The sequence below is a fragment of the Rhincodon typus genome, chromosome 9 (genome assembly GCF_021869965.1).
Source record: "Rhincodon typus isolate 14 chromosome 9, sRhiTyp1.1, whole genome shotgun sequence".
Taxonomy (NCBI): Eukaryota; Metazoa; Chordata; class Chondrichthyes; order Orectolobiformes; family Rhincodontidae; genus Rhincodon; species Rhincodon typus.
The window spans coordinates 56250246-56470814 of NC_063340.1; the positions used below are offsets into that span (position 1 = coordinate 56250246).

Consider the following 220569-nt stretch of genomic DNA (forward strand, 5'->3'; position numbering starts at 1 on the left):
CTGGACTGACCTATCCCCTTCCTAACTCCCTACCTACACTCACCTTTCCTGGCCCCATCCCCGCCTCTTCGACCTGTTTGTTTCTTCTCCACCTATCCTCTCCTCCATCCCTCTTCTATCCGCCTCCCACTCTCTCCCTATTTATTTCAAAACCCCCTTCCCCTCCCCCTTTTCTGATGAAGAGTCTAGGCCCGAAACGTCAGCCTCTCTGCTCCTATGATGCTGCTTGGCCTGCTGTGTTCATCCAGCCTTGCACCTTGTTGTCTCATGTTCTGAGAGGTTTGGTTTTGGATTGAAGTACTGAATTGAAGTTTTATCTATCTCTTCCTGTCGTAGTTATAACAGACTACATGGTAATACTTGATGTAAAGGTAATGTTCTTGAATTTAATGTTCCTCCCTCAGACAAAAAACAGCAGCTTAACCTAACAGCATTTTCTGTGTCTGGGATCTTTCTGTGTGCAAATAAGCTATCAAATGAAAGGTGCCCAGACTTTCAAAATCAGTTCACTCAGAGTTCTTTGAAATAAATGTGAAAATGTGTTGCATAAATGCAAATTCTTTCTTCTTCTGTGTGATTGCCTCCAGCATTCAGTAAAAATCCGACATAAATAAAACTGTGGCTTAGTGCATATTTCTTAGCTGTCCTTACTGTACCATTGGCAGCTCACTGCAAATAACAATGGGCTAACCTCTAAAGGTTCCTCTTTAAACAATTTCACTTCACCATTTCAGTCAGTTCCTTCAAAGAAGGCTTCTTAGAAACCTAATTCTTTAACTGTGTTATTGATTATTCACCACCCCAATAACCCTCTCCATTACTCCACATCCTCTATTTCCATTTCTCACCACACTGTTACATCTTTCTTCTCATTGTTAAATCCATGAAATGTTCTTTTTTTTGTAAATATCTCCCTCATATCAACAATACATTTGCCTTTTACTAGTTCAAAATTGTGTCCTCTTATTTTACTTCTACAATTGACTTTCAATAATATTCTGCATTTAACTTTCTCATGCCCTTATCTACATTGTATAGCTCTACAGGATCTCCTCATAGTCATCACTTTTCCGGAGTGAAGATTTCATATTGTTCATGTCTTTGTTTATAGTTTAGACATCTAACATGTGGACCAGTCTCCCACCTCTCTTTCTCTGCAATTGTTCTGATATTTGAGTATCTCCTACATTTCTTGATGATGAGAATTGATCACAGTCTAACAATTACATTCTGATTTATGATTCAACATTTCATTTGGCTTTATTAACTTGCTGTTCTGCTTTGGTCCCACATTTGGCCTTTTAATACTTATAGTTCTCTTTCAATTGATCCTTTGATATTTCAACACTGTTCATAGAGCACATCTGTGGATTACTTTTCCTTCCTGTCTTTCCCTATCCAATAAATTAAATCAAACACCGATTTACCTATACACATATCTTGTCTCTAACTGTATAAATTTTGGAACTTGGGATGTTAGTTTCTGAAGGATGTTAAAGAGGTTCATCAGACTATTACTAAGTTGTTTATATGATTACTTATGTTTACACCTAATAATCAAGTTCATTATTGTACAAGTAATGAATGGAAGATTAATAGATTCTTTGGTCATCTACGTCTTTTATCTCCCATTTTGAATATGGGCACCACATTAGTTATTTCCAATTTACCTCCACCAATGTATATAACCCCCGCATATGGTTATCAGTGTCACCCATATTTCCTTTCTGGTCAATTTTCTGGGTCGGTACCATTCTAAGCAATTTGTTTATTTTAAGCCAATTTAGCCTGTCCAAAACTTCCATCTGATATACATCAAACTTCTGAAGAAATATCAGTGGACCCGAAATGTTAACTCTGATTTCTATGCACAGGTGCTGCCAGACCTGCTGAGCTTTTCCAGCAATTTCTGTTTTTGATGCAGCAAAGTTGTTTTGACTTTGGCTATCATAGTTTAGGAAGACCAACCCACACATGTTCCCTTGGAGGAAGTAATTCTTCGGTATGATTTGCTAACTAAATAAATTATATTGAAACACATCCTTCTGTCACTTACTTATCACAGTGATTGAAGAAAATAACACATTCTATTCCTACTTCAATTCAAAAGGGACTTTCATGACCTTTTTCTCCACTGATACTGTTGATGAAAAGTAGCATCTAGAAAGCTTCATGAGCAGTCAGGTCAAACTTTTCCATTGACACTATATAATTCAGAACGACGACAACTTGTATTTATACAGGGCATTCGAAAATGAAATCTAACGCCCAACTACATAAGAAAATATGAAATCTCTTGATCTAAACCTTGGTCAAAGCAGTTTATTTTAGCAAGTGTCTTAAAGGGAAAAGGAGAAGTAGAGAGCAGGAGGAGTGTATGGAGGGAAATCTACAGCTTGATGTCCAGGCATCTGAAGGCACCAGTGGCACTGTAATCATAATTGGAAAAGCAAAAGTGACTGAAGTTAGACTAATGCCAGTATCTCAGAGGGTTATGAATTTGCTGCCGTATACAGGTAAGGAGAGTAGAAGCCATGAAAGAATTTGAAAACAAGGATGTGAATTTTAAAATTAAGATGTTACATGCCTGCAAGCCCATGCAGGTCACAAGGATGATAGGGGAACAGTATTGGGTGTGCTATGATACCAGCGGTATAGATTTGGAAGAATGTAAGATAACAGAAAGTAAAACGTGAGAGACAAGCCAAGATGTGATGGAGTCTAACAAAGACATGGATGAGGGTTTCAGCAGCAGAGCTCAGAAAAAATGTTCACTAACTATTTATATTCCTTTAAACCAACATCATCATATCGATAATCAACAAGATAATAAAATTTAGATATTACCCGCTGCAGAGTAACGAGTATTTTACAAACGGAAAAAGAAATTTAGAATTCACTGACTTAATCTGAGCAATTTTGTTTCTTCAGTATTGTTATTTTTATTCTGTTTCATCTTACAAGCAGTGCAAATGAAGTCAGACGGGACACTTACTTATTTGAAGATATTTAACCAATGGATCCCAATGAGATTGCACATCTCATTTACATTGAGCCTTGGGGTAGCAGTCATTTGAACTGAACTTGGAAGGGTTTTCTTGAGAGAATATTGACCAGAACAAAGTTACAGCCTGTGCTTTGTAATTAGAGCCATGGGATCTTTATCATTCAACCAGGACAGACAGAACCTTGGTTTAAAATCTTATCTGATGCAAAGCGCCTACAGCAGTGCAGTGTCCCCTTTGCACTGCACTGATGAATCAGCCTTAGGTGTGAGCTTGAATCCCTTATATGAGCTTGAATCCATAACCCTATAATTCAGCGGCAAGAGAATTATCTCCAATACTTCTGACTCCTCTGATACCTTGATGTATGGTACATTAGTTGTTTAAATGATGCCCATTTGTATTAGGACCAACAACAGTATACTTTGACTAAGAAAATAGAAAGTACAGGTGGGATCGGTCTCAGCTTGGAGAAATATACAACCTGATGATTACATGGTGATGTTAAAAAAGAGGTGAAGAGGTTAAGGTCTAAATTATCCATCCTTTCAGCAGAAGGTTGGAATGTGGCAATGGAGGATCAATCTGCTCATAAAAGTGGGAAAATACAATTATGGCAGCTAATTAGTCAAAGGATACATGTGCCATGTTGCTTTCTGCCCTATTTTCCTTCATAAGAATTTGTGCTGGTAGATGTCAAGAACATATTATTTTAGCCATTTCTGATTAGGAAATAGTTATGTCTGATTATTCCTTAAGCAATTGACATTATTATATTTGTATGAAGATATCTTCAAGTATAATACAGTTAATTTTCAAATAAACAAATGTCTTATCCAAAGTAATTCCAGTTGAGCATGGACCTTCAAACCAAACACTTTAATTTTTCCTACATGGATCATAGAATCCCTACAGTGTGGAAAGAGACCATTTGGACCATCGAGTGACCACTGACCATCCAAAGAGCATCCCACCCAGACCCACACCCCTATTCTATCATCACAACCCTGCATTTCCGACAGCTAAACCACCTAATCTGAACATTCCTGGGCACTATGAGGTAATTTAGCATGGCCCTATCCATCTAACCTGCACATCTTTGGACTGTGGGAGGAAACTGGAATAGCTAGTGGAAACCCTTGCCTGTGTAGCCCACTGTGAATTTTCCATTTCCTATGCCAAACATCACTATTGTCTCTCTAAAAGAAAGTTGGAATTCCTTTCAATTGGTGCAGAATTCAGCAGTGTTGAAATGTCAACTTACATTCCCGAGGATACTGGATTGACAGTCTGATATAAATTTAGAAATATTTGGCTGAATTTTACCAGAAATTTGCTGAGTTAATTTTGGTGGGTTTCTTTGAGGGTTTCTCTCATTAAGCTCCACTGAAATTTCTCATGCTATCTCCTGAAATGTGTCTCATTAGCCATGAACCACACCTCTATGGTGCCCTGCATGTCACATCTTCCCTCTTGCCAGAGATGGAAATTCTTGCCATTGCCAGAACATCCCAGGATTGCCAGTGCTAGGGACATTTTTAAAGCCTGGCTGTGTACTCAGTCGAGAGCTGCCAGCTAAAAATTGCCCTTCACAGAGCACGAGAGGAACCAAAAAGAAATGCTTCTCAAAGCACATAGATGGCAGGGTTGACACCTCAGAGCAAATACAAATGCAGGTTCATAAATCCGTTGCTATTTACACACCAAGTACACATTTTATCTAACCTTAGTGGCATCCCATCTCAGAACTTATTCTAAGGGAGCACTTTGCCCAATGCTCAGTGTAGTCTAACATCCTTTTTATTGCAGCAAATGTTTTATTAACCAGCACCGATGGGTCCAGGAGTGTACTGATTGATCAAATATTCCAGTTGATCAAGAGGTGCACATAATCAGTGTAAAACTATAACCTAAGTAATAGAAACACAATACAGGGGGTATACATATCACTGTTATACTTTATTTACAGCATAAATCACTTAAATCAAAATGCAACTGTGCCTTAAATAAAACTTACCAATAGAAAATCTTCTCTTCATATTCTCAACTGCCTGCTTAGACATCACAGGGATTGTGGCAACAAAACAGAAATTGCTGGAAAAGCTCAGCAAGTCTGGCAGCATCCGTGAAGAAAAATCAGAGTTAATGTTTCGGGTCTGGTGACCCTTCCTCAGAACTGATGGTAGGAAAATGTCGATTTGTATGCAGAAGATTACTGGGGGGAGGGAGTAAAGAGTAAACTATAGATGGGGATAGAGCCCAAAGAGAGAGTAGAGCAGTTGGACAGACAAAGGAGTTGATAATGATCTGGAGGGTGAATAGTTGTTAATGGAGACTCTTAGTGCCTAACAATAAGTGTTGTGTAATGGCAGACTATGTGATAGTAAGGCCTGGTGTGTGGGGTAGAAGACTAGGGCACAGGAGAATTCGGGCCCTAAAATTATTAAACTCAATATTGAGTCCGGAGGGCTGCAGGGTCCCCTAATGGAAAATGAGGAATTGTTTTTGCAGCTTGCACTGAGCTTTGCTGGAACACTGCAGCAAGCCTGAGACAGAGATGTTAGCCAGGGAACAGGGTGGTGTGTTAAAGTGGCAGGCAACTGGAAGCTCAGGGTCTTATTTGCGAGCAGAGCATAGATGTTCTGTGCAGCAGTCAACCGGTTTACGCTTTGTTTCCCCCATGTAGAGGAGACCAAATTGTGAGCAGCGAATGCAGTAGACCAGATTGTGGGAAGTGTAGGTAAAGTGCTGCTTCACCTGGAAGGTATGTCTCCATTAACAGCTATTTACTCTCCTTGCCAGATCATTATCAACTCTCATGTCTGTCCAACTGCTCTTCTCTCTCTTTGGGTTCTATCCCTACCTATCATTTTCTCCTCACCCCTCCCCCCACCTATCTTCTGCATATAAACCAACATTTTCCTAGCTAGCATCAGTCCTGAGGAAGATTAGTGGACCTGAAACGTTAACTCTGATTTCTCTTCACAGATACTGCCAGACCTGCTGAGCTTCTCTGTTTTTGTGTCAATCAAGTCCTGCCTGGCTTGTTGTATCTGATGCTGCAGCACTCTATCATGTTGAAGGTGATATTCTTCCTGCTTAGTGACCTCATCTTCATCTTTGGAGGACACCTGCCACTTTCCCAGCTCTTCAGAGTCCATTAAATCTCTTCTCTGCCCTGCTCCAGTTGTAGAGAGCTCTACAGTCCACTCCATGACACCCTGGTTCAAGAATGATTTACATTGTATCTATATTCAGTCTCAGGCAGTGGGACATAGCATAGTCATCAGCTGTGGTTGGAGATGATAGGCCTTGTTTCCCAATTAGCATCCCTGTAAAGTATCCAGCCCTTGATGGTTTAATATACTCCGGCTTACTGTGGGTAGACATGTTGCGCTATGGCACCATCCAATGCCCGTGTTATACCAGCCGCAAGTGCCACGTGGTTACATGCAAACATACTGCATGTGTTTCAACCAAATGACCAGGCCTCAGCGTCTAAGGTGAGTAGTCCTCAGTCAAGTCAAGCGAGATAGCTTTCAGTCAGTTAGTCCTGGCACAGTAAGTCAAGGTCAGCATTTGATATCAGTTCAGGATCCTGGACACAGTCACTGAGCTACTTAGGGCAGTCAGGGCTCCATATACTACAGTCCATGGAGTAAGCAGGTACAGTGTGACCAGTCTGGGGATTGGTGATGAGTCAGTTAGGAATCTGCACAGAGATCGGTCATGGGTCTGGTCACCCATCACTTAGCTGGGTTTGCAACAGTCATTTGCAGGGGTCAACTCAATAGAGGTCAAAGGGATTTATCAGAGGGCATCACTGTGATTGGGACGTTGGGGAAGTCAATTCTGGGGATTGATGGCAGCATGCATTAGGGAGAGGTGAAGGTCTTGTGATATTATCGCTAGATTATTCATCCAGAGACCTAGGTAAAGTTGAGGGCACCTGAGCTTGAATCCTGCCATGGCAGACAGTGGAAGTTGAATTCAATAAAAATCTGGAGTTAAGAATCTAACGATGACCATGAAATCATTACTGATTATTGTAAAAAACATTCCATTCACTAACATCCTTTAGGAAGGGAATCTGCTGTCCTTACCTGGCCTGACCTACTTGTCACTTCAGACCCACAGCCATGTGGTTGACTCTATATGTGCAATAAATGCTGGCCTAGCTAGTGATACCCACATCCTGTGAATAAACAAATAAAATTCTAGGAAGCAGAGCGGACAATAATTGTGAAGGGAAATCTCAACATATTAAACAGGAAGGCTAGTGTGCATTGGTGGACATGGGTTACCACAGGAGGAGGTGTCAATGAGGACTACAACCACTCTGGCCTCAGAAGCTGCCATTATGCTTATTGCATTGAAAATCTCTCTGATTCTTGCTTCATTTCAGGGATGATTAGTGGGGCGACAAGGGCTACCCTTCTGTAACCATGGCTGATGACTGTTATGTATGCCCTTGACTAAGGCTGAGTATATTTCAATGCAGCCAATTTTTCAATGAGGGCAATGGTGGAATATACTATAGGTGCCCTGAAGATGATGTCCTGATGCTTGGGTCTGTTTGGGTGTGCCTTGCAGTACAGTCCAGGCAATTGTGCTGCATTATCCTAACCTGCTATGCCCTGCACAACTGGAACAGGCAAGGAAGAGAAGTGATGGACACAGAGGAGCTGGGAAAGTGTCAGCAGTCTTTTGAGCAAAGGGATGAAACATAGAAATGTAGAACCTAATTGCCAGGTGGCCTTTTGAACCTGCTCCGTCATACAATATACTCATGGTTAATTGGCTACCTCAATGTAATATTTCTGCTTTCTCACAACACCTCTTGTTGCATTTAAATTCTATAAGACAAAAACTATCTCTTTCTTGAATATTTTCAGTGACTTGACCTCCGTAGCCTTCCATGGTAGATCATTCCTCAGGTTCACTACCTTTTGAATGAAGAAATGTTTCCTCCTCTTAGTTCCAAATGATTTGTCCCCTGTTTCTAGACTTTCCAACCAGGCAAAACATCTGCCCTGCATCTAGTCTGTCCAGCTCTGTTAGAATTTTATATGTTTCAATGAGATCCCCTCAGATTCTTCCAAATTCTAGTCAATACAGACTCATTCAAACTAATCTCTCCTCATAAGTCAGTCCTGCCAACCCTGGTATCAGCCTCATGAACCTCTGTTGAACTTTGTCTCTGTCTCTGGCAAATATATCCTTTCTTAGGTAGGGAGATCAAAACTGCACACACTAATTTCAGGTGTGGCCTTACCAAGCCACTGTATAACTACAATAAAACATCCCTACTTCTCAACTCAAATCCTCTTGCAATGAAGGCCAATATGCCATTTGCCTTGTAATTTGCTTGCTGCATTTTCAAGTCTACTTTCATTGACTGGTGTATAAAGGCACCCAGATCGCTTTGTACATTCACACTTACCAGTATATCACCATTTAAATAATATTCTTCCTTTCTGTTTTTCACATCGATGTAATAACTTCACATTTAGCCATTTTGAAATGAGTTTTCTACCAACCATATTTCTCTAAATCACCTTGAAACCATTTGTATCCTTCTCACAACTCACAATCCTGCCTAGTTTTATGTCATCAGCAAACTTGAAAAGGTTGCATTTGGTTCTGTCATCCAGGCTATTTACAAAAATCATGAATAGCTAGGGCCCAATCACTGATCATTGCAGTACCATACTAGCCTCTGCCTGCCACTCAGAAAAAGACCCACTTATTTCCACTCTCTGTTTCCTATCTGTCAACCAATTCTTAATCCATACCAATATATTATCCTCTAACCCATGTGCTTTAACTTTACCCATTAATTTAAATAGGGGCAATAACACAGTCTGTTAAATAAGGCTGGGAAAATAAACTAAGGGGAAGGTCAGTAAATGAGCAGTGGCAAACATTTAAACAGATATTTCATAATACGCAGCAAAATTTATTCTAAACCAGAAGAAGGACTCCAAGATGGATAAACTGCATCTAGTTAACAAAGATGGTCAAGAGAATCTTCAATCAAAAAATAAATGGCCTAAAAAGTGGAAAAAAAACAAGTGATAATGTAGAGGACTTTTTTATAGACCTACAGCATATGACTAAAAAAAATTAACAAAGGGAGAAAATTGATTATGAAATAAAATTAGCAAGAAATATAAAGATAAGCAAGAGCTTGTGTGGATTATACAAAAAGAAAGAGAGGAGCTAAAATAAATGTGGCACATTGGAAGGATGCAACTGTGAAACTGATAACAGGAAACAGAGAAATGGCAGAGAATTTAAACAAAAATTTTGAACCGGTCTTCACCATGGAGAACATGGTAAAACTCCCAAAAAATCAGATAAGCCAAGTGGAGGAATGGTCTTGTAACAGTCTCAATCATGGGGGAACAAAGTATTTCCCAAAATAATGGGACTGAAGGCAGACTAGTCATCAGAGCCTGATTACATGCACCTAAGGGTTTTAAAGAAGCGGTTGCAGAGATAATTGAAGCTTTAGTAAAAATATTTCAGAACCCCATAGATTCTGAGAGTGTTGCAGTGAATTCAAAAACTGCTCATGTAATACTCCTGTTCCAGAGAGAGAGGGAAGAGAGGGAAGATCAGAAAACTGTAGGCCAGTTAATCTAACATCTGTCATTGTTGATATGCTACAGTGAATCCTTTAGGAAAACTAGCCAGACATTTAGAAAAGTGTAATGCAATAAAACAGAATCAACATGGTTTTGTGAAAGGGAAGTCATGTTTAACAAATTTGCTACAGTTCTTTGACGAGGGATCGCTTGTAGATGTGGTTTATTTGGATTTCCAGTGGCATTTGGTAAGGTACCATATAAAAGGTTATTGCACAAGATAGCAGGTCACGGTACTGGGTGAATATACTAGCATGGATTGAGGACTGATTAACACACTGAAGACAGAATTGGTGTTAATAGGACTTTTTCAGATTGGAAAGATATAACTGGTGGAGTGTCACAAGGATCAGTCCAAGGGCTCAATTATTTACAATCAATATTGAAGGCTAAAGTGTAGTGTGAGTGGGGAAAAAACTTGGCTGATGGAGTTAATATAGTAAAGTGTGAGGTCATGCACTTTGTAAGAACCAAAAGCCCTACTATTATTTAAATATAGAGAATTTCCAAAAAAAAAATGCAACTTAGAGGGATCTGGGTGTTCTTTTGCATGAAATACAAAACATTAGCAAGCAAGTAATTAAAAATGGGAAATAGAATTATACCACTTATTGCTAAGGGGTTGAAGTTTAAAAATAGGGAAGTCTTGTTACAACTGTACAGGGAGTTGGTGAGGTGCCATGTATAGTACTAGTACAATTTTTGTCCCTGCATTTAAGAGAGGATGTAGTGGGATTGGAGGCAGTTCAAAACAGATTCACGAGGCTGATTCCTATGATCAACTCATTGATTTATCAAGGCTAAACAGATTAGGGGTCATTATTCATTTGCGATTAGAAGAATGACAGGTGACCTTTTTTAAACATACAGTATTTTTTGAGAGGACTTTATAGTTTAGTTGTTGAGAAAATGTTTAGACTACTGGGGGAGTCTCAGACTAAGGGACAGAGTTACAGAATAAGGGGACACTCATTTAAACTGAGATAGAAAAGAATTTCTTCTCCTAAGGGGTAGTGAATATCTGGAAATCTCTACCCCAAAGATTTGTGGAACCTTGGTCACTGAAAGTATTTAAAGAGGAGGTTGATGGATTTTTGACATTTTGAGGAATTGAGGGGTATGAGTAGCTCTGAAAGAGGAGTTAAGGCCTGGTGCAGATCATCCATGATCTTATAGAATGGAGTGTAGTGTTGAGCAGCAGACTGGTTTATTCCTGCTCCTATTATTTATGTTCACCAATCTTTCTATGTAACTTAAATCCTTCATCCCTGTAATCATGCTTGTGAATCTTTTCTGTACCCTTTCTAACTCCTATTCATTTCCCTGTCCAAATGTCTTTTAAATGTGTCTGTAGCTGTTTCTACCACTTCCATTAATTCCATGAACCATTCTCTATTTGAACAAGGTGCCCCTCATATCCCTTTTAAATCTTTCTCTTCTCACCTTAAAATTATGCCATCTAGTATTGAAGTCCCCAACCCTAGGGAAAAGACCTTGGCTATTTACTTTATCTATGCCCCTCATGATTTTATGAATTTCTACAAGTTCACCCCTCAACATCCTATGCTCCAGTGAAAAAAAGTCCCAGCTTATCCAGCCTCTTCTTGGGCATATACCCAAGTCCCTTTGATCCAGTGCTGCTTTTTTCATTGTGTGCTGACTTTTATATTGTCTTTCTGTGTTGTTCCTACCAACAAATGACTTCGCATTTCTCTAGTTTAAATTTCATGTTATTATCAGTTCATTCTGCCACCCTGTTCTCATGGGTCACCAGATCCAAATTTTGAATTATGTACAAATTTTGAAATTCTGCCTACACACCAAGGTCTAGTCATTAATAAATATCAGGAAAAACTGTAACCCTAACAGTAATCCTTGGGGAAATCCATTACAAATATCCCTCTAGTCAGGAGATAACTGTTCACAACTACTTTCTGCTTTCTATCACTCAAGCAAACTTTGTATCCACATTGCTACTATCCTGTTTATCCCATGAACTCTCTCTTTACTCACAGTTGTGTCATACGGGATGGACTTTATGAGATACAAATGGACCTGCTTGTCTGAGTGTATGAATTACAAAATTAATTTGCAGGTATAGCAAGGGATTAGGAATACAAATAGACCATTATCACTTCGTGTAAGGTCATGAGGGTCATGGATACAGTGAACAGCCAAGGTCTTTTTTCCAGGGTAGGGGAGTCCAAAACTAGAGGGCATAGATTTAAAGTGAGAGGGGAAAACTTTAAAAAGGACCTAAGGGGCAGCTTTGTCATGCAGAGGGTGGTGTGTGTGTTTGCAACGAGTTGCCAGAGGAAATGGTAGAGCCGGGTACAATTGCAACATTTAAAAGGCAACTGGATGGGTACATAAATAGGAAGGGTTTAGAGGGATATGGGCTAAATGGGACTAGATCAGTTTAGGATATCTGGTTGATGCAGACAGGTTGCACTGAAGGGTCTGTTTCCATGCTGTATAACTCTATGACTCTATGAGAATCGAATACCAAGGTAGGGAGGTTATGCTTCAGTTATAAGGACTACACCTGGAGTACTATTTACATTCTTGGTCATGTTATAAAGCATACATCCTTCATAATGTTTTCAAAACCCATCAGAGGAGGTTTAGCAGTCTAATATTTGGAATGAGCTTGTTGACTTATGAGGAAAGGTTGGGCAGGCTAGCCTTGTATCTAATGGACTTTAGAAGAGAAGGAGGTGACTTCAATGAAACATACAAGATTCTGCAGGGTCTTGACAGGGTTAGGTTTCAAGAGGCTGATTCCTCAAACAGGAGAATCAAGAACTGGGGTAATGATGAAAAAGCTAAGAGTCACCCATTTAAAGCAGAGATGAGGTGGATTTTTTTTGAGTGTTGAGAATCTTTGGAACCTTCTTCCTGAAAACTAGTGTCCTTCAATATTTTTAAGGCACAGGTACATAGATTATTTTTAAGCAATGGGGTGAAAGCTTATCAGAAGCTGACAGGAATGTGGATTTGTGGTAACAATTAGATCAAATGATCCTATTGAAGGGAGCAGCAGGTTAAATGGCCTACTCCAGTTCCTTGTTCATATGTTTATCAGATGTTATTTGAAGTACATTTATACCATATTAACAGAATTGCCCTCATTAATCCTCACTACTCCTCAAAAAATACACAGATAGGTTAGCTTTTTGTCTTTAACAGATATATAGTGTCTTTTCTTAATTTCAGAGCCTTTACCTAATCACTGTTAATTTTGTCCTGAATTATCATCTCTAAATGCTCCACAACACCAAGGCAAAAGTGACTGGCTGTATTTGCTGAGTTTATCTTTACATTATTTTTGGAATAATGGTATGATATTTTGAATTCTCTATTCCTCTGGCATCAACTGGAGTCTAAGGACATTTGGAAAATTGTGGTCAATGCCTCCACAACTTTTGCTCTCAATTTTTTCAGGATCCTTGAATGCATCTCATCCAATCCAGGTATTTATCCACTTCAGTACAGAGAATCTATCCAACACTTCCTGTTACCAATTTCAAATGCTTCAGGTTCCAGACCACCTTCTTTTTCTTAAAAATCTGGAGAATATCTACTTTCATGGCAAAATGTTAATTTAGAACCTCAGTCATTCCCCCTCTCCATGTGGTAAATCCCCCATTGTGGCCTAATCAGCCTCACTCCTCCTCTTACCACCATTTTACTATTTATATGCGTCTAGAACATTTTTGAATTTCCTTTTCTTTTAGCTACCAACCTCTTCTCATACTCTTGTTCCTTCTATTGTTGTTTTAATTCCTTCCTGAACTGTCTATGTTTGCCATGATTCTCAATTGTATTATCCATATCTAATCTGTTCTAAATACATTTTGCTTCTACTTTATCTTAATCCATATAACTTTCTTCATCTAGGGAGCTCTGGATTTGTTTGGTTTCCTTTCCCCTTTCATATACATTCCCGATGTTCAAATACTGTACTTCAACTATTTCTTCTTTAAAGTTTTAGGTTCAATACAATGCTGTTAACACAATTCAATTGTTCAGATTAAGTTTTGCTCCTAAAATTTTGTTCCAAATTATAAGGGCCAGATCCATTCTTGTTTCATTGAAGTTAGCTTTTCCACAATTAATTATCCATTCTCTGGATTGTTCCTTGATCTTTTCTATTACCAACAGACGCTTATGATAAAATGTTCCCAGTTTCCTCAGTGTTCCTCTGCTGGTACTTGATCTACTTGGTCCATTTAATTCCCAAGGACCAGGCCCAGCATGTGTTCTGTCTACCCAAGTAATGTAATTGCAACTTTTTCTGTTGTTTAATCAAATAGATTATGTTTTTGATCCTTCTGCCCACTGCAACATTCTCCTAAATCAGTACTGCCATTAGGTTGATGGATTATGCACAGATTACAGGACAGTAAATGCAGTGATAAAAACAGATTCATAACCAATTCCTCAGTTAGAAGATTGTACTCATATGTTGGGAAGTGCTTCATTTATTGAAGTGGCAAACAGCATTGACATCTAGAGCTAAGACAATTTCAGCTTTTGTCACATCAAATGAATTTTATAAATGTTGAGTCATGTCATTCAGGTTCCTGTTCCAGGTAGTTTTCAAAGATTTATGAACCAAGTCATAACCAGTGCACCTAATTGTGCAATTGACTTGAATGATGTATTGATATACAGTAACATCTGGGAAGGACATATAACACAATTGAATGCCTTATTTATACCGGTATAATTAGCTGGTCTTGTGAAATATCTTGCCAAGAGTGAGTTTGCAAAAGTTGGATAAATTACCTAGAACACATCATAGGGCAAGGGCAAGTTTTTCCAAGGACATTGATAGAAAAGGTTTTGACAAAATCCCTATTCCTAAAAGTAAATAGGAAATTATGAGATTTTTGGAAATGTGTGGTTTCTTTTGAAAGTTTGTCCTAAATATTAACATGATAGCTGTTTCCCTAATAGATTCATTGCAAAAGCAATATAGTCAAAGAAGCACTAAACAACTTTTGGGAAGTCGAGGCAATTCTAATGAATGAACACTGTAAGACATTTGGTCCTAGCTCTGTTTAGATGCTACCTGTCTAGCCTGTAAAGGTCTCCTCTTCCCCAGAACTGATCCCAATATCCCAAGAACGTAAAGGCCTCCATCTTGCACCAATTCTACACTTCTATTTCTGGACTCACTAGCGTGTGGTACGAGGATTAATTCATAGAGTACTTTGGAGTTTTAGGACCCTATAGTTCCCCACTGTTTTCTCCATGGTAACACCTTATTTGCCAACCAATCAACACCCCTTTTCTCGTGGAGTAAATTATGTTGTGATCATTTGAAATTTGTCATCTTTGCCATCAGCTTGTTCTGTTGAGTGAAGGTACAAAGTTTTAGCGACTGTCTCTCTGTTCTGCAATCTACAAGTTCCATACAACCAAACAATTGAAAGAAGAAATTACTACTTTTGATGTCCTGCATGCTAACTTCCTACCTGGATCCCTAAGTTTTGTCTGCAATGCCACATCCCTCTTGCTACCAATCATTGATGTTGGTATGGGTCATGCTCTGCTGCTGTCCAGTGACATCCTTGACTCTAGCACCAGGGAGACAACACAGCAGCCTTGATCCACAGCTGTAGTTGCAGAAATGCTAGTCTGTTCACACAACTGTTAAATCTACAATGCACATTGCTTTTTCAGTCTTCTTTGTGTCCACTTATTCAGCTGAGCTGGTTGTGGTGCTGTGGACTTGGCTCTGGCTGCATCACTTCCCAGTGGACCATCACTTTCATCAGTATTTAGAACAGAATGCAGGTTACAGAGTGACATGCACTTGGGGGTCTCCTGCTCTTCTTGCCTATGTCTTATTGACTGTCTGATGGTCATTCATTCTCTCTCTCTCTGCATACTCTTAAGTTATGGGCTGACCAAATGAATAAATGAGCTAACCACATGTGTTTAGGTTCTATCTTCAGGGAATTTTCTGAATAAATGTTGCTTCAGTGTTGGTGAAACCTTTATCAAATATCCCAGAATGTTCTCGTCATCTGTTTCAGAGGCCCTTTTCACAGTAGCTAGCAGACGAGAAAGATGAAATACTTAGATCACTGTAAGTAGCACTTTAAATCAACGTCAGCGCTATCGTTATTACCAAATAATTAGTTGATATAATTGAAGGGCTAGCCACCAAAATGCCTTATTGACTTGTAAATGTATACTATCAAAAGTTTTAAGTGACAATTGGTTGTTCAGCAAGTCTTTGGACAGCCATTCCTGGCGTTACCTTTTACCAAGATGATATTTTGTGGTAACTGGAGGATAAACCAGCAAGGTAGCTCAAGACCCCATTGTGACCACCTCAAAGGCTCTTTAGCACCTAAAGTATGAGCAAAAATTACTCTAGTGACTTCAGGAAAACAAATTTGAAAAAAGCTTCATTGTTGTATTTGTGTGTTAAACATGTATTAGCATGGAGCCATTGAATGGTGGAGCTTAAAAGTACCTTCAAAACAGTGAAGGATGAAATAGAAGCTTTTGAGCTTTGTTCTCTTTCTTATCACATGGTTACAGAGCAGCATTGGTGTCTCTACTACATGGTTGATGGTGATGTGTCAAGAACAGAGAAGCGAACTGGGAAATTATTAATTGCATTTAAATTATCTGAGAAATCAAGCCTTTTTGGTAAATAAAAGGAAGTCATGTTGCAATATGTCAAGAACTTTCAGTCAGAACTTTATATTTGTAAACAAACTTAAAAAGCTTCAAAAGATGGTTGCCTAAAGGTCAATTGTCTGTTTTTGTAGATGGGAAACCATTCCCCTTATTAAGAGGAAATATAAGAAATATTTCAGTCTGATGTTGAATCAATATCCTTTTTTGAAACTATTCAAAAACGTATTATCAAATTAAATGGGCCAAACAAATACTGGTTGTCTCAAACACTCAAAGTATTAAATCCACAAAATAGGATATGGAATCAACATCACCATTCCTTTGGTTGGAAGAAAAGACTTTGAAGTTGTGGAAGTCATATAATGAGGAAGCCATTTTGTTGACTCCTTTTAAAATCAGCAGAAGCTGTTTGAGAGAGTTCCGTCAGAAGTCATCAAACTAGCTACAAAATACCTGACCAGTCATGATTATGAACAGAAATACTTTGAAAGAACAGGAAAAAAAGACTTTCCCAACAAGTGATTTTGTTCTCACCTGACAACCAGCCTTCTGGAAATACAACAATGAGAAACTTCACAGCTTCCTGAGAATTCTTTGCTTTGTTGGGCCTTCACTTCAACAATAAATAACCAAATTAACCTGAAGCTCGGCTATGAAAGGGACAGAAATAATTATACCACATAATGTACATAACATTCATGGATATGGCTTGTTATTTTTGGGAGAATTGAGTTAGAATAAATAAGTTTCTTTATGTTTAAATTCTCAGAAGGTTTTCTGCTGAATTCATTCATTAGGAACATTTGCTGTATGGGTAAGAAATGACACAGCTCTTATATACAAAAATTCTAATCATGAGCACTTAAGGGAACACATATATTCTGCCAATGACAGTAGTAACTCACCAACATAAAATTCATCCAGAGATGGCATGGTGGGTCAGTGGTTAGCACTGCTGCCTGCTAGTACTAGGGACCTGGGTTCAATTCCACCCTTTGCACATTCTCCCTGTGTCTGTGTGGGTTTCCTCTGGGTGCTCTGGTTTCCTCCCACAGTCCAAAGATATGCAGGCCAGGTGGATTGGCCATGTTAAATTTTGCCCATAGTGTTCAGGGATGTGCAGATTAGATGGGTCTGGGTGGGATGCTCTGAGGGTCAGTGTGGACTTGTTGGGCCATGCTGTAGGGATTCTACGATATGATGATTCTATAAGTTGCTTTCTTCTGCATTGACTACAGATCAATATTTTACACATAGAGAACCACTTCAATGGCAATCTTCGTGTGGACTACCAGCTGAAATAACCAAAGCATCAGTATTTCATTTTAGGCAGCCAAGTCTGTTTTTATTGTCACACTAAATATTTTACATATGTCGTTATGCTCTGAAGACTTGGGTTGTGTAACAGATTTCACAAAATTTATTGTAATTCTGGTCAACTACATTCAAAAAAAGTGCTTACTGAGTTTAATCTATTAACCGTTTTTGTCACACACGCATACTGTAACAGTAAGCTGATTGCATACTGGAGTTCCAGAATTAAATTATCACAGGATTTAAACCCTCTGTTTCCTCAAAGTTTTAGCAGACAATGAATTTATATCACCCTTCCCCTTTTGGCTGTAACAGACTACTTTTACTGAAGAAAAAACACATTTCAAAGCAAAGGTTAAAAATATCCATGATTATTTGGGGGCTCTGATCCATTATTATGACACTTCCCCTGAAAGATGAATGAAATTAGATTCATTCTCATATGATTAAAAAGGCAAATATTTTTAAAAATTAAACATGAAGTAATAATTCATTTCCTGAGCCTTGATTAGTATTATCTTTTCAGTTCTAACCAGGTCTCTTTAATTTCTGGCCAAGAAGTCTGCAATTACATTCAATTTCCCAACAATATGGGTGGCTTTTAGGTTGTATGATCGAAGGAACAAGCTCTAATAGAATAATCTGGTGTGTTTGGGCTTATTCCTTACCACTAAGATTAATGGGCTGCGGTCAAGAAAATGTGGTCTCTCTGTATCCAGTATGGACATGTATCTCAAAGCTTTTGAAGGCAGTAATAAACTGAGGGTTTCCTTCCTTATGGTGGATTATAATTTCTGATGTTTGTTTAGTTTGTTGGATTGGTTTCACTAATCCAGGTTTGGCTTCCTGAAGGAAGAAAGCCCCTATCCTGCTGTCAGTTTCATCAATGACTACTTTAAATGCTTTATTAAAACAGGCTCGCTTGTTCAAAAGGCCTTCAGATTTTCAAATGGGGTTTAACATTTCTCAGTCAATACTATTGTTATTTTTCACTGACGTATGTCTAGCAGCAGTGCAGTAATTGTTCTGGAGTTTGTGATGAACGTTCGGTAGAATCCAAGAACCTCATGATTTGCCATTTTATTACACAGCTTTTGTTTTTTTCATGATCTGAGTTCTTAAATCTCTTTTTGGCAGCTCTGTAAGAGCCACTGAACCAAGCCTTTAATGATTGGTAGGAGTACTAACATGCTGTCTCCTGTTTTGGCCCTGATATGTTTAACTTCTTTTGGCTTCATCAACGTTTGGGAAGTTTTCAGGTATTCACACGCTACTTTATGGGTTCATGAATCTTGGAACTCTGCTGCGCAGTTTAACATGGAGACCTTCTCTGTTCTAAAAGCCTCTTGTTGACTAATTTCAGAAGCAGTCCTATTTTGTGTCCATAAACTAATTCAAACAAGGTAAAAATGTGGAGTAACTCGATTCATAGAGCCTGATGGCAAACAGAAAATCTAGTTCTTTATCCCAGTCGCTGGGGTACTCATGCCAATATACCCTGATCATTGTTTTTAGTGTCTGATGGTACCATTCAAGCACAGATTTAGAATTCCCTACAACCTCGTTATAACAGGTTTAGGAGCCAAAAACCTTACATCATCCTTATGGAGGGGTGACAGTAAAACTGCTGACTCATGTGCTGACATTTCCAGTCATCAGAATTTCAAAAGCGAGCATAACATTTCCCATTTGTAGTGAGAAAACAGTTAACGTTTTGAATCCAGTCTCTGAACTCAAAACATTAAATCTGTTTTTCTCTCTACAGATGCGTGCCAGACCTGTTACATTTCTCCGGCACTTTCAAGTTTTGTTTCAGATTTCCAGCATCTGCAGTTCTTCGTTTTTATTTCCATCCTGGACCTCGGAGGCACCACTGGATCACTGTCACTCATCACTTGCAGGTCCATGAGGGGATTACCATTTCCTCAGCAGCACCTCATTTTTCAATATATAACAATCAAGGACTACTTCTGCATTAACTTCAGTGTAAGCAGTTTGAGCTAACAATGGTGCAGCATTTGACAGTGATGCAGAATGGTCATCTGCTTTTGAATAAGTTCTATGTATTACCTCATTAGGGTCTTCTAGATAGGTTTCAGCTAACTAGACTGGTGAGGTTTCTGTTTGCATTTCCACCTCTGACTCCTCTGGCTAAATTTGTCTCGTTCAGCCTCCCTGACCTCAATAGGATTCTGGGGACCACTGGGAAGCTTTGATCCCCATGACATGCTGAGGAGCAGGTTAATCTCATCCATAGGCAAGCTGGAGACAACACACATGGTCACAGGTCCTGACAAGAGATCACATTCTAGGTGCAGCAGTAATAGGAAATGGGTATGTATCCTCTTTTAATTCCTTTAGTAGTACCTGGCACTTGCTGTACTCTCTGGTGTTAAGATCACACCTTTTCTCAACGGTAGAATTTGGCTGGCTCCAGTACCCCCTGTATCACTACAGGTTTTCTGGCAGCTGAGTTTCTGGGTTTGTGAATAAGTGCTATGAGCACCAGCCTTCCACTTAAGCAGCTCAGCAGCTATTCAGTTTCAAATGTTGAAAGTTTTTTAAGTCTACCTGATAGAAATTGGGAGTCCCATAAAAATTAACTTTTCTAGTTTTTCCTGCATAGCAGGTTACCTATATGGTGACCACTGCCACAGTAACCAGCTTTTACTGCATATTAACTGATTGCTAGTAAATAAAGGATGACTAAGATCACGATGTTTCATTGAAATACACCAAAGAACTATACTGCACAATGTGTATACCATTATCAACGCAGTGTTTGGGAACATAGATGTCTTGTTCCCAATTATGTTCCAAAAAAAGAGTAAAAATTAACCTTCAGATGGAGGACAGAACTGGGGACTGTTGCCCTGTTTTCATGAATAGCTGTTCTTTTTGAAAATTCCTTATGAATAATCAACAGGATATAAGAAGCAACTGTAGTCATAAGCACCCAAAATCTAACATATAGGGTTAATTGAACAATTGTTCTCCACTCCGTCTTGGTGACTTCAGCAACTTCTTAGCAGTTTGGGAACTATGTTCACTGGACATTAATGTTAGACGTCCGGATCAAGTTTAATATGCATTAGTAATTTAAAGATTGAAATTAACTTTCTGATAGCCCCACGTGGATTTTTTATTTGCCTCCAAATGTCCAGGCTAAAACTGAAGTGAATCATGTTGAGTTTCAGGTTTTTAACCTCATGTCTACCTCTAAACCTGCCTCTACCCACCAGTTAAAACTCTGCTTCAAATGCTTTGAACAAACCTTACAGTACAGCCACATGACAGTGTCCAAAAATTATTTGCCATTGCAACAATCATGGAGCAAATAGAGAGGAAAAGATTTAGAAGTTGCTATATGCAAAGCAAAGGCAAGGATGGGGAGCTAGAAGCAATTCTTATCAAATTACCTTTATAAACATTTGAAATCATTTGTCAGATTCTCAATGACAATATCTTAATCTAAGTTCCTCCTCAGGGCCAATCTACAGTCCTTTGAAAACTCAGACGTTCTGTCGCTTTGTGCAGGCATCATTGCTTTTCTGCACAGCAACGATGAAGTACGCCTTTTAATAGCAGCCTTTACTTGCAATTTTCTACCATTCACTGAGAGCTAATTGCTGCAGGCATACCCAATCTAGGCCAGGAACCTGCTATGAATAGTCAATGATGCTGACCTAGGAAAATCCAATGACATTGGCCCAGTTTGACAATTGCTAAGCTTGTTGCTCCATGGTTTCACCAATTTAGTGCCCATTCTGAGAATTTCACCCTCACATGCACCCTCAGTTTTTTTTTTAATTTTACATGCTGGAAATGTAAGAATTTAAAGAAAAGGACAGAAAGAACAGATTGAAAGAAAACCAAGGAAGAGGCAATGAAATATCAACAGGGAGAAAATAACAGAAAAAGCAAAACAAAAATGAGAATAGAAAGAACTTTTTTTTGTAACTACTAAAATGGGGAGTGAGTAAAATGTATTGGTGGTGACATTTCATGTGCTGTCAATTACAATCTGTAGCACCCAGATAGATATGTAGAAAACACTGAAGCAAACACAAGTTTTGACGCAAACAGTTAAATACAGTAACTTAGACCATTTTGTTCAAAGCATTTTTTTTTGGAATCACTCACTCCATTTAATTTAGAAATCGTGATTTCAAAGTAAGAGTTTGATTTTTGATGTGACAAAAAGATTAACATATTAAGGTTTTAACACATCAATAGACCAGATGATACAAACTCATTGTGGAGTAACATAATAGAGCTCCCAGGGGAGAAATGGGAAATTTAAACTTCGGTGGACTGATTAAAGATAGCAATGATTCTTCTGTTGTAATAATATTGGATGTAATGAAATGAATCTCACCAAGATTATTGCCACAAGTCTATCATCAAGCTCAAGCAAGATCTTCTTCATTGTGGAAGACACTCCTAGTAAGTTGCAGAACTGTGTCTTACCATCTGACCTGGCTCATCTACATTCAGCATTTCATTGCCTATCATGTGATTGCATCCTCCAGACATCCCCTCGCTCATCTACTATTTAGGTGATCTGAGTGATATCTTAACAGGATTAAATCACACATGTTGACAGTTCACCTAGCTAATGAGAGATACATTTCAGTAAACTGTTGACAGAGCTGCCTGAAAGCTTCTTTAATTTACCAACATGTAACAACACATGAAAATCATTAGTCAAGAGGATGAAGACAAATAAGCATCAAGGTCTAGGGGCACTTCACATTAACACTTGACAACCTGCAAGCGCTCCTGTCACAGAAGCTGATTTGCCCAAGGCAGTCTCTAAAATGTGGTGGCTGTCAAAGAAAAACACCATCAATAAAGGAAGCAAGTTAGGATTTTCACTGAGTGGCTTTTGAGTAAGTTAAGCAGAGATTTATGGACAAATCAAATAACGTGTGATCCTTTTTCAACATGGTGCATCCTACATACATTGTTATTTCACTAATTGCTTAATGTTAACAGAATTGAATGAAAATGTGCTTTTACTTTTGCTTATGCAGCCTGAGATATATGCGTTTGATCAAAGACTAAGATGCAGTTTTGTAGTTTTATTTATCTTCTGACATGTGATGCCAGATGGTTTACGGTGAGTAATATTACAGTCGACAGTGGTTCTCTGTCCATAACATGGATTTTTGACATAAAGATTGATCACTAGCTTCACAAAAAATTCTCATTACTGTGTTTGAGGGTACAGGCATATCTGAAAAGTAATAGTGACTCCGGAAAAGATTTTTCTTTGAGATACATCCAAAAACCAACTCAACCACAATTACTACAGGAAACATATGTCTCATAAATCAAGACTTGTAATACACAGAAGTGGAAATCTTAAACCAGATTAATAAACAAACTATTGTTGACACTAAATCTGAAGACCACAGCCAATTTTCAGCCTCGAGAGTAGTTGTGCTCTGGTTCATACCATATCCTTATAAGACCAAAGCAAAGAGAGAAAGAAACTGTGAGATCCCACAAGTTGAAGATTAACAAAAGCCAAGTAATGGTTATCAGAAGACTGTGAACTTTTGAACCCAAATCCTTTCTTCCTTAGAATGTTAGGCTATAAGAAAAGAAACATCTAATTCTAGCCATTTTATGTAGAAAGTCTAAGACTAATTTTCTTTTTCTTGAGGGAAAGTGAACTACTTTATGAATACCATTACTGAAATTTATCAAAGCGATGTATGCATTGCAGACTTTGAAGGATGGAGTCCATTCGCAAACCAACTGCCATGAGTCATAAATCCAAGCGGTTAGAAGGAACAGATGGACACAGAACCATACTTATCTCTCAAAGTAAAGGCTCAAACATTCCTTCCTGTCATACAGCAATATAATTCTGACCATTCTCATAACGAATTTACGGAAATGATAAAAATGGCCAATGAAGACTGAATGGTTCAGTGCAGTAATTTACTTGGGATCATTTATGCTGCAAGTAAGAAGCCATGTTCAGCAATAATACCTACTAGAAATTCAAGCATCCATTTCCACTGTTATAGTCAAATGCAACTCTAATTTGAATTCTGTCTCTCATCTTCTGCTCATGCTAGCTGTAAGGATTTCACTAAAAATAACTCTAAGTCCAGCTCTTAGAGGGGTATACGTTTATAGCGCTAAATCGTTCACAGAAAAACAAAACTAAGATTTAAGTTAGCAATCATAGGCAGAGAGGCCAGCACCATGGTTGCTGTAGAAACTGATATTAGCTCTGTGAGACGGGGAAGGGGGTGGTTGAGATCATTGGGGGTTCTAGTGGCATGGGGTCATTCTCAGATTGTAATTAAATAACGTTGCTGATATACATAGAATGATGGAATGATTTATATATATATATATAGATAGATTATATAATCAGTGATGATGCAACATATGGAACTGGGTCCTTTGTGTGGAGGATTTCCAGAGATGTCCCGCCACCCTGCTTTTTCTTGTAAATGGTGCTGTATTCAATAAAGTTTATTAATGTTCATTAACCTAGGTGTAGACATGATCTTGTCATAGTGACAGTAGCACATGAATACTCTGTGCACAGTGGACCATTGTGGAGTCAACATCTTTGTAGTGAATTGAGATACTGATATATGTATATGATCCTGTAACAGCACGACCAGCAGTCTTGTGCTTGACCCTGGGAAGACAGAAGCAACAGTCAGTTCTTGAGCGTGATGTACTCCCTCAGAGTAGAGTAGGCATGACCGTGTAAATAAAATTTACAGAGTTTTATAGAAACCTATCTGAGTCAAACTACAGACACTCTTAGGTAGAAACAGGCCTCAGGTACTAGAAAATGCATCTATGCAAGATCCAAATGTTGGACTCCAAACAAGAAATTATTTTCATTGTTCAGAACAAGTTGTTTACCGAGTTCTGAGAAAGAGTGTCAAGAAGTCAGAAGAATCACAAAAGGATGACGCGAGAGTATATAGAGATTAGGAAATGCTGCCAAGAAAGTTGGTGAAGATTTAGTCCAACTTGTCAGGAAGTACCACAAACAGAGAAAATATCTGACAATAAGGGACGATCATTGAGCCTTTAACCATAGATTGGTAATAGTCAGGATTACAAGGGAGGAAATAATTCATAGAATTCATGGTAATCACTTCGAAATAGCGAAGTGTAGTACTTCTGCACAACAATCTGACTAGTGGCCCAGAATTTCCAAAGCTAATTAAAGACTTTATATTGTCCTGCCATACTTGTGCAAATAATAGCCAAATACTGTCAAAACCATCTAGTTATCCAAACAGTCCCTGGCAAAGATTAGGACCCCTTTGACTTTAGAGCAATAATGCACTTGCTTGGAGTGGATTAAAATTTAAGGTGGTTGGAAACTATCAGTCTATACAGTACAACAAATGAAACATTAGCAAAAAGACTAAAGAATATCTTTTCAATCGATGGTGCTCCCGATGAAATTGTCTCAGGCAATAGTCTAAAGTTCACAAATGAATGTTTTTTGAAAGTTGTGGAAAATGACAGAATCAGTCACGAAAGCAGTTTTCTTCTTCACCCACAGGTCAACAGAGAGACCGTAAGAGCCATTTCCGTGTCTGTAATATGGTAGAAAAAGACCCCGCTGGCAGTAAGTTTTCTAGCTAGCATTCCTGAATGCTGTGCATATCATAATGGAGTCTACCTCCACCAGGTCAGAGGAAGAGTTCCAGTAGCAGAACAAAATGTCAAACATAAACCACAATAAATTGTCAAGAGGATGTAGAGAGCTTGTGAAGGGAATTAGGTTGAATGAATGGATAATAAATTGATAAATTAAATATAATGTAAGAAAATGTGGAATTGTCCACTTTGGCAAGGAAAGTAGAAAAGAAGTACATTATTTAACTGGAGAGAGATTGTAGAACTCAGTGATGCAGAGAAACCTGGGTTTCCTGATTTGTAAGTCACAAAATTTTAGTATGGGGGACAACAGTGGTTAGGTAGGCAAATGAAATGTTGGCAAGAATAATGGAACTTAAGATCAGGAAAATATTACTGCAGCTACACAGAGCTTGGTGACACTACATGTGGAGTACTGCATACAATTTTGGTCTTTTTTATTTGTAAAAGGGTATAATTCCATTAAAAGCAGTTCAAGGAAGATTCACTTGACTCCTTGTTTGGCTGAAGGGCTTATCTTTTGATAAAAGGGTGAACACATTGTGCATTTACACATTGGAGTTATGAAGAATGTGAGCTAATGTTATTGAAGTATGAGATCTGAAACGGAATTGCAGGGTGGATTCTGAGAAGATGTTTCCATTTGTGAGAGACTAAGTGGGGACACAGTTTAAGAATAAGAGGACTTGTTTTTAAGATGAGGACTTTTATTTTAAATTTCAGATGGTTGTCAGTTTGTGGCAATCTTTTCCCCAGAAAACAATGGGGGTTGTGTCATTGAACTTATTCAAGACTTAGTTAGACAAGGGAATCAAAAGCCATAGGTGGGGGGCAGATAGGAATGTTAAGTTGAGGACACATACTTAGTGAATGGTGGAGCAGGCTCAAAGGGCCGAATGGCCTACTGCTGCTCCTGAGTACTATGTTTATTCCTTAATTTATTCCTATTCAGGAACTGGGAGACACTGAAGACTAAGATGTATATGTCTTCAGAAAGTAATAGAGCCTTAAGATGACATGCTGGACTGGCAAATGTTCTTTGAGTAAACAATACATGGGAACGCAAATGCTACCAATGTTAATGATATGGGACAGAACGTTGTTCAGAATCTTTCAACGCTTTTTGAAGGAAGCATTGGTGCAGGGGTGCATTAGTCCCATTGTTCCTCTTAAGACATCATTCCTGTTCAACAGTAGCAAAAGCCTCATGCAATAACTCCTTTATTATATGAAGAAGTACCAATAATGCAGTTTTCCTACTGCCAAGGAGGCTGTAATAGAAGAAATAATTTCCCAATCAAAGAAAATAGAACTCCAGTTCAAGTAAATAACACTTTTTTAAAAGAAACACAGGATTTTGGAGCACAATGCAAGAACATGGATATGATCTTTCTCTCCCTGAGATGGCGGCATTAGGTGTGAGTATCATGACTTAATCAAGCATCCAAAAGTCATATTCTCACTGTTGAGAAAAGCTCTTGCAATTCAGTTTTGTCTTCTGAGATGGCTATATCAAATTCTCACCACCAGGTGATGAGAAGATTATTTGCATGCATTTGCATTTCGTTAATAATATTAACTTTCCCTTCCCAAATAACTTGTTACCAGTCGAGGAAGTCAACCAATGGCAAGGTCCTAAATTTGACCATACGCAAAACTGAATTTAACTGCACAACTTGCTGAGTTTATAAGTTCACTGAATATTGACTCAGGTTTTAGTGGTAGGCCTGGATTGCCATGATATGGTGCTGCAGTGCAGGTAGCTTCCTTGAGTAGTACTTTGGTGAATAGGTTAGCAATGTCAAATGAGCACATGGACACAGCATTGCTTTCGATCTGGTTTCCTGATGTGGTTTGCCGCAAAGAGGACTGACTTCCTCTCAGAAGGTACATCTAGTAGCACCGGCAGGGTGGTGTCTGTAATCTGCAGGACTAGCTTGGCCTACGTCAGAGTTATTGATAGGGATGACCATCGCATTTTAAGGGCAGTTCCTGGCTTGTTATTGGGGCGACCATCACTGTGTGTAGGGCAGCTCTAGCTTGATGCTAGGGCTGGGCACGCTGTCTGAGGGGGCAGCTCCTGACTTGCAGCACCTAAATAGTGTCAACCTCCAGCTTTAGGTGTGGAACCAAAGCTGTCAAGCCCACAAGGATTGAAGTGTCAAGAATGTCTGGTCTACTTACCACATGATTCATTGAGTAACTCATGCAGCCTTGCAAAATGGCACAGGATAACTTGCCCTAAGTCATGTGACATTATACCTACTGACATGCTTGTTGTCATCGACCCTCAAATGGGAAAATCTCGCCTGAAGTCTGGAAAAGGAAGCCTTCAGAACTTTGAGCCACTGGTAAAAACCGAAAGAACTGCGGATGCTGTAAATCAGGAACAAAAACAGAGGTTGCTGGAAAAGCTGCCACAGGTCTGGCAGCATCTGTGAAGAAAAAAGTCAGAGTTAACATTTTGGGTCTGGTGACCCTTCCTCAGAACTGAGGGTAGCTGGGAAAACGTCGGTTTATATGCAGAAAATAGGGAGGGGGAATGGGGCAGGGAGTAAATGAAAGTGTGGGGGGTACTGGGGGTGAAGGAAGTGTGGACCAGACTGTCCCGAAGGGAACGGACCCTGCAGAAGGCGGACAAGGGATTGGTGGGGAAGATGTGTCTGGTCGTGACATCTCACTGGAGGTGGTGAAAATGGCATCTGATGATCTCCTGGATGTGGATGCTGGTGGGATCGTAGGTAAGGACAAGGGAAACCCTATCGCTGTTGCGAGAAGGAAGAGAAGGGGTGAGGGCGGTAGTGCGGGAGATGTGTTGGTCCCAGTTGAGGGCACTGTTTACAGTGGTGTTGGGGAATCGTCGGACAAGGAAGAGGGTGGACATTTTGGAGGCTCCCATGTTTAAGTTAGCCTCATCTGAGCATATGCGATGGAGACGGAGGAACTGAAAGAATGGAATGGAGTCTTTACAGGAAGCAGGGTGTGAGGATGTATAGGCCAGGTACCTGTGGGAGTCAGTAGGATATTAGTGGCCAGTCTATCCTCAGAAATGGAAACAGAGATGTCGAGGAAGGGAAGGGAGGAGTCAGAAACAGACCAAGTGAAAGTGAGGGCAGGGGGTAATTGGAACCGAAATCAATGAACATTTCCAATTCCAGACAAGGAGGGAACCAGCACCGATTATATCATCGTTGTATCGGAAAAAGAGTTGTGAGTGGGGGCAACTGTTCTTCTCTCCCTTCAGACCCTACCCTATCGTTTACTCCCTACTCCATTCCCCTCCCTATTTTCTCCATATAAACTGACACTTTTCCCAGCTACCATCAGTTGTGAGGAAGGGTCACCGGACCTGAAACATTAACTCTGATTTTTTTCTTCACAAATGCTGCCAGACCTGCTGAGCTTTGCCAGCAACTTCTGTTTTTGTTGTTGAGCAACTGGTAGTTCAGATGAACATTAAGGTAATAGAATAACAATGAACAGAACTTCCTTAAGCAGGTATTGGTCCACAGGAAAGTAATTAAAGAAGAACTGAAACTTGCAATTGAAAAAAACAAAGTTTGTAGTAGATTTCCACAAATGCCTTTGTGAAAACTGCCATTGGTCTTGCAAAACTGAAGGAATAAAGAGATTCTCTTTGATGGTGGAAAAGACCCTGCTTTACTGAAATTTTCAAAGCATGAAGCACAGTGTAAATTTTTTAGCTGGGAAGAACATGCTGCTGAAAACAGCAAGTGACATGCTTACATCTGCAAAGCAAACCCTTGAGAAAAAGAAGAGATCTTAGCTTAGGTTCACAGAAGAACATCCTCAAACAACAAGCCTTTGTTAATCAATGGCAGAATAATTATGATCTTCTGAAGAAGGTTTTAGAAAAAGTATTATTAAGGAAAATGCAGAATTTAGTTCTCAACACTGGCCCAGTCTAAACTCTCAGATGAGAAAAAAAATTGTTTTTGCCGTGATCCAATCTTCCATCAAGCCTACAGATCACAGTTTTGCAAGAGGGCTTCCTAGGGATCACACAGCTGGTGATGGAATCCATCAGATACTGATGAAGGAATCTCCCCATGTGCAATTTCCTCAGCTCTTTTACTGTCTTTGATTGTTTATGACGATATGATGCATTTGTAAGGATCCCAGGAAACTTGTCCAACATTGAGGGATATTTTCCAGTTGAAGTGGATGAGGCTTCGAGTCTTTCTTTGCGGGAACAATGCAGCACTAAACTGTACAGCAGTAAAGTTTTCTGGCAGAGTTGAAGGATTACCATTATATTCAGATCATTGTCAGTACCACAGCTTACATGCCAGCTGTTGTCAGAGACTGGAACCTCAGTCTTCCATCGTTTTTCCAAGGACAACATATGAGAATATACTCGGCAAAACATTTCTCAGAAAGGGCTGAGAATATTGTTGGAAATTGACGCCTTGGGTGGAAGGGAATATTATGGGGGTTGGAAGAATAGAAATAAAATGAAAATGTCAATCGTTGAATGTCAAAGGTTAGAAGAGGTAGAGTAAAAGACACGGTGGGAGTTGTGTTATGGGGGCTATGTTAATTAAGAGATCATATTATCAGTGATGGTAGAACATATGGAACTGGGTCCCAAGCATGTAGAGTGCTCAAAGTTGCCCTCTCTTGCTTTCTCATGCAAACAATGTTGTATTCAATAAATTTTATCAAAAGTCAATGATCTGGAAGTGGGCATGACATTACTACAACACTAATTAAATTGAATTATATCTTGCATCAGGCACTTATACACTTATATATTTCTCATATTAATAAGCAGAAAAAATCATTAACAATTCTTGCAATTGCGAAAAAAAGACATGGGAAGCACTTTTTGAAGTTGAAGAATTTGAGCTGAATATTTCCATGAACATATGCAGGTCCTGAGCCTGCATAAAGCTTCAGCACACCCACTAGTGCAACTTTAGGTAAGGCTGCCTCCTAACTGTCTGCCTCTGCCTCTTTTGCACCTCTGCCTTTGCTGTCCAATTAAGGGTGGCAGGTCAGACACTAATAAGGCACAGGAAGTCCAATGAGAGTGTTTATATTGATGGACAGCCAGCAGGCTGCTCCCACAGGGAGCAGTGGCTGCTACTGAGAGAGGTTGGAGACCATGCTACTCCTTCACAATGGACACATTCTCAGATGTCTGCAAAACATATTTTTTAAAAGGCCGATGAGAGTTGGGACCATAAATGTTGAGGAACAATCTCCCCACCCGCTGGAAGGTTATGCAGCTGTACTAGCCTTGCCGTTCAGTTATTGGTTGTTATTAGCCACAGGTTCTGCCAGGCATGTTAAGTATTTTCAGCATTTTCTGTTTTTATTTCATCTATCAACAATTTCTACCAACAATCTGGTTAACACAGCTTTATTTCACCCTCACATGCTGTCATAATGGCATCTACTTAACTACCTCACAGCTCACACACAGACAGATCTTCAATCATGATAACTCTATCACCCAAACATATTGTGACAATCACTGGCACATATAGAACAAGATAGTGTACAAACAGAGGCCATAGAAGCTATCCAGCAGGGACAGCACATTTCAATCCCCTGGAGGAGAAGATGCTTGCTGTCATTTCAGCGTTCATGACCAAGGTACTGGTCGGTGTTTTTTTTTTGTTCATTCGGTAGATTTGGGCTCTGCTGGCTGGGTCAGTATTTGTAGCACATCTCCACTTGTCTTGGAGAAGCTAGTAGTGAGCTGCCTTCTTGAACTGCTGCAGTCCTTGAGATGGTGTCAGAATGGGAGTTCAAGCAACAATGAAGGAATAGCAATATATTTCCAAGTCAAGATGGTGAGTGACTTTGAGGAGAACTTATAGGTGGTGGTGTTCCCACAAATCTTCTACATTTGTGCTTCTAGATAGTGGTGGTTATGGGTTTAGAGAGTACTATCTAAGGAGCCTTGATGAATTTCTGCAGTGCATATTGGAGATAATACACACTGCTGTCACTGAGCATTGGTGGGAGGGGGAATGAATGTTTGTGGATGTGGTGCCAATCAAGCAGCTGCTTTATCCTGGATAATATGAAGCTTCTTGAGTGTTACTGGAGCTGCACTCATCCAGGCATGTGAAGAATTTTCCATCACATTCCTGACTTGTGCCTTGTAGATGATTGATAGGCTTTGGAAAGTCAGCAGGCGAGTTACTTGCTAAATGATTCCTAATCTCTGACCTGCTTTTGTAGCCACTACATTTATATTGCTAGTCCACTTCAGTTTATGGTCAACGATTATCCTCAGGATGTTGATAGTTGACATTCCCTTCTGTAGTGTGAAGGGTAGACAGTGGTTGGTGCCGGCAGAAAGCATGGTTTATCCTACCCTGTTAAAAAAAATCAAAAGAATATTTAAAAATGTAAAAGATGCTTTAAAAGCTATAGTAAAACATTGGATAGTTGTATGAAAGTGATGTGTACATTCATAGCTCTGTACAAGTCCTCACACCAAGCTTTAAGAGTCTGTTACATTGTGGATGAACCAGTTACAATAAAAACCGAAAGAACTGCGGATGCTGTAAATCAGGAACAAAAACAAAGTTGCTGGAAAAGCTCAGCAGGTCTGGCAGCATCTGTGAAGGAAAAAACAGAGTTAACCATCAGTTCGGAGAAAGGGTCACAGGACCCGAAACAGTAACTCTGTTTTTTCCTTCACAGATGCTGCCAGACGTGCTGAGCTTTTCCAGTAACTTTGTTTTTGAACCAATTACAATGCTGTTTTACACAAGGTGCTTAAAGTACATGAGTACCTGGATAGAATTTATGGACAGATCCAGGTTGCCAAGGGAAATAGGTTGTTTCAGGGGATCATATTTCCTCATAATAAAAGATCAAAAAGTAATTAATTTCCAGTACATATGATTCAATATTCCATATTTCTACCATTTCCAATTGAGAATGGTCGTGGTCATTTAGGTTGTTAATGAGATGAGGAACTTCCATAAAGACCCTATTCAAAATCACAACACTTGACAAAGTATAGCAAAAGACAAGGTTGAAGCATTTGCAGCAAAACTTATTGTATGGATGATCCTACTTCACTGCTAACTGATGCCAATGTTCAGCTTTCTCTTTCATTCCATGAGATACTAAAAAAACTGGCCACCATACACATCCACTTGGCAAGGGATCTTGACATTATTTTGTCTATAATGTTGAATACTTGTACACTAGGTGTACTACACTCAATCCTTATTCCATTTGAGCTGGGTTTTTTTGCATCTAAAGCACTATCGTTAGCAGACCAATGTGAAAAGCTGCCCTGTTATGATATTTTCAAGCAAACAAGAAAGATCTAATGTTGCCATATTAACTCACTCAGTGATCAGCAAAGTAATAGGGGGATACATGAATTGTGCCATCAAGAGGCACCAATAAACCATCTCTAACACACTGCCATGACTACTTAGTTTCAGGCCTCATCACAGCCTCGATTCAGCAAAGAAATCAATGCTAAAGGAGTATTGAAGTAGCTATCCTTGACACTGAGGCTGCCTTCATTTAGTTCTGGCATCAAGAGGATCAAGAGGTCAATGGGAAGCAATGGGAAAACTCTCCAGCGGTTGAGGTCAAAGATGGCATGCAGGAAATTAGTTCATGGTTGTCTGAGGCAAAATACTTCAGTTCTAGGGCATCAGTATAGGATTGAAACTGATATGAATAGTCATACACTGCAGCAAACTAAAGGCAAGCCTCCCACTACTACTGTAGAATGCTGACTTTGCAAATTAAATCAATCCTGCTGTAAAAACTTCATGAAATTATCAGATATCATTGCATCCTCTCTTGTAAATGAGCTTAAAAAAAAGAGTTTTTAAAAACAATGATCACAAGGAAAGGTCTGTGATAAATAACACTTTTTTGGCCATCTATGCAATATGATTAATACTTCCACTTATGAGACTGACCTGTGAAAATAAATTTTAAAGAGGTATAGTATTTTACAGCAGGCCATGACTTACCCTCGATACATTTCACTCCACACAAACGTTTTACAAAAAGTCTCTCATCCAATGTTTCAACTTAGAGATTCAGACATATTTTCCACCGTTCAACATCTTGTTTTACTGCCCTGCAATTTTGACAACCTGAATAAAAGAAATACATTATTCTATAAATCATAGCTCTTCTGCATACACAGAACACGCAAGTCCATAAAACAGTATTTTATAGGTCAGATCTGCATGGAAGTGGCACACAGTTGCTTCATCTTGGTAAATTAGTAATGTGTTTTTAAATTATTCATATCTTTCAGTCCTGAGGAATTTAATGATATAGTACATACACTGATAGTAATTTACTTCTTACAAGTACATTTATTTAATTATGCCACTAAACTTAGTGCAGCAATTGGTCATCATGAGGGCTTTAGGCAGGTAGCTAGGCTAATCAGAAATAATGGTATGTGTTATTTTGTCCCTAGCGGCTAGGTTCTGAAATGCTATTTAGATCACAGAAGGTTAATGTCCTCCTTATGTAAATTGTCCAATTTAACATTCACTGGCAGTATCATAAATCCTAGCTCCAGGATTTCATTAAACCTATGTTCAAACTAGTTGACCTCGGAGGTTAACAATCACAAGTCACACAGGGCAATTATTTAACTCTCTTCTTATCACAAGTCTGAATCGTGCTAAACATTCTGCAATTATTCATACCTCACAGATAGAGTTTACAAAAGTAATTGCTCAATCTATGGGTCATGATTTTCCTAAAGACCACATTTGCTAGGGTCTGCAAATGGGCAAATAGTGCATGTTCTGCAGAGTTAAGGAGTGCCTTTGATGTTGTAATCCAATTACAAACCCTTGTAAGGGTCAATTTATATCATAGTATAAACGCGAAAATGAAAAGAGCCTTTTCATTTGCATACAAGCTCAATTAAGGCCTGATCCGGATTAAGCAACATTGTGGGAATGATTTTGGAAAACCTTAATTCAGAATAGCCCCAAATAACATTTCTCGAGTTGATCCTGCCAAATGAGGAATGATTTTGCGTTCTGAATGTCTATCAGGGTTAACAGTTTGAGGTCATGAACGAAAAGGTAATTCCCAGTTTATATGCAAGTTTAAATTAATAGTCAAACAATGTCACCACATATTATTTTTTATTTTATTGCCATTTTTATATACTCAACATGAAAGTTGTTTTTTAAAAAAATAAATTTATAATTATACATTGAAAATTTCAATCCAAACAAGTAAACTTGACTAACAACAAGTTGATATAAATTAATCTTAGGCGCAGAACAAATTAATGAAAAATCAAAAATGTTTTTGGCACTCTTCGGGAACACCACAAGCTAAATAGGAAGTGAACCAATTCCAGCTATTTTCATCCTTTCACAAAAATAGAAATTGGATGTAGTATGAGGGGAAGGGTCGGGTCATTCAGAATCCCTTTTTGTTGCTGGATAGTATTATTAAACAGGATAGAATAAGGAAAATTTATGTAGCACATCAGGCATGTTTCCTTTGCTAACTACAAACAAATTTCCAAAAATTGAATTGGACTAGAGCCCAATTTCCTGACAGAGACAACTAGTCACTGAAATCACCAAAAAATGCTCTCTATATGCTCTGAAAAGGAAATTGAGGAAAATTTTGATGTGAAAAATGAAAGAACCGTGGATGCTGTAAATCAGGAAACAAAACAGAAATTGCTGGAAAAGCTCAGCAGGTCTGGCAGCATCTGTGAAGGAAAAAACAGGGATAACATTATGGGTCCAGTGACCCTTCCTCTGATGTATTAGATTTAGATTTATTTATTTGTCACGTAAACTAAGTATAATCTACTTCAGTTTAGCCACACTATCCTCTCGTAGCAGCTGCATACTGAAGATTGGTCTCAGAACTGCTGGTGCCATTCTGACTTCTTTTTTAGATGACATTAATTCATCTGAGCAAATGATGAATTATAGGTTTCATTATTTTGCAATTGTGTCCTCCAGTTCTACAGTCACATGCTACTTCCATTTACTTTGAGCACAATCTTCTGCTCACTTGAGTGGTGTGGGCAATGGCAAGAAATGTGGTGAAATATGGAAAAATGAAAAACTCAGACCCTGATCTTTGAGAAAAAATTCCCGATTAAAGTTTTAATGATGAGTTCAGAATCTCACTAATAAGCAACTACCTTACTTCCTTGTAATTGCATCCAGTTGTCCTTTCCTTCCCTGAGTTGATCTAGCAAGTAGTAACTAACATACATGCAGCACAAGTGTCAAGAAATAACCATCCTCTAGTAAAGAGAATCTCATCCTCACACCCTGACTTTGAATGGCATAAATATCACTCAATCCCCCACTATCAATATCCTGGGCTTACCATTGACCAGAAACTGAACTGGACTAACAACATAAATACTGTGGGTATACAGTAAGTCAAAGACTTGGAATCCTGCAGTCAGCAACTCACCTCCTGACTCCTCAAATGCTATCCACCATCTAGAATACATAAGTCAGGTGTGAGATTGAATACTCTCCATTTGCCTCGATGGGAACACTCAAGTAGTTCAAAACTATTCAGAACAAAGCAGTCCACTTTACTGGCACTTCACCTACTAACATGCACATCCTCCACCACCAATGCTTAGTGACAGTGGTGTATGCAATCTATGAATGCATCACACATATTCACCACAGTTTCTTAGACAACACCTTCGAAACCTATGATACTTTCATCTAGAAGAACAAGGGCAACAAATATATGGAAACAGCACCACCTGCGACCGTCCTCTAAGCCATGCGCCATTATAACTTGGAAATATATTGCCATTCCTTAACTATCGCTGGGTCAAAACCCTGGTACTCCCTCTGTAATGGCATTGCAGGTCTACCTACTGCACATGGAGTGCAGCAGTTCAAGAAGGAAGCTGATCATCACCTTTTCAAAGGCAGCTAGGAATGAGCTATAAATGCTGGCCCAGCCAACAACGTCCACATTCTGTGAGTGAATAAAAAAAGACTAGTTAGCACCAATTCTCAACATGAAAGTCAGAATTGTCACCCGATATCACAGCTCACCTTCTGCTTCTCCAGGTCTTCATCACATCATCCCTAAGTTTTCCATTAACACTGTCCTTTTCCATCTTTCATCCACATGAGTCAGCATGAACAAAGCAGCTGCCTCACTACATCATCATGCCTGCTCTTGGACTAACTTGCACTACTTCAGCACTTCAAGACCTCACTCTGAAGGTGCTCAACGATACCTCCAACTTGCATGCTTCTGCTGGGTTCCTTTGTTAACCGGGATACACACAAATCTCATGCATCTGCAAAGGATATACCTCAAGGCTCTTGGCTTAATTCCTTAGTGCTGACATATTCTATGCTTACTGCAGAGGCTGCCAGCCCCTGTGGCTTGCATTACTTTCAGTGCTGATGGAGAGGCAGGCGGCTTGTCACAGCTCATTGCACTGAACAATGAAAGGGTAGGTATGTTGCTGTATGGCAGCACGCCTACACCATGTGCCAGCTGCTTACGTAGCAAACACACTGCATGTGCAAGAGGCAACTGGGTGTCTCCAAAAGTCAAAGATGAAGGGGGTCTACAATCAGTCAGGGGCTACCACCTTAGTTAGTCAAGGGGCATATCTGACTCCAGTCCAGGAAGAGGGCCATTTTCAATCACGCACTTGATCCTACTAGATTCAGGGATCTGTGTCTTTGCAGTCAGGAATTAGACCACAGTTGATCCTGCAGCCAGTCCAGGGATTACAAGTATGTTATTCAGTGCGAAGAGGAGTCCAGGGTGTTGGATAATTTTGAGACACAGGGAGGGATTGAATATAGATGGCAAAGCAGTTAGTAGTGATTCCTGAGTAGGAGAGATAGTGAGGTGCCCCCAGTGAGTGAATAGGAATCAGAGAAGGCAGGAAGGGTTATTCAATTAGAAGAATGAAGTGGGTGAGAGTCATTGAGTGGACATGATGCATATCACAATGAGAGTTGAACAAAAACAAAGTTGCTGGAAAAGTTCAGCAGGTCTGGCAGCATCTGTGAAGGATAAAACAGAATTAACGCTTCGGGTCCAGTGACAATGAGAGTTGTAGCCCATGAGCCTGGGAGAGGTAGCAGAACCATGGCAAATTGTGCTTCTGACTCTACTCTTGTTAAAATATCTATTAAATGTCAATATCTGAGCTGGTGGAGAGTGTAGGAGGAAAGCTTGCTGGTGCTCCCTCTGAGAGACCTTTACCTCTATTCTCAAAGGGGCAGGAGGAACTAACATCCAGAGGGACTGGTGTATCCAGGACAGAGGCTGCATGAGAGCTGTTCTTGCCTGCAGAAGACAAGAGCAGGAATGAGTAGCATAATAGGGGTGAAAGCTTATCTATATTAAGAGTACATTCACAATGATGTAATGAGAAGACAGACCAATACTTGATGATTGAATGTGACTTTGTTGTCAAGACATGGAGTTCTCAGCATTGCCACACAATCAGTCATGGTCCTCACCCACTAATACGATGATTTAATCCTCATAGAGGGTAGACAATAAAATGTCACTGCTCATCAGTGTGTGTACACCATGATGGAATGCAGGACAAATGGGGAATTCCTAACAAAGGTACACAGGAAAGCCACACACACTGACCAAGTACTGAATTTCAACAGCAGCCATCCTAACACACACAACTGAAGTTGTGTGAGTACATTATTTAAACAGGCAACAACACACTGCAGCAGCACAGAGCTACGCCAAAAAGAAGAGTACCTCTTCCAGGTATTCAAAGACAATGGATACCCAAAAAATTGGGTCAGAAGATGCCTATCACACGCACGACAACAGGAAGATACTACACGCCCCGACACACTCACCATGGTACTTTACATCAGGAACACATCTGAACTGACCACAAGACTCCTATGACCACTGGGCATCAGAGTAGCACACAAACCCACGTCAACCTTACGACAACTGCTCACCCGCACCAAAGACCCACTACCCACTATGGACAGGACCAATGTCATATACAAGATTCCCTGCAGAGACTGCGACAAACACTACATTGAGCAAACAGGAAGGAAATTCACCACAAGGGTACACAAACATCAATTGGTGACAAAAAGACACGACCAATACTCACTCATCTCCATCCACTTGGATAAGGAGAACGACCAATTCGATTGGGACAACACCAGTATCCTGGGACAAGCAAAGCAGAGACAAGTACGGGAATTCCTAGAAGCCTGGTGCTCCACTAAGAAAGCCATCGATAAACACATAGAGCTAGACCCCATATACACCATTGCGAAGGAAAACCGGAAGTGAGGTAATCCAGCTCAATGGACACCAGAGTTTAAATAACAGGCGGGAAAACACAATAGCACTTCATCACAGGCTGCACTGATGATGTTACCCAGCAGGGTAATGAAACATCTGCAGTACAACGAACCAGCTCGGCGAACCAACCAACCACAACATCCACAACCCGAGCTACAAATCTACTCTAAAATCTTAAAGAATTTCTTCTGTCAGAGGGTAATGAATCTGTGGAATTCTTTACTGTAGAGGGCTGTATTAGGTGGGTCATTAAGTATATTCAAGCCTGAGACAGACAGATTTTAATCAGTAAGGGAATCAAGGTTTATGGGGTAAAGGCAGGAAAATGGAATTAAGGATTATTAGATTATCCATGATCTCATTGAACGGCAGAGTAGACTCAATGGACTGAATGGCTGACTGCTGCTCTTACATCTCATGATCTTATGTTCTTATTTATGGACAAATATTTCCACCAAAAACATAATCTTTCACCTTTCACTGTTGCACAGAGTGATGGAAAGAGGCTTGAAGAGCCACTCAACATGGACTAAGTATCTTGAAGTGTCATTGAGAAATCACATTAGAACATTATTAATTTTTATGTTCACAAAATGATGAAACTTATTTCCAATTTGTAAGTCAATTCTTTAATATATGAATCTCCTGAAAATGATTTCTTTTACAGATTTTAAAGCTCAGTGATGCCAATTATCCAGAATTTGAAAATGAATTTTCTATAACTTCATTGAAAGTTAATGGTAAAACCTTCAGTAGTTCTCTTTGCTTGGTGAGTGTTGTCCTCAGCGAAATAAGCTAGGGCTGAAAATAGAACATGTCTAATCTCTTCTAGAGTGCGAGGACGTAAGTGTGTGTTGGCCACAGAAATTTGGTGGCTTTTTCCATGCAGCCAAACCGGGAGAAAAAGCTTTCAAAAATCATCTTTGTGAGGGAAGAAGGGAGAAGCTCGACTCACTAAGCAGCTATCAGCGGGAAAACTTTTGTGAGGTCACAGGTTATGTTGGGGAACTTAGAAGTGGCCTCCAGTGATTTGATTACGGTATGCATTGGTGCGTGAAATTGCTTTGGGGGTGTCCTAAGAGCAGTGCAACATCCTGATTTAAATATTTTATTAAGGCACACATTTGCTGGGATAGCAGTGCTGGCTATCCACTTCAGGACTCACTTGGAAATTCAATCAGGCAGGCTACAGGGAACCATTAGACAATAAGTGATTTTACTAAAGCATTATCCACCTACCTTTTTGGCTTATAGCACTCTTAGAATGGGAGAAAGATTGAAATCACTGGTATTGGCGAATCTTAATATTGCTTAATGCCTCTGTGCAAAACAGTGCTCTGAAGTCTAAGGCTGGAATCTTGAAGGGTGCTGTATACTTTGACTTTTGCATCAATGCAAAACAATTTGGATTCTGTCACTGGAATGTATTAAAGTTAAGTGGTGTGAAGCTCCATTAGGCAAGTCATTTCACAACACTTGGCCTTGATATTGCAGAGTATAACAGCAGTTCAGTGTGAAACTGGTTTTAAAAGTACTTCACTCGTGCATTTGGAAACTTTGTAAATAAAATGAAAAATGTATTTTTACCATTATTCTACCAATATTATGAATTTTAAAAATCAGTGTAAGCCAAGTTTTTTCAGAGGCAGACTAGATTCATAGGCCTGAATTTTCATAGAAAAATAGGATTGGAACCCCATATCTGGAAGTTCAGTTCCTGTAGCTGGTAACCACCATGTTTGCTGAGGGGTGGAGGAGGAATGGGGCATGGCATATACTTCACACATAAACTGTTCACCGAGGCAGTGTCAAGTTCATAAGTGCTTTCACTCAGAAGCTATATTTTGTCACCAAAGTCCCTGAAATATGCCTCATAATAAATTTGAGAATAAGGTTTAAGCTTGTCAGAGTTCTTTGGAGAGGTCAGGTACCCTTTTGGGATTGAAAAGTGTATCCATAAACGTGCATTAGAGTTGGATAAGGTCCTTGGAATTAAGTTATCAATTAAATCTCCACCCTTAAGATTTTGGAAAAGACCAGACTGCTTTGATTCTCGGTTGAAAATAAATTGATACTTGCAATTTCAATAACTGTTTGTTAACATAAGTCTAATTATGGCATTAGTTCTACTGGACTGCTCCCACACCACTTCTTTGTTACAGTGGGAGGCCTATAATCTTATAGGTTGATTGATAACTTCAAGTGATTATAATGTAATTAGATGCAATGCAATAAATGTGTTTTTTGTAATGTAATAAATACTTAGAGTGTTTTAAATATATTGGATTGGCTTTTATTGATAAGAGTATTTTTAATGTAATAATGTTTGTAATAGAGTTTTAGAACTTCATTTCATCTCAGCAGACTCCTGAGATATGCCCATGTTAGATACTGGGTGAGTTTTGCCATGGTGGGTGGGTGCATTTGTTGGCACTAAGGTGGAATAGGGACTATAAGGAACCACCAGGATGGTTGGAAAATCATGAGTTGGCATAAAGTTGGAATAGCAGCCATAAGGAGCCATGGTAGAGGACCACAAATTGGTATGGACGGTTATAAGGGCGTGCATATGGGATAGGAGTTAGCATGAATGGGGCATGGGGAGTGTGTGGGGGGAGCGGGGGCTGGTTGCTGGCAGAGGTGAGGAACATGAGGGCTAAGGCCTAGAGAGATTTATTATTTTACTTATAAAACAGCCTTTTAAATAGACTGCCTCACTGTTTGGCAATCCCTCTGATGCTGCTGTGTTGTTTCCAGGGGCAATAAGTGCAACTCAGAACAAAAATCCAATGAGTTAGGGCAGTTTCTTCTAAGTCAAGTTCACGAAGCAGGAAATTTCCAGACTCTGTGTCCCTGGCTCAGAAATTCAAATTTAAGCTACAATCTATGACATAAGAAGGGTCCTGGTTATTGTACTTTGCACATTGCATTTATCAGTCTCATAGTGATTTAGTCATTACCTAACATTACTTTATAGGAATTACCGGTTTTGAAAATGCACAGGTATCCATGGATTCACTTCATCTCTGGGCCCACTGTTCATGATATTCAATGCATTGCAATATATTAAAAGAAACTGAAGGCTTTTTCTGATAAAGTATAAGCATAATTTCTAACAATGTTCACCATTTCCTCACAATGCCTATAATAATTACCTCTCCTTTTTCTCAGGGGTTCAGTTGTATCTTGTCAGGGGTTCACACATAAGTGTCATTGATGTTTTCTGAGCAAATGTTGCAGACTTGCACAGTTGACACCATGTGATATATTTTCCATCACTTTCCATGGCTAGATTACTGGGCCTTTTTAAGGTAATGCTCCAAAAATCTCTGAAGGGCATTTCAGGCATCTCTCCCTGCTACAGTTTTCAAAAGATTCCCCAGCAAATACTTCAGGTGTTATGATTTAAGTTCATTCGAACGTTAAAATCCAACAGTAAAGCCTAGCTTCAATTCTGTATGACCTGAAACATGACCTTATGCATGAATTAATAAGAGATAACAGGTCAAAGGGCAAATTAACATTTAGGCATTACTACATACAACAGAGTTGATACAGAATTGTACCATGCTCTCCACAATTCTGTGGGTCATGATGTGGAGGTGCTGGTGTTGGACTGGGGTGGAAAAGGTCAGTAGTCAGAAAGCTTGTGTGATTCCAAATAAACCTGTTGGACTATTACTTGGTGTTGTGTGACTTCTAATTCTATGGGCAACAGACTGAATATTGCAGTGGCACCTGACCACTTGACTTGCAGCAGCCTAAGAAGACAGTTTACCACCACCTTCACAAAAGCAACTAGGCTTCAGTAATAAATCCTGCCTATGCCCGCAAAAGCCAACTGTTCCAAGAATGAAACAAAATACTCTGACCCTGCACCACGTGCAGTCTTCATACACACCCAACACATAACAGAAAATTATGCTCTGTGTGCAGGACCCCAGTGATAATCAACAATTTTAAAGAAAAGTATTCCCATATCTCAGTTCATATTACAAATCAAGTTGTATTGACAGAGAGAGTCATAACTATATAATAGATTGGCTATTTTACAAATTCTAAGTTCATGTTTTCAAAACAATAACATTTTTAAAAAGTGATACATATCTCAAATTTTGACTAATCCACAGTAGTAACAATTGTTATAATTTTCTACATTTATACAAGAGGTATCTTTTGATTTTGTGTGATGGTGTAAAATGAGTGAAAACCAATCAGCAACCGATTTTACATCCGTCAACTCCTAAAAATTGGAAGAGGCAAAAAGTGGGCAATCAATTCACTATCATCCATTTTACACTATCACACAAAGTTGTGACATAGCCCAATAAGTTTGGATCAAGCATCTGTATTAAGACATTTTACATTCGGTGAGCTCATGAGGACAATGCGCACAGGGAAGTAGACAAAACCAGGGGGGATGGAAGAAAACTGATGTTCAATTTTAGACAATTTTTGCACCAGAATTGTTAATAAAAATAAGTTAATCATATTTAGGGCATCCTCCCCTTCTTTGTTCATCGGTAGACCCAGCTTCAGCCAGGCACCTACTTCCAAGATGAAGCAAGGTTAACAAACCATCTTTCATTTAATTCTCAGGAATTGGATTATGTCAGCATGGCCAAATTTATTGCATGTCCTTGGTTACCCTACGAATTTGGCAGTGCACGCCCTCCTAGAACTATTATTCCTTGGAACTATTTCATGAGTCACTTGCTGGAACACTTCAGAGAGAAGTTAAGAGTTAACCAGCATTGCTTTGGGACTGGAATCAAATACAGGCCAGATCAGGTAAGAATAGCAGGCTTACACAAGGCCCTCTATTAGGCCAACATCATATTTCCAGAAAAACGGAAATTGCAGATGAAACTCAGCAGGTCTAGCAGCATCTGTGGGGAGAAAGCAGAGTTAACCTTTCGAGTCTGGTGATGCTTCATTTAAATGGATATCAGATCTGCTCAGTTTTGCCAGCAATTTCTGTTCTTGTTTCAGATGTCCAGCATCTGCAGTTCTTTGTTTTATTATACTATACTTCCAGTCTCTTCAAAAGCCTGATATGATAACCATGCAGTTATTATAGTCTAATAAATATGCATTAGACTATAAGTGCCAAAAATCAATACTTATTGTGGATTTTCTTTCACTTTGTCAAACAACTAAGTAAGAGAATTCCCATTCCTGTCACATATAATTAAAGATATCAGACAATAACAAAAGAAAATGTGAAATATGTAGCTAGTTTTAATGTAAATTGTGGAATGTAATGGCCTGATGAATGCAAGAGGAGAGAAGTCCAGTTGTTATGTATATTCCATCTACACAGGCTGCTTTTACTCACCAGTAACTAACAGCACAGCCTCAAATTCTTTCTCCCCAACTAAAAATATAGATGACAAAGATTCTTATGATATTAAACAGGACACATCTCCATCAATCTCTTGCACACACTTGATTTATTTGTTGCATTACTTTCAATGACTAGATATTTTTCAGGATCTTAATGTAATGCTCCAAGAGTCTGTAAAGGACATTCTAAGCTTTCATGCTACAGTGTTTAAAGATTCCTTAATCAGTACAATTCATCAGGGTTCCCCAACAAGTACTCCAAGCTTTCTCACTCATAATACCCAGGACTCTAATGCAATTTGCAGATATCCACAAATAAGTCAGGATCAAATTCCATTCACTGCTCGTAAATGTGTTTATGTGAATGTATTTAAATTGTCCAACTGCAATATTCCATATTGGGATTGATAAGCTGTTTATCCAATAAGTGATCTATACTCTCGTCTATGCATTATAAAAGAAAAGGCAATAACAAAGTATGTCCTGGGGAAGGATATTTTTGTTCATTATTAGGTTATGCCTCAAGGTAACATACTTGTAAACATGTACGTTTAGAGACAATTGAAGTTGATGACATAACGGTGTTTGAACAGTTCTCCATCAAATACATTCACTGAAAATCTGTTCATTGATGTTCAGTTTAAGTTTCACAAGGATCAGACCCCTCCTGCCCTCGTTATAGACTTGGGCTAATCACAGATGATACAGTCTAATTCCAGAGACACAGTGAGAGTAACTGTGGCTCAACATAGAGTCATAGAGGTTTACGGCATTGAAACAGGCCTTTCGGCCCAACTTGCCCATGCCACCCAGTTTTCACAATTGAAACAAGTCACATTTGCCTGCATTTGGTCCACAACCCTCCATACCTATCCCATCCATGTACCAGTCTAAATGACTTTTAAATGACAAAATTATATTCACTTCCACCAACACCTCTGGCAGCCTGTTCCAGACCCTCACCACCCTTTACTTCGAAATATTGCCCCTCTGGACCTTTTTGTATCTCTCTCCTCTCACTTTAAACTTATGTCCTCTAATTTTAGAATCCCCTACCATGGGGAAAAGCTGTCCACTATCTACCTTATGGTTGAATGTCATGGTTTTATATATCTCTATAAGGTCACCCCTCAGTCACCTACTCTCCAGGGAAAAGAGTCCCAGCTTATCCGACCTCTCCTTATAACACAAAACATGATGGCAACAGTTGCCCACTGTGACATTGTGTAGCTCTAGTAAAATTGGAGTCATAGAGTCATACAGCATGGAAACAGACCCTTCAGTCCAACTCGACCATGCTGACCATGTTCCCAAACTAAAACTAGTCCCACCTGTTGCATTCGGCTCATATCCCTCCAAACCTTTTTTATTCATGTACTTATTTAAATGTTGTAATTTTACCTGCATCCATCACTTGCTCTGACAATTCATTCCACACATGAACGACTTTGTATAAAAAAGTTGGTCCTCATGTCCTTTTTAAAGCTTTCTCCTTTTACGTTAAAAATATGCCCCCTTGTTTTGAACTCTCCCACCCTAGGGAAAAGATCCTTGCTATTCACCCTATCTGTGTGCCTCATGATTTTATAAACCTCTATAAGTCACCCCTCAATCTCCTATGCTCCAGTGAAAAATGTCCCAGCCAACCAGCCTATTTTTATGATTCAAACCCTCCATTCCCAGCAACATTCTGGGAAATCTTTACTCTCCTATTTAACAACATCCTTCCTATAGCAGGGCAACCAGAACTGCAGACAGTAGGGATCAGTAGAAAAACTTTCCATTTGCTGGATCATTTTGAACAAAATGGAAAATAGTTGTGGTTGTTATCGGTTAGACCCAGGATATTATTGTTAGAGTTCTTCAGGATAGTATCCATGGCCCAACTATCTTCAACGATCAATGATCTTCTTCACTAACATAAGGTCAGAAGTGGAGAATGTTCACTTCTTTTTCTCCTCTTTGCAGTTTTTTTTCCGCACTCCTCGCCACCCCTTCCCCAAATTTTTAATGACCCCTATCTGGAGAAAGGAGTCAAGGGAGAAGAGTCGCAATCAGAGACCGGGCGGGAGCTGAGCGCAGTGGCAGCAGAGTGAGCACCGGCTGAGTTGTCGCTTGAATTCCCGGAGTAACGGCAGCAGAATGAGCATGGGCCAGGCTGTGTCCCTGAGCAACAGAGGGGCTGAGTCCCGATCGAAGACAGCAGGGGATCCCCGAGTCCCGGAGCAGCAGCATCAAATCACGGAGACTTGGGGAATCCTGTGTCCCGGAGCGGCACGAGGTGAAGCAAATCCTGGTGGAGCGTGACTTACCTTGTTGCTGCAAAGTGTCGGTGAGGAGCGGACTGGAGGTTGGAACGATGCTGGACAGTTGTTGTACTTTGGCTTTGAGCCATGTGCTGAGCTGCTGTTGTTTGGTACTCTTTACCGGGTTGTAATTTAAATCCTTTTCACAATGTTATAACTACCTCATTCCTAACTCATTCTCAGACACTGTAAGTGATGTTTATGCTTTCCTTTTAATTCTCTTTTGATTAACAACGCTTCTGTTTTACTTTGTAAGATTTGTACTTAGGTACTTGTACCTAAGATGGTGCCACTAAAAGGCAACCATTGGAAAAACTTTTCACTGTATTCTTGTACTGGACAATACAAGTGACAATAAAGGATATTCTATTCTATTCTATACATGGCAGGAGTAAATGCTTGATGCTTGTAAGGTTACATTAGTGACACTTACATTGAATCATCAGTGGATTATTAGAGCAATGTTCTATTTCTCTGATGGTGAAGGAAACATTAGATGAAGACTGCAAGAAGTCCCTCTACAGACTTTCCATCTACAAAGAAGCAAATATAGTTAATTACTTTTCTTTAGTAACTGTATAGGACTTTGTTTTACAGGCCCAAACCTATTTCACACTAAAGGTCAGCTGGTACAATTCACAAGGATAGAATTGTCATAAATTCTAGGGAAAGCAATGGAACCTCCCAAGCTTGCTTTAACAGAGGGATTGAGTTTGGGATTTCAGGCAGAAATTCATTATCAGGATCTTAAAAGCTGTTTAAATATGGTAGAACTGTTGCATAAGTTCATTCATCTCACAATTCCTGAATTACCTGGCACACATAAGATTTTCAACCATTCTGATCTGAGGAATAATGTGGTTATTATAATTGGTTCAGAGTTTCTGTACAGGGTGAATGTGAAAAATGACAAATTGCCAAATCTTGATTCTATACTCCTTTAATTCAATAACTGAATACTAATTCAATCTAATTTAGTAATAATACAATCTAAGTGTAAAACATTTGGAGAAGGAATGTAGACTTCAACAATTCCCTCAATTAGGCTGTGTGCTACAAAGATCCCTTAATGAATCCCACCAATCTTTTGATCTCTGGCTGTCTAAAAATTGCTTTTTCTTTTTTTTAATCCCTTCCCCTTGTTCAATGCAGAAGTCCCAGGTATCACTGATAAATATCTATTAGCCAGGATAATTAATGGTTTCTATTTGGGACTTGTATATGGGATATACTAAAGCCCAATACTACTATATTTTATTTAGTAACACCGAGCAGGTTGCAATACTCACCTTTATTTATTAAAACTCAGTGTAATGAAACAAAGAATCTGAAAATCAAGCATCTCAATCATTCTGTTCATGAGCACTTGAGAGGAGAGAGATTTAAAAAAGACATGAGTGTAAATTTTTTACACAGAGGGTGGTTCACATGTGGAATGAACTTCCTGAGGAAGTGGTGGATGTGGGCAAAATTATAATGTTTAAAAGACATTTGGATAAGTACATGAATAGGAAAGGTTTGGGGTGTTATGGGCCAAGAACAGGCAGGTAGTTCTGGCTTAGTTTGGGATTATGTTTAGCATGGTTGGACCGAAGGGTCTGTTTCTGTGCTATATGACTCTATGACTCTGTAAGCAAATTTATTGAATCTTTTTAACTGGATCTGAATACAATCTAAAGATGCTGTTTGCAAAACTAGACTCTTAATTGTCTAGATAATGAAATTTGAGTCACTGGATGTATATTAAAATGATACTAAGGAGTGGTTTTCAAACTCCAATTCAAATTAGCTGAATGAATGAATTTAAAATAAGCGTGTGCATTAATAACACATTTAATCTATATCAAAAAGTACTAACACATTTGAAATGGAAGGTTTAAGTGCAAACATGTTTGAATCATTAGAATAGATGAAAAGTGAAAATTTCTTGAGGAAGCAACCCCTTTCCTGACAGAAATGTTCAGAGAAAAAAAAATTCTCCCCTGCTATGCAGTAGTTTTTCAAGGAATGCTATTTTGTACATTTAATGAACTGGACATTGTTGGTTTGCCTTCTGTTATCTAGATCATGGGATAAGCATTGCAGGTTCTTACACTCATTCTGTAAGAATTCTCAACATTTCATTCATAGCTGCAACTCACTTTCTCTTCTGACTCCAAAGAAACATTTCTATGCGCAAGAACCCAAGATAGATCATGGCAACCTCTCATTCTGCCTGTTTTTCTGTATATTTCTCATGGTGTTGCTCTGTGCATCATTTCTTATGCTAACCCTTAGCAAAGCACACAAAACCATGAACGGCGAACCATTTTACTTTTATATCTGATTAATGGTTTATATCAGAATACCAGTTTATGAAAAATGAAGCTAGACAGTGCTTATTAAGTAATACATTCTTAGCTCTCAGGTAAGTGCCTATAAAATAGAAATTCAAAGTACTGTAATTTATATTTTAATGTTCCCAGGAGAAACCAAACGCTAATATTCTTGTCTTTTTCTAACAGCTGAAATGGATTCTATAAAGTACTGATTATGGAGAATGGATAGATAAAGTTTGATCAAACCTTTATTTTGCATATCATCAAATAAAGAGTTGTACACTTATAAATATATTGCTTTAATTTATAGCTTAATGGGTTAAAACTGTAGTATATTATGGGTACACTTCATAATGTTTTTCATTTTCATTTGTAATAGTACATTATAATATTTACTGTCTGAATCTAAAGCTAAATTCCAGGTACCGCTTGGTGGAGAAATATTTACGATAAACCAAACTGTCTACCTGGTGATTGAGCAATTTCGATCACATCGGTTCCATTTTACAGATTTCCTTTCAGCACACACATAGTTACAGCCTATAGTATGAGTAATGCTGGGATGCAATGAACCTTGAATAATGTTTGTAGCAGTTATAACTAAACATGAGCAACTGCAACTAAAATGGCAATGCGTTGAGTTTAATCAGTTTAAAATAAAATAGAACTCATATTTTACAGTAAAAATACACAACTATGACATCTAAAAAATACCAGTCCATACTGAACAGAATGCCTGATATGCACCAGCAGCTCTTTCCTTTGTTTCTACTGAATCTCTTTTCGTGCTCCAAGACTTCTCAACTTCTTGAGCCATTCAGGAATGTTGGATCAGGGTCTTCTTTGAGGGATCTTCTAATTGCCCAAAGTTTCCTATAGTCTCTTACTTCATACCCTTAATCATGCCTGGTGGATTACTAACAATACCTTTTCCCCCAAAAAGATTTACTCTATAATGAATTAGTCTATAAATTGTTGAGTTCTTTGTCTAAAACTTGGTTGGAAACTCCACTTTCTGTGCCATTTAACCACCATCATCTTTTTGAGCCTTCAAATGCATCTTATGTCTTTGATCAATCACTTTAACTCAATCACTTTTCAAATGGTTCTTCCTGATTAGTTTCGTCCTTCTAAGAAACCCCCAGCCTGAAACTAAATCTTAGAAAATCCATACCTATATCTGTCATATCTCTATATACTATTGCCCGAATCTATTCATTAGACTTGTTAATGAATTCTATATAATGGCTATTGAGTCATGTCCTTGTCTATCATCAAACAATTACTAGTTCACAGAAATAATTTATTTTTTACTTCAATGTATTAATTAACTTATATTCCAGTAGTCTTAATTGAGCAAAGTGAAATTAAGAACCCAACACTGATTTGTAGTATGGTTGTTGTGAATATGTGCAAGTTGGTCTCTCACTACTGCAGAGGCCATGGTTATCTCTAGGCCCCTTTTTAGGCTTGATACAGCAGTCATTATCTTAGAATAATGATCCACTGATTAGTTTCTTGAGAACTAAAATCATGGGCAATTTCCAGGAAAATTCAACCTACAGATTTATCCTATTCGTTTATTTATTTCAAATTATTGAAGTGAGTTTTGGGGACTTTGTATAATGTAGAGAACACTTTGGCCATCTTGTTGTTGCCAAAAGTCCTTATATTTGAAGATCACATTTCAGACAAAAAGAAATTTCACTTCCTGATGATAAAAGCAGATAAATCAGTTTGCCCCCACCTCTGCACCCCTCCCGCACCCCCTCCCACCTCACCCCAGGAGATCGGTTCTGAACATTCAATGAACTCAATGCTGTTGATTTCCCTTATGTTATCTACAACAACAGTTTATACAATGCTACTCATAGACTCTGTTACCCATAGTCTCTGACTACTTGCAGGCCCACAGACGTTGGCTCGTCATGCTGCAGACGTATCCTCAGGAAGTAATTGCTATTTATTTTCCAAATTTGTTACTGATTTACATGTATCATTTCAGTACCTGAAGTTAAGTTGAATTCTCTGATAAAGTATGAGGGACAGTTTCTCAAAGTAGAAACAAAATATGCTGATTTTAGGTCAACGTATGGTGAGGATTGTTACAAAATACTGCCTCTGGTTATTATAATGTACTATTGGTATTTGTATAGTGCCATCATGTTAGAACAGCATATCATGAATTACTTTTGAAGGACAGTATGCAAATATTAATGAAGTCAAATAGGTCCCTTTTATCAATTTAACTCTGAGCAACAATGCGTCTAAATAAATAGCTTCTTCCCTGAGTTCAATTATGTTGTTTGCATTCAGCTACGCACTGCAATATTAAAATAAATATTCATCTCGCTGCAGTGGAATTGCTAAAATATGAGAACTATATTTATGGCTATTACTTAGTTGAACCTGATAGATTATTTGTATTATTCTAAGCTATGTACAGAAGTTTACACTGGTAGGTAAGGTATTGTGTTTGTTATTAGTCTCAACTACAGGCATATACATGTATAAATATTATAGGCCAGATTTTCTAATTCGGTCATAGCAACACAGAAAGAAAACATCCTTGGATTAGAAAAGTGATGAATATTGGCAACCTCATATTGCAATCACACATGAGCAAGGGACTTTGAAATTGGGAGGAGTTACCAACTTGTGTGTCATTTCCTTTGAGTTTCTCCCAAATGACAAGCGATCATTCTCAGCTACGTTGTTAAATGCAACAGTTATAGAAGACAGCTGACAGGAGGGAAATGATAAATAGGTATTTAATTATGTGCTTTATATTGAAATGTCTCCGTGAAGATATAAACATTTAAATACTGTTTTGATCATTCCAAATTTGGCACTAGTTTATGTCCCTCCATCAGGAGCTGAATCATGCAAAAGCAAAATTGCAACCCTGTTTGAGTCATGTTGTCGTTTGTTTCTCCTTTTTTACAGATGCAGTATTATATCTAGGAATAAGCATCTTTATATTGGCACTGTTACACTACAGCATTGATATTGATGTGAAACAGTCTGAAATGCATATTGAGTCAAAATGTGGAGAAAGAGAGGAATTTGAATTTACATAACACTTCTCATGACTTCTAGGCATTTGCAGGTGAATGAATTACTTTAGAAGAGAAGTCACTGTTACAATGTAGGAAACATAATAGACAATTGTACACAATAAAGTCTCCCAAGCAACAACGAGATGATGACTGAAATAGATAATCTGTTTTTAGTGATATTGGATGAGGGATAAATATCGGTCAGGATAGTGGGAGAAATTCTCTCCTTTGAATAGTGCCATGAGATCTTTAGCATCTGCCTAAGAGGTTTAATATCCCATCTGTAAGATGAGACCTCTAATAGTGCACCATTTCCTCAACACAGTATTAAAGTGTCAACCTTGACTATAGACTTAATTGTCCGCTGCAAGACTTAAACCCACAAATTTCTAATTGAGAGATAAGTGTGTTACCTGAGACAGGATTGACATATATCTTAGGAGTCAAGAAATCATCAGATTCCCAAATGCACCAAAGCCGACATTCAGTCACAACGTTTAAGTTTAGACTTTCAGACAGAATTTTATAAAGTATCATGTAATGTATGTGTTAATAAAATTGAAGCCTAAGGAATGAGAGGAATAGTGGCACCATAGATGTGAAATTGACAAAAAGGCAGAAGACAGAGAGCAGTAGTTAAAAAGGGAGGTTTTCAATGCTGTACCTCAGGAATTGGTGTTAGACCACTGAGACTTTTGATATATATTAATGAACGAAAGTTAGGTTCAAAAGGCACAATTTCAAAGTTTGGAGATGACACAACCTGAAAATGTAATAAACTTGAGGATACTCACAGACTTCAAGATGATTCATACAAAATGGTGAAATGATCAGAACACAGCACTTGCAATTCAATACAGAAAAATATTAAATGATACATTTCTGGATTTGAAGAATGAAGATACACAATATAAAGTGAATAGTACAGTTCTTAAAGTGGTATAGGAAAATAGAGACCTGGCGGTGTATGTATGTAAATCTTTGAAGGTGATCAATTAAGTTACGAAGACTGTTGAAAATATACAAATTTACAGATTAGGAGCTGAAGTGGGCAATTCAGCCCATCGAGCTAGCTCCATCATTCAATAAGATCACAGCTGATCTGTTTGTATTTCGAATTCCACATTCTGGGAATATCCAGTCAACTGGATAGAGTAGATAGGGAGAATCTGTTCCTGATTGTAAAAGAAACAAGAACCAGTGAGCATAGATTTAAGATGAAGTTCAAAAGAGGCAAGTGTGATGTGAGTAAAAAAGTTTTCTCACAGCATGTAGTTAGAGACTTGAATGCACAGCCAGGAAATGTGGCAGGGGCAGGTTCAGGAGATTCACAGGGCATTGGGTGAATATTTGATATAAATAGTATGAAAGGACATGGAGACAAAGCAGAAGATTGGCACAAGGGAATGATTCACATTTGAAGGGCCAGTACAGACATGATGGGCCAAGTGGCCTTTTTCAGCTCCATAACAAATCTGTGATTCTGTGATTCCCATATATCTCTGATAACCTTTATTTCCTTGCCTAACAAGAATATATCTACCTGAAACATTTTGCTCTTTCTTCACTGCCACTGGGCAAAAATTGTGGATCTCTCTACAAAATTATGGAAGGACTACAGCAGTTCAAGAAGGCAGTTCACGAACAACTTATCAAGGACAATTAGGGATGGGCAATAAATCCTGGCAGAGCCACCAATGCCCACATTCTATGAAAGAGTGAGAAAAAATTGACTGTGAATCAGGCTGATGTCAAGGTGGGTAAGCCCTCAACAGCAAAAGTCACATGTTGTGCAGTTAAACATTTTGCATTCTGTTCTGGATACAAGTGTTAGCAATATGCTTTTTCTGTGCGAGCAGGTTTTTTTTGCTTTGTCAAGCAAAATCCTCTTTTGTATTAAGAACTTTGTTAAGGTTACATTGACGATCAGAAAAAAATATCAGAATACAGTTTCTTTGTTCACAAATTCTTTTAAATTCTTGTTGCTTTTTATCTTTCAACATATAACAAATTTTATCAAATTATTTTATTGCAAGAGCAACTATTTAATCATTTTGAAGCTTTAATTGATGTTCAAGAATATGTATCCTTCCTCACAGCTCTATGCTATTGCTAACTGTTTAAGCTGAGACTTTCCGTTTCAATGCAATTTTTTCCTTTGTTCTGTCATCAGCTTTGGACACTGTCGCTATCTGCTTTGATATCTCTTTCTCAGATTCTGTCTGCATGTTTAATTTAGACAATTTTAATTCACCACAAATTGTCAGAAACTATTTGTTATTAGTCAATGTCCCAATATCCTTTTAACGTCAGCATTCTGAGGTTTTGACACACAACAAACAAGCTGGACATTGTAAAATCTCGACATGGAAATCAGAGTGATTACCTGGTGAGTTCATCTCACCTTTGGCTATGAGGAGCCTCCATGTTGATCAGCACCAAACAGCATCTCAGGCCACATTGCATAGGCACCAGCCACATACATCCTTCGTTCATTGACATTGGCACCTCACATTTGCCAGCCCCTCATGACCTTTACGGCACCTCTCCAATCCACTGGCAGGCCTGTTAGGAAGCACAGATTTGAGGGCAAATTAATAACTAGGGTTGAAAAGTAGTTGCAAAGGCCCATTTTGCACAGGGCCAGGCACCCAGCTCATGAAATGGACCAGGCTGCATCTCAGGACTGCTGGCTTGGTCTGTTATAGTTGCCTCAACTGGAACCCAGAGATAGTAAGAACTGCTGATGCTGGAGTCAGAGATAACACAGTGTGGAGTTGGAGGAACACAACAGGCCAGGCAGCATCAGAGGAGCAGGAAAGCTGATGTTTCGGGTCGGGACCCTTCTTCGTTTCTGATGCTGCTCGGCCTGCCGTGTTCCTCCAGCTCCACACTGTGTTGTCAATTAGCACCCATCTGTGTACTTGCAGCATCCATGCCTTCCCTTACCATCCAGTGCCATGTGAACTACTGCATTGCCACTTCAACCAGAGTCAAAGTTTATCAACAATGCCATATTAACAAGTTCCTTGCACAGTCACAGACAGGCTGCTTGTCAATGGGAATTTGTCCAGGAGTGCATTTATCTATCACAGGCACAATGTTCTCTGGGCAGCAAACACACTGCACGTGTACGCAACCAAATGGCCACATCAAAAACTGGTTAGGGGCTGGCCCTCAGGCCAAGCCAGCTGGAGTAGTGCGGTGCTGTACGTCAGGGGCCCTGGTACCGTAAATCAGAAGCACAGTCTGCACTCAGTCTAGAGGTTTGGTGACACTCAAGTCATCAGCTTCAGACACTCACCAACAGGGATTCTATTTGACTGCCATCCAGGGAGTGTGTAACAGGCCCTGTAGGCCTGGCAGCCACAGTCAGGGAGGGACTGGGGTAAGAGGACCAGGGTGGGCATCGTATAATATCAGAACCCAGGGGTCAGAGGGGCAGTTGGAGGTGCAGTTCAATGTGGTGGGTCTCCACTGGGGATATTGATAGAAATGGCTGTAAGGAGTAATGCGGGTTAAAAGGGGACAGGGAAGTTTTATTGAGCACCTGGCAACTGGGCAGTTTCTGTTGCTGACAGTGTCCACAGTGAACTGTGTTTGCTGCCATCACTTGCTGTTCTCTAGATGTGCAATGCAACTGGGAAATGGCTCAGACTAATCTCAGCTCAGAGTGGGAGGAGTCAGTGAAAGCCCAGCCTCCATGTGTGCTGAACATTAGGACACTGAAGGGGCAAATACAAGAAGCATGCATTTGGAAACTCCACCTACATCTAATTTACAACCATTTCTTTACACTTATGCAATGTATGCAGAGTGAATGTGCTTAGGTATCAGATAATGGTCAAACACAGATTGCATCATGCCATTGTTGCTAGCCAAACTGACATTGTCATGCCCGTGGTGCTGAAGGTCATGGCAATAAATTTTAAAAAGGTGAATGCTGGAGAAAATCACCTCATCATTTGTGGAACATCCAAGGGTACTGTGGGATGATGGGAACATCACTGCACTGTATGTCGTGTAAATATAATAATGGACTCTAATGAAGGCAATGGAAAGTGGAATGTTAGCTGTGGTTAATTCATTTTCTTATTGGGTTTCTGTGCCTTAGAGAAATGGATTTTTTTGCATACCATGTATTAATTCTTTAAATATAACAATTGCCTGCCTACCATTATACTTTTCAATGTATTTCCCAAACTGGTCACAGCCAATTTGTCCCTCATACATTCATTGTTTCCTTTCTTTGGATTTAAGACTCTTCTTTAAGATTGAACTATATAATTTTCAAACTTAATCAAAAGTTTTGTCACAAGCTTCACCTACTGGCACAGCATTCTCAGAAGATACACTGCACTCCAGTGATTTTTTTATGACAAAGATAACATATTGGCCCCTTGAATCACACCCGATTTCCCGTACTGTCTTTCTTTTGATTACTCTGAAAAGTGTCTGCCTTTTCAGTTCTGCTTCTTTTCTCACTGTAACTAGTGGTCTGTTCATTATCAGACTTCTTTTCTGTCCTGTTTCTTTGAGGGCTCATAAACAATTATCTGCTAGTAACATGCTTGTGAGACATTGTGTAATTATTAACCATTATGGCAGATCCTCTTAGAAACTTTATGGTCTTCCAAGTGAGACATTATTCCCAAGGGGACAATATTTTAAAATTCCTCCATTAGCATTATCTCCCTAAGGTTTTCAAAATTATGTTCAACCTTCAAAGACCTACACTATCTATTAAATATCATGTCCTTTTCTCTACAAAATTCCACAAATGTCTGATTGGTCTCCTACTTACATTTCTTAACTTCTGCCTATAAGCTTCCAGCACCAACTCATCTGCATTGAGAACAGCAGTTTTCACTTTAATGTAATCACTAAACTTATATCTCGAAAAGCAATGAGTACGCATCTAATGCTTCCCCATGAATATATTTTACTGTAAAATCATCCAACTTTCTTTTGGCCATTGTACATTTGAAGCAATTTTGTCAATTAACACAAAATACATTTCAATTCCTCCCTCATTGACACAAAATTCAATATTTCTTGCTAAATCTAAGTCACAAGTTAAAACTGAATCATTATCAAATATTCCAGCCACTCCCCAGTTGGCATATTGCTAAGCTGTTCTTTGTCAGGATCAAATTTCCTCATTTTTTTTCTGGAATGTAAGGTTTTCATTTTCACTTCCTCTTTGGAATTCCAGTTCAAGTTTACATTTATCTATTTTCTCTTTGATGTTCAAATTCAAGTTTACGCTTTTCCTTTCTTTACATTTTCCTATTTTTGTAATTCAATTTCTTTTGTTATTTCTCTCTCTCTTTGAACTCAAATGTTTCTTTTTTTTCTATCTTTTTCCAACTCCAGTTGTTACATTTGTAACTGAATCTAGCCAACTCAACACAAATGCTACTTGAATCACTTCTTTCTTCCTCAAGGTTCAATGCTGAACCAATATTTCAACAATCTTTCCTTCTGTAAATGCTACTTTTAAATCTACTCCACCTTTCTTCATCACTGCATTCAATTAACCATTCTTAACTGTTGTAAAACATTCATAGATAGCTGATCCTTTTCCTGTATTCATATTACCTTTTGTCATTGGTAGAGAGTTGTAGTGGAAGGGAGTTTCTCAAAATGGAGAACTGTGACCAGTGGTGTTTCACAGGGATCCGTGTTGGGACCACTGTTGTTTGTGATATCCATAAATGATCTGGAGGAAGGTATAGATGGTCTGATTAGCAAGTTTGCAGATGATACTAAGATTGGTGGAGTAGCAGATAGTGAGGGGGACTGTTGGAGAGTGCAGAATGTAGATAGATTGCAGAATTGGGCGGAGAAATGGCAGATGGAGTTCAATCCAGGCAAATGCGAGGTGATGCATTTTGGAAGATCCAATTCAAGAGCGAACTATGTGGTAAATGGAAAAGCCCTGGGGAAAATTGATGCACAGAGAGATCTCGGTGTTCAGGTCCATTGTACCCTGAAGGTGGCAACACAGGTCGATAGAGTGGTCAAGAAGGCATACGGCATGCTTTCATTCATCGGACGGGGTATTGAGTACAAGAGTTGGCAGGTCATGTTGCAGTTCAATAGGACTTTGGTTCGACCACATTTGGAATACTGCGTACAGTTCTGGTTGCCACATTACCAAAAGGATGTGGATGCTTTGGAGAGGGTGCAGAGGAGGTTCACCAGGATGTTGCCTGGTATGGAGGGCACTTGCTATTATTAGGATTATTTACATTAGAAAGACGGAGGTTGAGGAGGGACCTGATTGAGGTCTACAAAATCATGAGAGATATAGACAGAGTGGATAGCAAGAAGCTTTTTCCCAGAGTGGGGGACTCAATTACTAGGGGTCATGATTTCAAGGTGAGAGGGGAAAAGTTTAAGGGAGATATGCATGGAAAGTTCTTTACGCAGAGGGTGGTGGGTGCCTGGAACGTGTTGCAAGTGGAGGTGGTAGAGGCGGGCACAATAGCTTCATTTAAGATGTACCTAGACAGATACATGAATGGGCAGAGAGCAGAGGGATACAGATCCTTGGAAAATAGGTGACAAGTTTAGATAGAGGATCTGGATTGGCGCAGGCTTGGAGGGCCGAAGGGCCTGTTCCTGTGCTGTAATTTTCTTTGTTCTTTGTTCTTTGTATTTAACACAGCAAAACGATGTTTTTAAAATTCTTGCAAATTCTAAGGTAACTAGTATACAACATCCGCATTCAGTTCTGAGGATGGGTCACTGGACCCAAAACGTTAACTCTGATTTCTCTCCACAGATGCTGCCAGACCTGCTTAGCTTTTCCAGCAATTTCTGTTTTTGTTTCTGATTTCACGCATTCCCGTTCTTTCAGTTTTCTTCAGCTTTATGTCATGGACAAGGCCCCATTTTATATGATTCCCATGAAGACTAATAACACGTAAAATCAGAGCCAAATTCTGCGTGGCCAATTCAAAGAATACATGAGAGGATTTCATGTTTTAAGACTTTCCCTATAACACTAAAATCAACATCGACCAATTGTTATTTAGTAGAACTGAAGAGCTGAACCATGCATAAGGTATCCACCATTAATTTCCTAATATGACTGAAAGCCCACAGTGTGTTTATACGTGACCCTGCACTCTGTGTAGGTTGTCTTTTTTACAGGACTTTCTCTCCTCCATTTCACTGAGGCATAATGTTCAGTGTCAAAATTTCCTTCCCTCTATTTTTTGCAAATCCCCAAATAAATTTCAATCAATATGGTCCACTCCATTGGCTCCTTCTCCTAACCACAGTAAGATATATCTTCCAGTGTCCTTAAATCTCTAAATGTTCCATCTCTTCCAACAGAGAACAAGTTCCCCCATGCAATCTGCCTGGTGGCTAACAGAGAACAGTTTTTTTCCCTGTGTAGAATATCTGCTGTCTCTCTCTCTCCCTGTCTTCTAACTCTCTCTCTCTCTCTCTCTGCCTGAGTTTTTAACACTCTGTCTCTGTCCAGGATATCTGAATCTAGCAGCCTGAGAGTCTGTAACCTGCCCATGGCAAAGACAACAGCTCCTTTCCTGTATCTGGATGTGAAAGCTGACCATTGTGTCTCAATGGGATTTGATCCAGGATTCCAGTTCTCATGGAAACCAGAACATATTGATTTATTCAAGTACAATGTGTAGCAAATCACATGCCCCTTTCCATTTTACCTCAAAATGAGGAGATAGTTTTATGCATAACCATCTTTAAAAAAACCTCACAAATATGACACGATAAATTATTTTGAAGCACACTTACTAATTATGTAGACCAATGCAGTACAACCTTGGTCACTGAAAGATTACACAACAGCAATGAGACTAATTGTTCTGATCGCATTTGTGAGGGTGGACTGTTAAACAAGACATAAGAAGAACTATCCTTCAGATAGTGCTGTAAATTCCTTAATATGCAATTGAATAGGCAGAGAGGGTTTTAAGTTAATGTCATCTAAAGGATGACAATGCTACCTGAATAATAAACTGGAGTGGCAAACTTCATTATTTTCTTAAAACTTCAGGTAAAACATAAATCTTTTATAAAGACAGCATGCTGCTGAATGAAACAATCAATGTACATCTGGATAGTCTCAATTGTGGATGAACTATTCAAAAATTTTGAATTTAAACTGAATACCAGGATTGGCCAACTTAATTGCACAGTTTAATGTGAAGGGACTAATCTTACATGCAGCATTTGTTCATGACGTGTGCTGTGGGCGATTGCTACATTGTCAACTTGGTTAGAAGATCCTGCAGCCCACATGAAAGTAGAATTAAGGCCATTGCTGATCCCATTGGAAGGTACCTTTGTGAAATTGGATCATAACTGTCCGATAAACACATCCTGCTTGCTCTATTCAGTTTTCTCAAAGCTGATTAACTAGGCCAGCAGTCCTTAAAGGATTGTTGGAGGTTGACACCAAAAATATGGTTACACAGTGAAATTGTAGTCTGCTGCTGGCCAACATCGAGCTCCCCTACTAAATTTCGTTCTCATCCTTGCCTTACCAGTACTTAAATCACTGATCCTCAGTACTGAGCACCAACGCACCTTGCTCCTTTCGATACCTGATTACTATAATGGCAGAGCAGAGGAACAAAACCTATTGTATATAATGTGAATTTTATACATAAAAGCCCATTGCTGCCATCTCTGCTAGTCAACTTGCCCCATTTGCAAATGGTGCATGGCTCCTTGATGTAACCATCACATCCTGATAGTGTGGAGTTTTCTTTTGCACACTGTTCTGAGCAGTAAGCATGACCACTGCTGAGTTTGTGCTTTCAAATGGAGACGACTGTCTGCACAATGACATCTAATTTAAACTATTTAATTTATATTGTGAGCTCATTTTTTCATTTACATCTATGGAAAGCACTTTTTGGTTTAAAGTATGTTATATACATGTATACAAAGATATATAAGGACATATGTGCATTTGTGTGAATATATGTTTATGTATAAAATTCACATTATATACAATAGGTTTTGTTCCTCTGCTCTGTATTCAATGTAGAAGTGTGTACCTTCGCCATACGTACGTGGCACCATTCACATTAACCGAATAAGAGAAAAAAAAAGATAACAAGAGAGTCCAAATTTCCTTTCCACTGCTGCAGTCCCACTCAGGGATTTCCAGCCCTCACCATCCCACCGCCAGTGTCCCACTCTGGGCTGCCTCACCAGCCCACACTCAATCCGCTGTCGCTGCAGGACACACAACCCATGCGTTCAGCTCCCACCACATGGTTCCTGGTCATGACCCAGCATCTTCCTGACTCCTTAGGTAGGTAGCCAGGAGGGTCTTAGGGCTTTCTGCTTCTTCTTGGGGCAAAGACCTGAACCATCCCCACCCACCACCACCCTCCTCTGCTTGGCCAAGCTTGTCCTCACCCTCAACAATTTCTCTTTCAACTCCTCTCATTTTCTTCAGGTAAGAGGGGTTGCCATGGGTACCCGCATGGGCCCTAGATATGCCTGTCTCTTCGTGGGGTACGTGGAACATTCCTTGTTCCAATCCTATTCCAGCCTCCACCCACAACTCTTTCTCCGATACATTGATGATATCATCGGTGCTGCTTCCCTCTCTTGTTTGGAATTGGAAAACTTCATCGCCTTCAATTTCCACTCTGCCCTCACTTTCACCTGGTCTATCTCTGACTCCTCCCTTCCCTTCCTCGACATTTTTGTTTCCATTTCTGGGGATAGACTGGCCACTAACATCCATTAAAAACCCACTGACTCCCACAGCTACCTGGACTACACATCTTCACACCCACTTCCTGTAAAGACTCCATAACCATTCTCTCAGTTCCTCCGTCTTCGTCGCATATGTTCGGATGAGGACAACTTCGACAAGGGAGCCTCCGAAATGTCCATATTCTTCCTCAACCGAGGATTCCCCAGCTCCATTGTCGACAGGGCCCTCAACCAGGTCCGACCCATCTCCCGCACTTCTGCCCTCACCCCTTCTCTTCCCTACCGCAACAGCGATAGGGTTCCCCTTATCCTCACCTACCATCTCACCAGCATCCACATTCAGAAGATCATCAGATGACATTTCCACTACCTCCAGCAAGATGCCACCACCAGACACATATTCCCGTCCCCTCCCTTGTCCGCCTTCCACAGGGACCATTCCCTCCGGGACACGCTGGTCCACACTTCCTTCACCCCCAACACCTCCCCACAGCCCTATGTCACCTTCCCCTGTAACCGTCAAAGGTGCAACACCTGCCCATTTACCTCCTCCCTCCCCAGTATCCAAGAACCCATACATACCTCCCAGGTGAAGCAACACTTCACCTGCACTTCCCAGAATCTAGTCTACTGCATTCGCTGCTCACAATGTGGTCTCCTCTACATTGGGGAAACGAAGCGTAGACTTGGCGAACATAGAACATCTATGTTCTGCTCGCAAAAAAGACCCTGAACTACCTGTTGCCTGCCAATTCAATGCACCACCCTGCTCCCTGGCCAACGTCTCCGTCTCTGGCTTGCTACAGTGTTCCAGTGAAGCCCAACACAAGCTGGAGGAACAACATCTCATTTTCCGCTTGGGGATCCTACAGCCCTCTGGACTCAATATTGAGTTCAATAATTTTAGGGCCTAAACTCTCCCATGTGCCAGTCCCTCAGCCCACACACCAGGCCTTGATACCACATAGCCTGCCATTACATACCGTCTGTTATTAGTCACTAACAGGCCCCATTAACAACTATTCACCCTCCCAGCCTGATCATTAGCAACTCCTTTGTCTGTGCAACTGTCTTTCTCTCTCTTTGGGCACTACCCTATCGTTTACTCCCTACCCCACCCACCTCCCTATTTTCTGCATATAAACTGACATTTTCCCAGCCACCATCAGTTCTGAGGAAGGGTCACCGGACCCCAAACGTTAACTCTGTTTTCTCCTTCACAGATGCTGCCAGACCTGCTGAGCTTTTCCAGCAACTTTGTTTTTGCTCCTGATTTACAGCATCCGCAGTTCTTTGGGTTTTTAGTTTAAAAGGGTAGTGGGGGTGGAGGATAGAATTACTACAGAGGGAGAAAAAAGGAAGGACAAATAAAGAAAGAAAAGGAGAACTGACGAGCAGAGTGGAGCTCCGAATGGAGCTACTTACTTTGCCGCCATCTTGCCAGAAGCCCTTTGGTTCTGGCTCTCTCGCTACTTGTCCAACAGGTTCCTGCTGCCGGCCCCTCCCTTATCCCCTGCTGGAGGAGTGGGGTAATGGCAGGGAACCACCACAGTTAAACTTTCAGCATTCTGTTCTGGATACAAGTTTAACAATATGTTTTTCTGTGTAAGCAATGTCCTCTTTTGTATTGAGAACCTTGTTAAGTTTACATTAGTGATTAGAAAAAAAAATCATAACATAGTTTCTTAGTTCACAAACACATAACAAATTTTATCAAATCATTTTCTTGCAAGAGCAACCATTTCATCATTTTGAAGTTTTAATTGTTAGTCCAACATCTCAATTTTTTTTTATATTCATTTGTGGAATGTGGACATCACTAGCTGACCTTCAGAAGATGGTGGTGAGCTGCCTCCTTGAACCGCTGCAGTCCATGTGCTGTAGTTAGATCAAAAATGCCTTTAGGGAGGGAATTCCAGGATTTTGATCCAGCCATAATGAAGGAACGGTGATACGTTTCCTAGTCAGGATGGTGAGTGGCTTGGAGGGGATGTTGCAGGTGATGGTGTTCCCATTTGCTGCCTTTGTCCTTCTAGATGGAAGAGGCTGTGAGTTTGGAAGGTGCTATCTAAGGAACGTTGGTGAATTTCTGCAGTGCATTTTGTAGGTGGTACACACTGCTGTTTCTGAGTGTTGTTGGTGAAGACAGTGGATACTTGTGGATGTAGTGCCAATCAAGCATGCTGCTTTGTTCTGGATTGTGTCAAGCGTCTTGAGTGTTGTTGGGGCTGGACTCATCCAGGCAAGTGGGGAGTATTCCATTGCACTCTTGACTTGTGCCTTGTAGATGGTGGACAGGTCCTGGGGAGTTATGAGGTGGGTTACTTTCTAGTTCTGAGGAAGGGTCACCGGACCCAAGACATTAACTCTGTTTTTTTCTTCACAGATGCTGCCAGACCTGCTGAGCTTTTCCAGCAACTTTGTTTTTATAACCTGGAATTTGGCATGAATATTGCTTGCCACTTTTCAGTGCAAGATTGGATATTGCCCAGGTCTTGTTGCATTTGGACGTGGTCTTCTTCAGTACCTGAGGAGTCGCAAATAGTATTGAAAATTGTGCAATCATTAGAGAACATCACCATTTCTAATCTTATGGAGGGATCATTGATGATGCAGACAAGATGGTCAGGCTTAGGGCATTACCCTGAGGAACTCCTGCAGAGACGTCCTGGAAAATTAAATGACTAACTTCTAACAATCACTTCCTATCTGCCAAGTATGACTCCAACCACTGGAGAATTTCCCCCCTGATTCCCATTAACTTCAATTTTGTTAGGGCTCCCTTGATGCCACACTTGGTCAAACATAGTCTTGATATCAAAGGCTGTCACACTCACCTCACCTCTGGAATTCAGCTGTTTTGTCCATGTTTGAACCAAGGCTGTAATGAGGTCAGGAGCTGAGTGGCCCTGGTGGAACCCAAACTGGGAGTCACTGAGCAGGTTATTTCTGAGCAGGAGCTGCTTGATAGCACTATTGATGACACCTTCCATCACGTTACTGATGACCGAGAGTAGACTGATGGGTGATAATTGGCTGGGTTGAATTTGTCCTGCTTTCTGTGCACAGTACCTGCCTGGGTAAACTTCCACTTTGTTGGTTAGATATCAGTGTTATAACTCCACTGGGATAGCTTGGCTCGAGGAGCAGCAAGTTCTAGAGGGCAAGACTTCAGTACTATTGCTGGAACATTGTTAGAGTCCATAGTCTTTGCAGTATCCAGTGCCTCTAACCATTTCTTGATGTCACGTGGAGTGAATCAAACTGGCTGAAGATTGTTATTTGTGATACTGGGGACCACTGGAAGAGACCAAGATAGATGAACAACATTAGACAATTCCTTGGTATACAGCTTAAAATCAAAATTCTTCTCGTGGGGAGAATGTCAATGAAGGAATATACACTGTGATGTCAATTTATGTCAAAGACGTAAATGTAGTGAAACATAGCCAGTTGCATCCATTATGCTGATAAAGGGATGCCCAGCAGATATTTTATGTTATTTTCTTCTTACATTTCTTATCCTCTGTCTTTTCCTCTGCATTTCTCATCATGGCCCATTTTTATTGTAGGATCTATCATAAAGTAAAACAAACCTCACCATAAACAGCACACTGCCCTAGCATTTGTTATGATGTTAAAACACAGATCCTGCACTTAAGAAAAGATTTTTCACTACCGATATAGATACTGGATTGACTCATCTTCCATAGTTTGATGGAATTCTCTGCTCCTCCAATCAATTTGGCAACATTGAGTCTCGCAAAGAACATTGTGGTCTTCAATTAACTCATCTGTCAAATGGAGGAGACACAATAATCGAGGTTTTCTAATGTCACTGTACAATAAAACCTCAAATGGTCGGGCTTAGTGACTCAAAATCAGAGGCTGTTTCTATCATATTAAATGAATAAGTTAAACAAAACTTGTGCAAATACCTCCTGGGGGCAATGTAAAGAAAATCAGAATTTCAAAGTACACTTATGAAATTTAAATTAAAATATTATTGTTGGAGATTCAAAGTGCACAGGAGCAGTTGTAATAGGGGACTCCATAGTCAGTGGCACAAATAGGCCACAGAAGGGACTCCACGATGGTGTGTTGCCTCCCTGGTGCCAGGGTCAAGGATGTCTCTAAGCAGGTACTGGATATTCTCAAAAGGGAGGGTGAGCAACTACAGGTTGTGGTACACATTGGTGCTAACAACACAGGCAATAACAGCGATGAGGTCCTGCAATGAGAGTTCAGAGAATTAGGTAGTAAGTTGAAAAGCAGGACCTCTAAAGTTTGTAATTTTGGGATTACTCCCTGTGCCACGTTCCAATGAGACTAGGAATAGGAAGATATTACAATTAAGTATATGGCTAAAGAGCTGGTGTAGGAGGGAGGGCTGACTGGGGTCATTGGGATATCTTCCACAGCGGGTGAGACCTATATATGAAGGGCAGGTTGCACCTAAACCTTACAGGGAGGATTGCTAGTGCCATTCAGGAGGGTTTTAGTAGTGTGGTAGGGGGATGGGAACTACAGCAGTAGTTCAGCAAGTGAAATAACTGAGGAGGAGTTTGATACTAAGGCCATTAAGGCTAAGAAGAAGAGACTATTGAACACATTGGGACTGGTGGTCTGAAGTGTATTTGTTTTAACTCGAGGTATATGACAGGCTTGAGCTTGGATTAATGCATATAACTATGATGTTGTAGCAATTCAGACATTTGGTTAAGAGAGGGACAAGACCAGTAGTTTAATGTTCTGGGATTTGTTTCAGGCTTGATGGAGAGGGGAGTAAAAGAGATGGGGGTGTTGTGTTAGAGAGAATATCACAGCTCCATTGAGGGAGGACACATTGAAGGCTTATCCAACAAAGCCATATGGGTAGAGCTCAGGAGTAGGAAGAGTGCAATCACTTGGATGGGATTGCATGACAGGCTTCCCAACAGCCAGCACGAAATAGAGGAACGGATAAGTGGGCAGATCATGGAAAAATGTGAAAACACAGAGTTATTGTGGTGGATGATTTTAACTTCCCCTATATTGACTGGGACTCCTTTAGTGCCAGGGGCTTGGGTAGGCAGGATTTACTGGGTGCATCCAGGAGGGTTTCCAGAAGCAATATGTAAAGTCCAACTCGGAAAGGAACCATACTAGATGTGGTATTGGGGAATGAGCTCAGCCAGGCAATCAAGTTGCTGTGGGAGAGCATTTCAGGAACAGTGACCATATTTCTGTAAGTCTTAAGTTACTTATGTATAAGGGTAAGAGTAGTCCTCAATTGAAAGTATTAAATTGTGGAAAGGCTAACAACAGCAATATTGGGTAGGAACTGGGGAATGTAAATTGTGGGCAGCTGTTTGAGGGTACATTCACATCTGTCAAGTGGAATCTTTATAGGCCAGTTGATTGAGTTCAGGACCAGTATGTTCCTGTGAAAATGAAGAATAAGAATGGCAAGAGACAGGAACCTTGAATGACAAGCAAAATTGAGAGCTTAGTCAGTAGGAAAAAGGAAGCATGTGTAAGGTTTAGGAAATGGAGGAAGATAAAGAAAGCAGAAATGAACTTAAACAAGGAATTAGGAGTGCTAAAAGAGGCAATGATATTATCTTGGTAAATAGGATTAACGAAAATCCCAAGGTACTTTATAAATATATAAGGAACAAGACGGTAGCTAGAAAGAGGGTGGGTGGATGTGGGTGAGGTCCTTAACGAATGCTGTGCATTGGAATTCACATAGGAGAAGGTAATTTCAAAGTGGGGTATATCGATATTGTAGGGCATGTCATGAGAAAAAAGGTGATGGGTGTTTTAAAAAGCATTAAGGTAGATAAGACCCTAACAATCCCAGAATGCTGAGGGAGATGAGGGAGGAAATTGCTGGGGCCTTGTATGAAATCTTTTTATCCCCTTCAGTCATAGACAAACTCCCAGAGGACTGTAGAATAGCCAGCGTTATTCCTTTGTCTAAGAATAATTTCGGAAATTCCAAGCTGATGAGCCTTAGGTCAGTGGTAGACAAATTATTAAAAAAGATTTTTAGGGACAGGATTTATTCACATTTGGAAAAATAGAATAGAATATAATATAATAGAATAGAATAGCCTTTATTGTCATGTGTGCATAAGTGCAGTGAAAAGTTTGTAATGTCATCTCTCGGCACCATGTTAGGTACAGGGTACCTAGGTACAGACACTTTAAGTGTTGTTACAGAATTGAAAAAAAAAGACTAGCATGGGAATACAGAGTTTAAAAGTCCAGAATGAGAATAAAAAGTGTCTTCAAAGTACTCAAGTTATGATCCTTTCTCACTGAGTACCTGCCTGCCAGGTTTCAGAACATGAGACCTCTCTGCCTCCACACACTGGCCTCCGTCCAGGGCTTATTCCCTCCCCCAGCCAGCTTGGGCTCGCTCTGCTCCCGCTCCAGACTCAAGCCGCAACTTGGCTCCCAAATCCACCTGAGCTCACTCTGCTCCGACTCCGGCCGCGACTCGCTTCCGAGACTCGGTCCCTCCGGCAGCCACTCATCTCCTGTGCTGAGTTGGTCTCCAATTCCATTCTCCGTTCCAGGTAGGGTACTTTAAGAAGTTAAAATCTTGGGGGGGGGGAGGAAAAACTGCAACAAGAGGTTAAAAAAAAAGAAAAAAAAGGGAGGAAAAGGAGCTGACGAGCAGAGGAGCTCTGGCTGGAGCAGCTTACTCTGCCGCCATCTTAACCAGATGGACTTATTAGCAACAGGCAGCATGGCTTTGTGCAGGGGAGGTCGTGTCTCACAAACTTGATTTAGGTTTTTGTGGAAGTCACAAAGCTGATTGATGAGGACAGACTAGGGGATGTTGTCTCTATGGACTTTAGCAAGGCCTTTGACAAGGTCCCTCATGGCAGGCTGATGCAGAAGGTGAAATGACATGGGATCTGTACTGAGATGGTAAGACGGATACAGAACTGGCTTAGTCATGGAAGACAGAGAGTGGATGCAGAAGGATGTTTTTCTGACTGGAGATCTGTGACCAGTTGTGTTCTGCAGGGATCAATGCTGGGATCGCTGTTGTTTGTAATGTGTACAAATGATTTGGAGGAGCAGGTAGGTGGCCTGATTAGTAACTTTGTAGATGACACAAAGATTAGGGAACTGCGGATCGTGAGGACGATTGCCAGGGGACACAGCAGGCTATAGATAGGCTACAGACTTGGGTGGACAAATTGCAGATGAAATTTAATCTGGACAAATGTGAGGTTTTGGAAGGTCTAGTGCAGGAGGGAAGTATACAGTAAATTGCAGAACCATTAGAAACATTAACATACAGAAGGATTGAGGTGTACAGATCCACAGTTCCCTGAAAGTGGCAACACAAGTGGATTTGGTGGTCAACAAGTCTTATGGCATGCTTGCCTTCATCAGTTGGGCGTAGAATATAAAAACTGGCAAGTCGTGCTGCAGCTCTATAAAATTTTAGTTAGGCCACATTTGGAATATTGTGTACAGTTCTGGCTGCCACACTACCAGAAGGAGGTGGAGGCTTTGGAGAGGGTACGGAAAATGTTTACCAGGATGTTGGCTAGTTTAGAAGATATTAGCTTGAACACCAGAGGCTGAGGGCGACCTGATAGACATTCACAAAATTATGTGAGGCATGGATAGAATAAATAGTCGGAGTCTTTTTATTAGGGTAGAAAAGTAAATTACGAGAGAACATAGGTTTAAAGTAAAAGGGAGAAAGTTTAAAGATGTGAGAGGCACAGAGGGTGGTAAGTGCATGGAATGCGCTGCCAGAGGAAGTGGTAGAAGCAGATACAATAGCAACATTTAAGAGGCATCTTGACTGATATATGAATTGGGAATTGGGAAATACATATTGCATGGAGGCAAAAGGTTTTTAATTTAGAAAACATGTAATGGGTCAGCACAAGCTTGGTGGACCAAAAGGCCTGTTCTTTGTTTGTTGTGGGGAGATAAAGTATGTCCACATTTTGCAGAAGGCCTGAAGTATATTGATGGACAACATGAGCTCGCACTTCAAGGACCACAGACACAAATGTTACCAGAGAAGAAAAGCAGGCAGTCAGATTCAACAAACCCGCTTCATGACAGTCAGCTTGATGCTGTTAATGGCCACCTTGGCCACACCAATGAGGTGTTTCTCCAATCTATCTACTCTGCTCTGCACATGGTGGCTCAGTGGTTAGCACTGCTGTCTTACAATGCTGGGGACATGGATTCAATTCCAGCCTCAGGCAACTGTCTGTGTGGAGTTTGTACATTCTCCCTGTGTCTGTGTGGGTTTCCTCCCACATTCCAAAGGTGTACAGGTTAGGTGGATTGGCTATGCTAAATTGGCCATAGTGTCCAGGGATGTGTAGGTTAGGTAGATTAGCCATGGGAAACACAGAGATAGGGTCGGGTGTTGAATCTGGATGGGATGCTCTTTGGAGAGTTAATGTGACCTTGTCGGGCCAAATGGCCGATCCCCACACTGTAGGGATTCCATGATTATAAAAACCTATCACCACTGAACCAAGTTAGAATTTACAGTTCCAAAGGGGCACTGTATCAAAACTCAAAATATCACTGGGGTGGGGATTGATAATGCACCCAAGCCTCTGTGGTTCCCACCAGTTGCAGGAGGCCTGAAATGTACTGGCGGCTACTACATGTTCCTTCTGAAAGGTCAACCATATATCACATGGAAGTAATGCAGGAGCAACCCATCACTTGGTCCTGTTATTGGCCTCTTTGGCCAGGCCCTGAGCAGAAATCCGCTGGGACCATTTCTCAAGTTAATAGCCATCTTAAGATTTTAAGGAGTACTGAAGAAGAAACTTATTTGTTCTTTAAATGACATAACTGGATATGAATTGGACATTAACCCAGGTCTGTATGTTCACTACCACCAAGAGGATTCTGTCAAGGTAGAGCGAATTTATTGCTTCATTATTGCCTGATGTGAACTGAGCCAGTTCCCTGATGGGATTGTATACACAAATAGAACTCAGGGAAAGAAATGCACAAGCATCTAATAGTTTATATAAGAAAAAACTTTTATCAGTTCGCAAACGCGAAGACAGTCACCTTAATGTGCTTGACCTAACTAATTTGAAAGTGATTGGGACCAAAGTGAAGAGGAAAGTCACTTGTGAAGGTTCTCTCTGAATCTTACAGCAGGAGCAGGATTGAGGCGGACCGTTTGTTCCAGCCTCTTCGCGTGGGGGAGGGGGAAGGTTGTGTTGGTTGCACACGGTGTTGCTGTTTCCGGTTAACATGGCGGCCGTTTCACGTGGAGGCGGCGGTGAATTGGGAACGGAATTGAGCGGTAAATAGACATGAGCCAGGCCCCAGCAAAATGCTGGAGTCTCCGGATCTTCTTCATGTTTAGGGAGAAAGAGCCAGTAGGAGCGGCTGCGGGAAGAGAAATGTGTTTTAAGGGAACAGTTCAGCCTGAAGCTCATTGGGTCCGGTTTACAGTATTTACTTGAAACTTCAGACCGCTTTTATTTACCGTTCAAACTAATATTTACTGCTTGAGATTATTCGAATGACTTGTCCAGAAACTTCCCTTTTTCCCCTTCCCACGTCGTTACTCTGTCTCTTTCGACTTTCTGTTTGTCTGAAAGATTCCCTCCCTGCCCCCCATCTTCTCCATCCACCTTTAACTTTTATAATCACTGATAACTCTTCTCCTCCGTCATCTACTTGATACTTTTAGGCATCCTTCTCAGTTTATCAGAAATAAGGCACGTACCATATTGTCACTGGCACCTCTGGTTTTGTAGCCACTTGTGATTTTTTTTTTTGTTTACTGGTTGTGTGCTGCTGGCCATCACTATCCAGCGCACATGATATGATCAGTTTCACCTTCATTGACAAAGTGTTAACGACCTCTAAGTTAAACTGTTTAATATCAAAATTAGGATAGTGCAGAACTCGTTTACCTGAATATTGGCCTGATGGAGAGTGATCTCGTTTGCTTTCATCAGCACTTCTTTTTGCAATTTAATTGGCGGCTTTGGCTAGCTCGAGCTTACTTGATTCTAAAATCCATTTTTGCAGTATTGCATTTTTAAGATGGTAGTTTAGTGTGTACTACTTACCTTGTGTAAATATTTTGTAATCCTTATTAAGCTGCACACAAAACTGTTCTAAAACCTGTACTTGAAAAGTTGTGAGGGCTTCTATTCCATTACACCATTACATCTTGCTGGTTTATGTTGAATTGTGAATTCATCAGAAACAAATTCAGCATATTACTGACTAACACTACTGCTATGAAGATTAAAATGCTCTAGATTGTCTATCCTTGATGATATGAATTATTTGTTCAGAGAAAGATGTTCAAGAGCCAGTTTCTTTTAGTGTGCAGTTACTGCTTTAAGCAGTTCACTTTTGCAAGTACATTTGTAATTGCAGCAAAATGGGGATAAATGGAAGAAATTTATATGATGGAAACCTTTGGCTTGTGTTAACTGTACTTCAGCTGTTGATGCCATGTTGATGTTCATTTTGTTCGAGTTGCTTGTCATCCAGCTCCATGCTTATACCATTTGTAATAGCTGAATGTAGTCAGTAATCATAAGTGGCACATATGCTTCTGTACTTTTTCATCACTTCTCAATTCTGTCATTCCCACCTTATGTCTCTCATTGAATCCCAGACTAGTCTGAACTTCCTGAAGGTCTGCCTTGAGAATGTTGAAGTTATTTTCTCAGATCCTGACTGCAGACTTCCCTCCTTTATCACCTTTTCCTTGGGCAGTCATCAAGTGTCATCATTTTGGTGTTGTTTTGTTCTGAGCTAATATCAAGTTCAATAATCTATCCAGTGGCTTAGTTTTGCCTCTGTAGCATTGCACTCACCATGTCTGAGATAATCATAAATACTTTTGACCCCTGCTCTTTTCTCCAAAGCTATGCTTGTATTCGACTCACCCGTAACTATTGTTCCCTGATCTTACGCTTTCTCCTTTTCCTTTGTAATGAATTCAGCACTTTTTATTGGTTCTTTAGTGGGACATGGGTGTCACTGGCTGGCCAGCATTTATTGCCCTTCCCTAGTTGCTCTTGAGAAGGTGGTGATGAACTGTTGTCTTGAACTGCTTCAGTCCATGTGCTTTAGGTGGACCCACAATGCAGTTAGGGAGCAAAATCCAGGATTTTGACCCAAAAACACTGAGGAAGCTGTGATATATTCCCAAGTCAGGATGGTAAGTGGCTTGGAGGGGATCCTGCAGGTTATGGTGTTCCCATGTGTCTGCTGCCCTTGACCTTCTAGGTGGAAGTGGTCATGTGTTTGGAAGGTATTGTCTCAGGTATTTTGGTGAATTTCTGCAGCATGTCTTAGAGATGGTACACACTGCTGCTACAAAACATTGGTGGAGGGAGTGGATACTTGTTAACATGGTGCCAATCAAGCGGCTGCTTTGTTATGGATGGTATCAAACTTTTTGGGTATTGTTGGAGCTGCATTTTCCAGGCAAGTCGTCAATTCTTGACCTTGTCCACAATTCCTACCATGATTTACCCTACTGTATATACACTATTATTTTATATTTCCGTCAGAATAATCTGTTATCATGTAATCTTCTGACCTTCCCCTCTCTTTCACCTCATCCCCAGTGGTGATCACCTATCTCATCAGTTCTGTTTGGAGTTTCCTTTCTAAACAAGTCATTCTTCCATTGAAATCCTCCAAATCTTCCAACTTTCTCTGTGGCTTGGCATCACTTTTCATCGAGCTTGTTTGTGAGGAGCTCGGGACGTTTTTGGTGCTGCAAATACAGCTTATTACGATCACTGCTGCAACAAAAACATCAGTTTTACTATTCTGTTTCCCCTGTGGTGGTGTTGAAAAATAGCCTTCAGTAAGGCATGTAAGCCATGATGCTGATGAATACAGAGAAAACTGTCAAGGGCCTGCACCTAAACAGGGGTTGGAATTTTTGGAAATGCAACTAAGAGATGAATGACTTGGTTAGGGACTTGGGAATTTCATGAATATTTCTGCTGTGTCTGTTGCAGTGCTGAAAACAGTTGTTGGACTGCGATTGTTTTCTCCTCATCTCCTGGGAGCCACCTGAGGACTGCTGCCTGTGGTCCAAAAATTAAAATCCTCTTTGCTGGCAAGTCACCTAGGAATTCCCAACAACAATCTGCAGTTCACCAGTCTTCCATTTTTCAAAGAAGGCCCAATATCAAGTGTACCCCATGATAACTTGTTCTATCCTGTAGATCATTCACTGTGCCCAGGTCATTCCAGTTTGTCAGCACAAACTAATTTTAAGGCTGTTGTGTCTCGTAAGTAAGGTTAATTGATGTTAAGTGACAGAATTCTGGCAGCTACTGTCTAATTGTTCCATATGTTTCATTTAAATGTTGAAATTTGTTGCTATCTTTTCAAGAGCATATTGCTTGATTTATCTCGGAATATGTCAGAGAGCCCAACTGTGGTTTACTCCCATGCCTGTAGCTGTTTGCTATGAGTTAGGCACAACTTAAAATATTGAGCCAAATTGTCTTTGTTCCTCACTTGTCTTAACTCCAAACTATGTTATAATTTGCTGTGCGTGCACTAAGAGCACATCTGCATTTTACCAATTGTCATTGTGCTCCTTGGCCTGGCAAAGGTGCCCATCCAGAGGTTGATGTTGGATTTGGTCCCTGGGAGTGATTGTCCTTGGATATCTGTCATTTTCCCCACAGCCTTGTTTAACCCAAATAGCGCAAAGAAAAGCATGCAGTACATACTGCAGCCAATAGTTATTGCAGCTATTGGAGGGCATATTGGACTCCGATGTAAGTTTTATTGTTTAACTTGATTGTTTAGCTTTCTTAAATTGTGTTTTGGCATCTCCATGACAACTCCAAGGCAACTTTCCTTATTTTAAATGTAATCAGTTAAATGAGACACTTGACAGTTTCTGTTGCATCTCCAAGCCAACCATAGTCCAGCCAATCTGTACCCTTTTCTCAAGTTACAGAAATTGTTCATTCTTTACTAAGTTGTGTTTCTAGATTTCAGTCCTGATGAGTGCAAGGTGAGAAGCTTTGTCTTTGTCTCTTTCATGATATTTTGTGTTCTGTTGGTCGTGTCTGTTTTCAAGGTGGCACATTTTTGTAGGCTTTTGAGTTTGTGGCACTGGAACAGCTTAGAACATGAATTTTATAAGAAAAGGTATCTTGGTGCTCTGGCAAAGAATGTCCATCTGCTAATATTCAGTGCTGCATTCTAATGGCATATTTGTTTTGTTGGTTTACTTGGCCAATCTATTAAGTTTGTCCACAAATAAATTCAGTTGTTCTGAAGTCCATTCACGTATCAAAGTGCCTCTGAATTATACATGTAAAGATCCAAATAAGTCGTAATAGTATGTCGTTGCAGTGACTGCTGAATATTCTTAATGCTTTAAAGCTTGTTTGCAAAACTGAATTTTGAATTACTGTTACAGGCAATGAATCAGTATTGGCCACTGAAACAGAAATTCAGATTTTAAATCAAGTTTGAGTAAAAAGAATCTAATGGCACAATAGGATGCAGATTTCTTTAATATTGCTAAACCTGAATGTTAAATTTGGTAAGCTGTGGCTTGGAGATTGCAGAACCTTTTATCGACACTAGATGTCAGTATTGTATCAATGAAATTCATGCTTGACGTGCATTCATAACAATATATCCATCTGTTCTTTTCTAGGTTCTGATGGAGATCTTGAAAGTGACCATTTCTCCTCACAAGATGAGAAAAGCCATGATTCACAAACTGAACTTGGAGAGGAAACTGCAGACTTGAGTTCAGCAAATCCCAATGCTGGCTGGGCAGATGCCATGGCCAGAATTCTTAATAAGAAGGTTCCTGAGAACAAACCAATCATTCTTGCAAAAAATAAAGAGAAACTGAAAGAAAAAGAGAAACGTAAGGAGGCAATGTTAGAAAGGATGAAACAGGTAGTAATTGCAATTCTCTCTGAAGACTTTTATTTATGCACAGGGCAGAAATTATGAAATGTCTGCATAAGCTGGATTCCATGTGGGAATAATGTGACTGGACAGCAGCAAACTCCATTTTGTCCGGGGTCATAGCAAGGAATTTGCAAACTGTATTTTAATGCGGAGTCATCCTCAGGTTGTTAGTGCCGTGTTTCTACTTGTATCCTTGACTGTGAAGGAAATCTACCCATTGACTGTTTGAATTGAATTGAATTAGCTTTATTGACACATATACTCAAATGAGTACAGTGAAAAGTTTACAAGTTGCCACTTTGGGCACCACCGTAGGTACAGTTTATGAATAAGTAAGAATTGAAATGTTTTTCAGATTCTAATCTTAATGACGGTGGCAAATGGAGTATGTTAACTGGCAACTGATAACTACCAAAAGGGAAAACAAATTGTTCTTCTTTCAAATCCTGAAGGCAACAGAGTTGTGTAGCAAGTTTTTAGGGAAGCTGATTGAAACTGACACTAGAAATAGGGTTTTCTTTGTATGACTCACTGTTGTTTCTGAAGAGAGGGACTCAAGTGTTGAAGAGAAGATATATGGAATTGACCAAATTTAAAAAAAAGAGTTTTTCTGAAGAATTTTTGCACTTGAATGAGTGGTGAAAATATTGTGGAAAGAAGTCATAGTTGACTTTCATAACCAGGTGGTTTAATTTGCTTTTCTGCACAACCAGCCTTGGCAATATTTGTTACAACACTTTCAGGTTGTTCTAACACCTAAGCATGTTTCACAGGGCTTCCCAAACAAATATTACTGCATTCCAGGTTTTCCACACTCCAAATAGTAGACTCCAAAGCTATTACTGCTCTCAGACGCATCCCATTTTCCCTGGTTTTAACCCTTAGCCTGTGACTGAATAGAAACAATGAGAGTGCGAAGTGATAAGTTGTATATTAAGTTGTGAATCAGTTTGAACCACTAACTCCAAGTCACGTGCAAGTTAACCATTGCTCTTTTTTTCAAATGAAGTGCCTTTTTGTTGTGATATGAATAAAAACGGATTGTCGGGGTAATGTGGTGTGTATAGGGTAATGTGTGTTAAAATTACACTTGGCGAGCACTCTGTTTACTGTTGACCAATGTGGAATTACAAATGTTTGCCTTGGCCATTTATTTCAACAAAGAGGATTACTTAAGGGTTGTTGGCAATGGATCCAAAGGCAGCAATGCCATTTGAACCCCTCAATCACATTGTAAGCCACAAAACTGAAGCTTGAAGAGTTTGTCAACAAACCCCCAAGCTTGGAATACTGCCAGTAACCCTGTGCCAGACCTCCAGCATTTATCATGTTTTGTAGTTAATTCTGTTAAAGTTACATACGTTTCTAATATTTTTCAAATTCCGATTAGCATGGTATGTTTTGGATTCTGAGGGGCACTGAATGCAGTGGGTTAGCATATTATTCTTAAACTCTGTGTTGGAAATTGATGGGAGGCAAGTTTTCTGTTCCCTGAATGCAGAAGTTCCACGTGAAATGAATTTGCCTGGCTCCATGACCATTCCTCGTGGATGTAGACCCACCACATACAACTGCTTTCAATTCAATTTAATTGATAATCTGGCAGAAACTGGTGTAAGAAAAGAGGATCTTAAACTGGTACATAAAAGCACATTGTTGGAATTTACTTTGCATCCAGCCTGTGCTACATGTGATGCAGAATTGCTTGAGACTGGTATGTTGAATGGGGAAAGTATTTCATTTCAGGCATATGTCTATCACTGAGCACACAATTTAATTTTAAGAAAAGATTGCTTTGCTGGCATCTGTTGTAAAGGGTGTTTACAGAAGTATTGCTAATGCTAGTAACTGTTTTGTTGAGGTTTTAGATTTTGCTGAAGCTGTGGTTTCACCAGTTCCCAACAAATGTTTGGATATTTAATACAGTAATTTATTCATTAGAAACCTTTGATTTCTATGAAGTTATGACATTATTCAGCATGTTCTTAACTATGCTTTCTTTGGCAGCAAGATAAAAAAAAAGAATGGGAACAGATGTGCAGAGTGAAACCTAATGTAGCTGAAGACCGAGAGACTGAAAGGGCTTTCCAAAAAATAGCCACCAGGTAAGTTTTGTACAGCTCTCTGCAGAAGAATTTCTGATAGCTGAAACTGCGAGGCCACCCTTTGAAAAGTAAATTTACTTGCAAATGCATAATGTAAACAATATACTAAATACATCCTTGTTTCAAGTCACTGAAATTATTTTTATTACATCTTTGAAATGAAATAGAGACTTTCTCTGTTTGCTTTTAATATAACATGGCTTTTGTTTTAATGAGGAAAAGCCAGCTTGATTTCAGCAATTTTAATTCCATCCACCAAAAATTTGACCCCTTTTTGCATCTCCTTCACCCCGAAGTTGAGGAAAGACTCATTGACCCCCACTTTCTAAATCCTTCCATTTTTCAGCCTATCTTGAAGAAATTGGGTTGGAAAAGTGCAAGGTGATTGATTTATGCCTATTCTTCACCCTCAGAGGATGGACCTTGTCAGAAACTGCACCAACCACCCATACTTGGATAAATCCATAATAAACAAATTGGGATATGATCTGTATTGCGTGTACTGCTGCTGCTTCCATTTAGAAAGGGTCCACTGAAAGACTTGGCATCTAACTTAAGGGTTGGTAGAAGAGGCTTCCCAAGATCTGTACAGCATGCCTGTTAGCAGTTCTTGAAAGTAGCAGTGAATAGCTTTGTTTCGATTTTCATCCAGCTCGAAGTCCTGTCACAAGTCCACCAAAACATGATAAAAACCCCGTTGACAGGGAAGAAATTGCATTTGTGGCTGTTAAACACCCCATCCTCCTGAAAATGTGCTACAATGTGAAAATCAAGGCTGTGATTTTTTTTTAAATCTCAGCTTTTGCATTTCTTGATCTTCCCACTAGGTGGTGTATAAGGGTAAACTGAAGTGACTTCTTTCTCTATTTAATTGCCAAATCAAAATGAGCAATAATTATCGGGATTCCATGTATATCATTGTCTGTATGTATAAACCATTCCTCATTTCTAATTTGCAGTAACTTAACCTGCAAAAAAGTTTCCTTTGGATTATGTAAATTCTGAAGTTGCAAAATCAGTAAGATGTGGGTTATCTTGCTGTGTTACCTCCCTTTAAAATGGCCATATCTTGATTGATTTAATTTAGATTATGGGGTTTGGTACTAGGTATGGATTTGTCCGATTTTATCTACCAACTAACTGAAGGAAACACCAGCAGATTTAATGTTTTAAGAGTCATATAACATCTCTTATACTTCACCTCCCCAGCTCTTCAGATAGCTTTCCTTACGTGTCAGATACCTATTGCACAAGTTAAAATAAAACCGATGTCCGGTGTTGATCACTTGAATATTGAGTACCAGCTTGGTTTGTTTGGAAATTTGACAGGAAACAAAATGGCCTTCCCAGTTGGTCATGGTTTGAATTATGATTGGCAGATTGAAGGGCATTGTGCTAATCTCATGAATAACCTATTCCTCTGTTTAGGAATCTCAATTCCAACATATTTATAACTGCTGTCCTCTGGGCTTAAAGTAGAAGCATTATTGACTTGATAATGAATCATTTAGTAATAATAAAACAAACCAAAGATCTACAGAAGCTGGAAATCAGAAATAAAATTTAGCTTGTCTGGCTGCATCTGTAGAGAGAAAGTGGAGTTAATGTTTTGAGAACTGATTTTAGCTAGGAAAATGTTGGTATATATGCTAGCGAATGTGTGGGAGTTGGGGAAGGAGTAAATGATAGGTGGAGATTGAGCCCAGAGACTGTAAAAAAGCTGGCAGGCAAACTAATGGGTAAAACTCAGCCTGGGAGAATGAATAGCTGCTAACGGGGACCTTTAGTGGCTGACGGTGGGTTGTGTGTGGTAGCAGTCCATGTGATGACAAGGTCTATATGTGGGTTTGGGGGAAGGACGTGGGAGAAGGTTCTCAGGCCAGAAAATTATTGAACTCAGTATTGAGTCCTGAAGGTTACAGGCTATCTGAGCAAAAAATGAGGTGTTATTGTTCCAGCTTGTGCTCAGCTTCAATGGAGTACTGCAGCAAGCCTGAGATAGAAATGTTGGCCAGGGAACATATGGTCTGTTGAAGTGGCAAGCAACAGGAAATTCAGGGTCACTTTTGCAGACAGAATGTAGGAGTTCTACAAAGTGTTTGCCTAGTCTATGTTTTGTCTCCCCAGTGCAGAGCAGACCTTGTGAGCAGAGAATACAACAGACTAGGTTGCGTGAAGTGCAGGGAAGTCACTGCTTGACCTGGGAAGTGTGTCTGGGCCTCTAATAGTGAACAGGGAAGAAGTAAACAGGCAGGTATTACACCTTCTGCAGTTGCGTCATAATGTACCATTGGGAGTGAACCAGGGTGTCCCGAACAGAGTGATTGCTGCAGAATGTTGACAGGGGAGGAGAATATGTGTCTGGCATCCCACTAGAGGTGGCAGAAATCGTGGCTTTGGGTGTAGATGTTGGTGGGGTGGTAAGTAAGGACAAAGGGGACCTTGGACCCAAAACTTTAATTCTGCTTTCTCTCTACAGATGTTGCCAGATCTGAGTTTTTCCAGCAATTTCTGTTTTTGGCATTTGGTAATTAGTTGCATTTATCAACAAATCCATTGGTAAAATAATTTACACATTTCCCTTAATAGTTTTTGCAAAGACAGTTTTTGATGTTTCTGTTGTCTACATTCCATCGTGTTTTGAGCACGTAGACCTAATAAGTCAAACAAACAACCTTTTGAAATTTTATTGGCCTTTGATATTGCGTGGCACTCAATATGCTGCAATGTTCAAAGAGATGTGGTCCAAAGAACCATTCATTCTGGCCTATGTGCTATTGTATTCAAAAGCAAAATCACTTCATAAAAATGATTTTTGTTTGTTTTTGCAATTTTTGTTCATGTGCATTGAAAGTAACTGAAGAAAGTGAAAGGTACTTGAGCAAACCTATAGATGTCTATTGAAAGTAGGTCACGTAAATAAAAACTGACAATTTGTGGCAGACGTTTTGGCTAGGTTGGAGCCGATGGAGAACTAATATTTTGATCTCCACTGTAATTGTGAGGGAAACAAAAAGACTTGCATTTATATAACACAGTGTGGAGCTGGAGGAACACAGCAGACCGGGCAACATCAGAGGAGCAGGAAAGTTGACGTTTCGGGTCAGGACCCTTCCTCAGAAATGGGGGAGGGGGAAGGGAGCTCTAAAATTAGAGAGAGGAGGGGTAGGGCTGGGGAAGGTAGGTGGGATGGTGACAAGCGAGTGCAGGTAGGCAGTGGTGGGGATTGGTCAGTGAGGTGGATAGGTGGGAGAGAAGACAGGTTGTGTCAGGTCAAGGAGGCTGGGATGAGAGGGAGGGTTGGTCGTGGGATGAGGCCGGGGGTTGGGGAGATTTTGAAACTGGTAAAGTCCACATTTTTCATGGACACCAGGCATTGCAAAATACCTTACAGCAATGAATCACAATTATAATGGAGGAAACATAGCAGGCAATTTTCACACAGCAAACTCTCAAACAGTAGTTGATCGATGACCAAATAATTTGATTTTATGATGTTTGAGATAAACATTGCTCAGTGCACTGGGAGAAACTTCCCTGCTAATGTTTGATTCCATGCCTTGGGGTCCTTTGCATCCACCCAAGCAAGCTTAATGTCTCACTTGAAATTTGTCATCTTCAGCAGTATAGCACTGTCATGCCAACCTTGATTGACTTATTGGTTTGTGCTCAAGCCCTGGAAGGGTACTTAAACTCAGAAGCAAGAGTGCTGATAACTGAACTATATTACAATTTGATCGGCCATGTTCTTGTTGAAGGGGCAGTGCAGGTTCCCCTGAATAGAGGTCTCCTGCTCCTAATTTGTACATGTGTATGTAATCTGAGTAGACTGGAATGACTAACCTAACTAACATATGTTTGATACACAGAGGTGTTGTGCAATTATTCAATGCTGTTCAAAAGCATCAAGTTAGTGTGGATAAAAAAATTAAAGAAGTAGGTGGGTCTGAACAAAAGCGTGCCAAGTTACTATCCTCCGTCTCGAAGAAAGATTTCATCAGTGTACTCCGAGGTTCAAGACCGAATGTTCACCAGGACTCCACAGCAAGGCCAGTTAATAGTGTAAAACAGGTGTGTTGAATTTTGTATTACTGAATACTCATATTTCTGTTGATCGTGTAGATATTGTGACATAGCCACATTTTAAATGGTTCTGTATATTTACTTATATTTGTCTAATCAGGATCATTATGATCACTAGGCCGATTAGGACAGTCTTGTTGAACTTCTTTCTTTGATGGTGCATGCTCCCCAATTATCGTCCATGAGTAGGTGCTGCCAACTCCTTAAACTGCTGCAATCCACTCAGTGTAGGTTGGGCAGTTCAGGACTTTGACCCAACAACCATGAGGAATGGTGAGGCATTTCAAAGTGTACAGTCTTTGGGGAGTTAGGAGTGAGTTACTCACAGCAGAGTTCCCCACCTTTGATGATGTCTTACAGCAATAGTAATTCCGTTGAATATCAAGGAGATATAATCAAAATTGCATTCTGCTTCATAGTGATTTGGATTAGCTCAGGTGGAGATTAGGTAAAATAAATGTCATGTGGGTGGCTGTTTTGTGTACTGGTGACAAACCCAGCTATTTTCCCATGTATATGTGTTGAGGCCACAACAAAAGAACTCTGAGCATATAGACTCTATTCCCTGATCAGTTAGTTCCATCCTAAAATTGATACACAACATTGTTTCTCCCTTAATGTTAAAATAATTAGCCTTTATGTTTTCTAATGTGCCTGGATAGCTGACAGTCTGGGCATTTTCCGTATGGTTTTGTAGTTGTCTGGGATGTTACGATAGCTGGGCAAAGCTCAAGTAGCATGAATAGACTGGTGTCTGGCATCTACAAAATGGTGCTATTGATTTTGTGTAAATGCTTGGGAAGCTACTGTGCATTATAGAATCAGAGAAAATACAAGTAGGAGTAGGCCATTTAGCCCTTCGAGCCTGTTCCATCATTCACTATTATCATGGCTGGTCATCCAATTCATTACCCTGTTCCCAATTTCTCTCCATACCCTTTGATCCCTTTTAGCCCTAAGCACCATATCTAACTCCTTGAAAATCTTGTGTTTTGACCTCAACCACTTTCTACAGCAGAGAATTTCATAGGCTCTCCACTCTCTAGTTGAAGAAATTTCTCCTCATCTTAGTCCTAAATGGCCTACCCTACATTGTTGGATAGTGATCCCTGATTCTGGGCTCCCCGGTCATCAGCAATGTCTTTCCCGCAGTTACCCTGTCCAGTCCTAGTAGTATTTTGTATGTTTCTACAAGGTACCCCTCTTCGTTTTTCTAATCTTCAGTGAACCGAGTCCTAACTGATCCAGTCTGTGTTCAAACATCAGTCCTGCCATCCCAGACATCAGTCTGGCAAACCTTTGTTAAATTCCCTCCAGAGCCATCATTCCTCAGTTAAGGAGACCAGAACTACACACCATTCTTGAGGTGTGGTCTGACCAACGCCCTGTACAGTTGCAGGAAGATATCCCTGCTTCTGTATGCAAATCCTTTTGCTATGCAGGCCAACATATATAGCCTTCAGTGCTTGCTGCATCTGCATGCTGACTTTCAGGAACTGATGGACAAGGGCACTCCTTTCCCAATCTATTGCCAATCGGATAACCTGCTTTCCTGTTTCTGTTACCAAAGTGGATAACTTTGCATTTATCTATATTATACTTCATGTGCCATGCATTTACCCAGTTGCTCACCATGTCCAAATCTCACTGAAGCATCTCTGCATTCTCCTCACAGCTCATCCTCCCACCCAACTTTGTGTCTTCTGCAAACTTGGAGATATTTCATTTGGTTCCCTTACCTGAATAATTAATATATTTGTAAATAGCTACAGTCATTTTTGTACAGGTATTCACCTTTGACTGATACTGAGTTGTTTGAGTGCTTCGTTGTAATGCCCAGCAAAGTTTCTTCTGACATTGAATCTGGCATGTGCCACCTGTGAGCCTGGAGCACTTCAGTATGAGGGGGATAGGTGGGCGAAGTGTTCACTTTTCCAAACAGTCTTTCTTTCAAGTCTGAGCTTTCTTACAGTGAGGAAAGATCTGTCCCTCTGCACTTGATAGGAGAGGTACCTAAATATTGTAATGTCTCATTAATTAACCATCACTTTGTTATGTTCCTGCTGTAAGTCTATCAGCCCAAATCTTCCTTGTCTGTACTCTAGTTCTGCTATCGGAACTAGAGAGGGTACAGAAGTGGTAGCTTTCCTATCTTGAGCCTGGCAGACATCACCAACCTAGAGCACCAAGGGAAATGTGGCAGAGGTTGGCTGGTGTGTCAACTTGCTGACGAACAGATAGAGGGACCACTGGGCAACGAAAGGTTGGAATTCTGCTTGCAACTCGATTATTCAAGTTTTTGTTGGAGTCTCTCTCCATGGTGTGGGTATACTTAAATGAGGTGATCTTAACCTTGATCCCTACTTTAAAGTAGTCAGTACCCAAGTCCCAGCAGCTGCCTACATAGATGTAACTTGCATTATGTCACAACCTCTGTAATTTGAACTTTTTTTTATCTTCTGCATGGAAGAATTTGATGCATGTTGTTGTAATTAATGCAGAATTAGTGAAAGATTCAGGAGTAATTAAACTTTACATCGCTTTATTCTTTTCATTCGAAAGATGGGTCCCCATGACAGCTGCTTTGTTTTGGAATGCGGTGCACACTTTGATTTTTCTTCCTTCCGACTAAAATGGTCAAAATCTAAACCAAAGCATCTCATTTCATGAAAAAGTTTGATATTTCTTGAGCTTAGTCTTGCTTAAATTTCAAAATCCATTGGAACATTTTCTCTTCCCCAACACTTTCTCCCAGCTGTTCAACAGATTTAAAGTTGCATTTTTTTTTTCTGATGTTTTTGGCCATAACCTTCCAAGCATCTGTCTTTGTTCAAGCGTCATCTGGTCGAAGTTTGAACAACACCTGGATATAGTCTGGTAAACCAAGTAGGTCTTGTGGGTCACTTTTCTATGTGTGCACTACTTGCGTCGTGACAGTATCTCCTGGCCTGAGGTTTTTTAGTTATTTTTCAAACGGTATAAACAGCGTAAAAAATATTGCAGTAAGTGCCAAAATTCAGTTTTCATTTCAAACAGATATATTTTGGTTCTCAGCTGTACCCATGAAAACATGTTACACTTGACCTTACAGTTGAACAGGATAGGGCGTGTGCCAGTCAAAAACAGGAAAAGCTGTGCAAGTACTATCAATGAAGAACAACCAGGATATATGAAACTAGGCAGCCTCCTACTGAGCAATTAGTAAATCGTTATTCATGAGGACAAGGAAGAAACCTATATCATCACAATCTCATGCCTTTTGCTAGCAGATTGCATGGAATAATTGGGCTGGATCTTGCTCAAATAGGGCATCTCCTGGCATGCATCAAAGCTGACAATTTATGTCCATTCAAGTTGTTCAATTCAAATTTGTTTCCAAGTAGAAGGGCACTTTGAATTTGGAAAATAGGAGATACAGGTAATTCTGTTCTTAATATGTTATTGCTCGTTTGCACATAAATTCACAATGGAATCAGCTATGATTGCTACTAATTTATCTATTTTTATCAACATGCATTTTGTTCAATAGCAGATGACATGCTTTAAAACCCCATAAAACCTGCTGCCCATGTTATAACATTTATTGATGCGATCTTTATTTAGATTCTTGCTGCAACTTTCATGAGAAGAGAGAACAATTTCCCATTCATGAAGGGGAAATTATTAATTAATATTTTTCCCAATCACCTAATTTTGAACTTTGATGATAATGCTGGAATAGTTCTACAGATCAAGTGACGTTTACTGAGAAAAGAAAGGTTAGCTCAGCATTTTGGGTTTCTGATTTCTTGTCAGAGTCCCAGCTTTCTGTGGAGAATCAGTATCACACCAGGCAATAACAGATTTCCTTTTGCCACATGAGTATTTGCTGCTTTAAAACGCACAATCAAATTACTTATAAGTTTGTTTCAGCCACTTCTGTTTGATGTGGTATCTACTCATCACCCTGACTTGGAATTATATTGTCACTCCTTCACTATAGAACACTCATACTCTGTCCCCAACAGTATCATTGTATACTTAGACCAAATGGACTGCAACGGTTTAAGAAGGTGGCTCACCATCACTTTCTCCAGGGCATTGAGGGGTGGGCAATAAATGCTGACGTGCCAGCAACACCCACATACTCTGAATAAATCTAAACAAAGTCCACTTTTCTCCCAAGAATACAAGGTGTATTGTAGTGCAGAGACCTTGTGCAAGTCGATGAGAGCTAAGGTTAAGGATCTTTCAAGTGTGTAGAGATACTGTTTTGAATTTAGTCAATTGACCCTTAGCTTCCAACCATCCCCTAATCACAACATAGATGCACACTACGTGCTATCTCATGATTGTTACACTACTTGAGACTGTGGAGCTTTGGCAACTGCTTGTGTCTTTGCATTGCAATCAAGAAAAGCTCTGTATTTATGATTTGAACATGTATTGCTAATATTCAAACATGAACTTCTCTAGCCACAAGCTTGACTTCTATTATAACTTTCTAAACATGAGAAAAATCTGAGCGCTTTGTCCATTCTTGGTAAGAACTAAAGATGCTACAGTAATAACTGTTACCATTGGGAACATTTGAATTGTTCATTTGATTCCTTTTGAGACAGCACAGGTAGTACCCAGAATAATAACAAATTACAAAATAATAACAACAATGATTAACCAGTTCTTGAGGATAGTAATTGGAATGCATTAGATTCTCGGGCAATTTGGCAAAAGAATGCTAAAATTGTTTCAAGGCATCTGCAAGGCAATTCAGTGCTTTGTGACACTGATTATTTGGACGGATGCTGTTTCTGATCACTGCTGGCCATGCTTAGAGCAATGGTTTAGTTTTGTACTGTGCACTATTCACACCTCCTATCCTATCAAAGCCTATTATCTGAGTGGCCACGTTATTATTTTCAGCCACTTGGGCCTGTCCTTCAGCTGATTGAGGAATATGCTAGATGAATATGTTGTAATCTCCAACAAACCAGTGTGTATTTTTATCGTTTGAAGAGTAGCAGATCTGAAGCCAGTTGATGAAAAATGGTAGAGGCCATTTATAGTGACATCAACTGCAATTTCTAAGGTATAAATCATCACATGCCATCATGTTGGCTTTATTGGTCTCAGGTCTAATAATCAGCAATATGACTAGGTATTTTATCTATTCTTCTGTACCATAGAGCTCATCAGCTACTAGGAACTGGAATGAATCTTTTATTGCTTTCATGAGGCAAAACAAGCATTTAACGACTGTCCTTAGTTTCCCTTCAGAAGATGTTGACACGCTACATTTTGAATGCTGCAGTTCTTGTGGTGAAGATGCTTTCCGTGTTCTTACAGTATGTTCCAAAATTTTGAATGATGAAAGAATGTGATTTCTTAAAAATCTGGTAGTGTGAATTCGAGGGAGACTTGGGAGTGGTCATGTTTTGTCCTTGAGCCTAATCCATCATTCTTTGAGATTGATCTGTATTTCAACTCTCATCTAGTAAATTTTAATACCTTTACCTAACAAAGATCTATTAGTGATAACAAGGTGTAGAGCTGGATGAACACAGCAGGCCGAGCAGGAAGGCTGACGTTTCGGGCTAGGCCTGAAACGTCAGCCTTCCTGCTCCTCTGATGCTGCTTGGCCTGCTGTGTTCATCCAGCTCTACACCTTGTTATCTCAGATTCTCCAGCATCTGCAGTTCCTACTATCTCTGAACAAAGATCTATTAGTGTTAGATTTGAAATTTCCAATTTGTTTCATCTCAAAGATTTTATTCTGTCTTGGCAAGGCCAGCATTTTAGTCAAGGCAGCTAATATTTTTTGTCTTGATAAAGGAGATAACCCGTCTGTGGTTTTAAGTTTGCTAGCAACAGGAGACAACAGCATTCTTATTTATCATTGTCAGCAACTTCAGTGTCCTGCATAATTTGCAACTGTATCGAGCAAAACCCTGCAGTCTAATGTATTCAGATCAATGGACTCCATAAAAGTGGTCTAATTCCCTTCGGTTTTAATGATTTTCAACAAAATTATAGCAATTTCACTGATAACCAGCAATGAAATTAGTTATGTGGAAAATTTGAATGGTTGTAACAGCACTTCATCTTTCTCAAGTTCTAAACACTACTTCTCTGTCTCTATCCTACCACATTTTGCAATCACCTGAATCTCTTACTGTTGGATGCTGAAGTTCAATTACTGTGGATGGCAGATGCAGAAAAGGCATTGTGGATCTGATGTCATGACTACATGCCAAATAATGTAGTTGTACAGGAGTATGTCTTTATCCAACAAGGATAATGGTCATAAGAGACATCAACACCTGAAACAATAACAAAATGTCGAAAGTACTTTATTGGTAATGATATAGAGGGGAGGTTGTATCTTAGTGGTATTATCACTGGATTATTAATTCAGTGACCCAGATAATGTTCTGGGGACCCAGGTTTGAATCCTGCTATGGCAGATGGTAGAATTTGATTTCAGTAAAAATGTGGAATTGAGTCAAACGATGACCACTAAATTGTTGGAAAATCCTATTTGATTCACGAATGTCCTTTTGAGAAGGAAACTGCCACCCTTACCAGGTCTGGCTTACATGTGACTCCAGTCCCACACCTGAGAGGTTGGTTCTTAAATGCTAACTGGCAATTGGATGGGTATTAAATGCTGGCATTTACAAATAGCAGTTCCCATATCCTGTGATTTTTCTTTTTAAAATGTGATGCAAGTGCTATATAATTGAAAGCTATTTTTCCCCAGTTTGTTCTGGTTTACTAGTTTCTGCTTGATTGCATCATTTAATGACTTTATATCATATTTATGTTAGACTATTTCTAAAATATAACTCTTAGTTGTTTGAATCGCTGCTGACCTGGATGCAATTGATTCATCGCTTCCTTAATATCAATATTAGGCAGAACCATTGAATAATGATCTAGTTAGACATGATGCATCCTGTGTTTGGGATGTATTCTTCTTATTTGTAATTGTAGAATTTTTTGGAAGCTTGGGTAGACAGGTACATATGTTTTTCTTAATTCCTTTTTGGGATGGTTAATGGTACTTGATTGAAATGTTCATTTTTGTTTTTTCTATAAAATAGTATAAGTAAGTAATTTCCAGTAAAGTATGGTAACTAAAATATTGAGCATGTGATGGGGATGTCATGCTTGTGTATCTGTTTTTTCCTCACTTTCATGCAGAGAAATACTCTGTATGGTTTGAGGGTTGACTGTTTATTTTGTGAACTGTTGTGATTGAAAGAACTGCGGGCTGGAGTCAAATATTTGCTTTCATTGCTTGAAAATATAGTCTTTTTGCAGGTTCTGTCTGCCCAGATGGAAGTGATTACTTTTGAGTGTAGGCCAGAATAGTTTTTAAAAACTTAACTTAAGGTGTCTTTTTCTCTAAGTGACTTTGGACTTGATATTTTTTGAGGCACTTTGATACTGTACAGAAGTAGGAGAAAAACAAAGTTATACGTAAGTTGGGTACTTGTTCCCTTGTAACTGCTTATTTACCCTGAGTTTTAGTAAGTTTTTTTTTAAGGCATTGTGTGTCAAAACTAAGACTTCATTAAATTGTGGAAGGTTTTTCCAAAAGAAGATTGGGTGTTGTAATTAAATACTTCGAACTCATACAGCTTAGCTTATGTTGCTAATACTGAAATATTTGGAAAGATTTGATGTGTTACCTAGCAACACAAAAGGAATGGGTTTTGCTGAGCTCATTTCTATATAATGTAGTTAGGTGTAGGCCAATGTAGAATATTTTGCGCTGTAAAATCAGTAAATAAAGCAGCTGAGTCACAGTCGTGTATAAATGCATCAGAAATCACTTTATGGATGTAAAGTTGAATAAGTTGCACAATCCCTTGAATCAGCTTATGCAATTTCAATATTTGTTAGAGGGAGTTCATTTTGATGACTTAAGTTGGCAGCATTTCAGCATCATTAGAAACAAAGTTTACACAAGTCTGTTAACTATGTTACCGCTGTTTTCTTGCCATTTCTGACATGGATGGTAAAAGTCCACTAAAGCGATGTTTAAGTTGGCGTTCTGCACAGTTTCACTACTTGCAATGTACTGCAGGACTGCAATGTAAATTGTGGAGGAGATGCTTGCTTTGGGCATCAAGTGATGTAATATCGGCAATGTGCTCAACCAAAGTAACAGTCTGGAGTCCAAACCTGTTCCAGTTTCATTTTGTGTTTGTGAACTGTGGGCCTCCAGCAAGCTGGATTATTTGTTTTCAACATGGAAAAATGGCACACATTGGCCTGTGGAGAGGGTGGGGATTTACTGAGAAGTGGCTAGACAGAGCTGGAAGAAAGCTGGAGGATTTGAGACAGTATTTCTACTGAATCCACTTCAAAAAAAAAAATGTGAAACTACTTTTTGGAGTGGCTTCCAGTGATCACTTTAAGGATAAGTGATTGGGTATCTTGCTGCTAAGAAGGATGGAACTTGTGTAGGAATGCCTGCTGCACTCCTTTTTAAACATTGTATCAATGTTGTATACCAGGCCCAGACCCCAGCTGAACAACTTCCTACCTGTTTTGGGCAGAAATGTTGAGTGTCCATTAAAGGCTTGCCTGAAATTTGATTAAGACAGGCAAATGGATTTTGGTGTCCCTGCTAAACTTTAGATTGCTAATTGCTTATTTTTAAACACAAAACGGATGGCCACCATTTGAAGTTCTGCCCGTACATCTTGGCTTCTGAAAAGAGCAGCTTTGAACAAGAACCTAAAATTACCACTGGATACTGTTTCTTGCAACTGATACAAACTTATAATTAATTTAATAGAAAATTGTGTTACTAACTTCAAATATTCCAAATGATTGAAGTGGTTATACAAATATATGAAACAATATAATTCTTTTAGGTTCAGCAAATGATGCTTTGCATAATCTTGTACAAGATGAAATCCAGCTGGCCTTGAATAAATTTTCAACTAATTCATGGTTAGCCAGCTACTAAGCCAAGGACTCAAACTGCATAATTGTGCCTGTTGTTTGTTTTCTGTTCAGCAGAATCTAAACAAATGAGTAAATATATATACTGTACTTTCATTGGCCAGTCTATTGGTGCCTAAGGGATTGCATCAACATAGTTGAAGAGAACTGGCCATTATGTGAAAGTAGTGAGTCATTTTGTTAAATTAGCCTTTTGATTTTTTTTAAAAAATGTATTGACAAATTGACTCTCTTTTATTTTCTGTTCATCTTTTTTTCATATTGCTCTGACCAGGATCTGACTGGCTATTAGCATATGTAACAATAGGTACGGATAAATGCTTTGTAATTATTATGTGGATGAAACACTTAAGTAGAACTTGCCAAAATCCATTTTTAGTAACTGTGGTTGTTCAGTTGGTTGTTCTAATTAGTATACGTCAGTTGTATTAATGAATCTCCTTTGCTTTCACTTCAACACCATCTGTTATTTCTTAGTGGAAATGAACAGCTAGTGCTATTCACCAGTTCCTTAAAAATCTAATGAACTTTTGCCTCATTGCAATTTATTCTGCAGAATTTAACACAATCTCAAGAGAAAACTGAAAGGTATAAATAAAGGGGTAAATAATTACAATTAATATTTGAACATACTCTTCCAATTCCAGAATGTTCTATGATATTTACATATTTGTTAGGAGGTAATTTGATTCATTTCTTAAAATGTCAGACTTCTGACTGAATAATTTTGGATTTTACTAGCAGTTTCTTTTGGTGAACTTGAGACTGGCTATTCATACTACCTGTCCACTCAATTTGTCTCATCTTTTTATAACCACAAATACTTTGGAAAGATCCATATATCCAACATAACAGGCTGTTACAAATCCTAGCACATCTGATATCAAAAAGGATGTGAAACGGTAATAAAACCAATATTTCAAGATTTTAGTTTTACTGCTGGCTTTTAGAAGGACAGGTGGGGGCTTTCTGTCAAGATTTGGTGGGTTTGCAAGACAATACAGCTGAAGTTCATTAAATCGAAGCAATATTTAAAGGATTCTGTGAAGTTTTAATTTGAGAGCTATCAAGTAAGGAATATCTAGATTAAGAGTAGAAGTATGCCAGAGAAATTCTTAAATCAAATATGAATGATGAGGCTTCTTATCAGAATTGTGATTTCTTGATCTTTTACCGAGGTAGGAGAAAACCTAGAATGAACTGTAAGCAACAAAATCTAATTCATGCTAAGTTTAATAAGTTCCTTTACATTTTGAGCCAGATTCATTGAGAATCACTTATGATGGTATAAGATAGCCTTGTATTTAGTAAACACTACTAAATAGGTTTATTGTTAGTTATGTTATGCAGATAATTGAAATGTCTTGAGTTCCAGGCAATGATGGGACCACTCAAAGGGTTTCAGTGCTAGTACTGCCTAGTAGTAGTTTCAAACATGAGAACCAACAAAGACACAGTGAAGTACTTCAAGAAAAGGTGATGCTCATCAAGTTTATGTGATGTCCTCAACAGAAGTTAATGTTGAGACGTTTTGGTTTTCGTCAGACCCATGTTTAGATGACACAAGACAAGTAGACGTCTGTCACAGGTCAAATTTGAATTTAATGTTCTGATCTGAGATCAAGCCATGAATGGTTTAGTAATAATCGGATTACTAATTTTCAGCCTTTCCAACAGTATAGATTATATATTTTATGCTTTAGAGCTGTATAATTCCTCTTATTTATAACATCCTAATGTGCACAGAAAGAAACTAGTACATTTTTATGACATTGCTACACTGGATAAACCAGGAAATCATTGTTAATAAATTGAAGAAAAATGTAGTTGTATAGCCTGGGTAGAAGAATAGCCTCACCACATGTAAATCATTCTTTCAGACATTAAGCTAAACCCAATCCCCTTGTTTGGTAGCTTAGTTGAAAGCTATGGATCCCACGGCAATGATTGATAAGCAGAAATTTTGTTTTGTCCTAGCCAACATTCCTTCCTCAACTTGTAACACCATTGAAAATAAATGAACTGATCATTCATCTCATAAATATTTGCGAGAAACTTTAAAACAGCTGCTATATTTATAATGTTTCAAAAATAATTCCTTGTATGATTTGAGATTTTAGATTGAAGATACTTCATAAAATCAAAGTTGCTTTTTAAGCTTCACAGGAGAAGAATAACTCCAAAAATGTGACAAATAGAAGCTGTGTTTTAAATTAATTGTGCTTGTGAAATTTGAACTTGATCTTGGGATTTCCTAGACATCTGTGTGATTAAAATGAGCTTTTAATCTCAAGCATCAGCATTTGCTTTGTAATGCTACAGGTACGTTTCCTGTATCAACTTAGTATCAATATGATTCAATTAGTAGCAACTCTGCTGTATCAGAGGCTTTGTGTTCAAGTCTCACTCCAGGGCTTGATCAAATAATCTAGGTTATCGCTCAGTACAGAAGTGGTATGTTTTTGGATATGTCGTTCAACTGACAGCTTACCCTGAGCCGTTTTTGCAGGGTATCTTAGCTGCTAATCTTTCCTGAACCAAAAGAACCTAAAAATCTGGTTAATCATCTCATTATTTTAAAGCTCTTGTTGCACTAAGATATTTTTCAGCCTCATGTTGAAATGCAATTGAAACAAAGTACTGGAGAAACTCAGCACATCTGGCAGCATCTGTGAAGAGATAAATAGTGAATGTTTTGGGTCAAATATGAAATATGACTTTGCAACTGAATTTCAATGCTGCGAGAGCTTTGCAGTGGACTTGAAACATGAACTGTTTCCCTCTCCACAGACGATACCAGACCTACTGAGTTTCTTGAGTTGGATATGAATATAGGAGGCATGCTTAGTGAGTTTACAGACGACACCAAAACTGGTGGTATAGTGGACAGTGAAGAAGGTTATCTCCGAGTACAATGGGACCTTGATCAGGTGGGCCAAGGAGTGGTAGATGGAACTTAATTTCAATAAATGTGAGGTGTTGCATTTTGTTAAGGTAAATCAGGGCAGGACTTGTACAGTTGATGGTAGGGCACTGGGGAGTATTGCCGAACAAAAGGATCTAGGGATGCAGATGCATTTTCCTTGGAAAGTGGAGTGGCAGGTAGACAGAGTGGTGAAAAGGGCATTTTGCATGCTTGCCATTATAGGTCAGTGCATTGAGTAGAGGAGTTGGTTGTCATGGTGTAGCTGTTCAAGACGTTAGTTCGATCACTTTTAGAATACTGCATTCAATTCTGGTCTCCTTGCTGTAGAAAAGATGTTTTTAAGCTTGAAAGGGTTCAAAAAAAAATTGCAAGGATGTTGCTGGAGTTGGAATGTTTGTGCTGAAAGGAGAGGCAAAATAGGCTGGGGCTTTTTTCCCTGGAGTGTCGGAGGCTGAGCAGTGACTTTATAGAGGTTTATAAAATCATGACAGGCATGGATAGGATCAATAACCAGCATCTTTTTCCACAGGTAGGGGAGTCCAAAACTAGAGCGTGTAAGTTTAAGGCGAGAGGGGTAAAATTTAAAAGGGATCTGATGGGCAACTTTTTCACGTGTGGGGTGGTACATGTATAGAACAAGATGCCAGATGAAGTGGTGGAGGCAGGTTTAATTACAACATTTAAAAGGCATCTGCACTTGAATAGGAAGGGTTTAGAGGGATACGGGCCAAATGCTGCCAAATGGGATTAGATTGGTTTAGGATATCTGGTCGGTGTGGATGAGTTGGACCAAAGGGTCCGTTTCTATGACGCTTCCTGTTGTTATTTCAGATTTCAAGTGTCAGCAGTAGTTTGCTTTTATTATTTTGAAATGCCTTCCTTCAAAGACTGGGTTTTATTCCAAATTGTTGTTCAAAATTAATGTTTAAGATTACAAGTTGCTGCGAAAGATTTTTAATATTTTGAATAATTTCTTATAGGAAGTTGTCTAACCTAGGCTTGAAGGAACGACTTCAAAATTGAATGCAATTGCAGGTTATTTGGTAGTTATCAATTTGAAGAAGAGTCCAATACTACATTGGGTACGAAGTAGGAAAACAACTTGAGACAGGTAGGAGGGTATTGAATACCAATCAAGCTGGTGAAAGCTCATTGATCTGCAAAACTAACTTTATTTTGTTTCACAGATGCTACCTGACCTGCTGAGTATTTCTGGCATTTACTGTTTTTATTTCAAATTTCTAGTAAGTGTAGAGCCTACATCTATCTTTGTCTATAACTTTGAATGTGGAGCTTGATGCTTCGCTGATCAGTAGAAGCCTTGAGTAATCCATTCATGATTTTTCTTTCATTTTGTTAAAAGAATTGGACTTATTTTAGTGCAGAACAAAATTTGAGGACTGTTGAGTTTAAACAAGTTGTTTATGCCTTTTTTTAGCTAGTGAGAAATAAACTTACCAGGTAGGAGATATTCTTCGATCTTGTTGGCTTCACACATGGTTTTAATGTGAGTTGTGGTGGTCAGCCTCTCCGATTAGCAGCAAGAGAAAAAAAAGTCTTGTAACTGGCTGCTGATCAGAGCAACTCCAACTGTTGCGCTTTGCATTTGATCTGTTCATGAAGTTTTGGCATGGATCCTGATAGAAAGGAAAGAATGTCAAGTATAGAGCCATGAACCAAACTAAACTATTGGAAAAAACATGCTGCAGGAGATCAGTAAAATTACTATTCTTGTCATTGAAAAATCTAATTAAAATATGTTGTGCGGTATGAAAATCCTTGGCTCTAAAAAAAAAATGTTAACCATGCTGGTTGTTTTGCATTTGTCAATGGGATTTTTCAGGTAATTGTAAACCTAGTCCATTTGCTTGACAGATAGGAATTTTCCAATTACCAATGGGCATGCACTGCAGAACCACCCAATTATGTTGTTCATTTTTTTTCCTTCAAACTAAGCAATCTGGAACTGGCAGCTACTACAGATCAAACCACTCATAGTTTCTTCATTATATTCAGTCCTTATTTTCCTTCCATCAGATCAGCGTGTACATTATAAGTAACATTGCAACTTAATACATGCTTCTGTGAAAAGAAAACATGAAATAAACTCTTAAAATTATTTAATGGTGGAAATTCTTGCAAGAGGTTTTCCTATATAGGTCTGAGTTTGAAGTTTCACAGGGGAGGCAGCAATCCAGAGAGAGATTTTCCCCTGTTCAGTGTTTTACATAGATTCAGCCATTAAATAAAACAGCTGAAGTTATAGTATTCCAGGTAAAGTTTTCTTGGTGCTGTGAAGTGATGTTTGATTCAGAACAAAAAGAGATCATTGGCTTTGAACTCATTGGCAAAAGAATGATACTGGCATTTGTTACGCTGACAGCGGCCCACACCTTTAACATGGGCTTTTTTGTATGACAGCTTATTGCAATTAGAGATCCATTTCAGTCTGCTGTTCTCAACAGTGGATCTGAGACATGCAACATGCCTTTAACCAATCAGATTGAAGAACACTTATTTGAGACTGGCTAAGCCTGGCATTGTAAATTAGAATATACAGTATAAAACCATGTACAGAGAGAAGATGGGAGATGGGATTGAGCAACACAAAGGTTTGAACATTTTTACATTTTCAGCACTTAAGCTGAGTAAGTTTCTCAGTTGTAAATTTTCAGAGCCAAAGAGGTGGTTTGGTATTAGTTTAAATTTATCACGTCACTAAAATGCTTGACTCTGACATATTTGGTGGGCACCCTTCATGTATATTTGAGTGCTGAATGTCTGGATGTATTGGTGCAATGAGACTTATGGAGCAGTAGAGCAACTTTGACAGCAGTTTGCCGATTTCCCATTTCAGCTGTACTTGTGCAGCATGTCTTACTGCGCATAACACTTTGAATGCCAATAATCGTTGAGATGCTTAAATGATTGAACTGCAATTCCATTGTGCGAAGATCTAATTTAAGGTTTTGGAGTAGATCTGTAGCTCGGGTTGTGGGTGTTGAGGTTGATTGGCTCGCCGAGCTGGTTTGTTGTTCCACAGACGTTTCGTTACCGTGCTTGGTAACATCCCCAGTGCAGCTTCTGATGAAGCGTCGGTGTGTTTTCCCGCTGGTTTTTAAACTCTGGGGTCGTTTGCGATGGATTGCCTCACTTCCGGGTTTCCTCCGTAGTGAAATGTATATGGAGTCGAGTTCAATGTGTTTATTAATAGCATGCTTCGTGGAGTGCCATGCTTCCAGGAATTCTCGTGCTTGTCTCTGCCTAGCCTGTCCCAGTCGAAGTGGTGGTTCTCCTTGTCCATGTGGATTGAGATGAGTGAGTATTTGTCGTGTCTTTTTGTAGCCAGTTGGTGTTCGTGTACTCTTGTTGTTAGTTTCCTTCCTGTTTATCCAATGGAGTGTTTCTCACTGTCTCTGCAGGGGATCTTGTAGATGACATTGATCCTGTCCATGGCGGGGAGTGGGTCTTTAGTTCGGGTGAGCACTTGTCGTAGGGTTGATGTGGGCTTGTGTGCCACTCTGATGCCCAGCGGTCGTAGAAGTCCTGTGGTGAGTTCTGACATGTTCCTGATGTAGGGTAGTGTGATGAGTGTGTCGGGGCGTGTAGAATCTTTCTGATGCCGTTCCTGTAGGCATCTCCTGACCCAGTTCTTTGGATATCCATTATCCTTGAAGACTTGGAAGAGGTATTCCTCCTCCTCTTGGCGTAGTTCTATGTTGCTGCAGTTTGTTGTTGCTCCTTTAAACAGTGTTCGCACGCAGCTTCGTTTGTGTGTGCTGGGATGGTTACTATTGAAGTTCAGTACCTGGTCTGTGTGTGTGGCTTTTCGGTGTACTTTCGTTTGCAGTTCCCCTTTTGTCTTGCGCGCTACCATGACGTCCAGGAATGGGAGTTGTTTGTTCTTCTCCTCCTCTCTGGTGAATTTTATTCCGGTGAGGGTGTTGTTTATGAGTTTGTGTGTCTCTTCTAATTTGGTCCGTTTAATCACGACAAAGGTGTCATCTATGTAGCGTATCCATGGTTTAGGTTGGATTTGCGGAAGGGCAGTCCTTTCCAGTCTTTGCATCACTGCTTCTGCTATGAGTCTGGAGATAGGCGATCCCATGGGTATCCCGTTGATTTGCTCGTATGTTTGGCCATTGAAGGTGAAGTGGGTGGTCAGGCATAGGTCCAGTAGTTTAAGCATGTTGTCCTTGGAGATGGTTTCACTGGGGTTGTGTTCTTGTTCAAGTAATGTTGTCATTGTTTCCCTTGCTAGTGGTATGTCTATTGATGTGAATAGGGCGGTGACATCAAACGATATCATGGTCTCTTCGACCTCTATCTTTATGTCTTTGAAGGCGTTGAGGAATTCTCGGGCTGAGTGGATGGAGTGGGGTGATTTGTTGACTAGGTGCTTGAGTCTTCCTTGTAGTTCTCTGGCTAATCTGTGCGATGGAGTGGACAAGGAGAACCGCGACTTCGACTGGGACAACACCAAGATCCTGGGACAGGCTAGGCACAGACAAGCACGAGAATTCCTGGAAGCATGGCAGTCCACGAAGCATGCTATTAATAAACACATTGAACTCGACCCCATATACAATCCACTACAAAGAAGACTCAAGCACCTAGTCAACAAATCACCCCACTCCATCCACTCAGCCTGAGAATTCCTCAACTCCATCAAAGACATAAAGATAGAGATCGAAGAGACCATGATATCGTTTGATGTCACCGCCCTATTCACATCAATAGACATACCACTAGCAAGGGAAACAATGACAACACTACTTGAACAAGAACATGACCCCAGTGAAACCACTTCCAAGGACAACATGCTTAAACTACTGGACTTATGCCTGACCACCCACTTCACCTTCAATGGCCAAACATACGAGCAAATCAACGGGACTCCCATGGGATTGCCTATCTCCGGACTCATAGCAGAAGCAGTGATGCAAAGACTGGAAAGGACTGCCCTTCCGCAAATCCAACCTAAACTTATGGATATGCTAAGTAGACGACACCTTTGTCGTGATTAAACAGACCAAATTAGAGACACACAAACTCATAAACAACACCCTCACCGGAATAAAATTCACCAGAGAGGAGGAGAAGAACAAACAACTCCCATTCATGGACGTCATGGTAGAGCGCAAGACAAAAGGGGAACTGCAAACAAAAGTACACCGAAAAGCCACACACACAGACCAGGACTGAACTTCAATAGTAACCATCCCAGCACACACAAACGAAGCTGCGTGCAAACACTATTTAAAAGGGCAACAACACACTGCAGCAACATAGAACTACGCCAAGAGGAGGAGGAATATCTCTTCCAAGTCTTCAAGGATAATGGATATCCAGAGAACTGGGTCAGGAGATGTCTACAGGAACAGCATCAGAAAGATTCTACATGCCCCGACACACTCATCACACTACCCTACATCAGGAACACGTCAGAACTCACCACAAGACTTCTTCGACCGCTGGGCATCAGAGTGGCAAACAAGCCCACATCAACCCTACAACAAGTGTTCACCCAAACTAAAGACCCACTCCCCGCCATGGACAAGACCAGTGTCATCTACAAGATCCCCTGCAGAGACTGCGAGAAACACTCCATTGGACAAACAGGAAGGAAACTAACAACAGGAGTACATGAACACCAACTGGCTACAAAAAGACACGATCAATACTCACTCATCTCAGTCCACATGGACAAGGAGAATCACCACTTCAACTGGGACAACACCGAGACCCTGGGACAGGCTAGGCAGAGACAAGCGCGAGAATTCCTGGAAGCATGGCACTCCACGAAGCATGCTATTAATAAACACATTGAACTCGACCCCATATACATTCCACTACGGAGGAAACCCGGAAGTGAGGCAATCCATCGCAACCGACCCCAGAGTTTAAAAACCAGGCGGGAAAACACACCGACGCTTCATCAGAGGCTGCACTGAGAATGTTACCAAGCATGGTAGCGAAACGTCTGCGGAACAACAAACCAGCTCGGCGAGCCAACCAACCTCAAAGATCTAATTTCTAAAAGAGAAAATAGTGAATATATATTTTATGCTCATGCAGATATTCAAGCAAAACCAGGAAGATTTAGAGGAAGTGGAGAAGGCTGGGGCTCTGCATCTGTAAAGATGATGAGACCAAGCAGCCCTGTTCAAGAGCATGAAGATATTATCTTGTAATTCTGAATGATTACAAAGTCCTCGGTTCAACTTTTGATCTGCACTGCATTGACTGGTGTCGTGAAGCTAGCACTTGGATGTTAGTTTTAGGATAGAATAGAAAATTCAGGACTGTTGCTGTTGATCACTGTTCCTGGCTAGATAATGCACAATCCTGGATGAATAGTGCTTGTGTGAAGATAGAATCTGAGTAGTTTGCAATGTCCTTGGGAGAAGAAGAACCCATTGTCATTCATTATCTAGGCACATACGAAGAATAGCAGCTTTGCCATGATATTGGAGAGCTGTTAGTGCAAGTGAAAGCATATCTGGAATTTTGATATTTTTCTAAATTTATGACTCTTGCTGTTCTTGACTCCTTATTGACAATTACGATTGAAATGTGTCTTCCACATGCTAGGTGTAGTCACTATATGACTTTGTGTGGTTATAAATTTCACACTTTCATAGACCTTTGTTGACTGCACAGTAGCTATAATTTTTACACAACCCCTCCATATTTCAACCTGACACTACCTGGTTATTTAGCATTCCTCAGCAGAATCCTAATGAACCTAATCCAAATCATGCCTCTTTCACATGGAATTCATTGTCATAAGATGAAGATATTAATGCTGATTCCACTATTCTCTATCCTGAGCAGTGGATATACCAGTGGGATATTGTCGATTTGTAAAGTTCAAAGGAGCATCTCAAATGTCCAGTTTGGAAAACTCAAGGGACATTATTTGATTCTTAATTTACATCAATGCTAATAACTGTTGAAGGATGCCGAGTTCAAGATTTCCTCTGAACCTTGCTTAGAAAATATGTCTTTCTTTTAATTGATTAAGTTAAGGACCAAGGCTTCATTACTGATAGAGTTGCAGGTTGGTAAGAATGTTCGGAGCTAGTATGTTGCAATGACAGTCACACTTTAGCTGCCGTTTTTAGTTTCCACGCTCCCCTTCAAACACACTTGTGCATTTTATATGACTTTAGTGTAAAAAGAAACTAAGATGTTTTAATGTTTGTGCTATGAATTCTAACAGACTGTAAAACCCTTGCACTGAGTGCCTTGGCTTTGTGCAGTGGGCGGGTGAAATCGTTGATTAATAGTGTAATGCTAAGAGATACCTCAGAGTGGCGCTCCAGCTCTACCTTAATCCTTTCAATATTTCGGAATTCTGTTCTCGTAGCCAGTTGTAAAATTCTACACAGCTATTGTATAAATAGTAACTCCTAAGGAAAGGGAGTTGAGGGGGAACTCTCAACTGATTGCAACTACTGAGCCGGATGCCTCTAGTTTTAAAGACAAATATAGGAAATGTTGTACGAGATTGTTTCCGCTTGAACCAGTGGAGCGCAAAAGAATGAATTAGTAGCACGATAACGACCTCTGACGCGTCCAAATAAAGATCAATATTACAGTAATCAAACTTCCTTAAAGCCAGCTTTGTGCCATATGAGGCATTGTAGCACATAAAGGGAATTTGGTTCAGAGATCAAAAGAAATATAGTATCTGGTTTCAAAGGGCTTATTAAATCCATGCTCTGTATCTGACTGGTGTGCCAGGAAATATTCTAATGAGCCAGCACCTGGGGGTTAAAAAATTACATCAGATGAGTATTCGGAGTTGGTGAAAAAGTGAATCATTTATGCTTTTGATTACATTTATCATGTGGTCTATTTCAGGTTAAAGTTAAATCAGAAGACAGTGCAGCATGGAACATATTACGCGATGACTTCATGATGGGAGCTACAATGAAAGATTGGGATAAAGAGAGTGATGAGGAGGCAAATGGTGACGTTGCTGAGAAAAGTGATTCAGCCCGATGAACCCTGTGCTCATTAGTACTACTTGGCGTAAACCAAACTGGAGTAATACTCATTCTGTGAATGCAATAGATTTTGTATATGGGAACGAGTTGCCTCTTTATTAAAGTGTTTTCTTTTCCAAAGTTTTGTTTTCAAGTGATCTGAATTTGGGGTACAGATCCCTTCAAAATGGAAGGGCGAAAATCTGGAATTCAGCAAAAGAATTTGTTCATTTGATGTTATTTTAAATAGAATTAAAATGTGTTGATCCAGAGTCCCGTTTGTATGTTTGTTATTTCATTCTGCCCTCGAAACAAACAGCACTTCACAGTGCCTAGCAAAACATTAAGCGGTCACAGGCAACGAGTAGTAATGAAGTAATGGAAGGGAATGGGGCAAGAAACCGAGAGATCGCTGGAATCCACAGAATAATGAGGGAAAAGGCCAGTGAGGAAACAGGACACCTGCAGTAGTTCATTCCTCACTAAGTCTTCATCTGTTAGGTAGTGAGCATTCACTTGTGTAGCTAGACCTGGTTTCCACTTTTAGGCATTAGCACGACCTCAGTGCTGTATTCAAATAGTGATAGTTGGAGATTATGTGCTGATCTACCTCAAAATATCAATGACTTTATCAGCTCTACAGTGAATGTTATTTTTGCTGCCAGAGAGATGTGTGAAAATGGCTCATTTGACCTTTCCTTGCTCTACATTGGTAGCAAATGGTGATTTAGAGGCTCCACTGTATTCAGTAAATGCTGGGAACCCCAAGACGATGCTGCCGAGCCTCAGCTGCTGGCGGGAGGTTGCTGGAGAAACTAGCATTTACTTTGTGTGGACCTGTGTGCTTTACTTCACTGCACGTTTCGGAGGGAGAATTCCAGTGGTGCTGCCGAGTCTGAATCACTTTATTTTCCCCTACGACGTGGAAATATTTGTCCAACTGTCTGTTGGTTTAGAAACCGGACTACTCGTCCAACTGTCTACTCTAATTTTCTGAGTCACGTAGGTAGACCATTTCTCAAGTGATCACAATTGCCTGTCACGAAACTACCCTGAGCCAGAGCAGCACCATTCTGCGGAAAGACAGCGAAAGTGGTGTCCCCTGGGCCCTAGCGCCACTGCACTTTTCTATTATTTTGCTCGTTATTTCAAGTCGTGTTTTCCGAGGCGAGTTTGTGTTTTGCTTTTTGTTTAAAATAGCTACTATTAGGTAGAAGAAATCGAATAGCTGGGAATGAGACAACAGAGCAATTTGGGTTGCTTGTTCCTTTTATTGTTAAAATGCCCACGAAGTTATGTACAAGAATTTTTGCAGAACTCCACACAGTATACTTGGAGTGTGTAATATGTCCCTGAATGGAAAAGTTACAGATGAGAGATGCGCCAGGTCTTCCTGACAGAGTCTTCATTTCTCAGCATGACTCACTCGGCTTGAAGCAAAAGTTCATCTTCAGTGGCGTTCTGTGGAAATCTCTCTGATGCCGGGCCCGTGCTTTGGAAACTAATAATAAAACAAAGGGCGCGTATTTTCCTGAATCCTGGTGCGAGAGGCAACAGAAATCACATTGGGTTCGGAGTCAGCACGGACTGGGTCGGTGCTCTCTAACACACCACACCTGTTTGAGCACAGTGTCATGTTTAAGGTGATAAACGCGAACGGCTTTTTCTTACCCCCACCCCCTCCAGTGTCATTTCTGATTGAAGATGATTACACAATCTATTGTTCCTGCAAAAGGAAGATCGCTGGTCGAGTTTTCCAAAGTGACAACTCGGTGGGGGATCGGGAAGGGCGAGAACATTTCTCGATACTACAGAGGGACATGCTTTTAGACAAACTTGTCAGTAACATAACATAACACACCCTTCCCCCAATATGTGGCTGTCGCATTGATTGTGTGGGGGTTAAATGACTGTGCAATCTTACCTCACAGGAAAAAAAATTCCGATATATCGGTTGTTTCTATCTATGATTGACCAGAAAGGGGGAGGGGATGGAATTGTATCAAATCCCCCGGAAGCACAGTCGATAATAACGCTACAGATAATCTACTGTGCAATGTTACAGTGTGCTTCAGACGAGCCCTTCAACCGTCTTCTGCTGGCGAGTGTCTCTCTCTCTTTCTCTCACACACACACACACCCTCACCCCAGGAAAGCCGGCTTTGGACAATCCAAGTGTGAGTGCGATGGCCAGGAGCGGAGTGAGGGAGTGTGTGTGTGGGGGGGGGGAGACAGAGCGCTAAGACAGCGCGGAGAGCCGGCGCCGCCTGTCAGTGGGCAGCCCCGCGAACGAAAATCAGGAAAATCTTCCATCGGCCGGAGCCCCACGTCACTCCATGGAGGCAACACGTGGTAAAGTGAGACATTATAAAGGTCTCCCTGTGCAGCCTGATGTTATCTGCTGGCAAGTCGCTCACTGACACGCACACTGTACAGACTGTACCTCTCTCTCTCACTCACTCACTCACACATTTACTCACTCACTCACTCACTCACTCCCAGCCTGGGCTCTCTGACTAGAGGATGGAGCAGCAAAAATAACGGTTTGCCAAGGACGTGAGGCTCCTACTTAAGATTTTTTTCGCATATATATCAAACTTTTTTTTCCATCTCTTGCCAGTCCGTTTTTTTTCAAAGAAATTGAACTCAGCTTTTTTTTGACAAATTAATTATTCTCACCCCCTCCCCCTAGTGTGTAAGATTCTCTGACCTTTTAACTTCATCCTGGACCGCAGGAGAACTCAACCGAGAGAAATAAAGCTGCTGTTTTATTGACTTTTTCAAAACTGGAGAACCAGAGACTTTGTGAGGGAGAGAGAGAGAAGTTGAAAGAATTCCTCGGGACTGCGATGAAGTGAAGGTGTGTTGATCCTCGGCAGAAGCAGCTTTAGCGCCTGGACTACAGCTGCAACCAGAAGGGAGTCATTGAACTGCACAGGACTTGAGAATCAAGGTTAAACAATAGCAACAAAAAGTGCCTTTCCTCTTTATATTTTTTCTTTTATTGTAAATATTTAACTTGTTGATTCTTTTCGCGTGACGGTCACAAGCTGCAGCTGATTCTTTCTCTTGTTTCCCTGGCCCTCACAACCCACCCACTCTCTCTCGCTCTCTCTCTTCAACTTTGCAACTGCCCAGCTTTGAAAATGCACTACTCCATTTTCACTGTTTTTCTCACGCTGGATTTCGCAATGATCGCCGCTTGCTTGTCGACCTGCAACACCCTCGACATGGAGCAGTTCATGAAGAAGCGGATCGAGGCGATCCGTGGGCAAATCCTCAGCAAACTGAAACTCACCAACCCCCCGGAAACTTACCCGGAGCCGGAGGAGGTCTCGAGCGAGGTGATCGCGATTTACAACAGCACGAGGGATTTGCTTCTTGAGAAAGCGAACGAGAGGGCAGCCACTTGTGAACGGGAGAGGAGCGAAGAGGAGTACTACGCCAAAGAAGTTTACAAGATTGACATGAACCCATTTAGCTATCCTGAAAGTAAGCAATAACAGCAACTTAAAAGAGTTTGTATCCCTTTTTGTCAGCCTACGGGGACTAATGCACTTATATTAATCTGCTTATTTCAAAGTTTGGCTAAAGATGTGTGATTGGCAATGCTTCACATAAGAGACTGATAGTTTGAATGCCCAACCTGTGTCAACAAAAAGGGATGTCATTCCTCTTTAAGACTTAAACGTTTTTGCATGTACAACCGAATTTACAAAAGCGTTCAGTTGGCAGTTTGTTTTCGTGCTATCATTATGTAATATGTTAGATATACACACATGAGGAATCTGAAGTATTCGCCTATTTGAACACCACAGTTTAAGCAGGGCACACGGCGTTGACTGGACAGTTTTTGTTTCTTGGTTTTGTTTATTTTCTTGTCGCGGTAAATTGGGCTGTGGGCAGTGTGCACGATCGCCTGACCACGAACCGGGTTGGGCTGATGGCCCGCAGAAATCCTATCTAAAAATATTAATCAGACAATCTCCAAGCTGCTGTCTTCAGTGGAAATGGTGAAATTCCAAGACAGGTGCTGTGTAAACAAACACGGCAGGCAGGCTCAGGGATACATATTCTGATCGCCAACTACTATTTAACCCATTCAGCGCTGAACGACCCTCTGCGGCTTTTCAAATGCTCACTTTGGATAATTTTGCAGAGTCAAGTTGTCCAGCACTTGTCCATTTCTGATGTAGAAATCGATGCTTCTTTTAAAAAAAAACGAACGATAACCTTTTATTTTCAGATTAACCAAAATTACTTTTTTTTGGCTCCGAAATATTGCGGTTCTCCTGTGGTTAATTTAACCGAAGGTTTATTGAAGATCGTACATAGGAAATCTACAAAATGTGATCTTTATAATCTGTTCCACATCCCTAAATTGTTGTTGGGATTTTTCAGGGAGGTCAGCACCAGAAACCAACCCGTTGAGTTGTCCTTGTATCGCAGACCGTGCATGGGTATGATTGTTTTTGTTCGTGAAAAAGTTGTCATTTAGTGTTAAATAGCCCATGACCTATCCCATTAACGATGCGATATCAGATTTTAGACAATTGTCGAAATTTTGAGGTATTCCCACAGTTCAGAATGTGTAATCATGTTCAATGTCAACAATAATCAGGCCAGCTTTATCAGTTCAGACAACAGAGTTCACCCCCACCCCAATGAAGTGAAATCGCTATTTCTGTCTGGAACACGTGCACGTCCAGTCATTTGTGCAGCGGGTTAAAGGACGGAAATCGCCTGCCTCACAATCCTCAGGGTACTGTTTCACATACAGTGCTATCCTTGGCCGTTACAGAAATACTGTCAGACTCTCTCTCAACTTGGGCTGAACGCCAATACCATTCCGCCCCAGAACTGGGTCAAAGGGATAGTGGCGAGATAATAACGATGATATCAGATCAGCTTGTGCATTCTTGAAAACAAAAAAAAAGTTGCCTTTAATGTGGGTTTTTGACCTGAATCACGTTACCGCTACTTTAGGGAGAGTTGGCAGGTGACCTTGTATCTTTTTGCTGTTTATTGGAGGTCAAATGTCGAAAACACACCTTTATCAACGGCTCTGCTAAACGAGGGATGAGTGTAGTTTGACTCGGTGGTATTTGTATTTATACTTTGGTTGCCTTGGTAAAGAATAGTTGCTAGGTCCGAATATTGAGTGCAGTTTCAGAAGACGCTTGGGATAATAAATGAGAAATCCAGGCCAGAAACCGACACACATCGACGCAGTGCTTTATTTCCAGTCGCCCCGAAAGCAAATCTCAATCTTTTGCGAGCCCGTGAACTGTTTTACTCCAATTTACGTTTATGGACATGTTTCTCTCCTCACCAATATTTTCAAACTCATTGAGAAGGGCGGGGAGAAGAGGAAGATCTGATTGAAATTGAAATAAGTACTTGTTTTCTGACGTGCCTAGGGATTATTATAAAGCAAACTGATGTGAAGCCACTGAAATCGCTTTCTTAGCTGTAAAGCGTAATGGGATGGCTACAAAGCGCTATGTAAATTCAAGTCTTCCCTATAATTCCTCATAATTTGGCACACATGATGCTAAACTTCTTACTTGTTGCGCCGAATTGGCATGCTGTGTGTTCCTGGTTCAAAACTCCAGAGTGCAAATTGGTTGCTTCTGCCTCTTAAGATCGGAGTTAAACATGTGATCCAAACGGGACGTAAATAATAGGTTCCAATCTCCAATCTGCCGCTTGGGTGGTGGTGCAGAACTTGCACTGCTTCAGTTTTGAGGCTGTTTTTGCATGGAATTGCAATCTCCCAATCCGAGCCTCAGAGCTCTGTGTGTGCCTGGCTCCGGTGAACAGATGGAAAGTGATCCAGTGCTTTGAGTTCGTGGAATAACGATGCAGGGTTTTTAAAAGGACCGGGGTGGAGGGGGGTGTTAGTGCTTGACGCCCATGCAATACACACAAGAGCGGTCAAACGTGGGATGGGACCAACTCCCCTCCACCATGAGAAGCTCAGAACATAGATTCCAGCTTCTCTCCCCTGAGGGCGGCGAGCTGTGTGGTACTTGCTTATAACTCAACGCTAGCCTGGGCCGGCAGAGTTCCAAGCTTCATGAGCCACAGATTCTGTAATTTTGTTTTTCGAAGTGTTTACTTCTCGCCACCATTGGCCACAGTCATAAAATGTGTTTGGGCATCAGCTATTTGACACTGCCTCCTTTTTCTTGCATTAGTTCACCGAGTAGTGAAGGGGACGAGAAGACGTGATTTCTGAATAAGCATTTCAACACATCTTCCTTGTAAAAGACAACAAAAAACGTCTGAAAGTTCACCTTTCAGCCATTTCCACCCAGTGAGGCGTTACTTTTCCGGAGCCCCTTCACCTGCTGCGTTTTATTTGTAACCACTTTAAGGCAGCTGGCACTGGTGAAAGTCAAGTTAGGATTCCTCAGGAAATGACTTTTTTTCAATACTGTATTTGTTCAAAAACCGTAATTTCACCACATCCTAAGGAAGTACACAATCAACTGGTTCACTTTCCAGAAATAACTCTTTTATACTGGCATTTCCTAGATTAAATTTAACTCGCATCAAAACCTCTGCTGGTTTCTGCACCAATCATGCTGTAGAATGTAGATCCAAAATGTGGAGCCCTCGTGCCTATGGCATAGTGTGAGAATCAGCGTAAAACAAGTGCAAATGCAGCACCATCAGCAGGTGAAATAACAAACTGATATCTTCTGCCATTGCACCTCTTTCTTGGAGCCTTTTGCCTCCACCTGCTCCCTTGTGGCTCTTGTATTACGTAGGACATGGTTATTCAGAGTGGGAAGATGTTTCCAACAGTTTAACCTTTCTAAATGCAGGGAATGTCAAAGTATTTCAGATGTACTGTGAACAACACTGGATAGGTATAATGCACCTCTCAGCAAGTTTATTGTTTTAGATTATGAAGAAAATCCTGATCAAACTCCAGAACCCCCATTTATGTCAATATCAGATACCTAAATACTTCCCAATCAATCTATTCCAGGGCATTGTTTGTTGTTGCATAAGTCCAGGAAATGTGAGGGATAGAGAATCCAAAATAGATTTAATAGAGTGATAGCAAGAATTGCAGATGCTTGAGTCAGAGATAACAGTGTGGAGCTGGAGGAACACAGCAGGCCAGGCAGCATCAGAGGAGCAAGAAAGTTGACGTTGTGGGTTAGGACCCTTCTTCAGAAAATGGAGTGATACCGGACATGAGGAATTTTAGGTATGAGTGCAAGTAGTACATGATAAAGAATTTTTTTAATGCAGCGAATGATAATGACCATGAATTTGTTGCTTATAATGGTGTTGGAAGCAGAGATGATGAGTGCTTTCAGAAGGATGTTGGATAGGCATTTGAATGCAGTAATATTACAGGGCTGCATCTATAGAACAGGGTAATGGGACTGACTGGTTTGTTGCACAGAGGGCATGGATTCTGGGCCAAATGGTCTCCTTCTGTGCTGATATAATTCTGTGTGAGGCTTGGTGTTTTGCATGGGATGGAGAGATGTAAATAAGCAACAGTGTGTTTTGGCAGTGCTATCTCAGAAGTGTTGCAAGTAATTGAGGCAATTTGCACTTTGAGATGTATCAGTGGTAAACTAGCGCTAATCAGCTACGTACAAATTTTCTTGGAAAAATCTGGCACAATTCCAATTTTACAATATAATTTCACTGAAACTTTCCAGGAAATTCCAGGCCATCATTCCATCCTGCGAACCTTCTTACAACTCATTTTCCTCAATTTTTTTTCCTTATTATTATTTGGCTCTGGAGAAATTTTTAACATTTTAGTCAACAGTTGTGTCTGGCAGCTTCCAGCTGATGTACTGTACACAAGATAGAGAATATTCCCTGATTTATAGATGCTGCTTCAAAACCCAATAATTTATCATATGTTTGTACTATACTAGACAAATGATGCTAAATAATTTCTCAGATTTGAAAAAAAAACAAATATTTTATTTCTTCTTATTTAGAATATCATTTCTGTAACTCGAGTGTAAATTCCTATAATACCACTGGATTATGATTTTTACAGAAGGATTTATGAAATATCCTAAAACTCTGGTAAGATTCCCAGAATGTCATGTAATATAAACAAAGAATGACTTCAATCTTTGCAAACTAGTCATCCAAATTATAGATGAAGAAAATACTGGATTGAAATTTCAAAACATATAGATAAGAAGTTCTGGAATCCCACAGAATGAAAACATAATTTCATTAAATTAGTCACTATAAATAATCATAATTAAAATAAAATTAGGAAAAACATCAATTAAACAAGGGCTGCATTTACAAGCGTAAGCAGTCTTCAAGTTTTCTGTGCAAGGTTGCAATGCTGTATGGCATTCTTGTCCAAATTTTTTTTTGTTAAAAAGCACAGTATCACACAGTTGACAGCAGCAATGAAAACATTTGCTGGCTTGTGGAAGCAGGCTTAGATCCAATCTATGAATGCCATTTTATTGAATGATTTGATTATGTTGCAGTGGTTGCTTTAGGCAGAAAACTTGATTACAGATGATATTTCTGATTGTTGCTGCCTGTTGTCAAAAATATGCAACTATCTTCGAGGGTTTTTATTTTTTAAAACGCCCCAAAACAGATGATATCCTAAACCTTATTTTAGTGTCAAAAATGCACTTAGACAAGGAAACGTTTTTAAAAAATGTTTCCCTCGCCCCCCGCCCCCCCCCCCCAACCGCCACCCTCATGAAATCCTTATAAGCAACAACTGGTGGTATTTCAACATAATTAAACAACTATCTGAAATATCTCAGTGCATGGTCTTTAGATCAAATCTTTTATGTGACTCAAAAGTTGGAACTGTCCTAACAGTCTTTTTCTCCTAAAAAAATTAAGTTGAAAATGCACAGTTTTGTTTGTATTTAATATATGTTCAAGTAGTCTGTTGCAACATCTGAGCACTTTATCATCTGAGCATTGAATCTTTCTGAAGTTACGAGCAAGTGGACACTTAAGCTCAGTCTCCTAACAAAAATCGTACCAGGGAGTGGAGCTCTATGCATGTGTGGAAATGTACATGTTCAGTGCTCTTTCCTGTTGGGCCAGTATGATTTTCAGCCACGCACAGTGCAAAACATAAATTGGTATTGCTGACTGCATTTTATAATCTACAGTAATAGGTTGTAGACAGTAATACTGCTTAACTGACGGCTTACTTGTTTGCACTTTTTTAAATATAGTTCTGCAGGAGTCATTTCAAAGTGTACTTATGTAGCCGAACTAATTCAGGAAGGCCAGTGACCGCAACTAAAAAGCCTTCTATTCAGGGAAATTTTTAATCATTTGCTAATTTATCACATGCTGTTACTGACATGCAAATGTAGTTTATGGAACATTGTTCTGATATTTTCAAGTTTTGTCAGTGAGGAGATGATTTTGAATAAGTTAGCTACAGCCAGATAATGATATCTATGAAGAATGTCCTTAATCTATGTTATATCACTGACCGCATGTATCAGCTTTAGGAGAATTGATAGACATATCTCTGGGAATCTTCCAATTGCATTCAATCTGAAACTTATTAATCTGGAAAATATTTGTACATGTATTAAGAATACAGAATTCCATGTACTGAAAAATTGGAGGAGCTTGATGAGTTAACTGATGTTAGATGCTGCCTTGACACTATAAAACCATAAAACTGTAAAACATGGAAGCAGTGGTAGGCCATTCAGCCTGTCGAGTCTGTTCTTCCATTCAATGGGATCATGGCTGATCTGATAACAGTCAACTCCATTTTACTCCCTTTTCCCAAAAACCCTTGATTCCCTTACTAATTAAAAATTTGTCTGTTTCAACCTTGAATATACTTAATGACCCAGTATCAACAGTTCTTTGCAGTAAAGAACTTTGCAGATTTACAACCTTCTTAGAGAAGAAGTTCGTCCTCATCTCTCTGTGAAATGCATGACCCCTTATTCTGAGATTATTCCGTCTGCTCCTAGAATCTCGCATAAGAGGAAACAACCTTTCCATATCTAACCTGTCGAGTCCCCTAAGCATCTTGTATGTTTCAACCAGGTCACCTCTCATTCTTCTATGTTCTAACAAGTACAGGCCCAATCCACTCAATCTCTCATTGAGGCATATAGGTATACTGCTAAGAAAATGCCTTTCAGCCATCAAGTATAAGACAATCCCTCTGTATCCAGTATCAAGCAAGTGAACCTTCTCTGGACTGCCTCCAATGTCTTTCCTTAGATAAGGGGACAAAAATTATCCACTAATGCTGTTGGTACCATTGTTGTCAATGACATCTAGACATCTGGCTTTCCCCCACTTGAATGATTTCCTGTATCATGATGCTGTGGTCAGTTTGCTCATCCTCCTTGCAGTTCTCACTCTCAACTTGCTCAACTTGCAAGAATCTTGTAACTGTTACTGCAGATGTGTCCACTTTAGATCACATTGGTGTCCAGCAGCTTCTACATGCTGCAGCAGCAACATTCACCCGCCCTGCTATATCACCATTGTATTTGATTTAACTTAGCAATTAACTACTTGAGATTCCCCATTCTTTATAATTCTCTGCAATAATATTTTGTTTTTATAAGTTTAAAGGAGATAGAAAATGACACTCACTACCATGCCTTTGATTGCGGAATGTTTCTACTTCACTGCAATGTACAGGTTTTGATATTTATATTGATTTCTTCAGAATGGTCTTGCTCGCACCTTCATTGCTTCATTCCCACCATGTCTTTTCCAGCCTCTCAAACCCACTATTCAGAGTGCCATCTATTCTAAACAGCAGCCTTTAGCCCCCTTTCATACTTGTCTATCTTTGATAAGAGTGCTTTAGCCAAGCTTTGACAGAGTGTGAAGAAAAACTGATGTGCTGAGTGTAGTACTTAATGATTAATGAGTTCAGCATGGTACAGCGGATATGCAGTTCTCTGCAGAATAAGTAACACTTTTAACAATGCCAAGAAGGAAAGGTGCAGTGCAGTCATCCGACATCTTTGCCACCATAATGAAGGAAAAATTGAGAGCAGGTCACTTCAGCCAGGTGTTGCACCCCTACAAGTGACAGGTCAAATGACATGACCAAAGGTACTAATAGTAGTTCAGGGCCTGGGGGCAGACTGCAGACAGTGACAATTGCTGAGCCTGTGTGTCTAAAAGGCTTGGGCTCATTGACCATCTAGCTTGTTAAATTGGATGGTCTGTGTCCAAAGCAGCTAATCTGGAATGTAAACCATGCCAGTTGACAGGTTAATCGGCTGATGTTTGCTGGGGTCTGAAGAACAACTATCATTGTGCCAATGGGATACATCAGATTCCCCAGTCAGTGATCTCCCTCCTTTCTTTCCCTTCTGTGTGTGACAGATGGTGGATTATTTGTTGGACCTGCTTGGAAGTGGAGGCACAAGTTGAATGAATAGAAGTAAATCTGCTGGTGCTGCACACCTCTAGCCTGAAGGCCTTTCTCGGCCATCTGCCTTAATGGTGTGTATGGTCCTGTCCTACCTAAACCAAATCATTTGGATGATCTAATATCCTGACCACTTACCTGCTCGTGCATGATGCTATTGGCTGATGATGACAACTTCACCTCCACCAAAATCCAAAATACAGGGCATCTTTTCAGCATCAGACCTCCCTCCCTCTTACTCGGCGCATGGGGAATCATGGCTGATGGATCCTTCATCACCCCTCAAGCTCCCTGACCTGCCACCAACCCACCCCTGGGGTCCGCTTCTCAACCAAACCTCCTGCCTCACCCATGCAGTTATATATGACCTGGCTCCTACACCACACCCCAACACAGCACCCCTGCCCCCACCACTCCTCCAGCTTCCTGACTGATTTTTCCGATCTGAGGTCCTCCCTCTGATATCTTACGGGAACCTATATTTCTGGTTTTGTCTATGATCAGGACTGTAAGCTGGGGCTTTATCAACATAATGCGAAATTCCAGTGGTGGGGACAGATTCTTGTTCCGTGTTCTCGAATCTCCAGTCAGAATGTGTAGGTGCAGCGTTTAGAGATTTTACCACAAGGTCCTTGTCTACTTCCTCCTCCAATACTTCCTCCTCTGTGTCTGGTTCTGAATATTCTTCTGAAGGTTTGATGTTTATATGTTTCCTTCTGATTTCAGTTTTCCCTGGATGGCGAGGGTAAGTGAGACAGTGATTGTGAGAGAGTGAATAAGTCGGCAAGTGTGAAAGAGAGAGAGCATGGAAATAACTGGGTATGAGTGACGGAGTGAATGTGAGAGTTAGTGAGTGAGTGTGGGAAAGTGTAGGTGAGTGTGACTAAGAGAGTAAGTAAGTAAGTAAGTCGGTGTGAGAGACACTGACTGAATGAGAGTAGGAGAAGAGTGAGCAGGGTGAGAGAGTAGATGAGACAGAATCCTGAGAGTGGTTGTGATTTGGGCGCACACGTACAGACACCCACCGGCTGCTTGGTTCGGGGGCATGCACCCTCCTCCCTTCCCAAAAACCTATCCACATACGCATCAAGCAGGGAGAGGAGGGAAACCCAGGCTGAAAGGCCACTTACAGCTGAACCCCACCTTCATATGTATTCCATCAAGACTAGTTTAAAGCCTGAGGCACCAGAGGTGAGTGCAGGTTCATTGTTAGTTAAACTCAACTCCATATCTTCTCCAGCCCCCTCCTCCTCTCAGTTAACCACGTCTTAGCGGCTGATCTGTCTCCCTCTACCTTGCTTCTCAAGTGCTAAAGCCCAGAAGTTTTATTGGTTAGCTATCCTGCTTTGCATTTTAATGATCATTTTTATTAATCACTCATTTGACAATGAATGATTTTGCCTCAGCAGGTTGTGTGTGGTTTTTTTTTGCCTACCTGAATCTTTGTTTTTGAAATTCATGTTTAATGTTGTGCCAAACCAGATTGCAGGCAGCTGCTGCTGGGTTTCATGCTGAAGGGGAATGAGAGAGACACAATAAGTCTTATTGATTTTTTTTTTGAAGGGCTGGCAAAAGCCAGTAGAAGTGGGAAGTGTTGGAAGTGTTGGAAATGCTGAGCACATCTGGCAACATCTGTGCAGAGAGACAAACAGAGGTCAATGACCTTTCATCTGAGCGAGTGCAGATCATGAACCTCAAGCATTAACTCTGTTTTTCTCTCTCTGCTACTCCTGCCTGGTCTGCTGAACATTTCCAACATTTTCTCTTCAGATTTCCAGCATCTACAGTGTTTTGTTTTTCTGTTATCTTCTCCCTGCTGGGCATATATAAGTACAGCTTGCTTCTACTTAAAATGAGAAAATATTCATCACTCAGTGCAATATGCAATATTTCTGTTAACAAAGCCCGCTTGTGTGGATAAAAATAACAAATTTGATGGTGCTAATATACTGGAAGGTTTTGCCATTTTTTAAACTTGGAAGTAAAACCAGGTGTTACATGCCAAGATAATATGTCACTGCTGGTTCAACATTTTTACATTTGTAGAGAGGATTGTTGCTTGTTGTGTTTGTGAGGCTCAAACCTGTTTGATATTGGTGCTGTCTGGATATTGTGTAGGATCTAATTCCAAAATGTGGAGCTGGTTGCATAATACAAACAACCAAGTTGTGTCCAATTGTCTGACAAAGCCATGGTTGTAAATTGTGTCATGTTGAAACGGGACAGAAACAGGAGAAGCACCAGGGTCCATGATTTCTCTCGGGTCCTGGAACATGTCAACTCTTGCCAGCATGTAACATGTAGAAACTGAAAAAGTATGAGGTGAGCTGAGACAATGTCTTACTACATAAAAGCAGTATAGGACTTTGGATCAGGTTCCTCATCACCACCAAACTGGGCAGAGATGTTGGCATAGTGGTAATGTCACTGGGCTAAGCTAATGCTCTGGGACATAGGATTTAATCTCACCACAACAGCTAGTGGAGCCTAAATTCGATTGATAAATCAGGAATTATAAAGACAGTCTCATACTAATGACCATATCATCAGTTGTCCTTTAGAGAAGGAAATCTGCCATCCTCATCCATTCTGATCTATATGTGGCTCTAGATTCATTGCGATATTATTGACTTTTGACTGCCCTCAAATGTCTAACAAGTCACTTAGTTCAATGATAATTTGGAATGAGCAATGCATGCTGGTCTCGTCAATGATGCCTGTCATGCCACAAAAGGAGTTTATTGCAGGTAAAGTGATTGAAATATGCATCCCAATTAGGTTATCTGGTTTTTATCATGCATTATTTTAAATGATTTTTCATTCTTACATAAAATGTTTTCTCTTGTGTTTTCAATTTTTCTTTCATTAAGAACAGTTACATTTGGAGAAAAACAAATAGCGTAGAGCATTCCAGATGACCAGTGTCAATGTGCTGTGACAAATGGAATAAACATTTTGTCTGTTTTACTGCTGAGATAAGTGAAATGGCGCAGTTTTCTTTCCAAGAAAACATTATCTAATTAACATTCAAAACTTGCTGACATATAGCAGAGTTTTTTTTTCCTAAACTGTACCCTTTAATTTTTGTGCTTATTTAATGTACTCAAAATAAGTTTGAACTTCAACATTTTTCTTTCAGGTGAAGGGATGTTGTCAGGTTTTAATTATTAAAGACTACAAGCAGCAATACTCCTTACAGTGCATCTTAAGCCAGGGCTTTCCAGAATGGGGGATAGAGTGTTTCTAATTAGGTCATAAGCTAAAATTTTGGGGTTGTGTGACCTGAAGCACTAATAGCTGCCTTGGAGCTTTGACTAAGTTCCAACAGCCATACACTTTCTCCAGCCAGCCCCTCTTTCTCTCCACTTTCACTGAGGGGTTGTGGCAATTTTCATGCCTCTGTCTGGGATTACAGTGAAACAAAGTTTGGGAAGTGTGGTCTGAAGCAGATTGAACTTTAAATGAGTAAAAGTAAAAAGTGTTATAATATAAGAAATATTGAATGGGTTTAAAAAAGCACATGGTGTTCCTTTTCATAAGATTGTTCCTTGTCTTACTAGTAAAGGGTGTGTGCTTACTATGAAGATGAATGTAAATATTAAGGATTGGATCATGCGTGTCACTAAAGGGGAATCTCCCAATGGATTCTGAACCCTGCGTTCAGGCTGAGATATTTGTGAGAAACTGGCACTGTATGAAAACATTCACTTACTGCAAACCTTAGACTACAGGTATACTCACAGTGCTGTTAGAGAAGGAGTTCCAGCATTTTCAGCCAGCAGCAATGATGGAACAGTGATATTGTTCCAAGTTTCAAGTCAGGATGGTGGCATGTGTCTTGGAGGCAAATGTTTTTCAAAATTCATTCACAGGATGTGGGTCTTGCTAGCTAGGCCAGCATTTATTGCCTCTCCTTAATTGCACAGGTGGAAATTAAATGTCAGCAGTGTTGTTGTGGGTCTGGAGTCGCATGTAGGCCAGACCAGGTAAGGATTGCAGTTACCTTCCCTAAAGGGCATTAGTGAACCAAATAGTGTCATGGTTAACATTAAATGCTTAACTCCAGCATCTTATTGAATTCAAGTTCCACCATCTGCAATGGTGGGATTCAAATGTGGCTCCCCAGAACATTACCTGAGTCACTGGACTAATAGTCTAGTGATACCACTAGGCCATCACCTCCCCCATCCAATTGTGGAGTCTTCCCTCTCTTAAAACAATGAAGTGAGGTATGCTGAACAAAGGTGCATCAAAACCATACTGTTGGATAATAGCTACCCTGATTAGATTACACACAATTGAATAATATGGTATATAAATTTTATTGCCAGTGTGATGCCATGTCTGTGGACCATCTATTCCAAAGACTGACAGAGTATTATCAAACAGCATATTCCTTCTTCCATTTGTAACAAACAAGGCATTGACTGTACTCAACCAGCCTGTGCTTGCAAAACTTGCAACTTGTGTCATTCTGCAATTGGACAACATTTGCTAGATAATTCTGAGTGTGCAAGGAATTATATTAACAGCCATAATACCATAGTATATAGGAGCAGAACGTGGCCATTCGGCCCATCGAGTTTTCTCCACCATTCAATCATGGCTGATATGTTTCTCCATACCATTCTCATGCCTTCTTCCATAACCTTTAATCCCTTACTAATCAAGAGTCTATCTATCTCTGTCTTATATACACACAATGGCTTGACCTCCATAGCCTTCCACAACAATAAATTCACCCCTCCCTGACTGAAAAAGTCCTTCCTCATCTCTGTTCTAAAGAGTGACCCCTTCACTTTGAAGCTGTGCCCTCAGGTCCTGGTCTGTCCTCATAGTTTTGGATATCAGTCAGGATCACAGTGTGGTGAAAGTGCATTTACCAGAGGTACATATATTAATAGAGTGGGTTTTGCTCCTTATAGACAGAAAGAGCTGGTACACACACTGTGTCTGTTTCAATTTAACAAAATCAGTGACAGCCAATCACTGGTTCATTTTTCAGGGCAACGATCTGACTAGCCAAAGCTCATCTGCCTGGTTTAAAATTAAAACAAAGCCTCACAGTTTTCTCTAAATCAGAATTCACAGGTGTATTCTCCATGGCAATGTCTCTACCAATCCGAGTCCCCCTGCCAAACAATCAGGACTCTCCTGTCATATAATATAATTTTTTTTTCTGTTGGATTGGTATTCTTGTGAATTGTCCTGATGTGTATAAGAAGAAAAGTTTCAACAAAATAGGTCTTTTTTCAGCAACGCATGTATACAGAAGTTCATGTTATTAAGTGATTGCATCAAGTTAGTGAGAATAAAAAGAAGCTCCTGAAATCAAAAGCAGCCCTCGAGAAAAATCTCAAGAAGAGTGCTCAAGGGGGAAAAAATTACCTTCACAGTATTCGCAATTCTGGAAGATGTAAGGGGAAGGATTAAAGTGGGGGTAAGGGAGGAGTAAGGAGCCTGGAAACAGTAGAAGGACCAGAGCACATGATTTTTTTCCCCCCAGAGTTATTGAAGGAATGGCTGCCCAGGAGGTCAGGGACCAGTGGCCAGTTCACCTTACAGATGGTCTTTGGGTATGCAGCTGTCATTTATTCAGTGACCTTGGCTGAGTTTGTGCAGACATTGGTAGCTTACCACTCAGTGTATGCTAATTGAATTTGCCTACTTCAGGAGCTATGAGTTGGTGACCTTGTCCTTCCATAAGATGCAGAGGACACATAGGAGGTGATAAAGATCGAAACTGTTCAACCTTTACTCCTGCCTAGTTTACATTGTCCAGATCTTACTGCAGTAAAGGAGTGTGCTGAGGATGCTGGATACTAACCCCTAGTTTTGGTGTTCTCAATTAGGCTGCAATTGTACCATTCTCTCTCTCTTACTCAGTTGAAGCTTTTGTGATGCATGTGTTGATTTCAGCACCAAATGGCAGAGAGCTGGTGATTGTGGAGGCTGGAGATGTGAAGCTATCGACATCCTCCATAGTCACATTAGCAATGCTGATCAATGGCAGTATGGCAACAAGCTGGGCCATGATGTTCGTCCTTATGCAGATGGTCAAATCAAGCTCTTTACACGTGTAAGAGAATCTGTCCTTTTGCCACTGAAGGTGTGTCTTACTAAGGAATGCTAATGCAGCATTAGCAGTGTGGTGCAGGCCTCTGTGGAAGACTTAGTGCACCTTTGTCTAGGATCTCAAATGAGCAAGGATGACTAGCTTTCTGTCCGTTATGACATTCTCTGTAGATGATCTGAAAGTATACGATAGCAGCAAAGAGAAGAATATGCCAAAGAACATCAGCACCTGTTTAATCCCACTGTGGATGTCACAGGCTTGTAATGTTGCTCTGTCTGAACTGACCTTAGCCATTATGAAAAGAGGATAATGCATTGAGCAGATTTGACAGGCAGTCAATTTTTCCCAGCAGTTTAAGTAAACCATCTCCTCTCACAGTTAAATGACTTGCTAAGACGAATAAAGTCACTGTAGCACTGCCTTCTTTGTTCACAGATTTTTCTCTTACCATTGCTGACTCAGAATATCATGTTAGTTATAGATCTGCCAGCCCTGAAACCACACTGGGAGGCAGTCAGAAGCATGGTTAGGCTAATATCTTTCCCACAATGCCCAGCAGGAAAATGTTTCAATATTTGGTGCACTTGCTGCAGTTGACCCTGGGCACGTTCAAGGTCACAATCTGCATATTCTGAGTCACTGCCCCTCCCTCCGGTAGAGCAGTTCATTTAGATGCTGCCAGATTACCAGTTTACCATACTCAATAAATTCTGGTAGTATATCTTCAGCACCCAGAGCTTTGCCCTTGCCAAGCAAGTCAATTGCTTTGCTAATCTCTCCCGTTGTGGGTTTGATATTATCTTATTCTATGATAGGCAGACATGCTGTAGAGTCAAATTCTTCCTTGATGATTGAGTTCTCCCTAGGGTACAACTCAAGGCAGGGTTCCACCATCTTGCCAAATGTTTACTGCAGTCAGTGATGATCTTCTCAGCCTTTGTTTCCAATGTTTTCATTTTTTTTGCTGATAGCCCTATTGCCTTTTTGATCCTTTCGTATGTCTGTAGTATTCCATGTGTCAAAGGACATATGGAAATTCTGGCAAAGTTGCAAACTACAGTTATTGACATGCTGTCTAGCAGTCTATTTGAGCTGCTATTAATATATTCACTGTCTTCTTACTTGGATCTCTCTTACAGTAAAAGAAAACAAACCACTTGAATTCAATGATTTTAACCTCAAAACAGCCAGCAGTTTCCCATTCTTGTTTCCCACATGTTTTGTGTCTGGTAATGTAGATGGTGTCTCCCAGTATCTTTCTTTTCCCTTATTCACTCTGTTTGTGAAGGCTTGAAGATACCACATTCAAACAAGTTGAGGAATTGTTGCTTTTTTTATCCAGGTAGCAGTATCAGGGACAGCATTTCAGCTTTCAATGAGAATCATCAAGACTTGCACCCTAACCCTGGTGAACAGCAGGGAGTGATCTGTGTAACCATATCTAGCAATCCGATCCAGTTGGTGCCAATGCCCTGAACTTCAAAATCTCCAGACACCTAGCGGAAAAGAATCTTTGAGTTACACAAAGCTATTGGTAGCAGCTTAGCATAAGTATTCTCTATCCATTCTCATTTATCTTTCTCGGATCTCAATAGCTCTTACATTGAAATCCCTGAGTAGGTAATGATATTCTTACTTAGTGATTCTGGTGAAAGCAGTGCCAAGCTCCTCACGGTACTGCTGTAGCAGAGCATACATTGGAGCGTGAGTACTCATAAGGCTAATGGCCTTGTTTGAGTTGAGAGGCCGATGGAAAGAACACATTCTGAACCATTTGTGGAGGTTTCTGTCATTGGGAGTAGCAAGTTCCTTACAGCAAAGCCTACACTTTCCCATGTGTTTCTTCTGAACTTTTTCCTTGCTAGTTGAACTTGGGATCCTTTCCTTTCAGCATTCTGGTGCTAGTCGTCTCTGGAAGAGAAGCTACATCAATATTCACTCTATCAAGTTCCTGACCACTTAATGCTGTCTTGTCCATATTATCAGCCAGCTATATTCTTCTGTCAAAGCCGTGCATGGTGGTGAAAGAATTAATTATTTTTTTTTGCATAGTGTGCTGGACTATGTCCATTTGTTGAGCAAAACTCTAATCTCTATTGAAGGAGAAAGATAGAGGCAGGTCAGTTCTTTATCTTGAGGGACAGTCCAATTTGAACTGGTCAGTGGCCGATCAGTAGGTAACAATTGTCCCTCCTATCATTGGAGGCTACTTGAAATGCCCTTTCTCTAGACCAATAGGCTGTGACTTATCAGTTGTAACTTTTGTATTGTAATGATATTCTGCAGTGAAACTGAAGTGTTCTCTCCAGGATTCTCTCCAAGTCTGGGCAAAACATACGGAGAATTTGGGCAGCCCAAAGATTAGGGTTCTGCTCTTGACCTCTCCAAATGAATATAATGGAACACAAAGCACTGTGTTTGGGATTAAGTTTCCAAATGAATATTTTAACCAGAAAGTGACTTTGGCAGCCAAGTCAGCATGACGAGAGGCAGCAGAGCATCCTTTGGCAGAGTGGCCTATAGTTACTGCTTCACCCAGGCAGGCAGAATGGGTCCCTGCTAAGTGATGCTTCCCCCCACTCCTCTTGAGCTGACACCAAGAGGCCACTTCTAAACAGTTACACTGTGAACCTGGAGGCTGACTGGATAATCTGAATGTAGAAAGGTCGCCCTGGTGTTACCCCCATTTTACCGTTGCAAAAATAGTCCAGCAATGGGATAGAGCAGGGAAACTGGGTGTCCATGCCACTGGAGCTACAACAAGTGTCCCCCTGCCAAAATGTGCTCATTGATATGGAGCAGTTTTGTGCTGATGATCCTTATGCTATCAGCACCACAATATTGACTGTCCATCAGTGTAGATGGATTAATGGTGTAAATCGGTGTTTCTATAGAACAGCAGGTTCCGTGGAGCTGGTCTTGATCTGCCATAAATATTTTTCCAGAAGCATACCATGAATCCTGTAATGCCACATTCCAGGCAAAGTAATGCTGGTAGAATAGAAGCAGTTTCAAGGAATTTCCTGGCCATAGTTTCCTCCACATAACTGGAAATGTACGATTGGTCTCAGGAAATTGAATTCCTGTGGAGTGAGTTTTCCTGAAAAGCAGCAGTACTGTTTTCAGTCAGAAGGTGACTTACCTGAGTGCAGTTTTGGGAAATGAGTTCACGATTTGTAAGGCAACATTAGAACATTAGCTTTTTAACAACTCAAACTTCTTTAAAAGCATGCTGGGGTGGAAGCTGGTGATAGTGGATCAGCCATTTGTTTTCAACCTCACATAGAACAGACATTTGAGTGGCATGAGAAACAAGCAACCATCCACTACTTGATGTTTACACCACACTGAAACAAAATCAAGACAGGCATAAAACGATCAGTTTCTAGACTTGAAACGAATCTTCCTTGTCACCAAGACCGGTTCGACAGTTTTTATGTAGCACTGCAAAGAATTTACTTTTGAAATTATATTAAAGTGTTAACTTTCCTGAACAGCATCAATTGCAAATTAATTCCACTCCATACAAAGGACTGTACAGGGATATTTAAAAATGCCATTATTTTATTAGAAACGTTTACGAAAACTAACGTTGTCAAGTGAAAAATAAGTGCTGTACAACAATCCCCCTCAAGTCTTATTTACGACTTTTAAAATAATTTCCAGCCGATCATAATGACAGCAGGAAGCAGTTGTCTTCATTTGTGTGCCTATAAAGTTACCTTCCATTGTTCACACTAAATATTGATTGTAACAACCCAGAAATTCTTGAAACGAGAAGTAGTATCAGTAAAGACCTGTAGCTCTAACATTTAATAGCTTTCCTTTACAGACACTGGTAACTGTGGCTGAATATTTTTGGAGGATAGTGCCACAAGAATGATACAGGCGTGTTAGAGATTTTTAAGTGTGTATGCACAGGTATCCTGCTTTATTCCCTTCACTTGCCTGTACCCCATCAGAACCCCTTCTGTTGCTCAATGCTGTGTTGGGTACATAAGCGATATGGCATGAAAATCCCTTTAATTTATTGTTTGGCTCTGAACAGTGTCAAATGCTTGGATTTGATACTGAGTCAGAATCTTAGGGGTAGGATAATATTTGGAACTCACACGTGGGCCATGGAATCCAGCATGGTACAGTTCCATGTGTTGGACCATGTATTACAACACATTGGAGTATTTTATTTCAAAGTATTGCTGAAAGAAATCGACATAGGGCTGAATTTCACCAAAAAATCATACGTGTCAATTTTGGGGAGTTTTACAGAGGGTTTCCCTCCATGAGCTCTGGCAAGTTATCTCACAATTTTCCACTGCTCACCTCCTTACGGACGCACCATACCCAAAGCCGCTCACTTGCGCTCTTGTCTGCTCACCAGTAGCAGAAAAATTTGCCTATGACAGGAACAAGTGGGATTTGTCCCACTAGCAAACACTAGCTGTGCACCAGGTCAAATGCTGCCAGCCACAAATAACCCTTCGCAATTTGGAAGGGAAGTGTAAAAGCAAGGCTTCCAAGGCTACATTGGTACCGGTAACACTTCATTCGAAATAAATGCTCACATTCATAGATGTATTGCCACTTTACATTATCACCAATTTGCTTGACTGTCCTTGTAACTGAAGTTACAAGAATGTAGCTACAACAGTTACCTGTCCCTAGTACGATACCATTTTAGCACTCTGTCTAAAGGGTTGCTATTGTTTTGCAGTCTAACATAATGTCTTGAACAAAAACAGAAGTTGCTGGAAGCTCAGCAGGTCTGACAGCATCTGTGAAGAAAAAAACTCAGAGTTAACATTTCAGGTTTGGTGACCCTTCCTCATAAAACTCATTCTGAGGAAGGGTCACTGGACCCGAAACGTTAACTGTGATTTTTTTCTTCACAGATGCTGCCAAACCTGCTGAGCTTTTCCAGCAACTTTGTTTTTGCCCCTGATTTACAGCACCCACAGTTCTTTTGGTTTTTGTTTAGCGTAATATCTTGTCTTGGTGGATATTGGAGCATCGCATATTGTAAAGGTTTCAAATATTTGTTAACATTAACTTTAACTTTTATTAAACAACAGGAAAAGTGAAGGAAAAGCTAACAAAAAAAGCAGCATTTGTTTCTAGCAATAAATAGGACCTGCACGCCTTTTAACCAACAGTAAATTTGCAGTCAACAATTGGTAACCTCAATCAATTCATATCAATTGGAAACAGGTATCTGTTAAGCCCTGTTTGACTTGTTGTGCCTGTACTGCACTGCTCTGTCATGGTAAAGGTGCTGTTCCTCCTGCTCAATATCCTCCTCTTCCTCTTTGGAAGACTGTTGCCGCTCTCCCAGCTCACCAGCACCCATCACATCCCTTCCACTTCTGCAGAGCACAGCTTGCAAGGATTATGTGGCATACTCTGTCTGGAGTGTACTTCAAACGCCCTGCTCCCACATACCATTCCAGTTATCAGAACCTAATCTTCAGGAGATCTGTTCCACAGCACCCCTTGGCCTTGTCAAAGAATGAGTAACATTATATTTGCACTTGGCCCTAACAAGGGGACTTCCTGTAATTCTTCCTCATCCTGAGGGGAACTTCAGCTACAAATTCTTCGTGTAGAGACTGTTTGGTAGCTGCTGGAGGTTGCTGCTGGCTTTGGGCTTACTGGTTCATTTGTCTTTCCTCAGTTTCTCTTTGCTTTCATTGTACAATGGACACAGTGATGATAAAACTTCTTGTGACTGGAACTATTGGCCATGATTGCAATGAGCCTGGGTGAGTGATATCAGAAACAACGCAGATCCCTAGTAATGTGAGCAGTCAGCATTTGCATCACACACAAATGACAGTTCAGAATAGCCCTCGATACATTGGGCATGGCAAACCCTGACAAGGAGGGTTGTCTGTACATGGACCTTTGGTGTAGTGAACGTTCTTCCAATGTTTGCAGCACAGGCGATATCACACAAATACAGGAGGAGATTGGAAATGTGGTAGGATGACTGAAACCTTCCCCCCCCTCTCCAACACCCAGCCCCATATTACTCAAGAAAGGCAGAATTGCATGTAAGAGCATGTTATTAAATATTGTTAAAGGTGAGGAGATATCAGTTTGTGCCTGTGTGCAGCCTCTGAGATTGTGGATTGTCTTTGTGAATTGTGACCTTCAAGTGACACTCCTGAGGTTACCTGCAATTACTTCAGCCTCAAGAAGATGACTGTGATCAATTTGCAATGACAATGGTATGGTCAAGATTGCTTGTGGCCAGGATTTGGCATCAACATAGTTGGTTACTGATTATGGTCCATATACAAAATTCAGTGATTATAATGTCTTTAACCTGTACTGCATAAGTGCCTGGTAAATGCTATTGCCCCTGAAGGACCTCAAATCACTTGCGCATAGAGCCGACTCCTTCAGTCAGGAGGAAACCTTAATCTGCCTACTCCAGGTGTAGTGCAGCCATTTTTAATTCCCATTGTGCATCTATGATTCAGATGAGGAGGGAAGGTAATCCCTATTGCACTTTGCAGAGTGACTTGCAGGCTCAGCCTATTAATCTAGGTGATCTTCCCAAACCTTCAAGTTACTTTCTTCTTTGCATTCCCTGTCAACCCCATCATTCCAAATGTTCTCACCCAACATTTTAATTTAAATCTTCATCTACAAACCTTGAGTCCCAGGCCTACAGTTTAGTTATACCAACTACCATGAAGTACCCTTCTCTTACTGAAGTCAAGGTGGCGATGAGCATTGATGAATCCCCTTCCCACAATAAACTGTGCCCACCAATGTATTATAGTTTTCCACCCTAATACATATTGAGTTACAAGCCTTTACAGTTCATGTCCACTCTACATCCCATTTTGCTTTCTCAAACTCCCACAATTGACTTTCCCACCACAGTAGTTGCCCTGATAATCCCTTTTGACTTCAAGTCAATTAGAACCCCCAGACTGTCCCACCCTGATCAACTTGAAAAGAGAGGTTGGACTGTTGAGTGATAGAACCTTTAACTGAACTCTGTGCAACTCAATGACAGACTTACTGCTAATCCCCAGACTGTTTGCACCAGTCCTGCAGGTCTGACCATGACCCACTGTCTGGACGAAATGACACAGAATTCCTGACCTTGAACGCCTCAAGCAACTGACTGATCATTTTCAAGCACATGGACTGAGAAGGTACAACGCTCTAAACTGAATGTGGCAGAAGCCCCTGTCTAATGACACCAGATCCTTTAGGCTTTTACGCATGGGAATTTTTTTGAAGCAAATTCAATGCTGGCATGTGCCTGTAGGTGTGATAGTGTTATGGCATGGTGCTGTTGACACATAGCCGCCCCCTTGCCTGGCAACCATGACGAGCTGCCTTCCTTTATGCCTATGCTAAAGGGCAAGACAAGAAAAGGCAAAGATGCTTTGAGCATCCAAGTAGACTCAAAGTGATTGAGTGCTAAGAGAGCAAGCTAAGACCTCTGAGATGCGCTGTGTTTCAATGCACGAGCTGGGTGCCTGTGCCTGTGTTCAAAGTGGCCTAGCAGTTGCATTGCCACAAAAGGTGTCAGGGAGCTCCAAAGTGCAGTATCGAAAGGGTGAACTGTATCATAACTGTGTTGGAGAAGTGCCATGATGATGTGGTGAGGCTGGTGTGTGTCCAATGCCAATTGAATGAATGAAGGATGGAGGTGGCTGACTGTTCATAGGGCATGCTCCAATATGTTGGGAAATGCCAACCAAGATGGAGGTCTGGAAGAGCAAGCAGTGAACTGGAGGTGCTTGGTACCTGCCCAGACCTTCATTTCCGGAACTGTCAGCATTTAATTTTTCTACACTGTGTGGGAAAATAGCAAACTGCATAGAAATGAGGTGAGATTAGATCATTGTCATAACTTATTTGGGTAGTGTGCCAATAATCGAACTCCACTGTTCCATAAGCTGTCACAAATATGTAATGATCCAATTAAACAAAGATGATTAAAATGCCTGACTGACAACTATGAAGAACAAAAGGGATTCACACTATATTAAATCGTTAACAGGAAAATAACTATTTATCGTAAATAAACATAGTCTTTAACAAATGGCAAACAAAACGGATTAGCCATTACTAATAACGCAACTTAAAATATGCTGTATTAAAACCCCAAACACATAACAGTTTCATCTATAAATGAGATAAAGGCAGATAGCTTGAAACTCATTTTATGGGTAGGAAAATATAAACAGGAAAGCAAAAAATCTTTAGTTCAAACATCCATACCACAACAGGGGAATGAGTGCTTCAAATCGTTCTTTTGAGGTTTCTTTGTGTTGATGACATGATGTTGTCTGCAAAGCAATAGTTGATCTTTGATTCAGTAGGGTGAACCTAGGTCTGTCTTGTATTAGAACATTTTCCCATCAGAGTCTTTTAGTTTTGTCGTTTTTACTCAGCGAGATGGTGAGAGATGCCTCCTGTTTGCAGACTTCTGGATGTCTCTGAGTGCACTGTACTTGCAGATCAGTAACAAACTGCAGCTGGACCATTCCAAAGGCTGTTGTTAGGCAGTTTTTCCTGAACTCAAAGGCTCCTTGTTCCGCTCTGCCCAAAAATGTGTACACCTGACTGTTCTGAAAAGTAACATAATTCTGTACAACTGAAGTGTCCACTATACAATTCCAGTTGATTTTCAAATTGCAACAACTCTCCTGGTAAATTTTATTTTGTAATAATTCAAAAAAAGGGTGGGGTGGGGTGGTGGTTCTAGATCACTAGGTGCATACATCCCACTGGATGTGAAGCTAAATTTCAGAGCCAAAATTTCAGTTCCTCTCCTGGGGAACGCTAGGGAGAGAAGATCGGACACAGAGTCAGAAATGGTATCCTGAAACCACATGCTCTCATGCAACTAGTTGGAAACAAAGTATTGTATTTATATTTCTAATCTGTCCATCGCTTTAATTATTTACTTCTTTTCCAAAGAAGTAAAATATCATTTTAGACAGAAAAGAACTAATTTCTGAGGAAATGTTGAAGTCTGTCCAGAAAGGGTTAAGTGTGTCCCTCTGTAGTGGGAACATAAATTAGTTTAAACTGTAATTTTGTAAAAACAAGCAAAAACATCTGTCAGCCAAAGGTGTTGTCATGGTGACCTCTATATCCAAAAACATATTTCATGTAGGTTGGAGCAACTTGCTATCCTGGCCACTTACATCTGTTTTTATTGGCCAGTTTTTTTTTTGAGGTCACCTGGACTCTGTGGATTATGGAAAATAATCCAAAATGTAGGCAATGTCAAGATTTGTCTGGCAGCATCTCAAAAGCCTATGTTTGAAGGATTGCTGCTGATTATTGCCTGATTGTCTAGCTACCAGATATTAGGAAGAACATAGCATACGCAGCCAGGAAAACAAAATGTTGTTCCATCAATATAAAGGATGGCTTAAATCGAAGTCTTTTATTCCTTATAGCGGCTAAAACTAGAAAATTGGAAGAGGAGTATGGTATTCAATTCCTCTAGTTGACAGAGATCATGGCTAATCTGTATCTTAACCTCATTTCACCTCTGCTTCTTTTTGTTCCCTGTCCCTTAATGTATTTCTATCATAAATATCCCTGACAAAAATCTACAAGTCTCCACTTCAAAAATTTCAATTGATCTAGTATTAGCAGCTTTTGGGAGGAGAGAGACCCAGACTTTTGTTACTCATTGTGTGAAGAAATGCTTCCTGACTTCACCTTGCCCTGGCAATGTTCTGGACTCCCCACCAGGGTTTGCAGACTCATACAATAACACTGGTAATTTGTTATGTTATCTTACGTTTTATTATCCTTTTTTGTTTTGCTTGTACAACGTTCAGACTGTGTCAGCTTGTTACAAGACTTCATTCATAGGCTGCAGTGGACATAGTAGTATATTCTGTTAAATGTACGTATATTCCCTCAACCCTAACTTAAAATATTGGACGTTGAAAAGTCAGAGAAGAATGGGTTCGTACATATGATTCCACTTCTGGAAAGTTGGATTTGTGACTGTCGCAGCTTGAGGAAAGAGCATTTTCTGTGTTACTTACTCAGTGTCTTGTGTACTTCCAGGTCAGGTACATTGCTGATTGTATTGTTTTTCAATCTGGCTCTAAGTGATGGGTATTAAAATTGCTGCCTTGTCTAAGTGATACAGCTTCCTACAAAAGGTGAAACCCTACTGTACATGCACATTGTCAGGATCCAAATGGTTTTACAGTACATATATGGAATAATATACTGATTCACAGAGTTAGATTTGTTAGAGTGAGTATATAGGATGATGTCATTGACATGCATTGGTTTCTGGGGCACTTTATCAATGTCAGCTGTTATACTGAAGCTGGCACAGCTCCTCGAACACTCGGCCACCTATTCAGGAAATGTTTCTGGAGGTGCAGCAGCCAAAGCTGTGTATAATTGGCAACTCTCTACAATGATTTTCAAGTCAGATTTATGCGTTAAACTTGCGGTGAAAATTCTAGATACAATGAGTCAAGTATTCACAAGGGAAGATTTGATTAAGATTGCCTTTGCAGAAAAAGACTATTCAGGGCTTCACTATAAATAAGATAGAAGTTTTGTTCAAGCTGAACACCTTAAACAAATAGATCCTAAGGGACTGTGGGTACTTATTCCAGAGTGTCAAGAGAGTTTAGGGAGAACATTTGAGGGGCACTGAGGATCATTATGAGAGAGTCATTGGATACTGTGAAGATATCAATAGATTAGAAACATGCCCATTTCCAAATTTAGTGTGAACAAGATACAGGGTTCATAGTCCATTAATTTTATTTCAACTTTATGCAAATTAATGTAACCATTACCAGGGACAAAGTGAGGATTGTCTCGACAACATTACCCTAGCTAACAGCAGGCAACATAGCTTTATTTGGGCAATATCCTGCTAGATTAACTGCTTTGATATCTTTTAGACATAGCAACCCAAATGAACAGTGCTAAATCCTATCATGTGCAATAGTAATTGAAGAATCTCTTCATAATTAGAATGTATGCTGTGGGGATTAGGATAAAACTAGTGTATGGATAAGAAATTAGATGAAGGATCGAGTTGCTTAGGTATTGGTTAATGGGGTGTTATTGGGTAGTAGACTTAAGAATTCATTGAGGATTTGCAGGGCTTAATATTGAAGCCAGTGCCACTTCTAATGTATACCAAAATGGCTTGGATTCAGAAACTCTAATACATACTTGTCAAATTTCATGATAATACCAGAAATAAGAAGAGCAGTTATTTTTCAGAATGAATGGATTAAACTAAGTCAAATGGTCTTTTGTATCGGTGTGAATTGCAACTCTGTAGTGGTTCCTCTAACATTATCCTCAGAACAGCACTTTATTCAGCACCAGTGTGGTGCAGGTTCCATTTTAATTGATTCTGAGTTAAGTTGTAAAATGAATATTGTACTGTTATATGGTTAGTTAACTTATATCTTTTGGAAAGAGCGTTGAGTTTGCACAAACTATTTCATGTAATAATTCAACAATCAGCATGGAGGCTACACAAGCTCTATTTATTCTTAGTTTCCTCTTATCTCCTTTTCTCTCAAAAAAGTCATTGGCTCTTTATTGTGTACAGTTCTATGACTTCCAATTATTTTTCAATATTGTGCCTAAATGATGATTATTTGTGTATTACATTGAGCATTGAGTGTTAGGAGCGTCCTTGTTGAATATTCACACACACATTTCCAGCAGGGGCAACTGGCCAATTTGGGTGCAGCACCCTTAATCTATCTAAAGTGTTAATTCTATTTATTATCATACCCACCACTCTCCCAACAGAAAATACGAAATTCAGAACACATCAAGTCGGGGAATTTCATACCCTGTGTCAGTGATTTGCTGAACTGCTGGGAAACTGGTGGAAAGACCCTGACTTTGATCTCCAGAGATAGAGGCACAATATGTTTGCACCATTCAAACCAAAGAGTAGCTGATTTTTCAATTATGTTTGCAGACACCTGCTACTACTTATGTTACTTATGTTGTTGTAATACATGAAGGTTTTGAAAATTACCAGAAGTTTTTAATGTTTAAATGGGCTCAAGTATTGCAGTGATTATTACAAATAGGTATTAATCAGATTGTGGTACACCTTTGGTTAACAGCTAAACCAGAGGGCGGCTTTTCCATATCCACATGTTGAAGCTCTTAAGATACACTCCCATTTTTCCAAAAGGAAAGGGAATTAAATTACAAGACTGGCAGGAAGAAACCTTGAAATCGGTGCCATGAATTTTAATTCAAACCGTTTCCCAACAGGAAGAGAGAACATATGTATGCAGGATAATACACAGTTGAGAAAAAGTAACAAGCTAGTTATTAAATTGAAGAATCCAGGTAATGTCAGAAGTGGCAAAAAGCAAAGCTCAAACTGTTCAGGCATCTGAACTGAACCTATAAGATTAAATTACAGCCTTTTACTTAATTTCTGCCATTATTATTTGTTACATAATACTTTCTTCAGTAACGCTTATGTTAATGCCTGATATCTTACAGAATGCAGTCTGTACTGTTAAAATGAATTATTAGTTTGGCAGTTCCGCTAGAGCAGATGTTTTCTTAATATCCTGACTAACTGTGATGATACATTACTTGCAAAATACTTGCTGTGTGTTACACAAAAGGGCATAATAAGGGACCATTTAGAAGTTTTGAAGCAAAATTATGAGAAATAGAGAGTCTTGTGTATTAGTACTCTAGAGCGAAAATATTGTAATAGTAACATTTTATCTTACACCTCAGCAATACAGACAAATAGGATGCCTACTTTACATGGAAACCTAAGGCTTTTTACCCTCTGAAACAAGTTGTTATTACATAACGCCAAGTTCAGAATATGAAAAATGTCATAATTTAATGGTTTATATTTAAACTGATTGTTTATGAAATCTGGGAGCAGAGGTCCTAGATGCTGCTATATGTAGGGACATCTTGGATACCTGACTGAAATTAATGCTTTGCATCCTGGCATCAGTTGCTTTTACATATATACAAGCTGGTCTTTGCTGATATATTGACTTGCTATTACTCTGTGCTTTTTCATGTAGATGTCATCCCGTCCCAACAATATAACCCATACTTCAGACGTGTGTATTTAGACGTCACCTCAATGGAGAAAAATGTTTCAAACCTGGTGAAGGCAGAGTTCAGAGTGTTTCGTTTACAGAATCCAAAGGCGAAAGTAGAGGAACAACGAATAGAACTTTATCAGGTCATTTTTCATTTACATTAAATTAATGCATTTAATGTTCATTTTAATTGTTGTTGACGTAAACATTTAGTAATTGTTGGACATCCAATAATAGTGAATTAATTCATTGTGTAACTTTTTGAGACATTTTTTAAATTGGAGAGAAATGGTGTCAAAATATTGAAATTATGTTTTCAGCCTTTGGGGCTTTTCTTATAAAATTACTCCAAAATATCCTAAACACCTTATAATTATTTTGTGTAGAGATTAGGTTTATGTGTGGATAATGCCAAGATGATTCAGCATAATACTTGGTAGCTGACTGGGACAGTGATTAGCATTACTTGACATTTCTTAGTAAGCCATGTACTGCCAGACAAGAGTTTTTTTTCACTTCAAGCATTACAACCCCTGTTGTATTTTCATGAACTGCTGTAACTTTGAGATACGTCACTTTGGTATTAATGTGAGTCAGCAATCTGCTGTATTATACTCAAAAATGAAGAGGCAATTGTAACATACAACAATTGGTCTATTCTAATACTTATAACGTTTAGAACAAGTTTTTTTTTACTTTAAAGGCTAAACTTCACTGAGTGCACTTCAAAATGCTGCCAGGTCACCAACAAAAAGTTGCTAAGTATCTGCAACATTTGCGAGAGGGGGTGTGTGTAATGCTACCAAATGTTATCTGCTTAGTACCCACATATCCCATCACAGTTTTCTGACTTCAACACTATAAAACGTGATGTTTGAGTGCTTTGTTTCTCCTTTACAAGTAGTGAATGTATAGGGCAAACCAGCAGTGTAATTTATGTGCCACCGCACACTTCAGTATGACCAATTGTTTTTATAGAAATCACATGGACTAAAACATGACTTGTCTGATTTAATTATTTTAAAACAATGGACCTGGTATTCAAGTCTGTATTTAAGGTTATGTTTTGAATTGTTGATTTATATTTAAATTGTCAGCTTTTTGGAGTTGATGGATTTTATTAATATGATTTACTATACATTCAGCATTTTTCAGTTTTCTGGATCAGTATCTATGTATTGACATTTCACCAGTCTGATATGGTTTCACCAAAATATTAAAACAATTTATGAGGCAGAATGAGATAATAATATATGATATGTTAAATATGACTTTTTCATTAAGTTGCAAGCCATGCTGAATATGATATTGGGACTGTAATTTCTCTATTCAAAGTGCTGGTTGTGGGGAAGGATATTTGTGTGTGTTCTTATGATATTCCTATTGCACATGAGATTTAGCTACATTCTTCTTGTTATGACTGTAAATGTTGTAGCCATATGTGAAAGCAGGATGTCAGTATTGCTCCCAATTTTGGTGTTTCTCATGAAAATTGTAGTATTACGGTGGATTAGTATTGTGTCCATTTGTGTCAAACATAAAGCTGGTACACATCAGAAGCTGTGGCATGTTAGGATGTCATTAGCTGCAGCAATGCAGCTGTTACAGATGCATATCAATCTTTGTCTGAATAAACTTCCTTGGAGAGCCTTGCAAAATTTTCCTATGTTAAAGGTACAATGCAAATGTGAGTTTTTGCTGTTACTTATTAGCCCAAGTCCATTTTCTTGGGTTAACTCCAATAACCAAGAAATGAAGAAACTACTGTGTAAAGTTAAGAGAGGCTCAAACAAATACATAGCAAAATGGAAATCTGGCAGACTGGGAGAGCTTTAAAGGAACAAAAAGATACACACATTGATATTATTAACAACTTGCCTTTATATAGGAACAAAATCAAAATTGCTGGAAAAGCCTAGCAAGTCTGGCAGCATCTGTGAAGGAAAAAACAGTTAATATTTTGGGTCCGATAACCCTTCCTCAGAACTCTTTATATGGCATTTTTAATGTTGGAAACCTTCCAGAGACACATCCCAGAAACTTCATGAAACAAAATTTCACACTGAACAATGTAAAGAGATATTAGGACAGGCGATTAATGGTAGGTTTTTAAAAGCATCCTTGAGGAGGAAAGAGATGTGGAGAAGTTCAGAGAAGAAATTTCAGAGTCCAGAGCCAAGGCAATGGAAGTCATGACTGCCTATAAATAAGGAAATGATGAAAATCAGGGATGTGCAAGAGACCAAAATCAAAGAAACACAAAGAGCAGTGCAGCTACAGGAAGCTACAGAGAGAAAGAATTGCAAGGTCATGGAGGGTTTTGAAAACAAGGATGAACATTTTTAAATCTAGGCTTTGCTTTACCAGGAGCCAAAATTGGTCAGTGAGCACAGAGGTAACAGGTACTTGGAATGAGTTAAGATACAGGCAGAGGGTTTTGGATTAACTCGTTCTTTCAGGGTTGGTCAGGGTGGCATTGGAATAATTGAGTGTATAGAAAACCTAAGCCATGAGCTATAAGAAGTCTAGGAAGAGCTTGCAATGAATTTCAAGGCTGATATTCAAAGTATTTCAGAATATACTAAGTAGAACATGTGGAGTAGAGTACAAAGTCACCAGAATGATATTGGAGGTTAAAGGTTTATATCATGCAGATGTGTTGCACAAACTAGGGGGCGCTGATTTTCTCCAAGACTGAAGGTGATAAGGCCCCTCTGCATCAGTTCTTTCTTGCACACCCTGACCGTCATTCCCTCCACATATTCTCAAAAGAGCTGTGGCAGGAAAGGGACAGTTAATCTCCCTCTTCTGGAACGAACCTTTGGAAAGAAGATCTCGAAGCAGATGGAGTGAGTTTTGTCAAGGTCTATCCCAAAAAACACTTGTAACATGCAACACTGTGCTCTATGGGCTGTTCCTACAGACGCGGACCAGGATAAACATCAACTGCATCTGGAATACTATCACCTCAGTGAAAGATACTCTTTGGCCTGAAAAAAGCCTGCTGGTCTATCAATGCAAAGGCTGGGTGTTGCAGACTGTCTCTTTCCATGGTCCATGATTACAGGCTGAGGGATGCAATAAAGCTTAGGACAGCCACCACATTGGCACAATTGGGGAAGGCCTAAGGCTTTTCAGCCATAGTATAACATGAGGCTGGAAACTGTGTAAAAGCTCTTGAACTGGATGCTTTACATGCAGTAGACATTATGAATACTAACTGTAATTGTAAGTGTATTGGGAAAAATACATTTATTGGAAGGAATTGATTTGGCTTACACCAAATGTACTGTAATTGGAATGATCGTGCAGTATATTTTTATAAAACTTATGGATAATATATATTTTCCAGGGAAAAGAATAATTCTCAATTGAGGTGGAATAATTAAGAGTGTTTTTGTGCCCTGAATTCATTTCAGTAGGAAACTTAATAAAACCATGATTTTTATGTGGATGGGTCCTTATCTGGCATGGAGACAGGTTCCCTACCCAATTAAGGTGAATTTTCAAAGCTAGCCATCATGTTTGAGGGAAAGAGCCAGCGGAATGCAGGTAACTGGGGGAGGAGGGTGGTTGCTTCAGCCAGAAAATTCACTCTCAGACACTCCTTCAAAACTTTATCTGAAAAAAAATGCAAAAATAAGTCAAGATACCACAGTGGAGGGTGGAAAGGCGTGGCTTGTGGGGTCATTGGGCCTACAAACAGCAGCCGTCAGCTATGTCCTCAAGGCAGGCCAGGCCAGGAGGGTTGAGACATTGGCCTGCTGCTATGTTTCAGCTTCCAGGCAGCCAATCCACTACCTGTCATGTTGACAAATAGGAAGCTGGGAAATTCCACTTGTTCTCCTCAAACCCTGCTCAGCAGATCTGATAGTTAGTCTAGTTGTCTGACCTTCTTAAGCTCTGAATCCACATTGGCCAGAATGATGTTGAGAAAAGGGTCAGGACGCCAGCTTAGTGGATGACTTTGTAATTTTTGGGCCTCGTTGCTCAGTTCCTGACATCAGTACAGCTTGAAAATTTAGCCCTGGGTTGGATTCCATTGAGAACAGGAAATTGAGGGTTGATTCAATCAAGGTATTGGGAATGAAGACAATAATTTGCTAGGGTAGTCAAGGGGATAGTTCAAAATGAAAGAACTTGATTGGTTAGATAATCTATTTCATCTGGTGGGAGAAAGTCATAACAAGGAGAAACAATCTTCAGGTTAGAGCTGAAACATTTAGGTGTGAAATCAAGAGGAGTTCTTCACACAGCGGATAATAAGAACCTGGAATGTCACCACAGTCCTTTTGAAGTCTATGGATGCTAGATCAACTGAAAATTTGAGGACTGGGTTGAGAGATTTTTCTTACAGGATATAGATGAAAGGCAAATAGAAAGAGTTGGCAAACTGAATATGTACTTCTGTTCCAATATTCCTGAACTGATAATCATGACTTAGGTGAGTCCAACAATGTTCGTTGCAAACCTCCTTTTCTTCCAATTTCACAATTCTATAGGTACTCGCAACAAATGCAGAGAATTGGAATGAGGGATTTCTCCTTTGTGATTCTGCTCAAAATAGCAGAGAAAATCAAAAAAAAATCTAAGCCCCTTGCCCTAACCAATTATCCTCAAAGGGCTTTCTCCTATTGGCCACACTTTTCCCCCTGTCCCAGGGTGCCCGTGGGGAAGGTGACAGTGTGGCCAAATGTACGCTGTCCAGTTAGGTGTGCGGAGTTGGGAAAATTCTCAACTACCATAACCAACTCTAGAAAATCTCACCCAAAAAGTTGAATTTTCATTCCAGGGGGGCAGGGGAAAACTGGAGTCTGGTCAGCCACCTCTGGAAACAATGCCGTAGAAACTGCAGGGGCTGCCAAGTGTTGAGATGGGCTGTTTAAAAGGCCTTAAGCTTTTGGGGCTACGTACTGCTGGCAACCTTAACAAGTTGAGGAGGGTGGGGGTGCAGGCATTGGATGCCAGGCATGGAGGAACGATAGAGCATGATCTTATTTGAGGAGGTGTGGTGTTGCTGATCCACACAGGTCATTCCTTGAAGAAGATATCCACTTTTCTTCACACCATTTCAGCGAATTTGGCGATGAAATAGCTTTTTTACTCTCTCCTGCCTTCCACTGCTCAGCACGTTGTGGAAGTATATTGAACCCCTTGATTGGCACTTAATTACAAACGTAATGTTCCTAATAGGCCTCATAGACACCATAATTCCCCTTTCCCTCCCCCATATTATGGGGATCAGGCCAAGTGTGGGTGAGAGCCTAGTGAGTCCCCCCGCACCCCCCCTCCCCCTCCCCCCCAATAGAGAGACACCGTAGGATTTTTCTTTAATTTAAAAAGCAGGGGATTTAAATGATTTGATAGCTTGATAGTTCCACGCACCTTGTGCATCATTTATGCACATTCATGTCTACTTTTAACAAGTCAGAAATGGTAGTTAAACCTTTCCAAAAGGCTGTCTAACATCTGCAAAAACACTTCTTAGGTTTAAAGCTCATGACTCATTCTTCAGGAATGTTTCAGGAATGGTTAAAAGTGGGAGATGAAAAATGCTTCTAACTGAAGGCTGCTTAGTTTTAAATATGCCATTACCTACAAAAGCAGCAGACATGTGAACCACTCTTGTTTCCTTGTTTTCCTCCTGTCTCCATGAAAATTTGGACTTAAGTACCAGGAAACAGGTGCAAAGGACATAATTGTATTTCTATCAGTAGAGCGAGATGATCTTGTAGCTGTCCGTTCTCCCTCAAAACATTCAGCTGTTGAACATCTCAGTCTCGACAAAAGCCTTATGAGGAAGCTTTCATGCTACCATTGTTACATTTCCAATTCTTTTAGAGTCCTTTTGACCTCTTGTTTCCACAGCAATTCTCTTAATTGCTTTGGTGAGTTCCATCTTTAGGGAAGAAATCCTGCCAAGAACCTGTTATGTACGAACGCTGAGCCCCAGTGAAGGGTTTAGCAAACCGAAGCATGTACCTGCACGCATTAAAGGAAAAAAAATGTGGGTGGCCAAATAACTGTTTAGCACAAGTGAATACACCAGGATATAGCAACATGTTCTAAGGGGATTTCCGCTAGCACCTCAGAATAATGACAGGTGTGCCCTACATTGTGAATACTTAGTATAACTGTTAAGCACAGCATTATATATCAGCCTGGAAATTCCTAAGAATGAATTCACACAAAATTTAGGCTAACCTTCTGATTGGTGCATTGCGCCAGAGTTCCCTGAAAATCTCATTAGATTTTCAGCTGGCATATGCCAGGTTCCTTCTTTAAGTTCCTTTCTACGTATGAACATAGTTTTAAGAGATCAAACCATCATATACAAATAATTGACAGGCCAGGTCTGCTTCAGTGTTTAGTGCAAATCATTTTGATCCATAGAAATGCATTCAAAGGCACAAAAGAAACATTTTTCTCTAGATGAAGGGAAATGGTTAAAAGTACAACATTCAATAACTATGAAAAGCCAGAAATAACACCTTGGGTCCCACTGTGTGTGAAATGTTACGGTAGACTTACTGCTCACATAGAAGTGGTGCAAATTCAAGAAATTTGCATAAATTGCACTCTGGTGCAGAGCTGGGTCTAGGTTAGTGAAAAGCAGAGATTTTCAGCAAAGGTTCTTTTGAATCAACATAAAAGATTGAGCTATATTGGCATGAAGTAAAAAAGCAGTTCTACTGACCTACTTCTGAAATTTCTTACTCTTTTACACTTGAAATTGGTGTTACACTGTGATTATGCTGTTTCTCTGGTAAAAATTCACAGGGCACCCTTGACTGTTTACAAGGAGCCATACAGTATAGGAGGGCATGTTTAATATGTTTTCCCTCCTATTTATTGAATCTTAAATTGTGCTGTAGGAGAGTTTATTTGGATTTCTTAAGTTTTGTACTTTTTATTGCAAGCTCTATCTTTAAAAGAATAGCTCATAAAGAAACTTAAAAAGGTTTATTTTGAAACTCTAAGATTTTAAACTTAACGGCCATGTATTTTATTGTGGATTGTTTGTACCTATTTTCATAGAAAGAAAATCACCCTGGAAAGAGAGGGTGAGATTTGTTGATTTTCTTTAGGCTGCTGTTAAATAATCTCAGTTAAATCCTGTTATGTCAGTGCAGGAGTACCACAGTTTCATGTTTAGGTTGGAAATTGGAACACGTCCTGATGTGATGCTGAAAATATAATTAAATCTTTGACTGCTGGATGGCTCTGTGCCCTCAATATCATCTAATAATTAAAAAAAAACTAAAACCAGCTCAATAGCATAGTGATGACATGGCATTGTGACATTGCAGATAATGCACAGAATGATAGGATGTGGACTAATTGAAGCAGGTAGGTCTTTCAATCTCTCCAGGCCTTTTCTACCACTCACCTCAATCAATGGTTTCAGTTTCTCCCTTAGTAGATTCTTGAACTCTGTCTGAACATCAAGGAGAAATAGAGAACATAGTCCACACTCTACACAACAGACGTGATGGAAATTTCACAAGAGAGTCACGTTGAGGGGTTATAAGTTTGTTTGTTGCCGAATTATTTGCAGATGCCTCAGAGCAAATTCTTTGGCCTTTTTCTTTCCAGGAGAATAGTTTGCACAAGTTTTAAAAAAAAACTGAAGAAGCTAAATACTCCAGATGTTGCACGTCTGAAATAAAAACAGAAAATGTTAGGAGAAACTAAGCAGGTCTGCAGACCAGGAGAAACATTGGCTTAACAGGCTGAATTTTACTTCTTCAGAAGAAGGGTCCCTGGACCTGAAGCATTGGCTCTTTTTTCTCTCCACAGGTCCTGGCAGACCTGAAGAGTTTTTCTAGCAATGTTTGAAATTGTTTCTGATTTCCAGCATCCACAGTTCTTTGGTGTTTTTTTGAATTTTACTGATGCTTGAGTGGCAGGAACAAATGCAGAATTCTGGTAAAGCGATGGGGAGCTGTGTTACAACAGTACTGGAGTCAGGGAGGTTTTGCCAGCAGTGGATAGGTGGCAAGTGGGGGTGTGGTTTGATTAGCCCCTCCCCCTATGGATTTGGACAGCCATTTTGGAGGCCATCAGCAGTTAGATCACTGGACTGCTCCTTGTGCCTGCAAAAGCAACTTGAGAGCCTGATTTTCACCCTAGCTTTGTAGTTCCAAACCCCATGCATTGTAAAGCACAGCACAGTGTTTCAGTTTCATGACCTGTAGTTAGCATCTCCAGAATCCTCTGTCTTTATTCTGGAAAAGTTAGCGTTCTCCCGTATTTCTCTTCCCTGCTCCAAATGTTCCACTCAACAAAAAGAAAACACAGCATTCTGATCCAAACTACATTGCCTCTGAATGCCTATAAGGCTATATTTCCAGTCACTGGCTGGTTTATGTACAAATGGGAGCCAGGAGAGAAATTGTCAATTCCACATGCAGCATGTTTAATCTCTAACACTGCAATCAATGCAAAGCAATGTGAAAATCCAGCAAAGTGTTGTGAAAGTGGTATAATATTATTTATGTGCTGTCGTTGAGTGCATTGCAATAAGTAGATCTTTCAAATAAACATAGCTTTTCTGACTAAAGTACAGTCATGCTAAACTTGAAACATTAAATGTGCTTGTCACTTCGGAAATGCTGCCAGACCTGTTGACTTTCTCCAGCATTCTTTGTATTTGCTTTAGCTTTTCTGACTTTTTAATGCAAATCTAGTTGCATGAATAAAATTTAAACAATATGACTTAAGGCTTCTCTTCAGAAATGTGTCTCACATGTTTAGTCAGCCACAGATCAGTGAAGGCTAACTTGCTTCTTCCCAGAATGTGTCCCAGTGCAACCTATTAATACAAAGTTCTTCTATTATCTCACTTCAAGATCTTATACATTCAAAACTATTTTAGCTTTGTAATTATATGTTTCCAGGAAGCCTTTATTTTCACAAAATAAAAGTTAAACTGTATCCCTATCCTTTGCATTGGAAGGCGAGATGGATTTGTTGCAAATAGCAGCTCTGCCAAAATTGAATTATGTCAATAATACCACTGACAGCCTGACCAGAAAATTCTAAGATTACTTCTTTTAATAAAGTTCATTTTCATTGCAAGAGAAAAACACCTTTGAATAGTGATTTCTATCTGAAAAAAATATGAGAGATATGAGGGTAGGCCAAGGCCTCCCAGAAGTGGCAGCATTCTTCACACTTTGCAGTTTGTTTTCTCAAAGCAATCTCCTCATAAAATCAAATCAAAACATTAATGTATTTTCAGGGGAAAGTAGTGGTCATTTAGGGTCGGAAAATTTGATCAAGAATCAAATATAGTTTCCCAAGAGTCCCAGCCGTGAATGGTCGTGGTAGATCTGAACTTTTAGCTCACTCATAGTGGGGAAAGAGATTTCAGTGACTACAGCATTATTCTGTGGGAATTGAAGAAGTTTTTACCTACTACGCTGTATTGTGACTGTTGGATCATATACAGTCAAAACATGAATATAATCCAGAAGGGTGTCTGTTGGACAGTTTGAATTGATATTAGCTTACAGCCTACATTCTACAGTTATCTGTTGGCAATAGCATTTTACTTAGCCTGGCATTGCTATCCTTATCTACCCTGAAAGTAATGATTTCCCAAAGCACAGGCAGTAAAGCTGATAGTCTCGCTATTTCTTGAAATATGGAATGTATGAAGCCAGCCAGTATCTCAAAAAGTCAAGTTCTTGACTCCTAACCAAAAGGCTGAATATTTTCATGAGCCCCTTTCACTGATTATTTTCTTTGGGAAAGCATTGTCCATTGTTAGTGGGTTTGTTAGCTAAAGGGACCATACAAAACTGAATCTGTTCAGTTCAGTTGGGGGCTCATTAGAAAATACTTTGACATGTTGAAAGCCATTATGGAAATGACGGCAGCTTAAACCATTCCAGTCCATCTTGTGTCAGTGGAATGGGAAGGATCAAGTGGGGGCCAGTTAGGAAAACCTATTCATTAAAAAATACATTAAAAAGTCACATTTAAAAGATAAATATACATGCATTTTGAAAGAAAAGGCATGGAATGGGAAGATTAGTATAGACTTTTGATCTGTGCTGGGAAAGTGATGCTCCTCAGATCACGTGCAGAATGATATTGGCTGTGTTTCTGCTGTAGTAACACGGTGTGGGCTAGAATCCCCTCTCTAATCCTCCTGGAAATGAGTATGATCATGGTACAGAGTGACAAGAACTGGGTCAGTTGATGCCAACTGACACTTTACTGTCCGAGTTTGAAGTTTCACACCATGAGCTCTGATAGAACCAGCTTTGGAAATGCCTTTTCTACCTCCTGCATCTGAACAGCACCAGTTAGGATGAGAGAAAAAGGGATCCTGAATGGACACTGCTGGCTTAGTAGGAAAGGTGGAAATAGACTTGAGTCAGCTGTGGGAAGTTTCCAAAATCCTTTTAAATACTATGTGAGTGGAGGTGGAGAGCATGGGGGGAGGAGGTTTAATAGAGATATCTTAACTACCAAATTGCAAACCTGTTCAAAGCTTCCATTCTCAAAGCCTCAAACTGCAAATCCATTCAGTTCCTCAAATGAGTTAATCTAATGTTCAGGGTTCTGTGGTACTTCCCATGCTGTAATTGTTGTCCTGATACAACACAATCTTAATTTTCCTGTGGTTCACTGGTGGACCCTCAATTGCTGTTGGTGATCGTGAGGGAATATTGTGGTGAAAATCCAATGACCTTCAACCCAGGGGAACTGGCAAAGTTTGTGATGGTGGATGGAAGGTCTGTTGCAGTCCTGTCAGGTGAATTGAGGAATTCCGGCCTTCAATCTGCACATAAAAGACTTGCATTTTTAATTCCCTCCCCCCTTAATAATAATGTCGTCACTAAGGTTTTGGAGTAGATCTGGAGCTCGGGTTGTGGGCGTTGAGGTTGGTTGGCTTGCTGAGCTGGTTTGTTGTTCCGCAGACGTTTCGCTACCGTGCTTGGTAACATCCTCAGTGCAGCCTCTGATGAAGCGTCGGTGTGTTTTCCCGCCTGGTTTTTAACTCTGGGGTCCGTTGCGATGGATTGCCTCATTTCCGGGTTTCCTCCATAGTGGAATGTATATGGGGTCGAGTTCAATGTGTTTATTAATAGCATGCTTCGTGGAGTGCCATGCTTCCAGGAATTCTCGCGCTTGTCTCTGCCTAGCCTGTCCCAGGATCTCGGTGTTGTCCCAGTCGAAGTGGTGATTCTCCTTGTCCATGTGGATTGAGATGGGTGAGTATCTGTCGTGTCTTTTTGTAGCCAGTTGGTGTTCATGTACTCCTGTTGTTAGTTTCCTTCCTGTTTGTCCAATGGAGTGTTTCTCGCAGTCTCTGCAGGGGATCTTGTAGATGACATTGATCCTGTCCATGGCGGGGAGTGGGTCTTTAGTTCGGGTGAACACTTGTCATAGGGTTGATGTGGGCTTGTGTGCCACTCTGATGCCCAGCGGTCGTAGAAGTCTTGTGGTGAGTTCTGACGTGTTCCTGATGTAGGGTAGTGTGATGAGTGTGTCGGGGCGTGTAGAATCTTTCTGATGCTGTTCCTGTAGACATCTCCTGACCCAGTTCTTTGGATATTCATTATTCTTGAACACTTGGAAGAGGTATTTCTCCTCCTCTTGGCGTAGTTCCATGTTGCTGCAATGTGTTGTTACCCTTTTAAATCGTGTTCGCACGCAGCTTCGTTTGTGTGTGCTGGGATGGTAACTATTGAAATTCAGTTCTTGGTCTGTGTGTGTGGCTTTTCGGTTGTACTTTTGTTTGCAGTTCCCCATTTGTCTTGCGCGCTACCATGACGTCCAGGAATGGGAGTTGTTTGTTCTTCTCCTCCTCTCTGGTGAATTTTATTCCGGTGAGGGTGTTGTTTATGAGTTTGTGTGTCTCTTCTAATTTGGTCCATTTAATGATGACAAAGGTGTCGTCTACATAGCGTATCCATAGTTTAGGTTGGATTTGCGGAAGGGCAGTCCTTTCCAGTCTTTGCATCACTGCTTCTGCTATGAGTCCAGAGATAGGCGATCCCATGGGTGTCCCGTTGATTTGCTCGTATGTTTGGCCGTTGAAGGTGAAGTGGGTGGTCAGGCATAGGTCCAGTATTTTAAGCATGTTGTCCTTGGAGATAGTTTCACTGGAGTCGTGTTCTTGTTCAAGTAGTGTTGTCATTGTTTCCCTTGCTAGTGGTCCTACGACCGCTAGGCATCAGAGTGGCACACAAGCCCACATCAACCCTACGACAAATGCTCACCCGAATTAAAGACCCACTCCCCGCCATGGACAGGACCAGTGTCATCTACAAGATCCCCTGCAGAGACTGTGAGAAACCCTACATTGGACAAACAGGAAGGAAACTAACAACAGGAGTACATGAACACCAACTGGCCACAAAAAGACATGACCAATACTCACTCATCTCAATCCACATGGACAAGGAGAACCACCACTTCAACTGGGAGAACTCCAAGATCCTGGGACAGGCTCGGCAGAGACAAGCGCGAGAATTCCTGGAAGCATGGCACTCCACAAAGCATACTATTAATAAACACATTGAACTCGAACCCATATACATTCCACTACGGAGGAAACCCGGAAGTGAGGCAATCCATCGCAACGGACCCCAGAGTTTAAAAACCAGGCGGGAAAACACACCGACGCTTCATCAGAGGCTGCACTGAGGATGTTACCAAGCACGGTAGCGAAACGTCTGCAGAACAACAAACCAGCTCGGCGAGCCAGCCAACCTCAATAATGTCATCATTTTCTGATATTGTCAGTGGAAGATGATGATAATGTGGTGGTCCACATTGCATTAAGGTTGCTTCTTTAACTTTGTAGTGGCAAAGCTGTGGTGACATTGTTTTTCTTATCATTGTCATTGCAAGGCAAATTGTTTTCTTCCTCATTAAAGAAGGGCAGCTAACTTGTGATTAGTAAAAGCTACTGTTATTAATTATTTTGTTCCAATGCACACACTAAGTAAATGAGAGCAAGAAACAGTAAACATAGCGTTCTAATAAAAACAAAGTTGCTGGAAAAGCTCAGCATGTCTGGCAGCATCTGTGAAGAAAAAAGTCAGAATTAATGTTTCGGGTCCACCTTCCTCAGAACACAACATACTGCTCTAACCCATTATAAATTTGCGAACAAAGCCACCGTACAAATACAATGCCACTGTAGTTACAAGCTTTACATGGCTTCTGAATATTTCTGACTTTCCATGTGGTTGACTAGCTGGCATGTTTACTGTTCCTTAATTGCAGCATACATGCTGTCAATTTCCATTGGAATTGAATCAGATCATCTCCGTGCCAATATTGAGCTCTCCTTTTGATTCATTCAAAGTATTCATTTAAATATTATTGTGTTGATCTGTTGATGTGCACGTTGCATTCACATAGAAACCTGGCTCTCAATTGCAAGAAGACCCATCAATTGTGCTGTAAATAACCCTTTTGATAGGCAGAAACTTTCCATAGCAGATTTCACATAGCAGGTGTCAAGCTACAACATGAGAGAGGGAGGAAGCGAACACTATGATGGCCATGTTTATTCCTTTTGTATCTAATATAAGTTCTCACTATGAGGGACTGGATTAATTTTATTGAGGAATAGGGACTGATTATCATCAAAGTCAATTCTGAATGATTTAGAATTGGTAAATCTCTCATAAACTTTCCTGCCTTGCTTAATTGAATTAGTAAGGGTAAAAGTGTTGGGTGAAGATATTGCTGGAAGTCATGCCAGCATTGTTGGATCTGGTGCCCAGTATATCCATGAGTGGGGGAATGAAGTTGTGAACCTACCAGTCCCTCTTTATAAACATAATGGAATTCCCACCTGTTGCCGAAGGGATCTTTCAACAGCCACACCAGACATAGTCCCATAATAGACCAGGGCTAAAGTTAAATGCCAAACCTGCAGAACTGATTTCTACAGGCCAGGATGGTCTGTCTATGACCATAAGCAGGGCGTGTCAAATCCTCAAATTATGGCTCCATTTATTCATGAAGGTTTCTATTCAGTTTCTATCCTCGACCACCCTGAAAATACAGAAGTTGCCTTCCAGTCAGAGATTGATTGAAGTCAGGTTGGCTATTTGTAGTAAACTGACTAGGTGTGTGTTCTGCACCAGGGAAACAGGGAGGAGAATTTGTGTTTAATAATTCCAGAAGATAGACCCAAGCCACAGGAATTCTGTGAGAACTTAATACCTTTCACTTTGCCTGCTCTCTTTCTTCTGTATTTGTTCCCTCTGTCTTTGAGCTTTGATACATTGACCAAATGTCCTTCCCTTTAGCTTCAGGTTCACCAGAGCAGCTGTGTCTTTTATATAAATTACACTTGAATCCCAAATTTCTGGGAATATTTTTCTATGGATTGTATTTCAAAACAATTCCAATTCTTTGTGCAGTATTACAGCCAACATGTACAATAGGTGCCAATTGCAAGCATTTTAGTTTACTTTAAAAATCCACGACAAAATGGTAACAATTTTACAGTGTTAATGACTGGGCAGTTAGCCCATTTCAGACTTTGATTTTGACTCGAGGTTTCAAAATTCTGGTATTGCCAAATGTGTGTGTTAATGAATCATACTGTAATCAACCAACAGGCATCCAAAATACATTCATTTCTCTCCTCCATACTTGTACCAGACTGCCTAGCTTTAGACACACATGCAGATGTTGACATGCACACACGCTCAGACATGTAAACTCAGGCACACACTCTTCCTCTCTTGCAGAGCGTCAGCTTTACTACATTTATAGCATTGGTTGGGAAAGTCTTTGGGATGTACTGAGGCTGTGTAAGGTGCTAGGCAAATGTAAGTTTTTTTTTCTTTTCTTTTCATTTTGCTCCATTTGTTGCATTGGCTCCAGGCAAATAAATACAATATTTTTATTAGTTTCATGTTGGATCATTCTTTTACAAGTTTTTAAATTTTGTCTCTAAACATTTAGGGAAGTAATTAGAATAGCATTTGAAATAGGTGCTGTAGTTACTTTCATTGAGGTTTACATATCTGCTTACATCCAGTTTCTCGGCCCTTCAATCATTTGCCAATGATTTATCAAGATTAAAAAAAGGGCCAGACAGTCAGTCCTGGCACATGTATCCAACACACAGTGGAAAAGGTATTGCATGTGTGCACCACATTGGCATGAACTGATTCCAACTTTGAAGAAATATAATGGAGGCATGTGTGTCCTGTCTCGCCGTACAAACACTTGGCTGAATAATTGCGGGACCAGACTCTTAACTCTTCAGTCTTCCAGTTGTCCCTGAACTGAACAAAAGCCAATAGTACACATCACACTGCAACTCCATTCCCATTTACTTAGCAGACCATTTAATTGCTTTTATTCTGTATATTCTGTTTTTTTTTATTGTTTTTTTTCACAGCTCCAGCTGTCTTCCCTGTGGAATGTACTACAGTATTACAACATTCTTTTCTCAAATGGTCTCAGCTGTCCTTTTTGTGGAGCTTCCTAGTTTCTGCTGCTGGTGTTGCCCCCGGTCCAGTTTTGGATTAGACAGCTCTGTTTTTGAGTGGGCTGCCCGGAAATATCTAAGATGTAAACCAGACATCAAAAGTCTGATTTTTAAAATATAAGTCCATGTTTTCATACATTTCCATGTCTCATAATGTGGAGCCATTAATTATTTAGGTTATTAAGGATATTTTCATCACCAACATATCGAGACTCTGAATTTAAACGACGGTCCCACGCTCTCTCCTGCCCCAATTCCACCCCCTGTCTGGTTTTGAATTTTGCGAAAGATGACCTAATCCCATTAATTTGTCTAAAAGGCATCATGAGAGACTGTGTTTTCTTATATCATTAACTTCTTGTTAGGCAGGAAGCAAACTTCGCTAATGCACTAAACAAATAGAGTACTGTAGTTGAGAACATTCAAGGTGTAGGTCTTCTCTTTTTAACCATTACTATTCTGTTTGTAACTAATTTTAAAGTTAGCATTGGGACTGCAGATCTTACACTCTATGAAGCACACATTATAAGTGTATTTCTACCGTCTATACATATACCTCAATTTCCTAGCAACAGGTATTATAGTTTTAAGCTATGGATACAGACATTCTGTTCATATATATCAATTTATTGTCTGTTAAGACAGATTTCCTAACTCTTGACAGGTGAACAGATGAATTAAACTATGGTAATTATTTTTTTCTAGATAAAACAATCAAAAGAAAAATCAAAGGATCAAAACTAAGTATTTAAACTAAAATCCAGGTGTTTAGTGAAATAACCAGCAAAGAGGCATCAAAAGAGAACTATTAATCAACAAGCAAAAGCACATTCGACTTTCTAAATATTTGAATCTAAACCAGTGACTGTGGTTATGGAGTCTCTCACTGAGAGATTCTATCTGTGTTAATTTAATATTTAACATTATCTAAACAGGTCTTTCTCCTTCTGTTCAATACACCATACTGTAGTGCAGGGAATACTGGGAAGTGCCCTCAGTTAAGTCCATGAACTGTAGTGAATTAATGAAAAATGGAAACATTTTGAAACATGCTAATTTCCTTCACTAATGCCCTTTAGGGAAGGAAATCTGACATCCTACCTGGTCTGGCTTATGTATGATTCCAGATCTATAGTAATGTGGTTGAATTTTAACTATCCTCTGGACAATTAGTGATAAACAATAAATGAGGTGTCAGCCAGCAATGCACATATTCCATTAACTAATAATGAAAATTCCTCCTAGTGGACTAAATTTTCACTATTAAGGAGGGTTGCTTAAGTTGGGGGATTCCCTAAATGGGTAAACAAAAAGAAGTCTTCCATTTAGATCCTGCATCATAGATCGCTAATTCTTTAATAGCCTCTTTAAACTAACAAGCTCTGAACTCAGAACATTGTGCTGAGATATTTGTGCCTTTGAAACTCAGCCAAGTCTTTATTCTAATGTAATATTAGCCTTTGGTTAAATATCAACAAAATACTCTATTGAAAAAGCATGAACAAATGGTAATTACTTTTTCTAACTTCACCAGATGGCCTCTCAATCAAAGCAGCGCAAGTGACATCTGTTTAAGCTTTGTACGACGTTGGCAGAGCCCTAACACAAACAGGACAAAATTAGCAGGTCTGGTAATATCTGTGGAGAGAAAGCAGAGTCAATGTTTCAGATCCAGTGACCCTTCATCAGAATTATATGGACTTACTTGGTTTTGGACTCTGCCTTTGTGCATCAAGTGTGGCCCATTCCTCCATAGATAAAAACTGGATCATTGGAAATTGGAGAGGATTTCTGCATCCAGGACTTACCTGCCATTTTTAGGTCCACAGAGCCTTCCTGGCTCCACATAAATTTAGTCCCTCAGGTTCAGGAGGAAAAGAAATCAGCAGGGATTCCCACACCCAGTTGACAAGAAGGTTTGTATGCAGGCATTGGAGCCAAGCTCTACATAAACGGTTGAAACACAGGATAATGCGCATTTCTTCTGCTGTCTCTTGCAAGGGAAATTGCATCTCACTAACTTGATTGAATTTTTTTTTGAAGAGGTAACGAAGAGGATTAATGAGGGGAGAGCAGTGGATGTGATGTATATGGATGTCAGTAAGGCGTTTGACAAGGTTCCTCATGGTAGACTGGTTAACAAGGTTAGGACACACGGAATAAGGGAGAACTAGCTATCTGGATACAGAACTGGCTCAAAGGTAGAAGACAGAGTGTGGTGGTGGAAGGATGCTTTTCAGACTGGAGACCTGTAACCAGCGGTGTGCCACAAGGATCAGTGATGGGTCCACTGCTTTTCCTCATCTATATAAATGATTTGGATATGAACATAGGAGTTATGGTAAGTAAGTTTGCAGATGACACTAAAATTGGAGGTGTAGCGGACAGCAAAGAAGGTTATCTCAGAGTACAATGGGATCTTGATCAGATGGGCCAATGGGTCGAAGAGTCGCAGATGATGTTTAATTTAGATAAATGCAAGGTGCTGCATTTTGGACCGGCAAATCCGGGCAGGATTTACGCATTTAATGGTGAGGTTCTGGGGAGTGTTGCTGAACAGAGACCTTGCTGGCAGGTTCATAGTTCCTTGAAAGTGGAGTCGCAGGTAGATAAGATAGTGAAGAAGGCGTTTGGTATGCTTGCTTTTATTGGTCAGTGCATTGAGTATAAGAGCTGGGAAATCATGTTGCAGCTGCACAGTACATTGGTTAAGCCACTTCTGGAGTATTGTGTGCAATTCTGGTCTCCCTGCTGTAGGAAGGATGTTGTGAAACTAGAAAGGGCTCAAAAGATTTACGAGGATGTTGCTGGCTTGGAGGGTTTGAGCTATAGGGTGAGGCTGAATAGGCTGGGGCTATTTTCCCTGGAGCGTTGGAGGCTGAGGGGTGACCTTATAGAGGTTTATAAAATCATGAGGGGCATGGATAAGGTAAAAAGGCAAGGTTTTTACCCCAGGGTGGGGGAGTCCAAAACCAGAGGGCATAGGCTTGAGGTGAGAGGGGAAAGATATAAAAGGGACCTGGGGGAACTTTTTCATGCAGAGGGTGGTGCATGGATAGAATGAGCTGCCAGAGGAAGTGGTGGAGGCTGGTACTATTACAACATTTAAAAGGCATCTGGATGGGTACATGAATAGGAAGGATTTAGAGGGATACGGGGCTAAATGCTGGCAAATGGGACTAGATCAGTTTAGGATATCTGGTCAGCATGGACGAGTTGGACCAAATGATCTGTTTCCGTGCTGTATATCTCTATGACTCTATAATTCTTAAATGTGTCTTTGATGAGGTGCTGGAGGACAGCAGCTATCTATGAAATCCCAATACTTTCGGGAGAGAAGGAAAGAATTAAGAAAATTTTAGAATATAAGTCATGCTTACTAATAGCCATCATTAAGAGCAACCTGTTAAAAGTTGAATTTTGGCTGAGCAGATTTGGACTAAACTGTATTTTTTTTTCATTGCATTTTGGGGTTATGATTTAGTTAGAATAACTGCTGCAGAAAGAAAGTCGGAGATTGACCGTACAAAGAAAGGCCCTTCAGACTATCAAATCCACACTGGTCAAAAAAACAACCACCCAATTTATATTTTGATATAAAAGACAAGGGCAGGATTTGTACAACTAATGGTAAGGCCCTGAGTAATGTTGTAGAACAGAGACCTAGGGGTTCAGGTACATAATTCTTTGAAATTTGCATAACAGTAGACAGCATGGTTAAGACCTTTGAGTATAGAAGTTGGGACATCATGTTGAGGTTAGACAGGACGTTGGTGAGGCCTCTTCTAGAGCACTGTGTGCAGTTCTGGTTGCCCTGCCATGGAAAGGATATTATTAAACTGCAGAGGGTTCGAAAAAATAACCATGATGTTGCTGGGAATAAACGGTTTGAGTTATAAAAATAGGTTGGGACTTTTTTCACTGAGCGCAGGAGTTTGAGGGTGATCTTAAAGAAGTTTATTAATTCATGAGGAGCACAGATAAGGTGAATAGCAAAGATCTTTTCCTAAGGTGGGGGTGTTCAAAACTAGGTGGCATATTTTTAAGGTGACAGGAGGAAGTATTAAAAAGGACATGAGGGGTAACTTTTTTTAAAGAGAATAGTTTGTGTGTGGAATGAACTGCCAGAGGAAGTGGTGGATGTAGGTAACTGTCACAACATTTAAAATACATTTGTATAAGTACATGAATAGGAAAGGTTTGGAGGAATATGGGCCAAACCAAGGCAGTTGGGACTATTTTAGTTTGGGAACATGGTCGGCATGGACTAGTTCGACCGAAAGGTCTGTTTCCATTCTATATGACTCTATAACTATTTTAATCCCATTTTCCAGAACTTGGCCTGTAGCCTGTATGGTATGGCATCTCAAGTACACACCTAAAAACTTCTTAAGTATACTGATGGTTTTAGCCTCTGCCACCCTTACAGGCAGTGAGTTCCAGATTCCCACCACCTTCTAAGTGAAAAAGCTTTTCCCCACATCTCCTCTAAACCAGCCCCTTACCTTAAAATTATTTCTCCTGGCCATTGACCCCTCTATCGAGGAGAAAAGTCTCTTCCTGTCTACCCTATCTATGCCCCTCATTATGTAATACATTTCAATCATGTCCCCTCTCAGTCTCCTCTACTTTAAGGAAAACAACCTCAGTCTGTCCAATCTCTCTTCGTAACTGAAACTCTCCAACCCAGGCCACATCCTGGCAAATCTCCCCTGTACCTTCTCCAGGGCTATCACAGCCCTCCTATAATGTGGATTCCAGAAATGTGCATTATACTCTTGCTGTGGCCTAACCACTGTTTTGTACAGTTCCAACATACCCTTCCTGCTTTTAAACTGTATGCCTCAGCTAATAAAGGCAAATATCCCAAATACTTTGTCAACCACATTATCCATCTGTCCCAATACCTTTAAGGATCGGTGGACACGTACACCAAGGTCCCTCTGATCCTTGTTGCTCCCCAGTGTCCTACCATTTATCATGTATTCCCTTGCCTTGTTTCTCATGCACAAGCGCCTTGACTCATATTGATCTGGGTTGAGTTCTGTTTGCTGTTGATCAGTCTGTCTGATGAACACTTTTTTTTTCTTACTTTGCTATTGATGTCAGGCTTGAACAAACTAAATTTTGCCCTAGGAGTGTGATAAGACACTAACTTGTAAGGTGAGGAACCAGTTCTGGGCTGTGGAGTTATTCTGTAAATGAACAGGGAAAACTATTTTCTGTTCACTTACAGAATAACTCCACATGAAATTATTGGTCAATGTGTCACTGATAAATATTTCTGTAAAGACCATTTCACAATCTGCACAGTTCCTCTTGCAGCATCATTAGTTGGTGGGTGATATGCTGGTATGAGCGTATGTTTAACTGTATTGGTACTCAGAAATATTTTAGACTCTTCTGATGTAAACTGGACACCGTTATTTGACATCAACATGTTTAACAACATGCTAATTGTAAACAAACTTTTTAAAAACCACAACAGTTTTGGCAGTTCTAGTATTAGACATAGACACACATTTTATCCAATAACTGTAATCATCGATAAAAACAAGTATTTGTTATCTTTCATTTCAAAGAAATTAACATGTCCTCATTCGCAATGCTTACTTGTCTTTGACTGTAGAATTAAAGGAACATTAATTAAATCATACCTAATTCTGAGACACACTTCACAACTTTTTGCCACATCTTCAATGCTCTATCTCCTTTTGGATAACTTTTCTTCTACATTTTTCATACAGACTATACCTAAGTGCACTTGATGAAGTTCCTCTAATAATCTGTCTGAACATTGGCAGATTAATAACTCTTAAACATACTAGGAAACAGTCTTGATCTACACTCCATTCATTTCTGTGTATGTAACAGTCCTGTATTTTTCCATCTTCCCACCATAAGCCAGCCATTCATGAAGTAATTGGGTACTTCACTAAGCAGCAGATCCTTGCGAATTTCTTCAGTAACTTCTCCGGTGGTATGTAATTTATGTTCAAAAAGTAATTAGCAGCTAATTCAGTAATTAAAAGTGAATAAGTCTTCACAGGAAATCCTGAAAGACCATCCCCATTTACAAGATTTGCTTGACTTAGGATCTTGAACTGATGGCTAATTTTTTTCATTTGATCCATTTTGTTCAAAGACTACTTTGTCTTCTTTTACCTCTCCCTCAATGACAAATGTATTCTTACTGATTCCAACTACAAATATCTCAGCCTAGCTGAACACTATGGGCTGAATCTTGCATTTTTTGGAGGGATTTTGGCCGCAAGGCCTAGTGAGTTTCTTACCCCATCATTCCAAACTTACTGCATTAACAAATTAGCCCTTTGCTATGGTGTTCCTCACATCTGATTCTTGCTCCATCCTACCATGGGCTGTTCACCTGAAAGCTGAATTACGAGAATCCCTTACATGTATGCCTTCTTTGAAAGGCTGCTATGCACCAGGACAAGTGTTGGCAATCTGATGTTGTCCCTCATCAGCGATTTAATGGCATAGCAGCCACAAAGCTATGCTGTCCATTGAATGAAGCTGGCATGGCTGACACTCCTTCTCACATACAAGCCCATGCTCTCCCCCTCATTGCCATTAACCAGCACACACAAACACTCTACCTACCTGTGTCTGCATCCTATCTGAACACCCTTTCCGAAAGCACCACCCAGTCCCCAGTAGATACCACAGCTTATCATTGTCCAGCAGAGGAACATCATATACAAGCAAAAAATCGCACAAATCCAAACGTGTGCTTTTATTAATAGACACCAAAAGTGAAAACAAACAAAATCAATAGAGGCTAAAGTTCACTGACAATGCAACTCAGATTTCAGAATCAATATTATCAATGACTATTTTGCAGTCCACATTGGTCTACTGTACCCAGCCTGCATTTACCAGAACTGGATGTCAAACAAGTTCTGTCTGGCTTATAGTACCAAATGTAACTGAGCTCTGTAATGGACAATGACAGTTTCCTCCTTCCAGAGTCCTTGTTGTCCTCCTCAGAAGACTTACCCCAGGAAGATGTGGCGAATTCTGTCCAGTCTATACTGGAGGACCCCCCCCCAGATCACTCCAAACTGTAGAACCACAGATTCAGCAGCTCTACTGTGTACTCCACCATGGTCCTGCTCAAAGGATGGGTAGCATTGTATCTGCACTCTGCATCAATCAGGGGTTTGCACGATAGTATCATCAGTCATGCTTACAGTGGGAAGACCTTGACTTTCAGTCACCAGCCTTGTAAAGCCCCTAGACCCTCAAATGTACATGAGAGAGCTCCAGGATACGGCTATCATGGCAGCTGCCTGGGTAGTGGGTACACAGCTCCAGGAAGCACTAATGGTGATCACAGATCACATACATGAATGGGACCCCTTCCAGTTGATGAATTCCACAGTGTTGTGATATGCCCTATCTGTGCCACATGTGTACACTGTACCCAGGGAAATCCAGTTATGTTCCCGAAGCTCACTGTCCAGGCTGCAGCACTGACCTCGTCTTTGCGGGTATGAAATGAACCGGTGTGACCTCGCACAGATGGAATTGATCACTGTCCTGATACATTTGTGGATGCATGACTGGTAGATCCTACATGGATCATCTGTCTCTCCCTGGAAGGGGCCAGTCGCATAAACATTCAGAGGCACAGTGACCTTCACAGCCACCGGGAGAGGGTGGCCTCCCTCTCCTGCATCCCTCGGGTCCCACTCTAGCATCTAGCAAAGTCTGGCACTGTGTCCCAGGACATATGGAGCCTACATCGTCACTGTGCTTCACTCAGCCCCAGGAAATGGAGTGGGGCTGAAGAAGGTCTGGGCTTCCTGAATGTTCCACGCATCCTGAGGGGCTACGCAGTAGTGAACTCTCCCTGATCTGGGTGGTATTTGTCCTCCATGGGAACCTGCTGCTGTCCCTGGGATTACCGTTCACCCTGGTCCTCCTGCATCTGTCTCTTCCTTCTTAGGAAGCCAGCCACAGGGACCCACCAGTGGCTTGGTGCAGGACTTTCAGTGGAACTGACCTAATATAGAAACAGAAGGAATGAAAGAGGATGCTAGATCCTAGATGAATCATCAGTGGCAGACTTTGCGGATGAGGGATGCACACTTCTCCTCACAGTGAGACACTCTGCAACCCAATAGCAAACATGTCTCCATCATGCACCCACATTCAGCTTCTGCCTCTGCAGTAACCTGTCGAAGGTGTTGTTCTGGTTGAGTGACCACCACATATCTTTGTAAAGGAGTGTCTTAGCATTCTGAAAGCCTTTCAATCCCAGACACACATCAAACACTGAGCTTCACACTGCATTCGCTAGACACTATTGCAACACTTTCATGACAGAAAATGAATCAATGCTGGGTGGCTCACAGGACCGTTGGAAGCTGTACACATTATCATTCCCCTTCAGGCAGCAATGGCCTTTTGTAACAATTTTTCTGCTGATTTAAATATTATTGAGATACCCAGGTTCAATCTGTAAGCACCAATGGCATTTGCAACTCACCTTAGAACAGCATCTGACCCTTAGAATTCTCACACTGAATGTATTACAAATGTGCAAATTAAATATAGCTGAGGTTTGCAAATGGCTGCTTTATGTATTTTCTCTTTTAATGTTATTGCAACCAATGTTTGTGGATCCTGTGCTTTTGCATTCAAAGCGACCCTTACTCCACCCACCCTGGATGTTGTCGCAGTCATTTTCCAGCAGCCCTTTGCATCAAGACAATGGCTAAGTGATGGCAGGAAACACAGCTCATGGTGGACACCATTCGCCTCCTTGCCAGGTATACCACTAAAAGGATCCATATCCCCTTTTGCCATGCATTATCCACCCCATCGTGTGAAAGCCCAGCACATTGAATTCCTTCCACAGCTATCTTCCCTGTCCCCTGAACCTTGTCTGATGCCACTATGTTGCTCTGTGCTCCTCCTGTGGAGGCCACGGTGATGGTCACTGCGATCAACCCCCCTTCTGGGGTCTACTGTGCCCCGTGATGCTATTCCACCTTCCTCCGATTCGCCTTGAATTTCCCCTGTCGCTGTCATTGTCCCCACCTCTGCAAATGCCTCTGCTTCCACCCACCTCGCCATCTTTACTCCCCCACCCCTTTGGGCTGTGATCTCCCCCCCCCCCCCCCAGCTGACTCTACAGAACCTCACCACCCTCCTGAGCTTTCCTATATCATTGGTAGATGGGCATCCTGTAAAACCCGCAACCCAGGACTGTAAACACCCCAGACATCTGACCGACTTCGATAAGTACATGACTGATCAGACCCTGATTGCTTGATATTTTTGGAGCTCCCCGAACGACACTATGTGATTCCCCTGACAGTACTGGCTTACAGGACTGACTGCTGCTCAATCCCTGGACTGCATTAGGACAGATCCCCAAAACATGAGAATCCCAAGCACACGACTGACTATGACCAAGCCCTGGACTGTGTGCGGACTGTCCCCATATCTGATGGTTCTGGGGCCCTCTAACTGACAATAGACTCCCTTGACTGGACTGAGGACTAAACCCCTCCAGTTTTCAAAATGGCTATTTGGTTGGATGAATGTGCAGTATGTTTGTCACACACATGCTGTAGGTGTTACATTGATGTCTTGCTGTACTATTCATAAAGATATTCCCAGACAAATCCCCACTGACAAATATAACAAGCAACCTGTCTGTGAGTCTTCCTGAAAGACTATTGGTTATGGCTGAAGCACCAACATGCTAATGGGCATGGCATGGCATGGCATGGCAAGGCAAAATATAGATGCTAAGTGAGTGAGTGCTAAGAGAGCACATGAACAGCCTGGTCCAACCCATGAGTTGGTGTTTAGCTATGAGTACAAAGAGTCCCTGTTTCAGCCTTTCAGTCCTACTTCGAGGTGCACCCTGCAGTGCAAGTCTGCACTTCCTAAGTGGCGTGCCGGTGTATTGGAGAACTGTCATGATGGTTGTGAGGGGTTGGCGTATTCTGATGCCAATGTCCATGGACAGTGGGAGTGCATGAATCCTGCTCAAAGAAGCACTTTGACTGCATGCAACATGGAGGTTGTTTGGAGCAAGCAGTTTCAAATTAAATTTTCTCGAATTCCAGTTTGTTTCTCGAGTTTGGTAAGGTAGAATACTAAATATGAATGGCATGAGTAGGGTCTTCAATGAGGTGTTTAACAAGAAAAAAAATCCCCATTTCTTGGCAAGTTGCTGTTGTGAGGTGAAAAATTCACTATGCTGCTTGTGAAAAGCATAAAAAATGGGATAAGATATTTCCAAGATTGGCGTCACTAAACTTTTCATCTGATTCTGTTGCAAACATCGTATGTTGCTCTGACCTCTAAGATTCTATCCTACTTTCTTAAGCTATTTCCTTCTCTCTTGTTACCACCAATGTCAAGTAAAGGATGCATCACTATATTCTGCCCTTCCTCAAACACTGGCGTGCTCTCATTGAAATAACAGGATATTTCATTGCAAATTTGCATAAGAGAATATGATTTGGGGACATTTTGTACTCTCCTTCTAAAGTAAAAGATACTGCTGCAGCTGTATCAACAATGAAAGTAAGTTGTGAATCTATGCTTCCATTTTTCCTGCGGCCAGTGATTTATATCTTCAGCCCTTTTACTCTCATCTTCCATATGCTGTTTTTCTTGCTGTTTGACTGAGTACAAGTCTTGATCTTTCTGCTTGATAATGTCAACTTCTGTTTTCATGTCTATCATATGTACTTTCAAGATTTTCCAGTCTCCTGAACTAGCTTTAGATCTACCTTGACCTTAACTTGGTGCATGGCTGTGACCTGGAACTTTACTGCGACTTGGAGCATTACTGTTTCCTCTCTTCCTGCAAGCTGTCCGAATGTAACTCACTTTCACACAGGCATAGCACTATGACTAGAAGGGACATTTAAATAGTTGGTTGTTGTCATGGCAACCGTAGCATCTAAATTCCTTACTATGAACTTGGCTGGTGTCACATGGATCTCGCTAGGACCTCCTCTACCAGCTCTGGAAATGGAACTCATTTGCAATTTGCAGCTATCTCTTTCTGCCATATCCATGGCTATGGGTTTATCACAGGTCACCTTCCTTGTGTGCTTATTGGCTTTGCTTAAAAGCATGGCCTGGATTTTATTGTTCTTTTGGCTTCCTAAGATGTGTCTCTAAGGTTGATTTATGTCATACCACATTGGTGAGAGAGGTGTTTAAACACAAGAATGTGATCTGCAATACTCTCACTTGACAAGTGTTTCCCTTGATGGAATATCATTCTCAGTTTAATTTCATTCTCTGTCATGATCTCTTGTGAGTTCAGAATTTAATTAATTGCAGCATAATTGTTAGGGGGAGGTGTTGGCCTAGTGGTATTATCATTGGACTGTTAATTCAGAGAGCCAGATAATGTTCTGGAGACCTGAGTTCAAATCCCACCAAAGCAGCTGGTGAAATTTGAATTCAATAAATTTCTAGAGTTAAGAGTTTAATGATGACCATAAATCCATTGCTGATTGTTGGGAAAAACCCATCTGGTTCACTAATGCCCTTTAGGGAAGGAAACTGCCATTCTTACCTGGTCTGGCCTACAAGTGACTCCAGATCCACAGCAATGTGGTTGACTCTTAACTGCCCTCTGGGCAATAAATGCTGCCTGGCCAGTGACACCCTCATCCTGTGAATGAATAAAGAAATAAGAAACTGGGGTCGATCAGACAACAGGAATTAAAAACCATACCAAAAGCATCTGGTCCCATCACAGTTAGGGAAACATTTAGTTTAGACGCATCTCCTAATTTATCCATTTGCAGCCAAATGTGAAACTTTTGTTCACAATTATACTACTTCTCTTTGTAACAACTGAATTCCCCCATCATCCCCAAATACGTCTTCAGAGCCATTTTGCCCATTATGAACAATATTGACTTATTGTGTATCTGAAGACAATGTGCAACGACAGTAGTTCAAACTCTCTTAAAAAGCAACTGCAGGAGTTCTAACAATGTCACAATGTTCTTCAGCACCTAATTTCTGAAATGAAGGGTAGAAACAAATTCCATCCCAGTTTCATCACCATCTTTCTGTTGTATTGCACAGACAACAACTCAGCAGCAGGCAGGCTTAAATAAATTAACTTTATTTGTACCTTTCCATCAGAGAGGGCAACAGAGAGTACAATACAATAGATACAATACACCTCACAATACACTACTGTGTCAAACAACATAATGAGAGAATTCACAACTTCTTTCAACTATTTTGCACACTTCACTTCCATTGCAACAATCAGCACCTATGTGAAAACTGTTGTGACTACAGATGAGACAGCGAAGTTTAACTTACAACCTCAGACCAATCTACTAAATTTATTGTTGCAATCTATTCAGGGACCAATAACTTTTATTTTTTAAAGTAGACAGAAGGTGAGATCCCAGGAATGTGTTCAGAGAATAAACCCACAAGGTTCCATGGTTAAAACATCAATACGTTACTACAGGAGTTAGAAAAGTATTAGAAACTCCAATAAAAGTACGATTCCTAACACACAGAACCAACATATGGCAAACATGGACAACACACTGTGATCAAATACCCAAAGTGCGTACCAAACATTAAATATGACCAAAGTAGTCCCATGTATTTCTCATCAAAAGTTAATACCACAGTGGGTCACCAACTCCCGCCAAACCTCACAAGGGATTACAACTCCCCTGTCTTTGTTGATCCGGCCTTGAGACTGCTGCAGTGAATGCTTCTGCCTTCAGTGATCACCTTCCTTTCCTCGGTCTACACTTCCTCTGATTACCACGCTGCATTCCAGCCACTGCTCCCTGACACAACTCCAGTTCTTCACCAACAACCAGCTCCGCCAAGCCGGATACATCTCTGTTTTTTTTTGCCTTGAGCTCCAAATTTGCACAGTTGTGCCAAGCAAACACTACTTATGAGCTCTTCAACCCCCCATTCTCTTAGCTGCATGAGTTGCTAATACTGTCATCCAGTTCTGAGAGAGGTGAGAATGAATTTGGGAGGCAGAAACATGATCAAGAAGCTTGGTAGATTGCAAGAACGGAGAGGTCAAGTGGTTACTTTTTGACAGTAGGGAGGATAGCAGCAGGTTTAAAGGAGAGGGAACCATTTTATGATGCTGGCTAACCTGGGGACCAGGCTTGGAGGTTGGGTAGTCAGTAGTTTAGTGGGAATAGGATTAAGGGAGCAGGAAGTGGAGGAAATGGATTCCGAGTGGCCATGAAATGAGATAGGAGAGGAACTACCAAAAAATATGAGCTTGATGGAGAGCACTGGGGAGCATTACAGGTGGAAGGGAGGAACTTGGCAGGGACAGTTGATCAAAATATAGGCGACTGATATAAGAGAACTGTTCATTTATACCAACCTATATTTTATCCCTCCTGCTCCCACCCAAATCCGATAAAGTGCAAAACTGACAAAACAATGCTCTGAACTAATGATATTCAACAGCTAAAAGTTCTACAAGCTGGTTTGTGTATATTTTCAAGTCCTAACCTTGTGCATCTGTAAAATTATAGTTGCTTCTAATTTCTAGCATCAGGTCCTGTACTTCCCCATGTACTTCTGTACCCTCAGCAGGAACAAAATGAGTTTAATTGCCTGCACAATTTCTGGAAACAATCTCTCACTTGTGTTTTACCTTGGAACCTGATGGGTCACTTGCCATCCAATTAAGCACCGTGAGCAGGCTGTTGAAACCTGAGAGCTAATCAGAAGCTTTGTGGCCTCTTGTGGCACAATGGTAGTGTCCCTAACTCTGAGCCAGGAGAACTATGGTCAAGTCCAACCACTGCAGATGTGTGAAATAGCAAAAGTATCTATTATTCTCATCTGAGGCTATTTCACCACCCCTTGCCTCAACACCAAAGGGTTAAAAAACTGCTACCCCAAAGCCTGTCTGCATAAGAAGAGCAGTAGGAATACCACTAAGTATATGAGGGAGAGGGTGCTTCAAACTTGCAGTACCCTCTCACAAACTTTTAAAACTTGTTGAAAGATTGTATTTGCAACCAGGCCATATTGTGTGGCATGGGGGAGGCAGGCTGGTTGTACGTAAGCTATTCTATGGGATAACCAGCAGCTGCTGCTGCACCCAGGCAGGTAGGGAGGACCTCATGGCTTACCTGGAGCACTGCTTGCTGGAAACGGGATGTTGAATGGAAAATATTAGTCAACTTCTTTAAGTTGGCCTTCAGTGACCATTATAAACTGAATCGGCTACCTCCTGCATATGAGTGGGGTGGTCCTGGGTGGGGGGGGGAGGGGTCCCCCAACTGACTTCACCTCTGGGAGAATGCCATGGGGGCTGAATGGAGATAGGGAGTCAGTATGCAAGCTAGTGGGACTATTTTTAGCACCCCCTTTGCATCTGAACCCATCTTGGTAGTGACTAAAATACCAGTCCTCAGAATCTATGCCTGAAAGGCAAGTTTCATTGGACTTATAAGCTACTTTCAATTCCAATGAGCAAAATGATTTGAAACTGTTCCTGAGTAAATGTTGCCACGAAAGATTCTCAAGCACAACGTTAAATGGTTTTGACAGTTCACGTATTTCCAGTTTGGAGAGGCTTTCTGTGGAGTAGACAAGAAGAGAGTTTAGGCGGAAGAGTTCATTAGGAGTGTACTCTCTTCATACATTCCTTTCTATGTTAATGTGAGAAGAAGACTTTCCGTGAAGAAAAATCTGGTTGACTCTTGTTGACTTTCAGTTCAGCGACTTTACATTTGTTTTCTGAGTAGCATTCCAGTTCTTTCAAGACCATGTCCTTATGAGTTGTAAGAATGAAATGCCAGGAACGCCATTCACATCAGGAAAAAAAAACTGGCTCTGTTGTGATCTCAGAAGGCAAACTCTTTGTATGTACAACCAGCCACAAATATTCATACATGGCGATGGTGTTTGAGTGAATATGCCAAAACAATTTTTAACTCCTGAGGAACTGAAATGTTCGAAATTCACTCATGAATGAGATTGGTGGGAAAGTAAGGCTTTCATTTCTAAAGCTGAATATCATGGAATTCAAGAAGGATTCAGAATTCTGGGAAAATTCTTAACTCAAAACTTTGTTTATGCGAGTAGAAACATTCTTTATTTTTTGGCACAGAAGTGATACTCAAGGCCTCAGAACGTGCTGGGTGTTCTACAGTCAGGAAGGTTGCAGAGATAAGTCTGACTAAATGAAATAATTGTTACTGTAACAACTCTGACACTCTCAGTCCCCTGTATGTGATTCAATTAAGAAAGGCTGCCCGGCCACTAAAATGGGAGGATCCAGTGAGAAAAAATGTTAGTCAAAGTGTGCAGCTCATGACTGGCACCATTCCCAGTTGAGAAGGCAGACAAAGTAATCTGCACCCAAAGCTTCACCGGAATCTTTCAGTCATAGAAATAATAGAATTGTCATTCTTTTCTGGATGTTACAAATTGAGAAGTCTATATGAGTTCATGTTGAGGTTGTACAGGATGTTGGTGAGGCCACTTTTGGAGTACTGTATACAGTTCTGTTCGCCCTCCTATTGGAAGGATATTATTAAATTGGAGAGGGTGCAGAAGATTTACCAGGATGTTACCAGGGTTTGAGTTATAAGGAGTGGCTGAATAGGCTGGGACGTTTTTCACTGGAGTGTGAGAGGTTGAGGGGTGACCTCATAGAGGTTTATAAGATCATGAGGGACATAGATAAGGTGAATAGCAAAGGTCTTTTCCCTAAGGTAAAGAGGTTCAAAACTAAAGGGCATATTTTTAAGGTGAGAGGAGAAAGATTTTAAAAAAGAAATGAGGGGCATCCTTTTTACACAAAGTGTGGCTCGCATATGGAATAAAACTCCAGACGAAGTGGTAAATACAAGCACAGTTCCAAAAATTAAAAGCCATTTGGACAAATGTATGAACAGGAAAGGTTTAGAGGGTTATGGACCAAATGCAGGCATGCGGGACTATCTTAGTCTTGGAAACTTGATCGGCATGGACGAGTTGGACTGAGGGGTCTATTTCCGTGCTGTATAATTCTATGACTCTGTATATGCTAGGATCCTGCAGTGTGTCACATTTACAGGTACCAACCCTGCCGGTAATGTTGTTTCTTCTGGTTACAAGTACTAGTGGCTTGTGAAAGACTTTCCTAATTTTCAATGGCAGAGGATAGACCACTATAGAATCTTTAACAAGAAGAACACTTTGACTGAAATAGCAAGATATACATTATTGCATGATAACAATAGGCACAATTAACATTAACTAGTTAGACATAAATACACCTATCAGGAGCCAGATATGTCATGCCTGTATCCATTAGAAAATTGCACAAGACTAACTGATTCTCCTCCAAAACCTGGGTGACATCACCAGACTCGGTGAAGCTACTGCAATCTCAACACAAATTCTTTTAGAACCATTATCAGTGGATGTGTTGTTTACAAATATTTTTAGTACAGCCAGGCATAGTTGCTTTTGAATATGTATAAGTTCTCCAACTTATATTAATTGGCTTTCTATACTGAAACAACAATTGATTTAACTAAAGTCCTTGAGGTACTTGACAAAGGGTGGCAAAGGATTAGAAGATTTAGCTGAGGTCATCAAAGGCAAGACATGGTTAGTTTATGAGGAGGAATGTGAGTAAGTAGAAGTTTTTAACATTTCATTTTATCTATATCCTGTCCTTGCAATCTCAATTCATTGTAGTGTTAAAAGGTAATTTCATATTTTTCTACTCAACCTGCTTTTCTAAGCTTAAAAATCCGTTAAAAATCTGTTTAACAAAGCAAGGGATGCAAATTCCTCCAGTGGCCTCTGACAAGAGGCTTAATTGGCCCTTACTTTCCTTCCAGTGGCTACCGAGGCAAACCCTTCTAGGGAGATGGATTTCCTGAATGCCATCCCAGTTCTGGGAAAATGGCTGAAGAATGAATGATGGCAGGAAGCTGCATGCTAGTTAGCAGTTTGAATTTTCGCTCTTGTCTACCTCCATACCCACCTCCATCTTGGGATGAACATCCTGCTCCCAGTATCAGCATCAAGCATGCTCAGGTCAAGTAAAGCACAACAAGGTATGGGGAAAACTCGCTCTACTTTATCCCAGTCACAAATGAGTACTCTCTCTTCCACCAGTGTGATGTGTTTGATTTTTAGTAGATTCTTTGCAGCTAATGCTCCATTTGGATTGTCGTCCAATGGTCATTATGAAATGCTTTAAACTGCTCAACATGTTTATATGTGAGACATTTAGCACACAACCAGGGTGTCACTAGAGTCATTGCAGAACGGAAAGAGGTGAATCGACCCATTGAGTCTACTCTGGCATAAGACCTATTATCCCAAAAGGTCATAGAGTTAATGGACTACTGTCTGACCTGTTGCACCAACCAATTCCCTACCAGTGTTTTATTATTTTAAAGCCACTACTAAACCTTTCTCCTAACTTTCTGTCAGCTGTACAGAGTCCATTTGGAAATAAAAGCCAGTTTATACAATCCAGGTCCTGAAAGTAAGTCCCATGTGTTTGTTCATATATTGTACTGTTGAAGTTTTGAATAATGTTACCATCTGAATTTCCATTCCGACATTCTTCCCAATATCTTTAAATGCACATCAGAAGTTTCCTAAGTAGTGATTAACACCATTTGCCCCAGAATAAAAATTGGTGCAGTGTTGGATAGGAGATTATACAATTGAAGATTGAATAAAATTGTATTGTCACAGGAAATACACCTTGAATAGAAACTGTTTCAATCCAGTCTGTTTATTGACTTAATCAATATGATTTTTACTATCATACCTTTATATTCTCTCTGCTGAACTCAGGTACACACTTTATAGACAGCATAGCTTTGACTTAAATATCTACAGGATATTGTATGCAAATCTGCTTCCATTGGAATCTAAGCCATGCAAGGACAGCCAATAATATTTGCTTTATCAAGCTATGATTTTAAAAATAATGTATTTTTGAAAAATAACAATTATATATCATAATAAATCATATATTACTTACCTGAATTCCAATAATAAATGTTAGCATGTAACTTCCTAACAACTCAGATGTTCATTACTTTGTCAGATAAGGCACTGAATTATAAGTACCGAGATGGTCCTCCAGTAAGATCCGGGATTAAGTTGAGGAAGCTGATATTAGCCAGTTAAGGACAGGTATTGCATAATTAGCATCAGGATTTTCAAATAAGGAGGGAAAATCAAGCCTGCGTCTGCTCACTGACTACTCCTGGGATTGTTTGTATGTGAATATGAGGATATGGCCAGGCTTGGCTGTGATAGAGTCTATCATTAAAAAATCCACCACCAATCAATTACTGATTCCACACAGGAGGAACGTTCACTAGACTCACTGCTTCAGAAGAGAAGGGAAAGAAAATCAGAACAACCTTTAAAATAAATGATTATTATCTGGCTGTATAATAACTAACCAAGATCAGGTAGCTGGTTTAAGATAGATGTAAAATCTTTGTGCTCATAGGTCTTATGCTGGAATGGGATCAGTTTGACTCCTTCTGTTCTATAATGACTCTAGTGGCTCCACAAGGTCCTTACGATGCCAACAAAATTCCTGGATTAGATTTTTTGATTCTTAGCAAGCCCAAGGCCATAAGGTGTGATGTGTAATACAGCACCCAAGCTGCAAAAGGAGGAGAGAATTCAAAATAAGTTAACTGGTTAAGTAATATCATCACTGGATTTGAAAAGGTGCTGGATCAAATGCGGAAAGGAAGTTTGAAGGTTGCATGGAGTTCAGCAGGTTTGATACCCTGGAAAGAATGGTTAGGGCTAGCAGAAAATGTGGTGGGTCTTACTTTAAACACAGTAAGGTAGAAAGAATAGAAAATCTGTGTAGGATGATGAACTTTGAGCTTGGGAGGAGCAGAAGTACCTAATAATTCACTTACAGCCATCTATTATCTTGTAACGAATGACTTGTACTCAAGCACTGATAGTGCTTTGTTTATAACGTGTGTGTGTGGTCTGGGTTGCACTGTATGGCTACAGGATGACTTCATAACCATACTTGTAAGCATCAAGAGTTTGACTTCTCCTTTTCTTCTCTTCCGACAACACAACTGTCTTCGTAGCTTGATACCTCTCAAGCTCTGCTTTCTGCTCCTGTACGGATGGCTAAATGGGGTACCACTGCGTAGGAAAATACTTTGAGTGAAATTTGATAAGTTGCGTGTGGTTGGAAGTCAAGTGCAAGCAGTTTTGGACTTTGGTTGATATCTTTCTCCTCCCTAGGGCTTATGTAGCCTGGCTACATGATTTAGATTTAGACATGAAAAGAAGATCAGCATTGGAATGTCACTGGTGCCCAGGAACTGGGCTCAATCTTAAATCAGCTTCTTTAAAACAGAAAAAATGTTAGGGTGAAAGTCCCTCTGATTTTATTGCCTTTTAGGGTGTTTTGGGATATTTTCAATATGTAATATGGACCGTGTAACACTCCACAAAAAGATGATATCTGCTTTCTTGCCTCATAATTACTTTCTTTTAACAATCGTGCAACAGTCTGTGTGTGAGCTGATCTTTTTATTCAAATAATTCCAGAGATTACTTCAGTACCTATTGACTTTAATGAAAAGCACGATGCAGGCTGTGTCTTAATACTAACCCACAAGCCTTTATAATACTGTAATATTGCTTTCCTGTTCCCTAGGTCTACATTTTTGCCAAAAGTAATAGAGATAGAAGCCAATAACAACATTTTTGCAGTTAGTAAATGTAAAAACATGTGACCTTTAAATACAAAAATGAATACTGTAAAGAAAAATATTAAACACTGTGCTAATGAATTAAGATAATAGTTTGTGGTGTGTCTCTTCATCTCCAAATCTCTGAATTTGTACTTCTGTGCATAATGCTTCATCACTTGTTTTTTTTTCTCTTTAAGGTTACAATTTCAAATTTCTGCACTTTATAGTTGCAAGTATGAAATTCCCGAAATTTGTATGATTTCTCTAATCTCAGCATGCCCAAAAGTTTTAAAAGTCTTTCTTTAGACCGTTACATTTTTAAAGGTACTTTGTTTGGCCTTCTGTTGCTAGATACCACAGGTACAGCATCTCAAAACTAGCAATCTTGGGATTGAGTCCATGTTGGATGTCAGACCTTGCTGGGTCAGGCAGCTCAGGCTGAGTTAGCTCAAGAGTGTGCAGTGGTGAGGGTATGTTTCTCAAGTAAGGATTTCAAAGGGCAATTTGGAAAGAAATACTGTAGAGACATTGTAAGAGGCAAGATAAGGCAATGCATTTATGGGAACTGCTTCAGATTCATCAGTGTTACTTTCCCAGAAGCATGGCAGCTCTGTTTATGCATTCAAATGGAGTTCCAGTTGAACTTCACTGAGGGGTTGGTGGTGGAGTGGGAGCAGCTCCAGGGAATTTCCCAGCCACACAATTTTTAGACCAAAGATGTCGTTAAGGAAAGAAAATCAGGTGATGGCAGTTTAAACAAATGTCCAGTTTTGGATGTTGCCAATTCTTGGACAGCCACATTTATAATGTTGTACCATCATTTTATGAATAAGGTAGTGGTGCACTGTACCTCAGCTTCATTACTGGAGTTTGTGCCTTTGAAAGTTGAATGCTTTGGGTGGTGGTCATTTTCTCTGTAAATAAGGAGGTTACAAATTACAGGAGGTTACAGACAGTCAACTATTGTAAGAAATATATTCTCTTGTTTTTGGGCAGTCAAGTTTATTTCAATGCTTATATTTTCCAATACTGAGTAGGTAATGGAGGATTTTTTTTTTTTGCAAAGTGATCCTGTTGATAAAACCTACTCCCTAAAACACCAATGCTAAGATTTCAGACTGGACGGCAAGGGGAATATGGTAAGACCACAGTGAGTCATATCAGATTGGCTGCCTGAAACGGTCCTGCCTTCAGGACATTTTACTGATGATGGGAAAGCGAGTGGGGAATACTGCCTACTTCAAAAAGGTGGACAATTTCTATTAAGACCCAAATAGTGGTCAGTTTACAATGCCATGTGTGGGGTGCTTGCTGGCTAAATGAGATGATCTCCCAGTTGTACCTCAAGATAAGGAGAGGGGGTGTGTTGGATCAAGGGTGGGGCTGTGGGCAGGGAAGGCAGCCCCCACTGCCTAAATATGGTTTTGCTTCTGGGGCTGCCAGCAGACACAGGAACCCCTTTTTTCTTGTATTCTTTTTGTTTACCGTCTGTCAGCTTGATGTCTCCTGCATTCCTTAGCTGAGGAACCTCTCATGGTGATAGTGCTGAGGCTTCAAAGCTATCAGACCTCTGAGTGATTGCCAGAATGAGGAACACAATTCTTCATTAATTTGGTCACCATGTGATAAAATGGCTAGAACACACTCCATTCCCCGCAAGTGTGGAATTATGACCAACCTTTCATCGAGCCAAATCTTAGCATCTACTCCTTTTGGTGAAACCAAGCCTTTAATATTTGATACTATCTTGTACCCTACTGCCAAAAGAGGCTCCCGTGCCCTTTCTCTAAGGTTGATCTGCTGAGCTGTCAGTTAAGGCTGGCATATTATGTCAAATGTGACCAAACATCTGTGCTCTGAGATGGATTAATTTTTTTTTAAACGCATATTATCCCTACAGTTCAATGGCAATCCATTGTTCTGGTGTCTTTCCAGGGAATATTTTCTAGATTAGAGAACAAATTCAACGTGGAATTTATAAAAAGTGGACTAATGTGCATTTGAAGAAAAAGCTTGGAATTTCCTCTCTATCACGTTGCTGGTAGCATTACCTTCCAATTTTAAAAATATATCCTTAGAAGAAATAGTGCATTTATTTTTTCTTTTCATTTTCCTTGCTTCATAGCTTTACTGCACAAAGTTATTTAAAAAATAGAGAGGAACATTTGAGAAAAAATGTGATACTTAACCATGTGCATGTGTGTGGACATATCCATTTTACTTTGCTGGAACAGACTGTGAGAGAGGAAATGGAAAATAGATACGTGAATGGAAGAAAAACTGGGACAGAAAAGAATTCCACACTTCCCTTAAAATGGTTACTTTAGTCATCAGATGTATGTACAGATGTTTTATTTACCATTCTTGAGTAAGAAAATGAACCATGGTTTGTTGGATTGGTACAACGGCAGACATTGTCTGCTTAACAGATGTTTTTCTCAATTTCCAAAAAGTGCCAATCAGTTGGATATTTCATTATTTGACTTGCACTTTACCTGTGCTTCAGTGCATTTCTTCATCCCTTCACATGAACAAAGGGGGAAGTACAGAGTCAAAGTGTGACAGAAAGAGAGAGAGAGAGAGTTAAAAATGACTGAAGGCTTAAAATAGACAGGTTTTTTTTACCTCCCAGTCCCTGAAGATAGCACTGGGTGGTGAAACATTTTGAATAGGATAAGCGAGGCAGGCGTGGGGAGGTACTGGCAACATAAATCTTGCTACACCAGCACTTGCAGTGTTTAGCGATATATACCAAATGCCATGCTTACTGAAATAGAAACCAGGCTTACTGTGAAGTTGCATTTTTCTTCTGTTAAGAGATCTTGAAAATCATTGTATTAACTCTTTATGTGTTGTTTCAAGTCCATCCACTTTAAAGTTCAAAACAGCCTTTTTGGGGTCAAGGAGACATTTACACCAGCTTGGAGAAGCCAGGGGCTTTTCGTTCCAGTAGTTACATGGGATTATCCAGGTGGATTGTTGAACACGCTCAGGAGTCAGTGGAATAACATTGACACTCAGTGGCCAATGACCTCATTTCAAAGGGTTTAACCATTCAATTTTCTCAAGTGGAAGGGAGAAAAATTGGAAGTACTTTCATACATCAAGAAGTTCATGACTGTCACCTGTGCTTGCTCTTCAATTCATTTCTGACTAAGCCCAATATTGAACATCGATAAGACACAACATAAAGAGACACAGACTGAAGAACTGATATTTTGGCGTAAATTGGAGTAACACATAACTTTAAATTGTAATCAGATCTGATGCAGCAAGTGTTTTGAGAATATACTTATCCATAATGGCATGACAAAGGTAGGATATTTTAACACTATGTTAATGTAATACTTATTGATTGCACTCTTGAGGTCATGTTGACTACTAGAGGTAACAGTTGAATTGGTTTAATACTCATCCTTCATTGCATTTGATTGTCATTCAATCAAATCAACATCCAATCAATGGTTCTTCATCTCCTCCTCATAGCTTCTAAATATTTTGAGGAGTAAGTCCCAATTAAGTCTTTGTTCTATTACCAATAATTTAATTTGAAGAGTCATTTTTCCTATTTCTGCTCACATCTAGCAGTCTGCCATTATCTATCCTCTCCACTGCCCACCTGACATTGTCCTCCTCCTATTCCATCATCTTCTTCACTCAACTTTTCCATTGTCTTCCTCCTTCACCATTTTTCCACTTCCTCCCTCCCCTCCCTGGGTCTGATTATTTCTCAACCATGAACCTTGCCAAGCCTGAATATTGGACTTGATCTTGACTGCATGGCAGGGCAATGGTGACCCACAAGGCAGGCTGGGAAAAAGCTGGGGCAACCCTACCTCAGCATTCTCGTGGGGGGGCCTGAAAAAACTCCGGGGCAATGCTGGAAGTTAGTAGCTGATGGTTGCTTCGATGGTTGATCCTGTCCTTTTCTGGGAGGGCTGGGCCACTCTTAAATACGCCCAACCTGGAGAAGCAGCATGTTCACCAACATTGAAAGAACATAGATTGGGTGAGGGTCACTGAGGCCAGTTAGACAGGTCCTGGCAATGTCATGGGGGCACCCTTTACTGCTGGGCGAGGACCTGATGGCAACGGTGTGCTCGATCAGTAAGTCCTTTCCTCAACTTTTGTGCTCCCAGACAACCTCCAGCGTTCACCAGGCACCCTGTTCCCACAGCAGGGGGATTAACAGCCACTGGTAAAATGCTAAGAAGAGTGGAAGAGGCTTTTAAGTGGCCACTCAAGACTTCCATTTGGCGTTTGGTCAGGAAGGTGATCCTTCTTTCCTTGTGACTGATAAAATTCTACTGTATCAGGAAGGCACTGGACATCAGCTTTCTGCTTCCTTTGTGATTGTACAGACCTTTCACCCTCATCTCCAATATCCCTGCCCACTCCCAGCCTGCCTATCCCTAGAGGTTCCACAAAATTCAGCTCCACACATGTGATACCCTAGAAAATGGGCTCGTTAAAGACACCTACACTAGGACATTTAGGCCTCAATGTCTGTCCATATTTCAACAGCACAGAGTCAGGCAAATTCCTGTTTCTGTGAACCAGGCTTTTGAATAATGACTGCCCAGATGTTGGATTCTCTGTCTGTGGTTAGGAAGCAGGGTGAACGGTAAGGGGCTGATGGTGGCAGCCTACATGGAACCCACTGCAGAAGATGCCAGGAGTGGGGTGATGCTGGGAGATAGGTCTGCCTGCAGTCACCCACACTGTATTGAAGTTTAAATTGAAAAACTTATACATAATTGGCTTACAGCTGACACACAATCCCTATGTCACATCAACACCAGCTCAGATATGCAGCCTTCATGGTTCCTCATGCCCTCGTAACAACCAATGAGCCTGTACTCAAACCCCATGATCACTCTAGCTCCACACTAATCCATGCATGTCTACCCCATAGACATTTATAACTCCGTGCCAACTCATGTCCATCCATGTCTCTCTCACACCTCTAATTCCTCTTCAAACTACTATATCAATTTGTCTAGTATATATCATCGGCAGACCTTAGGACCTATGTGGAGATAAGCAAAATAATTTCTATTCAATAATGTTCCAAGTGTGTATTGCAGACTTCACCATATTTTTAAAAAAATCTCATTCATAAAATTACATTTACTCTATATTTACATTTTTTTAAAGAACATACTATCTTAGAACAAACACTTCATTAAAGTGCACAACTTCTTATAACAATAAGCATTGGAATTCTTTTATATAGTCTCACTTCAAAGAGTCTATAACCACTTGTAGCTGTCAATCAAACTGAAATGGCAGACACCGTACTGTGATAATGGATGATTGTGAAACCAGTCAGTCAACAATAAATCATTAATGGAAGACCTGAGGTTTCTATCAACAGACAGAATGAAATAGCACGTATTTTATTTTAGCAACTCTGATTTTTGTTTAAAAGATTTGAAGAACAGTGTGTTCTCTTTACAGGTTACATTGATAAGTAAGTTTGACACATTATGCATTTGATTTTGACAGGTCTATTGAGAAATTTTAGGAGCTTGACAGTTAATGAGTTTATGCATTTTTAATGTACATTCATGCCTACTTTTAACCATTCAAAAAAGACCCTGACTTCTCCCACTTTGGGGCACTTTGCCTCCCACCAGAGCCATATTGAAAGGGGTACCTTAACTGCCCAAAGGTATGTACGAAGTTTAGACCTGCACATACCAGATTTACTCTGTACACTTTGTGTTTCACAATAATGGGGCACAAATATTTGACTTGAAAGAAAACAACCAATGATTAAAGTGTCAGCTGCTTCTGTGAACCACAGATTGCCTGGCAACCCCAGTCCTGTCTCCATGAAAATAGGAAGTGCTCTGTTTCGAGAGGGGCGCGAGTGGGTTGAGAGGGGGAAGTTGTGATTTTCAGACTCCTCCCGCATTTTCACCATGATGAAGAGGCTGTCTTTTGTGGTAAAAGACCAGGCCTTGCTGTGAATCTCATGTCCATCATACCTCGATTTCCCCTGGCCCCTGGATTTCAGGATAATATTAACAGATCACTGGAAAGTAGAATCTGGAGGGAAAACTGCAAGAGGCAAACAATATTGATGGATAAGAATTCTGACCCTTTTGAGAGTAGTGTGCAGGGTTTAAAGATAATCTAATCAAAACTGGTAGAAAAAAGGATTTGTGCATAGAGGACAAATTGTCATTGGACCTTATGCACTATGAACTGTGCTGGTCTCCCAGTGATTATGTTGGCTGCGCATTTGTGTGTGTCTTCCATTTTTGGGCGATTATTTATAAATGTGCCCATCTGAAAGACAGTGAGCTTCAGTTCATTTGAAACAGCTGCCTCCAAAACGGGCTAGGATAACGAATGAGACGGCAACATGCGAAATCCTGCTCTCGGGTTCCAACGTCTCTTGTTGCAGCCCCTTCCCTTTCCCAATAACCTTTGCTTTGTGAGGAAAGGTGGAGGTTTCATTCCCTTCACTGAGATTTCCCAAACCCACACAGGCCTGGTGCAACTGGTTCCCTATTGAACTCTGCCAGTCTCCTTTTGGAGCAACAGCAGGAGATTGCAACCCCTGCAGGATTTCTGTCAAAATATTTGTGCACTCGCCACATTGGAGACCTCTTGGAGAGAAACTTGCCTGCCTTTGATACATGCAAAATGAATTAGGACTACAACACAAATTGACATTTGGTTTTGAAATAATTAACTGTAAATTCTCACAAGCTGTATGAATGCCCTTGAAAATTCCTACTTGATGCCAGAAGGAAAATGTCCAGTAACAACTTTACAAAAATAATTTCACGTAATGTTGATAATATTCTCGGTAAGTAATTACTGCTGTCTCAAATCCAAAGCAAAACCTCTGTCAACTAACATGATGTTTTTTTGCGAGCCAATAATATTCAGTAATAATTGGGTCACATAATACTGTAGGGGCAATGTCACTGGACCAACAATCTGGAAGCCCAACTTGTTTTCTGAGGAAATTGCTTCAAATCTCACCCACCACATATATCCACCTCGTGGAGCTTAAATTCAATTAGTAAACGTGCAACAAAAGCTAATCTAATGATAGATGGACCATTGAAACTATGGTCAAAAATCCATCTGGTTCATTAAAGTCCTTTGGAAAGGAAACCTGTTTTTAACCTGGTGTGGCCTACATGTGAATCCAGATCCACAGCAATGTGATTGACTGACTCTTAAATACCCTCTGAAACAGCCTAACAAACCATTCAATCGTATGAGACTGCCACGAAAAATTGGAACTAGGGCAGATGAACCATCTGGCATTGAGCTATATACTGGAACCAACAACCGTAAATCCAGCTCTGTCTGTGTTGCAAGGTCCTATACTAACATCTGAGAGCTTATGCCAAATATTAGGAGAACTGTCCTGCAGTCTAGTCAAGCAATAGCTCAACTTGCCATACTCATGGGATCATACCTTAGCCAGTGCTTCTGAGACCACTTCCAAACCTGAGGTTGTGGTACAGTAATATATAGTTGCGATGGAATTCCACTTGGAGCCCTCAGCATTGATTTTAGACTCATGACATTCAATAAAGTGTGGACAAGGAGACCTCTTGCTGATGCCACTCTACCAGCCCCACCTCAGCTAATGAATCAGTACTGCTCCATATTGAACACCAAATGGGAGACGCACAGAGGGTGGTAAAAGCACAGAATGTACTCTGGGTGTGGGTCTCCAAATGTTCATCACTAAGAGTGACACAATGGCACCACGACTGACCCACTGGCCAAGCCCTAAAGAATATAGTGACTAGACTGGATCCACAGCAGGCGGTGAAAGAACTAACAAAAGGGAGAAAGTTACTTGACCTCATCCTCACTCTATATGTTGCAGGTGCATCTGTCCATAACAGTATTGATTGGGGTTACCACTGCTCACACCTTGTAGAGATGAAGTCTCATCTTTACCTTGAGAATACCCAACACTGCATTTTGTGGCATTAGCACAAGGCTAAATAAGATAGAGTAGCTGTAGAAAACCAAACTGGGTATCGGTGGGGTGCTGTGGATCATTAGCAGCAGCAATAATACATTCAAACACAATCTGTAACCTCATGGTCCCAATCTATCATCAGGCTGGGGAGCAACCCTGGTTCAGTGAAGATTGCAGAAGTACATGCCAGGAACAGCACCAGGCATACCTGAAGATGAGGTGTCAACCTCATGGAGTAACAACAAGGAATGACTTGCTTTTCTGAAGACTTATGCACGGAAATTAATCACACCCCTTAGGGAAGTTATTCCAGTACAGCTACAACACTGGCATTGACCTGACAATGTGAAAAATTGCTTAAATTTACCCTGTTCACAAAAGCAGGACAGATCTGACCTAATTACTGCCCTAGTCTACTCTCAATGACTAGCAAAGTGATCAAAGGGGTCATTGATAGTGCTGTTAAGCTTCACTTGCAGAGTGGTAACCAACTCATTGATGCTTAGTTTGGATTTCACTAGAGTCGTTTAGCTCCTGGCCTTATTACAGGCTTGGTCCAGCTTTGGATAAAGGAGCTGACTCCAGAGACAATGTTGGAATATCAAGGCAGCAACGACCAAGCATGGCATCAAGAAGCCCCCTAGCTAAACTGACATTAATGGGAATCTGAAAATAAACTCCCATCAGCTCAAGTCATGCCTCGTACAAAGGGATATAGCTATTGTTGTTGGATGTCAATCATTTCATCTCCAGGACACCTCTGCAGGAGGTTTTCAGGGTAGTGCTTGTGGCCCAACCATCTTCAGCTGCTTCATCAATAACTGTCCCTTCATCATAAGGTCAGAAGTGGGGATGTTTAGTGATGATTGCACAATGTTCAGCATCATTCACAACTGCTCAGATCCTAAAGCAGTCCATGTTCAAATGTAGCAAGACCTGGACAACTTTCAGCCATAGGCTGATAAGTGGCAAGTGACATTTATACCTCACAAGTACCAAGCAATGACTATCTCCAACAAGAGAGGATCGAACCATCAACCTTGATATTCAATGACATTGCCATTACTGAATGCCTCACTATTAACAGCCTGGGGGTTACCATTAGTCAGAAACTGAACTAGACTAGCCATATAATTATTTTCACTACAAGAGCAGGTCAGATGCTGGGAATTGTGAGCTGTGTAACTCACTTTCTGACTCCTCAAAAACTGTCCATCATCTCCAAAGCACAAGTCATGAATGCGATGACATGTACTCCACTTGACTAGATGAATGCAGCTCTAACAGCATTCAAGAAGTTAGTACCATCCAAGTAAAAGCCTGCTTTATTGGTACCCTGTTCACTTCATCTACCACCAATGCAGTGGCAGTGCTGTGCACATTCTACAAGATACACTGCAGTGACATACCAATACTCCTTCAATTGCACCATCCAAACCTGTGACCTCTACCACCATGAAGGAGAAGGAAAACAGATGCATGGGAAACAACCACCTGCACGTTCCAGTCTGTGCCACACACCATTGCTAGCTTGGAGATATATCGCTGTTCCGTCACTGTTGCTAGGTCAAAATCCTAGAATCCCCCTGCATAATAGTACCTAACCCACGTGAACTGCAGTGGTTCAAGACTGCAGCTGATCACTATAATCTCAAGGGCAAATAGGGATGCACACTGAATGGTGGCCTAGCCAGCGATGCCCACATCCCATGAATGAATAAAACTAAATTTTTTTGCTGACAGAGTAAGATCCTTGAAATGGTGCCTTTCCCCCTGTCCAAACGTTATACCATTTTCCTCAAATAAATTGTTGTTTAATAGCTTGTGATTATCTTGAAAATAATGTTGGCACCATGATAATACAGAGAAAGAATGCCTATGTTTTTAAAAATTCCTGCAAAACCAAAACAAAAGTTACCTCAAAAATTGGACCGTTGATCTAATTGGGCAGTATTCCTGGGGGCTGGGAGCCTGCCTATTTGGGAAGGCCTGCAGGTAATTTAAGTGGCATTTAAGTGGCCAGTGGTAGGCCTTTTCCAGCATCAAGGACTCCACAGCTAGATATTGGCTCTAAAAAAGACAGAATCAGAAGTCAGTACATGTCAAATGCAGGCAATATCATGGGGAATGGTGATGGCTTCTGGCAGTGTACTCGGGAAGAGGACCCAGACTGCCTATGGACCCATGCCACTAGTGAATGAGGGTAGTGGGGCAGTCTCAGATATATAGGATTGGCAGCGGGCTCACCTTTCCATTCGCTGGGACCCTCAGTCAAGCACAGGGGTGCCTTTGAAAATCTGTCATAGTGGGAAGAGACACTTAATCAGACACTAAGTGTTGATTTATGGACCCCACATGCCAGCAAGTTGGAAAAGCTGTCCACGAGCTTTCCTGTCCCAGACTTAGTTGGGGTTGAGGCGGAAAGTCGTCAGGGTTCACACAGAGAAAATTAAATTCCATCCATTACGTCTCCCTCTTCTGTCTTCCCAGTAAAGCAGCAGAATCAGCTGCACACTAATAGCTGGTCAGTCCGAAATCAAATATATCCAATCATATTGTTGGACCTTCATGTTCGTGCCTGGCCGGCTGAACGCTGGTAGCTGTGTTCTGCTTTATCACTCGTACACTCTCCAGGAAATGAATGGCTGCAGTAGAGAAGCCTAGAAGAAGAAACAGAAAGCGAGTGAGCTATCTGTCTTGCAGTTGTCAGAAACAGTAGCTTTTCCTCAAATGCAATGAGTATTTCAACTCTGCACATCAACTCTGCACAACGTGCAGAGGATGATAGGGAAAAATGTTACTGTTAATACTCATTTGTAAATGTATTCTTCATATACGTGTTTACAATTTTGTTGCAAACAGTAAACAATGAAAACCTTTTATTGAATTTGTTGGAAGTAGGTACAGCTGGACTACAGATAGTCAATTGGATGAGATGGGTTGTAGAGGTTGGTTGGCTCACTGAGCTGGTTTGTACCGCAGACGTTTCATTACCGTGCTTGGTAACATCCTCAGTGCAGCCTCCGATGAAGCGTCGGTGCGTTTTCCCATCTGATTTTTAAACACTGGGGTCCATTGAGATGGATTGCCCCATTTCCGGTTTTCCTTCGTAGTGGAATGTATATAGGGTCAAGTTCAATGAGTTTATTAATAGCATGCTTCGTGGAGTGCCATGCTTCTAGGAATTCTTGTGCCTGTCTCTGCCTAGCCTGTCCCAGGATCTTGGTGTTGTCCCAGTCGAAGTGGTGGTTCTCCTTATCCATGCGAAACAAGAAACCAGCTCGGCGAGCCAACCAACCTCAACACCCACAACCCGAGCTACAAATCTACTCCAAAACCTTAGAGATGGGTTGTACTCATCTTCAATGTGTCATTCCTTCAGTGTAACACTCCCTGATATATCATGAGTGGTGATGGATCACACATTGCTCATAACTCTTTCTAACAGCAGGTTGTACAAAACAGCCTATTCAACTGATATCTCAGTAAAGTTTATTTTATGTGTGATTTCAACAGCCAGGGAAAGCTTTGGTTACAACATTTTGATTGGTCTCCTGTGAATGTATTTAATTTGTGTTGTATACTCAAGACTGTAGAAATGCAAATATTACTTGTAAATCACAATGAAGGACATAAGGTCTTTTCTGATTGAAGAATAAATTGCAACATGTGCAAGATGTGGAGTAGGAGGGTTGTCAATGCGCAGTTGTATCTATATGTGTGATCTTTGCTGGCATATCTTGAGTATTTACTGAACAACTTGAATAAAATATTTCAGAAATATGTATGATCTCCATGGCTATACTGTGTTTGTAGTCCGTGGCAAAGGACAGGCGTCCCATCATCAGGTTTAATGTTGGAAGTGCTTGTCGCAATTCAATTTATTTCAAACTTTTAAGATTTTAAGAGCATGACGGTTATGCGGAAACTGTATAAAACATTGGCTAGGCCACAGCTAGTGTATTGTGTGTGGTTCTAGAACCCACATCATAGGAGAGATGAGAATGCACTGGTGGAGGTTGCAGAGGAGATTTACCAGGATGTTGCCTGGACTGGAGAGTTTTTATTTTGAACAGAGATTGGATGGTGTACGGTTGTTTTTCTTGAAGCAAAGAAGACCGAGGACAGCATGATTGAGATGTATACAATTGTGAAAGGTATAGATAAGGTAGACAGGAAGAAATGTTTTCCAGGGTGGATCGATCAATGATTAGTGATTTACAGTAAGGGGTAGGAAGTTTAGAGGGAATCTGAGGAAAATTTCTTTCACCCAATGGGTGGTGGGAATTTGATACTCACTAACTGTAAGGATAGTAGAGGCAGAATCGCTCATAACATTGAAGAAGGATTTAGATATGCCCTTGCTTTGCCAAGGTAGACAAGCCATGGCCAAATACTGGAAAATGGGAACAGAATACTTAGGTACTTGTGTTTGACTGGTGCAGACTCAACAGGCTGAATGGCCTTTTTCTTTGCTGTAGATCTCGATGACTACAACTCTAAACTGAGTCAAGCTTTTCAGAATTTTAAATGTACTGAGGAAAGTGTATCACCTTGAAGCAAAAATAAATAAATCCAACCAATAAAGTCAGAGCACTCAGTTTTTACTCCATCAGATTGTAACACACGATAGTAGTGGATGGGGGTAGAGGAACAGGAGTATTCAATTTAATCATGGCTGATCTATATCTCATTTCCATTTTTCCATAATTTCTTTAAAGCATTCAGCACTGTGACCCAATGAAAAATCTATTATTACAGTCATTAAAATTTCAATTGTTCTAATATTCACATCAGACCTTGTTCCAGTTTTCCACTTCCCATTGTGATAAAACTATTCTTTGGATAAGATTTCAATTTTTTTCAATATTGGCTCAGAATTTCGCTCCCTACTCTGCTTTCCTATCCATGGTTTTGGAGTTTGTTATTCAAAGGCAAAATAAGATTAGTTGAGGACCTATTCACCTTGTATCCCTTAAACTGGCTGCCTCATAAATTCAGTTTAGTTCTACAAAAAGGTTCCTTTTGACTTCCTTCTGTCCACAAGTCAGCTTCCTAAAAGAGTTCCTTTGCTCCATCTAACATACTCTGTCAGAAGGAGGTTCTACAATGTACTCACTAAGGCAATACAGGCTGTCTATTTGCCGGATTCCATGTAGTGACACTTCACTAGTACATGCATTAAAGTTCTGACCAATAACAAAAATCTGTCCCATTCTTAGGGAAAAGAATGACCTTTGATTGGTGTGGATGTTATCAGAAAAAAATTTACCATTCTTACATTTTTATCCTCAGATTCTAAAATCTAAAGAACCTTCGTCTCCATCCCAGCGGTATATTGACAGTAAAGTAGTACGAACGAGAACAGAAGGTGAATGGCTTTCCTTTGATGTCACTGAGACAGTTAATGAATGGCTTCTCCATCGAGGTAAAGTGTTGTGGTATTAACTTTTATTTATATGGTAATATTATTCCAAAGTATATTTTAACAGTATCAATTTTGATTTTGTAAATATGCATAATGCAGTGCATTAAGTTGTTCAATATTTTGTGTTTTGCAGACAGAAACCTTGGATTTAAGATAAGTCTACATTGCCCATGTTGTACATTCGTGCCTTCAAATAATTATATTATACCGAATAAGAGTGAAGAGCTGGAAGCTAGATTTGCAGGTAAATAATGTAAAATTTACAAATAACCTCACATAAATTACAATATTTCATGCCATCTATCCAGGGCAACAGCACTTCCTTCAGTTCTGGAAATTGTTAGTTTCAGCTTCCATTGTCTGGTTAAGGCCTGTGTTGTAATTTCGTGTACAGTTTTCTTTGATCCTGTGTCATCTGTCATTTAATGTAGCCATTTTGAGTTTTGCTAATAGATAGTATTGGCTTTGGTCTTAATTTTAGGATTACATAGCACAATGGCTCATGTGAGGGCCCAGTGGTTAGCACTGCTGCCTCACAGCGCCAGGGACCCGGGTTTGATTCCATCCTCAGACGACTGTCTGTGTGGAGTTTGCACATTCTCCCTGTGTCTGCGTGGGTTTCTGCCAGGTGCTCCGGTTTCCTCCCACAGTCCAAAGATGTGTAGCTTAGGTGGATTGGCCATGCTAAATTACCCGTAGTGTTCAGGGATGTCCAGGTTAGATGCATTAACCATGGGAAATGCAGGGTTATAGGGTAGGGGGCTAGGTGTTGGTGGGATGCTGTTTGGAGAGTTGTTTTTGACTTGTTGGGCTGAATGGCCTGTTTCCACACTATAGGGATTCTAGTCTATCAGTTAAAATGACATTGGAACAAAATCAATTCTACCTGCTATAATTTTATTGCATATGTAATTTTGAATGGATTTGGCAGCAAAATATTCACAATTTGCACTGACAGAATGTCGTGATTGATCATTCACTAGCAGATAGACCAGGACTGAGAAAGAATTGTCTAATCTCCAGTTTGTAATTAAGAAGATAGAAGATAGTTACCCGTTATAATATATTCAAAATGAACCAATCTCCTTGCTAGTTTGTGAGGTGTTTGTACAAAGTAGCCACTGTGTCCTATATGGACATTCACTAAAATTGTTGAGTTTTCCAAAAGAAAGAGGATCAAATTTGAACAATGCCACCAAAACTTGCCAAATCACATACTGATCTTCAGAGAGAGTCCGTGGAGAGACTTTTTTGACATAAAAAACAAATGCTCTCGATACTTAAATATATATTTTAAAACAGATCCTTTGTACAGCCAAGAATTTTTAAAACTTCTCCAAGTATTTTCCTCGTAACTGCTTTGGGATGAAGACATTCATTCTCCAATGTCAGCGAGAACTACTTCTTAAAAACAAGAAATAGATAATTACTCTGAAAATATTTTTCCATTTTGTGACAGTGGGTCGCAGGTTCATGTTAATGGGAATGACTTGTCTGACTGGTTAGTTTACTACTGTTGTTTTAATATGGCTTGTGTCTTTTGATAAACAATAATTGTCCAGTTCTTCATAACATAAATATTCCAACAAAGCCAAACCAATGAATCTAAATTGCTATTTAATAGCAGTGAGAAAATGGTAACAAAAGTGGACTGGTGCCAAAACAGTATCTGGAGAATAGTACTTTGATATTCTTAGACTAAAATGAATCAACTATAAGCCGTAATATGACTTCTTAACATTTGGCTTTATGTCCATCATGGGGCTGAGCTGTTTTTAGACTTATGTTAGTTCTTTCTAAAACTCCTTTTTATTGACTTAACTTCTCTGTATCGTTGCTAGGACCGCCATTGGAATTCAGGATTTTGAGCAGCTGTAACTGCATTTAGTACAGCACTACAGTAACGTACATTACAGTTGCTGGAAAAATGAATCTTGCTACTGGAAACAGTAAGCATTCCAGAGATTCCTTAAGTTAACAGACCTTAGTTAGGTCATATTTATGGAATTTCACAGTAATGTAACATTGAATCTTTTAAGTTCTAACAATTAAGTAAAGTATTTTAGTTACCAGGAGAAACACTTAAACCCAAGTGAAAATCTGAGAGCCCTGAATTGAAGCATTCAGTGGCCTTAATTAGTGTAACCAATTATTAAGTTATTTTCAAAGCAGTATCTAAACGGGAGTCCTGAGGCAGGACTAAAAGAGAGCTTGAGAAATTAGCCATGACCCCTTTAGCTCAGGTTCAGTGCCATTTTGAGTTTCTTGCCTTCAAAAATTTTAGCATGCTGTTTTATTAATGTCAGATTTTACCCATTTAAGGTCTCTCTTGGAGTGATGAATCCCCTTAAAAATAAAGGCTGCCAGTGCAAATGGACCAAATGGATTGATTTTCTTCACTGCTGTCTGCCCAGGCATGAGATAGTCTGGGTAAATGTTCAGATGGGTGCACCTACACCTCTGATGTAGTTCCATTCCACTGACAACATCAAGGACCAGCAAACAGGGGCAGGAACAGGAATACAGCTATAAAATTAAATTAAGGACTTCTGTTGGGAAACTTCCAGACCTGAAAATCTAATATGAGCTACAATAAAATGTAGCCCAGTTACCTTTTTTCAGATTTTACTGTGCTGACTGGGTACCCTCAGATTTTCCAATCCATGAGGTATAAGGTACAAGACCCACCTTCTCTGATGAAAAGAAGTGCATCTGAGATGTACACGCAGGAACTTGAGAGGCAAGACATTTTTTCACCTCATTACCATGCATTTGTTGGGCCTGCATCTTCCATTGCCACTTGCACTCTTTGTTAGTGCAAGTTGGTTGATACAAATTTCTTCATTTTAGTCAAATACAAACTGAAGCAAACTGACTGGCAATCTAGTGGAAAATCTACAGTTCCCGATGGATTATGTGTCTGATTTTTGTTGGCTTAGCCTGAGATAAATTTTACTCTTAAAGGGATATTTCTGTTAATTGCTAAGCAGCTTCCAAGTTTAATCTTTGGTATGTGCTGAACTAGCTGTAATGTTAACACTGGTCTTAGCCCAGGGGTTGAGGCAGGGACAGGAAAAAGAGAGAGTGACCCTTCCTCACCTGAAACTTTAACTTTGATTTCTCTCCGCAGAGGCTGCCAGATCTGCGGAGCTTTTCCCGCAATTTCTGTTTTTGTTTCTGATTTAGAACATCCGCAGTTCTTTCGGTTTTTATTTAGAAAGATGATCTGCAGCAGGCTGCTGATGGCATTGCTGCTCCTTCTCCTTTTGTTGCTCAACAAGGTTCAGGGTCGAACTGCATTAGCGGCTCCAGCGGTGTGGAGACGGTTGACAGCTAGATGATAATCAAGTCCAAGGGAGCACAAATGTCGTTCAAACATTAGGAATCACTTCTAAATCCGAGAAAGCAAACTCTCAGGTTAAATTCTCTTTTTATTGCATAAAACAAACCTATCCACAAGCATATACAAAGCTCAGTCTGTTCCGTTCAATCTTTGCAGAGAGAAAAAAGGCACAAGCGACATATTGGAATTTGACATGCCGTAGAACTTTCGTGCAGTTGCAAAAAAAAATGGTGTTTTTAACTCATGCAGGAAACATATATTGGACTCATTCACTGAGGCAATGGAGCAACTGTCATATCTCAGTATTTCAAGGCTTCCCAGTCTGACCATTCCATAGTCCCGTTAACTCTAACTGTGCTCTCGAGTTGTTAATCCTGGTGATTTTCAGATAGGCCGTGAAAACTGTGCATTGGCAGTTAAAGCGAGAATCCAGGTTAAAGCTGCAGACATTTGCATATTTAAATCACAGACCTGCTTGTCCCGTGAAGGATACCTACACATTCAAACCCATGCCCCACTTAAATGCAGAAGTCAGTGTGTTCCTGCTGCATTCCCATTTTTGATGTTCTTTGCACACTGACACCTGCAGCCCTCTTACAGGTTAAAATGTCCCCCAGTTATCTTAGCTGCTCAGTATTAAAGGAGAGCAAATAGATACTAACCAGTTCAGATGGGCCATTCTGCTTGCGTTGATATGACTTTTACTGTCAGGCTGAATTTTATTAGCATCCAGGACGGGCTAATTGCACAGGTGACATGAATGCTATTGTTTTCCAGAGCCCTTCCTCTCACTAGGCAGTGAGGAATATCAGAATTTATTCAACGTGCTTTGGCAAATTCTGGACAACACACTAAATAAAATGTTTGTTACTGGAACATCAAATCTGTACCAGGCAAAACGTTTCAATTTTAACTTCGAATAAGTCAAATGTCTGACCTGGTTTTGCAGAAGGCCTGATGCTATAATGAAATGTACTGAAGGAAGGAATATGCATTACGACCTTTTCTAACTGGAGTTCTTATTTTTAAAGGAATTTATGACAACTATCCAAGAGACTATTCCAGTGGTGATATGAGAAAAATGAAAAGTAATGGAAAAACGGCACACCTTCTCCTCATGCTACTACCAACCTATAGGCTAGAATCACAACAATCTAGTCGACGGAAGAAACGTGCACTGGATGCTGCATTTTGTTTTAGGTAATGTATATGCACACATTGCGTATCCTTCAGCCCTAAGTGTCACTGTATACTCACCACGTTTTGAGGTTTGAAGTGGAATGTTTCTAAACACTAAGGCTCTATCAATCAACTTAGTTGCTACTGCTACTATTAATGATAGGTATTAATATTAAACACCTTTCCATAGTTTTTTTTGTTTGGTGGGGGGAGGAGAATATTCATCAAATTCAGATAATAATTGGGAAGATCAAAACTATGTCTTAGCTTTTCCTTATGTATTTATTTCAGTTGTCACTGGCAACATGCTGACATTGCTCCATTATTGTGTCAAGTCCAATCCTTTACCTCTTGATCGATGCCAAGATGAGTTTTTAAACCTATAGCCTCTCCAACACAATGATCAACTGCTTCCACCACTGTAACAACATCCACTATCTCAACTTCTACACTTTTGTAACTCTCAGAAAAACCATGATCACTTTACACTCAATTATCTCAGTGTTCTTTTGCTTGGTGTAGCACTCTCCAGCAAGAATTCCACTCACCCAAAATTCTACTCCCATGCCAACTCCCAATCACCCATTGTTAACATTAGTTATGTTTATTTGTATGCATGCAGTGGGCATTAACTGGAGATTCACTTATCTTATGTAAATAGACACAGACTGAAAGTGAGAGTGTTGGGTTAAGAGAGGCATGTTTAAAATTCGTCATCTAGATGCAGTAATTCAGTTTGCCCTTTTTTATGTTTCCTGGTTATGCATTTTTATGGGTTTACAATTTTTTTTTATTTCTACTGCTCTCTGTAAACTGTCTGCAGATTCCACTTTCATTGCATTAAACATTCTAGTGCTCTGCAAAATACAGACCATACTATAGAAATTGGATCATTGGCCTCTTAGCTGAACTCATAGTCTACTTGTTTGTAATTGCCCTTGTTTCCTAATTTTATTCATTAATGCTTTTATCTACATGCATTTTTCTGCTTATTTTATCTCTAAAATCTTACTATTATTCTCCATAACCTGTCTGGTGTTATTTGGTTTGTATAATTTTTGTTTCACTCTTTACTACTTTTGAGACCACCTTCATGTATAGCTAATCTCTTACAAACTTTAGTAATCATTAGATCTCCTGACAAACTCAGCCTTGTTTGCCTTTCCCCTTTACTTGGATGTTTAAATTTGCTCTTAGCAAGGACAAATAAAGACCACCCCTTCTGTACATCTTTTACCTTCCCACAGAATTTGCCCATGTCATGGAAATCTGAACCTTTCACTTCTGCACCACTTTTTGACCTAAACTTTGACGACTGTAGCCTTTCTGTCTCTAACCAGTTGAGCGCATGGAACCAGGAGTAACCCTGTGATACTATCTTTGATGCCTAGTGCTGCAACTGTTGACAGTCAAATTCCTTCTGAAAGACTGCTATATTATTGTACCCTTTCTATGTTGATTGTTCTGATATGAAGTATAACTTTGAGCTGATCACACTTTGCCAAAGTACATGGAATGTAGCACACTGTTTGGGACTGCACGCTTCACTGAAAAAGTTTCAATCTAGCACCTGATTATGAGTTTCCTACAATAATAACCAAATTGCTGTCCTCATGGTCTTATCTTTTTTACTTGTTTTATTTGTGACTGTCTTCCCCATGCTACCTTCTTTATCTCAGAGCCATTCAGTACAATTCAAATGAGTGCCTTTTCATGCCAGTTTTGACCAGATGTCTATTCCATGCTATAGATAAAGAAACATTTTTGATGTGTAGAACCAAGTAGACAAAAAGACTGCTTCACGAAAAAGCCTAACAAGAAAATATAAGTGGGAGGTTTAATCTTAGAAAGTTAATCCACCTCCATCCTTCTAAGTTCTCAAGGAACACTGATGGGATCCTAGATGATGCAGTGACCTTTGTGAATGGGTATTAAGCATTCCTCAAGACTAAAGATAAAAAAAACTTTCTAACAATTATAAACCTTCTCATTATTTCAAGTAGCAAGTTAATTTTCACAAAGTAATTCACAAGGAAAAATGGTTGCCCAATTAAAGGGCAGAGCTCTGTACTTCTACTTATTTGCCGAATTAGCCATTCTCAAATTCATATTCAGAGCTTATCTTCCTTCTAGCATAAATGCTTAAATGTTATCTTGCTTTTCACCTTCCCAGGTGACATGCCCTGTTTTCTAGCAAAAACAGTGGGCAAGTGACCTAGTGCTAGGTCTCCCTTAAAATGACTCCTGAGCTAGTCCCTAGCAGGTGACTCAACCACAAATTTCCCCTCTTTGAATATAGGAACAGACCTAACTTTTGTCATATGGCTACCTCTAATAGCCTTGAATTGGAATAGTTCCTCTATGCACTGTAATCTATATTGTATCTCCAACTGGTAAAGCTAGTTGTTTATCTTTTTATGAACTCATAACAAAGGTATAAACATAAACAAAAAACAAAATTGTGACAATGCTTAAGTTTTTCTGTACTGAAAGTCTTAGCAAGTAATTTCTGCCTGAAAGTAGCCAACAAAGCAATGATTACAACTTGAAAAAATGTTCAGTTAAATCAATGTCATGAAAGATTTTTCTATCAGCATAATAGGCTATAAAGGCTAGGTTATAAAGTACTATAACTAGATGTGAGCTTCTCATCCACTTTGTTATCTTTTTAGAAGTGAAACCTGTATCTAATGGAAGTGTTTCAAATTTGCATTTTTTGCTAATTTTAGTGAAAATATAGGCATTAGTAGAAACAGAGAATACTATATTGTACTACATCTCATTTTTCTTTCTCAAATTAGAAAGACAAGCAATATTTTCTCAACTTGCAAACCTTAATATATTACAATCTTCTACAAACCCTTTTAGGTTTAATTTTATTGGTCTGAAAACATGATAATTGTTTTTCATTCATTTATGGAATGAGTGTCATAAGCTAGGCCAACATTTATTGTCCATTCCGATTTATTCTTGAGAAGGTGGCAGCGAGTCTCCTTCTTGAACCACTGCAGTTCATGTTTTGCTGAGGAAGGGGGTTCCAGAATGTTGACTCAGTGACTGTGAAGGAAAGGCAATATAGTCCCAAGACAGGATGGCTTGGTGAAAATCTTGCAGGTGGTGATGTTCCCATGTATGCGCCGCCTTTGACCTTCTAGCTAGTAGAGGTAGTGTGTTTGAAAGATGCTGTTTAAAGAGCCTTCATGAGTTGCTGCAATGCCCCTTGTAGATATTCACACTGCTGCTACTGTGAATTGGTGGTGGAGGCACTGAATGTTGAAGGTGTTAGACGTGGTGCCAGTTAAGTAGGCTGCTGAGTTTCTTGAGTATTGTTAAAGCTGCACTCATCCATTCGAGTGGAATTATTCCATTACACTCTTTGACTTGTGCCTTGTAGATGATGGACAGGCTTTGAGATATCAAAAGATGAGTTACTCACAGCAGAATTCCAGCCTCTGGTCGCTCTTGCACCTAAAAAAACCGGCATGCCCGGTTCAGTTTCTGCTCAGTGGTAAACCCCAGATTGTTGATTGTGGGGAACTCAGTGATGGTAATGCCTTTGAATGACAAAGCACAATGGTTATATTCCTTCTTGTTGAAGATATAATCTTCAATGAAGATCCCACTTCTGACCTTTTGATAGAGGGAAGGTCACTGATGAAGTAGCTGAAGATAGTTGGGCATTGGTCACTACAATGAGGAACTCCTTCAGGGTGTCCTGGAGCTGAGGTGATTGACCAGATGCCACACTTAGAATAGAATCATAGAATCCTTACACTGTGGAAGCAGGCCATTTGGCCCATCAAGTCCACGCCAACCCTCTGAAAAGTAGCCCAGCCAGACCTGCCCTATCTCTTAACCCTCAATTTCCCATGGCTAACTCACTTAGCCCTCACATCCTTGGAGACTATGGGCAATTTAGCATGGCCAATCCACCTAACCTGCACAGCTTTGGATTATGGGAGGAAACTGGAGCACCCAGCAAAAACCCATGCAGACATGGGGAGAATATGTAAACTCCATACAGACAGCCACCTGACAGTGGAATTGAACCCAGGTCCCCTGGCGCTGTGAGGCAGCAGTGCTTACTACTGTGCCACCCCACTTGTCATCAAGGACAGTCACTCTCACTTTCCCTATGGACTTCAGCTCTTTTATCCATGTTTGGACAAGGTTTTAATGAAGTCAGGAGCTGAGTGGGTCTGGTGGAACACAAACTGAGTGTCAGGAAGCAGTTGAATAAGTGATGTTCGATAGCACTGTCAATGACACCTTCCACCACTTTGCTGTTGATTGAGAGTAGACTGAGGGGACAGTCATTGGCTGGGTTGATTTTGTGCTACTTTTTGTGGACTGCACAAAGCTGGGCAATTTTCCACATTGCTAGGTAGATGTCAGTGTTATAACTGTACTGGAACAGATTAGCACAAATGCAAATAAATACCTTTGGAGCAACTGCATTGTTTTGCTTTTCCAAAGAATATTTTGGGACAGGTTCAAGGTATAATTTTACTGTAATTATTTATTATGTTTTATTTAAACATATCTGATTGTGCAAATTATTTTCTGTTCCTCCAAAGCTGGCAAATATAAACAATAAATGTAAAGTAGCTATCCAGAGGAGAACTAGTACATTTCAGTGAGATCCTCCATTAAACTCAAGGTATTGAATTTAATCATGGATTTAGGAAACTACTGCTTCAATTGCATTCCTGATTGAATACATTCAGATCAGCTTCCTCAATGTAGTCAGTTAGTGTAGGAAAAACAGCAGCCCAATTGCACTCAACAAGGTCACTGTCAAATAATCAAGATGAGTACTGACCAACACCTTGTACAGGAATGATGAAATCTCCTTTGATTTATCCTCTATCTCGCTGTTTTTGCAAACATATTGTCATTTGTCTTTTATTACAGTCAAACAGTGAGCTGATAGCCTTATACAATTTTCCAGAACTGATGTGTTTATCCGCTGAGTCTTGCTAGATTTCAAAAAAAAACAAACCGCTTTAAAATATTTTTGTTCTGTATTTAATTTGAGTCTCCAGCCCCACACCAACATTGATGAATCTTTACTGCCCTCTGGAGTGGTACAATAAGGCATTCAGCTGTACCAGTTGTATGAAAGTTCAGGGAGAGATGGGCAATAAATGCCAGCCTCTCCAGCCCCACCCATAGCCTGAGAACCATACTTAAAGGAATCATGTTTTAGGCAGACTGTTGCTTAAGTCAGAAACTTCAGGAGATAAGGGGGAAGTAAAGCAGAAATTGAAAAAGAAAGTGCCTGTTACTTAAATGTGAATATTTGTCCATTGAACAGAAGCGTACAGGATAACTGCTGCCTACGCCCACTATACATTGATTTCCGGAGAGACCTGGGGTGGAAATGGATTCATGAACCCAAGGGCTATCAGGCTAACTTCTGTGCTGGGGCCTGTCCTTACTTGTGGAGTTCAGATACTCAACACAGCCGGGTGAGTGCTGTTTGTGAGTGTACAAAGGCAATCCCACTATTGCATTGAATAGTTTAAACATTTTTTTATCTTTTACATTGCTGTTAAATTGCAGTTGTGTCATGCAGTTTGATTACATTTGCGCCAAACTAGAAAAACAACCATCATATGTTATCACATTTATATTTTCTACAATCCATTTTTAATGATTAAAGATGTGTAAAAATGAACAGTTATGCTATGGAAATACGAGGATCGAGCAATGCAAACACAATTTTATCATCTAAAATCCGAAGATTTGTTTTTGAAGGAGAAAAGAGTCGGGGTGTGGTCCACCTTGGCCCGATTTCTATGAAATTCTTTTCTTGAATTAGCAAGCTTTGTCAGGCTAGAAGCAGTATCACTTTTCATCTGCACAGTGTTCTGTAAATTTAACTGTTCTGGGCTCAAAATATGTAGTGAGAAACCACAATGCAGTTGGAAAACTGGATGCTTGACAATGCAATTCAGACAGTAATGCATTCAATTAGCCAAATGAGAGAACAGCAAAAAAGTCAAATCTTTACCCTTGGTACTCTCATCCTACGTATCTGAGGCTGCAGACCAATTATTACAACTGTTATTAGCATAATTATTAGGACTATTGGTATAACATAACACTTTCAACCAATCCATTATATGAAATGTTATTAAAGCACTGTGTTCATAGAATCAGGCCATTCAGCCCATTGAGTCTGCACTGACCCTCCAAAGAGCATCCCACCCAGACCCATTCCCCCTTACCTTATTCCCTGTAACCCTGCATTTCCCATGATTAATCCACACAACCTACATATCCCTTGGCACTATGGGCAATTTAGTGCAGCCAATCCATCTAACCTGAACATCTTTGGACCATAGGAGGAACCCAAACCACTCATAGGAAACCCAGACACACATGGGGAGAATGTGCAAACTCCACACAGACGTCGTCCAAGGCTGAAATTGAAACCAGGTCCCTGGTGCTGTGAGACAGCAGTGCTAACCAATGAGCCACCATGCCACCCTGTTGCCCCATGCATGTACAAGAAATGAATTCCACAGACCTCCAATACAACAGTATTCTCATTCCATGTTGTTCACATACAACTGTGTACCCACTTCAAACTGTTCCTGTACAACATTAACTATCTGTACACTGTTCTTAACCAGTAGCGTACCTCACACTGTTTCCATACAGTAGGGTAACCCTGCACATTGATCCTGTGCAGCCCGAAACATCAGCCTTCCTGCTCCTCTGGTGCTGCTTGGCCTGCTGTGTTCATCCAGCTCTACACCTTGTTATCTCTAATATTCCATTGTAGCAGTTGATCCGTTCTATAATTTTCCTGTAGAAGAGCACCTCTAATTCACATTGTTGTCAGACAAATACTCATACTTGCTTAGCAAAGATCCAAAAGAACTGCGGACGCTGGAAATCTGAACCAAAAACAGAAATTTCTTGAAAAATTCAGCAGGTCTGGCAGCATTTGTGGAGAGGAAGCACACTTAACGTTTTGGAATATTAACTTTGCTTTCTGTCTATGGATGCTGCCAGATCTGCTGAGTTTTTCCAGCAATTTCTATTTTTGTTCCTTTTACTTTCTATTATTCCGATAGTTTCCATTATCGGAAATATTTCTGTTCAAGAAAATATCTGTTTCACCTTATTCCTTGAAAGTTGATACTAGTTCACAACTAGTTTTCATTGAAGATGAAGGCAAACAATGCCGAAGGCATTGTAACATTTCCCAAAATGTTTTTATTTTAAAACAGCTGGTTGTCCATTTAATTGTTCTGAATAAGTCACTGGATCCAAAATGTTAACTGATTTCTCTCCACAGATGCTGCCAGACCTGTTGAAATTTTCCAGTAATTTTTGTTTTTGTTTCAGATTTGCAGCATCTGCAGTCCTTTCAGTTTTTTTTGCCTATTTAATTGGTTTATCTTGCACTAGTTTTGTAAAACCATTTTGAAGTTGATAAGCAGAAATTCTGGGGTGTTAAATCTCATCCTATGGGTAGGTTAAGATAGTAGCAGTCAAACCCATTGAGCCAGTCGTATCTTGGCAGTCATTTCAATTACATTGAAGCCCTGAGCAACAACTCATTTTGAGCGCAATCAGCAGAACCACTTGCAGTTCACTTAATAATTTTTTTAGGTAAAGAAGTAAAGGAATTAGAGATATAACACAGCTCTGTTTTATCCCTAGGAGACAGTCAAAATATTTATCGATGCCAAAAGGTGACATACTGTAGTAATGGCAAAATTTACTTCAGCATTTCACACATTGCCATGGATTTATATTAAATATTTTCACTGCCATCTGTGACCATCAATAGGGTTGAGTGTTCTTTAAAAGTCAAGAACACCCTGTATGTGGTATCTTTTTTATTGGTAGAATGTTTCTGTGATGTTACCATAAAATCATATTTCAGAATCTGACATGGTAGGAAAATTGCATAACAATTCTCTTTTGCTTATTCAACGGGTCAATGGTCAAGTTGCAAAACTGCCTTTGTCCCAGTATGGCAGGATTTATTTAAGATACTTCTCAAGTGACCATTCACTCTTTGTTTCAGCAACATGTCAACTTCCTACCAGAATGACGCCAGGGCAGCTGACTCTGTTTTTCAAAAAGATTATTTGGCAGACTAAATGATATTTTTCTTTATTTCAGATACTTAGTCTGTACAACAATATAAACCCTGAAGCTTCTGCCTCCCCATGTTGTGTTTCTCAAGACCTGGAGCCACTCACTATTCTCTACTTCGTTGGCAAAGTTCCCAAAATTGAACACCTTTCGAACATGGTAGTTAAGTCTTGCAAATGCAGCTAAGAATGAATACAACTTCCCTGAAAATCCCAGGTTCATCAGTGTTAAACAAAAGAACAATACATGGTACTAGTTTGAACTATTTGGAACATTTTTTTTTCGTTTAACTACCAACAGAAGCAAAAGGAAATAAAATGTACATTGAAGGCTTTATTCCTATCCTTCACCTACTAATTTAGTGTGATAGATGAGACACAGAACCTTTAAATTTAAAAGACAAAAACACTGGAAAAATTGTAAGTGTTAATATGTGAAATAAAAAGAGTCCCACTTAGTGGAAATGCTGTACAGGTCCCGTGCCTTACTTGATCTCTTGTGTATTGTTATGCAATTGGCATCCTATGTATACTCCTTTGTTAGGGCACCAACAAAGTCAAATGTATTACTGATATGTTCATTGTGGGGATGTGTTATTGGGTCAAGTGATGGGAAATGACAGCAAGCTTTGTAATGAGCAAGCAAGTGTCCACTTGCTATCAGTCATGTATGGTATTGGTCAAAGGAATGCTGATAATAAAAATTTGTACTTAAAAATGTGCATATTACAAATAAGAAGAAACATCAGGTGGAGCACTTCAAACCCAAAGGTTAGCATGTTTATAGGAGATGTGTCCAATGAAGTAGATGCATTCCTGGAGAGAAAAGAGATTGAGTGACATGGTGAGAGGGTTGAAAGTTGGGATTGATTTTTCAAAAAAGGGATTGACTGTTAGATTTGATGCCCTTTCCACTTATGCCCAAATATTTTACTCTCTGGATTAGCTTCAACAAATTCATAAGCACATTACCTGGAATTTGTCACCTCTGCTTCTGGAGCAGAGATTTATTCGGCAGTGGTGCTGATTGGAAAATCATTCATAGAGATTGACATGGTTGATTTCATTTTCCAGCGTAAATCAATGACTGTAATATCAGGAATGCCATAAATTGAACTCACTACATTATGGTAAATCTTTCTTTCTAAGGCACCTTTGCTGATATTTTCCACCAGACATTGGTTTTCACAAATTTGTAAGTACATTTCCAGATAGTAGAAATTGTGAAGCTGCACTCCAGCATAGATCAGATAACAGGTTACAGAGGTCAGCAAGCACAATTTGTGGACTCATAATATTCAAGACATTAAAAACAGAAATGCAGCGCCTCAGGCGCATTGATCTTTCTGCCATGTCTTCAATCTGCACTCCTGCTGAGCCAGACTGCTCATAAGAAGCAGACTGCTCCAAATCTGGAGCTGATACATTTGTAAATTTTCAACAAAAAATTCAGAGAGCAAAATACAGGGGCTTATGACCTTTGATGTCTCTGTTTCTGGAGTTCCATATTTCGACTTCATCTGTAGGAGCAGTTGAGGAAATACCCCTTTCTCCCAAACACCATTTATGATAATCTGCTAAATTATACTGGCTTTATCCTCCCTGTAAATTGAGCATCAGCCAATTTACAAAATTCCCACTCCAAACCTGCTCATAACTTCTGTTTTTGAATGACTTGTTTTTTTTTTCTGTTATCACTTAATTATAAGTGAACAGTTAGCAACACAAAATTGAAATGTGTACAGTATTGTTAAAAATAAAGAAAATAGCACAACAATGTGAAAGTGATGCTTCTGTTTACACCAAGCTTGAAATATTGTATCTGTAAGGGCAGTCCCAGGCTGTAACATCCATCTGATTGGAATACATGATTTCTTTTTTAGGCTGAGGTCTGGCTAATAATAATAATAAGACAATACCCTTTTGGTCCAGGATCACACTAAGATTGCTATAACATGTTGCAATATGGAATGAGAAAATGTGGGCCCATGTCTGCTGCACTTCACATGGTAAACTTTCTCTTTTAAGCCAAGACCAAGTATTTCCTCACAGGAAGGAGAAAGAAAACCAGGTTTCGTAGTTCCATAGAAACCAAGGGGATGAAAGATTATCAGTTGTATGCAGGAATGTAGAGTTCAGGCTACAATAAGATCTGTTGCGATCTTATTGAATAGTGGAGCATGCTTGAAGGGCTAAGTATTCATTCCATATATAAACTATATTGAAATTCCTATGATTTTAATAGAACCCCTTAATAAACTTTATGAATACTAGGATAGTCCTCTTTCCCAAGACATTTTCCTTTCTTTTTCTCACTGTAAAGCAATGGGAAAGGGAAGTTCTGGAAACATTCTGCAGGAAGGTGAGGCATGGGGTATGTCTTCTGAGAGCCACAGGTGAAAGGACAGTGAACCACAAATATTCCCCTTTCCTATGACACTGAAGTGTTGTTTCTTGTTCAGGAAATCCACGTTCCACTCCTGGTCTATAAAAATGGTCCAATTTTGATCAGGATATCTAAGTTAATTACTCAATTTTCACAGCCCAGTCCCCAGCAGGATATGATAGCCAAATTTACCTCTTCATGAGGAGATCCAAGTTAAATTCCTGTTAAGGGACTACAGAGTGACTACAAACTGTAGCTAGATCACTCCTTATTGACAATACATGCTTAGAATGCTTAATCCCATGTAGGATAAAAAGGGAAAGTCACAGAGCACTGAGACTAATTGGATAGTTCCTTCAAAGAACCAGCAGGCACATTGGGCTGATTACCTCGTCTGTGCTCTGAGTCTGTGAAAAGGTACTGGGGTCAGGTAGAGGATGCAGATACTTTTACATCTTGCTTTCGTGATCTTGGGATGTTTCTGGTGATTGACAATGGAATAGCATTTACGGTGGGGCTGGAGAATAGCAGGGCGTTGCCTAAATGGTTGCACCTCCAAGCTGAGAAGGACAACATGAACATGGGGATGGAAAGATTGACCTACATGGGGATTTTGAAAAACCAAGTTTGATCAAACATAGACCCTTTATTCCTTTCAATATTTTAATTCATATGCCATTTCATAATAATTTCTAAAGGTTTTTACAATGTTAAAGTATGGGAATGTCCCTGTTGTGACTATTTCCATTCAGTTGGGAAGTGTAAAGTAAACATAAGGTCACTAGAAAAATATGCAAGAAACTGTGTGCTAAAATTTCACAAGTTAACTCATGGAAATAAGCAGTGACCTTTGACAGCTTCCACAAGATATACAGTGGAAAATGTGCTGATGTAGTTGTCTAAATAAAATAAATATCCAAATCCCCTTTATTACTTCTCATGACTCACTAATGTGTATAGGACACTCATTTAAAATCATTTGGAAACCCCTACTTCTGTGATGCTCATCATACTAGATGATAAAACCGTGTGACTTGTTTCATAATACTGTCTATTCATTTCAGATCTTTTTGAATTGTTAAACTAATTCCCATATGATTTTCATTGTTCATTGGGATATAAAGAGTAAATCATTTTAAAGGGCCATTGCCTTCAAGAAAAATGCCATTGGCCAACTGTTTTTTTTTATTTGGCAAAGAAGAAGACCCATGCATCATCTTCATGATTGTAATATTGCCTGCAAATGACACAATGATACATTTTGGCTGGGTTTGCATCTATGAGGTAATTGTGTCAGACAAATGAAACGATGTTTGCCAAATACTATTTTCATGAAGACAGTGGCCTCAATTTAGCTCTAATCTAACACTTCTAAGCATCATTTGAAATTCACAAAGTATACATTGTAGATAAATACCTGAAAATAGCTTCTGACATCTGGAATGCCAGTCGTAAGCACTTTTGTTGGGGATAGCCTATGTTAAACTCTTATTAATGTCATTCATTGAGGATGGTTTGTGGTCTTATATATGAATGACATAATAATTTGTCTTTTAGCTCCAATAGAAGGAGATGGGATGCCAGAATGTCGAACTATACTTGATTGCGCTGGACGCAGCCAAATGTTAAATGCTTTTTTTAGAAAAAAAAATCTGTATTTTGCTCGATATTTCCTTCTGTCTTTTTTGCCCCATTAGAATGAAATTTCTTTTCCTCAGGATTGCACTGATACTAGTATTAAGCTTCCTCTTGTAATGCTGACGTCTTTGAAACTATTGTTTTTAAATATTGTACACTTATTTCTTGATCCTTAGTAAATGTTGGACATTTGATGATCTTACCACTGGGGTGGGGGGGGGGGTGCTTTCTCCTTGTTTTATCTTTCAAACGTACATTTTGGTCAAACATACATATTTGTTGGCTAATTACTATGTATTTTAACACATGGTATGTCTGTGAAGCCTGCAAATTTTGTGGTGCTCTAGTGGTTAAATAAATTATTTCAGTTTTACTTTTTTTGGCATTCCTTGACTTATTATATATATAAAAAAAAGTATTTTACAGATGTATCACAGACTTGGGTCCAAGATGTTCCTACTCAAATTTCTAGAGAGACCATAGTCCAGGTGTCTATTGACTGAAAACTGGCTTAAAACTTTCAGTTGAAATACAACTTCTCAGTTCTCAAAGATATTATATAAAATGCAGGATTAGCAAATGAATTTAATTAGTGAATTATTTAAGTGGGTTGCCCTAAGTAGGTTGATTAGCTAATTTACCATTGGCAGTAGAGATTTAAAAGAGAAGATATTCTTTGAATATTTGGAACATTTGTGGAAACTCCTCAAAATATTGTAGTTCTAATCTGATAATCAACAATTCATATCAAATTTAAAATGAGGCAACACTTCAAACACTTTCGATATTTTCAACAACCAATGCCTGCTAGGCTGATTCCAATTATATTGATTAACCCTTGACTGGTCAGAAAAAAATCTGTTGAAATTTTCACTCTAATGCATTTAACAGATGGTACTAATTGAGACATCAGTGCCAAATGAAGTGAGGTAGACCATGGACAGATGTGTAGAAATTGTTGTTGACTATTTTATGCTCCATTACGTACAATTGAAGTCAGCAGAGTTTTGGGCTCAATTTTTAATCTGCCTGAGTTGAATGCATCCCATTGCTGGAAGAACCATTCCATTTGCTTGATTTGTAGCCTCTGCTTTTACACACCCGAGAAACAAGCCTTAGCTTGGCCTGATAGTATAATTCCATCTATTTTGAAATATTTATTACAGTATTTTCAGACAATAAAATAAGTGTTCAAATGGCAATTGTTTCAATGTTGCTCAAATTTCCAAATTAGATGGTGGGATTGGGAGGTAAAAGATAAAAGGTGAGTAAAAATGCTAAAAACTGTTATTTATTAGACAGCTCAATTAGAAAGCTCAAATTAAAAATTGAGCAAGGAAAGAATATAAAAATCAAGAGAATCGGTTCTGTTCAACGATTGAATTCTCTGAAGAGCAAACCATTATATTTAAAAGGAGCGTAGTTATGAGTTGATGCAATACCATTGTAGTCACAATCCTTTGATCCTACAATTCCTTTGAGCTTTCCTTAAATGTCACTTGTCCACCCAAGGCTGGAAATTATCCATATCCTGGACTGGCATGGGTTGCTTTGTTATCAGAGGAGATGTGGGTAGTGCTGAATACTATCGAACCATAGATGATCAGTCCCACTCCTGATTGTATGATGGAGTATGATCACTCATTAAACAACAAATGATGATTAGGTTAAAAAAGCATCTCTGAGAAATTGCTGCAGCGATGTTCTTGGACTATAATTATCGGCACCCTAAAAACATAAACCATCTTTATGAACCAGGACTGTTCCTTTGACACTAACGACCTAAACTTCATCAGAAAGGTGTGGGTGCCATATTGTGCAAAATGCCACCTTGTTGTTGTCAGAAATTGTCCTCATTGTTCCTTTGACATCCAGGTCTTGTGCCCTCACCTGCAATGAGAACTGGAGCCAATTGCTTTTGGTGCAAACTGAATTGAGCATCACTGACCTCAGTTATTGGTGAATAGGTGTCATTTGATGGCACAAAAATTGACCTTTCCAACTGAGACTTCAAAAACATGGAAAATAATTTTATTCCTCCTGCATACCAGCCTGCATATGTATGTAAATCATAGACCAGAACATGTGCAATTTAAAGTCACTAAAAATTATTCTGATGTGACGTTACAAAGGGACCTATTGAGTATCTAACTAAAAATGATTATTTTTTTCTTGATATTACAGCCCGCCCCCACATGCTGCCCCTCAGAGCATCATCCAGAAATAAAGCTTCAGGTACCACATGTCCACTGGTGACATACAGCTCCACCTAACCACCATTACATCGCTCTGCAGTCTCTCATTTGTAGTCTACTTGTCCACTGTCCAGTACTTTTAACATTTATTCATTCATGAGATGTGGTAGTCGCTTACTGGACTAAATTTAGTACCCATCACTTCCCCTCCACATATATGAGGACAGCCCAAATTCTTTGCAACAGAATTTGCAGAAGTCCAAACTGAACTTTGGACTGAATTTTCCCACTTTCAAGTAGGGTGCAAGAGTGTGAAGAAATTTGGAACAATGTTGCATCATATAGTCTCTCCAATATGTTACTCCTCAGAGTGATCTGCCCAGTAGTGACAAATATCCAATTAAGGATGATCATAAGCCGCTTAATTTTCTTGGCCCAAGAAATTTTCCTAATGGTCATTGAAGCCTCTCCAATGTTTCAGGAGCCAAAAAATGGATCAGAGATGGATTTACAGCAGGAGATCTGAGCTGTAATGGAACTGATAGTTTAATTATATGTTCCAACAGTGATTCACAAGGACATCCATAGTCCAACATCAGACATTCTCTTGAAGCCATTTCATAGAGACTGATGTCTCTGATAACACTGGTCCTACTTCAGGGACATCCAATTCCCTTCCACTGGCACTTTTGTTGCTTTTGCTGATAGAGAGGAATTGCCCACATAATGAAGGATTCTGGCAGCCCTATCAACAGCATACATTGAAAGCACTTCCTAATGTTGAAGCCCAGCCATTATCCCTAACTAGACAGGGCTACTGGAGGTGGTTTGTTAATTGGCTGTCTCCAGGAAGCCTACATTTATCATCCAATAGCAGTCACTTAGAATTCATCTTGATATCAGGATTGTAAGGCATTGTACAAAATTCAACAGTCATCTTTACTCACCACCACAAGCCCCATCTCCTAGCCAACAAATCTATCCCTCTCCCTCCACCTGCCTGAGGCCAAATCAGAATATTTGCAATCTTGCTGCATTACCTAACACCGAGACAAAGTTCTGACACCATATCAGCTCTGTCACCAAGAATCATAGCCTCCCAACAGTGTGGAAAGTGGCCATTTGGCCATTGGGTCTTCACAGACCCTCAAAAGAGCATCCCACCCAGACGCAGCCCAGTACTCTATCCCCTTCACCCCATATTTACCATGGCTAATCTACCTAGCCTGCACATCCCTGGACACTATGGACAATCCACCAAACATGCACATCTTTGGACTGTGGGAAGAAATGTAAGCAGCTGGTGGAAATCCACACAGACACAGGGAGAATGTACAAACTCCACACAGACAGGAAGAAATCGAACCTGGGTCCCTGGTACAATGAGGCAGCAGTGCTAAGCACTAAGCCACTGTGCCGCCCAAAGACTGTTCAGTTCCACTTTTGTATTATCAACCAACTCTTAGCCAACCTTAGCTGATTTGTTACTGAAATTCTAATCTATTCTTTGTTACCTCGAGAGTTGAACTTTCCAAAGCACACCACACCAATGAACATTTTCTATACTCCCACTTCAACTCATCTAAAAATCAGTCATCTGTATCCTAACTCATGCCACATTCTGTTCACCAGTTACTCCTGTGCTTTCTGACCTAAGGGCTCCTGGCTGAAAAATGCCTTGATTTTAGACTTAGCTTTAAAATACCCCTGTGACCTTGCCTCTCTCAATATCTGATATCCCCTTCAGCCTCACAATCCTTTGAGATATATGTGCTATTTGAGTAACCCTGATTTTATTAGCTTCATCATTGGTGGCATGCCTTTAGCTGTATAGTCCGTCATCTGTGGATTTCCCTCCCTAAATCACTCAGTCTCTCTTCCCTCCTCTAAAAAACCTCTTAAAACCTACTTCTTACTTTTGGACATCCATCTGTTTGAATATCCATCTGCAGCTGAGTGTCAAATGTCCTGTCAAACACCCATGGATGTTTTACCAAGTTAAAGGTGCCATGTAAATGCAAAGTGCTTTGCTTTAAAAATAATTAGAGGCAGTTTTGACAGTCTCATTTTTTTAAATTTACAAAACATCGCTGAATATTCTCGAAAGCATCAACATAACTATTTTAGCTTTTTAACTGCATGCCTAGCCAGATGACCTATTCCAAGCCTTTGCCTGCCCTGTTCTTTGTTTGCTATGAGGTGTTGAAGAATAGTCCTGGCTGATTCTATTCAATGACTCCATCTGTAGGGCAGTATTGGGTCTTTGTTTAGAATGGCTGAGACTGATAACATGTATTGAAACAAAACTTAAAATTCTGAAAACTCTTTGGTATCCAAATGTCAAAGTTCTTTTCAATAAAAATCAACATTTTTTTTTTCATTATCCACTGCTCCCTCCTTTGTCACAGTGTTCAGTACTGCAATTGATTTTCATTTCTTTTTTGTCTTTTTCAGAGTCTGCTACATGACTTTAAAATGGGATCAATAATTACTGTTGAAAGTGTCAAACCCTGCTAAAATGCTTCGTAAACGAATGATTACAATGCAGATGCTCCTTTGATAAATTTTGTCAGACAAATTTTTATAGAAATGATGCAGTCCTTTTGTTCCTGGGCAAAGAAAACTGTAGGCTTTTTAGATCTCTCTTACTTAGCTTGTAAAAATATCGTGAACATATTTGATCACTGAATCCAAAACTTAAAAGCCCAATAAAATGTGAGAGCTTGTTTCACCAGCACAAGTGCAGGGAATTATACTCCTAAGAAACAAGTGGCAGGCAATCCCATTAATTGATTATCTTACTGTTGGAAGGCCTAGGCTGAAGCCTTTTTTAAAGATTAAGGGGACACCATGTTCTGGGAAATATCAAGAATTCCCCAGGCATGACCCATTGATTGACTCCTATTAAATCGAACAGACTGGTGCTAATGGGGATGAATCTTGTTTGAGTAGGCTCTGTCTCAATTTCCTGATTCTTCACAGGCAAAACTTTTGTTTTGCATCATCTCCAAATTCCAGGAATCTTACAGATTTTTTTTTACAAAGTGAATGAAAATTCAATTGTCACAAACATGTAATGCTCTAAGACCCATTCTCCATCTGTCTGGATCTATGAACTGCAACAATTTATACAGTGAGCAAACAAAATTCATGATTCTAAACATTTAGTTGCTTCTAGGAATCACTAATAGCTGTGCTGCTGTGCAAAATTGTTTACTCTGTGGCTCTGAACAGATATCATTTCCTGGCCATTGATGACATTTTAGTTTAAGAATTTTATCAAGCCCTTCCTGCACGGATATGAATATGATGTAAGTTTGGTTTTCATTATCATTTCAATCATTGGGATAAGGGGGGTTGAGCAACATTTCAAGTCAGAACGCAGTTATGTACAAAGAAGAAAACAGACGTTTGATTCCATTTAACCACTATGCTGGCGAAGTGAGCTACTGAATTACACGCAAGATCAACTCACAGTAACACAAAGCAGTCTATGGGTTGTATAATCATCTGTGAGCCATAGAAAAACATAATACACATAAGCATTACCACGTGTGTGGAGGAAATATATTCCAGCCTGCATCTTCCACTTCATTTGTCCATTCGTGTAGAAATGTTTTTACTATTGACATCATCCCCAGTGTGAAACAGGTTGTGGATGGCACAAATAGACAGGTGCTGGCAATCCTAATAGCTCCATGACAAAAAAGCAAAAAAGATCACTCAATCCACATACATACTAATTCATTACTGCGCTCCTTTACCTACAAAATAGTCAGCCTTTCAGGCAGCTTCCATGGAGAGAAAAGTCAAAGTTCAGGCTGAGGACCTTTTTGCAGAGCCACTTGTGTCATTTGTTGTTCACCAGAACTGATTCTGCTTTATACAAAAGCCTGACCACCTGGACACATTTGCTCCTATTATATACTTTTAAACAAGCCATTCCTGTACTTAGGATAGAATGGATACAGCACAGAAGGAGGCCATTCAGCCCATTGTGCTCTTGTTAGTTATCTGCACGAGGAATTTACTGACTACCATCTCCCTGCCTTTGCCCCAAAGCCCTGTAAAATTTTCCTTTTCAGATAATGATCCAATACATTCTGATTGGCTGGTTGAACTCGCCGTCCCTACTCTCTGAGGCAGTGCATTCTAGATCTGAGCAACTCCCTGTATGAAAAAAAAGTTTTTCTTCTGCTCGCCATTGCTTCTTTTGCCAATTACCTGAGATCTGTGTCCTTAGCTTCTTAATCCTTCCATCAATGGGAATAGTTTCTTGCCAACTGCTCTATCCAGACCCCCTTATGATTATGAATACTTCCATCAAATCTTCCCTCAACTTTCTCTTCTGCAAGGGTAACAGGCCAACTTCTCCAATTTATGTATCGAACTGAAGCTCCTATCCCTGGAACATTTCTTATGAATCTTTGCTGCACTCTGTCAAATACCTTCAAATCCTTGTCAAATTGTGGTACCCAGAAATGGATGCAATACTTTAGTTGAAACCAGTATTTTCTATAGATTGAATAGAATTGCTTTTGTACATTATGCCCCTATCGACAGATGTCAAATGCTTTATTAAATGCTCTCTCAACCTGCTGTACAACCTTTGATGCTTTGTGCATCCAAGTCCCTCTGCTCCTGCACCTGCTTTAGAATAGTCTTTTTATATTCTGTTGTCTCTCTGTATTCTTTCTACAAAAAAAAACACGTTGCATTAAATTTCATCTGTTAGTTGTTCACATACATTATAGCAAACTATGTATTTTTGAAGTTCTACACTTTCCTCCTCACAATTCACACTATTTCACAAGTTCAGGACGCTGTGTGGTTTGCTTATTTACAAACTGTACTTATATCAGGTGAGCCTTGGGCATCCAAGATACCAAGTCATACCACTAGATTTCCACTATTAGTTGCCTCTATTTCACTGCAAATATGATTTGAATTGGTATTTAATAACTATGCCTTTTCATGTTTACTAAATAGAGTAACATCTTTAAGAAACATTCACATCATTTGTATCCAAACATTTTAATTTGAGTCACATCAAAAATTGTGAATCGACATCACAAGGATAAAAATAACAATTAGTTCTTCTGGTTATTTTTCACGCATGTTATGATCTGCTTGCTTATTTATATACATCAGTGCTTATGCAAGTATCCTGGCTTATTCTCTCACTCTTACCTTGCACTTGGATGGCTCAAAATTTAGGTTTCGCAAACAATTTTGATGAAACATGAGGATTAAGCAGGGAGAGCATTTCCAGACTGTCAGGGAAATTCACTATACACCTTGGATGAATAGACCTCCCAAGTATCAATGAAATGCTCAGCTCAACTACTTTGTGTTCTCTGACAGGAACAATCTCTAACATGGTTTGGATATTTCATTGTGTCATTTGAACCTCTTGTCTGTGTTACTACTTTGTAACACCCTCTGTGCTAGCTATGATTATATTTACAGCAGTACAAGTTTTTTTTTTAAGTGTAGCGCTATAACTTTCATTGTTATACTAAAAACCAGATTTAGGTGCATTATGTTTTGTGGATATTCAGTAATTCAGTTTTATTAAACAATGTGCGAATTTTTGTTTTAAGTATTGTCGTTTGTGCAAATTGAGGCTTGAAGAGGTTTGGCTTTGCCAGTGTCAACCAATCTCATATTTTTCACTTTCAATCAAACTTGCAAAAATGCAGGCACTGTCAGAAGCAGTAAACTGTGAGTCTGACTGCTTCCAGTGCCAGGATTCATACTGCATGCATTCTGCCATTCTGAGTGACAGCAGGAAACATGAACACAGCCAACACCAACAAATTCAGGTTATCGAAGCGGGATCCAATCAAGCATTGTGGGTTATTCCATATGTAAAACTAATACAGCAACAGGAAACCTCTTCAGTCTAGTGAGGACCAATTGTTTCTACCATGTTTATGATACATGATCATTGGCCGTTGTAAATAACGCTAAAAGAGTTAATAGAAGTATTATTGCAACTTGTTGCAAAATGATGTCCAGTAGTCTACAATACCACTACTATATACCACTTATAGTCATGGGAGGAACAATCAGTAAGATGGGGTTTTTATTTCACCGGAAGAACATGATGGAACTCAGTTTCCTATTGGATTGGCCTGGACTTGTTGCGTAAGCATACAAGGCCTGATTTTAGTAGGTGAGCAATTAAAACAATGCAAAGCATTGCACACTATCTGACTGTAGCCACCAATATAGAAGCCTTGTACATAAGTTCAAATTGGGTCCAATGATATCATTTGGGGTTTGAACTCTGATGGGGTTTTGACTGGGTAGGTCAGAACTCCGACACCTAACGAAAATAAGTGGCACATTTAAAACTGATATCCATTTGCTTCATCAGTCCATCTGAGGGTGGGGATTTGCCTGTGTGAGGTTGAACACAGTTTTGGATCTACAGCTGTCTTGTCAGCATTAGAGCCTCCAACCAAGCTAGAAAGACTGTAGATACTGATTCCTATTGTAAAGGCCTGGCTACAGTGATCCTACAGGTGATCACACTCTCCAAAGTAGACTGCAGACAGCTCTGGGAGATCTATTAGCCTGGGAATGGAGTCAACTACAGCCAGTCACTGCAATGAGACTCATCGGCTGCTCTGCAGTACCTGAAGCAACTACATCTATGAAGTGAGCATTTTTCCTCCCATTTCAAGGTCTTCTGCCAGCTGGAATGCGATGTTTCTGCTAGTTCTTGGGCATGATGAAAGTACCTCCTCAAAAAATGTCTTCCTCTGGGTGATTTTCTTTAATGAGCTTTGGATGTTGCATAAGAAAACAATTTGCATTCTGTCTTTTAAGACAGCTGCACCTCCCAATGCACCTTATAGTAAAGGAAGTCTTTTTGAAGTGCCGTTATTGTTATAGTACAGTACAAAACTATTATGGGAGGCATGATTGGGAAATTTGCAGCCAACACAAAATTCGGCAGGGAGGTGATATTGAAGAGAATGGCTGCTGACTACAGGAAGATCTCAGTGTTGGACACTCCAACAACATTCAAGAAGCCTGACACCATTCAAGGCAAAGCAGCCTGCTTGATTGGCACTACAACCACAAACATCCGTTCCCTCTACCACTGACGCTCAGTAGCAGCAGTGTATATAATCTATAAGATCTAATGCAGAAATTCACCAAAGATCCTCAGACAGCATCTTCCAAACCAATGACCACTTCCATCTGGAAGGACATTTTCATCAGATACATGGGAACACAACCATCTTCAAGTTCCCCTCCAAGCCACTCATCATCCTGACTTGGAAATCTATCACTGTTCCTTCACTGTCAGTCGTTCAAAATCCTGGAATTCCTTCCCTAATGGCATTGTGAGTCAACCAACAGCACGTGGACTGCAGCAGTTCAAGAAGGCAGCTCACCACCACCTCTCAAGTGTAACTAGGGATAGGCATTAAATGCTGGCCAGCCAGCTATGCTCACACCCCACAAATGAATAAAAAAAGAGGTCTTGTTGAGTGGGGAGAAAAGTGGTAAATGGAATTCAATTGGTGATGTGCAAGGGTATGCATTTAGTGAATGCAAGTAAAGCAAGGGCATATACAATAAACTGGAGAGTAATGAGAGGAGTAGAGAAAGTAGAACACTTTGGAGTTAATATCTGCAGTCCCCTGAAGGTGGCAGAACAGATAAATAAGATGGTACAGAAGGCATATGTGGGTGAAATATTGAATAAGGAGCAAAGATGGAGTGCTGGAGCTATATTAGACCCTGATTAGGCTACTGCTGGAACTTTGTGTACAATTCTGGTCACGACATTACAGAAAGGACATAAGGGCCCCAGAAGGAGTACAGAGGAGGTTTATAAGAATGTTGCCATGGCTTAAAAATTGCAAATATGAGGAAAGATTGGATAAGCTAGGGTTCTTTTCCTTCAAACAAGGGAGGTTGTTAATCAAGGTACACAAAATAATAAGGGACTTGGATAAAGTAGACAGGAAAAATCTGCTTCCAGTAGTGGATAGGTCAATCACCAAGGGGACACAGATTTAAGGTGATTAGTCTGAAGGATTTAAGTGCACATAAGGAAAACTGTTTTTACCCAGAGGGTATGGGTATCTGAAATTCTGTGCAGTTTGGTGGATGAAACAGAAACCCTGAACATAGAAACATAGAAAATAGGAGTAGAATAGGCCATTCAGCCCTTTTAGCCTGCTCCCCCATTTAATGTGAACATCAAACTCAGTGCCCTGTTCTTGCTTTCTTACCATATGCTTTGATCTTTTTAACTCTAAGAACTGTACCTAATCCCTTGCTGTCAAAGTTTCGGTTTCAACTACATTCTGTGGCAGAGAATTCCACATGCTTACCACTCTCTGGTGAAGAAATTACTCCTAATCATAGTCCTAAATGGTTTACTCCATATCCCTAGACAGTGACCTCCACTTCTGGACTCCCTGGTCATCAGGAACATCCTTCCAGCATTTACCCTGTCCATTCCTTTTGGAATTTTACAGGTTTCAGTAAGATCTCCCTCCCCAACCCCATTTTTCGAAACTCCAATGAGTATAGTCCTAACTGATTTTGTCTCTTCATATGTCAGCCCTGCCATCCCAGGAATCAGTCTGATAAATGTTTGTGGCCTCCTCAATGGCTAGAACATCCTTCCTCAGATAAGCTGAAAACAATTGCACAAAATACTCCAGGTGTGGTCTTGCTATGGCACTGTACAATTGCAGCAAGACATATCTGCTCCTGCATTCTAATCCTCTCACTATGAAGTTCCCTTCTGCAATGCCTGCTGCACCTACAGGGTTGTTTTCAGTGACTGATGTACAAGGATACCCAGGTTTCACTTTGCCTTTCTCAATCTACCACCATTCAGACAATAATCTGCCTTCCTTTTTTTTTGCTACCAAAGTGGGTAAACTTACATATTTCCACATTATACTTCTCCTGCCGACTCATTCAAATTGTTCAAATCACACTGAAGCAGCTCTGCATCCTTCCATCCATCTTTGAGGCATTTATCGACTTGGAGATATTACATTTAGTTCTTTCATCAAAAACATTAACATATATTGTGAATAACTGGGATCCAAGCGTTGATCCCACTAGTCATTGTCTGTCACTCAGGAAAAGACCCATTTATTCTTATTCTTTATTTTCTATGTTTAAACTAGTTTTTGATCCATGTCAATACACTGCCCACAATCCCATGTGCTTTAATTTTGTATGCTTATCTACTGTGTGGGACCTTACTGAATGCCTTCTGAAAATTCAATGACCACATCTATTGACTATCCTCTTGCAACCTCAAAAACTTCCAGCAGATTTGTCAAGCATGATTTGCCTCCTGTAAATATATGTATTGTCACTAATCTTTTTCTCTTCACATACTTACTTTATCAATCCAGCTTGTATCGGCTCATTTAAAAAGACTTAAAGCATGTTGACTTGCAAGACTATATGGCCCAGGTACTGGGAAGTGGGATTAGTATTGGTGGTTAGTTTATTCAGCCAGCACAGACATAATGGGTTGAATGGCTTTCCTCTGCACTTTAATTTTTCTATGGTTCTTTATGGAAACAAGGCCACCAATTCACACACTATTTGGCCTTAGAAAAAGATGTTAGGAAATGAGATGGCAATCACTCTGTCTTTTGAGTGATGTTCACAGAAAGAATCTATTTTGCCAGGACATCAGGGTGAAACCTTCCTCTTTTACTCCAAAATAGCATCAAGGGATCACTTATGGCCATCCAAGAGGGCATTTGGGACTAAATTTAACATTTAATCCACAAAATAGAGCCCTGTATTGTCAGCTGAAGTCTCTTGAGTGGGACCTGAATCCCCGTCACTTCCCCACTCAATGTTCTGTCTCAGAACTGAGATTGCTTCCACTTAGTCAAGACTAACAACGAAAAGTAAAGTTTCTAGAAGCAAGGGAAAAGGCTTAAGAATTAGGATAGCATCAGAAGTCCAATGAGGAGACAGCTGGTACAATAATGAGGGTTGATGCAGTCAAGATTATTCATTTTCCAAACTTTTACAAAGCCCTGCAAAAAATAGTCATAAATGCAGTTTAGAGAAAAACTGGCTTCATAACATTCCACAATACCAGTCCAGGAGGGCACTGTGATTTTTTTTTCCCTTGCTGCTCCAGGTCAGAGACGTTCATGAGGCTGGCTGGTACTCGAACTGTCTTGTCCTGTTCCCTTGTGTTGTCCTGCAGAGTGAGTGAATTGAGAGAGTTTTTGAGCATCTCCTATAGTATTGGGTGGATGAAGCTTCTGCTCGTTGTGCAGTTACCAAGCAGGAGAAGAGTAAAAGAGACAAAAGATGGAGAGATGTTGAATGAAGAAAACACGTGGCTGGTGTTTGAAGTGAGGAAGGCAACATAGGGCAAGTTCTGCCAAGATGCCCAAATGAGAAGAGAACAGGGTTCATGTCAGCTGTAAAGGAAGCAAGAAAGAGATGAGTGTGTAATTGTAATGAAACGGCTTGAAGAGGTTCATTGTAACATTTTTTACTAGGGGAGTTGTTGAAAGTGGTAAGGAAGGTGTGAAAGCTTGTTGCATTATGTTGTCGAGATAAGTAAAAATGAAAAGCTTTACTTATTACTCTTCCAAAGTTGTTGAGGTGTTTCTCATACTGGATTGAGGTACTTGGAAAATCTCATCAATCTCTCTCCGTGGTACTGAAGTAGGAATGAGGGAATTAAAATTAGTAGAGTTAAAATCAAAGTGCATGATAGACATCAAATAAGTGTTGCAGTTGTGCTTGATTTCTTATGTAGGCTGTAAAGTTACAGCATGGAAGTAGATTATTCCAGGTTGCTCAGAGCAAGGAAATAAAAGGAACTGAGAATCTAGACAAGATAGTTCATTCATTGTGGAAACTAACAGTCCCAAGATTGAAGTTTGAGGTAACAGGGGCTTGCATGAGGTTGAGAATTATAAATGTCTGCTGAAAACTCTATCTTGGAGGAAGTTCTTTGTGCAACTGAAATGGCCAGTCCTGATGAAGGGTCTAGGCCCGAAACGTTGACCCTTCTGCTCCTCTGAAGCTGCCTGGCCTGCTGTGTTCCTCCAGGTCCACACTGTATCAACTCTGACTCCAGCATCAGCAGTTCTTGCTATCATCGACACAGGGATTTGGCAGGCCAATTCAGCAAACTTAACTAAATAATGAGTCCATGGGTGATGTAATGAAAGATAGTGTGCTGGCAGGATTGCTTGGTTAAACAAGTAGGTAGTATTGTTCTCAGGGTAAACCAGGCAAGTTAACATGCAGCCATAGGGTAAAACAGGAAACGTCCACTTCCTATATGAAAGAGACTTTGAACTAAACAAACCTCCGTTTATGACAGACCAGGATTCAGAGTATGGACCCAAGGGGTCCCTCACTGAATTTTTAGGAGATAAAAATAAAAAGGTTGTGATAAAATGACTCAGGAAGATTGGGATCATTCTTGGACCAAGTATAAAAAGAGTAAAGAGTTGTGGGAAAGTCAGGTGGAAAGAAAGAAGGATGATAGAATAATTATTTTATGCCAGTGTCATCTTGAGATGCACTAATCAGGATAATCTGTGATAGGTGGGTTAACTCAGGGAAGGGAAAATGGTTATAGAAGCAAGAAGCACTTTGAACCAAACTCTCAAATCTCAATAAACAGTAGCCAGGACATCCCAGGCAATTGTTCTTTCAGGACGATTCAGATTTTGGCAAAGTAGACTGGAAGGACTGAGGAGTCAAAGTCTGTAAGTATGGACACCGGGACAGCTATCCACTGGGAATCACCTTGGGAGCTACACCCCTGTTTAAGCCCCCCGAAACAACAGTCCCAGTATTGTCCCTCTATCTACCCCTTCCTTTGTGTAGGAAGAGTCTAGACAATGTCAAAATGCCCCTGCAGAAACAAGGCATAGACAGATATCTGATCCTAACAATCCTGGTTAAACTTGACCTTGACCACGACCATACATAAGCCTTTCAAGTCGGGCAAAATTCAGATTATATAATTGCCCAAACTTTGGTGACAATGCCCAGTTTTGGAAGCAATTAAAAGATATGAAAGAGCTACACAGCAAGTGCATAAAAGATGTACACATCCTTATTTGAGCAAAATACCCGTAGGAGCATTGGACTGTGAGTCCAGATAATATTGAAGTTGGCTGGCAATGACAGTAACAACTACAGAAATATGATTGGCTTTAGAACACAGTATTGGTGGCCTTGGGCAACAGGCAAGCCAATAGTAGAGGTTACCCAAACTACAGTGAATATGCTGATTGAAAAGTACATGGTATGGGAAGAATTCTACAGGGCACAGACCCCACATGGAACATCTGGTATATCTTAAAATGTTAAAAGAAATCAGTCAGAACCAAAAAAAAACTAGATGTGGAAATCTCGGTTGTTATGAAACTATCATACACTATACAAGTGTAAGAGGCATTAAACAAGCAAAATATTCCTCAAACACCACCACAGAACTGACATCAAATGAGGCCATCAGATCCAACCAGTATTTTGCCAGCGGGATGACCAGGCACTATGTGAGGGATTCCAGACAGAATAAACAAGGAGGGACCAAGGGCAGTAATTATGGGAAACACAGCCTTGAGTAGAAGTATTGTTAGTGCAAGTGGTGAGGAAAAATGGGACATGACCTTTGTCAGGCCGTCAACGTGGGAGAATGGTATAAGCTTGATTAATAAGTAAGTCTAGTGGTGATCAAGATGGTCACCGGAAAGAGAAGAAATTGTATTGGGCAATGGAAATGTTGAAGGAGAGGCCGGTCACTGTGAGATATTACTTGAAGATGAAGAAGGCTGTGGAGGTAAGGGCATTTTGTTTGATGAGGAAGTGGTGAATTGTTTGTTAATGGCTCTAGGAGCTACATAGATAGGAAGTTGGGGTGTCGTAAAAAGGAATGGGAAAATAGTGAAACAAGGTGCTCTGTGTGGGGGATACCCTGCTCAAGTAGCAGAACCAGTAGTGCTCATGAAGGCATTATAGAGGTGTGATGGTCAATGGGCTAATATTCATACAGATAGAACATAGAACAGTACAGCACAGCACAGGCCCTTCAGCCCACAATGTTCTGCAGATCAATGACCCTACTCTAAGATCAAACTACCCTGCATACCCTACATTTTACTATCATCCATGTGCCTATCCAAGAGTCGCTTAAATGTCCCTAATGTATCTGACCCCACTACCACTGCCGATATGCATTCCACGCACCCACCACTCTCTGTGTAAAGAACCTACCGCTGACATCTCCCCGATACCTTCATCCAATCACCTTAAAATTATGCGCCCTTGTAATAGTCATTTCCGCCCTGGAAAAAAGTCTCTGGTGGAAAAAAGTCTCTGGCTTTCCACTGTATCTATGCCTCTCATCATCTTGTACTCCTCTATCAAGATACCTCTCATCCTTCTTTACTCCAATGAGAAAAACCCTAACTCCCTCAACCTTCCCTCATAAGACCTGCCCTCCAGTCCAGGCAGCATCGTGGTAAATCTCCTTTGCACCCTCCCTAAAGCTTCTACATCCTTCTATAACGAGGCAACCAGGTGTCATCTAACCAGGGTTTTATAGAGCTGCAGCATAACCTCACGGCTCTTAAACTCAATTCCCCTGCCAATGAAAGCCAAAACACCATACACCTTTTTAACAACCCTATCAACTTGGGTAGCAACTTTGAGGGATCTATCCACGTGGACCCCAAGATCCCTCTGTTCCTCCACACTGCCAAGAATCCTGCCATTAACCCTGAAATCTGCATTCAAATTCGACCTTCCAAAATGAATCACTTCACACTTTTCTGGTTGAATTTCTTTGCCCAGCTCTGCATCCTGTCAATGTCCCATTGCAACCTACAACAGCCCTCCACACTATCCACAACTCCACCAACTTTTGTGTCATTGGCAAACTTACTAACCCACCTTACCACTTCCTCATCCAAGTCACTTATAAAGATCACAAAGAGCAGAGGTCCCAGAACAGATCCCTGTGAAACACCACTGGTCACCGAGCTCCAGGATGAATACTTTCCATCTACTACCACCCTGTCTTCTATTGGGCAGCCAATTCTGTATCCAGACAACCAAATTTCCCTGAATCCCATGCCTCCTTACTTTCTGAATTTGCCTACCATGGGGAACCTTATCAAATGCCTTGCTAAAATCCATATACATCATATCCACTGCTCGACCTTCATCAATGTGTTTTGCCACTTCCTCAAAGAATTCAATAAGGCTTGTGAGGCATGATCTGCCCCCCGCAAAACCATGCTGACTATTTCTAATCAAACTGTGGTTTCCCAAATAATCATAAATACTATCTTTCAGAATCCTGTCCAATAATTTGCCCACCACATGAGTAAGACTGACAGGATGATCCCTATTCCCTTTCTGGAACAAGAGAATAACATTTGCCACCCTCAAATCATCTGGTACTACTCCAGATAGTCAGTACACCTTCAGGATTGTACACATGTAGATGGCAGCATGGGCAAGGATGGGATATATAACATCAGGAGGGGGATGACATTAAACATGAGGTGTTTGATCACTCGCTCAGGCAGCAAGCTTCTCAGACATTGTAGCTGTCATAAAGGCCAAGGTCTGCCTAAGAATAGATTACCCTATTTAGACAAAGAATTAGTGAGCAGATCAAATAACAAAAGATGATTTTGGCATTGAGGGCTGTTGGTCCACTAGTTGGAAGGAGGTCAATGTTATAAGTTTGCAGGAAGCAATACCTGAGGAAGAACAGGAAGAGTGGGAATGAGAATGGGTCTGTAAAGGAGGAGTTGGTATTTGGTGAAAGAAAGGTAGAATGGCAGTCTCACAATGTGTCAGGCAGAACTTGTTGGAATTGGTCTGCCCTCCAGGGAAGAAATGGCATGTTGCAACTTACGGATTGCTGCTGATTGTGGGCTGACAAAGGCCAGACCACAGCCCGATATTGTCAAGGGTGTTTGAACTGCACAAAACATAGAGTAGCAAAGGCTGTTAAAGTTAATTAGCCAACCAGCTACAGATCAGCTTCACAGGTCCCATACTTAAAGACAGAGGGAAAATATATTGTTTCATGACCAATTGTGATGGGTGGAAAAATTCAAAACGTCAGATCGCTTAGACGTCTTACTTGAGTCACAGCTAAAAAGAAAAGATTTTTTTTGTGTACTTACCAATGGGAGTTGGGCATAGCTGGCTGGACCAGCATTTATTGCTTCTCCACAGTTGCTCTCGAGAAGGTGGTGATAGGCTGCCTTAGTAGCAGTAACACTCATGTAGAGAATATTTCTCCAAGTAAATTTGGATAAAAGAATCCATTTTACAGGGAAAGTAGTGAAAAAAGCTATGGCAGCTCCTAAGAACAAAACAGAGATTTCACATTCTGCACCATCCCCAGATTTCAGGCATAATAGAATGAGTGAACTGGACATTAAAAATAAACACTCAAAGGCCATAGAACAGACAGTGTTTGGTTGGATGTTTTCCCTATGATACTCATATAACCAATAACAATCCTAAACCAGATGACTGGACCAACATCTTTTGAACTCATGACTGGAACAACTATCTGGCTCCTGGAGGGGACTGCAGCAAGAAGTGAAGATGTAATGTCATTGAGTGATAAGAGTTAGAAAGTTTGTAGTAGCAATGCATGACAGCTAAAGGAATTGAGGTCTGAGATGAGGGAGCAGCAGAAGACTGGGAAAGGATTGAGGGGAAGAAAGTGTCATGGGGTATGCTGAAGGTAGGTCAGAAGGTTATGATAAAGAAATTCTGTAATAGGCCCAGGTTCACCCTGAGATGGCAGGATCACATAAAGCGATACTGATGAGTGACACAGCATGTGGCTAGAAATGGCAGGTCAATGAAGCTCCAGTATCTGCTTCTGTAATATTCTAAAACCTGTTACGACTCTGATGGAAGGAGTGATAATCAAGATAACCAAGCTCAGTACTCCACGAGCCACGCTTAAATTCTAAATATCTTAAATATGGTCAATTTGTTTCTCATTATTATTGTCATCTAGAACAAATGAGACCCATCACAAGATTCCTTCAATAAACTCAAAATTATGATTCTATGATTCTACAATAACCTATTTAATTAAAAAAAGTGTGTTCTTTAAACAGGTGGCAAATTCGGTTATCAAGTAAGCTATAACAAAAAAATTAACAGTATCCTTTAATCTCAAACAGGTATGTTCAAACACATACAAATCAATACAGTTCTGCAGAAATGTCACAGGTTGTGGAAAAAAGCATCAAGAGGGAACAACAATCCTAAAGGCCAAGGGTACCTTTTCAGAAGACAGATGGCTTGATGTCTTATAGTTCCTTTGATTCTCTCTTGACAGGACCAAATTGCTGACAGTCACAGAATTATGGAAAATCTTCAGAGCTGATTTCAGATGGGAAATAGTTAGGAGTTTTGACATTTTAAATCTTATCCAGTTTTCTTCACATAGGAAGAGAGAACGTTTATCTAGTTTTGCTTTAAGATTTGTCCCTTACTGACTGAAAGAAAGAGAACTGTTTTCAATGCAAGCCTCTTCAACAACTGTTCACATCCAGGTCTGTGAAAATGCACAGTGTCCTCAGTTCAGAGGCTGTTGCTAGACAGCAAACGGCACAGATCCTAGTGCTTTTCCAAGTCTATCTGGCAATTAAGAGCCACACAGTTCAGTTCTTATCAATCTCAAAAGTTCTTCTCTCAAACCTATTTACTTTCCAGTTACCAGCATGTAATAATACAAAATAAAAGAACTAAAAATGCTGGAAATCAGAAACAGAAACAGAAGTTGTTGGCAAAACTCAAAAGGTCTAGCAGCATCTGTGGAGAGAAGTCAGAGTTAATGTTGTAAGTCCAGTGACCCTTCTTCAGTATTCTTTTACCTTTTGACTTTTTATTTCCAATAAATCAAATGGCAAAGCCTCTCCAACCTCAAATTGTCCAAACAGTTCAATAGGCCAGTTTGTCATAGGAAGACATTTATATGTATTCCTAACAAAGCCATCAGTAATAATTATGCATCTTGAAAAGGCCTTTAAGGCAGTCCAAATTTTCCCATGCATGGGTTCTTTTTGACAAATATGACAATGACCTTCTATGGAGGATTTGAGTGTGACAGCAATTACAGCTTCTATTTAGAGATCACTGACCATTTACTGTGAGGGGCTTTCAGCTTGCAGACAGGACTCTCACTGGTTACGTATTCAAGTACTTGTTCAGAAACAAGTACTTAATGTCTTCTGGCAAAGACAATAAATGAGGTGGCTATCCACACAAAGTACAAAGACTATTTATTCTGAAGACTTACGTCAACAATCTTTCTTCTCAAGGATAATCCTGGAGTGGAACAAGCTGCCAAAGGAAACACTACAGCCCAAAAACATGAAATCTTCAAGACCTATCTCCAGATTATTTCCATTTCTAAGTCTTAATTTATAAGTCTTTTACTTTTGGGGTTATGTCTACAGGCTGGTTTAACTAGCTATAATTATTTAAATGCTAGCAGAATATGGATATTAGTCTGTGACATCAACACAACCACAGCAGAAGCAAAAGCACCCCATGAGTCATCCATCCAAAGCCCAGGCACAGTCTGATCCGCGGCCATTAGTTTAGTGAGTTTTGTCCCTTCTCAGCTAGACCACTAGATGGAAGTGCAGTGTGGAAGCAAGATATTCCATTTGACAAGTGATTAGAACCTTATACCTGCCTAACCTACTAGCAAGCTATTGAGTGTCACTAAGGGTGATTATGAGAACTCTGTAATTCAGTCCATCTTTACCTCTCAGAGAGAAAAGGATATTTATTTTTATGGCATCTAACTTGAGAAGATAAATAAATGCTTAACATAAATAAACACACAGTCATTGCAGAAAAGGCAACTTTTGCCATACAATCTGGAAAATGTTCTAAATCATTCAATTGATCAATAAAACCATCCACTTTTACAAATGAAGGAACTTATTAGTATTATCCAAATTCAAGGCAATGGATTTGAGATGGATAATGGTAGCATCTCTTAACTAGGTGAAAGTTCTCACTACGTACTCTCAATGTTTATCTCTTCTCTGAGTGTTGAAACTAAGTTTGTGATGATTCAGTTTGTCACTCACTCAAGATTTTTTCAATTGGGCCTCAACAATTGCAGCGAATTCTGTTAGAGCCAATCAAAAACAGATTGTAGTGCTAACTCAAGCAAAGATTTAATTTTATTCAAAAAAAGCCAAATAAAATTCAGTGAGTAGCTGAATGTTGGTAGGCCAGAAATCTAACCATTAATTTATTGTGGAATTGATGACAATTTATTTGATTTTGTTTTCAGAAGGATGCCTTTTCAAATACATCATCCTGGACAGAATATGTGTTTGCATACATCAAGATTTCAAATATAGAGCTTTTGATTCCTATCAGAAATCAATAAATTGGGCAGATCTTGCAGCCAGCAGGAAGTAACTCCCAAGTCACGTGCTCATGGTATACTGGTCCAAAATAAGTTTCCATTCTTTCCTTAAAATCTTTAGCGGCACTTGTCGACATAGTACAGACAGCAATTCTGTGTAACAAAATTCACCATAGAACTTATCTTCTTATATTCATGAGTCACAGATCGTACCAGCTTATATCGAGACATGTATTACCTACCAGTATTGCATTGTTCTACATTTACTTCGAGGCAAATGAATTATTGTGCAAAGCAATGCTAGATTTGTGGCCTACACCTCCACTGAAGTGAATTCAGACTATTTTGTATAAATGCCTTATCAGGCTGCTATGTTGCAGTTAAACAGATTTATTCTGAACTGCATGAAGCACATGTCTCACAGACATTCTGTCTCCACCCCCTATCCAAATATTTCCACTTCCTGAGTTCACAGGGAGGTCATACTTGTTTTGAAAGTGGCAACTCTACATCCAGTCTATGGTTTAGTGAAAAAAACTACAAGTCCATTCTAGACAGTTGTTTTGTAAGATATCCAAATTTTCCCAAGCAAGCTTCTGTTTCCCTCTAGGTACTGAGACAAATGTCTAATTCTTCTCCAGTATATGATTCAGTTACAGATGTTTATTGGCAGCACCTGATTCTTTCATTTGTTTTTTTTAGCAGATTTATATGCTTGAGGCTAGCACTGCATTCATATAAGTGTAAGGTTTCTTACATTTGGGTTATCCCACTGATAAAGGCGAACCATAAGGCCGAGTTTGAATCTGCAGGAGTTGGTGGGATTAAAAGCAAGTAGGCCGAAATGAACATCCTAACTTAACACCCGTAGGCTTGACCATGCATAGAACAGTGAGCAGTCAACAAATGCACACCAACAAATCGAAAACAATCGGCTAGATTTTATGCATCCACTGTTCCACCTCGCCCCCACTACGGCTTGTTTTATGCTGAATATCTAGCCTGCCACCTTGTTGCCCACCCCTGCCCAGTACCCATAATGCAAGGGGTGCAGAGGTCTCACATTCGGCTGCCTGCCTTTAATCCTATTGAGACCCTTAAATAGCTATTACCCATTAAAGGCTTTCAGTCCACTGGCATAATACATTGGACAGTGGTAGACAGGTGGAGTGAAGAGGCCATTACATCAAATATAAGTCATTAGAAAACTGGGAGGAAACAGGGTACACCGTTTGCCCTCTGTGCATCGGGGCATCCCAAGAAGTTAAGCCTCAGTCTGTGCCTTCTCACCTGGTGTTCAAAGCCCACCCCTATCATCCTCCCTACTTTCTCTAGGAGGCCAACTCCTTTTCTGCCCTAAAAGCCCTGGATTTGCCTTGCTCCAGTTGCTGTCACCCTTCTTCATGGAGATGACTGCAATCCCAGCAGTGCCCACTACTGAGTTCTGGTGCAATTGGGACCACAAGACCTGCCAGCCAATCAATTCGGCTGGTAACTTTTGAGAGCAGGATTTTCTATTGAGAGACAGAAGTCTGACTTTCACCTCCTTTAAGACCGCCCAAAGCATATTATGTCTGCTGGGTTTTCCTTGTTTGCCGTTGATTCGGTCAGGATTGACCTTTCTTCCACCGCCCGAACTAAACAAATTTTCCTCCTCTTAAAACTAATTCCTCTTATAAAGTGAAGATCCTTATTTTGTCTTAAATCATCCTATTTAACAAAACACATATACATTGAGACACTTCTTAGGCTGCAAAGTTGAACTTAAAAGATAAAGTGATGTCAAGACAGTATTGGACTGACTTTGGTAAAATTGAATTCAATGACAATTCAGGGGAAACCTTCTACAGCTTAAAGTCACATGTGACACAGAGCAAGATGATTATTGCCTTTGGAGGGGAAGTTAAGCTTCTCAGTCCTGAAACATTACTGCTGGAATTTCTCAGGATAGTGTCCTAGGCTCAACCACCTTCACCTGCTTCTTCAAAAACCTTCCTTTCATGTAACGTAACAAGCTCAGGATTTTTGCTGATGCTTGTGCAATATTAATACCATTCTAACCATTTCCTCATGACATTTAATGGCATCCCTGAATTTTCTTGCTATCAACCTTCTGGCTATTAATACAGGCCAGAAACTTCAATGCACCAGCTATTTAAACAATATGGCGACAAGATCCGGTGAAGTGTATGGTGAATACCTCATGGTCTGACTCCCAAAAGTCTGTCCACCATTTACAAGGTACAAGCCTGCAGTAAAGTCATACTGGACCTGAAATATTAACTTTATTTCTCTCTCTGACAGATCTGCTGAGTTTCTCCAAGCACTTTCTGCTTTTATCTAAGATCTGTCATCTTTATCACTTCAAAGGTTAAGGGCAGAGGCATATAGAAGCCGCAACAGTTTCTGGTTCCTCTCCAAGTTACACCTTCATGTCCAGGAAGTATATAATGGCTCCCTTACTACTGCTTGGCAAGAATAATGGCACTCCCTCCCTAACAGCAGAGCGTACTTTCACTACAAGAACTGCAGCAGTTTTAAAATAAAAGCAGTGCCTTACCACTACCTTTCCAAAGGCATTGGAGGTGGGCAATAAATGTTGGCCTTATCAGTGAAGTCCACATTCCAGGAACGATTGAAAACACTAAGAATATTAGAGATAGTAGGAACTGCCGATGCTGGAGAATCTGAGATAACAAGCTGTAGAGCTGGAT

General features: G+C 40.1%; 2 protein-coding genes across 3 annotated transcripts; both read left to right on the forward strand.

Annotated features, from left to right (window-relative positions):
* Window positions 1-70548: 70548 nt before the first annotated feature.
* On the forward strand, window positions 70549-101514 carry rrp15 (ribosomal RNA processing 15 homolog). Its single transcript, XM_020511152.2, has 5 exons — window positions 70549-70670; window positions 75042-75292; window positions 77315-77412; window positions 81282-81483; window positions 101249-101514. Exons 1-5 carry the CDS (start codon window positions 70619-70621, stop codon window positions 101390-101392), a joined length of 747 nt encoding a protein of 248 aa, XP_020366741.1. The 5' UTR covers window positions 70549-70618; the 3' UTR covers window positions 101393-101514.
* A 2271-nt stretch (window positions 101515-103785) lies between these two features.
* tgfb2 (transforming growth factor, beta 2) lies at window positions 103786-194977 on the forward strand. 2 transcript variants are annotated; one of them, XM_020511170.2, is made up of 8 exons: window positions 103786-104326; window positions 104512-104865; window positions 131924-132087; window positions 180429-180561; window positions 180695-180805; window positions 184936-185104; window positions 190401-190554; window positions 193232-194977. In XM_020511170.2, the coding sequence occupies exons 2-8, from the start codon at window positions 104520-104522 to the stop codon at window positions 193388-193390; spliced, it is 1236 nt and encodes a 411-aa protein (XP_020366759.1). In that variant the 5' UTR covers window positions 103786-104326; window positions 104512-104519; the 3' UTR covers window positions 193391-194977. The 2 variants fall into 2 exon arrangements, with proteins under 2 accessions (XP_020366759.1, XP_020366752.1); XM_020511163.2 differs by having other exon boundaries at window positions 103786-104865.
* Window positions 194978-220569: the final 25592 nt, after the last annotated feature.

What these genes read in the sequence shown, in the direction of transcription:
- rrp15 (XM_020511152.2), top strand. Translation starts at nt 70,619, where the DNA reads ATGGCGGCCGTTTCACGTGGAGGCGGCGGTGAATTGGGAACGGAATTG. An exon ending in ATTGGGAACGGAATTGAGCG is followed by an intron (nt 70,671 to 75,041) that starts GTAAATAGACAT and finishes GTTCTTTTCTAG; the next exon opens with GTTCTGATGGAGATCTTGAA. An exon ending in CAGTTAATAGTGTAAAACAG is followed by an intron (nt 81,484 to 101,248) that starts GTGTGTTGAATT and finishes GGTCTATTTCAG; the next exon opens with GTTAAAGTTAAATCAGAAGA.
- tgfb2 (XM_020511163.2), top strand. Translation starts at nt 104,520, where the DNA reads ATGCACTACTCCATTTTCACTGTTTTTCTCACGCTGGATTTCGCAATG. An exon ending in TGAATGGCTTCTCCATCGAG is followed by an intron (nt 180,562 to 180,694) that starts GTAAAGTGTTGT and finishes TGTGTTTTGCAG; the next exon opens with ACAGAAACCTTGGATTTAAG. An exon ending in GATGCTGCATTTTGTTTTAG is followed by an intron (nt 185,105 to 190,400) that starts GTAATGTATATG and finishes TCCATTGAACAG; the next exon opens with AAGCGTACAGGATAACTGCT.